The sequence below is a fragment of the Pipra filicauda genome, unplaced genomic scaffold (assembly GCF_003945595.2).
Source record: "Pipra filicauda isolate LSUMZ 115617 unplaced genomic scaffold, ASM394559v2 scaffold247_size1415610_pilon, whole genome shotgun sequence".
NCBI lineage: Eukaryota > Metazoa > Chordata > Aves > Passeriformes > Pipridae > Pipra > Pipra filicauda.
The window spans coordinates 1,022,095-1,310,452 of NW_024104362.1; the positions used below are offsets into that span (position 1 = coordinate 1,022,095).

Genomic DNA, 288,358 nt, shown 5'->3' on the forward strand with positions numbered 1-288,358 from the left:
TTTCAGCTGCTCTTACCGTGTACCGACACTGCAACCTGTTGTTTGGCATTTCACAAAAACAAAAATTTAAAACAAGGCCATTTGCTGCATTGCATAACAGGGTTCTCTCTGTCTATTTGTATATGTATTTCAAAAAAACCAGAATGGTGTAGAAATTGTGGGCTGGGGTGCTGGTTACCACTATCTGAAAAGAGAGTTTATTCTTGTAGATCTTGCTGGTGTATGTGTATGCCTGCAATTGTATACCTTGCCCCCTTCTTCCACCCAAGTGTGACTAACACTAGAAATGTATCTTAGGCTGCCAGTCAGGTTTTATAAGCTATCAGGCATTATTAGCTAATCAGCACATAGACTCTAGTAACGTATCTGGTATGAACAGCACTAAGAAGTTTTATTTGGATACATACACAGCAAAAAAGAATGGAAGTAAGGTTGTTATGCAGCCATGGTAGCCAAAGCTAAGTAAAATTATCAGGATTATCAGTAAAGATGATGATGTTGAAATAAAGGCAAAATCGTTTGTGGCTGGAAAGGGAATACGAAAATCATACTGAATATGTAAGTAGAACTCCCAAAGGCTCAGGGCTTCTCTAAGAGCTGGAATATGAAATTCCAGGAGGAGGGGCAAGCAAGTTAAAGATAAATGTTATGGAGAGCTGTGAATGTAATGGCTACATTTAATGAGAGAAAACTGAGCTGGACAACAAGAAGATTTCCAGCCACTTGACGAACAGATTTCTGGATTAGAATTTCAGAGTTTGGAAAGAAGAACTGTGACAAGTTCACACCCCACACACACCAGGGCTTGACAAATAAGGACAGTGTTTTACACTCTGAAAGTTATTGCTGTGCCGAACTTGAATTTTTATAAAAATCACATTTTCAGGGAAATTTCGGGTGGCAATATTTCTGAATCCACCGTAATGGAAAACAGCTTCATTGTTCATCAGTCTGTAGCCTGACCATCAACAGCTTACTTTACCAAAAGGTTCACCTGGAGTCACCCATGCTGCTGCATTTTGTGTTGCGTATCTGCAGTTATTACCAAAATCTCCTATTCCTGAGTTCAGTCTATTTGAGGCACCTTGTGGTGCCTTGTGATATTAGGTGCTACAAATAGAGACAGAAAAGCGTACAATGTACCATCTGAAGCAGAGCTTTAAGAATTGCTAGGGAGAGACAAGAGCAAGACTTTCTGGGACTGTCAGTGCTTCGCATGAAACAACCGTGTCTTTCATAATAGAACGGCTTCCTAAGCTTAGCTCATATTCTTGGAAAATGCCAGTTAGTGTTAAGTCTGGGTTGCCTTTGGCAGTACAGGAGAAGAGTAAAAATGAAGAACAAGCTTACCATTATACAGAGAATTTGCACTGGAACAGGGATGTCAGAGTGGGGGTGAGCTGAGTAAGCATATGCTGTGCCAGTGTGGAGGGGGGTGACATGAAGGCTTGTATTTGGGATGTATTATATTTATATTACATTATTTAAAAAAACTTCACAACAAAACCCACCACCAACATACCTAAATTGAACTCCAGAAAATTAATAATGTGTATGGACTTTGGTTTTGAACAATTTGCATCATCATTCTCAAACTTGTTTACATATGGAGAAAATTGGCTTATGCTTATCCATATGTGCAATTTCTAGGTGCATCATTGAGAAGTTTTGCTGGCTGTGATTCTCAGAACTGTATTAGTAATTGTACAGTTGTGTTACCAGACTCTGAAATGGCTCTGAATCTATCTGTTGAGGACATTTAAAATGTGAAGGTGATAAAATTTAATATTTCAGTAAGGTCAAAGTCTGTTTAGGTACATTCTAAGTTTTCATAGAATTGTACCACTTCTGTAAAAATAGCTCAAAAGGGATCATTATTATAGATTAACGTAGATGAGTCCATACGACTATAATTCATGCTTCATAAAAATTCTATTTAATTTTTAAAATCTGTTGCTATATTTTTATAATGCAATATAATCTCAGGTCAGGAAGGATAAGTAACCATTGTAATGCAATAAAAACAGCTCCACAATACAAAGGGATTAATTTAGGGGTGATAATTTAAATAATAGCTAATAAAATCAAACTAATTTTATGTACATTTTAAAAGCTAGACTAATCAAAGCTTAAAATGTGATAGAATAATACAGCAAAGCTCATTAGTTTGGCACTGTAAAAATACATACAATCAAAAAGAGCTGGAAGAAGCACATTAAGAGAAAAGTACTGAGCATTTAATATTATTCTTGCTGAGATCATTGTAGAAATTCAGAGCGACTTCAGCTGGAAGTCACAGGACACTGGTAGAAGGCAAATCTGCTCTTCTCACTGTTATCGATACTTATTTGGCTATGCTGGAGGGATGTGGAAATGATGTAAAAGATGGCGTTTCGTGCTACCTACTCTCTGTTCTGGAAAGAAGGGAGAAAAAAGGGAGAAAAACTAATCTGCTAACATGCAGTCATAGGAACAGGGTTTCATCAGGAAAGATTGATGGTCAATCAGACACATTTCTGTATATTCATAAATTCATAATCTGGTAGAAAAATGAGGAATCATCAGAATACTTAAGGGAACGTTTAAATTGCCAGTGAAATTTCAGGTGTTTAAGTAATTCTAGCAGAGGTATACTGTGAAATAAATGGCCTCATTAATCTCAGTCTGTAATAGATTAAGCTCTCCTTGCATTTTCTTTTGCTAGATTTCCTACAGAAGAAAGCCTTGTGCATTTTGGAGCCTCATCTGATTTCAACAAAATTTGAGAGACAGGTAGTAGTCTTAAATCTATTCTATTTCAATAAGAAAAGATGCCTGGGAAGAAAGGAGAAGAACCACAGAGAGATGTTTTTAACATCTCTCTGAAAACCTGTCCCTTGGGATCACCGTTACACAAAAAAAGCGAAGATTCGGAGTTCCCCACCATAGGAAAAGCTTCAATCAACCATGAGTTAAAATCCATAAAAATCGAGACTGCATTAGTTCCACAGCTTAAAGAACTTGTTATTATTCAGCTTGTTTAGCAACTTCAAATTTTAGACAACTCTTTTTCTTGCATAAGTCACCTGATGCTTAACAACATATTGAATCTTCAGCTTTTTATCTGTATTAGACTATAATGAAAACAAAAGTCCCAAGCTAGTGTTCCCTTAGTGATTTTCTTTCTGCGTGCTTATGCATACATATGCCAGGAGAGAAGGAGGGGAGAAGCAAGGGGAAGCATAAAAGGACTGAAATGTCCTTTTCCAGAGTTTGGTAAGGCATTGCGTTGTCTCCGTTCTGCCTTCTGACATCTGCTGGCAAGACCTCTCCATTACACTGCTTGCTCTGAATTTTTCAGAAATCCCTCTCCAAGACTATACGAGCTTCTCTGACGTTTATGGGTACTTAATGGCAGTGAAAACCAGGGCACTTGTGAATAAGGACGTAACTGACGTCTGGCAGGGAGCAACAGATACGCCATGAAGCTTAAAGTGGGAAGAAAACAAAGAAGATTTATCTAGTGGATTTATCTCTCTAGCAGCAGCATTTGTTTGCATTCCCAGGCTATGCCTTCTGTGCAGAGCGGAGAAATCTGAGATACCTCTGAACTGCTTAGAAAAGCAAATTTTTCCACACCAAGCTCTAAGAACTGAGCCTGCTTTCAGTTTCCAAATCCCGCCACATCTTCCTGACACTGCAGCTACTATGGAAGTGTGTCCCCCAACCACAAGTAAAAATGCTGATTTTGCTCATTGTGAATACTGAATTTCAGGGCCAAAAGTGCATACAGAAACAACGTGTTCAAAAATACATTCTTACAAGAAAATTATACATGATTAAGCATCAGTCAGAATGAAAATGTCAAAATTATTCTTATGATCATACAAGATATATCCCCAAGGATCCAGGGCTCCCTCATTTGTTGTTTATTGTAATTACATTATATTTGAGCTGGATGTCAGAATATAAGACCTACCCACATCCAAGATCAAGACAAGGTGCTTATGTTACATTTACCATGTCTTGTGGCAAAGAAAGAAATGGAAATTTGAACTGACTTGCTATGTGAGGCAATCTGGCAGGTGGTGAAGTTTTGCAGCTTGGCCAGGAGTGAGGCACTCAGTCCCTCAGGGCAAATGTTTCAGCAAGATGATGAATGCCACACAGCGCATGCATGTGCAGAGAGTCAGGTGGTGTCATTTATGTTCATCTACAAGTGGTACCAGAAACTAATTTCACCTCGGTCAGTGAGAGTGGACTTAGTTGTAACACCAGAGAGAGGCACCATGAAGTCTTCTGAGCAGGACCACAGCATTAGAGTGCTTTGCCATCATGCAGTCCAAGCTCTGAAAGGACTGTCTACTACTCCCTTCAAAGGAATCAGTCAATGAGAGCCACAAAGGCAGAAAAATTCAAAGGCACACATCCTTTAGCTTTCCTACCATGTGTTTGATGAAGGAGGAAAGCCTTGAGATGGAAGGCAAAGCTAAGTCAGACTTCCTAGCCTTGCAGATCCTGAGATCTAGGTGATAGTAATTGTCTCTAGGTACATAGAATTTTCAGCCATATTTACACAAGAGAAATTGCTTATATTCAGACTACTAACTATGTATTCCATTAGCTCCACACTTGTAATCCCATTGAAAGATATAGCAAATCTAAGTAGATAATGTAACTTTTTATATATATGGACTTGATTTTTTGATTCTGTATTAATCAGAGACATTTTCTCATGCGGAATTAATAGCTGATTGTCCTCAGCCAAGCTGAAATGCTCTTTGATTCTCTTTTCTAAAAGAAAAATTGTTTCCTTTTGGTCATGCATTTGAAAATGTCTTGAAATCTGCAATTGAGAACATTTAAAAATTATCGTGTTCTATTCATGTTTTGATCCTGTCCTGTTCCCCACTCCCAACTCCCCCCTTCCTCTTCAGGTTCAGGCTATTTTGGAACAAATATGGTAATATTCTAAATAATACTACTTCTTCTGCTCTTGACTCTTGAAAAGCTCTACTTTTACCTTTACTCAGTATGCAGAAACATGATATCAAAATACATCTTTTTGTCTTACTATTAAAACATCATAAAATGCAAAATCTGCGACAACCTTTAGGCCATTTTTTAATGTTTTTTAATGCACATACATAAGCTTAGCACATTACTGAGTGCAATTTTATTTTTCCTTTATTTATTAAAATATTGGTGGTTAAAATTTAGATGAAGAAAGACTTAAAATCAGAAAGAACTACTGAGGAACAGAACAACTTATTCCTATTTAATTATTTAATGCACTGTACTTTCACTAAGTGTACTTTCAGAAATTTGGATGATACTGTTTGGAAGAGTGTTTTGTAATTATTTATCTCGGGTGGAGAGGAAGGCTTAGACAAAAGTTATTAAAAAAGCCCTGCCGCTGAGTCACGAGGTGCAGAAAGGACTCCCTTGCTTTCTAAACTCCTTCTCAGAGATGAGCCTAGGTGGGGCTGAATCCCATCTTAGCCTCAGATTATGTCAATGGTTTAAATTTAAAGAATTATAGAGGTGTGATTAAATCACTTTGTCCAGCAGGTGTTAAGGATGGCAAATAAGATATATATATATATAATTAATTATTTAGTGTGCCAAATGAGCAGATGAAAGACCTTAATCAGAATTACTTACTACACGGTGTAAAAGCTAAAAACCTACTATAAGAGTATAATATAGCATAAAACAGCATAGTGCACTGTATCAAAGTAATTGTAGTAAACCAATTGTATCAAAGCTAGCAAAAGAAACAACCATTAAGTGGAGATGTATATAACTCCCCATATGATATAGCAGGCAGATCTCTCTCTTTTCTTAACCACTGGGAAGTAACCAAGAGCCAGACATTCCTGCTTCATGGGAGAAGCTCCACACACTTCACGAAAGTATGTAGAAGAATCTGTCATATGAAAGTTGGACTAGGCTTTATAGTTTTAAAGTGGTGGACTGATAGTCATAGATTTACAGGCCGGCGACTAGCTTATCTGTCAAACTCTGCTTCAAAAAGCAGGATGTGTGTTTGAAGTTTGGTGAACCAGGCTGGTTTTAGCATAATTCAACACCAAAGCAGCACCCTGGCACCCCCAGTAACTCACCACAGATAGCTTGCATGATAGCTTGCATTGTTTGCATTCTCTGACCAAATCCTAGGCCTTATTGGGGTAGGCCCTCCTGCCACACTATTAAACAGTTTTGTAACTGTTAAACAGGTGTAGTATTATTTCTCTAGAAAAAATAACCCAGGTAAATTCACAGTGACCTTTTTTTTATTCAGCAAACAACACATCTGACAACGCCCTAATTTATCTCTGACTGGGAGGGAACTGAGTTACTGGGCTAATAAGCTTTGACACCTTTTTTAACAGAATCTGTGATGCCTGTTTTTAAAATGACACTGCACAGATTACAGAATGTATATAATGAGATAATAAATGGAACCATGAATCTCTACAGTGAAGTCTAATCTTTCCTGTAGAGGGGTTCTCAAGTTTGCCAGCACGTTATGCTCAGTAAAGAGGTTTCAGACAAAAATATGCATGATTTGTTTTGTAAAATCAGTTTGATCTTATTTACCTACTTACTACTATGAGTCTGCCCAACCTCCTGTTTTCACAAGGTCTCCTTTAATATAATTTAATTATGTCAACATCATTTATTCATGAAAATAATTCAATACATAATTTTGGAAATAATTACGTTTATTTTAAAATTGAATAAAATTAAGTAAGAAGGTCTACTTTGTTTCCTATTTTGTCTATAATGCAACCTTTAATGTAAAACTGAAATAAAATTAACCTACTTATAACCAAGGATAAAACATTTATTCATTTATTTGGAGTTCTTTGTAGCATGACTGCAAGAGGATGCTGTATGATACACAGGAAAATAGGAACTACCATATAGTATCCAACTAAGAAAAATGCATGCACAAATGACCTCTATAATATAGTAACTCAAATTTAGGTCAGTTGTGTGTGAACAATTTTTGCCCTGATTTTGTTTGTTTCTTTTTTTTTTTTCTGTGGATGCCCAATTTAGTGATTGTTTCTGTTTCGTGCTCTGAGTCCAGAGATGCAGATGAAGGAATACTTGGTTCGCTTTTTAAAGAAAAAAGAAGGAAAAATGGCTAATATCTCATCCTGGAATAATCTGGGGCTTTTCCCAAGCACACAAATAATACTTATCCTATCTCCAATAAGAAAATGGCACTACTAATATTCTTGTCCCTTACAACTTTATTGTGCAATAAAGCCCTGTAGGCACCCCCAAATATTTGGCCCATGGAGCCTTCCTTTTGGTATAATAAAACTCAGACCTGTTATTTATAAAAAAAGTAATTTAGCCAAGTAAATTACTTGTTAAAAAGAAAATTTAAGACTATATCCAAAAGGTGAGGAGAGCAACTGTTGTTCTACTTTTGATCTGAATTCTTCTGGTGTTTGTTTCTTTCTGCTTTTCACATGGATTAAAGCCTAGATTCAAAAAGAAATTTAGAAGTCATGGCATGAAATACTGCAACACCTAAATTTTTTGTGCGTGCTTCACCTAGAGCAAGATTCAGAAGCTATGCCTGGCAGCATAGGGTGTCAAACGCATGAAGTAAAGTGCCCTATGATGATATATAAAAGATCTAAAAAGCTCCGTAGTGACTTCTCAAGAGGTAGCAAATGAGAAATGAGGAGAGCAGGTTTTCAAATCTTTCCCCTTTAGGGAGCTTAGGTGCTTTACGAAGTATTAGGAGGAAGCATCTTTATATTTCAAAATAGCTATAGTTCTCACAGCCTGGGGGATTTTGCTCTTTTTGATGAAATAGCATAAGATCTGATCATATGATATTCTGTTGGGTGTCAGACAAACAGCATTCATCCCAGGGCTTCTTTAGGAGTTTGGGGGAGTAAAGTATCACTCCAGTAGGGGATGATCAATAAGGACCATCTAAGCAAAGTAGACATATAGTAGTCTGTGAGACCACATGCATCTAAATGCCCTGAGGGAGCAGGCTGATATCACTGTGAGACTGCTTTCTAACATCTTCAAATGTTCATGGTGACAGAATAAGATCCCAAATAATCCAAAAATCGTAAATGTCTCCAACTTAAATAAGTCAGGAAGGAAGCTGTGGGGAACTACAGGCCATTCTGCAGGAAGATTATGGAGAAAATTGTCCTGGAAATAATTTCTGCACACATGAAGGACAAGAAAATGATGTGGAATAGTCAGTATGGATTTACCAAGGGCAAATTCTGCCTGACCAACATAATTGCCTTCTACAGTGAAATGACTGGCTGTGTGCGGAAGGGGAGAGCAGTGGGTCTTGTCTCTAGTTAGGCTTTCAACATGGTCTACCACAAAATCCTTATAGCCAAACTGGGCAGATATGGGCTGGCTGGGTAGTTTAAAAAATGGGTACAAATTTGTGGCACTACAATGGTTAAATAGCAGTGGCTGATCACTAGTGGCATTTCCCCATGTTCAGTACTAGAGCTGATACTGCTTACAGTCCTTGCCTACAACCTGGATGATGGTGGCAAACCCTCCCAGCAGCTGACACCAAAATGCGGGGAGCAATCAATACACTGGTGGGCAAGGCTGCTTCTCACAAGGATCAAAACAGCCTGGAGAACTGAGCTCACAGAAGTCTCATGAAGTTCAACAAAGACAAATGCAAGTCCAGCACCTGGGACAGAATAATCCCATGCAACAGTACAAGCTTGGCACTATCTAGAGAACATCTTTGCAGATGTTGATGCTGTTGTTGCATCTGTAGATATGGTGAAAAATTTGAATATGAATCAGCTCTGTGTCCTAGCAGTGGTGAAGGCATGACACATGAGAAAACTGAAAACTGTGTTTGTTCAGCCCCTTTAAAGAAGAGAAAGAGGAGAATTTGCTGTATTCAACTACATATGGATGGTTACAGAAAAAATGGAGCCAGACACTTCTTGGAAGTGCACAGCAAAGGGTTGAGAGGCAATGGGCACAAAAGGCAGAAGGACAAATTCAGAGAAATTTGTTTGAATGTAAGGAAGAAAATCCTTTCCAATGAGGGTAGTCAAATGCTGGAAAAGGGACAGAGAGGGTGATAGGTAGAATCTTTGTTCTTGGAGGCTTCTGAAACCACAAGACATAGCCCTGGGCAACCTGTTCTAACTTTGAAGTCAGGCCACCTACGACTGGGATTTGGATCAGTCCAACCAGACCTCCAGAGATACCTTCAACCCATTATTTTTCTCTGATTCCCAGCTTTCTCTCCTCTTCAATGAAAGCAACAAAGTCTTGCTTCCAAAATTACATTGACTATACAGGTATCTGAGGTTTGTTTTGTTGTTGTTGTTTTGTTTTGTTTTTATCCTGTAAGACGTCATTACTCTGTAACCAGCATTTATATTAGCATGCATAAGCAATCCATGTAATTTATATCTTAGGAGAATGGTTTCAAATGGTAACACCCCCCCATATTATCTGCATCACTTATGTGTTGTAGAAAAGAAAGTGTGGTTATTTCTGTTGGTTTTTTTTGCAGTCAGTTTTTCCATTTTATGTGGAACCTTTGAAAGACAATGATGATTCCAGTATGCTAGTTAAAACCCCCTTTTCCTTCAAAATCCAGCAACCAGCATGATTTTAGTAAGTACCTATGGGAGACTTTACTAAAGAACCCCACAATAAGTTTGCTCCATTGCCTCTTCATTTTCATCCACTTTCCAGGAGTCAATTATTTTTGTATGTGAATATCTGGAATGTACTTGAACTTTTAAAGAACTTAAATTCAGTGGACCAGATTCTCATCTGTGATAAAAACATAATTGTGTGACTGTGTATCTGTACACACATTGTAAAGGGAACTTTTAGACACTGTTGGATTGCCTCAGCTTGCAGTGTCAGGATGATAACCATAATAATTTATATTAGCTGGCTTTTGAGATCCTTTCTTCCTCTTCCCCAGCTTTAGGGGATGGCAATAAAGGAAAGCTGTAGGATGCTGCTGCACATCAGGCTCTAGGTCACTATGTCTCCTTACATTGAGAGCTGTCATTACTGCTCGTGAGAGCTGTGATCTGGGCCTGTGATTATTTTAGTACCTGAAGTTTAATATTAAGAGAGTTGGAAGACCCAATCAAAACCTAATCTTTAGGAACAAAATGAGAAACCAAGAAACTAACTGTTAAACTGAAAAACAGTGCCACAACTGGCATTTTTAGTTAGTTTAAATTAGTAGTATGGTGAATGATGGGAGGGGAGGAGTCTCTTGGGAAAGATAAAGGAGTAAAATTGTTGTTAGACATTGATAAATTCTTCAGTTCTTAGAGACAAAATCTATATGTGGCTACCAAATATAAATTTTCCTTTATTCAGCTACTTGGAACATGCATGCCTCTGAGTAAAATTGGTGTTTAAAAATTTGCATATCAGATCCACATATATGCAACTAGTCAGAAACAAGTTTTTATTTTCCTGATTTTTATTCTGTGCTGTATACCTTCAAATGAAAATGCTAAAGTTACTCCAAACACTACACCTACTGCAAGTGCCAGTGCCCATTTTCATGTTTTATGCTTGTCTTTTAACACGTGGAAGAGCCCTACAAATTGATGAAAAGTAAGAAATAGTGACACTAACTCAAAACCAAAACAAGCTGAAGGAATAAAGACAGAACATTCATGTAATAATTGTGTTTTGTGACTGTATTGTGCTTTAAGGCCACAGCATTCAGCTGGGGATTTTCTAGTCAGAAAGACATAAATACAGGTTGTGAAGGGCAAAGTCCGCCAATCTGGTGTTTCCAGAAAATGGTAAATTTATCATATTGTGCATGTGCAGCATGTAAAAATGCACTTTTGGAGATGAGTCAAACTTACCAAGTAAGCATCTGTAACACCATCTGCACTGTATAGGTGCAACGAATCATTTCAGTTCTTCCCAAGAGTGTCTTTCAGGAGATGGTTTCATGCGCATAGTGTCACACAACCTGTGTGTGAGAATGTGAGTACTGCAGATTTGTTCAGATTTTCAGATGTTGTGCAAAGACATCTGGAACAACTGCTCATGTGCAGCAGCATCACGTCATAAATAATGAGCACATTTTTCAAGATTTGCACAGACAAAATTCCTGAGTTTCAAACCAGATCAGTGTACCTCTTGCTTTGTCTGCTGCTTTTTCTTCTGTTGTTTGCATGGGACTTGTTTGTTTTAATTGGGTGATGATAGTTCTGTGTTTTCAGATGTGTTTGCCAAATTCTGTAACAGCAGGACACCAACATGAAACTAGCAAGTATCCTCTGGTCTTATGCAGTCAGCTTGAGTGTAATGATATGTGCAGGTAGAATAGTGCTCCTATAACGACAAGGTGTTTGCTATGTCCAAGGTGCAACAGCTGCTGTAGTTGCATTTTACTTGCTGTAGTTGCATTTTCAGTGTGCTTTCACTGCTTTTAATCCAGTAACTTGTGGTCCTACACTGACACAAGAAAAAGGAAAGACTACCCATGCTATTATGTATTCTGGATCCCTGGTCATTTTACACTGGGGGGACAGAAGCATCTAATCCCTGTGAATCCACATTATTTTGGGTCTGCCTCATGTCCTGAAATTACACTGTTAATAGCAGCACAATCTTGGTTGTTTCAGTTCCCTCTACATCATTTTTGGCTGTCTGCAAATCTAGAAACACAGTTACCAACTGGGGAAATCGTGATGTTATTGTATCAGCTTCCAATGAATGAGATAGGACCACATTTGTCTTTACGACCAGCAGCTTTTTAATTTGGCTGCAGTCAGCATCCAGGCATGTATGTGTACTGCAGTGCTTTCTGCAACAGTGATTGTGACAGCTGCATACCAGACTACTTTTAACTTTCCTTTTCCATACCGGGCACTTTGTATTTCATCCTACAGCTGCATCACTGTGTGTAGGGTAGTCAACATTAAGCCCTTAAGGTCTGTATCTGCTTTGAAAAAAAAATAAAAAATCAAACATTCTACAGATGCGTACTTACATAGAAAAACTGTAGCATGAACAACAAGAGGAGAACTGTTTCACTTCCCTCTTCTGTTTCTCACAAAGTTGACTATGAACATTATGTATGATGTGGTAACAGTTAGGGACTCACCAAAAGGTCTTTTCTTAAAACTGTCTATTATACTAGCTGGTAGAATTAAAAATACACAACAGACGATCAGGTATATCAGTACTTCTCAATGCTGCATGCATCCATCTCCATTTAACTTAGTAGTGAACCAGAATTATAGGAGAAAACTGAGAATTTGACTCTGTTTTATGTTACTTTAACGAACTAGGGCTCTTTCTCACCTTCTTTGGCTCTCTCCCCTCCACTTCTCTGCACACCCTTTTGATTGGCACAAAACACAGCGAGATAAATTAGGAAACTGTGCTTTTACTTATCCTTACCCAGGAATATTTCCCTCTGTTAATCAGTAGTCGTGGCAGACGACTGCGAACCGCCACCCGTCTTTAAGCCGGTCTTTAAATCCGTCTTCTTAAGAGACTCGTACTGTCTTCCCTCACTACCTCCCGAGTGCAGGTGCACAGACCAAGCCCGCTCCCCCACCGCTCCCGGAAGAGGGGCTCGGACGAGTCCCCAGCTCTCCCGCCGCCGGAGCTGCCGTGCATGACTCCCCTCTCCCTCTGGAGGGAGACACAGTCCAGCTTTTGGCTGCCGCCGGCGCCACAGCGTTCCTCCTGCCTCTGCCCCTGCTCCAGCCGCCGCGGCCGCTGCCCCCCTCCCCCGGCACAGCTGCCCGGCCCGGCCCGGCCCGGCCCGGCGCCCCCTCCCCGCCCGGCGCCCCGCCTTCCGCCGCAGTGACACAAGGGACTCTGAGGGCGGTGGCGGGGCCGCCGGGGAAGCTCGGGCATCTCCCCCTCCCCGGCCACGTGCGCCTGTGCAGAAACTCCGCACCCCCAGCCCGCCGCTTGGAGAGGACAGGAGGGACGGGAGAGCGGCGCCTCGGGGCGAATGGGGGAGGCGGCTCAGCTCCGGTGTGCGCGGGCCGCGGGGGCGGTCGCTGCCGACGGAGCTCCGCTCCTCGGTTACGCAGAGCGGTGGCCACGGGGACCTGGTGCCTCGTAAAGGGCTAGGGAGGAAAGCACCGAGTGGCTTATAAATACGGGGGAGGAGAGGGGCGTCTCCCTCGCTCCCCACCCCTTCCATCTCCCCCGCCGCGCACGGCGCGCTTGGAGCTCCTTCTGCTTGTCCGGGCGCCCGGAGCGGCTCCGCGCCCTAGTGCGGTGTGGTGCGGTGAGCGCAGACCGGGCGCGGGAGGCTGCTGCTGAAGGTGAATCTCTCGCTCTCCAATTACTTTTCCCAAGAGGGAGAAGGAGGCAGCAGGAGGGGGAAGTCGTGCTGTGTGTGGACCGCAACACCAATCAGAGATGCTCTAACGGAGGGTCTGCTGCAGGACGCGCTTCTCCTCCTTCCTCTGCCGGCGGGGCTGAATCGGGACCGCGCGCAGCTGGCGGAGGGGCCGGAGGCACACTGGGCTGCAGGACTTCCTCATCCTCCGCTTTTTCAATAGCTCAACCATACTTCGTCCTCTTTTAATTTTTTTTTTAATACTCTGAAATCGTGCACGAGAAACACTTCAAGTCTTCCCTCTCTTGTCAGTTCCTTCACCCTTCCTCTAGCATCTCTTAGCCGGATTTCTGGTGTATTGCCAGAGAGGCGGGGGGAGACTCGGGCCCCGCGGACGGCCGCTGCCCCAGCCCGGCCGAGCCGAAGGGAACGGAGCCGAGCGGAGCGGGCACGGCGCCGCTCCGTGCCCCCGGGCGCTGGCGGGGCGCGGGGCGTGTGCCGGAGATGCCCGGGCGGTAAAGCTGGAGCTCTCCCCGGACGGGAGGTGTCCGATCATTAGGCGTTTCTAGCAAGAATCGGGACTGCAGGTAGGTGAGCGGAGCGCTCCGGGGGCGTGTGTCTGGCCGGGCTCTAGTGGGGCCGCCGGGAAGTCGCCTCCGCGGTTGGCGGAGACCCCGCGGGGCTGCGGGCGCAAACGGTCGCGGGGGGACGGGCGTGGGGTGTGCGGGGCGGCTGCTGATGGCTGCGCCCTCCCGGTGCCCTAAAGTTGGAGGGAGCCGGGACTGAGGAGGAGCTGCTTTGCCGCTCTTCTGCTGGGTGCCTAGGGCAGCCAGCTACAGCCTTGCGCCGGGCGATCCACAAGGCTTTTGTTTTCCTTTTTCATTTTCTTTGACTTTACGGTTCAGCAGAGCCGGGGGCGGGGGGAGAGAGGGCGAGGGGGGCGTTGGCGGATGGAGTAGGGGAACTCTCCCATTTTTCAACTTTTATAGGAAGGGTGGCCGGTAACTCGCAGGACCTTCAGGGACTTGGGGGCGGTTACTCTGCCCGGACGCTTTATAGGCCGCCTTCAGAGAGCGGCTGAAAGAGCGAGGAGTCCCTTTATGTATCCTCTAAAAACGAAAAAAGCTATAAAGAGACAGTCTGTGGCTTCGTTTCTTTCTGCCTGTAGTGCTCCCCAAGTTGTGGGTATATAGTATGAAACATATCTTGTCTCTCCACGTTGCCTTCTTTGCATTTCAATGGACTTATTTATCTGCTAAATATATTTCAGGTTCTATATGCCACAATGAGAGGGCTTTTCCCTTATTCCATCCAATTTATAGCTTTGCAAGAGAAAGTTTGAAAATAACCTGCTTTGTTCCTGTGGAGCTGTAGGATTGGACACCACATTATTAATGCAAAGAATAAAGAGCAAGAGCTTGCACTGCCCTGTTAGGAGTTGCCATGCATGATTCATCTGTATGTTTCTTACCGTGAGTTAAAATCATTGCTTAAAGCATTTTAAAATGTATGTGTATTTACAGTTCCCTCTTTCCAGCTTTTGCTTGGAGATGATCAGTATTTTCTTTTAAAGCACTAAGTACCTCACTTCTACTAACCTTCCTCCTCCCCCCCAGTAGACACTTGCTCAGTATTTAAAGAACCGTTCTTCTACTCCTGCAGAACTGTCAATTTAAATAATAAACATACTCAACTCCTGTCTCTGAAAGCCCTGTAAAGCATTCGGGGTCGTAGGGTCTTCGCACCACAGTGGATACTTTTAAATTGCTATTGACTAAGTGATAATCGTTATCTGGTTTCTCTGTCTTACCAACTAGTTTCAGACTTTAGCATTCAGCCTGCTATATGTTTAACTTTTTAAAGCTGCTTTATGGGCTAATCTAAGCGAAGTCAAATTGATAAATTAAGATTCTTTTCTGTAGTGTAGGGTAAACACTAGAAAAAATAGTAGTTCAGTGGTACGAGCCGTATAGCTTAGCTGAAGTTGGGAAAGATCATACTAAGGTATTTTTATCAGAGGTGGCAAAGGTTACAGGTTTCATTATACTTTTTCACAGTAGTTGTGCAATCATCTCATATTAATGCCTAAATTGCTTTGTAAGTGCATAATGAACAGTAGTAAAGCAATAATATACATTTAATTATTAATATTTTATTTCAGAGAGCTGATACTGCTGAGGCAGTATTGAAAACCATATGGTTTTGGTTTCATGTAGTCCCAATTTCCAAAACTGCAGTGCCGTTATTCTTATAAATATAAACTACCTAAGTGCCATAATTTCAGTGGAAAGCTTTGCTCAGTTTATAGCAAGTCAGGTTTACTCTTCACTGGTTCCACATGGTACATGAAGGGGCTTTCAAAATTGTGGTATTAATTTTAGATACACTGCTGGTAGTGGGTGACTTTGAGATAAAATCCAATCTTACGTTTTAATCAGAGAATGACAACTAATCTGGCAGTATCTTTTATCGTACTGGACACATGGGATAACCTTTTTACCTGGCTCTTCTTATGATCCGAGGGATCTCAGCTTTATGTGTAGATGCTTGTAATGCACTTGATAGTTCTGGTGGGGAATACATGAAAAACTTGTTCTGAATGGAAGTAAATAGATATGTGTGTACAGACGGATATTGGAGATTGTTTTACTGGCAGGTTGCAAAGTGATGATTCATTGAACCCTCTCTAGGTTTACATAAAGCAAATAATACTTTACATTGAATTGTGGTGGCAGAGAAAAATATAGCAGCCAAGAAGTTTCATAATTTCATTACAGGTGATGACAGACTTGATAAAAGACATCTTTATAAATGCAGGCAGTATGTTTTTGGTAAGCAAAATACAACCATGGAGTTTTTGAGATCTGAGCATCTTCACACTTAAATTTATTGTTGTCTGTGTTGCTACTTACCAACCGGTATAAAGCCTAAATAGTGTACTAGAAAGATGCTGCATTTATTATGTTGTATATTTTACTTACTATAAATAAGTAGTGCAACAGTGCTAACTAGTTACCAGACTAAAGGAAATCACTGACTTTGTAAGACAGAAAATCACATTGCCTGATACTCATCTATAAATGGAAATGTGATCACGATCCTGAAATATGGTTCTGGATACAACTATCAGTGATCAAGCAGTTCTATTCCCCTGTTTTAACTTCTGCTGGATTTTATTAGAAATGCTTCATTAAGTCACATTATTCTGCAGCTGTTTGTTCACTGAAAATTAAAATAAAAATCAGGAAATTTATCCAGCAAAGCAGAAATATTTCCTGTGTTAAGTACTGAAAGTTCAAATAATAATAAAAAAATCCTTTAGCATCAGTGTGCTTGAAGCACTGAGTACATCCTATTTTAGTGATATATGGATGGCATTTACAAATGCAATTCATCAATGTATTTGTTAGTCAAACTCATCAAACAAAGAAGATAAATGACAGTAAACAAAGACTGCGTGGTAGTACAGAGGCTAAAGCAAGGGAAGACCCTATGAATCTAATTAATGTTCAGTCTCATATTTACAATCTATATTTAAACATCTCATTTAAATGTCTTTCATCGTTTTTCTGCTGCAGCTCCAGGTGATTCAGGTAACAATAGCTTTTCATTGGAAAATGCATTTTTCATTTCCCTTTTGAAATGCTGAATTTTAAAGGCATTGAGGCAAAAGTTGTGTTAGGATGAATATAATAGGAGGGTCTTATGCCAGAAGAACTAAATACTGACCTGTCCCTGTTCGTGACCATTTTTATATGTTAAGAGGGGCATCCCCAACTGATGTAGGCTTTCATTGCTCCCTAGGAGTAGTTGAAGCTCTGACATTTTAAACCAACTGGAGTATTTGCTCCGTTATCTTTAGATCACTGAATTTAAGAGTGAACTTCAAAAGGGTTTTGCTAGCCTTTTTTTTTTCTTTTTCCATGAGAAAACGTTTACATGGTATATTGAGCTTCACAGAATCCATTGTAAGTGCACATCTTCACATTTGAAATACTTTCTAAAAACACAAGCTCGCTCTGGGAGGTATTTCAATAGGAAATGTGGCCCTGTGATTTGGTTTTGTAAGCTGTTAGTGTTTACTTCAAAATACTTCTCAAGACTCAGTTAGATGTCTAAAACTCATCAGACATAGGAATGAATGCAAAAACATCAACAGTAATGTTGTTCATTTTTCCTGGTGACAGCTACAGAACTATCTCCTTTTGCTCTTGGTAGAACTTGGGAAGATAGCAGGTTTGGTGCTTTGCTTCTTTATGCACCCTTGCGAGCCACTCGTTAGCCATGTGTAGTGAATTCTTTATCAAAAGAGAAGACAAAATAGTAATGTCCCCTTGATATACTTTTTCATACTACTAGTGCAGAGCAGTCACATTTTTAAGATAAACAATTGAAGGCATTTTTATATAGCTTCTTTCATGCCATATGTTTTGAAAAACACTTTGGAGATAGAAGAGAGAAAATAAAGACATTGTGCTTTACAGTACTGGTTATGGCAGGACACTACATACTTGGCTTTTTTCAGTGACTTCATCTCATTTTATCTTTCTTAGCTTTTCCTTTTGTTTGGATACATCAGTACAGTGATTTGTAGAATGCACTGTAGCTGTAGCTATTGTTTGAAGTAGCACTAGAAAAGGCTTTGTATGGATTTGATTCTTAGTCCTTAAATAAATACTTACAGGAGTAGCTCCTGTATCCTTTGTGGTATAGAAGAATTGCTTATATAATTGCACATGTAAAAAGTTGGAAATTGTTTTTTTCCTCTTCTTCGAAGCTTATCAAACCTCATAATCTGTGCTATGTTAATAGCTTGCATTTTCTAGTTGCCTCACTTCACATCTTGCTGATCTTGTAATATGAAACTTGAACACAGGTCTCTCGGTACCAGGACAGCATTGTATACAGCTGCCTCAACTGTGAGCATCCCTTTAACAATGCCAAGGGGAGAGCCACAGTACAGGGTAGCACACAGGTGAAAGCACACATGGGTTTATTTGGAGTCCTGGGTGTTTGCTAATCTTCTATACCTATATCACAAATTGGTGTAACACTGCAAAAGGTGCTTTAGATTGACAAATTTTACAAGAAAATAAATAATCACAGTTTAACAAACTTAACTGGCTGTATAAATAGCAAAAATAGAAATGCATCAAACACTTTTAAAATAGATAACTAAATGTTTAGTCTTGGTTGTATACTGACCTCTCTCTGAAATATTTCTTGCTTCCTCTGTGCAATATGAGATTCAGTATTTGAAGATAAAGTACTGGACTAGATGGACCTCTGGCTTGATCCAATAAAGCAATTTCCTTCTTGATATGCAAGGAAGTGGTATTGCAGTACTGCGTATTTTAAATGCCTTACTAGAACCAAACTGCAATTGCTTAGTGTACTGGTTTTGCTTTATTTTTCACTTTTTAAAAGTAAGATTTAATACATTTCTAAAATAAATCTGTGAGTAACATGCAGTCTCACACCAACTCTTTTAGAGACAGGAGCACAGATCTGACAAGTCTCTCACATTTGCAGTGATACTCTCATGTTGGATTTCTTCTACTTCCTCACTGTGGTTTCTGCATCACATATTGATAAGGCAGAGCTATGGCTTCTGGTCCATCTTGCCACAAACCAGTTAGCTATGCAGCACGTGCCCCTCATCTCATATGCGTCTGACATGTCATGTCATGGATGGGGTACAGGGTATAGTTCAGCCCTTGGATCACCAAGTGGATTTTCTTGCTCATCCGAGCATCTTTATGCAGAACAGTCTTCCTGGTTACAGACTCTCCCTGCCTTCTCCTTCACCATGTATGAGAGAACCCAAAAACTCTGATATGCAGTCTTGGGATAGGTGCTGCCTTCTGCCTCGTGACTGTGCATTTGGGAGAGCTGTGAGCACTGCCTTGGGACTATGTACGCTAGATCCCCTTTCAGTTGAGACTTTTTCAATGTTTGTTCCTGTTTAAGATACCTGTTTTGCCTTTCAAGTTCTAGAATAACCATAACTTGTTGCTGGCTGTTTTGTTATTGCACTTAAAGGCACTGCAAAGTCACACAGAAAGGCTCGATGGCTCTGAGGAAAGATAATAGGTGTCTGTGCTATTTATGTGTTGTAAACTGTTTGAAATTTGGATCTTTTCCAGTAAAGTGTCAGAGTGGTTACCATGTGAAGCTTGTCTCATGGTTTGTCTCTGTCTAGGATGAGTTAGTAGTCTTAGTTTGGTTTGTACTGCAGAAGTGTCCAAGTCACAAAAGTCACCACTAGCAAAAAGTAGGATGTGCACCTGCTGTGTGCACAGAGGGGCAAAACCTGAGGTCTGATTGTGCAAGGTATTTCAGCTCTAAGTGTGTGGATTCAGTTGGACTAATCAAATTAATTATGTGCTATACTCTTTTCTGAATCAAGCCTGAATAAATGGCTAACTGCTTAGAGTCTTCTGTGTTAGAAGGCGTGTAGGTGGGGTACTGTTGTGACAACTATGTTTGTGTCCATATTCTGGGTATAAATTTAAGATCTGAGCTTTATTTCAGTGGTTTGTCAGTCCTACACCTTTTATAAACATTCAATTCCCTTGTGTTCAGAACAGAGACTATGTAACAGCAAGTAAATTTCAGAAAGATGCTACAGGTAACTACTTGGTATTATAGTGTTAGAGACTGCAGTTACAATAATGTAAATTTTCAAATGTGATTTTACTGGTGTGGCACTAAAGTAAAATATCACTTTCTGACCAAGTATATGAGGCTATGGTATTCATGCAAGAAATGATGTCATGTTTAGAGCTTAAACGCAGGAAAAAGATCTGTTTCAGCACCATCACAAGAGAAGAATACTCTCTCTGGACTGTGTTACCTGTGCAAAGTTAGCATCCAAATATTTCAATCTATGTACTGTAACAAAGAAGCTATTACTAAATAAGATGGGAAGTTTTATCTTGAGGTCTGGTAACAGCAGCAAATACAGAGAGATAAGTTCTGTTTTATAAACTTACTGGAATCAAGACAGAAGAAATATTGTATTTATATGCTAACATAACATGCCATAAATTCAGATACAGTATTATCAGCGAATACACTGACACTTGTCATTATTAATGATTCTGCTTTTTTCTGTTCAGTCTAGATTCATGAAGGATAGACCTTGCATTGGAATTAAGGTAGTACTTAAAACACATTAAAGCCAAGTATCCAAACCTTCATAATCAAGGGATTACATTGGTATTTGTGCAATGGGTGTTCAAAGAAAGATATGGTCATGAACCCTGGTTGAACTTCCGATTAAAGGAATGTTGATTCCCATCCCCCCCACCGTCCCCCAGTACAGATTAATTTTCGTTTATGGCCATGAGGTATTGCTATTCTGTTTATAAACATTATCTGTGATTCTTAGCCCACGTCTTGCAGTTCTTTGTACATTACTTTCCGCCTTTACATGATTGTACGAAGTTCTAAGTGGCTTTAGCCCTTCTGTTTGTGCAGGCTGGTGTGGCAGGCACCTGTTTGTGCCCATGCAAATGCATAACTGCCTTCTCCCATTCTGATCATGTCTGCATCTTCTTGTGTAATTTTTGGGGTCACTACCTTTGAAAAGGTACTAGGAGAAAGTTTAAGCTTAGCTTAGCTGTTCCGAACTTCTTTTGCTTTGAGGCTGTGCTATAATGTTTTGGATTTGGGGCCTTTTTGACAGTTTAATTATGTGTAAGTGTTTCAAATGTTCTTTGGAGTTGCTTTGATTTGTTGCATTATTATAAATATGTATTTGACATCTAGTAAATACCCACTTCATGCTTCTAAAAATGAAGTATGCTTTAAAATCATACTCAGAACAATGAGTTTGTATATTTTAGTATGTTAGTATCTGTACTAACAAACAGTTACTATGTTTTCCCATTGGAAGAGGAATTAAAAAATTGCTAATTCACCTGTATGAACTCTACATAAAACTCCGCTGTAAGAAAACTGATGACACAGCTGTAACTATAGCTGCATGAATACTCCAAGTCTCTTTAATATGACATCTTGTTCCCATTCACACTTTAAAAATTGAACACCCAATAATGACACTCATATTCTCCCCTTCCTCAGCATGCTCTCAGCAGCTCATAACCTAACTTTTTCTCCTCTAGCTCTCCTTGCCCTACCTTTTCTCTTCACTGTTCACCTCATCTGCATTGGTGTCATATGATCTTTATGAATGTCAGGTAAACGCAGGCTGCAGTCAGCATTACCAAATTGCTTTCCTGCCAAAAAAGTCTCTTTTCATGTACATGACCCATCATCTCACAGTTAGCTGCAAGTCATTCTGATTCCCAAATTTACAATGTATTTCCTATTTAATGAGCTATTAGACATTATACACTTTTTAACTTCATCTTTTCTGACTAAATGCATTTCTCCTGATAATTATAGCTTTAGAAAGAAACAATTAATTTGAAACCACTTCTGTAACAGAAGTGGCATTATTTAGATAGCATTCCTCCATATCTATGCTCTAGGGATTATCTCCTTAGAATATATTTATATTTGGAAACTCCTGGAGACCACTATATGAGTCCAATAGCCACCACGGTGTCATCAATAATATAGCCAAGGCTACTGCATAACCTATTTTAATAGAACACAAAAGGAAAATAGATGAATAATGGATGAAGTAGCTAGTTTTTGCTTTGCCTAATGAAAAAAAAATAGTTTATGTGCTTTCTTCACCCCAGAGAATGCTTTGAGTGAACTTAAGCACAAACACAAATAATATTCCATATATATTGCATAGATTTAGACATATTGGAATTGTATTCTTTTGGTAATGGTAATATTAAATGTGTTAGAATAATTCTTCAAATTCAGTGGTTGTCTAATAAAAAGTTTGCAAAAATTGCAGATGACTCAGTAACAATGAATGAGTTCGTTCAGCTCTTGTGGCTCACAGGTTCCATTACATCTGTGTATTTATTAAATCCAACAATGTCTACTAGTGCAGGCTATATCATCCTGGTTTTGTCACTGCATTTAATGATATCTAGTTAATGGATACAAACTAAATGTATATGCAGCCTGCCAAATGCTTACCTTGTGCTAAATCCCAATAAGCTTTACATGAATTCTAATATTTTTGGTTTTCCTTTGTTAGTTAGAGCAAAATATGGAAATGATTAACAGAAGGGAACCTTATCCATGCCTCTGTGATGGAAGTTGGTTGAAATGTACATTTTAAAAAGTCTTCATCTTTCAAATTTGAACCGTATTTTTCAGCTGCAGTAAATGTCTAACAGACACCCTTCATTGGTCGCGAATCAGAGCTCATACCTCGTTCTCACAGTTGCTTTGTGGGAACAATATTGAAAACATTCCTGGGAGAAAACTTCCTTTCTCTGAATCAGTAGATGTTAAATGCAGATTCAAAATGAGTGCAAGATACATATGATTGAAAAAAGTGCTGAGAAATTTAGGTACTGTGCAGAATCCTTGTCACCTTTGTAGCTGAAGGGTGTGATGGGTATCCTCTGCTCTGTTGGGTACTGTAAGTTCACACCTTATGCACCTTTGCACTCCTGTTTGAGTATACAGCTAAGTACACAGATGACTAAGTAATCAAGCAGATAACTTTACTTCCCTCATTTCTCTTGAAGCCAGAACTTTTTGGTTCATCACTGCTTCAGTTCAATTGCAATCTTTTCTGATTTCTTAGCATATTAGTATGACAGGCCTAGTTCTGTCAGCTGAAATAATAAAATATTTCTCACTAGTGAATGATTCAGGTAATTCAAAGCCAGATTTTTAAAGTAAAATATTTTTTACTCTCCCAAACTTCCTACCCATTAAAAAGAGAGATAAAATAGAAGTCTGTGTATATCCAATCCTACCTAAACTTTAATGTTTTATTGAAGAAAGTAAAACGCTATGATTTAATGCTGTGTCCACAGCTATTCTGAGTTGCATATTTCAGTCTCTGTCTTTCTTTCAGTGTCTTAAGCAATTGTTGGTAATTCATGGCCTCCTTCCTGGAGAGATGATTTGTAGCTATCTGGTTCTTTTAATTTCTGTATGTATTCTGGTCTTGACCAGAACATATGTAGAACTTCTGAAAAGAACATTTTTTCCATTTACTGACCAAGCTATTATGTCTTTAGGTTACTCTCCCTTCACAGATATATTTATTCTTCTTGTTATTTACAGCTGGTTCTTCCCCTTGCATATAAAATACATTTACATCCCCATAAGTATAACAATCCTTAAACCACTATGAACTGATTGTATATGCATAGCTATGTGACAGTCAGAAAATTAGTGTATATCAGTCTAAATTATCAACAGAAACCATGAGATAAACGTACATAGTTTTTCTGTATATACAGTATATTCCTGGTTCAGCAGTAGGCTGTAAAGTTCAGATCCACAGTGATGATCATCATAGCAATGGCACATTGTAAAGGCTTACAGGTACAGCTTTCTCTGTATTACCACTTTTGGGTTGTTGTTTGTTGGCTAATTAATGATTTTTCAGTTGGTCGTTGCCAAAGGATGAGTTAGACCTGCCATAATGATTTCAGGTATTAGACTACAGGTAGTTCTGGAGGTAGAGGGCATGGATGTTGGAACTCTCTATGTTGGTTCCCACAGTGTGATTGTTTCTGGTACAAGTTATTATTTGAAAATCCTTTTTCTCTTTGGTTTCTCCTTTCCCTTCAGGCCAGGAGAATTCTTGAACTTAATTCATTGTCCATGAGGTAAGTGATTGGAGCCCACTGAAAAAGGGAATAGCATAGTGGACAAACAATTTCTCTGTTTTGTTTTTACCAGCTGTTGCTGAGGTTCTCCAGTGACTGTGGTCTTGATAAAGACTTTCCATTTTTATCCATTATGTCTCTTTTGTGAAGAAGCACAGAACTTTTTCTGTTAAGGAGCTTCAATAGTGGCCGAAGTCAGAAACAAGTGGGACTAGAATCTAATAGAAGAATGAAATGAAAATGTAAGAAAAGTACTACTTCGTACTTTGACAAATGCTTTGTCATATTCTTTCTGTTGGTTCACAGTAGCCAATGTTTCACATAACACTGTTATGGGAGGACTTATATAATGCTAATGTTGTAAAGACATTGAATAGTTGTTTCCATTTTGGAGGACAGAAACCTGGCCTCTGCCTTCTGTTCTATTTTTATTTTGTGCTCTTTTCATATTTTTGGAAGACACTTCATTAGTGTTTCCCAGAAATATCTAACCATACACTGGAAAAAGCATGTCTGCCTATGACTTTCTATGGAAGCCTGGTTTGTAAGGCCTTTTCATTTTTAACTAGTGTAAATACTTTCTGGTATTGAAGAGAGGAAAACTGTAATTGGGGAAGAGAAGAATGATGAAGAGAATGTGCATGTCCTTCCTTTTAATTTAAACAATCTTTAACTTAGGCTTCTGTCCAAGAAATACTTTCTTTGAAAAATGAAACCAACTCTGTTGTTTCAGAATTACAGAATATTTTGAGTTGGAAGTGACCCATAAGGATCATTGAGTCCAACTCACAACTCTTAAGTGAAAGGCCCATAAAGAGATTGAACCCACAGCCTTGGCATTATTAGCACCATGCTCTAATCAACTGAGCTATTGGCAGCTTTAGATTTTTTGATTTAGATTTTTTTTAATGGATTTTTTTCTTTTTTAAAAATTGTGTTTGATTAATAACTACATACTAACAATTAGGAACTTCTATATACTTATAAATACAATCTTCTACAAAAATTGGATGCCCCTCGCCCCAGCAAATAGTAATGCCGTACATTAAGTAGTCATATAATAAGAGGGTACAACTCCTTGGTTTTCTTTTTACCAACATAATAATTTATAGTAGTAATTTTCTGTGACAGTTTTAATTTGCCAGTTTAATATGCAGTGATCTTGTCATGATTCTTGAACTAGGTCTAATTTTTTCCCTTTCTTTGTCATTTGAGGGCACTTCCTCATATCTCTCAGTGCTTTCAAGCCTCTAGCAGTTTTTCTTTCTTTGAGCACAGCCATCATTTTGCCATTCCAGAATACATGTTGACCTTCAACACCAGGCTTTCTTGGTGGGTCTAACTGATTTGTGTCCAGAGTTGAATAAAACAGACAAAATCCAAAGTTATTTTTAATATTAAGAATCAAATATAGTAAACTGTAAAATGGATTTTAAAACACAGCCTGTCCTTTCTATCTTATCTCTTGCATTTGGTAGCCTGGGTTGGTTTGACTTCAGCAGTTGCTCACAGATCTAACATAATAGCTTTTTCAGAGAAAGCTAAAGGACTAGAGCAACAGACACCATAATCATTAACGTTGGTTATTAAAATAGCATCATATCCCTTCATGGTTAACTCCATGTGTTCAGTTTCTCTGCTAGCCTTCAATACTATAAAGCTTTCAGACTGAGCACTGCCTACCTCCTTTTTAATTTCAGTCTCGGCGGTGATGAAGGAGGTTTAAAACCTGCTCAGATGGCCTAGATCTGTCAGAGAAAAGAGAGTCGAACCCTTCACATAACCATTGCAGATACTCTGAAATTCACTTTGTGAATCTCATATAATAAAAGCTCTTTAGGTGGCTGATTTTGATTGAAAAGGTGAAAGTGGAGCCACCTTTCAGCATTTTCAGCTACTAATAAAACTTGTATTTGGAATTTACCTTTTCATTGATATTATCAAATCCAGAAGCTGAATAACAGCCACAACTGTGTTTTACCACCACCTTGTGTTACTTGATTGACCTGAATATCTTTTTCCAGCAATTGAATTTTATGACTTGGAATGATACAGCTAGGCATAGCAGTAGTCTCATAGGTCTCATATTATTATGTTTTTTTACCTGTTCAAAAGTATGGTAGTAATTTCATTTTTGGAAGTTATTCTTTTTAATCTTGAAGCCTCTGCTCAAAAATGTATTAAACTCTCTGGTATTTGGAGAAGCATAATAATGGTGTATCATCAAATAAAATTCCTGAACCAGCATACAGAATCTGAAAAGAAGACCTTTCTAGACATCTCCCTCTCTTTTTCAAAAACCCCCAAAACCCCACAAGCTACACAAGATTAAAAGTAAATACACCTTTAGCTGTGATTAATTTTGTTGTCAGATAATGGACCTTGCAAAGCTACATTCGCAGTTACGGTATCCTATTTTAATGGCAATAGAAACTCCTTCTTTAGAGACTGGAGTGATCTGTGAACAGAGTAAAACACTTTTCTTGTCACCTTGTTCTGGCTTTGTGAAGTTTAAAGAAGAGTCCAGTGCTGCTTGGTTTTAGGTGTTGGAAATTTGGTCATAACCTACCAAAAAGGACAGTAGAGGCAGGATTCAGCTTGAGATTGACACCTGAAATAGTTGTCCAGTTGCAATGGTCTACATGTGAGGTATTTGCTTTAGCTTCATAGTCAAGTGAGATCCAGGGTAGGGTTTGAGTGCTTAACGTAATTTAAAACTCTCTAGAGCCTCTTGTCTGGCCTCCAAGTGCTACTTCAGACGGGTGCAGAATCCTATTTGAATCAGATACAAGATGCCTTGCATCACATCTGCCAACACCTTGTCTTGGGCATCTCAGATAGTTCTAGATGTTCAGGCACTGGAATCCTGTTGCTTATCTATAGGCATGTAGAATGATTCTACTTGCTTTAAAACACATACCTACTTTGGATCAACTGGATTGCAGTTGAAGTCACAGCAAGTTGGTCAAATTGAATAACTTGCCTCAAAGGTAGAATTTTAACTAATTGTAGCGAACATTTTAAATGTGTCAAAGTATTTAAGATACTCGAATAGAGTTTATAGCAATGTACCAGACCAATAACATGTCAGACATAATTTTTTTCTCTGTACTTGGCACTGGTGAGGCCACGCTTTGAGTACTATATCCAGTTCTGGGCCTTTTGCTACAAGAAGGACACTGATGTGCTGCAGTGTATCCAGAGAAGGGCAGTAAGCTGGACAAGGGTCTGGAGCACAAGTCTTATGTGGAGCAGATGAGGGAGCTAGAGTTGTTCAGCCTGGAGAAGAGGAAGTTTGGGGGAGACCTTCTAGCTCTCTACAACTACCTGAAAGGAGGTTGTAGCTTGGTGGGGGTCAGCCTCTTCTCCTAGGCAAATAGTGATAGAATGAGAGGAAATAGCCTCAAGGTGCACCAGGGGAGGTTCAGGTTGGACATCAGGAAGAATTTCTCCATGGAAGGGGTGGTTAAGCATTGGAACAGGGTGCCCAAGGAAGTCGTGGAGTGACCATCCCTTGAAGTGTTCAGGAAACAACTGGATGTAACACTTAGTGCTAAAGTTTAGTTGGCGAGGTGGTGATCAGTCAAAGGTTGGACTTGATGATATTGGAGATCATTTCAAACCTTAATGATTCTATGATTTAGTTAACTGAATTTAGTACTTATATTTCAATGTCTAAATTCAGGTGCAATAATCTCAAACATATTGGTACCTATATTACTGATAGAAACATTTGGATGATACATGATACTCTCAGGCACGTGGTGTGACTCTTGGGAATGGTCCTGTGTGGGGTTAAGAGTTGGACTCAATGAGGGACCTTGTATGTCCCTTCCAACTCTGCATATTCTGTGATTCTGTGATAACAGAAAGAATAATAGCATCATATACAACAATTATGACATTAATTAACCTTGGAGGAAATTTCTGCTAAAACTGTTATTTTAATCTCTTTTTTTTGTTTGACTTTAGTGATATAGTCTAATGCAAAATCCTAATGTGTAAAAAAATACCTCTGCTCTCCATTGAAAATCTGGATCTTCGGCTGAGGTCTGAAAAATCTCACAAGTTATGAGCCCACTAGTCAAACTGGATAAGCTAGATTTATTTTTTCTGGTAATTCTTAGAGAAATAAATGATCAGAACTTTTTATTAAAGTAGTAGTAAGAAATAAAAAAAACTGATTTACCTACTTCTTGGTTATTTGCATGGTGGCTTTTGTAGGACCTTTATCAATCAGGATACATATATATACTGTGTTTGTAGGGAATATCTGTCAAGAATCAGAAAGTTCTTTTTCCATTTTAAGTGGATTGCATTATTAACTTGGGTTTGCCTATTTACATTAAATTTTAAGCTTTGTCTTTGTAGATTTTGGCAGGTTTTATTTCGATTACTATATAGATGTATTTATAATCAGCCTCCATTTCTGGAATAAAAAAGGAAGGAGATAACGGAACTTTGGAAGCCCTTCTAAATGTTTCACCATTCCTTTCCTCACAAACCTTCTCAAATGAGTGCATGAGCATCATTCCCTAGAAAAAATTTTGCTGCTGTTACTTAGTTCTTCATACAGTTTCATTTCCTCTCCATAGCAGCACAGAAGAGAGCATCAGAAAAACTCTCAATTAGTCTTGACTTCCATCCTACTTCCAGTCTAAATGTAGACTGGGAAGTCTACTTTCTGGAGAGCTCACTTGTTTCTTTGTAGTGTTCATCTGACCCGCTGAGCTCTCTCAGCAGGACTGCTTAGTGCTAATGGGAATGAAACTTCAACATGAGGAGACAGCAGATTTTACCTTGGGTGATGCAACTGTCTCAGAGCCAAAAAACCAAATCTTCCCCAGTCAAAGCATTTTTTGGACAGGAGGTCTGCATTTTCAGCTGATGTCTGCCCATGGTACTTTATGTTAGGGTAGTGGAATTCTTAGAGCTTCTACTGACCTGTTATAATTTGCAGTTCTCCAGGTGGGAACTTCCTGTGAGCACAAAGTAAGATTGAATGTGCAAGTTGTGAGACGGCCTGCATAACTTACTGTCATTTATGCATGTAAAAAGCTCATGTGTGTACAATTCATCCCATATGCTGAAAAAAACAACACTGTATTTTAAACAAGTTTCCTAGTTAAATCAAACTTAAACTACTTGTTAATCTACCTACCCTGAAGACTCCTCTCTCTCAGATCTGTATGAAACCCTTCTCCATACTAAGTAGGTCAAAGTTTCCTGGAGATACACCTTGCTTAAAAGGGTGTCATGAGGTCCTGAAAAAATGAGATGAGTGTTATTAAGGTTTGTATTCAACAAATACTCTTCAAACAATCTTTTCAAACTAGTCTTCAAACAATCTTTGCCAAAATAATGTTTTTGCACACCTTTACTATAATGATATCTTCAATGGGTTTTATTTCCAAAGACTTCTGCAAAACATTCCCAAGAGAGAGAATTTTGCTGATTGCAAGTAATGTGTCTTGTGTCAAATTTCTTTTTCCCATTCCTTTCTCTAACATTTAAGTGGCTTCAAGCCAAATGTGATTTAAAACATTTTTAGGATGTGATCACTAAACAAAATGTTGTAAGAACTGTGTCCTCAATGCACAGAGGTTGAGTTGGCATTTCTAGTTCATATTATTTAGTTTAGTGACTGTAGCTGTTATGCAGTATAGGTGACAAGAAGGTCCTTTGCCTTTGTGCATTAGTTAGAAAGCTTAGTTAGCCAGGGGATGCTGTTGTGTCAACTACAAGGTTGGACCTTGGATGCTTGAGAGAGCTGTTACAGCCTTGAGATAAAGAGATGTGACTCTTTAGTGCAAAGACTGATATTCAATGCATTTTGAGTTGTGGCATTCGCTGTTTCAATTCCTAGTGAAACAACCTTGAAGCAATAATCACATTAGCTAATCCAAAGTATGAATCACTTCTGGTCTAGACAAAGCTATCAGGATAGCTGCATGTTATTCTGAGGACCAAATCTGAATTTTCTGCAGGTGCTTTTGATTGGTCCATAAATATGTCTAAACTTGGGCTGCAGACAGAAAAAGTTCAGCTGATCAAATGTCATGGTTTAGGAATGGTACTCCCCAATTAGTGCTCCCACTGAGACTCTTCAAACCACCGGCCACTCACTCACTCCCCCTTCCCCTCCTCCTACAGTGGGCTGGAGAGGAGAGCTGGAGGCACAAAAGGGTTGATATAAGAACAATATACTGGAAACAGCAATGAAATAAGAAAATGAATGGTAACAGCAACAATACTAATGACAGAGAGTACAAGAAACAAATGATTCACGTGGAAATCCCTCAATAATAGACAATACTTGACTGCTCCCTCCCTTAAGCTGTGCTGACCTGGAAGGGAGCCCCTGCTCCATCCATGAAAAATGATGTGACGTGGTATAGGAAAACCTCTATGCCCTAGCTGTTTACCCTTCTGGCTACTGCAAAAATTAACCCTGTCTTGGCCGGAATCAGGACATGAAACTTTCAGATTTTTCTGTACTTCAGGACTAACAGAATTGATCCTTCATATGTGTTAAATTTTTTGAAATTCTACAGAGAAATACTTTTATGACCTTGCTTGGAATTATTGAAAATACTGTATTTCGATCATAGTTTGGACAGCAAGTTTCACAACTGTGGAAAATGAGAGCTTGAATAGCCGTGAAGTTATCTATGATGACCTAGACAATTTGTATTGACCTGTTTTAATGTTAAAGGAAAAAAGTATCTCTTTTTATGAATCTCACCTCATACACATTCTGTTTGATTTCATGACATTGCTGTATTGTTGATGCTTCTGCATATCAGAAATTTACCATCCTTTGTAGGGGGTATTTACTGTGTATCTCATAGCAGGTGCGGTAGAGCATTACTGAGTGCCAGAGATCACTTACACAAATTGGAACACCTCATCCTGTAGGAAGATTGGTAAATGAGGCTTTAGATTTTTTTTTAGGTCTAGGCTGAAGGTGCTGGTTTTCAACCCTTCAGTTTGAAGGACTGAAATTTCTTCAGAAAGAGAGAAGTTGGGTATGAGATGTGTTCTTTGACACAAGACTGGTTAAGTTTGAAGGAAAACATACTTCGTGGGAGAGAGCATTCCTCATTTGGAAGCTGCTTGAGGATAGCAGACTCTTGGCAAAAGACTTGGCACTCTGAATAATACTCATCCTAACACTGAGTACTCCAGCACAATGTGCAAGTCTTGTGCTCTGAAGCCGAGTAAGTGCTTTCAGAATCTTTACCTAGTCAATTAGATTATCCACTTCAGTTATGATGTGTCCTTCAAAGGGTCTAGAGAGAGACAGTGTTCATGAGATGGGAAATCTGGGGAAAAAGGTCATCCTCCTATTATCAAAAAGTGTTTTATAGTAAACACAGGGGCCAAGCAATTGAACCTATGCATCTTCAAAGAGTGCCAGATAGAGGAATGTGACAATATTTAAAAAAACAAACAAACCAAACCCAACACATTGTTTTTCAGTGCAGAGCTCAAGACCTATTTTTAGAATAAAATCTGCCCTTGATGGTTAACTTGAAATACAAAACAAAACATTAAAGATGCCTTTCTTTTTTTGACCTTTCCCACTTCATACTTCTCAGCATAGTGTTGTTTACAATGTAAATATGTTTAAGTAGTTTAGGAACAAGAAGCAAAACCTCAAGTTCTGGAAAGAGCAGAAAAATGATGTGAAAGTTTTGGCTGCCCTTCAAAAACCCTAAATCCACAAAATCTTAGATCAATGAACTTACCTCATCTAGACACTTCTGAGAGGAAATGTTATATGTACGGATCTGTGGCCTAAGCACAGATGTTTTCTGAACCATGCCTATGAAAAATGGATCAAATACTAGATGCCTGGAATAGAAGACTGTTGATTAAAAAAAATGTTTCCTTTCTATTTTCAAAATAAATGGGTTGTGATTGCTATGGAGATTATGGAAACAGACTTTTTTGTGATGTCCTTGAAGAAGAAGTTATATATAGTGGTTTTTCTTTGTTTGGATATTTTGAGGACTTTAGATATAACTGTCAAAAAAAAAGTAGCATGATAATACGAAGGACCAGTAATAAGCTACTGTTGATTAGAGTTTTTTCTTACTATTGAAATGCTGTGGCTCACCTGCTTTGATTGTTATAGAAGAGGAAAAGAGGCAGATTCTCTTTTGAGTGCTCTTGGAATATTTATTTATGATTCAGCCTCTATCCAAAATTGTAATTTGGGGTGTGGGAAAAGTGATTTCCAAAGTGATGGATGACATTTTTGCATGAAGCCAAACAGATAACAGAGCCCTTTTCCTTGTCGCATTGAGAATTCAGTGAGAGCTGTTGTAAGGGTGGTATGACAGAAGCAACTCTGGCACTATAAGCTGATGATTGTGTCCAAATTCAGCTACTTCTACCTGGAATTCCCAGGATAATGGTTTGCATAGGCAATGCCAGCAGCTGAAAGGAACACAAAAATTTTGAGAAGAGTCAGTGGGGGAATGGAGTGACCAAGTAGGCTACAGGGTCCAGCACATCAGTAGTTTTTGCTTGGAAATGTGTTTCAAAGACAATAAAATTTACTAATAAATAGGCTGGAAAGGGGTGGCAGATGACACAACTTCTGTTTCCAGTACTTCTGATCTCAAATGTGTAAATAGACAAGACTTGTATTGATATGTAAAAAGAAAATAGTCTAAAGTTATATCTGGCTGTAGAATTTGCTGGCAATTGAATGTGTGGAAGCAGAGGTGTGTGTGGCTGTTCCCATCGCCCTCCCATACACCACTCACGTCAGTGTTTAGCTGCTTTGTTTGCTCCCCACACAGAGCTGACCTTGTTCTGGCTGGCCTTGTACTTTCTCATTTCTTTGTCTGTGTTAAAGCCAGCTGGTTCTCTCTATGGAAATTCACAGCTAGGACCTTTCAGCAGATGCCTACATGGCTTCAGCAGCTCTTCTCCTCTGCCCTTCTGTGGCATTATTAGACTTTTACCCTCACATTACAAAGTGAAAGCTGGGTTACTCAACTTCCTTGAAATGTGTAGCAATTTGAAGGCTATTTATAGTTGAACTTCAGAGCATATGGAGTGAGCATAGCCAGAATATTTATGACCTCCAGATCGCTGCCCTTTCTTCACTCAACCCCCAGATTTGCGTAAGACATTGTAGCCTTTTATTTTTGAACCAAGATCTGTCCTGGTGCATACGGTGATTATACAAAAACATTTTCTTCTGGAAACTGCAGCTAAGTCAGGCCGCTTTACAGAAACATAACTTCGTAGAAGTTTTCACACAGTTTATAACAAGATTATAACTGTGAGAAGGGTAATGTTTGTTCAATGTGTAAGGGAGATTAAAATCAGGTTTGAGAGATGGTATCACCTGCAAGACATGCTGAGAAGTGAAATAATAACATTGTCAAGGGGGTGCAGCAAGTGATGTCTCTATCTCTGCCAGCTTTAGTAAAAGCATTTGACAGTATGTACTTGCTACACTTGTTATTGCATGTGAATTCTTGCTGCTTTAGCAAAAGGTGGGCTCAATTTGCACCAAACCAGGTGCTGAGACCTCTTTGAGGACATCTTGCCTATGCCAGTGAGTGAGCAGAAATTCACATGGCTGTCCAGCCTCTGAAAAAGGCTAGAAATCTTATGCTGTAATGTCACAGGGAAAACAGTCATCTTGGCAAAGCTTTCTACCTTTTACAGTTCAGATTCTAAAACTACTTTCTGGCAACTTGTAACATTCTTAAAGACCTCAGACCTATGTTTGGATCCTCAGGGTTCAAAAACTCCATCAAAGGCTTTCTAAATGTGCTGCTTGCAGAAGTGACAAGACTTTGAGGTCTTTGTACAAATACAAAGCTGGGCCAACGTTGTTTATATCTGTGTTTATTTTCATATAAAACTTTTGTTTCAGATTTTTAAAGTTAGCAAGGATCTTGACAGAACTTCATGTGGCAGTCTTTCTCTGAGTACTTGCACTATTCTGAGAAAAAATAAAATCTTTCTAAATGGACAATAAACCCAACAGCTTGGAATAAAAAGTGGCAGTGATTTTTTTGAATGAGCATATGATTTTGATGGGCATTTTTAGTGTCTCATCCGCTACACTAGAAGAAATCTGGGTGAATGAATTATCTATACAGAGGGCTTCTGATGTGACCTTGTTTCCCCTGGGTAGGGACACATTCTTGAAAGTATTTTTCAAACAGAAAAAGACAATGAGTAAAAATTGTCCTTCCTAGATAGGAGATAGATTCCTCTTGTGGTATAAATTGACTGAGATTCCCAATGAAAGCTAAAAGTGGAAAAAAAATAAATTAACCACTACCTGAGTCTATCAACGCTACTTAATTGTCATGCTTTTGGAATATGTCCTTTTTCTGATAAGGAACTGAATAAAAACCTTTTCCTTTAAGTTTTCCTCCAAAGTCAGAAATCTGTTTTGGACTTCAGCATGAGCTTTTTAAGATAACAGCTATGGTGACTAAGATGGCCTTTTGGTTGTGGAAAGTACTTAATTTCAGGTTCACTTTATGTGATCATTCTGGAATGGAAGACTGCATAAAATTGTCAAAGAGGCATTGTGGGACAACTTCTACATTCCCTGGCTAGTTTCTTACCATCTGTCTGCAGTGTTGTGACCATCTCTAGTTAATTATTCCTTCAGGCTCACAACAGATCCTGTACCTTCCAAGGTGATGCCCTGTGGAGGCTATGGTTTTCTTCAGGCACTTGGCAGAGCATATTCTCTTGGGGATCTCACTCAAACTCTGTAATTGAAAATTACGTCACCACTCCTAGGTGTTTGTCTCAGATGCCTAGCAATGTGGGTTGTAGTGAATATATTACAACATGCTTCCAGAATTGTTTAGGCTTTTTTGAGTGTAATTGATGACAGATTTTTTCTTATGATTCAAGGTGGTGCTACTGATCCTTGTTTATCTGAGGTTGCATCTTAACTACCTGAGACAGCAGTAAGATGACTGGTGCATCCAATTGCAAACATTCAACCCAAATAAGGTGATACTGTGACCTAGTGTTTCCTCCCATAACAAAACTAGAGAACGAGAATATTAATTATAAAGACGGAAGCCTTAGTGGTCTATTCAGAAGTACCTTAAAATGTTCTTTCTTGATCTCCAGATGAATATGACAGTCAAGTGGCATATGTCATTCATAATGTTTGGAGGGATCAAGCTTTGTAGTATATCAGCTGTCTTCCATACAACTAGGGATCAGGGAATTTTGAAGTGCCCTAGGTTGGACAGAGTGATGAAAGAGAATGAAAGAAATCCCAAAGTATATATGGAAGGAGGAGAAAAAAGAGGAGAACCAGGCTGGGTCATGCCTGAGGCAGAGACAGAGGGTGTCCTTTGCATGGTTTGTGGTTGAGCTGCAGAACTGCTTGCTGCAAGGTGTTGTGGACTCTAAAAGTTTATATGACTTAAGAAATGGTCACTTCCATGAAAAGTTCCTATTAAAAATAAAAAATGACTTCTCTGTCTGAGGAATTAACTGAGATGTAAATTGCTAGAAATTGTGAGCATGGGGAAATTATCACTGCATGTTTACATGCTCTTATAAGGAGCATGTAAACATGCAATGATTCCTGTTACAAGCTCTTAGTAAAGTTACAGAAGTTATAAGCTCCTTAGAAGGCTCATTCTGTTGATGAGTGTTAGAAACTATTTATGGGAGGAGATGTACTTTCAGTCTGACCCTGTACAATTGTTCTCAAGAGCAGCAGACTGGGTTTCCAGCGTGAGACACCTGTAAAGAGCAGATTGTCTTCTGCTAAAGGGAGGACTCTCTCATGTCTGATTTCTGTGGATCATGAAGTAAAGTCCTCAAAAAAGATGTGAATTCTGAGTGATGTGTTTTTTTGACACAAGAGGGTGGCCAAACAACTTTAGCTTTTTACCTGCTAAGGATGATGCCTGGTATAATTGCAGGTCGCTTGGGCCAAATTCACTTCCCATAACATCTCAGTCCAAGATTTGACTCTGTAGGAACTGCCTCTTTGAAGGGTTTGTGAGCTTACTATTTGGGAGAATTTTTAAAAAGTTTTTCTTTTGTTTCTCTGATTAAGTGTTAATGTGAAGCATGATATGCAGGCCACACATGGTCTCACCACCAACTAGGTTAGAAAGTATTACACCTCTGTGTTGATGTTTCAGTTATTGATTTTCTCTACTACTAAAAGTTAATTTTGAATTATTTTAAAAATATCATACCAAATATTTCTATTTAATTTTAAACACAGTTTAGGATGCTAATTTAGACTGACAAAACCTTACTGTTTCTTAACTGTAAATGTGATTCATGTTATTTACAAATTTTCCAAGACTTTGTTGATCTGTTTTTCAAGGTTCTGTTACTGAGATGAAAGCAAACTCAAACCAGAAAGTATCAGTGACAATGGTGGGAAAACCTCCCACTCTAGACAGAAGTCCAACTCTAGACAGAAGTCCCACTTGAAAAATACAAGGCAGAAACCAATTTTTTATCAGAAAGTTTAGGTTAAGAAAAGACCTCACAAGCTTAGACTTAAGTTTCTGTTGTGCTCAGTCAAACATGGATGGCACAAATGTTTCAGAATGCTTTGTCTCAGTGAGTGGGGTTTCACATTTTGGATTAAGTTCTGCTTTTTTTTTTTTCTTGTGTGAAAAGCTCTTGTGTGTTGCATATAGTTTGTCCAAGTACAGATATAAGATTTCATCATACCTTATGAGATGCAAGAGTAAGCATCTTTAAATACTTCGAATGAAAGCCTGAGATTTTTATTACCGTCTCTGTGATTTAGCCATGTAGGTCTTATGGAAATCTTCCAATGGACTTTGAAAATCAGTACCTCAAGAGTGACCAGAGCATGAAGATGTATGTATATGCATTTCTTATTTATGCATACCATGACAATCATACTGGAATGGAATGACTTTTTCCCATCTCAACCTGCTGAGTTCCCTTCAGAGCTACATTAGGAGTTTTCCCCTGTCTTTTACTGTCTTCTCTCATGGTTTTGATTTGTCAAACGTAAGATCACCAGGGAGGTTGCTCTATAGATGTCATCACAAGAGTTCTATTTACATGTGACAGTTTGCTAATCTTTTATGAGTCATTACACTTGTTTTGACTTTGTATCATTACCACAGAATAGAAAAATACCATTGAGTATAATGTTTACCTCACCTCTTCTACAGCATTTATACACAGTTCTTCAAAAAGAGAATGATAGAAAAGATCAGTTAACAACAGTATGAAATAACGTAGAAATAACATTTGGAGATTGTAATTTACACAGTGTAACCTTTTTATTTTACATATTCTGAAATATATTTTCACTTGATTTACAGGTTTAGTGATGCTGTAAGAAGAGGCTGAAATGTGAAATGGGATGCAATCTGGGAAACAAATTTAGTTGGGAATAAAAAGGGATTTTGAAAACATAAAAATGCTCATAGTTTTTAAGGGAAACATCCATGCACTCAGGACCACACAGAATTTTCTAATGTTATAGGAATGAAATTACTTGAATTTTACTTTGAAATGACATTTTTCTTTTGATGACCTGAATTCTAAAATGATCGAAAAACACAACACCAAAACTGTCAAAAATGTCCTTTTGAATTAGATGAAACTTACGAGTTTAAACAGAATTTTTGTAATTCTTGTTTGCTGAAGAGAATCCTGTTTTTTGTTTTATTCTAATTTTTTTCCACTTTATTACCTCATGTACAAACTCCAGTGTTTGTACAGATCTACTGAAGGTAGATTATGTAGGGCCTGGCCCTTTTGTGTTAATTTAAGCAAATACAATGGGATTCTTTTTCCTTATATGTGAAAATCACATGCCATTCTTTTTTCTGTACCTTTAGGTAGCAATGCAGTTGCTTGGGGACTAGCTTATATACCCTAGTGTTACTTCTAAATGAATTCTCTTCCAACAAATTGTGCTGCAGGGTGAAAAAGAAAGGTTTGGGGGAACTTTTCTCCCTGTTCCTTTTCACTTACTCTGAAGATGGTCTTGGAATATATAAAACCTTACAGTGCACAGTACAGCATTTCCATCAATGTCCTATTCAACAATTATTAAAAGTAAATATATAAGTCATGGCACTGTACCATATTGCACTCCTATGATTAGTTAATTAATCGTCTTACCTTCTAAATTCTTTAAAGTAAAGTTTCTCGTACAAAGAGTATAATGCAAATAATTCAACCCTGGTACACAAAGTTTTGTTAAAAGTACCACTAACTCAAATAAGTCTGATTTGCCAAAGCATCAAGTCATTTTGTAGAATCTAGATTTTTCTTAACGTTGTTTTGGATTAAGAGATGTTCTGCAAATCCTATGAACGATAATTTTACATCGCAATATTTTTATCTATGATCAATAATAGATCTTATGGGATTCCACAAGGAGCAGTATCACTGAAGAATTATTTTTTAATCCATTTAAGAGATGCTAAACTGATTTTTTGTAATGTATTTTCATCAGTATGTCAGACAGTGCTGTGTCACAGGTCTAACTATGCTATATCATCTGAATTTGTAAATATCCAGCTTCTGAGAATGTATGTCTAATCTAGAAAACATTTAATATGGAGTTATTTAATGAAACTGAATCTAATAAAATCTAGTTTCTAATTGAGGAATTGGTCAAATATCTCTTAATCACTTCCAAGCAGACATACCTTATAACTGCATAACCTGCAGCTTTTGAGTCCTGCAGATATCTTATCTTTTATACAGAATAGTAGAGAGACCTCTTATTTTTCTATGTGCATTGCTTCAACCCAACTCAGTCCAACTTAATATGAAATAGCATGATGTACTGAAAAACTGTCATTATTTTCAGTGAGTGCATGCTAATTTTAAACATGGCTGTAGGCGGGAGTATTTCATATGGTGTGCATTGGCCAACCTGTATTGCATGTTTCTGTCATTGGCCTATTTTAGCAAGTGTCTCACCTAAGATTGCCTCAAACCTGGAAGATTTTATGTTAGACTCCTAATTTTCCTGGTATATTGACATTCCCTGACTTTAAGCTGAGCTGCCGCTAATTATAAATTACACTTCTTGTATTCCATTTACAGAGAAAGTGATCAGGAAACACTCATAAATTATACTTTTTTTTTTTTTTTATTAAGTATATAAGTCACCTCAATGCTTAGAACTTCCTGTACAATTATTTTCAAATATGCTCATGAGTGTGTTTGGTGAAAAAATTTAGAAAAGGCTTCTGCTTGGATACTTATATCTATTGAATGACAGAATGAGATGTCTCGGTAGAGGAGGGGGAAAACCAGATATATTCCTCTGCAAATTATTCAAGTTGACAGAAGAATCACCGAAGAGACAAAACTTGTCACATCTTATATGAATTTAGACTGACATTTATCTAACCCATCTGCACCCATATCCGTATTAAATGATTCATAGCACTTACAGACATTCTATTTCTAACTAATCTGTTTCAAAGCTTTTTAGTTCCTTGTTATCTAAACTTGAGACATTCTCTGAATTTTCCTGGCATAATCCTAGGCATTTTGAAGAGGATAAAGCTGTTGATTACAGAGGCTGTATTCCACTGCTCCTTTTGTCTACTTTCATTTTGAGCATTTGCTGACAAACCCTGAAGAAATATTTGTAGTTCAGTACAATAGATGAAAATGATCTGCAGACTAATGTTTTTCAGTAATAGTTTTGATATTGTTGTGTCAGCATTGCTATTCTAGCGTGAAAGATAATCTCATCTTTCCTGAAACTCCTGACTTATTAATAAAAGCAAACCAAGAGAAGGGAAAATTTATTTGCTCTTCAGAAGGGTCTCTATGTCTTATAAATTCAGTTAAATTTATGGGGCAATTTACAAATAAAAGATAATATGCATCTGTATAAACCAGTCAAATAGTTTTCAAATAGTGATCTTGTTTAAATAGATCTGCATAGTCTATGTTCCATCGCTAACATAACCTGATTGCAGTTTTCTGTGGGGGGCACAACGATTATTAAAAACTCCTTACATCTGAAGTTGCATTTTGTTATTTAAGGTTTATGGTTAAGATTATTATTTTTCTCTGTTGGGTTGTTTTTTCACCTTTTTCTCTCCTTAATTTTTCTCTTTTAGAATGTGGGTTTGCTGCATAATCTCATGTTTCACAAGAGTGTGGAAAGCAATTAAGAATACTTTTGGACTGGTTTGGCTCACAAAAGCCTTCTCCTGAGATAATTTCAACATGCTGAAAGCGATCTCTGATTCTTGGCAGCAGAAAGAATTGAACCTTTTAAAAAGCAGGCTCCCAGTAAGCACAATTATGTTATTCGACCAAGTGAAGGTTGAATTTAGCCTTTCAAATAAATAACTCTGCCAGCTGCATCAGTACTGCACTGGTCCCAAATTCCCACGTCTTTGATCTGGCATGGCAAATTCATGAAGAGGAAAAGGCGAGACTCTAGCATTTATTTGATAGTCTGTCAGATGGAGTACAGGCAGAGGGCAACCTCTATAGTTCCCTGTAATGTAAGGGGGATTCATGTGGAGATCATGGAGACTGTAAAGCATTTGTCCCTAAGTTTATTTCTATGTATTGTCTCTTGGACTCTCTGCACCTTACCAGTCCTCCTGCCTTTTACTTGCTTTCTTCTGTACTAAGACTCCCGCTTTACACACCTTTGTGTGAAAGCATTATAGACTGTGCCTGTGTGACACTTCAGAGGGAGCAGTAAGCAGTGAGATAATCCCTGAGTCCTGGTTTCAGGTTGTGTGCAGACTCAGAAAGCCCAAGCTGACGTGGCATACATGGTTCTGCTGGTGTTTGTTTGCTGTAGGTTCAGAGGAACAGAAACCTGGGTGACGAAGTAATGCACTGCTGTCTTGGAACTATCTCATTCTGAATTTTATGACTTCTAATAATACTGTGATCAGGCTTTGCATGATATTCATAGAAAAAAGGATAGCTATGAATGAAATAAGCAATTTGTGCATTTAGTATTTCTCCTAATGCTGAATTCTTACTAAATATCCTCACAGATAGTCTTACATCCAAATATGAGAATCTTAGTTCTTGATTTCTTTCCTCCTCCATGAGCAGCACTCATCTTGGACAAGAAACTCCATTTTAAGTTAGAGAATTTTCAGCTAAACTAGGAGAAGGAGAGATAGAAGCTAGCTAAGAGATGAGGAAACTGAATCTTTATTCCTAAATAGAATATTAATTTTTTTTTGTTGTTGTTGTTATTTTGTTATTTTGCAATTTGGTTCCCTGCCTGTTTCCCAGCAAACATGCTAATTTTTCTTAGGCACTGTGTAATGATAAATCTCGGTCTGAGTGAAATGGCATACAACAAAGCTTTCCACCAAGGAGTGTATAGCGGATCTAAGCTCCTGTATACTGGAACACCTTTAGATGTGTTCTGCTCCTAAAATGCTCTTTGAGAGGAACAAAAATTCAGTGAAGTATCAAAGTTACTCAGAACCACTGTGAGACAGCATGTCAGTGCAGCAGAGGACAAATTGTCACTGACTACTTCAGAAATCCAGAAGTCATTATTTTAAAAACTTAATGCAATTCCTTTGTTCTAGACAGCTATTGTAGTCCTCCTGTGGCTTTTCTATGGTCAGTTAGGACCACTGGACATATCCAGAGGGCAGTTTTGAGGTTTTGAGGGTTATCATTACTGTGCAGCTGAAAGGGGAGTAATCTGTTATGACTGTTTTCAAAACAGCAGCATTCAGATTAGGTGCTTTGAAACATCCTTCAGGTGATCTGTACTTTATCCTCATCAGTCTTCAGAAATAAATCTCTCCTTTAAAGGGTTCTGCTGAGAATGCCTTAAGTTTTGAAGAGAATTTTCTGTCAGCTTTGCAGGACTCAACAATAATGATCACATCTCTCTCTAAGGGTATGTTCCTTGTTTCTTTTGTCTTTTCCATCTGTAAGAGGAAATCTGAACCAAATAATCAAGCTTTTGCAGAACAACACTACACAATATGACTGTGGATTGAGTCTTTTTTTTTTTTGTAATTCTATTTTAGAATCAACCTAAATAAACTTTGTATTTTTTTGAGCTTTGTGGTTAAGGTTTTAAAAATATATCCAATTGAAACATCTCACCTTGTAAAATGTGCCAAGTTGTATGCAGAAAATAGAAGTTATGGTGGCAGCTTCATATTTCAGATCTTCCTTGTTGAACTTGTTATTACACCGGGCCTCTTTGTTTGTTTGTTGTTTTTGTTTTGTGTGTGTGTGTGTTTGTTTGTTTGGTTGGTTGGTTGGTTGTTTTTTTGCTTACTCCCTGGGTAAGAAAACAAAAATTTTTATTTAATTCTCTAAAAAGAAAAGGTTTTCCACATTTAGTAATTTTTAAGTTTTATTTCAAGTATTCTGTGAATGTTTTATGCAGGATGGAATACAGTAGCAGGTCATCTTCTTCTGATGGGACATGGAAATTCATATTTAATGTTCTTAACAGAGTGACTGGTATTTCCATTTGATTTCTGCAGTCCATAAAAAGAAGCTGACCTCATTCCCTCTTCTTCTTCACGGCAGTATGTTTCTTACACTCTGAATTGCTGAAATGACCCTTACAGGGATGCTTCAAGGGCACACAGTAGAACTGAGGAGAAAGATTGGATCCTTTTTCACTAAGGACAGGGATTAGGTGAGAGTTTCATTGAAGACAGAACTGAGGTAGAGAATCTCTCGGATCTTATAATTAGGTTAGTGGACCTTAGTATCAAATTAAGAAGGACTTAGAGAAATATTATGAATCATCAATTTATCATAGGGGACCTCTCCATATAAACATCAGAGCAGTCCTCTGTACTTGATCTGAAGCAACAACAGCTCACATCTACACATGACCTGTCCAGGAATGTGAGAGGATCTCACATTTAAGCAGTGTACCATGACAAGGGAAATGGAAAAAGATGAGTTTTGAACTGTATTTCCAGAATACATATAAGCACGTAAAAGCAATCCAAATTGGATTATATATGTACTTAAAGACTTTGTGTCCAGATATTGTTTTATTCATTGCATTTGTCATGGGGATACATATTACACAGAGAAAAATTTCTTCAGTCTATTGGCTTAGACACAGGGATGCAGAGGTAACAGAGCAAGTATGCTGTAATGTTGAGTTAAATTTTATAACTTCTACTGGTTAAATTTTTTTCCAGGGTGCGATTATGATGGTGATTGTGGCCTAATAGTGTTAAAAAATCAGAATGCTCCAGAGAGTGGGAATAAGATTTGCAGTTTCCAGAATGAGTGATTTTTTTTTTCCCAGGAATTAGTGAAGGTTGCCATAAAGCTTACTGCAGTGTATGTAAAAGTAGTTTAACTGTTTATATGTAAGATGTGTAGTGGGGCACATAATGCTGTCATGCATTCCAAGAGTTCTTGAAATTTTTGGTTACTAATTTCATCATAAGGAAAAAGCCAAGATGATTAATGAAGTAGAATCTGCAGTGACTAATCTTTATGAATACAACAACATGAACAGCAAAATAATTAAAGAGTGATCCTGGAGCAGAACAGATACGCACCTTGGTAATGTGAATGTTCGTGTGCATTCTTCCTCTTCTTTTAGTAGAGAAAATAACTAACATTAGCTGAAAAGGGCATCAGTTTCTTTGTGGTCAATGAATCCTAAAACTCTGGAATATCCTGATGGTTTTGAGGGTTATCATTACTGTGCAGCTGAAAGGGGAGTAATCTGTTATGACTGTTTTCAAAATAGCAGCAAAACTTCATTAGGAATATTTGGCAATGTGTAAAGTGCCAAAATGGAAGTATCTGAACATTTATAGTAAATCCTTATTTGAGTTTACAAATGCTAATTTTAACATGGATAGACATAACTCTGTTTTCAAACTAATGGAAGCTATTTGCTTCTAGTTATTTAACCAGCATATATGCTGCACCCTATAGGAAAATAAGGAAGAGACAGATTATGACTTAGTCTTAGGGCCATAGGATCGTGGGGTAATTCAGGAGAAGGGGCCTCAAAGTCCACTCCTACTCAAAGCAGTGTCTAGTGAGTGCTGAGTGGGGGATTAAGGGAGGATGATCCCTTCTCTTGATCTGCTGGCTGTGCCCCTGCTAATATGGCTCAAGAGGCTGCTGGCTGTCCCTCCTGCTAGGGCACAGGGCAGGCCCTGCTCAACTGCCCACGGGGGCAGTTTCTGCAGAACTGCTTCCCAGCCTGTCCCTCCCCATCCTGGGCTGCAGCAGGGGGGCTTCCTTCCATGGGGCAGCACTTGGCTTTTCTCCTTGCTGAATTTCTCATAGTTCTTTTCAGCCCATTTCTCTAGCCTGTCTTCCTCTCTGTGAAAGACAGCTCTGCCTTTCAGCATATCAGCTGGCCCCTCACTCTTAGGTGTTAATCTGCAAACTAGATGAACATGGACTCCACTATCTCCTCCGAGGCACTGATAAAAACATTAAGCAGGACAGGTCCTAGACTAAATCTCGACAGTATTCCATTTCTTACTCACCAGGGTCTTGGACCCCACTATTGCGCGGTCAATACAGCCATGGCTGCCGCCCACTATCCCATCCCAGGCAGCTCTACCCTGTCAGTGAACAGCAGATTCTGACACCCAGAACCTGTATTACAAAGCTCTCCCTGACACCTTCAGTAATCTTGACTGCTTGTGTCCTGCCATGATGCTCTTTTAGCAGACATCAGGGAATCTTGAAAGCTGTAAAATGAAAATTTTCAATCACTTCTCTTAATCTAGTAAAACTGTTTAGGAAGTTAATTTGTTGGGTTTTAAGACAAGAAAATATTAAGGAATCAAATGAAATTTTCTCTATAATTCTGTAATAAATCGTCGCCGATATGAAGATATGAATGTTTCCCTGTTCAATATTTGCTTTTGTATGCTGTGTGATGATCGAACCCTTTCAATTTTTGTCTTAAGAATTATGAAGATGCGAATGATGGAAAGCTACTTTCCATGATTGAATGCTACTTGTATCACTTCTACAATATGCAAGAAGTTTTTTTATTATATGGTTATAACAATTATGACAGTCTGATGTTGTGTATAGAGAAGTTTATGTCATAACATATTCGTTTAAATGCAAGTAACAGTAAAGAATCAATGACAAATCATTTGTCTGTAAGCACAACTTTCCTTTGAAAATGAAAAATGAAAAGGAATTTTCATCCAGTGGTATAGTTTAGTTCTGAAGCACCGTCTTTAGGTTTTGATTTCTTTATTGAAATTATGTTAGTCAAGAGTCAGTACTGACAGGTTGAAATTCTGTAAAGATCTGGGTATGGTTTGTTGGTATGAGGAGCAGAGTGCAGGTGGACTGAGCAGAACAGGTATGCTGCTTTAGGAATTTTGGTCCAGCAAGTGTTCTGGCTTGAGCTCCTCATTCACTGTATTTTTTAAACCTTGGGGAATAGAATACGTCAACTCCTGCCTCAAGTTCAACAGTGAAACTAATGTTTTCCCTATGTAAACAGACTCGAATAGATTACAGATACCAGCCAAATATTGGTTCTGTTAAGGCCGAGTTTCAAATTAATTTTAGTCGTCTTTGTAAAGAGCTTTATGAATAGATTTAAAACCCAAAATGTATTAGAGCTGATAACTAACATTTAAAATAATAAATTGAAGCTTGTGATTATGTAATTGTGTATTTGAGGGTGGCAGTAATATACATTGGAGAGAAACTATATGATCCCAATGGCATTTCTGTTCAGAATCTCTTAAAACATAGTATTTTCCATAGTTTTTTATTCATAAGAGGTTGTCACTATATTCCCTTAACGTATTAACTCTTAATAGCATTCTAAACAATTGTTGGATTCACTGCTGTTGCTAATTTGCCATTTTTTAATAGGTAGTTGTTATTGCTGACTAATAAACGTTTCATGTTTGGAAATTGCTTCTTTTGCTGATCTTTTCATTAAGTGAAGTGGCTGCTTAAAGGAGGTTCTGAAGAACATCAGTTTTTCATGGGGTAATAGTTACATTATTCGTCTTGCTAAATTAGATAATTAAGAGGTTTGGAGTGTGAGAAAGACAAGGATTTAAATAGTTTTCAGGATTCTTGGGTGAATTTTTCATTTCATCATGAACAGTTTTTAATTTGGAAAACTGTACATAAAAAAATAGAGAAAAATTTTATGTTGCAGAAAAACAACAGCAGCAATTAAAGTTCGTAGCAGGTTTCTAGACCATCACGTCCTGTGAAAGCAATTGACTTGATTTTATAAGAACATATTTCAAACAATAAAGTGTTTTTCATAGGATCTTCTGTTTCACTATAAGCAGAACTTTGTAGCTTGCTGCAAATGGATCTCGATTTAAGTTGGTAGGGTGTAAGTTTAATGCTTGGGTTTTTTCCTATGTATCACGCTATTTCAGCTTTTGGACAAAGCTAGTTCTTTTTTGAGAGAGAAAAAAATCAAAAGACCGAGCTGATAACAAGCCAGACTTGTACATGACGCTGCTTTATGTACTAAATTGTTCCTACAGCTTGAGTATTGACTTAATTTGCCCTTCACAAATATGCACTCTTTGTTAATGTGTTGTTTACAATGTGTTAATGTTCCCACAAAGCCTACTGAAGTAGAGCAGATTGTCCCATTGCATTAGTACAGGATTCTGTTTTTGAATATTTTTATTTCATATCAAACAACTTTTTTGCTCTGCATCATCAATGTAACTAGTATTTATTGTTTTATAAAACAGGTTGTTGCTGTTTCCCATTTGCCATTTTTCTGCCTTGCTGACTCACTCCAGCCCTTATTCTACTGTCTCAAACCATTCACACTCTCCTAAAGATTTTGCAGCTAAATGTAACAGTTTGCTTTTATGTTCAGTTTTTTGCTCAGATATCATGGACAAGCGAAGTCATACCAGGGAGGTTGGTTCAGGCTACCACCTGAATACAACTTCTGTCTTTATGTAGAGAGGAGTAAGCGCTATTTTCCCATATTTACTCAGCTCAGAACAGGAGAAATTTGTATTTCTTGTGTTGTTACATAGCATATAGGAGCCGTAGAGACACTGTGGCCAGCAGACTTGTAGCAGGTGCTTTGTAACTTGTAACTGTGCTTTGTGATGACTCCCTACCTGGTTCGGTGTCTTTGCTCCTTAGGTGATGGTATATGGCATCAATATATTAATATCATTCAGAGGGGTACAAGCTCATCTGCTCTGCATGAAGAGATTCATGTGCTTAAAGCTAAGAATATGTTTAGATGCAATGAATAGTTATGAATTTGTTCAGGTGCTGGGCAGAGGTATATGTGTGAGGACACGTTTTCTGCTCTTGCCATGTGTATCCGGTGGTGCTGTAGGAAAATATATGAGGGAGATTCCCAGTGTAATGAATATATTTTACCACTAGATGGTATTGTTATATGAGATTAAGTATTTGCTTTGTGCGAGGGGATGCTGAAGGCAAGAGGACCTGTAATGGCTGTTAGTCCTGTGGGAGGGTGCCAATGGCAGCTTCTGAGTGAAGGGCAGATGGCCCCAGGAATAAGGCTTAGCAGTTAATTAAACCATAAAGATTTAGGATTTTTTCCACCCTGCAGCTTTTAGGCTTGTTTGAATAATGCAAGTCTTTGTAAGTAAGCTCAGTGTGTATGCTGACAAAACAGTGGAAATTGGGGAATATCTTCAGTTGCTATCACTGTTTTCCATGATATTTTACATCTTGCCTCCACTAAGGATTTGATTTTCATTAGACACGTATCCGTTTGGCAGAGTACTTTTTCAGGAAATACTGAAAAGGGAAGGGAAGATACCTGCATGATCATGAACTCGAGAAGATACGACTTTTAACCTGAGGCTGATACTCATGTGCTACTCATTCCTTAAAAAATCCAGGGGGGAAGGAATGGGTGATGTAGCCATTTAGCCAAGTTGTTATTATGTATCCCATTTCTTAAGGAAAAAGATAACAAGAATTAGCAGCTCTTAATTGTTTGGTTTCTTAGGATGCTTTGTTCTCTGAAGTACCAAGAAAGTCTGTATGAACTGTTTTATCAGGTTGTTGTGTGAAAGGCATTAATCTCTTAGCTCGGAATAGGGCAGCAGTTCTCAAAGCAGCAAAATAGACTGCTGCTTTCATTTGAAAAACTGTACATTAAAAATAGAGAAACATTTTGTATTTTTTTTATAATGACTTTGACACTTCCTTACAGCTTTGTTTTCTTAAAATTGTTGAGAGGAAGCATTTTATATTTCAACTGATTTGGAGTTTAAATTGCTTTTTCATGACAGGCTTTGTTTGAAAATCTGCTGATTTCCTGCTTGAGTCACAGGCAGATGTATTGCAGGGCTCAGCGCTGTGACTGACGTTTACATTGTTCTTATGTTGTTGCTGTGGCAGTGCTAAGATGCTGCAGTCATAGACCAACTCCTATTTTCCTGGGAGCTGTATGAATCCATAACAAAATAAGGTACCTGCCCCAGAGTTCATATTAGTTCATGTATTTAGAAATATAGAAAACTGTATTCAGTTCAAAAAAGTGACAGTGAACTGAATATTTTTCAGTCATAGTGAGCCTTCACAGAGCCCTCCTCAGTCACAGCAGTTCACACTAATCTTAATGGAGATACAAACGCAGAACTCACAGTGCTGTAAGGAGAAGGTGGAATTCCTGATGCTTGTTTCTCAGTGATGCTCTTCGTTCCTATTAGACTTGAAGATGTAGCATGCTTACAGTCTATGCTTTTCCGACTGCCTCCCTGGGTGGATGGCAGCAGGCTCGTGAGCAGCCATTCACAGCATACAGTTGGTCTTTTTTCCCTTTTGGCATGTGGTGCTGCCTTGAAGGTTCTCTCTGCCTGCAGTGAGCATCTGCCATTGGGTCAGGCAGGCAAGCCCCCGGCGCTGTCCATGTCATGCCAACTATGCTCGTGAGACACTGCTGGCTTCCTCTGCACAGCAGCCAGGTCTGCTCTTGAGAAGAGCCTCCAGGATGCTCTGAGAGACATAATCATCTCATGTGTTACAAGCGAAGTAAAACATGATTTAAAGGACTGGGTTCCCAGCAGGTATACACCACTTCGGTTCTTATCCCAATGGAAGACCCGGCAGAGGAAATTTGATATCAAACTCAGAGTGATTTACTAGGCTGAGATGGACTGCAAATAGCAAAGTCTGAAACAGAAATGTTGCGTCGTGTGATGTTGCCAACCAAACTGTACCAGACAAATATATTTAATATAAAAATTCATCAACAGTATTTAAAAATGTCAGTGTAGAGTCGTGACGGCCGATAAAGATACAAGGAGTCATTTATGTGCAGAAAAGATGTCTTTTGTCTTTATTTTCTCATCTGCTTTTTTATACCCCTTGCTAGCAGCAAGCAGTATCCTTATTTTAGGTAAGCAAGCAACAGTGTTTTCATTGGCTAGGATCTATGGGTGATACATTTGGCAAAGCTCAAGGCCTTATTGCAGTTCCCACATCCTAGGCCTACCAACTTTACAGTCTGCCTTTGTTTTCTCCATTAGGGCTCCATACTGACTCCTTATCATCAAGGATACACCTGAAAGTTTGCCCAGTCGATATCTTCATTCTGGGAGCTAATAGACCCTCTATTAACCCCTTCAATTCCTCCTTTCTGTAATTGTGCGAGAAATATTGCCTGCGTTGTCTTTTGCAGGACTTGTAAACTGTCATCATACTAATTTCCTATATCAGTTTCTTCTTGTCTTTTCTTTCTTGTATGGTTTTCCATTGAATGGATGGTGCTGCTTCTTTTTCCCTGGATTTCATTTTGCTTCTTGTTTCAGTTAGATTCATGATGCTGTTTATAAACATTTGAGAGCACAAATGAAATCTACCTTTTTTTCTGTGTTTTGCCAACTTCTGAAATTAACTGGTGTGTGTTCTCTGTAATGGTTTTTTGTTGTGAAGCCTTGGAAACTGGTGAAGTAGTTTCTTTTTCAGTGAGAGAATCCACTATTAGAGATTTTCTTCTACTGTTGATATCAGAGGTAGATTGCATTTGGGAAGGAATGCCTGATCAAAGCCTTTATGAATATGTACTTGTTATTTAAATGAATGATTTTTGGATTGACATTTCTTTTATCTTTAAACTTTTTGTCTCTGACAAGAAACGGGTAAACAGGCAAATTTTAACCAAAATAACAAGTAACATACTGAGTGGTCTTGCTTGTGATAAATATAATGGTGCAATTCAGTCCTACCAAAAGACTTTCAGGAATACATTTATTTAAAGTATATTGCAAAAACCCCCCAAACAAACAAAATCCACTCAGAAAGATCTTTCATTCTTTTGCCTTTCTAAACCAAGTTAGACAAACATAGTTGTACATGTTTAACTTAAAACCTATAAAACCCATGATCTAAGAACATTCAACACAGGATTTCTTATTCTGCAGGAAAGGGAAGTGCTTTATTGGTCAACAATACTAAATTAGACAATGGTGTAACTCATGTTATCAATATTTTTAAGAGATATATCCCAGGCATGTGCAGTCCTGGTAATAAATAATGAATTAGACCTACTCCTATAGGGAGTTTAACAAAGGCATTAAGAGAAAATGCAGCAATTTCAGTGACCTGATGGCTGCCCGTATTAAATAAGACTGGAGAGCACATGGTAACTGAAGAAAAGGAAAGCACCTCTTCCTTATTTTTCAATATTTGTTGGCAAGTGCTGGAGAAAATTATCAAGAAGGACAGTAGTTTTTACAGAAGATACCACTTTTGGAAGGGAAAACTCACTTGTAGCCAGTCTGTACCACAGAAGCAGTTATGATAGTCTCACACAGAGTTCTTGGAGATGCTCAATATCAGATTTCTGCATTACCACTCTCTGATGATGGTGGTAGGCTGTGCATCTCCAAAATTTAAATTAAAACTATTAGTAATGATTGAAATAATCCTTCATCTAAACAATCAAATTGACTGATGAAAGGACCTCAGATATTGCTTCTTACTACTAGTTTTATTCAAACCTTACATTTGATATTAGTATTTGATAGATCTTTTGCTGAACCTGCCAAAAAGGAAATTGTATTTTCCTCTAGTGCATGTGCACTGAAAGTGTACCATGTATTCCCTCTGCAAGTTTAGCTACTGTGTTATTGTACTGTGTTATACCAACGCTCTTGATTTATATTCCTTTAGCAATACTACCTAACTTCTTGTTTACTTTCTTTACTACAACTGGATACTTGGCTAAAGGCTTTAAAGGATTTTTCTGTAATAACTTCCCATCTCTGTTTGTGCTGCAGAATCTTTGTTTCAGCTGATAGTCTGTCAGTTTGGTTCTTTGTTTCAGGGCTTGTCAGTCTGCATTCATCTACATTTCCTTTTGTCAAGACTAGGGTCTTAAATGATAGAAATCTTTTCCTCTTCGGTTCCAGTTTCCATATGATATGTTGTGGCTCCTCATCTATTAACACTTACAGACTTTGAAATCTTCCCCTTTAACACTGTTGTTTGGGTCTTTTAACAGGAGAAAAAGACAATAAAATGAAAGGGAGGAGAGAATGAGGCATTCAAGGACACATCTCTGGTTTTTATAACATCTTTTCGCTATATTCTTGTTAACCTGTTTTTGTCCAGAATTTGACCAAAAACTTAAAACTGATAGGACCTTCTGGATGAAAACATGCACTTTGTCCAGTAGATTATCCATGTCCTGTCTTGTGAAAAGCACATCTCAGATATGTCTTTGGTCCTAATTCAACATAATATGTAAGTCCCTTCTTAACTGACTAAAATGCTGAAAAATGTTTGATATTTCCTGAATTCTGAGGAGTGAATAGGCTTAGTTAAAAAGCTAAACATTTGCCCGGAGGTTCCTCTGGTGCCTCATTTGAAACCTGTTTAGTTTCCTGGCAGAAACAGGCTGTGAATTCTCCAGCTGTGGGACGATGGACTCTCTGGTCCTTGCAAAATCCTCATGAGGACTGTGCTGATGACACTGTGCTGTGCCCTGAATCCCTCCCAGTTGTGCAGACACCTAGCCTACACTGGGGCAGAGGTCTTTGGCTCTGCCAGCCTTGGCACCCTCCCTCATCAGGAAAAATGTCTTCTCCCAAACAGTGGAATTTTGGGGGTAATATAGCAGGGTGGGAGGCAGAAGCCAATAGGGTAGGGAGCTGAATCTCTGATTTTCTGAGGACATATCAATGCTTGCTATGGTTCTCTTAAGCTTGCTTTGTGGATAGAGTTCTTACTGCCAGAGCCATGCTAAATAGGAGTACGAAAAACCCAGGCTGATTTCTCTGTGTTTGGAAATGTTCCTTAACACAGGGTGTTAAAAAAGTTTATGGAATGAAATGTCTGACATTGAGGGTGAGACAATAATTATTCTTGGTTTGTGGGAAGGTATTTTAAACACTTGGCAGCAGGAATGAGTATAAACTGTGTACAAACATCTCTTGCTAAAAGATATTTCCATTTGAATCTCTTACAGCCCATCTGATTTCTTCCCTTTGGCCTCCTTCCAGTTTGGTGGATGTCCTAGTCCGGCAGTAGGGAAAGCTTCGCACTGTTCCATCAAATTTTTGTCATATGATTCTCCAGATAAAATGTTACTGCCATTTTTTTTCTCAGCCCCTTTTTCACCCTGTCAGAACAGTCAGAGCAGTGATCAAACCATCAAGCCAGTGGTGTGGAAACACACTATGATGGTATTTTTGGAGTGGCCTAGAACATCCTTTTCTAGAGAGACACGTGGAAGGGACATCCAGGGGCAGAGAATCTTTCCCATGTGTTCCCTGGGAGATGGCAAGGACATTGAAGGGAGGTGCCTGAAATGGGATCTCATGTTCCAGCGTGACCATCACATGGAAGGCCTATCACAGTTTGGGCCCTTCCCCATGTTTGTCTTTCCCCACCATGCACCTCATTGTCCACTTTAGATCATCTGCTGGATCACCTCTTGGAGAGAACTGTTTTCATCAGTCCTCAGTGGGAGGGTTGAGCAGAGCATGGGCAGTGCCCAAGGCCATGTTACTGTATTTCAATGTTACCAGTTTGTGCTGGGCATTAAATAGACATTGTCCATTCTGTTTATTATTCCACTACCCAGTTTAATCTTCTGTCTGTCACTCTCTGGTGTCATAGAACCACATGGACAGGACTCTAGGGATTGTGGAGGTGGACATGCCAACAAATCTGTGATGAATTCATTGTTTTGGCTCATGTCAACATTAGTTCAGCCTGTTTTCCACTGGAGGAACGTGTTTTCCAGTGGAGGACTTTTCAGTGTCATGAAAAGACACTACTCAACTCCTTCTTGCACTTGCAGGGCTTAAACTTTACTCTTAAACTAGATTTGAATATAGTGTGTTATATGGTGGAGAGAAAAGAGGGGAAGGTGGCTGATAGCCTTTTAGCAAACAACAGAATGAGAGAAGAAGGTCTCAAGGATTCTCAGTCATGTTATCCATCCTGGCCAAAGATAGGATTAACTGAATCTGGACACCCTGTTTGTACAGCCTATTCATTCACAAGAACTTGCAGTATTTGGGTTGCCATCTCTCCTAGAGTTTCACTAGCTTTTATCATAGAAAATGTTCCTCATGCCAACAAAAGGAGGAAAGCAAACAGCAGGATAACATTGGGTAGTTTAGACTGGAATCTGAAACTTTCCGGCATGAGGTGAGTACTGAGTTACTCACTTGACTGAAAAATTATCCCCTTAGTGTGAACAGAAGTCCAGATAAGCCCTGATTGTGGCTGTAGTTGAATTAGCATGAGAGTATCTGAGTTGTGGAAGCTGGAAAACCAGTGAAATTCCCCTGGTGCCTGCATGCCATGGCCCTGCAGGGTACACTGGGGGTTGAGTTCTTTTCGCCACTGCAGTCCCTGCCATGCAGCATGGCACTGCTACCACTCCAGTCCCTTCAGGTGGTGGTGTGGAGTGTGCTCTTTCTTGGTGGACTTGCCTCTCTTTCCCACCAGCTCCAGTTTTGGAGAATCAAAATGGTATAGCTACATGATACCACCTTCCTCCTGTCCTTCTGTCTCCTCTGCTTTTCTAGATGTCTTGTGGGGGCATCCTCTACCCCAGCAAATAAGTGATTGCCCACCTTTGCAAGAAGTGCAAGTGGTCTCTACATCTCAAAAAATATAAGCTGGATGGAGAAGTCCCAGGAAGTGTTACACAGATTTACGCAGCACTAAACTGCCAAATTTTGCAGGAAGGCAGGAGTTGGAGGATAAGAGTAAACAAGCTCTTCTCTTGCAGTCTGTGTTGTCAGTAAATTTTTATAGAGTTGAGATAAATTCTAGTGTCAGCCTTGTGTGCTTCTATATAGTGGGGGCAGGACTCTATGGTCTGTTTAAATAAAAGCTTTTGGCAGTGCATAAAGCCACCCTTCTTTTTAATTCTTAATGAATGTTTTGTCACTTCATACTACTCTTTCATTGTTAGTCCCTTTCATGCTGTTCTTCATCTGAGTGATCCTGTGCATGTTAATTTTTACTAGACGGAGAGAGTGGGAGACAAATATTTAGTCAGAACTCCCTTTGTTTGGCAATGTACAGAACTGATGTGTCAGTTAAGGGAGAAAAACATTCCAACTACCAGTTCCTTGCTTGGTTTTTTTGTGTGTGTGGGATTTTTTTTGGTTTTGTTTTGTTTGGGTTTTTTGTTTGTTTTTGGTTGGTTTTTTTTTTTTTTTACATATGGTCTTTGCTAGCAGATTGGTCTTTTTTTCCAGAAGGCAGCTATAGAAAAGTCCGCCCAGCCATTAGGGTGCTTAGCATGTTGCTCGACACACTCTGTGGCATCCTTGCAGTCTGCCTGGTAGTCTGGCGTGGAGGCAGCATCAGGGACTGCTGGGGAGAGAGGGAGGCAGAGCATTATGTCTCATGTGATGTCCCCTGGCCACCAAGCAGCAGTGTGCAGTTCCCTCTCCCTGAAAACGTGAGGCTGTGCAGGGAATTCACGAGTTGGCAATTGTAGAAGTGATTTCTTACAGTGTGCAGCCCTTCTGCTGGTGTACAAACACAGGCTGAGTGAAAAAAAAAAGCTTAATTATTAAGGCAAATCTGCAATGTCAAATGCAACCAGAGATTTTGATACATGTTGTAACATACTGAGTAGAAATCTGAAATTTCAAAATATTTTTGGTCTAAAGTAGGACTGCATAGTATAGACATACTTTGTTTGTCAAGAGACTTGGAAATTGTGGCATTTTTTATGCTGATTTCAGATTTTCTGCAGAGAATTGCTGTAACAGAAGGTAATACATGGTCAAATTAAAGCAGAATTTAGTAAGAAAAAAATATTGAAAGTAGAAGGGCTTGGTATTTTAGTAGAAAATCTAAGTATAATAGTGTCAGCGGAAGATATGATTTGTGTAGAAGAGGAATTTTTTTTTAAATGCAAAAGAGAAAATAACATTAAAATCAGCATTGTACAAGGCAGAATTACAAATAGAAAGCTAAGGGGAAGCATTCTGATCTGTTGAGGTCTAAAAGGAAAATCATTAGCAAAACTTGCATTGCAGTAATCTTTTAAATTAGCCATAGGCTTCCATAAACTGAATTATCAGACATGATGTTAGCCAGAAAAAATAGCAAGCTCTGATTAAACAGTGTTGGTGCTTTCGCTCAGCCCCATCTCCCGAAAATATCTAGCAGTAGTATTAAAAGGCATCCTAAGCAAATGCAACTAATTCGTAACCTCGTTTGCATGATCAGAGGATAAGGTCTCTTAATATGTGTGTGTGCAGTTTTTGTGTGCATATATAAAATAATCATTCCTTTTATGTGACATTGATTTTTCTCACAGTTTTATAATGATTACAGCTTTTATTCCTGGCAAAAAACCAGTCTGCATTGCAGAGGCAGACAGAATAACTGTGTCAAATAAGATTTATTTCAAGGAATATAAACATCGCTGCCTTTGCTCGCACAAAAGTCAAGACTTAAAAAAAAAATGCAGAAAAGAAGATTTTGCAAAGTCCTTTTGCTTTCTTCCTTGCCTGACCAGAGCTCCAAGTCAGCCAAAGACTCCCAGTGATTGAAGCAGCTGCAGAAGCTAAATGAAGTTTTTAGGTGAACACTTTAAATTGAAGCTGGCTAGGAGGTTCATGAAGTAATTTGAACTCTCAGTGTGTGCATGTGTAGAACATAGGTAATAGTATTTTACCCATTATCAACCAGAGTCTGTGTCTGAGCCTTCGAGCCAGAATTGATTCTATACCTGCTGTGGTATAGAATTATCCACAGCCACAGCCGCTTTGAGGTGTATCTGTTCCAGCATGGCCTTATCCATGGGCCACAATCCCTTCAGAAGTAAACCTGCTTCAACATGGCCTTACCCATGGCTGCAGTCCCCACGCTTTGATGTGCTCCAGCATATCCTTATGAACAGCCACAGGTGCTTCAAGGTGTATGTTCTCCATCATGGCCTTACCCTTGGACCACAGTCCCTTCAGAGGTATACCTTCTGTGACACAGACATAACCATGGGCACAGACACTTCGAGATCTGGCAAGGGCTTATCCACAACTGGATGGTTCAAAGTGTCCTACTCCCACATGGACTTCTCCCCAGGTCACAATCTCTTTGACTCAAATTCACATTGGAGTTTCAGCCTGTCCAGGACAGCAGCACAGAGACAGAAGTGCTTAGTCATCTGCCAGGCCAGGAGCGTGGCCACTGCTGTTGTGAAAATGTTCTCAGGCACTGTAGAGTTAAGTGATAAGCAGTACCGCACTACAGCAAGTAGTGAAAGTTAAAAACAATCAGTACCCAAGCACTAGACTCTAATTTACAGCGAGGCAAGCAAGCCCCATTGCAAGCACAGGAGCCTGCCAATTAATAGGCAAGCAAGCCCCATTGCAAGCACAGGAGCCTGCCAATTAATAGATAAACAGCAATAACAGCTATAAATCCAAGCTAGCACATTCCAATCAAATCTGTCTTTATCTTGAACCTTTCAAGTCCCATGTTGTATGCCAAAAAGGACTGCTGTGGTTTAACCCCAGCTGGCAGCTCAGCACCACCCAGCCACTTGCTCACTCCACCCATGGGATGGGGGAAAGAATTGGAAGGGTAAAAGTGAGAAAACTCGTGGGTTGAGATAAAGACAGTTTAATAGGTAAAGCAAAAGCCACACATGCAACAAAAGCAAAACAAGGAATTCATCCACCGCTTCCCATGGGCTCGCAGGTGTTCAGCCATCTCCAGGAAAGCAGGGCTCTATCATGCATAAGAGTTACTTGGGAAGACAAATGCCATCCAAATGTCTCCCCACTTCCTCCTTCTTCCCCAAGCTTTTATTGCTGAGCATGACACCATATGATCTGTGTGGGTCAGCTATTTCAGCTGTGCGCCCTCCCAGCTCCTTGTGCACCCCCAGCCAACTCACTGGCAGGGTAGCAAGAGAGGCCAAAAAGCCATGCTTCTGTGTGAGTATTGCTCAGCAGTAATTAAAGCCTCCCTGTGCTATCAACACTGTTTTCCTCACAAATCCAAAATACAGCCCCATACTGGCTACTATGAAGAGAAGTAGCTCTATCCCAGCCAAATCCAGCACACATATGTATGTCTGGATTTTCTCAGCTGTATTCTCTAGAAATCTTGGCATATTTTGAATACTTTATAAATGTGCCTGGGATTTAGGGACACCTGATAACCGTAGCCCAGATGCCCCTGCTCTAGCTGCTCCACATCAGCATTTCATAGTAGTCTCATCTGGGATTCTGGACATAGAAATGATTTTATTTGAAGCCTCTGAACATGTGTGCTGTGTTGTAGAGCCATACATTATAAGTTTGACACTTCTGGAAGGCCTTCTGGGCCTCTACTATCCATGCGGTTTATGCATATACAATGGTTCTGATTACTTTCTGAAGCCAAAAGCATGTGCTTTTACAGTGCACACACATTTCAGCCTGGAAAATTCTGTATATGGAGGTTGATTCCATCCCCCTGGAGTCCTCAGACTTTGTTGTCAAATTTGAGGTTCAGATTCAAGTATTGTACTTTTCCCGGATATAAATGTGATTTTTCAGGTTAGCCTTTAATTTAGCTTGGCATAGCAGTTCTGCTAGCTGGGCACTCTAGTTACCAATGTAGTTTTTTCAAATAAATTGTATTCAACATAGCTTGTATGTTTATTTCTATAACTGAATAATTCTTTCTGGTCAGTGCCTTTCAGATGCTTGATCCCCTTTTCTGAAATAAAACTGACCTTTCTTTTCTGGTATTTTCTCACGTGAGTTAGGTGCTGTCAGTAATAAAAAGCATTATTATTTTCCTTCTCAGCATGCCCTAAGTGACCTTCATTTTTCTTGACCCGGAAAGGAACTACTGAAATAAAGGCATAATTCTGTGATGAGTTAATGTGCTGTAGATTCATTACTATTTTTATAGAAATTATTCTCACTTGATTAGCTTGCTCTCCCCTTCCACCCATTTTTTTATAAGAATTATTATGAAGCCAGAATTTGATTAGTGCTGCCTTTGTCAATTCAATTTATTAATGATTAGTTAATTCTCTCAAGGAATCTATTTTTACTGTGTCAGTATTCATTTTAAGCCATTGAATCTCATGTTTAAACATTTTTAGTACTTACTTTTCAATTATGTAGTCACAGTAGAGTAAAAAAACATTAAATACTTCCTTAAAGGTGATTTGTGAAGCAGGAATGATTTATGTCTGATTTTCACAGTCTGAAAATATTGCATAATGTTACACAGTGTATATGATGCAACTCATGAGCAAAACTATTCTTATATTCTAGTCTTAACTGTGAATATCATTGCTCTAGAGGAACAAGAAAAAGTCACTTCTTACTTTAAAAAAAGCTCATTATTCCCTCACTAGTAACGGATGTGCAAAACTATTAAGATTTATTGTTGATAATTTAAGTCTCATCAACATTTTCTCAGGTCTTCATAGTGTTTGAAGAAACCTTTTTCTTACAAAATTTGAAGATAGAAGTATCAATTATATGCCTAGAATGTCCTGACCTGGTACATAAAAATAAATGTACTATGCTAAAAATGAGTGGAAATGTAAATATGAATCATTGGGTACAAGATGTAAGACAAAGTAAATAGGACAATGGCTGACCGTGTTGTCTTTTTCTTACATCCTTGTGGAATTAGAGTGAGAATAGATAAGTAACGTGTGCTTTCTGAGAGCTTAGGACTGCCCTATTTGCACTTCATATAGCATGTGTGGACGTTGGGAGGAGAGAAAAATACAGCTCCCTGCAAAATGTGCATGAGAAAATGCATAAGGTCTCCAGGGAGTGTTTGTATGGCTGTAAGAACAAACTGTGTAGTCAAGGGAGGGACTAGGAGTCACATCTGAGGGGAATATTTTCTTACTAAGCCTTTGCATTGCAGGACAGTAATACCAGGAGTGTCTCATGAGGATACTCTGCAGATGAGAGCAATTGGAAGTGCCTTTCCTCGTAGCATTAGGGTAGCCAGCTGCCAGCCCTTTAAGAGCTGCATATGAAATATAACAATGTCTGATTTAGTGTGCAGAAGACCCACTACCTCTTAGGCATCCTGACTAAGAGATGCAGAGACAGAGCTCATGATGCCTCAGAAGTGCCATCCTCTGCCCTTTCTTTGGTGATATGGAAATCTCAGAGCTGAAAGCTCCAACTAGGATCCTCTAGAGACACTGTTTAAGAATGCATAGCTCTCGAGCTCCCTCAGTTGGCTCTGTGTCCTTTATTTTATCTCACACAGACAAATTAAATATGTAATTAAGTGCATGTTTTTAGTTGCTGACTTGCAGGATCAGATCATGAAAGTTTGCATGTTGTTTTAGGAGATTGCTTGCTTGTATTGTTAAAAATACGTGTTTTCCATAATGTTTTCAGGGCTTCTCACATCCCTTTTACAAGTTGTGTGCTCACAATTCCACCTTATAATTTTTCATGAATTAGTACCCATTGTTAAGATTGTTTTGATGGGAAGATTTGTGAATTTGTAAGTGTTCCCTAGATATGGAGCGTATCATTACACAATGGGCTGAGATGCTGCTGGTATTTCCTTTCTGTCCATTGCTTGCTGACTGTTGAGGTCAGATTTTTGGATATACCAGCCAAATTAACACAATTCCCCTTATTGCAACAACTGAAGTCCAAGTTTTTATGTAATCTTCTGCACCTACTGTTCTGCATGTTTTTTTGCTTTTCGCATGCATTGTATGTAGTTAAAATTTCTTTCATTTTCTCAAATTAAACACCAGTTTGTTAGTTTGCTATACTCCCTGGTAGAATAATTGTTATAGGATAGTGGGTAATATCCAATATGTTTTAAAATTTTTGGCCTTTTTTTTTTTTTTGTAAATCCATTAACTTCATCTGGGCAAACTTACGTTGTGTTGTCACTTTTGACAACACTGTGCTAAAACCACTGAAACCGGATTGACTGTTTCTGAAGAGTGGTTCCATTACTTAACTGGGCTCTGGAGATTAGATATGGTGAACAGAAAATTCTTTTTCTTTTTCTTTCTCAATTCATTTCTGTTTCATGATTAAATAGACTATGTGCTATCTGAATGAATTCAGATTTTCTAAGTATTCCCAATATGCTTTTTATCAATAGCTATGCTCTGTAAAGTTATCAGTGCTTTTTAACTGCTTCATCACTTCCTAGTTATTAGTTGGGATAAAGTTGTTCCATATTCAGGATTTTTCTTGATTCTGTCTCCCTTGTAATGATGTTTGTTTTTTTCCCCTAATCATATTAAAAAAAAAAAAAGTTCTTCTTCCCCTTTCTCAAGGATTATCTCATGTGGTTTTAATTCTGTCTTTTTATTTCTCTTGTGGCCATTTCACAACTGTGCATATCATTGTCTATATAAATCACCAGTTCCCATTTTTAGCAAAGTTTCTTTTTATCCACAAACCTCCAATCAATCTCTCTGAAGCTGAACTGGCCTTCTTGTTGAGCACTTATTGAATGAAATCCTGCCCCAATTGAATTCAGTGGGAGCTCATGTCAATGACTTCAATGCTTCACTCAGTTAACATGCATTAGGTTTTAATTATAAAGCCTTTTAGGCACCTCCAGCCTTCTTCCTGCTTTATGGCTTTTAATTACTTCCCAGTGAGCACACTGTTTACTCCTCCTAATTCCACTCAGCTTGTTGTTTTTTTCAGAGCATTCTTTTTCTCATTGCTTGTCATTACACAGAAGAAGGATGACACCTTAGGAAAATATAAAGAATTACGGTAAATATTAAGCATTCCTTTTGCAAATCATTCTCTAAAGGGAATATACCTGCTAGTTTTGATGGGCTTTGTAGGATACATGGACTTCTGCATGCTGTCCAGTGAAGGAATGGAGCCTTGTAGAACACGATTATCACATCTCAAGCACAAAGTGTTAACATGTTTAAGAATAAAAAAAGGAAAAAAAAAAAGTCTGTGACTCACCTTGTGATCCTATGATAAGGAACTTATAAGATTGTTTTGCTGTAAGAATCACACAGTAACAAAAATGATTGACAGTGATTGTATATCCAAGTAAGACAAACTGAATTTGTGGTCATCTGCTGTTTATCATTTTGTTGATAACAATATCATGTGTACCAAAGTACTGTGACTTTCTAGTGTTTATTGGCTTGCTTCTTTTTAACATTTTGCATACTGTATAGACAATTTTCCTAACTGCATTTGTATAAAAATGTTTGGTGTCCAAAGAATTCGTGATCACATAACCTCTATAAATGAAGTAAACCTGAACTGTGAATTTTCTCATGGCTGATCTACAGCTCTGAAGTTGCAGATTAATTAAGCTAATAAGAGAAAGAAGATGGTTTTCTGTGCTTATCTGTGCCTCTCATGATCACATTATTTATTTTTTACATGGGACAGTGTCTGTTATTTGCTCCAGGTTTGTGTAACACCTTGATGAGTAAGACCTGGTCTTACTGATTCCACTGTGCTCTGACTTTCAAAGCTCCTCCTTTACCGCTTGAGAGAGGCCGTACTCTGTTGTGTCATGAAAAGGACAGTAGTAATGGTGCTAAATTTCTTTGAGCAAGATGTTCTATAAAGAAACAGAATTATTTGGAATAGCAACTCATTATCATGACTCACGGCTTTTTGATGTGACTTGCAAAATGTAATTGATCAGTAGTATCTGAGAAGAAGCTCTATGTGCGGGCTGCTGAAGAGATCATCTTACTGCACTATGTAAGTGGGTGAGTTTTTTTCATGGTGAAAGCATGGAAGTGAAATACCATGTCATCAATCAAATGGTGAATGTGTGAGACTTAAAGTGCCAGTATGTTTCTTCAGCAATAACATTAAATGAAAATCCTAAGATCAGAGGAAGAGAATATGTTGCCTGGAAATGTCTAAGCAGAAGTAATGACTTGTAGTGAGATAATAAGTAGTCCAGTGTGATGTTGTTCGTTTTAGAGAGCTGATCAGTTTCAAAAGGTTTTGTCAGGGTCAATCCCAAAGCATCGAAGGACTATCTGAAATCAGCATATGTTTTTCAGACTTCTGAACACAGTAGAGTAGAGTACTTCTTGATAAAAAGTTCCTTGCACAAAAATGAAAATAACTATCCTCTTACAGAATTATTTTTTTCTCAGAAGTATTGCTAGTGACTACAGTCACACTGTATACAGCCATTCCATTGTCATGATGTATCCTGTCCCTGTCCTGGCCTCACATTGGAAGTAGAGAAGAAAGTACTTTGATGATTCAGTCTAAAAATAGTTTTGACAACAAAGAGGTGAAGATAGCTAGCTTGGTAGTGGCCAGGGCAAGAGTGCATTCTCATTTGTTTCTTACTGAGGCTGGTACTCCCAAGCTAATTCATTTTTTAACAAAAATAATCCTCCTTTTGTCTTCCTGTCTTTGCAGAATTTAGATTTTGACAATCTTGAGCCATCCATCAATCACTTTGCCTCTGAAACATCAACATCAATATTCTGAGCTTTCTGCTTTGTCTTTGATGTCTTTTTTGATTGGTAACGCTAGCTGAGTCCTCTCAGTTGAAGTCATTCTGTAGTAACGGCTAGAATTAGGTCATTGCAGAATTTGTAGATACTGTTACTTTTCTGGCAATTAAATTATTTATTTTTTTTCCCTAGTATTGGTAAAGGTAACTTAACCTCTTCATCCTTCCCTTCAAAACCTAGGAAAGACAGTCCTAGTTTACTTGAGGCCTGTTTCCTAGTACTGAGGCTCTTGCAGAGAAGTTCGAACAAAATATCACAGCAAAGACATCAGGGTTAGCATCATGGGAACTGATGCTGCTCTTTGAATTAGGTCCAGACCTTTTCAGATGACAGAATGGGCTACTACCAGCAGTAACTCTTTCACAGTAGATGTAATAAGTGACACTGGGGTGGACAGACACTCCTAGAGTAGATACTTCTTTTGGTAATGGTAAGAACATTGTTCTCATTCAACAGTTTATATTGAGCAGTTGCCTTATCCCTCTCTCTTACATTCTGTCTGGATTTTTTTGGCTGTCAGCACTAGAAGAGTAGTCAAGAGAAGCTTGGACTGTGCTGCTGTGACAGGAACTTACTGCTGCTTCGTTTTCTTTTGTGGAAAGGAGGTTCTTTTTCATTATGGAGAATGGGACCAAACTCCAAAAAATCTTGTTTGCTTTGAATATGATGGTTGTTTCTGAAGTGTGTCTCTGTAACAGGTAAGAATGTCTTCTGAAGAAAAGAACACCCCAAAACAAAACACAAAAATAACCTCAAACCACCAACTCAACAAAACTGCATCTTGCCAGAAAACAATAACGTGCTTCCTATGTATTTAGCTATAGCTTAATCTGACCACTTTGGGGAAGCAATTCTGAGGCTTTGAAATGCCTATGTTTGCCTTTTCTAAAAGCTTTCTGGTATTTGCTGTTGCTGTGTGTGTGGTAAGGCAAGCTGCAGATCCACTGTTCAGAACAGATGTGCTGGGGCTGAAGGGAAATGGGAGGAGACTTAGAGCCTCTGGATGTTGTTCTTTGCTTTGAAGAAGTTATCTGGTCCTCCATCACCAGCTGGTGGGAGCTGTGTTCTGCATATGGGGGAGCAAGGGGGAGATTCTAGAGCAACGACTTGGAATTCAGAGGTTTTGTATGCACTTTCTAGAATTTAGACCAACTCACTGCTTTGATAGTTGCCTTCTGGGACCTGAGGATTTCAGAATGCTTTCTAACTAATGGATTGGCTAGAAATAGTTTTTAAGAGTGGGGAAAAATATTTATCAATTACAAAGAAGGAATTTGTTACACATAGGTGAGATAGGGCAGTTATAGACCAACTCTGTCATTAAGTCTAATCCCTTGCAATTAATGTGGGTTATTAAAATAATTACAACATATGTCTTGTTCAGAGGTTCACAAAACAGCTGTCTCATAGGATCTGATGTTTAGACAACATCTGCCACACAGATAGTCCCATATCATCCATCACAAAGTGATTCCTACTGCTCCATGACAAATACTGAGACAAGAAAAAAGTAGTGAAAGGCCAAAAGGAGACAACTACAGTGTCACAGTAAAGAAAATAAGAGAGATTGGAGGATTTGCCCATGTCCTATGTCTCTGTTGAGGATTTATCCAACTACAATTCCTGGATGAACCCGAGAGGCAATCACATTGTCAAAAGTCCAGTAACCCCTGCTGAAGTTGAAATTCCTTCCAATGTGAAATCGGGGAGTAATTTGAAGTTCCAGTGAGGCAGTAGCATCCATGGCCCTGGATCCTCTCTGTCTTGCTTTCACCTGGGGGTAAACTCCAAGGCTTCAGAGAAAAAAACAACCTAAATTAAGCTGTCCCTCAAAGTGAGTCCAAAGTCTGAGTCTCACAAGGGACCTAGCTCCCTTGATGTGCACTTTTTTAACTTACCACCATCTTTCTGCTAATATAGCATCCATCTTCATTAGTGTGAGCTATCTGTGGTTGAAAGCTGTCAGAATTACCTAACAGCACAATTTCATTTGAGAAATTACTAATATCAGCTCTTTTATACTGTTGTTCCAAGTTTACATCCTTGTTAATGAAATGGGAAAAACTTGTTGGTAAGGTCAGCACTTTTGTTTGTTTATTACTCATTTGCATTTTTTCCTGAAATTCATGAAGCTATATGCACTAAATTCTGCTCAAAGAAATGTATTTTCAGAAAATGACCTAGAAGAATATTTTTAAGGAAAGAGTCCCATCTACTGCTTCTTTGCCTGATGAGCTGGGACACCACTGCATAAATATAATTCCATATACTGCATGTCATTTAACATATTTCTTGGTTCAGTATCCAGTTTTTCTTTGCTTGGTTTAGGAATGGTATTCCCCAATTTGGTGTTCTCATTGAGACTCTGCAAACCATGTGCTGCTCACTTGCTCCCTCTTCTCCTCCCCCTGTGGTGGGCTGGAGAGGAGAATTGGAGGCACAAAAGGTGAGGATCATGGCCTGAGATACAGCAATGAGATAAGAAAATGAATAGCAACAGCAACAATACTAATGACCAATACCCAACCGCTCCCTCTGCCAAGTTACATTGACCTGAAAGAGATCCCTTCTCCCTGGAAGAGACTCCCTTTCCCCTGCCCCACGGACATGATGTGAGGTGTATAGAATAAGCTTGGTGTCCTAGCTATTCCTCCTCCCAGCTACTGCAAAAATTAACCCTGACCTGGCCAGAATCAGGATGCATGGAAACAAAATAGTATATTAAAAGAAGTCTGTCCTACTCTATTCATTAAGTTTCTGAAGGATTAAATATATTGAATAAAATTTCTTGAAAAGTATACACTGGGGAAGACATTTAAAATGAAACTAGGCAGTTCTATGGCCAGATGCAGGCCTCTGTCACATTCTGTTCTCCTAGTAAAAACTGATAAATCCTAAACATGTATTCAAAAGCTAGGGTTTATTTCTGTTTGTCAAATTAGCAAAGGAAAGTTCTCATGTTGATGGCAAAGCAAATCATGGAATTATAGAATAGAATCATTAAGGTTGGAAAAGACTCCCAAAATCATCAAGTCTAGCCTTTGACCAACCACCTTAACTAAGCCTTAGCACTAAGTGCTACGTGCAGTCGTTTCTTGGACGCTGTCAGGAAGAGTGACTCCACCACATCTCTGGGCAGTCCATTCCAATGCTTAACCCTTTCCATAAAGAAATTTTTCCTGATGTCCAACCTGTACAACCATGGCACAGTTTGGGGCCATTTCCTTTTGTCCTGTCACTAGTTGCCTGGGAGAAGATGCCGACCCCCATCTGGCTACAACTTCCTTTCAGGTAGTTGTAGAGAGTGATAAGGTCACCCCTGAGCCTCCTTTTCTCCAGGCTGAACAACCTCAGCTTCCTCAGCTGCTCCACATAAGACCCTTCACCAGCTTCACTGCTCTTCTCTGGACATGCTCCAGCAGCTCAATGTCATTCTTGAACTGAGGGGCCCAGACTGGGCACAGTTCTTGAGGTGCAGCCTCACCAGTGGTGATGAGATCATGTTGTAGTGAAGTGGCAACTTCTTCCTGTACTCAATTTAGAATTGGCAACTGAGATGATTAAAAATTAAAGGCAAGTGTTTGCTCAAGTCGTCAGATAATATTCTGGTATAGGAATAGGAGTTATACTGATGTAAGGTCTCTTATAAGATCTAGTAGTAGCTATAATTAGTAAGACTAATTAATCATATGTTAAGTTCCTTTTCAGTAAGGGGAGCTAATCAGGTGTTTTGTGTGTGTTTTTTAATGTTTGTGATCTTGTTTCTTGTCATATTAATGCCACTCTGTAGAAGGAAGCAAACATTAATTAGTGCATAATTTACAGCAGAAAAACAGAGGCTTGGGTAGTTAATCAATTTTAACAGAGGGTTTTATCTAGAGTTGTTTGTGGGATTTCCCAGTAGCGCATCTTTATGTGGTACACATCATCTCAGTTGATGCTATATTAAAAGTGCCCATGAAGAATTATTTTGATGTATTTAGAAGTCTGAGCTAAGGTGCATGAGAGTGCACAGAAGCTTTAAACAAAAGGACAGTTAATACCAAATTTAGAAGGGCCTTACCACTGTCCAGTTCCAGGTGGATAAGTCATACACCTCAGTGATTTCATTGTCCCCAAAGAAATGGTGTTGCCTAGTATATTAAATAATTATTTAGGATAATGTTTTGTTCCAGGTTTTTCGGAAGGAGCTGGGATTTTCCCTGTCTTTGCCTCTTAAAGCATGATTCTGCAACTAATGCATTAGTCACATTTGCAATGCTTTTGCAAGAAAGAGGGCCCCAGGTGCCACTGTTGCATTTATTGACGTGAGATAGAAATGCTTCTGGTTTCTTGCCTTCGTGACAAGTCACACAACCTGATACAACCTGGGGTCCTGGTGGGCAGCTGAACATGGACCAGCCATGTGCCCTGGCAGCAGGGACACCCAGGAGTCTCCTGGGCTGTATACGCAGGGGTATTGTCAACAGATTAAGGGAAGGGATTATCTGCCTCTATTCAGCACTTCTTAAATACTGCAAGATACTGTATCTACATACTACATCCAGTTTTGGGCCATGCAGTGCAAGAAGACACAGATAAACTGCAGTGAGTTCAGCGGGGCTCCATGAAGCTGGCTGGGGGCTGGAGTGTTTGTCCTGTGAGAAGATAGGGGAGCTGGGGGCGTTCAGCTCAGAGAAGAGATGACTTCAAGGGAACTTCACAGCAGTCCCGCCCTACCTAGGGGGATGTTAATGAGGACAGGCTCAGGCACTTCACAGTGGTGCATGGTGGGAGGAGAAGGAAATAGTTTGACATAAGTTGCAGAATGAGGCATTCAGACCGGATTTAAGGAAAGACTGTTCCTGTGAGATCAGTCATGTTGCCTGAAGAGTCTGTGCAACCTTCGTTGTTCTCCATTCTCAGTGAAGTCACTGAAAGGCAGCTAGTGATTTATCTATTTTTTTCAGCTGTCAAATACTGTCAATGGCTTCACCCCTTGAGAAATCCATAGGACTGTTTCTTTTGCTTGGGGAACAGAATGTCATTGTTTACTGAGAAGAAGTGTAAGGTGAAAATAGTTTCGTTAGATGGTGTTAAATTTTGTTGTTCCTTCATCACACGTATCAGATTAATAGGAAAAAAGTGTTTAAAATGGTTGACTTTAGTTAGAAGAATGAAGAAGTCTGCCAACAACAACAATCCATTTTTGATGACCAAGTGTTTAAGTAGTTTAGAAGTTATTCCATTTATTCTTAATTATGTTCTCATTTATAGAAGTGTAATCTATTTGGAAAAATACTAGTGTAAATGGTATGCTTCATAGACCATGAATTATGCTGCAGAATACTTAAAATAATAATTTTTTTTTTTCTTCCTCTGGTCTTTCCATTTTTCTTTTACATTCTGGAATGCTTTTAGCATCATTTGATACATCTGGTTACAAAGTGTCATATTACTCTTAGTTTTACCATTTGGTAAGTATTTGCGTCTGTTACAAAGGCTCCTTTCTGCAGTCTGTATATCACTGCCAAGCTGAGACTTTGATCAGCAGTAAAACTACAGAGATGTGACTAATGCTTTTGTTATCTCTTGGGCTGATTATTGTAATTCACTCTTTTAGGGACTTTCAGCCCATACTGTCAGGAAATTGCAGCTGATTCATTATGCTGCCACGAGGATTCTCTTGAAAATTAGATTATTTGAATGTGTTATTAAATTTTAAAAAAGTCTTCATAGAAAAAATCATAATAATTATCATATTACGTTGTAACAGGCTGCTCAGCAAAGTGGTTGAGTTGCCAGCCCTGGAGGCGTGTAAAAGTTGTATGTGTGTCACTTGGGGACATGGTTTAGTGGACTTTGTAGTGCTGAGCTGATGGTTAGACTTGATGATCTTAAAGTTCTTTTCTAACCTAGATGAGCCTACGACTGTATGATTCTATGTATTTGGGAGATCTTAGAACATTACTGTTATGAACCTGTCACGTGAGTAATCATTTTGCCGTTCTGATACTTCCTATATATCATCCAATTTACTGAGCTGTCTTGATGAAGTCTGTTAAGATTTGTACATCATCAAGAGAATAAATTATCTGTGGATATTCTCCAAGATGAATTTGTTTTGTTTTTTGATCAATGTGGAAATGCTTTGTATTTACCTGAACATCCGAATTGCAGGTTTTTCAATTGGCAAGTTTATAATTATGAGCTTGGCTGAGTCTTCTTGAAAGTTAATTAATCACAGATATTGAAATCGACCAAATGACAGTCCAGATTTGATGATAGTTTTGAATATTAACATTTCATGGAAGACATAAAAAGTATTATTTTTACAAATTTTTTCAGCTATTTTAAATTTTGACAGAAAAAGGAGAATTAATTATCTTTCTTCTGAGCAGACCTAACTTTCAGTATTACATAGGTGAGAAAATAATGTTTTTTAGCTTTCCTAAGCATAATAAACAGAGTGATTTTATCAATATGGTGCTACCCTGTTTATGCATGCCAGTCAGCCCTGTCTCATTAACAGCCTTATGTTAGAAAAATCTTTTTCCCTGTAGGAGAAAGTCTCTAAAATGTAATTTTACCTCTAAAATGTAATTTTGAAAGGTTGGTTTCAAAGGAAAAGCAGCTTATGCTTTATACTGCAGTAAGTAAATGAAAGTTTTCATTCTAACAGACTCTCATGTACCTATTTTTGGTCACTTAAAAAAATAAAGGTCTGCAGCAACACACAGACTTTGGAAAAGCTCAAAAAATCCACTCCAGTGGATCCAGCGGATTAAACATATTTATGAGAATTTTGATTTTAGCTGGGCTATAGCATTTCACTTGAGTCTACTGTGCCTACAGAAAGTATCTTTCCAGTGTATTCTCTTCCCATTTGAAACATGTAATATTCTTGAACAAAGAGAATGTAAAGGCAGATGGGCTTGAGAATGTGGGAGCTGAGACCTGGTTTGTGTTGAATCACTATTATCTAGCCTTTTTTGTCCCTGTCCCAGAATGTCTGAGATGAGGAACCAAGAAAAAATGTGATCTGTTTATCAAGTCTGTTTCCTGCTGAAGAGAGATGCATTATTTGCACTGAAATGGAGAAAGAAGAGAAGTGTAGGAGCTCTATTTTTCTTAGAATGAGACCCAGAGAAAGGGCACAGGCTCAGAACCACACTTAGAAGACGAGTGTGCTGTACAGGTTTCTCTCCAGGTTAAAGCTCTGAGACAAATAAAAGGATCTTCTACGTGAGATGCTGAAGCAGCCAGAAGAACTCTAGAATACTTCCTTTTTGTAATCTGGTTTCTAACCTTGTTAAAACAAACATGTTCTATTTTGTAAAACACTGTAAGAGTCTCAGGCTGATGAGATATGTTCTCTCCAGGAGTAATTAATATAAGGAAGTTGAATATATAGGCATTTTCATCTGGATATATGTATATAAGCACCTTGTGAGCTGCAGGAAGCTTGAAGCTGGCAAGTGTCGCCTTGCTGAGCACCATGGGGGTGTGAGGCTGGGTTAGCTGAGTCTGGCTGCAGGGCAGAGCCAGCTCTGTTGCTGCTTGTCCTGCAAGAAGCTGACAGCAGAGACAAACCCTGAACCACTGCAGTGAGAAAGTCAAAATAACTTACTTCAAACCAGATAATCCTTTCTAACACAATAGAAGGATTTTCTTCTTTTTTTTATATAAGATTTATTTAAAACCTACTGCAGAAAATAAAAAGGCTCCTGGGGGGGTGCCCTTTGCGTGGGTAGTTGGTGCTTTGGTGCTTGCCTGCATTTATATTTCTAGGCTGTAAATTCTTTAGCATGGAGATAATATTACTTTACGTTTAGTTGAATGCTGTGTGCTTTTCCTGGAGTTTAATTATGATATTTGCAAGAAGTCATCCTATTTTTTCAGCCAAGTTAATGTGGAGCTTGGTCTATATAAAAGCTGTGGGATTTGAACTGAGGGCATCATGTTTTGGCAAATGTCAAGATTTATTATCATGGATTTATAATATGAATTATCGATTTCACATCCACCTTGGTAATTACCTATTTTGGGATGTTAGTGCCCTTTATTATGTTTGTTTTATTGTTTTCTAAATTAACAGCATTAGAAAGCATCAGAGTTGAAATAAGCAAGTTCCTATATTCCAACACCTTGGAAAAAAGTTTGGTTTTTTTTTTTGTCTAAACAACTGCTTAAAAGGGCAGAGTTGAAATGAAAAGAGTTTCTGCCTTATAAGGTTATTTTGCTTTATATTATAAACTTGGAGAGCAGCATCCTTAAGTCCTCATTAAAGCTAGAAAACTTCAAAGCTCTTATATTGCTGAAATCTGTTAATGCTCTATCAAAATTCTGGAAAAAATTTATCTTATACAAAATAGCTGACATTTATTACTAAATGTTTCTTAATTTTCTTCCTTTATTCTATACATGTAATATAAGAAAGGTAATTTTTTAGCTCAAGTACTGTGGTAATGCTTTGTGAGAAACTTTTCCACATGAAAAGTTTTGATACTCTGGTATAATAAATTGCTGTGTAGATATGTACAGGATAATCATTGTAGAACTAGTTGAAACGTGTCTCCTTAAACAGACAATTTGAAGGTCTGTTCAGATGAACTCTTCTTTCCAGTCATATTTCTTGCTACTGGCTGACTTGCTAAGCTTCTTATATGAATATATGAATAGGGTTTCGATTATGAGCTATTAAATGAAAATGAATATAAAATGTGCCTACTGTTAAAGTCCCAGTGCTACAGGGTAAGCCCTGAGTAACATGGCTCTTTCCTAGGACCAGTGCTTCAGAAATTTCTCACATACCTTTTCTAAGATGATCTCAGTACTGTCAGGTCTGTCTTTACTTATCTATTTTTAAAGTTTATTTTAGAGGACGTAAGCAGGAATATCTTTGGGAGTGTTCTTGGAGAAAATAATAAGCTAATATACTGGGGTGTAGATCAGACATAATGTCAAAACCTCCTATTAGATTTTCTTTCTAGAAAAGACTTTCATGAATATTTGTGTCTCATTTTGTTTATCTACAATAAAGCAGTTTGGAAAACATGAGAGTTAATTCTTCTGTCAAGTTATCTTGGATTCAATAGCACTCTCTTTTGTAAAATAAGTGCTAATAAGAAGTGACTTGTATATCAGCACTTCTAACTGTTCAGTAATCCATTGATTGTCATATGACAGCTATCAAAGCTGCTGTGTGTAAAACATTGGGAGGTCAAAGAGTTTCTGAGCTATTTGGTCCATTATTAGCAAGTGTACAATAATTCATGATGATGTTCCTATAAATACCTTAAAAATGAATGAAGGCAATCAAAAGACACAAGTTTTAAACAGAACGATACAGCATATTGATATTTGAATAGAGGACAAGTCCAAGACAAAGAAGACAGATAAGCCTTACCACTAACTTAGTAAGACTTTGGATCAAACCCACTGGGGACTCTCTGAAGCTGTTCCTGTAGAAATCACTCTGAAGCTTTTCATTGGCTCTCCTGGGACCAGTAGCAGCCACAGACTTTATTTTCTTTGAAATATTTTTGGGATCACAACTATAACTGGTATATAATTCTTAAATCTTATGTCATTAAATATTTGCTGCCTCGTAAAAGGCTATAGATCTAATGATTGGAGAAGTTTTTCCGTCAAAAATAACAGCTGTTCAAAATATTTATTTATCTTATTAACACTTACTGCAGTTTGACTCTGTGAAACAAATCACTATAATCCAATTGATAAAATAAGATTTCAAAGCATATGCTGAAAGTATAAATGGATAAGGAATATGCATAATGCGAGAAAATTTCAGGATTGCTTTATTTATTTGTGATTTTATTTTCTAAGGAACTCATGTACCACTCATTTGGAAATCTGAATCTTATGGCTGGAATCTTAACTTTGCTTGTGTCCCATGACATCCTTCATTTGCCTTATCTTTCTGTGGGAGTATGGGGCTCACATGGGGGAACTTCTGACTTGTTAATAGAGTTGACATCCGAGCAGAGGATATGAGAACAGTCACATTGTTTTTTGAGATGCAATTTCTCATGCCCAGGGTTAGCTTATACTTAGCTTCCTTGTATAGAATAATAATCATGTTCCAAATACAGTTCTTACTGATCTTTGGTAATCTACAGTTCCTTTACACTTCTCTTGGCACACTCAAATCTTTGGCCCAATATATCTTTGAAATTGAACTATCTTAAGGGGAATGCCTAATTTCCCTGTCTTTTGACTTCTCAGTAAAACAGGATTAACATTTTCCTTCCTTATGAGAGGAAGAGATGCGGGAAGATACTGTTATTAATTACAGCATTATGCTCAACAGAAGAATGATGAAATCAGACTAGTAAACAAACATTAAGAACTGTTAATTAAATCTAAGTTCAAACAATTCAGACACATATAATGTCATGTCTGACTGTCACAGCTCTGCTCTCTATGCCTTTTACTGAACTATTTGGGTGGTAATTTTAAATTCATACGTGAGTCTTAGTTCATATAGAGAATATGAGAACAGCTGTACTGGGTCAGTCTGGCCTGGGCTTCCTTGGTGGATGGAGGTCTGTGGACAGATCATCAGAGGACAGGACAGACTTTCAGAGGTCCTGCCTGCTGGTTATACCCTTGCAGCTGTCTGCATCTGGGGATGTTTTGAATCAGAGGTTGCATCTTTGTGTTTAATAAACACAAAGATGATAGTTTTCTTTCATGAGTTCATCTAACTGAACCCATAAAAACTTTAGATATCCAAATATTCTGTGACAGCAATTGCTATAACTATATGCTCTGTCCAAACATTGCTATTTGTATTTGGTTTTAAATTTGTCTTCTTAATTGGCATTATTTATTATGAACACCAAGGGAAGATAATTCCTTATTCACTTTTCCATCCCACTGCAAGCTGATCATTCTTGCATTTTGATGGTTGTTTTTAATAAAATCATGCATTTAATTCCCACTTTCAGTTTCACTGGAGAGAATGGAACATTCAGGAACTATAGAATACAGTCCCATTAAGCTGCATCGCTTTTTGACAGAATAGAGGAAAATGCAGTTTTAATATTTCAGTAGTTGAAAGGAGGTAGTTCAAAGAGTGTAGTCAAACGATGAAAATGTGTTGACAATGCATGAAGTCTCTGATGTGGATTCCTTTATAAAATAAAATGATTTTTTGGGGATGCAAAGGTGACTGTTAAAACCTTTAGTTATAAGCCCTCAGGAGAAAATAAAATCATCCTTTTGGTTTTAGCATTGCTCCCCAGCTGAAAGAGTGATGGATGATTTTTGATGAACATCTTGTAGTGCAAAGGACCATAACAGAGGCTATCTTGATGCTGGTAATTGGTACTGTATTTTTCTGATTTTTTTTTATTCAATCTTTGTAGGAAATTAAAATTAATAGAGGCTAGGATTTTTAGAAGGGAGTAGGATTCAGGAAACATGACTGTGAAAGTTGATATTTACATGGTTGTGTAATGTTTGTCCCAGAAGAGACAAGTGCCCTGTTAAAGAATGGTTATCTGTAGACTGAGAGCCGTAGTGGAAGCAATGGACTTCTTATTTATTATGCACCCCGATGCACAAAGAAGGAACGAAAGTGTTCAGTTTGATTCCATTTTATAGACACAGTTCTGCACAGATTTTGTTGCTCTATGTACTGTAGACTCATGAGAAAATACTCAACTCTTGGAAAAGTTGAGGCTAAGTCTTCTGCAATTCATGAGAGAGGAACGAAGGCACTGAAATCTGCCTGCTGCTCACTGAGGCCCTGGATGAGGTCTTTTGCACTGCAGAGATCATGACCTATGTTGAACCTTCCTAGTAGACTTTGGGGGGACAGTTATGTTGCTTCCTGTCTTCTCAGCTACTCAGAAAGCCAACAACATGCTTTATCATAATGAGCAGTTGTTTTCTGTAAATACTCTCAAAAGTCCTCCCCTCACGTAGCTGGGACTCATGGTAAAGAATGAATGAAATAAACCCCCAGTCCAATCAGATCGTGTCTGGCACTTAACTGTTGATGGATGTTTGTGCTTTCTTTCACAGATAGTGAAGTGCTCAGAAAATGAGATCTTCTTTACTAAAATAAATTGGCCAGATTTATTTTATTTCATAAAGTTCTTTTATGAAAAATAAATACTTATTATTAAAATAGTGGGGAAATGATTGCAGTCTTTGATTTGAGCTTATATTTATGGCAGAGTTCCCTACACAAAGAACTGTGGTTCTAACTTCTGGGAACACCTCTGTAGAAATAAAAGTAAGATATGAGTATGGACTGTTCTTTTTAGAGAATCTGATATTCTACATGAAACTTGTGAGAAGCCTCCTTGAAATATAATCGCTCCCAAGACTTCACAGTGTAGCAGCCAACAAAATCATGCTCCACCACCTCCAACTCCAAATAGGAAATGTCTGAGAAATAATCATGAGTCTTAAGAAAGTGCTCTTGGAGAAATAGCATAGGTTTTGTTGGGCTTACAGGTAGGTACCCTTCAGGAGTGTGTAACAAGCAAGCATAAGTATGGTACTGCAAGCATAAGCGTGATATTCAATATACCACTTCTCTTGGAAGTAGTAGCAGTGCTCGGTCCCTCAAAATTCACTGAAAACCTCCAGAATTTAATACATGAAGATGCCATTTCCATTACATATTCATTATTGTGTTAGCACCTGCCTGGATTTACACCTAAGTGTTGCTTAATAATTTTAGGATATGGTTGATGAAAAAAGACTATAGGAATCATCATAAAATAGAGAGAACTTGCAGCTGGGGAATTGATTAGCTTGTTTATAGCTGGTGTGATCTTTTAATAATATCAAAATAGAATTTTAATTTTTCCCTGTGCATGTCATGTGGTGCTAATTTCCTGGCTTAAGACAAGTTTTCCATTAAAATTGTCAGTTTCGTTATGTATAAATGTGCTCCTAAGGTGGTGTGAGATGATTGTTAAGGAACAGTGTGGTGGCTCTGCTTGGACAATGTAGTCTTTGCCACACTGGCTAAATACTTCACTCTTGTATTACTTTTCACAGCTGACTGTGTGTTGCTATGTGTAATGATAATTTTAGTACAAGTAATTTGGTTTGAAAGGGAAAACGAAACAAAAGTTATGGTCCTGCTTAATCAGTCTGCTGTAAAATTCTGGCTCATTGGGACAGAGACATGTTAAGAGTGAGATTAAAATGTATATACTCTGGGATATGTGTGATGATGGCATTTGGGAGCTCTTGTATGTTAGTGCTTATTATCTGGAAATGTTCTGCATGTCCTGATGAAAGCAAAAACACTGAAGTAATGAGTAGGTTTCTTTTCACTGTGGCTGAAATAAAGAAGATTAAGAAAAAATTTTGGTTAGTGTATGTGTAGTGAATGCCATTAATTGTGTTGGTGGTGTGCAGACAGTACTTTACAGTAATTCTAGTACCACTAGTAGAATATTAATGGAATGCTGCTTTGACCTGCTATCAATCATTGTGGTTTGAATATCATTTGCATATTACTTTGCATACCAGTCACATACTACTCACTGGATTTTATACTGCTAGGATGGTGGATTAACAAAATGATTGTAGTAGCACTACTCCAATGAAAGGGATCAACTTTTATGTTCTTTTTTTTTCCTACTATTTTCCAAAATAATGTATAATTATGTTTTTGGAATATTATAGTATTTTCATAAGGCTTAGTAGTAAATCCTGGACAGCCCATGTCAATACTAGGTACCAGTTCCCTCTTAGTTTCTCATTTGTGTTTAGTCGACTTTATTTAAACTTACCATGACAGTTTTATTTGTGGTCAGAGCTGTGTACTTAAACATTTAGCATATTTAACAATGACAACAGAGAGCTTAAATGCAACAGTTGAAAACCCAAAGCTAGATATGAAAGCTATTGTTTTGATATCAATAGTTAAAAATATTTGAAAAATATTGCAGTACAGATGTATTAAAAAGGTTATGAAAGCTTCTGTCTTGATTGGTAGCTGTCATAGGTAGCAGAAGAGGTTTCCAAGATGAAAAGTGTGTCCAGTGTGTGTCTACAGTGAATCAAAGTATGTAGGACTTGGATCACAGGCAAAAGACAGACATAGAACTTGTCAAATAAGGTGGGTTGGTTTTGGTCAGGAAGAAAACTTGCTGTTTGTGCGCATTTCCCAGACAGCTGTGTTGCAGTTCCAGTGCGCTATTGAACCACGCGTTGATTATTCTTGAAGTTCATTTTTATTATGTAACTTTGGCTTGCTCTGAAGTAACCTCTTGGGATAGATCTATGCTCAGAAACAAAGCATGAACTTCAGATTTTTTTAACTCTGTCTGGCCTCCCAAGTTATAGACACGTTGCAGTTCGCTGCAGAGAGAGCTGAGAGTGTGCATGCTGCTCATAGGCTGATCCATGGTGTATTGAGTCATGACCCAGCCTCATCTGCCCAGACACTGTAAATAGGAATCTGGACCTGTTCGGGCTGTATTTAAATTTTCTCTCTCTATTGCTCCGAGTAGATATTTTTTTGCTTGACAGTAGTAGCTGTTCTTGAAAATGGGATCAAACCTAAATATAACAGAAAATGTTACCATATCCCTAGAATCTTGGTCTTGAAACATCAAACTCAAAAACATCTTTTGCACTAAGTAGTGATAAGGTGAAAGCTCAGTTGTAGTACTTTGCTTTGACCTCATGCATTTAGATCTTTTACAGAGATACGTTGAAGGTAGGTACTCCATAAAAATCCAAAAGGGGCACTAATTCCCTTCAGCTTCAGTATGAGGGAGAATTATCACTGTCATAGTATCTTTCTCCCTAACTTGAAAAGAATATAATGTACAGAAAACTTGAATTCCACTGGCTCAGAGTAAAATTCCTGGTTGTGCCAGGTAACTGCATCAAATTCATAGAATGTATATGCTGAAGGTATCACCTGTGAAGTATTAGTTTCTTTTTAGTTGAAATTTGCATTGATATGGCAGAGTTTAAGTTAATGTAAGTGCTATTATAATGTCAGTAGACTTTTCTTTATTTGTTTATAGATTTCAAAGTAGCTTTTACAATTCTCAGTAGAGCTGTCTCCTAGACTTCCAGTGACATCCAAGCTGTTTTGTTGTTAAACAACCGTCCTCACAGCCAGGCTGTGACATCATGAGAATTCCCAAAGAGCCTTTTTGCTTTCAGTGTAAGATGTATAATTATTTTTCAAGCATTTACTTTTTTACACAATTTTTAAATCTTTGTTTAAAGAAATAATTTTTCACATACCCCAGAAGACTTCTCCTCAGACAATTTATCTGCATCCTTCTTTGAGTTCTTGACAGAGATATGCAGTGTAGAACTTGCTTTGCACTAGTTAATAGTAGACATTTTATAGTGTAGTAGACATTTTTGATGCCTGGTAGTGAAGGCACTGTTAGTAGTGTAAGGACAGGACTGTGTACTACTGCTGCCCTTATTCTTAACTGCTCCCGGTTATTCAAGAGCTCTCATCTGCTGGTTTCACACTTTCCATAACTGTTATTGACATAAAAAAAATTCTGGGGGGGGGGGGGGAAACAAGTAGATCTAATCCCAATCTATATGTATGAACTGAATTAGAATTATGCATAGAATTATATGAATTCAAATAGCCACTGGCTAAACATCACTTGCAAGAATATTGGATGGTAAACTGTTTCCTAGATGGATTGAATTTAGATTGTGAGTCACCAATGATGACGTGTTACATATTTGTATAGAACTGCCCGCTCTTTGAATGAAGGTTCATCTCAGAAGCTTTAGTATAATTAGGGACTGATGCACTGTAAGTCATAGATATTAAAGATTGAATTTTAGTCTTAATTCTAAAATTCTGAGACTTTTAAGGGAAAACCTATCTTGGAAACTTGTTAGTACACTTCCTCATATACATATACCCCATGTATGAAAATTAGTTCAAAGCAAGTATGTTTTCTCTCTTTCAAACCTCTGTAAAGGAAGTACTCTGGATATTTTAATTTTCTGGTAGTGAACACAAGGGGTGGATGAAGAATACTCCTCATCAAATATATGGCCCTTCCAGATACCAATTTCTATTCCCAGGTGTTGCCGCTGTTACTGTTAGGGAGCTCCAGGCTGCTGTGGTGGGACTACCCCAAGAAACTGACTGAGGCACCAGGCAAATCTCAAAACTTCAAATAAGTCTTTTCTTACACTCAACAGCTGGAAATCAAGCATTAGTAAAACAAATCAGCCAAGCTTTGAGTATACAGTATTGCAAGTCTAATGCTGTGTTTGGCCTTCATGGCAAAAATATTTGGTGGTTCTCAGCTGTATGAGTTTAAGATGTCCCGATTCAAGAAGTCTTCAGTGAGAGAAACTGAAGCTGAAATGTGTGTTGTTTTTTGTTTGTTTGTTTGCTTTTTCTCCCCAACTGCCCCCCCCCTCCCCAAACTGCACTAATCTAGTGTCATCTGGACATCACTGGCATCCGGATAAATATTTTCCATTGGTTAGGAGAAGTCTGGTTCAAAGGGTTACCTCATCTTTCTTCAAGTGGGAATGAATCTGTTCTAATCTGTCCAGGTAGGTGTTATCCCCCAACACTTCCCCATCCCGGTCTTCTCAGATGCATATACACAGTTGCAGACTTGTGCAGGTTATTTGATACCTTCAAGTAGTTGCAGACTGGATGTCGTTACCTTAGTTTTCCTATTTACATACAACTGTGCCAAGCAGGCAGGTGTTACAAAATAATTCACCTAACCTAAATCCAGTAGTCCTCAGGTATGCCTGGGTGCAAAACAAATTCGACATGCATCATGTTTTGCCTTAAATAAGAAGGCTTGCAATATAGAGGTAGGGAAAGGAGGATATGTTATGCTTCACAGGAAAGTACTGCACAGGCTTAGACTGTCATAATATATTGATGGTAATATGTCCAATTTTCAATTGGACTTTGAGCAATCACTCTAAAAAGGAAAAAGAAGAAAAAAGCCTTACACTAGCAGATTGGGCAGTGTTTTCTTTACATGACTACAATTTTGCCAGGGAAAGTTAGGTTAAATGTGTTTTTTGTGAGGCATCTAGAGATAAGAGTAGCAATGAAGAAAATAGGTGTGAGAACAGGCTGTTTAACTTCAGAACCCAAGCTGTTATTTCAAGATCTGAGGCACACAGTGGATGTGAAACTTTTGCATTCCGAGTATAGTAAAATAGTATTTCTTAATATTAAGTAAAGAATTCCATTTCTTACAATGTAACTGAGCAAAAGTCTGCAGTCTGGATTCTCTCTAAGGATTCACTCCTGAGCTTTAGCAATTTTTTGTCTTATTTTGAGATATTATAAATATGGCAAGATCTTCTTTGCTTTACAAATTAAAAAAAAAAAGACAAATATAAGAAAAAATTATTACAGAATATGTGATTTTAGAACATAAACATGCTTTTTTAAATAAAAAAATTAAAAGGAATGGGTCTATATTTGTATCAAAATGGATTTTGAATTCAAAACTGATAGTTTTTGATAGAATTCTGAATATTCTAATAGTAGAGGTTAAAGGAGTATAAAATTACAATTTTTAATGTAGAATTTTACGGAATTCACACTATGCATTTGCAGAACTCTACTTTATTTACATAATTAGCTGTAATTCAGATCCAGTATTAACTGAACCAAACATTATTAACAACACTTTAGAATATAAATGCTAATTTAATAAGAATGGTGGATTCATGTGACTCAGCATGGTCATCCTCTTTGCTGAATTTTCTCATTTGCTTTCAGTGTGCAGAGTCTCATGGTATATATCAGGAATAAGTCATGCATGGTTGCTTAGTAGTTTCTTAATTAGTATTATAACCCATTTGCTTTCTTAATAGCTTTGCATTTGCAAATATCATGTCCCGTTTTTGCTGAGGAATCATCACTGCAGCTGTCCTAGAAGAGGCCTGTTAAAGAACCAAAAGAAATCAAATCCTGTATAATCCTGCAAAACATGTTTGCCGTATTCTGCCATCCAGGTGGATGTTTTTTGTTGTAGTTTTCTTGTCTATTGTTCTATGAAACCTGGGCTGACATATTAACCTGACCACTAGACTGTATCTTTAGAGGTGGTGCTATCATTGATTGTGACCTTAGTTAAACATATTAAATGCAAAAGTTCTTGATACATGTAGGCCAAATATGTGACCTCTGCTGTCTTTTCATTTCTATGAGAAAGGAAAACTGTGTTACAAAAAGAAAACACCTGCAGAGTGGAGAGATCACTGCATTGCTTAATGTTTAAAAGCTTTGTTAAAACACCCTGCATTGTATTGCTGAGAAGTGCAGATGTTGATTTTGCTTGATAATGAGAAGCTGGAGGCTGTGACCTACCCAGTCACACATCTTGTGGGTGAATGTTTGCCATGGCTTTGTGATGTACAACAGTGCTGGATCATTGGGGCAAGTGGTACTGCTGAACTGAGCCCCGTGCTTGGTGCCAAGTGAGAGAGCTTTGAGAGTTGCTTCAGCTGGTACTCATGGGCACTGATTAAGTTTATAGGCCCATACTAGCTACTGTGAAGAAAACCAACTCTACTCCAGCCAAAACCAGCACAAAGGTGATAACTATCTGCTTCTGAAAATGACAACCTGGCTAGAAAGAGGACAGAGTACCAGTTTAAATGCTTTAGTGTATTTAGGAAGAGATCTCATTTTTACCTTGAAAAATACCAGTACTTTTTAATTAGAAAAAAGATTTAACTTCCTCTTTTTTTACTACAGAGAAATAGAGTCATGTTTGATTTGAACTAATGTTGGTCTTGATTAATGATTGCTCACCAGCTCATGAAAGAGGCTACAGAGTATAACAAAACCAGACTAAGCTTGTTTAGCACTTGGTCAAAGGTTTATTTGCAGTTCGTGCTGCACAGATGGGTCATAGCTTGAAAGCACAGATGGAATTTAAGGAACAGCAAGTTCAGTGGGAAAACTGCTGTATTGAGGAGAGGGAGAAAATGGAACAAACCAACAGCTTGAGAGAGAAATACTGAGATCCAGCTGGTTATTACACAAATTATTTCAGCCTCTCCTATCATATAAACTGTGAGGGCAAACAGCAAATGTTTTACAGGAATTGGCTGCTTCCTCACTATTCTCTTATACCAAAAAGTGCCTCTCAAACCTAGTTAAAATATATTTTTCACTGAATGATGTTTTATTGGGAATTAGTTAAAGAGAGAGGCAATGCTCTATCTAGTAAACAAGGCAAAGCTAAAGAATATGAGTAGAGCTGCATCAAGTGGCTGGAGATTTTAACCCCAGGCTTTGTTAATCCCAACAGAGGGATTAAAAAGCCAGTTTCATGAAGAAGAGAAGGGCAACCTGCCAACCTCACCAGTCTGCAGGTCCTACTTGTGTTGAGTGCCTGCCTCTTGGCAGGACTTGTTTCTGTCTTGATCCTTCGATGGCATTTTCCTTTTGCATCATCTTGAGAAAGGCAGGGCACAAAGAAAGTCTTTCTACTCTTTTTGGAAAAGAATGAAAGGAAGAATACTCTCAGCTAGGTTTCTTCCACCTACTTCTTTACCTGAGCTATGTCCCCTTGTCAGGCCTTTTGCATTTACCTGCTTCCCACTAATGCCACAATAAAGTTTTGTCTGCAGTGATTAGATTTAATCTAATGCCAGTGCATTGTAGACTTCAGATATTGACTACTTTTGTTATGTGGGGATCTGATTACTCTAAACTTTCAAGTTTTAGCTAAATGCTACAGACTGTCATCATAATAAAGTAACTGAGGTACTCTTTGCTTTCTGATTTTCACGTCAGAGTTTTTTGAAAAGTTTTATTCAATAAATAAGATCCAATTAGCAAAGAAATGTAAAATTTGATGAAAACACATTTTTGTAGAACATTTACGTATTTTATATTATTCTTTCGGTTCCCTGATTTTCTAATATTTCAGTAATAATTATGAGGCAGATTCTTTTAGCTAAGTTATAAAACAAAGAACTTTTTGAAGTACTAAATTGCATATATATATAATTCCAAGGGTAATGTGGAATTCATCATTCAGAACAGGAAGAGAAACCTCAGCAATAAATTCATTCCTTCAAGCATTGCTTTAAAGAGAGAAAGAGAAGTATAAAATTATATAATCAGATGAATTAAGACTATAATTTACTGCTGTGCTCTGATTTATCTCCTGCTGCTAGAGATTGTCTCATAAATGAAGCCAGTATGGTTGAGCATTTAAATTCAAATTTTTTTAGATCTGACTGGTTTTTTCCTCAAAGTTGTACGTTTCTATATATTTAAGTTCTAATTAAAGAACCCCAATCTAACCCTCAGAACATTCAAGGTTATTTGCTGAGTATAACTAATTTGTATGCCATTTTAATAAAAAAAAAAAAATTTTAAAAGCCCCAAACAAATAATTCTGCATCACTGAAAATAAACCTACCTCATGACAATGTTTCTGTGAAGCCCTGCTGTAGGAGTTGAGAGTCTTTCATTATAAATAAGGAGAAATAAGTAGGAAGTTATTAATGATTTTTGTTGTCTTTACTGGATGAAATACTCAGGAATAAAAAACATTTCTGGTTTCTCTCTTTACATAAGCTGGGCTATTTCTTCGAGAAGCACATTGAAATTTACTCTTCTAGCTTATCATTATTTTGTTTATTTAATTTTGTAAATAGCGTTGGTTGTTTTTTTTCAATATTAAAGTAATACCATTATTTGGGGTTTGGTCTACTGGTAGCATCAGTGTCCTAATTGATATTTGATCAAAAAAAAATTAGTTTTGAATATCAATTTTTAACACTCCTGAAAAGTAACCTTTCTTTGTTGTTTTTTTTTTTTTTTTTTTTTTTTTTTCATGGAGTTTATAGTTCCTGTCAGACAATAAAGAAAGTTAAGGTTTGTCTTCTTTTTGAAGGAAACATTGATGCTGACAGGATCAGAGAAATTTCTTTTTGGAGGAATCACAACATGTGATCGTATCTCCCAGCTAAGAGTTTATGACAGAAAAAAACTGGAGAGGACCTTGCAAGGTCATTTTAAAGGATTTAATGGGAGAAGATCCAAGCATTTATATCAAGGATGTGTTGATTAATTTTCTGGACGTCAAGTAAATAGTGGTATTTTCAACCCTCAGGTATGAAGAGTCCTCTGAACCTCTAGCAGGAATCTGAAAATGAGAAGTGCTAGTGCCATTCAGGGAAAGAATGCTAGTTTTCCAAGTTAGCAAGTTGTGTCTTGTAAAGGCATATCTATAAAGCAGTGAGTCACCATGTAGATGTGCCCAAGAGATGCCAGCAGCCATACAATAAGTATGTAGTAGCCACTGCTCACCTAGCCAGCTTTACTGAGAAGTTGGGTATAACTACTCATGGAATGCTGTACTATGGGTTATGTACCTTTTAGTACCTAGGCTAGTTTTGTCCACATTAACCTGAGCACGTCTGTATGGGACTGCTCAGATCTGTGCAGAGATACCTTTGGTTAAAGACAACCGTCTTGAATACACAGAGACACCAGAACTGTCTGGAGCTAAACATGAACAGTGTTAAATTCCACTGCCTCTGACTCCCTCTAAGTGTGCCTGTGGAAAATTTCCATCCCATACTGGTCTAAACTGGACTCAGTGGACTTTCCGTTTTGGTTGCACTTTGAAAGAAAACAGACACTGGATTGTAACTTGGGGGTTCTGATGACACAAAGGAGAAGTGATTTTATTGTTAAACATTATGTCTTGCAGAGTATGTATGGAGGTCCCACAGTATAAATCTGCATCAGCCTGATGTTTAGAGAACAGACATTTACAAATAACTCTCCTCAGAAGAAGTTGTCTGAGATATTCTCATTAGTATTAATAGACAAAATCATTATTTATCAATTCAAGTCATTGGCTCATGAGGAAATACAAAGGAATTTCTACCTATGAGAAGGTGACCGAAACTGACTGTTCACGCTTTGATAATGACTGGAACAGCAGCTTTATAAACAGAGAAACTGGTCTCTACAGCCCTTTGTTATATGTACCTCACTGTAAGGAGATCGGATTGAATGCGGTTAAAAATTCTAGCAATGTATTTATGTTGCTGGGCTTTGGGCATGTCAGGTTCCCTGTATAGCAGATGAACACAGTTAAGCAGTTTATGAGGTGAGTGGAAAGCACTGATGCTGGTAGCCATCAGGCTTCATCCCTTGATGCCAGGGACTACAAAGAGCCAGCCATTGCTTTTGGTGACGAAGCTCTGTTAAGGAGCACAGGAGCCTGATATTAGATGGCATGGATGGACAGAGCTTCCTGCCAGCTATGAAAACTGCACTCATGACTGCAGCTGCCTCACACATTGATTGACCAATTATGATCTTTCTGTAAATCACACAGCCTCCCTGACTTATGTGGTTATTTATGAATTTTATTTCTTTTTTATGAAGAAGAGAATAACACTAGGCAGTTTCTATCCTATTTCTGGCCTTTCACTTCAGATTTTAAATATCCCCTTATGTTTTTAGCAGTCTTTAGTAATAGCAGAAACCTGACAAAAGAAAAATTGATATGCATGAAATACAGAGGTACATTCTTTGACCGTGTCCCCTCAGTGGTACTGTATATCCTAGTTTAATTTCTGAAGTCCTGTTTTCTCCTTGCTCTCTCAATCTGCAAACAGAAAATAAGTCTGCGCTTTCAACACGGGTTTAATGTGCTCTCAAGGCCTACTAGTGCAGAGTAACTCAATTTAAAAGTCGTTATTCTTATGAATTTTTTTAAGCATACAAAGAAAAGTCTTTGACTTCCCAGGTTGAGTGAACTTACAGTGAACCGGGCATGTGAGAAGCCTAAATATTGATTTGTCCTTTCAGCCTATGGAGCAATTTCTGTCCCCTTCTGTTCAGACTTGGGGGTTGTGGATAGGAGAGGCCTCCAATGGAAGGCATGGCAGGGCTCCTGGTTTTGAGGCCCTTTGCAAACTGTATTGAAGTGCTGTCACTGCAGTGGTTTTGACTTTGTTCGTCCCCCTTGAGCAACAAGTCCTTTGGGAGAGAACATCTCTGTAGGTCATTAGGTTTTTGCCCATTCCTCCTATGTTTTTCAAAGGGATGTCAGGGAAATACTGTGTACCTGCTTCTGTCAAATCTGTTTTTATTATTTAGTCTGAATAGATCAAAACTTCCACTATTTTAATCATTCTTTGATTTTCCTTTCTGAAAAAGAAGTAGGTGCATCCCACTTGAGCTATGCAGTGTCAAGCTTCTGTCAAGGCACAGAGAAAAAGATTAAAAACAAAAGGGCCAACTTTTGGTCTTCATCTCTCTGATAAAAGTGCCAACCTTTTCCTCAGTCAAATTTTTGTAATTAAGTATTTCATGAAGAAGAAAAGGTTATATATTGCTTTGAAGTTGTTTGATAAATCAAGAGGGATGGGGATTCAATGTATTTTAAGCATAGGCTTTGGGTGAGTCATTAGGGATTTTATAAGGGTAGTTTTAGTGAAGTGCAAACAGCAGATGATAAATTTGAAAAGGGTTATACAAGGATAATGATATGTTGGATGTCCCTGGAAATAAGATTTTTTTTAAATATATTGGAAGTAAAATGATAAAATATGAAAATCACAGCAAAGAATAAAGTATTGTAATAAGATAATCAATCAATAGATAATTATATGTAAAAAAAAGTAAAATGTGTTAAAAGACAGGTAAATTGTTCTTTTAAGTCTAAACTCAAATCAATAGTTAACCTTTATTAATGGAAACTCATTCTTCTGTCTGAACTTACGTACAGAAGTACTTAGGGTACTGCTGTTTTGTTGCTGAAATACTTGGAGTTTTTATAATATTCTGTTCAACAGCTGAGATAAAGAATTTCAGAAAATAATTTTATTTCTGTTTGATTTTGTGAAGGAGCAATAGATAGATGGCTCTAGTGCACTCTGCTTTCCTGCTTTTTAAAAATTTTAACATGTAAATGCTTTTACCATCGAAGCTACAACAGTTTTAAAATATTTTCTTATTTTGTTGATCTTTATGATGTGTCTGAACTTCAAATCATTATAGTGCTTATCGACATCATATCATTTAAATTCCTTTATCTGCAGGCAGTTTGATGAAAGAGAGTGGTTTTCATTAATGGTAAATCCTTAATAAATTCCATCTTTCTATAATATTAGAGATTACTTGGAGATAAATGTGAAGGAGCTCAGTTTTTTACTGTTTATGGAAGAAAATTTTGGCCCCTTTGAAACAAACCTCACTACTGATATAGTAGGCATGACATAGCTGAAAGTATTTTACTGTCCAACCTCACTGAAGAAAAGTATGGGCTAAATATGGTGGCTTTGTGCCACCATTCTGGTATGACTTGCTGTTCTTTCGTAATCCGAGAAGTTGTAAGAAAGTGTACAAAATGAAGTTTACAATTTAACTCATAAGCTTAATGCTATTATTTTATTTATTTATATGACAGCTCTGCCAGGTTCTGTTTTGCAGTAGCGAAGACCAGATTCAAGGGATTGTTAAAGCTCTGCACTGCTTTGCACTCTACAGTGCAAGGCACTGTATCTCTCTGTGCTGTGACCTGGGAAACTCTGTTTGGTGACACATACTTCCTCATTCACCAAATTAACCAGTGTTTTATTAGCCAGAGGGAAAAAGGAAACATGAAGTCATACTGTCTTGTGACCCTCCAAAAGATAAAGTGAATCCTCCACTGAGAAATATGCAATAGTTCTGCCCCCTCCTCCTCTGTAGTGGCGTGACTGCTGCTTTTCTGAGCAAGCATCTTGCTGCTCTGCAGACCTGGGATTGAGAGAGTCCAACTTGTGGTTTTAAAGTTAGTCTAAGGAAGTAATCCCAGCCTTCCTTTAGTCAGTGTTGAAAAACAGGCAACTCCGTAGAACGACTCATGATCTGACCTATTTTTAAAATATTTTTTCCCCTGACCTGGCTGTTTTTCTCCACTGGCTGGATTTGTTGGCTATGTCTTGGTTACATCTGCTGTCCGTTACTGACTCTTTTCTCTCTCCAATCATTTGGGTATTTTACATGATCCAAGTCTTTTTTTCGAGGGACCCAGGATCCAGCCAGTAGCCCAGCAATGAAGCTCAGATGAGTAAAGGCGAGGTACTGTAGGATCCAGTCCACTTCTTATAAAGTTTCCTCATAAGATTATTGCTGAATAGTATGCTCTAGAAGCTGAGACTGGAACCTAGAATTTGTACTTGCTGATTATTTGCTCTCTAAGGAATGGCAGGAATTTGGATGCAGGAATTTTGTAGGTGGCCCATTTTGTCTAGCTTGATTAAATGCTGTACACCACCCTTGCTGGGAGATTCAAGTAGGCATTTTCCTGCAAGCTGTCTGCATTTTTAGGTAATTAATCTTCTTAAAATCTTATGTGCCTTGGTTTCAACTCAAAAGGAATTTAGTATGTGATACAGCTTTTTCTGATCCAGTTGTGGATATATATTGAAAAGACATAAACCAATGTTTAGCTACAAATACCTATTTTTCTGCAAATGATGCAATAAAAGTTGTACCTCTACCTTCTAATCATTGTCTTGCTCTTACAACAAGAGGACTGTGCATCCAGACATGATATCTCAAGGTCAACCAGTCTGCATTTCTGGAAATAAAGTATATGGTGCCTATAAAAGGGGCCCAGCTGTCCTTTGAAGTACCCAGGGCACCTCTATACCTGTTGAGGTCATAATAGTAACTCCTAACAGCAAAACAAAATGTATTTATCTTCACTCACAACTGAAGTCTGCTACTCCATCTTTTAATTGTTCATTTTTATTTACTCCATTTGAATTACAAAAATAAGATCCTTATGAAATTTTCTACAGTCATTGTTTATAAACTACTGTAAGTAAGATTCATTTTTTAAAATCACAACTACTGAGTAAAATTTTTAACAGAATTTCTGTGAACATGAGTATTTTGTAAGAATGAAGTAAATAATAACTTTTATGTAGACTCATTTATTTATAGTCAGAGTTTCACCAAATCAAAGAGCAGCTTTATTTCTGAATGCAGTTTTTAAGTGTGTTCTTGACATGCAAAATATGTTAAAGGAGGTAGTGAAACTATCTGGCCTCTTAATCTTATGTTAGAAGAAAAGTATTCAGAAAAGAAAAGAATGTAATTTACTGGTTGGGGACATGAGAAATCCAATCATTTATATTCAGATTTCTCTCTGTGACCAAAAGAAAATGGTCCCATTTCTCAAACTGAGTTTGAAATGCTGCAAAATCAAATGTTTTGTAAACTCTGTGAACGGACAGCAGCTTAGCTTTTACTAATAAATATAAATTGTCTGACTATTTGTTCATTCCATGCCACCCAAAAAGAATTATGGAAGATGCTGTTCCTAAAAATATTTTTCCTGTAGTTGTATGGTACTTTTTTCAGCATCTTGAAGTTGCTTTGAACAGGATATTAGGCATGACTTAACAGGAAGAGATCTAAAGCATAATAACTTGTGCTGTACAAATGTAAAATTTATATGACTAGAATACTTCGAAGACTGTTAGTAATGTAGTTTATATAGTTTTTTATCAGTAAAATGGTAATTCTTGCATGTTAATGATGCCTTCCTACACATTTCAGAGCAATTCTCAGAGCAGTTCGTTGTTTCTCTCATTCTTTTGGAGGTGTAGCAGCAATAGCTGGCAACTTGGTATCTTGTCATCCCACTAAACCAAACTTCAAAAAAAATGTACTTGGTGGTAGAGTGGGATTAATGCTTTGGTCTACTGAAAAATAGTTGTTCAGAAGCCATGATTATCCCGAGTGTATAATTATACAGTGTATAATTATACATTATAGAGTGCATGTCTTGAGTTATTTCTATTGACTTTATTTTCATTACACAGAAGCAAATTCAAGTTCGAATTCTTTCAAAATGTCAAATACCTAGCAAAATAGGTTTTTAATCATTACTGAAGTACAACTAAGAGACAGATATATCATAATCCATTTGCTGAATATGCAGTATAATTCAATTCTTCAGTATTTCTTCTATTTAACTCTGTACTGTGACCTCTGTGTAAACCTGTAAATGGCTGTCCTATGATTGTGGAGATTGCTTTGTACTATCTACCTTTACAGCATTGTATATTGCTTTTGCACCCCAATTGTTTATAATACCTTTTCCAAAACAAAACTAGAAGAAAGAAGCATCTGAAAAATCGTTCCCCTGGAAAGGTTAGAAACTTGTATTCATTCAATTTTCTTAGCATACCTTGTCCTGATTGGATTGTGCAGTGGGTTCTTGCCGACTCCAGGGTGACAGTGACAAAACAATATACCAAGATTTAATCTTTTTTTCTTGTTATGGAACAGTTATAGCTATTGCACAGTTAAGGTTGAAGCTTTCTTCCATTAAAAGTATGACCTACAACTCCCATCAAACACTTTTCCCCAAAACAAGCCATTCCCTGTGAAATTTCACATTACATCTCATGTGGAGTTAAATGTTTCTATGAAGGCTAAAGAAAGAATACAGAAAAGACCTTTTAAAGCTACAAAGCTTGATTCTCTGCTGCCATAAACTAGTTTTAGTAATCATAAACAATGAATGTATCATACAGTGTATATCTGTATATTTTATTAATGGGGGTACTAGCCTTTGCTATTGTCAGAATCCTTAATAAGTCCTGCCATGGGGCCCCATTTTCAGTTCCTTATAGCTTTGATAGATGTTTACTGTCTTGGGATTTTATTTCAGCCTGATGTTTTGTTTATGCATGAAGGTATGTGTAAAATATCAGCCAGCTCAATGCAGTTATTGAGAAGCAAGGCAATTGTACAACAGATCACCCTGTAGTTGCTGTAAACTCTGTGGCTTAGCTTATGAAATGAAATGTAAATGAGCTAAAAAAATTGCAAAATGAGATCTCAAGTACTGTTTTAGAAGAGGAAGAAACATAGCAGTCCTCGAGTTTCTGGGTAATATCCTCTGTTGCCACTGGTAGAGAATAAACATTGTGTTCTACTTGGTGAAGCTGATGGCAGATTTTAAAAGCCCCAAATACTTGTCTGAAGTTAAACTAACATTAATAAATATCCAAAATGTTCAAAACTTTTTAATAGTTTTCTGTTTAATCTCACAGTTTCACGGTATGAAAATAAGCTACAGAAAAGTATATGTGTTACTCCCTCTCTCCCTATGGTATGCATTGGCATTTGCTAGATTGCATTTCTTTTCTATTATTCGATCAAATTATTCTTTTAATTTGATTAGGAACCAGTTATGATAATTTTAAAATGTAGTCAAATGTAAAAAAATGCTTCTTGAAATTTTTGCTCTTCCTTATCAAATAAGTTGTTTTTGTAGAATAATCAAGAAAAATCCTGAATTCATAAATTTCCATATCCATGTTAATAAGCTTTACTTTTTTATAATGACAGAATGGGAATATAAAAGGGATAGAAACATTTAAATTTTGTCACATATAAAAAAAATGTAAAAACTGTTAGACCTATTCACTTGATCTTAGATGCCTTACAACATTTTTTACTTCCTTTTGTAGCTCGTTAGACAGACCCTACTGGCAATTGAGAAGTGTTTCTTTTGTGTAGTAGTTTCATCATGTAACTGACAGTTTTGCCCTGGGATAACCCTCTTTTATTTCACTAAGATATATCTATAGAACAGACTATCAGTTGTGACAAATTGCTGTTTCCTTCTGAAGCTCACTCACTTCCTTTGGATAAGCTGCATGAGAACAGTAAAGCTCATTTTCAGTCCTGACTTAAACTCAGTGTTGAAGTTTTTGCACTTAACCCTCTCTATCACCTATCTTCTCATGAACGACTTTTCCATAATGAACATATGAATAAAACTCTCCATTTAATTTTTAAAAATCTATTTAATGTTGAATTAGCGGAGTTACCAATTTCTAGGTATTCAAGAAATGTAAAATATCTATAATCGTCATACTCTTAATAACACATGTAGTTATTTTGCACTAAAGAATGAAATTAATTGCATGTTATGTTGTACTACTAATGAAAACAAATAGCAGAAGCTATGTCTTCTGTTGCTTGGAATGGATATGTCATGAAAATTATCTGAAACAAATAACAATAAATACACCAAATAGGGTCTTGTATACAGCTTGATATATGGTTATGCTGTGGAAGTCTAATTACTGTGATTGATAATAGCAGCTGTTTATTGCATGCCTTAGAGCAGCTGTACAATGTGTAGTGCTTGAATTTCGGTTGGTCATATTAATTATTAAGTAGAGCTCCCCACTGATTTCTTTGCACTGTTCTATTTTAAAGAGGAAGATGAAAGGAGATGGTCTCTCAGTCAGAAAGGACTGAGAGAAAATTTGGGCTCATAACTTTGTTTAAAAGGTGTAACAGACTGTGTGAGCTTCTTGGAATGAGTCCTCTCTCAAATAAATGTCAAACTGTAATTCCTTGCCTGGAAAATTAAGAGTCTTGACTCCATTAGCTTTATTATTCATGTATGTGAGAGTGGAGTGGTATTTTTTTTTTAATTCTTTACATTTATTTAACTACGTTATATATTAGGAAATGTTTTATCATGAAAATTTCTTGTTCCACTATTAAGCCAAAGTGTGAGGATATAATAAAAGATGTGTGGGAGTATGAATCTTGATTTCTTTAGTGCAGAGATCAATGTGTCTTCCTCAAATTTTAAAAAGATTGAATTAATTCAGTATTTTCTTATAAATTTTAATTTTGGATAATATACTGTCCTGCATTTTCATTGCTATTTGTAGCAGATAGTGAAGCTGGTGGGTGTCTGACAGTGAAATGCAAACATTCAGCAATAGCCTTAATTTACCTGACAGCATCTTTAGATAATCTGAACATTTCCTTTCAGAACATGCATAACTTTAATGGTAGGGCCACAAAAGCCTCCTTGGCAAAGGATTAATTCGAAACATTTTAATAAAAAAGTCAGTGTGCATGTCAAGGGCACGCAGCTCTTTTGTTCACTGGCAAAATTTTACTGCAATGTCTGTCTGCAGCAGTATACTTGCAAATCTCTTCTGCAGTGAAGGTGCAATCCTCTCCTCAGAGCATAGATTTGAAGGATTTTTTTTCAGACTCTCCAGGATGTGATGAAGAGGAATTTAAAAAATATCTTTCTAAAACAGAACTCAGGGTGTTTGTTTTTCACTAGTTGGAGAACTTCTTATGGTCTTCAGTAAGATATTTTATCCAAGGGAGGCTGAAGAAGAAGGGACTGATGTAGAGCCATTGAAGAATGACATAAATACAGCTGGTTCCCTCTTTGGACAGGAGAACATCTAGTGACTTTCTAGTCTTGTCTTTTCTGTGAAAAATTGAACATTTCCCAGTGGGATCTGCGTCAGGATTTGTGTTTGTAATGATTTCAGGGTTTGACTACTTCAGTGTTTAGACAAGATTATTTCAGTAGTGTTTTGGAAAGGAAAAATGTAGGCAAGGCTTTCATTGGTTTTGATATAGAGAAAGTTGTTGAGAGGTATCCAGATGAATCATCTTGATGAGTCTAGACAGGAAAGTAGTTTGAAGGATAAAGCATAAATTAAAGGATATTCCTTTACATTTAGGTTTTTTTCCCCTATCTGTAAGCTGGAAACAACATATGAACTGACCTAATTTAAAGTGATTTTTAAGTGCCTATACGTGTAAAATAGATAGAACATATATATATATATATATAAACATATATAGGTATATATATAGATGAACATGTATATAGAAGATGTTTGAAAATTTGTCAATATGGATTAATGCTAGCATCTCTGTTCCTATTTAGGCATATAAACCACACCTTTTTCTATGACTCTATTTTGCTATGGCCTAAAAGTTTTTCATACATACTTTTAAATTCATTCATTCAGCAGAGTTCAGTTACTGAATGCCAGAGGAGATTGGCCCCAAAATGCGATCCCAAAGTAATGAGGACTAGGTTTAGTTGCCCTTTTGCTGTTTTCTCTCTTTTCCTCTATAAAAAACTAGAAATGTTAATGCTGACTGAGCATTTCCACATTTAGCAAATAAAAGACAGCTTCTATTAGTCAGCTTCATCATACTGACATTTCATAAAAAAGCAACAGAGATCCATCTGTGGATCTGTCATGCTAATGGAACATGCAAATGCTCTGATGAAGTGGAACATGGTGCCACAAATTCATTTAAAAAGTCTCCTGATCTTTCAGTCCTCGAATATTTTTGTTTGACAAAAAACTGTGACGACAAAAACAGTGACGACAACAAGAAGGCAGCTCCACAGCTGGGACAAGTCAACTGACAGCAATATACAGAGCCATAGTAAAAAATTATGAGAACTCTGACAAACATAATTAGAATTTTCCTAATATGCTTAGTTAAATTACTTGATATAGCATTATACTGGAAAGAGTTTGTAAAATCAGTATGTATGAGGTAGAAAAGATAACATCAGGGATGAGATTATTTCAGAATTATATTTACCTAATAATATTATTTTCCTGTAGATTTTCCTGAGTCCATGTCTTATGTTCTGTTTAATATGGGATTTAAATGGATGGCTGTCAAAATGAGGTATTGGAAAAAAAAAAAATGCAAGATACTTCAATTTTTTTTTCTTTGAAAATACTTGGATGATATTAATGTGAAAAGTGAAAGTGTGGAAATTGCCTGGTTTCTGATAAATTCTAAGTGAAGTAAGAGATTTTCAGATCTGAGTTTCTTATCTGAAAACTTGGGCAGTTTTTTGTTTTCTTTAGTTGTGCCGACATTCTGTTTTTAAAAATGTTTGTATCATGCTTGAACATGATCAAGGAAATGCCAGTTGTTTTTAAAAATATATTTCTGTATTCATAATTTAAAGGTAACGCCATAACAGTAGTCTCACATTCTCTAGTACACATAGATACCACTGAAATTCACTTATTTTCTCTAGGGCTTCTTCATCCTCCCTTCCTTTCAAAATTTTAGCGATTTATACTAATACTTATACTTTCCTATCTATCTTAATTTCTTCCAGGATGTTATCCTCATAAATATCTTCTCAATATTCAAGGGAGTTATTTATATATAAAAGCCATTTATTTATAAGTAATTTTTGATTAACTGGTTTGGGAATGCTGATATCTTTCCAAGCAGCATAAAAAGTTGTGGAACAAAATTGAAAAGTGCAGCTTCTGCAAGCACAGTCACACCATCACATATGCAAAATAGCTGAGCTTGCTGGGGAATCCCAGGGTGAAAGAGAGAAAAGCTACCCTACTGCAAGGCAGGGCATGAGGTGCCCTGGCTGCTCTTTCCATGAGTCTGCAGAGCAATTTGCTTTTGACATGACCTAAAGAACCAGAGAGGAACAAGCTGGAAGCTAGCAAGGCTGTTAGCTAATTCTGAGCTCTTACATGACCACCCTTGTCAGCAGCACACAAGTGACTATTACTACAGCTGAGGTCTGAAAATTCAGATTATCTTAAGTGCAAACTGTAATTATTATTTAAACTGATAAATAAAAGTGCCTAACTATATACTAGAATAGGGCTAATTTCTGCCACACATTCAATTTGATATGAAATTCTAGTTCTGGAATTATTTTCCAAAATTTGAATTTTTTTTTTATTTTGTGATTAGCTAGTAATAATACATAGAATATAAAGAGAAAGAATAACTTCAAGTTTTTTTACAAAGCATACAAATTAGTGGATGTTCCTTACCTTTGATTGGATGACTGTGGTTCTTTGAGCTTGTCAGAACAGAAGCTCTTTAACAAATAAGTAATGAGGTGGTGGGTAATTTGGACTACATAGAGAATGGGGAGTGCTTGGCATGAGATTGGTTGTCCAAGGCTACTGAAAATATAAAATGTTTTAGAAGAATCACAAACCAAAATATTGTGGGTTTTAACTAAAAATTAGAAACCACTGTGTTTTGAATCAAAAGAAAATACTTAGATTTTGAGTGTTTTAAAATTAAAAAAATTCAGATGGTTTTTAGATGCATTTTTAAGTGAAATGGTCTTAAAAAATTACAACTTGAAGCAGATGTTTGTTTAAAACATTTTAATTTTTTCAAGATAAATGAATGAATTCATGGGGTTTCTGCTTATAGAGTGCTCTGCAAAAAAAAAGAAAAACAACAGTCTTCCTATGAAGTTTCACGGAGCTGCAGTTATGCTACAGCGCATTTTTTATCCTGTGTACAGCACATATAACTGTCACATTCCAAAGCTCATGGTAAGAATAGACTCAATCTAAATAAAGTGATGAGATTTTTATAGCTGCCATTAATTTTTGTGAACTCTTTTTGCAGTTGGATGGCCAAATATTTATTTCTCTATTGATACATGCAGACAATCTTAATGAGGTGACCAGGACAGGGTACTAAAGGATATGTGAAAATGTGTTCTTCAGCCTAGGTGTGTTACTGCCTTGGTTTTTACAGCTCCCAAGGATCCTTAACGTGTGAGAATGGATTGCTCAGTAACACAGTAACAGGATTTGAAGTGTTTCACCTCTAGGGCATTGATTTATGCCCATTGATTTATTCTGGGTTGGCACTGTCTGAGTGGAGTTATTACCTGAGAGCTTTTGTTTGGCCTATGTGAAATGAAAGACTTAAATTTGTAGTGGACAGATGTCCAAATCACAAAATTGCCATCTTGTTTTGCACTAATTATGGTCTTTCAAGTTTCAATAAAGACACAAGGATTAAGTATACATTAAAACTTCGCTCATATCCCTGGTGAGCAATCTTCTTTGTTAAGGCACTTTGTCAGGATATCCTTGACAGTCAGATACTTCTGTCACCATGCCAAATACCCATTTAATCAGTAATGAAAAAACATTCAAGAATAGACAAACTCTGACACTAGCTTAAAAAAGCCATAGAAAAGTTTCAGGATGAGAATTTCTACTGAATAGAAAACTATTACTCTTGAAGGACTTGGGTACCAGCAGTCTCAAACCCATAGTCATCTCAAATGGTTGATTATCATGTGCCTGATTTTAGTGAAGAAACAGTAAAAAGTTACATGGATGAATCACATTTGTATTTTTGTATCTCTTGCACTGCAGACTGATACAAAATAGAAGGTTCACTGGATAGAAGCAATTCATTCTGAAATATGGGGAAAGTTCTACTCCAAATTGGCCAAACTATATTAAATACAAGAATAGTACCTGGCCCACTGAAGAAGTGTTTGTGTGTGTCCTGTACCAGCTAGCTCATAACCTTGTGGGAGGAATATTAAACCTTTGTTCTGGATTTGCTATAGATGAACTAGCTATAGGGGAGGGAGAAATTGAATCTGACTGGAGCACTCTGTGAGAAAGGGTAATTGCTGCACAGCTATAGAAAAGACAGAGCCAGACTCTTCCTGGACAGGCACAGTGGTAGGATGAGAGGCAATGGATACAACTCATGACACAGGAAATTTCAGGTTAGATAGGAGATTTTATTTTGTTGTATTTTTTACCCCAGAAGTATGGTCAAACAGTGAAACAGGTATCTGAGCGATGGGTGGTTTCAAATGTCAGGATGTTCCCAAACAAATGGATAATGATCCTTAAAGCCCAGCTGCTACAAGAGTATGAAGCACCCAGATTCCCAGGACGTGCAGCTTGAGGATTTCCAAAAGAGAATGTCTCCACTGGAGAATGTAGCTCAGTTCTTGTATCTGAGGGCTTAGGAATAACAAAAATGTCTTCCAGGGACAAACATTAATCAGGAAGATCCTTTGAAATGCATCAAGTAAGGGAGGAGACTCATTGACTTTGGTTTCCTAAAACATCATCTAACAAACCCAGAAGATTCTAGATAATTAAAGGTTAATAAATTTTTATTTTATTTTTTTTTTTAAGATCATGGCTGCTCTAGTCCTTTCTTAATCCTTGCTGGTAAATTGCATGCTAACCTGTGTACCTGTAGCCATGTAGCTGCACAGTCCTCTTCACTGTTTCTAGATAATTAACAAGACTCCGTGTGAGATCCTGATCTTCTTCCTGTGTGGAAGAAGTTGGGTTTATTTTAAAAAACACTGTTTTAATTAATAGAATCACAGAATGTTTTGGGTTAGAAGGGATCTTCAATGTATTCTTTCAGTTCAGGGCACATCAATTTTGTTGGTAAAGAAGGCAAAATAGAGGAAAGGATAGGAAACTGCAGTTTTGAGAGGTGTAACTTGAAATTTTACATGTGCCTGTTGTATGTGGTAAGGAATTCTTACACTATAAAGAAGAATAGTGAGCATTTACTGAGTGCAGGTCTGGGTCAAAATACTTAGTGCTCTGCAAGGTGAATTGGTTACATATTTGGGACAGACTTTCAGTGGACATCGGTAATATTTTGTCAGTAGAATAGGAGCAGAATAGCAGTAATATTTCACATTAAACCAGTAAGGAGACATTCTCCCTAAACTTACAAAATCCTGGATTTTTTATAGTCATTTCCCTAGTTGATTGGTTCTACCAATTAAATCACATCTTGCAGATGCAGCATCACCATCTCTTTTATGTAAACTACTAACCTGATGATTGGTTCTTTGAAAGTAATTGTTTATTACCTCATTTGTGTATTTTTTCTTCATTTTTTTGATTTGCTAAGTCAAAAAATTGCCTTATTTTTATGAAAGCCAGCTTTTAACATAGGCTGGTTTGTTGGTGTCGTTAAATAAAAGACATTAAAAGATTACTGCAGTTGTAGGGAGTTATGCAATGTAGTTTCAACCTTTAGTGAGTAAAACTTACACATACACAAAATTTTGCTACTGAAATCTGTTACTAGCTTTTTCAGCTGGCCCAGCAATATATAGAAACAAAAGAAACTAATTTTCTTGGATTAGTGCAGTGATAAAGTACATGGCATTGTCTTTTGGAGAAAAAGCTCAAAGGGAAATATGCTGTGGTTTATGTTACCCTTCATTCTTTTTTCCTTTCTGGCTTCTTCTGGGTTCATTGTTGAAAGCTCAAGTGGTTGTTCATTTAAAAATGCCTTTAGGATCTTATTGGCTGTACAGTTTTTATAGATCTAACTAGATTTTTTCCCCCATAAATTTCCTTTTCTATAGGAGCTTTTCTCCTCCCACCCTTCCCTACCAAGAAATCTCCTTTTAGATGCAACGGAGGAGGTGACAGGGCCAAGTGGAGTAAGAGAAGATGGTTGCTGCAGCAACAAAATAAACTTGGCTAGGCATCTGGGGCTCCTGTAAATTGTATTTCCGAGGCAGCTGGGCTGGGTGAGTTTCCCAGGGCACTGGTTTGCAGACGTGAGAGGCAGCTCCTTGGGCTCAGTGCTGCTGCCACCACCTTATGCTGCTGCCACCCACGTGCAGTTGCCTCCTTACAGGAAGGACTGTGTCCTTACTGCCACCCGTGGTCTGGGCTTCACTGGGATGTGCTGCGAGGGAGCAGCAGCCCTATGGCCACACAAAAGCAAGAGTGATCCACTGCCTATCTACTGCTTGTTAAGCAGACACAAGTTGTTCTGTATGTGCATGTGAAGGGTGCCACACTAGGTCTGAACCAACACGTCCCATTTCTTCATAAGGCAAGTTGGGAGATTTGTCAGTAGGGAAACTCCAACCACAGCTTCTGGCTGCAGAGCCAGTATAGTGTATGAGCAGGGCTAGCCCTTGCCTGTTTGCAAAGCAGGTGTTTCCCTTACTGAGCTTATTGAAGGCAGACTTACCTATTTTGCAGGCAGAGAAAAGATCCTAATCTCCTCCTGGAATTGTTGTCAGAGAGTTTCCTGATTACACAGAGGTACCTTAAAATAACTGTTAATCATGTTCAGCTCTCAGGATGGGCTCTGTGCTACTTTTGTCAGATTAAGGCTAACAAGAGGATTGCTTTTTCCCTAAGCAGCTCATTGGACTCTGCTTATTGAGACTGCCACTGCCACTTCATTTGATATCCTTCAGCAGCCTTTGAGTTCTGTCTGGACTCGTCTTTGGTTTACTAGGCCAGTAGGTGTAGGGATGGAGATAGGACCTGGTTCTGTGGCTGCTGCTGCTATGGCTGCAGCAGGGCCAGTGACACTCTGACAGGCGCAGCGGTTGCTCCTGCTGCCATGGCCCTGCTGAAAACGAATGATTTTATTGGGCAGACAGCTATTGTGAGAGGTTCAGTTCCTTCTCCTGCTTGTAGTCTCAGGTATCCATTTGAGTGAAGCGTTTGGACTCATATTAATTCAAGGAGGAGAAATGCCCAGCACTGCCTCTGGGAAGGAAGCCCCGCTGCAGCAGTCCTGGCTGCTGGGGGTGGTCCCAGCTGAGGAGCAGCTCTGTGGGGCTTTAGTGGGCAGCTGAGCACGGGGCAGCTCTGTACCTTGGCAGCAAGAATGGCCAGCCACCTCCTGGGCTGCAAAAACAGAGGCACGAGTGGTAGATTGGAAGAAGGCATCATCCTCCCTTATTCAACACTCATTAGACCTTGTCTCACTGTGCTCAGTTTTGGTCCCCCAGAAGAAAGACACAAACTGGAGTGTGTTCAGCAGAGGACCTCCCACAACACTCAAGATTTGAGCATTTACCCTGCAAGGAAAGTCTGAGGGACTGGGACTTGTTCACCACCTAGTGGAAAGGAGGCTTTTGCAGGGAGCTAACAAGAGCTTGCTGGTACCTACGTGATGGTTAATGCGAAGACGGAGAGAGGCTCTTTGGGAGACAGAGAGATATTAAGCATAAGCTGAAAGAGGAGACATACAAACTGAACATAAGGAAACCCTTTTTTTTCCACCATAAAACTGTCCAGGGCAGTTGTGCTCTCTGTCCTTGGGGGTTTACAAGACCCAACAGAATAAAGCCCTGAGCAAAATGGTCTGAGCTCAGAAGTGACCCTGCTTTGAGCAGGGGGCTGCACTAGAGACCTCCTGCTTCTTATTGAAGAGAGAAACTGTCTTTGCATATTCCATTTTTTTGTGTAGACCACCAGATATGCCTTTAACACAGTATTGCTATTTCCTCTGGCTTGTCCTATTCTGCTAGTCTGCCAGACCAATGCATTCCTGAGGGATTAACCCTGTAACTGGTTTTGTGAGTCTATTTCTCAGAGAATTATTGACAATCCAGAGGAAACCAGGCACTAATGGACTAATATAAAGCGTGACATGATTTTTTTTTACTTGTATCCTGTATCAGTGTTACAACCCTTGGGCCCAGCAGCATGTCTGGGAGAGGCTGGTTATTCTCCTGCCTGGACTGACTGTGGCTTTGCCACAAGGAATGTGGTGGGTTTTCTGTGCAAGAATGTGCCTCCAAGTCAGACTATGCTTTTGTTCTGTTATTTTATTACCTGATTGTGCTGCATTCTCTTCATTATATGAAACATTTTTGTTCTCCAATATGTTCTGTTGCATGCCTGTGGCTCGAATATATAGCTTTTACCTGATCAAATACTTCTTAGCAGTTCCTTTAATGCTTATGGGTCATGGAACATTAGGCACCAAATAAGGGCTGTCTCTAATAGTGCAGAATGAATGGTCCTTCTGCTGCAAGGCCTCACTTATCACTGTCATAAAAGAAGGAAAACAATATAGCATGTTTTTTGCTGCTTAAAGAAATCAGCAAGGCACTTGAAGAGATCCTTGCACCTGTGTCACAAGTGTTGTGGATTATGTGAAGAACTGGAGCTCTTTCTGCAGGGAAATGTAAGTACAAGGCTTTGGCACTTGTATCCTTGTGAAAACTCAGCTGCTATCACTAAATGGCCAGGATGAAAAAGCAAGAGGCTAGGAAAGGAGGTGGCTTTATTTTTAATTACATAAAATTTATCTACTTAGAAGCCTATTGGTTTTGATAAAAGAAGAGCTCATCACATGTAGATTGCAATCCTGAAATTCAGAAAACAGAGTAATGGGTTAGATTTATTTTGGGGGCTTTTGATTTAGTAATGTTTTTCAACAATCCTAGGAAACAGGTTATGCCATCACATGGATTTACACTAGAGGGTAGAGAGTTTATTTGCTCATGTTCCAGATCTCTAGACTATAGAGAGCATTCTTTAATTTTAATAATCAACATACGGAGTGAAGGAAAAAAACAAAGTTACAATTAACACATAAACAACCAGCAATATCTAGCTATGAACTGTAGCAGTGGTTTCTTCAGATTGCTTTCATACTGTTTGAAATTAACTTAATTTGAAAAAGGTGTTGTTAACACATATAGTGTTAAATGCAAGTGGCTTTGCACACTTACCATTTTTTCTTAGGTAAATTTTATTTATATGAAATGTTGCATAGTTTCTTGGATATCTATGTACATAAGTTTTTAGTCTCTTCAATTAAAGACAAACAAGTCTGTTTCTTTAATTTGAGAAAACCTAGCATTCATTACATAAACCAGCAATGAGATGCTCTCATCTCAGCAAAAGTGTTATTTTTATACATGAAATGAAATTTCAGCAATGAAATCGTTTGTTGGAATTGCTGCTTGCTTAGTCAGAAAGATTTTTCGTTGTTATTTATTGTGCTTTGGTAGGCATGTGTTCATACACACACAATTTGCATATTCTGTCCAGACTCTGTTTGCAAAATTTTACAATCTAAAGAGCTGATATTGGATGGTTCTGTCTTTCTGAATCGTCTATATTTGCAGTTGATCCCTTTGTAGAATCTGATTTTCAGAAGAACAGAGGTTATAGAGCTAAGCTTTAATTTATTCAAAGCACTAGTGTTAGCCAGTTAAGCTTTCACCAAACTTGGGATGTGAACTGTGATAAAGAAAGAATCTTTTCTTATTTCTCAAGATTTTTTAAGTATAGAGCTTCCTCTCTTTAGTGTTACAGGTAAGGTTCGAAAATGTTGGACTATTTGAACATCACCTGATCTTGGTGAAATGATGCAATTAGAAACCTTATATAAGATTCACATTGTGCTCTAACGTATTTTTAATATAAAGTTTTTAATATCAAGTTTTTGGAACAGCCAAACTGAAAAAAATTACTTAAGAGGAACTACATATCAAACCATCATCAATAATGTACAAGATAGAGTAGATCAGAGTAATTTTTGACTAAACCATTTTTAGTTGGAAAACATTGACAGGACTGAACTTAAACTGCTTGTGGGAGATCCTTTTTGATTAATTTCCTGGCTTAAAATAGTTTTGAAAAAGTTTTGAAATGGTGGGAACAACCCACTTTGCCGTTTTCCAAATTAAGATTTTAGTGTTTCTTAATTGTTGAAAAAATGGTTTTGAAATGTGTTTATTTTATGGTAATATCAGCAATAAAATGAGAATTTTAAAATTGAAATATCTTGGTAAAGTATGTCTTCTGTTGACATTTTCAAATTGCAAAAGATTTGAGAATTTGACCTTTATTTTCCTTTCAATGGAAAGCTTTTGAAATCATGAATATTTTTGTGTGCTAGGAGGTTAGTTTCCCACTGAGATCTGTTACAGTACATGAAAAAGGATAGCAGAGGGGAAAACAAAACAGGAACTTGTGATAAATAGATGTAGTTTGGGAGATAGGACAAATAGAAACGCAGGAAGTTAGGAATCACCAAGTGGAGTAAGCTAGAGGGTATGCTGGGAGGCAAATGTATTGCACGTAATAAAGAAGGTGAGGACATTGTAGCAGTGAATAGAAACGAGGAATGATAAATATATTACAGATAGGGTAGAACTCTCCAGACCCACATACAGAATAATAGAGAATAAGAATCAAAATAAATCTACTCATCCAAATTCCAGCTCCAGTGCAAGGTTACTGCCTAACCATGCATACTTAAATCATTTACGCTACTGTATTTCTGGTTGGATTTCATAAGAAGCATTCAGCATCATTTTAACAAGTATGCTATTGCCTCAGGGATCTTTCTCCTTGGAAAGGCTTGGAATAACTATCTTCAGACACAGATTTTTGCTTGTCTTGCAGCAGCCTCCCAGATTACATCTCCAAGTGAAAGTGAAATTAAACCAAGCAGATATCAAATTCCTTCACTGAAAATCTTGAGAAAGAATACTTGTTCAATATAGTACCTAGGGAATTAAAGCTGTGTAAGTGATCTGAGTGAATAACTGAGAGAGCAAAGAGGATTATAATACCACAACAGTAGTATAAGAGCATAAACTGTTTAGAATGAATTCTAATTAGGCAGAATATTACTGTTTGTTACAAGAGAAGAACTTTTCTCCTTTCTGCTTTTTATTTTCTTTTGAGTGTTTCCGCTTTCTAGATTTGATCTTCAGCAAATGAATTAATATAGCCTTTTAAAAGAAATAGGAAACAGTACCAAGTTGCATTGTTATATATGCCAAAGAGAAACGGATCAATGGTTATTACAATTTCCAGATTAATTTGCATTCTTTTAACTGACTTGGTCTTTGGCGGAACAGCAGATTAGCTCTTGATTACTAGGGGGTGAACAATTCACAGTGAATAATTTATTTGGGAATTTATGTCTTAGAATAATTTATTTCCCTAAATGAATTCACTGGATGTTGTACATGGCTTTTAAGTGAACAATTTTCATTCTATAGATTATTCATAATTGGTTATACAATTTCCATAATTGCATACATTTGTATACTGAAAACAAGATAACAGATCTGAGTCTCTTTAGCATGCTGCTGAGTGCCCTGCTATGGCAGAGGTTTAGCAAAACTGGAAATCTGCAGGAATCAATAGGAATTCTGCAATCTGAGGCCAAATTACACAATTTTCATCGACTTCTTACTATTCCAAGTATGTATTTTTGCTAGCAAATATTGCTTTCTTTCAACTTGTATCTAGTCAGCATGGACAAATGGCTATTGCAACTATGGAACTACCTGTGTGATGTAATTGCTGTTTATCTGCAGATGGTTTGAGTACAGTGTCTACTGTCAATATTAAACAGCTTTTCCAGTAGTTTTGGCAGCTGCTTTTAGAGGGTGAAGCAGCAGAAGAGTAATGGAGAGCATGGACAGCTTGTGGAAGAGAAGCACACATGACAACTGTAAGACTGTCTGTTAGATGAGTTTTATTCAACATGAAATACATATCTGGAGGCAAGTGTGGACTGGTGGTTGATCTGGAACAATTAGCAGTGGCTTCCAAATTTGAGAGTAACAAAGACTGCTCTGAGATTTATGGAGTTCAACATGAATCCAGATACTACTATGAGTGCTCTTAAACTTCTTATTAGGATGTGCTAACTCTATCCAGAATTGCTACCATCTCTAGACAACAGTTTGAGTAGGTAGCTGGACTATTTAAGCTCCTTGAATGGATATATGTATGCTGATAGAGAACCTATTTTGAAAAAAATAAGATGATTAAAAAAAATTAAGTACAATTTATTTCATTTATAGTTCAAATTATTGAAAAATTCATGCATTAGTTCATAAGTGCCTCATGGACTATATAATAAACTTACAACACACATAGACAGATGCAGTTGTCTTACATAATCACCAGATGCCATTCCTTTATGTCACCTAAACGTGATTGCAGTGCTACAAAGCCGAATCTTGATTTTCTTTCCTTTTATTGCCTATCAGTCTTATTCTCAGTATTAATACAGTCAAGACTTGGTCATAAATAAAATGGAGTCTGCAGGGTGACAACAGAATTAACTATGAAAGTCATTACTACTTTTAAAATTACATCTTGAAATCAACTGAAGAAAATATTCCACAAATTGATAGATATAAACCTGTGTCAAGTATTAGTGTGTACTTTTAGGCAGAATTAACCCACAAAATTCTTAAGGAATGCACAAAACAATTTTTTTTGTTTTTCATAAATTGGAATTTTTAAAGTGTTTCTTCTGCTGTTATGCACAATGTGATAATTTAAAGCTTAAAGGATTTTCTCCCTAAATCACCTATTCAAATCTATATGATGAAAATGTATTTAAATATAAAATTTGAATCTTGTTTTTCATGTGAACTTTTAAAAGCTATTCCAGGAAAGTGTCTCCTTAGTCCTTTTAGCCATTTTACTATATTGATCTGCAAGTAAGTAAGAATTGTCACATTACCTTTCTTTTTAAAAAGGATTAATTATATTTACATAGCTTTTTAACCCAATATAAGTCTGATCTGATTGAATCTTGCCACTTTTTAAATGGTATACAATAATTTACTCCTCATCAAGTGCATTGGGATTTGTGCATTTGATGATCTTAAAGGTCTTTTCTAACCTAAACAATTCTATGATTCTGTGAAGTCATTCAGTTTTCACTGAAATATTTGAGTTAGATCATGATGATAGAATGGGAAGTGGCATAGTTGACACTTGGCTGTATTCATACTGTTCTCTTTATACTTTATAGGACTTGAGAAAGAACCAAAGAAGATCATAACATGTTGCACAGTTTGGGATAAGAGCTCATGTTCCCACTTAAAACTTTGTTTATTTTTAGAATATTTCATATAATTTCTCATACATTACTTATGAATATTAAATGAAAAAAAGCAAAGAAGATTTCATGTACCTTTAAAAGTTTTAATCCATTAGAATAGGGAGAAAAAAATTGACAAGAGAAAAACAAAAACAACGAATATCTACTAAAACATTTGAAACTAGCAGTCCGACACTCAGAGACACAATAGAGTTTACAGGACTGAAGACTTTCAGCTAACATCAAGGAGTTGCCATAGGCTCCATGTTTGACTGCCCCAGGAAAAACTGAACATCCAAAATCCATTTAAGTTGGATGGTTGCTGATGCTGGGGGGTGTTGCTTGGAGGTGTCTGCACAGGTTTGGGAAGTTCCCTGCGTTCAGCAGTGCAGGACCGGAAAGCAGTGCTGGCACAAAGAAGGCTGAACTGTAGTCATGCAGTTTCCTTCAATATGTGACAAAACTTTTTGAATTTTCATTGCTACATTATCTCCTTTTGCTTCCTCATCCCTGAGACCTGTCCCCCCCATCTTCAGCTCTCTGTGCTTCAGTGTAGTCTAGCCTTGTTTCTTGAGTATTCGAGGAGTTCTCTTTTCATTCCTTATTTGTTTTTCTTCTCTTAAAACCGTCCAGATACTGGGAATTCAGGTGCCATGTCTGGAGTTCTGGCTTACTTTGCTACAGTTCTTGTGGAAAACAAGAGAAACATAAAGTAAGCAAATCTCCTCTCTGTTCTGTTCCATATAATTAAAAATATTTTCCTCCTTCATTTTTTTTGAGTGTACACCCTCAGTTTCTACTGTCTACATAATTTTGAATGTTGGTCATGTGAATTGCTACCTTTTTTTATTCTGAACTAAAGTACTCTGGGGTGCATGTTTCATTTTTATCTTGAGAAAACTGGGCAGTTAAGGTAATTGGTGGTTTGAGGGGTTTGGTTTCTATTTTAGACAACGTGTACCTAATCCCTGTGGTCTGAAAGCAGGAAAGAAGGCACATCCCTAAGACAGCAAAGGGAAGCTTGGACACTGATGTCATTAAACAGAATAGTTCTTCCAGCTGTCCTCTGTAGTTGAAAAGACTATCTGTTCTGGACTGAGTGACAGGGTTGGTTTGCCCTGTAGTGGTTCAAACACTACAGAATAACTTCTATTGCCAAAACTCCTGAATTCACTGAGAAGGAACTGTCTTGTAGCAATTGCTGAAGTTAGATATTTGCCTCATCATGAAGAATGCAAGAGAGGAAGCTGACAGCCCTATTTGTTTATTGATTAGGACTATAAAGGCTGTGACCAAGCAGAGACATTCTCTTAGATTAATAAATGGTTAAATGTTAGGAAAAAAATTATTTTTTTTCCTGTATTAAAAGATCATTGGTGAAGTCCAGAAGAATCTATGCTAAACCTGTCTGCTCAAGGTGTTCATAAATGATCTGGAAAAAGAGGTGAATAAGGAGGTGACAAAGTGTGCTAATACTAATCTATTCAGTGAAGTGAAAGTGGAAATTAACTGATGAGAGCTGCAAAAGATTTCACAATACAGGGAGATGGTGTGATAAGGTGCCAGATGAAATCCAGTATTGATAGTGATGAACATCGGAAGAAAAAACTAACTTTGCATACATAGTGATGTGCTCTGAATGGTTATTTCCACTCAAGATAGAAATCTTGGAATTATAGTAGATCATTCTATGATAAAGTCAGCTCTGTGCTTAGAAATAGCCAATGATTCAACAGTGCACAAAAGCAGCACATAAAATTAAAAGAACTTCTGGAAAGGAATAGAGAACGAAGCAAACATCATTATGGCATTGTACAAACCTCTGGTCTGTCTTTGTCCTTGAGAATTGGTACACTTCTAGGGTTCTAGTCCTGAAAACCATATAGTAGAATTAGAAAAGATTTGGAAAAGATAAAGAAGATGTGACTCATGAAAAGTGTGTGATGACTTCTTAAATGAATAGTGACTTTCTATGCCAGTGTACTTCAACCTGAATTAGAGGCATTAGACCAGCTCTGTGTTGGAAGTTTTCCATAGGTAAAGGAGAGTTTATTATGGCATACCATTATGTGCTTTATTTTATACTGTTCCTTAGTTATCATTAATTCACAGTTGCCAGAGATAGGATATTGAGTTATATGAATGTTTGATTTGATATATTTATTGCTTTGCCTTTTATATCTTGTTCCTATGGAGAGAAAAAAAGATGTAGTATTTTCTTGTGATTCCGTGTTCACTTGTCGACTAAGAGTAGACTAGAATTTCTGGACTGAAAAAAGAGTATAGATCTTTCTGTCTGTCTGTCTGTCTATATGTCTGCACAAGTAAAACATGATAATAGCACATGCAAGGAACCAAAAGCCAAGGAAGTGCATATATAATTTTATATTTTACTCAGCTTCTGGAAGACAGTTTGAAATCATAAAATTGTTTAGGCTGGAAAAGACCCCTAAGGTCATCAAGTTCAGTGATTAACCCAGCAGTACCAACAAGTCTGCCAGTAAACCACATCCCTAAGTGCCACATCTACACTTCCATTTTATTTGCCCACCACTTTACTGTTGTATATGATCAGCTTCAGTTTGACCAGTTCACCGTTGCATTTGCAATTTGCATTTGAGATTTCCATTCAATTAGAAGATTCAATATAAATTAATATTGCAGAACTTGAATTAAGGAGAGATACACATATTTAATTTTTTGTAAGTACGCAGCAGTCTATTTTAGTGTCGGTAAGGAGTTATATGAAATGATCAACATTGTGGTCAATTTGTATAAATTCTTGGAGAAAAGTAAAACCAGCTACCATTGAATATTTATGAACTAAGAAAAATAAGAATTTAGCTAATGAGAGATTTCTGAAAAGTTGTTTGCAGTGCAGTCTTCTGATAAAGGTCACATATATATATATACACACACACACTCTTTTTGAAATAAACTGTTTTGTAATAAGTTCTTGTTTTAGAATGAGAGGATCCACACATGGAATTAATATCACATAGTTAATATCTTGTAAATAAACATTTTCCTAGTTAAGGTTTGTTTCTAGCTTTTGGAGTAACTTAAATTATCCAGAACTTATCTTGAGTACCAGCAATACAGTGATATTCCATATAACTCCCTGTGTATGTCTTCTGTGTTCAGCTCCATCTCAGCATTTGAAGTCTGAACCCCAAATTTAGAAATGAAAATGGCTAGCTTTAAATTTTATTGGTATAAGAGGCATCTCTATTGTAAAATCGAAGGTAGATAATGAGAGATGTTCATTGGTGGAGTAGGAAGCAAATAGAAATGACACACTAAGACATGATGTGGATGGGTGGGAGCACTAAGCCATAAATCACAGATTTTCATGGAGGTTACCATGGCATGCCTAAGTAGGGAAAGATGTATTATACTGTATTATTGAACACCTAGCCTAGATGCTGACAATGAATTCCATAGTCTGAAGAAATACTGGATGAAAAGTGTCTTTCCCATTGCTTGTTGTCAAGTTTCTATTTTACAATTTCACTTAGATGCCTGTAATTATTGTACTGAAAGAGATAGTGAATCTAGGATTCCTCAGATGAATAATCAGAGACTAGAACAGAAAACACAATAATGTTTAGAGATTTCAGTTGCCTCCAAATATGTTGTACAAAAGAAATCTAAATAGCTCCTGTGTACCTTTTAACACTAAAAAGGTGTATTGTGAGAAAGATAAAGTGTAAACAAACTAACTGAAGGAAGCATCAACAAGGATAAAAATGCTTGCAGGTAGCCTCTATACATTTAAGTAAACTATAAACTTAAGTGCTAATTGTTGAATGCTTTCAAAATACGGAAAGCATGTTACATATCAGACAGAAACTGTTAGAACTCACAGACATGCATGTCAAATGAGGAAATAAATGTGAACTTGGCAGTTTAAATGTAAAATTGCAATGGAACTGAACAAAAACATATTGAGGGGCAACTTCCTAAGGGAAATCTACAAATAACACGCACACACAAACACACAGCCCTACACTGGAATTGGGAAATTGCAAGAGAATGTTGAAGATAGATAGATAATCAAAGTCATTGAGTATAATAAGGCCATTGTGCAGAAAATCTGATTTAATTGTATGCATTTATGTACTCTTCAGAGAAGGTTAGGAAGGAAAATACCTTCTTCAGAGTCATTGTTTATGGATGATAAATCTGAGGAACTGTCTCAAATTAAAGTGTCGATAAAAGACCTTTTTGAGCAATAAAATTAATAGTACCAGACCAACATGATCTAACAGCTCTCATTTAGATGTTCTAAGGAACTTAAATATAAAGTTGCAAGGCCGATAATTGTAATAAGCAACCTAAAACTTTGAATGAGTAAGAGGTGGTACCTGCGTTTAAAATGGGTTTTCAGGATGATAATTATATACCAAGAAATCTGACATTTGCATTAAACAGTTTGATAGACATAATTATAAAGAGTAGAGTTAGTGAACACCTAGATATATAGATACAATAAGCACCAATGTGGTTTGGAAACTAGAGGGATGTCATGAGTCAAAAACCTAGAGTTCTTTGAATGTGTCAGTAAACATTGAATAAGGATGATCCAGATGATACAATCTAGTTGCAACTGTGAAAGAGATTATAACAAATTCCTTCAACAAAGTCTCTTGCTAAAAGATTGCTGGATAGAAATCAAAGGTTTGTTCTTATAATGGAGTGTGGTTACAAATAAAGTCCTGCAAAAGTCTGTGCTGAGCCTGGGCTGTTCAATATATTCATAAATTTGAATTTCACAGACTCATAAATTATTCAGAAAATGAGATGAGCATTGTAGTGAGAAAGTTTGCAGACAAAACAAAATAATGCCTGGTATTTAAAACAGTCTATGATGAGATTCTTATGGTACAATACTGAGTTACTGGCTAATAAAATGGCTAATGAAATTCAATGTTGTTAAATACCAACTGATGCATGCAGAGGAAATGGTCTGAACTACACATGCAGAATAATGACCTCAAAATTACGATTGTTATTATCATTTAGCAATATTAGAATCACAGCAAATGTTTCATACAGAATGTCACCTCAATGCTTAACAATGAAAAGGAGAAGTAGGTGTTGAAAATTTGAAGGTAAGGCTTTGAGAACAAACACCAGAATTTCATTTCACTAATACAATTAAATGTTACACAGGTTGTTTGAATACTACATGCAAGATTAATTCATTCTATCACAGAAAGGTGTAGAAGAACCAGAAAGGGTACAGTGAATTTAACCAAATATGAACCAGAGGCATGGAGCACTGGTGCTATTAGAAAAGACAGTGTAAATTGGGACTCTTTCCTTTGGAAAATGGACAGGTGTGATGAAATGTGGAAATATGTAATGATCATTCTTTCTTATGCTGCAACTAAGGAGCACCATCTTAATTTAGGGGTTTAAGACAAAGAAATGGAAGTGCTTTTTCCTACAACTGATCAGTAAATTCTAAAACTCACCACTATAGGATATTTTAAAAGGCAAACACAGAGATAGTTTCTGAAAATGATGAAAGGTGTTTATAGTTATTTTAATGGTCTTGGTTCAGCATAAGGCCCAGTGAGTCCCCTATTTGAACTCTGTCCTGTGTTGGTGATTTTTAAATAGAGGACAGAGGCCAGACTAAAGTTCTAAAGTTGACTTGTGTCAAAGTTCACAAATGAACATCTAAGACCTCATTCTCAACAGCTTTTGGCACTCTTCCTCATGCAGTCATCAGCACTTATGCAAAGAACATCTAATATCGTGCCACTATTCTTTGGAAGTGTACTTTTTTTTTGCTGGAATAGTTTTAATTTTCTTCATAGTAGGCAGTATGGGGTTATGTTTTAATTTGTGCTGAAAACAGTGTTGGTAACACAGGGATGTTTTAATTACTACTGAGCAATGCTTATGCACCATCGAGGCTTTGGGCCTCTCATGCTGCCCTGCCAGTGAGTTGGCTGGGAGTGGACAAGGAGCTGGGAGGGGATGGAGCCGGGACAGCTGACCCAAACTGGCCAAAGGGATGTCCCATTCCATACAGTGTGGTGCTCAGCAATAAAATCAGGAGGAAAGATGGAGCAAGGGGGGACATTTGGAGTGATAGCGTTTGTCTTCCCAAGTCACTGTTCTGTGTGATAGAGCCCTGCTTTCCTGGACATGGCTCACCACTTGCCTGCCCATGGGAAGTGGTGAATTAGTTCCTTGTTTTGATTTGCTTGAGTGTGCAGCTTTTTCTTTACCTATTGAACTTTATCTCAACCCATGAGTTTTCTCCCTTTTAACATTCTGTTTCTCTTATCCATCCTTCTGGGGGGGAGTGAACGAGTGGCTGGGTGGTGCTGACCTGCTGGCTAGGGTTAAGACATCACAGGCAATTTTACAGTACAGACACACATGTAATCATGTTTCCAAACAGCAGACTTGAGTTCAGTATCTTCTTTTACATGATGATTCATGTTTTCAGACACACTGTTCATTGTATAGGAATCACTTCAAGAATGAATATTTTCAGCATTTTGCAAATTATTTTTTAATGGTTCATTGTACAGAAGAGCAAACAAATTAATTTTAATCAAAAATATCTGACAGCATAGTATGGCTTCAGATTCAGCATGCAATTTACAATTTTACTGCTGCTAATAACATGTATATAAGGCAATGCTTTCTTGCCCATTGCAGAAATATCATGTATATATTGTTTACTTATAGGGTAATATTAGTACTTAATTATGTGTGAAGCAGTGACAAAGCTGGGTAATTATGCTGAAAGGACAATGTAATTATCCAGGCTCAGCCCTCTTCTCCTTTTGAGGAAAGGAATGGAATAGAAAACCTGGAAAGTTTATAGGCTGACAGCTGTACTTAATCTGCAAGGAATTTCCTCTGTGCTTGGACTCTCTTTAAAGTTACCAAGGGACTTGGCCTTCGGTCTCCTTTTTGCAATGTTGAGATGCTTAATCTCCTGCTAAATGAACTAACTGGAGTAACAGAAGCAATCCAGCTGCAGTGGCATGGAGCTGTACTTAGGCTGGCTGCTCCATTACATACAATGTACAGGTCTATCTATCGCAAGTAGTGGGATTGAAGTTCCAGAGATACAGTGAGATGGTAAGCAAGGTAATTATCTTTTCCTGAGTGCTCCTTCAGCAGAGCTAGGTTTTTGCAACATTCCCTTTTAATTAGAGGAATCATCACCGAGATACATATTTGGAAATAAATGACATTTAAAAGGGAAATATTTTTTGTGTTTAGAACCAATTGTATTTAAATAAAAATATTTCATTCTTTTGTCCTTACATGTGTCTGAAGCATTGGCATTCTGGAGCTCTCCTGGAAGGATATCTAAACATGCAGGAGGAATGCTTCAGGTCACCACCATGTGGGGTTTTGTCCATTAGAAGTCAAATATGCTGTCCGTATCCATGTGGAGATAGAACAATCTGAATAGGAGTTTTATCAGGAAGATTATGTGAAAGAAACTTTCATGAATCTTATTTAGAATTCCCTTTCTGTCTTGTCACTGCATGCACTTTTTTTAGAAAGGCATATAGTGATAGAACAAGGGGGAATGGCTTTAAACTCACAGAGAGTAGATTTAAATTGGATATTAGAAAGAAATTATTTACTGTGAGGGTGATGAGGCTCTGCAATAGATTGCTCAGACAAGTGGTGGATACCCTACCTCTGCAAGTGTTCAAGGCCAGGCTGGATGGGGCTTGGAGCAAACTGCTCTAGTGGAAGATGTTTTGGAAGGGTGATCTCGGGTTTGGAAGCAGGTGATCTTGAAGGTCCCTTCCAACCCAAACCATTCTATGATTCTATGAATTGTTTTTTCCTCATAATAATTTCAGAATCAAGTTTCCAATTCATACACACTGGTGAAATAAAATGCATAATTTCTCATCTGAAACCCAAGTGAAAAATAAACTGCATCTGTATCAGTCAGTGTTTCAAATTATCATAAAATAATGATGAACCAGGACTCATTTCCATGTGGGTGCTACTTTACATTGCTTCTATCAGTGAGTAAGAGGGAAGGTCAATTAATCGAATACTGTTCTTGTAAAAAACAGAATTGTTTGTAGTAGCAAGTGAACCTCTTCTAAATAATGAAACCTGATGTATTTTTTAATCTGGCCTAAAAACTTGGAAAAAATATTTCAGTGCATTTTTCTTGTATTAGGTTCAGGTATATTCCTGAATATATTATATTCCTGGAAGGAGTGTCTCAGTCTGTAGAATTTGCTGGTGGTGGCAACTCAGTCCTCATAGATTTTGTCACAGTAGAATCAGTGATGTTTACTTGTTTAGTGAATAAGATCAACCTTATTCTTATGGAGTAAAATACATCCTTCTTCATTATGCTGAATATATTTGCAAAAGTAAAGAAGTCAACAATTAAGAAAAGCAATATGGAAGTAAGCAAAATCTCTCTCTAAAAGTATCTGGTTTGTGTCCCAAATTATATTTTCAGCTCCTTTAGACAGATCTTCTTGAGCTGCAAGCATTTGTATTGTGATCATTACTGTGGGAAACACAAAATGTTACATGCCAGATTGCCTCCATTGATAGTTGTGAGAAAGGGAGAAGAGTCCTGGAAGGTCTGCGTATTCTCTGATTGTCCTTCAGACGGCAGGAGAGGAGACTGACTAGTATAACTGCGTTTCTGGAAATAATGCAATGTGTTCCCTAAGTTTTTTGGACTTCCAGGAGAGAATGATCAAGACTAACTGAAATGTTCAGGTTTATTGGGCAAACATAGGAATGGTCCACATCCATTGTAGTTCCATCGCAGAGTTATTTACCTAAAGAACAACACTGAAAATGAGAATGCAATTTATCCTATGAGACCAAAATATTGTCATACGAAATCTCAGAACTGTGAACTGAAATCTGACATAATGAACAAATCTCCATGTTGTGTCACACTATGGACAGCTTTGATTTCTGTGTAACTGAAGTCTAGGCAGAAGATATGGTTTTGTTTCCTGTTCAGGCTGCGAAGGTGAGGATTTCACATTTTGAACTGGAGATGGTGTATCTTTGCTTAGTATGAACCTGCATGCATTTCTTTGCACTCAATTATTTAGGTAGTGTCTTTGATTATTTTTTTCTCTAATTTTAATTTTGGCATTTCACCTAGATTTTGCTGAGTCTGATGTTTTACTCTGTGATACTAGTTCTTACTTTTGAATGTTTCATTCCAAAAGCAGAAGCAGTAAATTCAATTACATGTTAAAATCAAGGATATTTACTTTTTTTTTTATGTTGGCTTAGTTGCTTTGAGCGTGGTGATAATGCTGCCAAGGTCGTGGGTTCAATTCCCATACAACCATTTATTTAGGAATTGCACTTGATGATCCTTGTGGGTCACTTTCAACTCATAATAACCTGTGAATATCTGTGAATGCAACTGTGAAAATTGTTTTTCTGGGAAGCCTTTCATTTTTTATAATTTCTTGTTGATTACAATTTTTGAGCCAGCTGCAAGTCCAAAGAACCATTCTAGGCACTTAGGAAGGAACCAGTACAGTCCTTTCACTAATTTGTTTTGCCTTTTTTTTTCATAATGGCCAGACTTTAGGCACGTGCTTAACTTTGTGCCCAGTGAATACCTTCAGCGAAGCTGCTAGGAACTGGTTATTTAAATGTATTCTGTAGGTTGGAAATTTTGTGGCAGTTCCCTCAAACATAGAAGAAACCAACTTCTGGTATTGCTCCACTGAAATGCTGATAGAACTACCGCGTCACAAACGCTGCCCTCCTCTGCTACCCAAATTGGACAGGTACCACTGTTGTGAACGTTTAATAATACCATTTAGATGTCAATGCAGTTTGACTTTATAAATAATGGGCTTGTAGTGTTCTGTGGTTAATAGGTGGATGAAGTCACATAGCACTTCACTTGAAATCCATACCTGACAGTTTTGAAAATTGCAAGTCTTTTCAGGCAAATTATTTTGATATCCTATTCCCTCTGGATGTTCATATGTAAAAGTGTGCTGTAGCTGAGATGGCATTGTTTTCTGGACATAAAGGTTGTGGCCGTAATCTGGCATTCATCAGGTCTCCTGACAGACTTATGCATGACTGTTTACATTTATAGGACCTAATGCATTCTGGACATTTATTGGCCGTGAGGATGTTCTGTCTTCTACATTATTTTTGTATATAGCTTTCAGTTTGACAGAATATTGCTATTGTAACTGCTAGGGAAACTAACTGGTAATAACAGATACTATTACCAGGCAGTTAAATTGCAAAAGGCCAAGAATTAACAGCTTTGCTATTTATATGGCACACTAATTTTTCTGCAAAAGGAAATCCGCATTGATGAATCATTTAAATCCCAGTCTCCCTGCAAGTCTATAATCACGTGCCCTACACAGACTGGAGTACATTTGACTGTGAGCATTGTGCAAAAGATTAGTAGCTCCATGGTGGCAATGCTGCTATGTGTGAATTGCACTTTTAATTTGTCTTCCCATCTGACAGAGCATCTCATTATACTTCAAAAATATATTTTAAATGATACTTTTTAAAATTCTCAGTTGAAGGATAGTTACATAGAAAAGCTGAAGATTAAATAAATTGTTTTAAGTCATATCACCAAATCATTTTAATGAAAACATTCTTTCTTCTTACATTTGAAAAAGAATGTTCATTTTATTCCCACCATGTTTAGTTCCAGTCAACCAAACCCAGCAATGACTGGATACAATTTTTCATAATACAAGCTAGATGGGAAATGTGTGATAAGCCCTACTTTGTGCCATGAAATTATGCAGGCTCTCTAATAGCTAACTTGTTAGCTATCTTGAGGCTGAAAAGCATTTTATGCAAAATCTTATATAAGATGAAGACTAGGTTTTATTGTAAGTAGTGCTGAGCTGAAAATTATTACTTCTTGTTAATCAGATTAAATTGTGAAGGAGTATACACATAAGGTCCTTAGGTACACTTTTTCAATAGCAACATTACATTTCTTTCACTCCTTCTTTTTACCCTATTTGCTCTTTTTTAACTACAGTATTGAAATTAGGAAGCATAATAGCTGGTCTATTTAATGGCACATCATTATCTTCCCATAGCTTAATGCATACTATTAATTCTCTCATATTATTCATTAATCCATTATATTTATTCCTTCCTAATCTTTGTGCAACGATGTAAGGAATCAGACTTTCAGTGTACAAATGAATAATATTTTGCAGTATTCGAAGATCCCAATTATTATCAGTGACCTGTTAATTTGATGGTTCAATTGTTGGTAGGATTTCATGTTACTTGGACACTATCTGTTATAGCTCTTATTTATTTCTCTGGAATGATTTTTTAACAACCAATGGACATTTATATGTGGTTTCTGTGTGAATAGGGTTGTATTTATTTGAAACAATTGCATTTAATACTTTCTCTTGTAAAATAAATGGACCAGGTCCTTTGAGGTAAGGGGAGGTTAAGGAGGCTGTTGGGGGTGTGCACTTTGCTTCTGGCAATTCTTTTCCAGCAGAGCACAGTCTGTGGGCTATAGCTACTGCTGTAGCCTTGGCTGAGAGCCACCATGCCTGGGTGGGGTGGCAGCAGCTCACTTTGCTGGGGGACAGAGCTCTGGGGTCATGTCAGGTCAGACAGGCTGTTCTAGCTCATGTCTCTAGCTGTATTCCTGTGCTATATATGGGTTGGCAAGAGGTGGTTTTACTGCTTTTTAGTTTTTTTTTGTTATTAGCACACAAGTTATTCTAGAAGATTACTTTACAATTAATGATTGGTGAGGCATGGGGTTTGCGTTCGGATCCAGATGTGAACTTCAGAGACTGCTGGGAGATATTTGGACCTACATTTCTGACTTATGTCTCTTGTCACCTACTGTTCTTTTTCATATTTATTTGCCAAGTTGAGTTCATGTAAACTCTTCAATTTTAAACCATTCTTTTAGGTCACTCTTCATTTTGCAGCACCTGTAGATTTAGCTTGGCAGAATTAATTTAAAAATTAGTTTTTATTGTATGCTTTTCTGACACGTATACTGTAAAGTGCTCGTATTTAAACCTAATAAAAGAATAGATATATAACAAAAGGGCAAATAATAAAGTCCAAAATGGACACCAGTGTTTATTTAAGACCTTATGTCTCCCAGGAACTGAAGGTGTATCTCCAGTCCCACAGAAATTGAAATGTGCTGAGTTTTAGATACAAAAAGTTGTCCCAATGCAGGGTTCTAGGCTAGAGCACTCAACACCTTGTGTACTTGGCCTCTAACTACAGACATGCTCATGAGCTGTTATTCAGTGTGCATACTGAACAGTAATTAGACTTCATAAAGCTATGCAGGCATTTTGGAAAAGAAGTCTCACTACAGTTTTAAAATCAACTTCCACCATCTGCTTGGGAAAAGCAGTGAGTCGGTTTCTTGTGAACTTGGCAATTAAATATGCTAAAATATAGTAGTAGCAGGATACGTTTGCCATACCTATTAAGAACAAAAATAAAATCCAACTAAACAACACCAAACTTCAGACAAAGAATTGCCATCTGGTTACCAGGTAAAACAAAACTCTTGATACTCATCAAACACCCTCATTTAGTGATGAATTTTAAAGCAATAGGAGTTAAATTCTGAGTAGAAAAGCAAATTTTTCTATTTCAAGTCTTTAAAAAGCTGTAAAAAACATAAGTCTGTATAATATGGACTCTTTTATTTAGATTGTTTTTCTGGCTTTTGTTTTTAGATTTTTTTGATTGTTTTTAGAGCACAGCAACAACCGCAGAAATTTTAGCAGTCCTCTGATCTTACAGAGATTAAGGCCTGCACAAGGACATAGAAGACTGGTGTTCCAGTTCTTGGAATAATGACATCACAGCTTTTGATGGGTGAAATGTCATTTCTGCTCTTTACAGTAATAAAGGAAAGCTAACAAATATACAATACCTTTTAAGGATAGGTCAGGACTTCAGATATTCTGGAAAATGGTGTTGAGGAATAAACTCGCTTCTAAGACTCATTTGGGTGTTCAGTTTCCAGAGTCAGTTCCTTGGGGTATTCTATCAAGAATAATTTCAATGGAGAACTCTGTACACTAGAAGAATACAGTGAACATAATACTTTCAAACAAGTACACTTCAGTAGTTGGCATAGGTGTACAGTTCATTGCTGCTACTCCTACCAGGAGGAGATAGTTGTCGTAACCATGGGAAAAGAGGAAATCACGGGGGGTTTAATATATTCTTGCTGGATAAGTAAAGGACTCCAGGGGTGAGCTTCATCTCATACAGCCTTAAAAAGGCAGATCTGTCTGTCTAGACTAACTTCTTTAATTCCTTTTATAATGAATGGAGGGAAACTTGCAATTCCTGGGATGATTCAGCAACCCTTAGGTACCTGTGTTAAGCTGCTGTAAACCACCTCTGGAATCTCTCTTTTCCCTTCCATCAAGTCTAAGAGAGGTGTAGACATTTAGATATTTAATCTTTAAAATGTTTTAGTTAGAACAAGTGACTCCCAACTTATGTGGCTAAAACCATGTTTTAGTTTTGTTGTCTACTAAAAGCAGACTAGAGAATGGTTGAGGCTGCAGCTACCATTCCAGCATTCTGCTTGTAAACTGTTTCCAAATTCGCTTTAGTACCTTTTCTTTCCTGGATAATGTTTGGTTGCTGTGTTTAATGGGGCAAAGGTTACTTGTACATAGTTCAACTTTGTGTCGTGTGCTTAAGTGTTCTGAACAAGTCTGCCTGAAGGTGTCCTTGCCAATTCTAAACTCCTGCTCCTTTCTGGTGGTGTGACACTCATAATCTTATGTCTCATGGGGAAGAAGATGGGAGAATCTGTTGATAAACCCAGTTTTTCCTCTGGATGTTCAACCCTTAAAATATGCTTCTACAGTCTCTGGAGTGCTAGATGTGTCTGCATTTAGAGATCTGCCTTTCCTCTGATGTAACAAATTCTGATGTGACGCTGAGATCCAGTCTCTGACTTTGACTTGTATGGGAGAGAGTGGCAACCTTTGTGGTCAAAATGTTGTTGCAAATCATAATCAAGTGTGTCAGCTACTGAACTGAATAAGTCACTGATAATGTCCCATATTTTTTAGAGATTATCTGCATTTTCTCATTTGATTCAGAAATTACTTTGTTGCCCACAATCAGCAACAGTTCTCATACCTTAGAGATGTTTTCTTCAGTGTTTTAGGGATTACTCCATGCTTAGCTCTTCAGTTTAGCTGAGCCAAATGTCTTAAAAATACAGCTATTTACAAACATAGTATCAGCCTACTTTAGTGAAGACATGCTGAAAATATAGATATTTTAAAATTAACTGCTTCCATGGTGTTGATATACTGTGAATAGGAAGTCACAGACATGAAGCTCAACTAGATCTGTAATAACCTTTATTAAAAGAGCTACTTCCAGTGGAATAAACTTCCAAGTAATTTTGGGGTGTTTATTTTGAATCTTCAGTGTGTGTGTCTGCCATGTAGGTTCTATGTAGCCTTCTGGGCAATAATTTTTCTCTCATCTCATGAAGTGTTGCAAATTTCATAACAAGGCAACAGGCTTGTAGTCACTGGGTGTGTTTTCAGTTTCTACTAATAGTACTCTGACACTTGATGGCACAAACAAAAACAGTGATTCCATTTCCTAAAACCAAAGTACTCTCTATAAAATAAATATTTATAATTTCAGAGAAATTATAAACATATGCATCAACCATTATGGTCCATTCAAAGATTTGTTGTAAATACCCTATCTTTGTTCAATTTAAGAATAAAATGAAGTCAAGGTATTTGCATAAAAGTTGAAACATCAGATTTATTTAACCCATATTGACAGTACTTAGTTATTACCCTGCAGAAATAAAGCATCATAGGATTAATTGATTGTTCTCTTCTTCAAATTGTGAAAATCCAGTATTTTGTCTCGAAATTAGACTTTTCCTGCCAAACAAAAGCTAGGTATGTAGCTGAAATTTCAACAGGAGAGATACCAGAATTCTGCATGGCACATTCATCAGAGGTTTACATTACAAGGTGTTGACTGACATGAACAAAATAACTCTTTAATGAGGATTCTTTAAGTCTATAAAGAAAAGTCTCATTTGCTCCATACCCTGTACATCCTGGCAGGATCAATGTTTTACTTTTTTCTGGTTATGATGTTCATAAATTCTAAGTCATTCCACCTTGTACTGAAGTGGCAGGTACTTTAAGAGGATAGGTAGATATGCATGGCTCAGATTTCTTCTTATTAAGTATAACCTCTCCTTGCTTTGATTACTTCTGGAAAGCATAGATCTTTCTTCTCATACTGCTGAAAAAAATGATAGAGGGCTAAGAAATATAGCTTCTCTCACTTTTTAGTACAACAGCTATTATAAACTTAAACACTTTTTGTAATCATGCTGAATATTTTTCAAGAATAAGAGTTTGAAGAGACATTTCGTAGATTTTAAATCAGCATTGCACAGCACACCAGCTACATCATAGGCTCATAAATAGAGGGATTAATTATTTTCTTGAATCTTGGATTATAAAGGCATTTTGGTGTGGTGTCTTTTTTGATGAAATGTAGCTAGGTGATACTTCTTCTGATGAACTGTGAGACTGGCAGTTGCTTTCTACTGATTCTTCTATTAATAGAAAAATAGTACTTCTGGTAATGTCAATGTGAATAATTTCTAATCATTCAGATTCTTTGATTTTTTGACATGCCTTATTGAACATGTAGTTAAGGGATATTTTTCACACTTTTTTTTTTTAACCTGGGTAGCTATAATACCTTTTTTTTTAATACATGAAATATGCTGTGCACTGACTTTTAAATTGTATCTCCAAAATTTGCTTTAACTGTAGCCAACCAAATCATAATTCTGCAGGTGCTCTAGAGTTCTGCAAAAATAAGGGAAACTGAATATGGTGTTTTACAGGGATTAAATTTACAGGGAGATGGTTGGAGTCCACTGTTAGGGGTACCTTGGTCAAAAATTGTCTACTGGGACTGAACAATTATTATGGCTTGTAGGAATATTCTATCTCCAATTGCTAGAATCTAAAGGATAATGTACTGGTGGAGGCAGTGACCACTGCATACTCCCAAGGAGGATGTAGATGTAGATATAGATGTCGATATATACAGGAGAAAGGGAAGAAAATATAAGGTTCTGTGGTAACTCAAGATCTCAAGATATCATTTGATTTTCATCACAGTTTCATTTGATAAATCCTAAATGAAAGTGTTTTTCTGTTTTGCTGTTGCTGAAAGAATATGTTTGGTTTTCATGAATTTTGTGCTTGCATTTAACAAAATATTTAACCAAAAGAAAACATTATACTTCTTTTACTGACGGTATAAAATAACAAAACAAACTCTTAGTCTTCAAAAATTAGAAGAGAAAGTTGCTTCTGTACAAAATTCCTGTAAGACATAGGGCCCACGAGTTTAGATCTCTCTTTTTGTCTTGAGGAATTTGATAGTGCAGTGAAAGTGTGAATGGCTTGCTCCAAAGATTATCCCTTAACGCTTTTTTATGTTTTATATAAACCATAAAGATTCAGAGGAAGAGTGACTGCAGTCTGGTGGGTGAGACAGTCACCAGGAAGTGAAATACATATTTTTGATGTTGCAATGAATAATAAAGGTTTCTAGGGGTGATATTAGCTAAAGAATCTGAGAGTACCATACGCTACTTTGTACTCAAGGGGATATTTTTCTGGAGATGAAAGTATACATTCCTTCATCTACCTTCAGGGACCTTAATGTGGATTTTCCATATTCTGGGTGACTGATTTTTGTTTATTTAGTTTGATTTATTTTTTCCTTCTCACAGCTGCCTATGTGACCTCAGTGCAAATTTCTGTAATTTTTAATCAATGAAACAGTATTTTCTCAGCAAGTGAGCTATAGAACATTCCTTTTGCTATAAGTAAACAAATTCCATCCCTCTTCTAATGCGTTTTCCAAGTTGAAAAGTAGAGTTAGTGTATTTTTTAAGTTAGTTTGGACTAAAATTCTCTTCTGTATTGCCTACTTTTCTGATAATTAATGTATATATACCTATTTTAATCACTCAAGCTAGAAGACAACAATAATAAAGCATAGCAAACATAGCATTTTCAGTTTTAAATGGTATTTGACAAAGATAATACTTAGAGGAACAGACCAAAATTGAAAAAAAATTATACTGAGGCTCAGAGACTAACTTTTTGTTTTCTTATACTGCCTGTAGATGAGTATTTCTGAATTACAGCCATCATGAGAAATATCCCATTTATCTTTTACCTCATGTAAAAGATTTTCAGTATAGCTGAACAAGGAATTGGTATTTGATGAGTTTACTCTGGTTTGCACTGCACTGCAAATATATATATAGTAGTTTACATTTATGGAAACAATACATTTTGGGTGAGTTTCTTTCCCACTACATTCCATTGTATGCTTGTGTAAATACTTTGCACATCTTGCAGTTGATATGATGATGAATAATTTGAGGTGACTGCTAAACTTTGAGGCCATAGCATGTAATTCAGGTTCATCAGCTCTAGATTATCTTAGGTGAAGTACAATGAAAACATATGATTGTAAAAGGACACTGGTCTCATTGAGTGTGCAAAGAAATGTCCTTTAGATACTTTCTTTCAAATAAATTTTGGTCCTCCTTTTTCTATTGAAGAAGCTTGAATTGCCACCATCAAATAAAATATATTAGCCTGGATATACAAGAGCAACCCAGCTAGCACTGGAAGTACCTGAAAAAAAAACAACTTTAAAGATTCATGGCTCTTCTTTTTTCAAGATTTATTTTTGAAATGAGAATTTAACCCCATTCTTGCCATTCACAGGAGACTGAGTCTTAGAGCATTTAGGTTAGATGGTGAAAACAAAACATGCATTGGTGTGATACCAGTGAAACAGGAATGGGCACATACTATAACCTACTAAAAAAAAAACCAGAAAAAAACCCCAGAAGAAGCAGTCTTAATTAATAAACTTTTATTTTTATTTATCTTAATGGCTTTTTATTAAAGATACATATTTCTGTGGTAAGTAATTTTCAGTGTTTAGGTAGCGTTTCTTAATTCACTTGGGGGCTAATCCATCTTGACCTTGAAATTTCAATTTCATTTTTCTCTGTGAAATTTCAAAGCTTACATAAAGAAATTATGGGAAAATTCTCCTTTCCAGAATTTGTGACTTGTTTTATGCAAATTGTTTACCTTCCCAGTTCAGCTTTTACATTAATTAGACATGAACAACAGTGATGTAAGTGAATTTGTCATACTTAATATAACTATTCAGAATGAATTTCCATACAGCATCTGTAGATAATTTGAAAAAAGAAGCATAAATATGTAAACTCCACTGATTATTTCAAAATCAAAAATTTGGCAATACTTGCCAAATCTGATTGTCCAGAAATTTAGGTTCATCTTTTTCAAATTCTGAAGGCTTTAATACATGGAAATAAATCCTTTTGTTACCTTTAGAAATCACGTTTTTTATGAAACTGTGAAGGATAATTAAAATTGAAGTTCTTATCTAATTATTGGACTTTGGGAGCTTTCGGAGAAACATCAATTATTAAAGACTTAGAGAAACACTGGGAGAGCTGTGCTTACTTCACTGTGCAACAGGGCACTGAATTGGAGGCCCATTGTTAGCAATAGCAACTGCAAATTATGCAAGGAGCAATATAAAACCGGAAAACATCCTTGCATCGGTGTTGTAAGAAGAGTTTTCACTTTTCACTGGCATGGATTGTGGGAAGCGCAAGGCAGGTAGCTGTTAAAATGAAATAAAACTAACTGATGCAGAAGGAAGTACATGTCGGCTTAGACCGTGTTTTTTCTTTTCAAATTTCGAAAGCTGTGGTGATTTTCCAAAATTAAAGCAGCATATAATGAACTGCTGATCTTGGTATCATGCATATAATTTCCTGCAAGTCTGGCAAAAGCATAATCATTTCCTTTGATGGTGATGGCAGTGCAATATCTATATTTATTACTGAAATGTTATGGAAATATTATGTTTTTTTTTTTCTTAGTAAGTAATGTATGTATTGTATTATATCTGTCTTCTTGTAAAGTGTAATGCTTCTTTATTAAAATTAAGTCATGATTTCTTTGAAACAGCATTCTAAACCCTTCTACCTCACCATTTATCTTTAGAAGTTTGGGTAATTTTCTGTTGTCTTTCATTTATAGCCTTTCCTATGTTGTACTAGCTAATTCTGTTTCTTACCTAAATACCCCTTTCAGGTCTTGCACGTTTAGAAAGTAATACTCTTATTGTAAGAGACACATAAAAAGCCTAAGACAGCACTAAAATAATCATAGTAGACTGTACTGCTCTTGTATGTTACCAAATTCAGATTGTTACTGCCAGCAAAATAGGCATTACTTGGTCAAGTTCCAAGACAGTTCCAATTAATCATTATAAAATGAAGAATGGAGTAAGAAGAAAGGCCTCTCTTTAATCATAAATACTGCAAACACTGGCTGTAACCCCTTATTTAGAAATGAGATGCATGAAATTCTGAATATCTTTGTGTCTAATACTGGTGCTGTTAATACAGCTGTTATGAAAATATAATGAACATAGGCCTCTTTAATAATAATATACAAATGAAAGTAAATAATTTTTTTTGTTCCACTAAGCATGCATGAGAATACAAATGCAGATTTTTTTTAGAAATAGTTAAACCTGTTGTAAATATGCTAACATCTGAGGATTTTCTGGGCCAAATACGTATTAGGGAACAAAACCATCTTGATTCAGATTTAGTTTAATAACTTCTGATTTAAGGACATTTTACATTGCTAGGTTGGAATAAAAGAATTTTGATCTAATTATGAATATGACTTTTATTTTTTTTTTTATAAAGTCAATTGAAGTGTACTTAGGCTCAATCCTTAGCTCAAGTCCTGTCTGCCAGGATGACGTGAAGGCACTGCCTTCCCTCTGGGCCAGGAAATGTAGTGGGGTGAGCAGGGCAGGTCTTTGCTGGCCAGTGTCTGTCCCACTGCCAGTCAACAATTTCCTGGGCTTTCCCTTTTGTCCTGTAATTTTCTGTTATTCACCTGAAAGGGTCAACCTACTCATCTTGGAGGTGTCATTATTGGCAGCTTGGCTACCAGACCAGGGAAAAACTGTCAATAATCCAATGGCTGAGAATGGCAGGTATGGAGTCAGTAAAGCATCCAGTTTGACAGTTTTACAATGAGTTGTACTTTCCTCAACAGTAGAGTTGCTTGTAGATTAGGCAATACTCACTGTGAAAAAAAAGACAGAAAAAAAATTTTCTACGTTGAAAGACAAGGTTTTGTTTCACAAAAAGGAGCAATTCAGTGGGTAATTTGAAGTAATTTATTCTGTACTCTGTGCGCTAAATTAGGGGGGTGTACTGCAGGTAACTGTTCTCTGACTTTGGTACACAAGTTGTCTTTTCCCTTTGCTGTGGTGTCACAGTAGGAATAATGGCCCTAAAATGCAGATCCAAACTTGTTTAAGGGCCTCCTGAGTGACAGGTCCCTTTTAACAGGCTGTTGAGGTTTGCTGAGGATCTGAAAAGGCTTTTCAGATTAATCACAACCAAAAAGGCAAGTATAAAATAATTATAATAATTATCTCCTTCCTCATGAGATTATAGGGCTGCATCTACATTAGCAAACAGTTTATCCCTACAGAAGTGATTTTGTAGATCCAAACTGCTGTTGCTGAGGGTATGATGTCCACATTATATTAATTTAGTGGAGAAGAGGGGTTTTTTTGACTAGCCCTTGTCCATAGAACTGAACACCCCTAAACTGTTGGAGTGCATTAGGTGCACTCTTGGGCTCATCTTCTGCTTTATTTTCATCTAAAAGGGATTAATTTACTGTGAATCATTCCAGAATTGTTACATGATGGGGTCCAGATCATAATAAATGGAGACAACATGAAAATTTGTTTGAAAAGTGAAGATCAGCTTCAAACTGAAATGTCAGCATAAACGCACCTTGTAAGAGTCTCTGATTCAGGGCACTAGAGGATCAACACACTGCTTATTGATTTGTTTTGTCATTTATTCTCCTGTTGTACTCTACCTACAAATCTCAAGCTACATATCATGCAGCAGGAAGCTGGGTATAGACTTTTAAGAAGTGCTGATTATGACTGGCTATTTAATGAGCTCCTCGCCATATTAAAATGCCATTGCAAGACTGGCATAATACATGTCAAGGAGAGTGCATTATTCTTGAAGTAGACTCGGCTGAAAATTAGGATTGTAGGTCTGTATGACTCTTACATAGCTGCTGCTACCCTTCAAAAGAGGATATTTGAAATAGGGGTGAGAAATTGATTTGATTTTTCAAGGAAGACTGGGTGCCAGGTAGATACTTCAGCTATCACAAGGCAAATCCTGACCTGACTTGAATTCATTCCTAGCAAGCCATCACAGGAATACTATATATTTTTTTTTCAGTTTGAGCTGGTATTAATAATTTCTTACTGTTTCAGAACACTGACAAGGGAGCAGAGACTGAAAGTCAAAATTGTGTGGCATATTGGATGATTCTCAAGATAGCATTAGTTATTATAGTCTATGCAAAAGATTAGATAACATAACAGGGCCAAAACCCCGTTAATATTTGATAAAACCCTGTGTATATAGAGAAAAGCCATTTTACTTTTCTATGAAGATTCATATTTTCTTCATGTGCCTGTGTGGGCATACCTCTGCTGAGTAGAAAATGCTTTATCTAAATCCAGACAAATTATATCTACTTCATTTCTTTGTCTGGAAAATCAGTTATCAAAAAAGCTGTCAAGTTAGTCTGGCACAAGTTCCCCTTGGTAACACTGCTACAGTTTATCTTATATTCTATTTACTTCCCTGTCTATAATCTATCTTTTTTCTTGAAAGCCTCCAAAGCTCTTGCAAACTGAAGAGGTCAGAATATTAGGTTTACACTTGTCCAGATAATTTTCATCCTTGCTATTAAATATGGGCACTTCAGTTGCCATTCTCCACTAATATTTGATGCTTTCTGTGCCTTGATGGATTTGGAGGCTTATTTCTGCAACCGCAGTGGCCTTTACGAAATCACAGTACACCTAGTGATTCAGGTCTCAGTGAGACTTTTTGTTCAAAGCCCACTGCACAGTTATCCTTTTTTCAAGTTAAGCTTTTGATTGGTTAGTGAGATATGAATAAAGAAAATAATCATCTGCAGGAGGATCACGTATAAGATATAAGCAAATATTACTGCCGTAATGATTAAGTGAATAGCTAGTACCCCCTGCAACTTAAAGCTCCCTTAAGCATAGAAACTGGGAGAGAAATAGCTTAAAGTGGCATAATAATATCAGAGGGAATGATGAAACTTGAAACCTAAGTACCCTCTAATTCTGAACACTTAACAGTCAGAATTTATTTCACAAGGGTGTAGGGCATCACTGGGCAGATTAAAGATATTAGAATGTCTTAGATGTTTAAATGTTCTGTAATGTTTTATGTTAGCATTTAAAACAACAATGAATGGCACGTGTTCATCTAATGCTAGATTATTACTGTTAGTTTTATATTTTCATAAATACATAGAAGTATAGAATCTAACCCCCCAAAAATTCATGACATTTTCTTTCTCTGTACTGAGTAATGTGTCAGCATCAATATTCTTCAGGTGAACACTCTTTAGCTGGTCTTAATGAAATGACTAAGAAAGAAATTTAATATATACACAGTTAAATACTTCTGTATTGTTTGAGTTGAAACTGGCTAGGAGGGTTGTGTATTTCTTGTTTACTCTTTCTTTGTTTTCTTTATTGCTTTCAGTTAGGTATTGCATTGGAAAATTAATGAAGGTGAAAATTACAATCAACTGTGTCTCCAAAGAACTGGGTTAATCTGGAAACAGGGGAGATTAACATTGATAGCAGTTTAGAGGGGAAGACCATTTATCGGTTTCATGTAAGTTTTCAAGGTGATATCACAATCATACATACTCTTTTGGAAGAAATAAATTTTCTCCACCATCTCTCAGTGTTTCTAGCTGGGAGATTGAATGCAGCTAGGTGGCTAAAGTATTTTATACCTCTGATAATTTGAGCATTCATGCTTATCAGATTCTGGAAACAATAATATATATGTAAATTTCACATCCAAGTGCTATGAGACTGTTGGCAAATGTAATTACCTGTATGTGCATCTGTCTACAGTTTCTCTCTACTGGGAAACTAATTGAAGAATGTAAATAAGAATGGTTTTTAGTTTATTCCATGTTTTCATATATTCCATAACTTTTTATTTTCCAGATACTTGAGACATTTTCTTTTCTTGAAACTGTCTCTTCTTATAAAAGCTCACTCAATAGTCAGTTTTCAAGAACTCATGTTGCATACATATATTTCTGGCAAAGTATGTGCTAAAATTTAAGTATGTGCTTAAGTTACACTGATATAAATAGAAGACAAGCGTGGGCATGCATATCAATCATATGCTTAAATACTTTTGGCAAGAAGATTTCATTTGCCTCAGTGTCTTAAGTCTTAGCACAGTAGCCTTTCAAAAGACATCTTTATGGCATTAAAGCCTAAAATTCTTCAATCTGCTTCCACTGTTAAACTTCAGCTGAAAGGAACAGTGGCAACATTACTGTATTGGTCTGCCTACAGTGCTTTAACTGTTTCTGAATATTTCTCAATAGTGGGGCTAAGCTCTCTGTTGGTACTTATTCTGGCTATTGAAAGATCCACACTAGTAAACAACAATTTTTGGAAAAAAGAACCAACAAAACTGACCCCTTTTGCTTTGCATGCAGAGATTTCCTATGTGTCTCCTACTTGAGGCTGGCATGCTTTGCTAGGCTAAATGCCTATTGTCTTTCTTTCTGTGCCAACCTTGATCAAAGAAAGTAGCTTGTGAGAACAGGTCCGTGTTTGTCCCTCAGCTTCATTTCGGAATCAAAGTGAACTTTTTTTTTGTGTCTGTTATAGGCCGTGATGTATGAAGCAGAAGGGAGATTGATTTTCACAAGCTACCTTGTACCTGAAGTAACGAGAGTGGCAAATTACTTGTTCACTGAGCAAACATGACAGGAATGTCACAGAGGGAATTTATATATATGCAAATGCACAGGGGTCACATCGGTGTTACTTTTGCAAAGTGACCTTATTCACCAGAGGGGCATTTTTAAATCTGCACTAACCTACACAGGAAAGGCTAAATAAAACTGCAAATACCTGCGTTGTGTGGGATGTAGAAACTAACACAACTAATAACTAATGTAAGATTCAACACAGTACAGAATATAATTTAACTGGCTGCTTTATTTCTGTACAAGAGACTTGGGGTCTCAAGTGATTTCTACTACTCATTTAGGCTTTCTCTGAAGTAGCAAATAAAATATTTGTCATAAAAAGAAAAGTAAGAGGATGTGGGACTAATTTTCTATCAGGTTTTTGTCTCAAGCATTTTGTCATGATCCAGTAGAGAAATGGACTTCTGCGCCTCTTTATGAACACTTGCATTCACATGGTGTATGTGTTTGCAAAAGGAAAATGGATCTTACTGACAGTGAAAGTTTCCAAATATGTAAAGCAGGAATGAATGAATTTTGAACAGCTTCACAGAAGCTGATGTTTGTAAAGAAAAGAAAGATAAGGAGCAACAGAGAAAAATGCAGTTACTCCTAGGAACAGATGAGAATTTTATTTGTATATAAGCTTTTAAAGGAAGAATGAAAGCTATTATTTCCTTACGGTTTTTTTCTCCTTGACAATAAAGATTATATGTGTTTGCGCTTCACCTAAAATCAGAAAGCAAGGCAATTTAGCACTGGCCATACAATATAAGGTAGTTCTCATGCGATTCTCCTCTAAGTCTGAGCTGTTGGGAAGGTGGCTGATCTCAAGCCCAGAAGCAAAGAAGGATGGATGCTACAACCATAAGCTACAAAAGCTTATGGATGCTACATTGAAAATACATATCTGTGCATGGCATTTTCAGTACAGCCAAATGGTTGGACCACATCTGCTGTTGAGAGGGAGCTGACAGTGAGGTGGAGCAGTCATGAGGAGAGCCTGTGCAACCTAGGAGTATATTCACAGTTTGCTGCTCTTGAGCCACAGAGGCTGAGGCGAAGGATTTCTGCTGACATGGCAACTCGTGGACCTTCTCTGCAGGATCACATGTGGTTTCACCCTGAGAAAAAAACTCCTGCAGTTTTTTGTCACTAATTACCAAAACGGTCTATTCTTGAGTACATGATACCAGATTGGTGATGGTCTCATGAAGTGTGCTTCAGGGAAATGGAATTTTAGGGAGGAAAAGCAACAAATCCTATGAATTTATTCCATGTGTTATGGTGTTAGCAAAGAGCTGGGCACAGCAGAGCCATCTCACACTCAGCCACTGCCTGTTTGAATTATGCGGGTGACATCTTTTTGTTATATTTTGAATGAGCCCCTGAACCAGAAAAGAACTATCTTTCTTTTTTCCTTGCCTCAAAGCACATTGAGAATTGAACTCAAACACGGCAACATTTCATGTCCTCTTCTGTGTGAAAGTGCTGAGAATTCCTTGAGTTTATTTCCAATATGCTGGGGTTTGAAACTGAAAGAAATTTTTTTTATGCATAAAGCTTGTATTTTTGTGTAAAATGGATTTTTAAATGTAGGCTTTTCTATAGCATGGTTATTCTCCATTTGGATCAGCTTTGGCTTATGTGGCATTATTGAAGGCTGCATGGATCATAGTGAGGGAGAGGTTCTGCAGAAAGAAAGGTAAACAGAAGACAAAAATGTCTCAAAGTGAAAACCTTTCAGGTTAATAGCTACAGTTTGTCTGTGGAGTTCTGCATCGCCTCTAGCAAAAGTGGACCTCATTTTAGAGCTCATTTATTCTAACACAGCCAGTTATGTTAGCGTAATAACAGTACTGTAATGGACTCAATTTTATTTCCTGGATGCACTTGCTTGACATGGATCAGGGTTGCAAGAGGCCAATAGTTATGTTTCAGAGCTGAGGTCAAATGATATCTAGTTTCAGTGTCTTCTCAGTGCTATATTATGGGCTGTTTTGCAAATGCACAAAAAATAACCAGCATCAGACTTTCTGAGCCCAGGTGATAATGCATGCACTCAGATACTGAGCATATCTTATGGCCTCTCCTTCACTACTAGCTATTGGCCTGCTTTGCTGATGAAGTGCGTGCATCCCAACCACTCAGCTTCTTGTAGTACAAATCCTTCATTTTTTATTTCTAGGCCTGTATTGCTACAGGCCCCTGTGTGTAGCAGGACTGCTGAGAACAGGGTGCTTCATACCTTGTTTGTGCTTATGCAGCCTCTTGTCTGTCCTTGGATTGACCACTGTGAGCAGACAATGCACACAACTACAGGTCTAGGTCTAGGATTATGCAGCATAATTAGTTTGAAGCTTAACATAATCTTCCAGCTTTTTCTATTTTAGCTGCTGTATGTTATGAATGCTTTATCTGCTCAGATTTTTTTTGGTACTTCTGCTGGTGGCCTCTGAACCATTAGTCTCAAGCTAGAACTGCTACTTGCACTGACTTTTTTGTTAATTATGCCTATTATGGGACTACTATTAGAAAAAGGTTAGATTTTTGTCCTTCTAAAGATGAATACCACAGAAAACTAGTGCAGAATAATGTAATAGGCTTGTGGTACAAAAATGGTGTATCGTTTTTCTCATGATTGGAAAACCTAGCAATGGCACTGAGTCCAGATTTTCAATATTAAAGCTGCAACCCTTCCCTTACTTTGCAGAAAACATTCTTTTCTCACTCAGACCTGGCTTACTCCTCTTGGGTGTGCTGGGCTGCGTGCAGAGCTTTGTATCTTTTCTCTGCCATCCTTCCAGAGGGGCTGCTGTTCACAGGCAGATAGGCTGGTTTTCTTTCTTTCCGTTGCTGGTCCTGTTTTTCCTTCTACATTTGTATTTTCTGATGCGCATTTGCTGCCAGTCACGCAGCACAGTGAGTGAATCTGGCATCAGCAGAATAGAGGAAGAAACAGTGTTAGAGTCAACCTTGCTTTAATGGTGCAAATCCCACTGGATTTTGAGCAGTGCCGTGTAGGTGAGGAAGAAAGATTTGATTTTAATGAGAGATGACTTGGAACCAGTAGCATAACAGGTGCAGTATGAGAATCCAGAGTGAAAGAGTTAATTCATATTCTTTTCACAGAGATAGCTGTGAAAGAGCATATGCTGAATATGCATTCCAATTTCATTTTTTTGGTTCTTATTTACAGTGGCAAATAATGTATTTCCCTTTAGCTTTGAGTGTTTCATAAACCTGGAGCTGATGATGAATATGCAGTTTACACTCCAAAGTCACTGGAATCAGTGCAAGAAGGCAGAGCTTGGTGTGGTTCACAGCACACTATGACTTCCCCTGTGATTATTAATCAGTCAGGCTTTCAGAGGCACGTGCACCATCCTAGCTGCAATACTTGCTTACTCCTCTCTCCTTTTGCTATCTGAACCTCTGGAAAACACACTCTAGATGTGTTACTTCTGTCAAAGAATGCTGAGTTCTTTGTTGCTTTGAATTCAGGTTTAAAAGAGTTTGGTGCACTTTTCAGTGGGTTCTTAATTTGAGTAATTGTGTTTTCTTACACAGAGCCTGATGTGGAAACTTAGAGGTGCTTAACAAGATCTCATCAATCTCCTGGAGAGCAAGATTGGCAGATTTGGGTGAAGTGGTCTGGTTTCAAGTCTGGAAATCATGACTGGAGTTTTGGCATGTGTGCTGCCTTATAAGCACATGGTGTTCTATTAGAAAGAAATTTGTTCAGAGGAAAGGAATTGTTTTGAGGAATGGAAAATGATTTGGGACTTTGAACACACTACTTGTTAATTCTGTATTAGAGCAGTCTGCATTTCATGGAGTTATGATTGCCCAAGATGGCATTGTAAATGAAGAGAGCAAAACAGATGTGCTTGAATTTCTTTACGTTTCTTATGAATGTAATAGGAAACAAATGTGCAACATACTGAAGCAATGCATTTTTTCTGCTCAGAAAGGCAACCCAGTTCCACAGCAACAATTTTGTTCAAGTGATCAAATTTTCAGCTTTTCTAGTATAAGTGGTTTGAAATAGACATCATTGTCCTATTGACCTATCAGCAGAAACATGATCATCGTGCGGAGCTGTTTCTTAACCAGCTCCCTAGGGTTCTTCTACAGAGAATGAAGTGAGAGGGATTCATTATTATACCTCTTCCCACTCTCTGCACAACTGGAGCCTACATCCCTGAACTTGTCTTTTTGGCAGGTAGGAGGGCATTTTGACTTTGGAGGAAGTTACTGAAAGATAGTAAAGTCATGTGTTATCTTGTGCTTGAACCACCATGGTTGCTTGCTGTCACAGTGAAAACATCATTGAGCGAGATGAGGGGAGGTGTGTGAAGTTTCTCTTAGTGCAGTAAATCAAACCTTTTCATTACCCAAAGGTAGACAGGAGAGAGACTGGTGAATCTGCCCTTCTTGAGTTCATGTTTTCAAACCATTCATGTCTTCCTAACAGGATTTCTCTGTGGGAGGATTGGTACATGTGCTAGACTGTTCAAATCTGTTAGTGCCTTGTTACTTGTGTGCACAATTCAAAAAGAGCTGCAATCCCAAAAGTTAAAAAGAACACAGTATGGTCAGAAAGAACCACATTGACCATGACCGGCCCCAGACACAGTAGTGAAACTGTTCTGTTTATCAAAACCTGCTCGTAGCTGCATGGATTCATCCTTACCACCAACCTTGGAGTCTGCTGTGGTTATGAACAATGCTTGTGCCTTGAGAGAAATGATGACGATGTTGAATTCGCCCAGTACTGACTAGGGTGAAGGAATGCTGACAGACCAGTGAGAGAGGTCTGCTGCTCTATTTGGTACACCTCATTTAAAGCTAAACAGAATTTAAGACTTGAGGGTTGTCAGCCAGACACTCATAAAAACTTAGTCAATTCTCCCTGAATTAAACCAAAATTGTCTTTTAAAAAAGTCTTAAGATAATATTTATTTTTGTGTATGTTTGTTTTCAGGATGAATAAGAGATACTTACAGAAAGCAACAAAAGGAAAACTGCTAATAATAATATTTGTTGTAACGCTGTGGGGGAAATTAGCATCTGGGGCAAATCATCATAAAGGTAAGAAATTCTTTTCTGTTCTATTATACTCTTGTATCTGTGGACTCTATCAACAAATTCAAAAGTGTCTAGTCTATGTGACCTTTTTCACTTACATGTATTTGTGTCTTCTGATATTGGTTCACTAATCAGTACCAAAGAATGAGAGTTTTCAGTAGATAGACTTTTATTAATTTATTGAGAATTTAAGTACTTCAGTGCCATTTTCAGCATTCTCTGACTTTACGTCATTTTATTGTAATGATAGTAGAGTTGAAAATATGCTAAAAAAAGGGTGGTAAAGTAAAAAATCAAATAATGAATACTGCTTATCTCATAAAAATAGTTAGCAGATAGGTATGCTGCAAATGAATTCCTGGAATGGACCCTAGAAAGAAACAAGTTTTAGTAACATTTATGATGCGACTGTTTGCAGTTATCTGTCAAGGCTAACTTCATGGATAATGTGTGCTGAATGGGATGGTTTCATCACCAAGAAAAGACCGCTGCTTTGCAGTGTTGTCTGACTTCTATGCTTCACTCCTAACACTGGACCAGGAACTGTGGTAGCTTGTGACAGTGTGAGATTTCTTTCCTCTTGGTCATTCCAACCCTTAATATGTATACACACCAGCATAAGCTGTGATGGTTTATAGAAGCTCGTAAAAAGGTCTCTTTTTGTGTGTGTGTATTTCTGTAAATCCTATGCAAGGAGTGAGCTCTCTGGATTCACATACTAATGTCTTCTTACAGGCTGATATAACTTGAAATGTAATCTGCAGTATAATATGATTTTGAACTCCATTTTTCATCATCATATACTGTCTGTTCATCCGCTTATACAAGATCAGAATAAACTCTTAACAACTTGGATAAAGTAAAAATGGAACATGAACAGTACCAAGACCTAAGGAGTTAAATTCAGGAAAAGGATTCCAAAAACACCAGTCAGTTTATTCTGTGTGTTTGTGTACATTTTATAGTGTTCACTCTGATTATAGGATTTCATGGGCAGGGGTATTTTTATATAGCAGGTATTTTCTGTTGTGTGAGGACATCTTTCTTCAAAATACCTCAATGATTAAGGACTTCAGGTTGCAGAGACACTGTCTGCAAAGTCTTGCGCAAGTTGTAATTTGGCTGCAGACAAAACAGATTCTGATGTGGTCCTGCAGGCCACCAAAGATGGACATCATGCCAGATAACAACTGTGCTGACACTCTTTGCTCAGCCTTTGTTCCCCCTCCAAACTGGAATATGGATTTGTGCTGTGGCTTCCCGGTTTAGTTGCCTATTGGAAAAGAGCCAAGATATCCTAGCCTGGATTTAGAATTCTTTGTCTTTGATTATCTTTCTTTAAAAATCAAAAAGCCCGTATACAGACCGTTTTGGTTTCATACACAAGGACTGGTCAAGCTGTGTTTGCTTCAATTGAATTCAAACTTTTCCAAAGTATGCTTGTGACTCTTTTTGAAAATCTGATGAGTAAAACCTATCACCAAGTATTTCACAGAAACAAATTATGATCCTAAGGACTATTTGAGGAATTAGTGCTTCATAATTGAGAAGAAAATGATCCACCACCAAAGTTAGCTTTTCTGTGCAAGGGAAACCCCAGCAGAACTACACTATTAATTATCTGGACAGTATTTAGCATTTAAGCCTCAGCCTTAGAACAGAAATAACTTAAGAAATATTTAACTTAATCTTTTTGGATAAAAAAATAAATACGTGCTTGAGCGCCCCTGCAAAATCAGATTATTAGCTGTAGGGACTTCTTACATTCCTGCAAGTTAACAAAAAGCTTCTTTTTCTTTAATTTGTAATTTTTCATGCCTATAACAAAATATATGAATAAATCTTGAAGGGAAAAATAATAGTAAGAAGTATGACTTGAGTGTTTAATTTGGAAAAGCAGCTATTGAACATGTTTGGTTTCTTTTGGAAAGAGAAAATATTCAGATTTTTTGAGCCAAATATTTTGGCTTGTGGATTTAGTAAATCAGCTGCACTCACTGTATATGGGGTATTTTTTAAAAAACACAAATCAGAGCTATGTAGCTCAAATACCATTGATTTCCAAAGATACTGGGAGTTTAACTTCCTGTCATGTCATAGAAAATATTCCCCCCTACTCTCATGGCAGAAACAGAGCTAAGGTACATTCAAGGAGAACTTGACTGTGTTCACCAATATCCTTTGAATACTGAGAAATGTGTGAGTTTCTTCAGCACTAATTATCCCTAGCATCATTAATCTTCATTTTTAGAAATCTTTACTAACATATTGACGAGACAAACCCCAATGACTTTGAAGAAACCCCTACAATTTCAAAAATCAATAATCTGCATTTTAAAAAAATCTTTACTTTCCGATAGACTTGCTCATATTATGCACTAGTTGCACTAACTCTCAAACCCATCTCTTTTTCAGAAGGCAATTGTAAAAGAAAAGAAAAAGAAGAAAAATATAATCAGTGTGTGAAAAATGGTTTAATGAGCATTCCGCTCTCCAGGCAGACTTCAGGAAGAATATAAACAGACGACTCTGACAGGCTATCTCTAGGCTTGTTGCACTTATTTCAGGGATATGGCACAAATGAGAACTCCTGAGTCAGCAGAAAGAAAACCAGAGGCTGAGGCATGGCATGGGGAACCAGGCTCTGAGGTCCAGTTGAGCAACACATCAGGGCTACAAACTAGGATTTCAGATTACATCTTTTCAGTGTGTTGTGGGTGCCAAATCCATCCTTCTTTTTCTTGAGAAGTCAGATTTGAAGACACTTCTGCTTCCATTATCTAGGCTGATTGCTGAAGTTTCGTCATTCTGAACAGAAAGTCCAAGAGCTAAAAAAGGTAAACACTCAGTGTTTAAAACAACACAAAGCTCACTTTTTTCTGCATAGAGACTTATGAGTTCTCCTGCATAATTCCTGGCTGTGCACATCCTTACATTCCGTTTATCCTATCTTCTGTAAAAAAACCTCAATAAGGCTGCTTTTTCTTTCTTGTTTTGCTGAGGGCCCTGATACGAGGTGATGGGTGTCTCACTCAAGCACATGCACACATGAGTCAGCTCACAGTACCAGATCAATTTGTGCTGCAGTAGCTACGTATGAGAAGAGAGGTATATCAATCTCCAAAAGGATGTTGTCAAGATTATGAGTCTAAAAACTGATAAAGACTGATCCTGATCCTCCTACTCATTGCTAGCCCTTGGAAAACAAACCTGTGCAAACACACAATGTGTGCTGGCACATATGGCAGGCAGGCATCAGTTCAACATCACTTCCTGTTTGCTATTTCTGTTATAGGGAGCATGAATTGATTTGGTGACCATTGTATCACAGCCCTTGTTTAAGGCTTCAAGTGTTGGATCCTTTTGAGAAAGAAATATACTGATAGCCCATTACAAGCACTCTTTTGTAGACAAGAGCCTGCTGTGACACAATTTCTACCCTAAAACTAAAAACTTTTTCAAAATTTATGTTTCTGTGACTTTTTGATTACTAAGTTTTTTTGTATGGATAATACAATAAAATATCCTAACTAAATTAAGAGTTCTTTTGAATCTAAGCATAGTTTAATATTTCTCAAAATACAAACCAATACATTTTATATTAATTTTAAATCCTTGGGGAAACAAAAGTTTAAAAAGTTTTTATTTAAAAATATAACTAATCATGAATGCTTACATGCCAGAAGGAACTTGTTATGAAACCAGAAAACACTCCAGGTAGATAAATAAAGTAATTGAGTATTTTTGGACTTAATAGATAAAAAGTCATGATAATTTATTTTCATTTAAAAAAAAGTCTCTCAGAAGATGAACTTATTCATCTGATGCCTCTCATATGCTTATATGCTTATGCTGCTCCTACTTGTCTGCGAATTTGCACTAAATTAGAAGTCTGAGGAAATGTCTTTTTATTTGCAAGGAGATAATGAATCTTGGTTCCTCCTTGCAGAGGAGTAGCTGTTCTGAAACCCAGCTGAGCTGCAATCGAAGCCACTTACCAGTGGGCGGCTCCAGTGATCCGACTGCTGCCCTGCTTGACTCCCTGCACACACCATACTCACACAGATAGACCTTCTTCAAGCCTAGGATTCCCTGGGTATCTTATTCTCTTTGGATATCTCAGAATTTTTGATTGCTCTGGAAGAGCTTTTAAGCCTTATGCCAGATTTGTCATGTTTTCAGAAAAATGAACTGAAAGGTGGCAAGCCTTGAACAAGTCTCCATACAGCCTAACATATGTCCCCCCGTGTGTATCTTTGAGAATGTAACTTTTTAGGGGAAGAAATCTCATAGTAGCGAACAAATTTAATAAAATGTGATATCATAGTTCAGTGTGGGCAGTAGTACACCTGGTTCTGGGGGGCAACTCGAAGCCCTCTCAAACAGATGGGGTGGTGCAAGTTTGTTCTTTTGGCTTCTACCATTCAGCAGGGCTCTCTTAGCAAGTGCAGTAATGCTAACATTGCACTGAATCAGCATGTGACAGGCTCTGCCTGACTCCTGGGTTTTTTTTTTTTTACTGATTTGTACCGTAGAGAGAGAATATAGCACTTTCCTAAAAGCAATGTGTATGTGGTCCCTCAATGCCCTCATGTCTGTTTTATGCCCAAGGGGTGAAATTCACTGGTGATAAGAACAGCTGTTTACATGGTTTATTAGGTCATTTATGTAATATTTGCAGCAACCTCGTATTTGTGGTTCTTTTGTATCACTAGGACAGTGCAAGGGACTTGAGGCATGCTGGTGAATCTTGTGCAATGCTTTCCAAACCCTTAGTGTTGTGAATCATGCCTTTAAGATACCATTGTTCATCTGACCACTGTAATAGATTTTGTCCTAGTGAAACTTTCTCCTTACAGTTATTGACTGACTGATATTCATCTAGTCACTTATTTGTAACTATTTACTCTACATATAGTTACATGTTCAGATGTCAGCATATAAAGCCCACTACCGGCTTGCGGTCCCTGGACTTCCAGAAGAAAACTTTATTATCAAAATTACCGTATATTATGGATGCAAGTAAATGTACCTTGAAGTTTACTAAAGACTTCACTTTTCTAAGTGGACATGCTTCTGAACACTGATGGTTAATTCTACTTATTTCTCCTCCTCATTTGCTGTTTGCTGTATGTTTAAATCTGAAGCAGTAGTGCAGAAGATATTGTTCTTCTTGCGGAGACTGCCTGCTTTAGACCCCATGAAACTATATTGAGTGGTTTGGGAGAAAGCCTCCAGAGCTGAGATGACTGTTGAAGAGACAAAGAATAGCCTTTTGAGGTGAAAGAAAGGGGCTTAAGGAGTCAGATGTGACTGCGTTGAGGGGTTCTGCTCTGAGGGCAGACTAGGAAGGGGGAATCCACCCCAACAGGGGAAGATTTCTTTATAAGCGCTTTTATTTCTATTCATCTTTACTCAGCACCACTGATTTTTCTCTGTTTCAAAATATCTTTGTGTTTAGTTATTAATAATGACTTTGAATTATTAGTCCTGCTGAGGTTTTAGGATACTCTGTAAGAAAAGGTCCACCACAGACCTCTGACTGACTTTGGTCTCATTGCATTTTGTATAAAAGATCATACCAAAGGTTCTTGAGCATTATATTAACTGGAACATTGCAGAATATATGCAGCTGGTTGTCCTCCTAGGAGTCACACTGGAGGTTGCAGTCATTCAGAAGGCTTGTATCAGCCCCTTATTCTGGTGTCTTGTTATTGCATTAAGACTGTGCAAGTTCCTGGCAAAAATGCTCTGAAGCTTGGGTAAATACCTACAACGTACTGCAGTGAAATATTGCTGTCTAGTTTACTTTATTCAGGAATATTAGGGAATTGCCTATAATTGAGATCTATATTCACAGCATTTTGGGACTCAGTGTCTGGATAAGAATAGCCCTAACTGTTACGTGGGAGACCTCTGAAGTATTCAAATCTTTGTTTTTCTGTAGAAGTTCCTCCATAATGAAGTTTTAGGGGTTTAGTATGAATGTACATTTTTTCTTTCTGTTGAGGATTTGACAGTGTGTAGAAGAAAACATTCGTAATGCAGAAATAGAGGGTGTTTGTATTCAATTTTAAAAACAGTAAGTAACTTCAGTGCACAGAACAGAAATCAGATATGTCCAGCTAAGTAACCACTAGATAGCCGTGTGCTCCCTCTTGTTCTTTCTTCCTGAATGAACCTGATTGAAGGTAATGTCATTCTCTGGGGTCATAAGATAATTGGTTTGAACTCCTTCGAGCTAAAAAGGACACCAAATGCAGATCTCCACTTCCATGATATGGGCCCTAATATAAAGGGTAAGTGGATACAGTACTGTTTTTCCCTCAGTTCACACTTTTTTGAAGTACTTCTACTGCAGCATTTGGTGAGGGATCTGACCTTGTGGGTAAATTGTGTATGTTTAACATGCACCTTCTGGTTGTGTGGACCTGTCAAAGGATATAGGAGTTGTTCTGCATATTACCAGCTTCTTTATTGGAATTAGAAGAAAAATACCTAAGATTTAAATGAGGAAATTTGAAAGCATGCAGAGATGTGTGTGAATGCCTTAGGAGCTACCAGGTGAAGCTGGAAGATGTCAATAGGGTCTGTAAAAATATTAGATGGAGACATCCACCCATCTATTGTTAATCTGTCAGTCCTGTTTCATCACACTCTTTTGTCATATTTGCTGTCTCAAAAAATGGACAATCTTATCTCTTGTGGAAGTTTTGCCAGAGATAGATTCTTTTAGATGAGAATGCTTTGCGTGCAACTTTTGCTAACTTAATTCTAAATGTAATTAATGTTTAAATATAGAAACAAAGGAAGATAATAGTTATTTTAGCAGACATGGGGAAGAAAGATATTAGGTGTTCTTATCTAACTTGGGCATTATTTGAAAGTTTCAGTCGTATCAGGATCTAAACCCAATCCCACTATTGCCATTTGCTTGAAGATAAAATTGAACAGTCAGTCAAACACTTTCATATCAGTATCTGCCACTGCAATCTAAAATGTTAATACCATATCTGTTAGAATTCAGCAGATAATATTCCTTGGCCTTCTGCCAAGGTAAAGAGGAAAAAATTTTCTCCAATTGCCAAGATACCAGTAGTTCTGATGGTTCACTGGAACATGGGTGCAGAAATCATCACAATAGCAGAGTTACTCCTATCTCTTCTCTGTGCTGCCAGCTTATAGTGATTTTCTGTGGCTGGGTTTTGGTAGTGGGGTGGGAGGCTACATGTGTAGCTTCTGTTAGAAGCTGCTAGAATCTTCCCTTGTCCTGTGGAGCCAACGCCAGCTGGCTCCAGGATGGACTTGTGCCACTGGCCAAGGCTGAACCAATTAGGAGTGATAGTAATGCCTCTGTGATAACATATTTAAGAAAAGAAGACTGTTGCACAGAAGGAATTCCAGCCAGGGAAGAGCGGACTGAGAACATGGGAACAACAGCGTAGACACCAAGATTTGTGCAGAAGGAGGGGCAGGAGGTGCTCCAGGTGCTGGAGCTGAGGCCCCTGCAGCCCATGGTGCAGACCATGGTGGAGCAGCTGTCCCTCTGCAGCCCATGCAGGACCATCGGGGTGCAGAGACCCACCTGCAGCCCATGGAGGAGCCTGTGCTGGAGCAGGTGGATGCATGAAGGAGGCTGTGACCCCATGGGAGGCTCAGGATGGAGCAGGGTCCTACTGGAGGCCTGCAGCCCATGGAGAGGGAAACCTATGCTGGAGCAGGTTTTTCCTGGGTAGGACTTGTGGCGTCTATAGGGGACCCATGTTGGTACAACTCATTCATGAAGGACTGCACCCCATGGTGGAGTGACCCATGAGACAGCTGTTTGGGAAGAACTACTGTCCCATGGGAGGGACCCCATGGGAGCAGGGGAAGGACTCCTCTTCCCCAAACAGCGGCAGAAACAACAACTGACTGTAACCCCCATTGCCCATCCCCCTGCACTGCTGGGGGGTAGGAGGGAGAACATGGAAGGAAGGTGAGGGGAAGGTGTTTTAAAGAGTATTTTACTTCTCCCTCTTTTGCTCTGACCCTGTTAGTAATAAATTCAATTAATATCCCCACTTTGAGTCTGTTTTGCCTGTGATGGTGATCAGTAAGTGACCTCTCCTGGTTCTTAACTCATGAATCCTTTGTTGTTTTTTTGTCTCTCCTCTGTCCAGTTGCAGAGGGGAGTGAGGGAGTGGCTTTTGTGGGTACCTGGCATCCAACCATCACAGTAAATGGCTACCTTCGTTTTTGCCCCCATTCCCACCATCATCTTGGCTGTGAAACTTGTCTGTCCTTGATGCAGCAATGGAGAGAGAAGCTGGAGAGTTGCAATGAGATATCATACATTTTCTTTTATACTGATCACTTAAAAGTATTTCTGTTTATATTTGGCAAGTAGTTGCCGTTTCTGGATGTTTTTCTAAGAAAAGGAAAAGGACAGTTCTGTATTTTGGGCCTGGTATTGTAATCCCAATGTCAAATTTTTATTAACTTTCCATGAGTGATTACCCAGGATCCTTTTCTTAAATACATTTAGATTTTGTGTTGCAGTGGAAAGAAGATGACTGCACAGAAGATTATATTCTTGTAGAAATTACATAGTTGATTTTACAGTTTGAAATGCCAAATTTCTTAATATTTTCCATCCTTTCACTTGTAGTAATGTTATCTTCCTTTGGATAACTGTCCCACCAATCATCAGCTAATTTCTATTTTGGAAGATTAAGCTTTCCTCTTCTTTTGTGTTAAGAAAATATTGTAAGATGTTCTGATAGTATGCTTATCTTTCTGTTACTTGTTCCTATCATTAGTAAATGTTGACATATCCCTAATACTAGAATCAGATCTACTTTTCCATTTTTATATTCTTGATTTCAAATTAGTCCTGTAGATTTTTTATGTGTACTAAGTCATTCATTCTGCTAGATTCCTTAATATAGCTAGGAAAAGAGAGTGCTTACATTTGCATGCCATTGTTTTGACTAAAACCATTAAAACAGAATGAAATAAATTGTTAAATGCTCCCTCCTCCATCCAATAGTCATCTTTTTTCAGTTAGTTTTGGTTTAATAATACCTTCTCTTGGATCTGTTGATCAGAATTTCCCTTGTTTCAATGACTTTTTAAGTGCTCAATTAATGTAGCACAAAGTAATATATATTTTTGTTAGCATTTCTAGATTTAAAGATTATTTTTTGGACCTGAAGTTATATTCTGAATTTTTCATTTGCCTAAATGAATATCATGTCATAGAGAATGTCTTAAATAAATTTTTCCTTGGAGTAGAAAAGGAAAGGAATGGATGTTAGATGCAGCTGTGATCAGGAAGGAAGAGAATGACTGTTTAGTGACTTGGAGACTCCTATCATACACTGTGGAGCAGGATGCTATGCCACAGCAGGAAATTGCAGCTGCCTGTGCCTACTTCCCAGAACTTTCTCCTTTGCTGGAAACATTTTTACTCATTGACTATATTGGTTACACTGTCTTTGAAGAGGTAAATATCAGATGAGTTTACACAAATAAACCTTTTGAGGAAATTTCATTCTCTGTCTCTATATAAATACTTAATGCTGATAACAAGAGTCTACTGAATTACTCTGAAAATGTGAATCTTTCTGTGCAGGAAAGCTCTGATGTACCTTATGGTTGAAGGTTCCAGCCTTGGAATTTGACTTGAATTGTAGAAGAGCTGTATCTGGGTATTCTTATGGCTTTGGCGCTGATGGTATATTGTACAATCATGACTAGTATGAATTTTATGTTCAAGACCATGAAATCAGCTTTCTGTGGTGGAGAGACCAAGCAGATTTTTCTCCACTATTATAACAACTTCATTTTTTCCTGTCCTTTTCCTTGGAGAATTGCTCATAAAATTTTAATAGCATCTGGGACTATAAAACAAAAATATAATTGAAATGAAAATCTGAACAGTTTACATTTTCCTTTACATTATGGTTTCTCCAGATTCAACATTTTAAGATCATGTCATTTTTATAGGTCAGATATAATGGGTCAATATCACATTATAATTACAGTCTGATCCTTAACAGTATCTGTGTGGAACTAGATGATCTTTAAGGTCCCTTACAACCCAAACCATTCAATCGAGATGTGTAAAATTAATATAATGGCATGATTAGGACCAATTCCATCTTCAAAGTCTAGATCTGGTTTCATGTAGGGATGACATATATCCTAGTGTCAGTCTTAAAGTTTTTTGCACTGTCTCTTGGGCTTTCCAACATACATCCCATACATCCAACATACATTCCATATGTGCACCGATAACTGTCCCATATGTTTGCAGATATCTACTGCACACCTCCATAATCTGACTCAGGGGTATTTCACATATTCAGGTTGTGTGTTTTGTGCCTGAAAAAGCACATCCCATTTCTATAACATTCAGGGCATATATTAATCTAACTTTCATCTGTGTTAATTTTCTGCTGACGATGTCTAAAGACTGTGCCCTTCTCTCTTGACACTCTTCACTGAATTTACTCTACAGCAGTGTTAAGTAATTGCTAGTACAATGTCATATTCTAGAACAGTTGTTCTTTAGTCATACAGGTGCCAAGAAAATGTTCAGAAACAGTCAACTTATTCTGGGGAAGAACAGTAGAAAAATACTTTCTTTCTTTTCCTTCTGAACACAAAATTTTAGTTCTATTCTTTTGGGAGGGGGGGCTGAGGGAATTTAGCATTTTAAGGCTCACTGGGGCAGTCTTTCACTGCAGTAGAGATTTAGAATCATAGAATCAGAGAATTATTTAGATTGGAAAAGACCTTTAAGATCATCAAGTCCAACCTAAAAGACTCAATGTAAATTTGTAAACGGTTCTCATAATTTTAGAAAATAAGAGAGTTGATCTAAGCTGCACAAACCAACGGCTCCAAAGCAACAGAGTCTTTGTGCATGCATATGTGCACAGAGGTATGACAGACCTGAATGAAAGAAGAAAATGCAAGGTCATCACTGTTAAATTAGCTTACATGGACCATTTTCGTGTTTTTTTAAGTGCTTGTCATTTATTTATGGAAGTTTCAGAAAATACTAGGTGCTTTTCAAACCTAACTGAAAACTCGGGGAATTTTCCACAATATCCAGTTTTAGGCATCTCTCCTAAGTGCTCTGGAAAACCTTTCAACTCATTCTTTTCGAAAGGTGGGAACTCAAACTGTCAGGGTAGGTGTGAATACTTCCCTGAATTGATATAGCAAATAGTTTACAACCTGTTGGAAAACTTCTGGAACTATTGGAAAGTCTCTTAGCTGGAGGACTTGGGTGTTGTTGACTATGGATGTTCTATCTGCCTAAGAACTCATCTCCTGTATCAGAACCATAATGTCTGAATAAAATTGTAAAAGTTTTATTTTATTTCTAGTGTTCAAATGGAGTCTCATGTTGCAGTTCAGAAGCCAGTGAAATTTGGTCTATGACAGATTCATTTATATCTGCATATCATTCTGCAAATGTCATTCTGTTTTTCTAAAACCTGGATTTTGCATTTTTTCCATTTCTTCTTGTTGAGCTAACATACACAGAATCAGAGAATGGCTGGGGTTGGAAGAGACCTCTGGACATCATCTAGTCCAATCTCCTTGCTAAAGCAGGTTCACCTATAGCAGGTTCCACAGAATCATGTCCGGGCAGGTTTTGAATATCTCCAGAGAAGGACACTCCACAGCCCTGCTGGGCAGCCTGGTCCAGTTACTGTCACCCTCACAGTAAAGCAGGTTTTTGTCATATTCAGATGGAATTTTCTGTGTTTCAGTTTTTGCTTGTTGTCCCTTGTCCTGTCTATGGGCACCACTGAACAGAGTCTGGCCCCATTCTCTTGACACCTGCCCTGTATGCCATATGTGCATGCAGAGAAATTCTGAAAGAATTCTTAAATTTGCTAAGGAATAATACTGAAATTTTGATCTTCCCTTTGGGATTGTGAAAGTACTATTTCAGTGTGACCAAGAAACACCCACTTCTCCACTTAGATGGGAGGAAAGCTGTGGCATAAGTACTGGAGTATAGAGGCTGGCTTTGGGGTTCAGATGATAGGAAGCAGGAAAATCACAAAAGAGCAGTCTGCTTTGTGCAGCTCTCTTTTACCAGACTGAGCAAGAATTCTGTCTGTAATGATGAGGAGGCTGAGGCAGGAGCTGCCAAGTCTGTCTTGTTCTTTTTTCCCCATAGATTTGTATAACTCTTGTACTCAAATTGTTCTCAAGCAAATGCAGTAGACTTGGAATTCTTTTTGCGTAGTACTTCTGGCTTCAATATCAAGTGCCCTTGAATGACTGAAGTATAAAGCTGAATGTGTGGGTTATTTTGGGTGAATGCAGAGCTGCAGAAAGGATATGCATAAGAAAAAGTGTTCTGTTAAGACCAGCACAAATCTTGGGTGCATTGTGCCATTGTATTTTTAGGTGCAAGTTATTAGAGTTGCTTCAGCTGAGTCTGCGCTCCAGAACCATGCATGAGGGGAGAGCTGTCTGAGTGACTGGGAAGGTCAGAATTGTTCTAGATCCAGAATTTGAACCCAAGACTATGTATGTGTCAGATGAGAGGGGAGCAAGGACGAAGTGGTTAAGCCTGTAATTCAGTCTCAGTGACTAGAACTAATCACAGAAAAGGCTGAAACGATCATTAGATTCCTTCAGTGAGCTGGAAGACTAAGGAAAACCAAAGTTAAGTTTTAAAAATAAGACAGCAGAAAGTATTGTACCAAGGAAAAACAAAATGAAAATATTTCTGAGGTAAAATACTTATTTAAAACTTTGCTCAGTTTTGTTCTGTTATATAAATATGGTACCAATAGAAAAAAAATAATTACTGGTGCTGAACTTTCATCTAAGATGCATTGGCATGTGTCAGATTAACTGTGGAAATTTTGTGAAATGGAACCCAGAAGGTGTGCTAACTGCTACACACCACAGAGTGGAAAGTAAATATATTTCCAGTGAGTGAATATTGAGAAAATAAGCATCTGGAAGAAATGGGAATTTTGGCTTCTTAATTGCCTCATTCACCCCAGAACATCTGCCAGAGATATTAAGAGCAGATATAACTATATCTGAGAGAAGATGTAAACTTAAATAAGGAAGGAGGAAAAGTAATTTTGTGCCATCTTGTTACACTGATGCACACTGTACATATGAAGGCTGGATAAATATTTTTTTTCCTTCTGGTTTTGGTTAAAAATCATCTTAAGGGAATTAAAATACTGTTTCCATGCCCATGTTTATGTTTTAAGAACCTGGGGAAATCCAGAAATCTCAGTTATGGTAAGGAAATAATCCATATATTTTCCCTCATCGAAACAATACATAGTATACTAGAAAGCTGGGTTGCAGAAGTTATGCCCTGGAAACATCTGAGAAAAGAATTAACCCATCATCCTACTTAGGCCACTTCTGTTCATAGTATAGTTTAGATGACCATCAGTCCTGGAAACTTCTCTTGACGGACTGAAGGAATGAAGAGCACTCAGGCCCTCTGCCTGACGTTAGGGATGAAGATGGGATTGGATAAAAACAGTTAAGAAGTGGGCAATTAGGAGGAACCCCCTATCATGGATGGAGTGGGAGCTCCAGACGAAGTTTATTAGAGAAGCCCTCCCATTAAGTCACAAGGTGCAGAAAGGACCCCCTTACTTTCTAAACTCCTCAGAGAGGAACCTAGGTGTGACTGGATCCAATTTTAGCCCCAGACTGTCAACAGTTTAAGTCTGAGGAATTACAGAGGTGCGATTGTACAGCTTTGTCCCACAGGATTAAGAATGGCAAATAAGATATAGTTATATAAAAATGGATGTTTATTATGATAAATGAATAGACAAAAAGATCTCAGTCAGAATTATTTACTACACCATATAGAAGCTAAGATTACTGATATAATATTGGGCACTATATCAAAGCAGTTTTATTAAAGCAATTATATTAACGCTAGCAAAAAAGAAAGAAACAATTATTAAGTAGAGGGTGATTTAACTCATCCATACCAAAGACCATGGGCAGATCTTTCACTCAGCCTTGAGGAGTAGCCTTGAGGGGTGCCCCTGCTCACAGGAGGAATCTCCACACACACTCCAAGAAAGGGGTGTGTTAGAAGAACCTGCCATATGAAAGTGGACCAGGCTTTTATAGTATTAAGTAACTGTCTGTCAGTCATTTGTCTATGGTACAACCATGTCAGCTTATCATTTTTAGATGAGGATACCTTACCATATCTGCCCAATCTTTGCTTCACTATCGAGATGTTAACTTTAGGGTAATTTGAGTCAAAATGATTTTAGCATAATTCAACACCAAAACCAGCATAACACACCCTCTCTCAGTCCACTGCTGCTAGCCTTGCAAATAGGGCATTGTTCGAGTTTCTTGATGGCATTCCAAGGGCAGACCATCCTGCTACACCCCATTGCACAGTGCTCACTGGTCTTATGCCTTTCTTGACTTTTTAGTTTTTGCCCCGCTTCATTAGATGCATTTTCTGCAAAGCGATTTAAAGACAGAACATATTTCCCAGCCTTCTGTCACATCACTGTCATTAGGTTTTCCTTTGGTTTACTCTGAAAACAGCTTATATACAGGAAAATGACTGAAGAAAAGACCATATCCACCAGAGAGGGGTTAAGTATATTCTACTTCACAAATCTGAAGTAAAATCTATGTGTTAGAGAAAAAGAAAGAATATTTAAACTGATATAAGTTTAAATTTTCTTTCAATCCCCTCCCCCCAAAAAAACACCATAAGGAACACTGCATATCGTTGCTCGTAAAAATGCCGTATTCTAGAAACAGCTGTTCTTTAGTTATAGAAGTACCCAAAAATGTACAGAATCAGTCAGCTATTTTTGGAAATAGCAAAGCACAAAAGTATTTTAATTAGTTTGGACTAAGACCTCCATTAATAGATCATCAACATTTTCTGTTCATGTTAAAGGCATTTAGAATTTAAAGTTAGGTTGTTTTTTCTGAAAGTGAGAGCAAAACTAAATTAAAATAGTCTGACTGACGTATGGAAATAATTCTTTTATTTTTGCAGTTCATGTGGTTTATATCATCACAGGTGACATTTAACCCTCATTATTTTTTCATCTTTCTGAAACAAACAAGCTAGTCTGTTGGGCACTATTGACAGTAAGTACTGAAAGTGCTTTTAAAAATAATGAATTTGCTGAAGCAAGTATCTGTCTCAAGTCTAGTTCTTTTTTCTGTTTTCAAATATGAATTAGTCTAATGAACATTTTTAACCTGAATATACAATAAATCCTGTGAAGAGCTCCCATTTAAAACTGTTACACTAAATGATGGTGTATGGGAAAAAAAAAAGAAAAAATTGCCACTAATCAGACTGATCTTGACTACCAGAAAAGCTCCCTCAAAAATTTATCATTGGAACAGATCTGTAGGAGTGATTATAAACTAATTTGCTTTTCTGCTGGGTGCTAGGAATACAACCGTCTACATTTAAGCAGCATTATGACCCACACTAAAAATATGGGAAAATGCCAAATTATGGCTTATACTAATAGAGTCGTAGGAGAGGAGTATTAAACTATAAAATTACCATTTTTCATAACAATGGTCACTAGGGGGTAACAATTTCAATAGTTTTAAATGAAGTTTTAATTCTTATTTTTTTATTTATTTATTTAATGAAAAAATCAACTAGGTTCATGCATAGCAGATGTGAATAATTAAAGCGGAGATAGTGGTAAACATGAGATTTCTTTCTTACAGACAACCTGGAGAAAAATATGGAAACATTACTTTACAGCTATGGACTTCAGACTATTTCTGTGTCCCTTTATTAAAAACAGCATCCTGCAGTCCTCTGAAGAATCCTAAGGGTTCTCCTTCAAGAAGAACAAGGACTGGTTTGATGAAAACAATCCCAAATCTTCGTTCGCGAAGCCTAGCCATGATTATTAATACAGTGGGAAAATAAGTCATTATGTATTTTAAATCCAGGATGTCTGTCTGAGTCCTCTACGTTGCTCTTCTTGTTTTGTTTTTTTCTTTGAAGAAGAAAGTTCACTGTTTAAAGAGAACTTGAAAATCGGTCTTGATATGTTACTAACATGAATAATAAAATTTTAAAAGCTCCTGAAATAAAAGCTAGGCAAATATGTTTCTCAAATGTCCTTCTGCTTCTTCCCCTGACTTAAGTGTTGTATTTGGACCTGCAAGTGACTCCTCTGCAGGGTCCTGGCAAATGTCTGAGATCTTAAAAGTCAGCTTTCCAGAGGAGGGCAAATCAGTGGATATATTTTAGCTTGGTTTAGTTATACGTTTATATTGTCATTCTTAGATCAGACATGGTCATCCAGAGCACTGACCTCTGTTAGGTCTGTTTCAGTATTGTGCTAATGTCAGATTCCAATGAGGGCAGTCTCTGAGATGAAATGACTAATCGGGGACCAAATCATGTCTCTCCTGATGTAGCCCTTCCCTTAAGGAGGGATCTTGCACACTTAAAATTCAGGTAATACCTTCTGGTGGTGCTTCTTTCTCTAACTGCATTGATTATACAGGGTTGTTCAGATTAGATTAGTCACTGTAGGCATCCAGTGTATGGTGACATGTGTCTTTGCTTTTGTAGAGAACAGTGGAAACCCCACTTTTATTATTGTTATAATAATACAGTAAATGATATATTAATATTCAGAAAGTAAATAAAGATGTCAAGATGCATTGTTGTGTTGGATCCTTCTACTTACAGATACTTTCTTCTATGTCCTTGATTGTATATGTATGTATGTAGGTGTGCATATGTAAAGTTCTTGAAAAAAAATAAGCAGGGACAAAACTCCAGCAAGTGTCTCCAGTTTGCAGGTTGAGACACTGCAGTGCACTGCTTTTGGGGTTCAGAACCATGCATGAACTGCTGAAATTTGGTTTCTGTTCGTTCAGCTGACAATGTGTTCATGTAATATGCGTGTTGCTGGGCTCTAGAAACAAATGTATGAGAAGGCAAATGTGGATGAACATGCGACTCCCTTGGAGAGCTGGGACAGAGGATCAGAAATAATCAGATAATGTCTGTGTTATGCAGCATATTTGTTAAAGTAAAAATCCAAGTGAAAAGCAATCACAAACCACAAATATCAGTGGTTGTGTGTGAAATAAAATGAAAATTCATAGTACCCATATTTATTTTTCTATTGTGTGTCTAGGTCCTTAGAAATTATAGGTGCCCAGTCAACATAGAAGTCCTAGACTATGCAACATTTTTATGTAAAGAATTGGGTGTTAACTTCTCACTGAATTTGGGAAAGGATGGTTCACTCTGCTGCATCTTCAGTTTCTGATTTTCTCATCCTTTTATTTTGTTTTACAATAATCCAGTAACTACAGTTGCACCTGAAGGATATGCACTAGGAGTATTCTGAAGATTTCTCTGACTTGTGAGCCCTATAAGGATAAAACTCCTGCTAAATTTGTGTATGTGATCAGACAAGGTATCTCACGAATGACATTTTGTCAAATCCTATGGCTTATCCACTTGCTGTTCAGCTTTTAAAGTCGTGAATTGAAGGGGAAGGCAATTTTTTTTCTGTTTTTGTGACAGTCTTTCACACACTAAAGAAGATTATGCTTGACTCCCTTCACAACATATCAGTGCTGTGGACCTGGACAGTTATTTAATGTTCATCTATTTTTCTGGTGTGCATTTTAAAATTAAAGTAGTAAAAATATTTGTCATGAGGCAGTGTAGATATTCCTAAGGAATTGTGGGTAATTGGTTATTTCTGCATAACAGTTTCATCTAACCTTAGAAAGAGGCATAGCCCTATGGATATTTGTAAATGGTCTGCTGTCATTTTTGACATGTTGTTAGGCACTGGCAGACAAATACAGCACACTACTATATGTTGTATATAGCATTCAGCTTCACACCTGGGACTTTGAAAAAGTCCAAATAACCCACAGATAACAACTGCGACCCAATCTGCTGGTCTCTCTGTTATTTAACTAAAAATCACTCTTCAGTGCAGTCTGAGGGCTGAGGTTTTGAGGTTCTAATGTTGACCTCTGAGAGGAAAATTCTACATTAAACTAACAAAAAGATGAAAGAATATGCAGTCATAAAAATGTATACAGCCAGTATGTGGATGCTATGATTTTATGTGCAGGTGGTCATTTGTCTCTTATATTTAGTCTTCCTTGCAAGTTCCTTTTAGCAATAGTTGCATTAAAATTCAACTATTAAATTTATTTATTGTTTTTTAAATTTTCATTTCTCCCTGACGACCTACCACTCTCCTTCCCCCCTCGCTCCATCTTTTCAAGTGGTTAGAAAGATGTGAGAACTGTGGATACCTCTTCAGAATCTCCCTTTTGCATGACCAGTCTTTGGCACTGACATAACACCTTGGACGGTGCCTCATTCCTGGTGTCTGCAGAAGCATTGCTCTGACTCTTGTGGGAGAATGATGAATCTGGGTGTTGGGTAACATGGCAGAGGAGGAGCTGTGGGAGCTGGACCTGTTTGGTAGCTTGCCTTGAGCAGTGGCTCCTTCACCAGCCCTTTCAGCAGCAACAGCACGGCACCATAGCCTTACCTCTGTTCCATGGCAGGAGGCACAGTCACTTGGCTGGTTTGTGAGTCTCATGTCCAATGCAGAAGGCTTGACCTCTCTGGGGTAATGCAAAGTTAGTTTACTAATAATTTGCTTGTATTTTTCTCCAGATGTACTTTTTATGATCTCAGAACACTCATACCCAAGAGCTGCCCAGCAAACTCTGCTGTGCTCTATACTTGTGTCTCAGCAGTGGTATAGATACACAAGGTGCCTGGCATATTGCATGGATAGGCAGTAAGGGAAAGGGATCCTGAGCTGGCCTGGCATGGCCTCTTCCCTGTGTGCAGTGTATGAACTTCCATAGAGATACAGGATTAAGATAACAACCATAAAGCCGTGTCTCCATTCTCTGAAAAAGTCCCTGAATAATTATGAATTCCAACACTCCCTCCATATCTTTGTTTTGAATAGATTTTTCTTGAAGACGTGAATTGCTTCAGATGCTTTTGTTACCTGACAGTTTTTACAAAGCATGCTTCTGGAGTTCTGGGAACTGTGACATTTTTGCACCTTCTGACTTTGGATAGCAATGAGGGTGGGTATATATGTTTCCTATCAACAACTTCTACTGACAAGAGTTCCTTCAGAAACAAATGCCAGGAGTCTGCTAAGAGCATCTTAAAACATGCTTTTTCAGCAAGAAGAGATATCTGAAAGTATTATCTACTGGGAATCCCTGAGTAAAAATATTCTTGATTGCACTGCTCTGAATGGCTCTCTTGGTAGTTTCTCCTCTTTTACTTGGTTTGTTGAAATGTGCTTTCTTTTCCTCTGTCTTGAAGAATAGCCAACCTCTTTCCGGACCATCCATAGACTGTCCATATCCTTAATGATTCATCATGCCCATGGCTTAGAGACTTGCTATTTATATGGAATCAATAATGTAGAGGGAAGGTTGTAGCAGGGGAGATCACTCCAAAAGAGGGCATTTCACAGTACTAGACATGTGCCTTGTTAGCAGCTTTTTCTAAAGGCCTGAGTTAAGTTCCCCTCCTGACTCTGCACTTCAGAGAGCTTGCCTGGGGCTCTACAGAAGCAAGCTAAAACTTAAAATTAAGATCTTTCTTTCAGACAGTGAACTGTGTGCTGAGACATCCTATGGATTTCTCTTAACACGTCGGGCAGTCTGACAGACTGGGGAAGTCCTAGAAGGCAGAGGTGTAAAAAGGAACAAGAAAAAAAACCCAGTTACATAGTTTTCAGGAAGGTGAGTGTGCATATATGTGCCTGCGATTTGTGGGAGAAATATTTCAAGGTGTATTTGATAATTTGGTTTACCTGTCAGGTTAAGTAAAAATGCATTACAGAGCTGCAAATTGGAATGTGATGTATTGTAAAAATACATTACAAAATTAAAGAAAATTAGTACATTCTATTCAGTCTTGACAACAGATAAGATGAGGAAAAACAAAGCCAAAACAAACCTGAAATAAAAAAATATTGACACACCAACTAAAACTCTGTGTAAAATAGCAACGAGCCAACCAGCCGATGATCAAAGCAAGCAAGCAAGCAAGCAAAAATCTTACAGAGCTTTTAAAAGGTGAAATTTCAAAAATTAAATGCTTTTTATAAATAAGTTATGTTAAATTTCATCACATATTTATGTGATGAATGTATACACACACAAGAATGTTAAGAAGTATTTTCAGTATCTTATATTTCCATTTAAATATACTTTCTAGGTGAATGGGTGCACAGGTGTACATAAATGTCTTTCTGTACAGAATAGGGATAGAGAGTGACTCAGTATTCTGCATATTATCTTTGGAAAAACTTTGCCCAATGAGAATCTTGACATTGGTAGGATTTTCAGAACTCTAACTTGACCTCACTGACTGGTTTCAATCAGGTCACCACTTAAGTCCCACAGTGCTTCTAGAGCATGTATTCTAGATTTGATCCAGCATAAAATTCTTCAGTACAGATATTACACAAGTGATGTTCATATTCATCCTTAGAAAACTATCTTTGTGCTATATACTTTAAGACTTTCACTTAACTTCTTTATTTGGTAGAATTTATTAAAGATTTTCAAAATAAATTTGGGGAACTGTTGCTTTTCAAAGCTTGGAAAATCTTAACATGGGGTGAATAAGGAGTGCTAAGCATAATTTTTTAAAAAGTGAAATAACACATAAATACTTTGATAATGGAATTCATGGTGACATTTGGGTGCTTACATTTGAATTGACCATCTTATTAGTGAGATCTATGACCTACAAGAAAGATGGAGAAGGACTTTTTATAGGAGAATGTAGTGACAGGACAAGGGGGAGTGGTTTCGAACTGAAGAGAGTAGGTTTAGATTAGATATTAGGAAAAAATTCTTTACTGTGAGGGTGATAAGGAATTGGAACAGGTTGCCCAGAGAAGCTGTGGATGCCCCATTCCTGGAAGTGTTTAAGGCCAGATTGGATGGAGCTCTGAGCAATCTGGTCTAGTAAAAGGTGTCTTTAATTTTAGAAGCAAGATCACACATGAGATGTACGTTGCAATGGAAATATAGCGCAGGGACACAGCTGCACCCTTCTTCCGGAAAATTATGGTTGCCCTTGCCTGGGCTTCAGCTGTTGTCTCTGTATAGGCACCTAAAGTCCACTGAGGTGTTTGAGATATTTTCTAATAAGCATGAGAAGCCTGAAAGCAGGCAGTTCAAAAGCACTACTGAATTTACCTCCCCACCTTGTTATACTAATCCTATTTCATAGAGACTTCCATACACAGTACTTTTCTTAAGCTGCTAGTTAGGGTGAGGGTGTTTTGCCAGAGGGCCAATCAAACACGAGGAGGTAGAAAAACCCTTTCTTTTCTTTTTTTTTTCCTGATACATCCCTGAGAACATGTTAATTTGTCATCTAGTACAATGTACCCTGGGACCATTTGGGTCAGCTGTAAAGAAAAGAAAATCAATAATGAGTCATCTAAGGAAACAGGGGAAATATATTCCCCATAACTGTGTAAACTACAGGCTTCTGAAGCCCTGAGACTGAGGAGGAATTGTATTCTGTCAAATGCTGAAGGTTGCTCTGAGACAAGTGCTACTGCTTCTTACTGAGCCGAGGTATTTGGCAGAAGGCCCACAGAGAGCATATGAGAGAATAAAAAGTCTTTGTGCCAAATGTTCTTTTGAGTGCCTGAGAGCTGGATTGGTCTTTTTTCTCTGTGAAATCATATAATTAGTAATCTCAAGTCTCAGCCTGGTAATTTACAAAATGTCTGCACACTTTAATATATCATTTGCTTAACATGTTTGATAACAACCTCAGAGATACTGGGGCTTTTGACTTCTTGTGATATTTATAAACTGCGCCTTACCCTGGATGTTTCTCTACCAGCTCTACACAAGCTCCTCTCGTGGATCATGTCAGCCTGCAGCTGCTAGAGAAGAAATGTGGGAAATGTGTTGCTTGCAAAAAGAAAAGTGGCTTCATTTCTGTCCCATGAGGAAACACACAGCTTTGCTGCTGTCATCATCATCTCATCCGCTCTGCTGCCCAATGAACGGGGTGGCTGCAGTGGAGTGGTTTCACTCTGGGCACTTGCAGTTAGAGAGGGGAAAGACTCAGCAGGCAGCCTGCAGCCAGGGATTCCAACACCTGCTGATGACTGGGTTAATGTGAAGAAACCTCTTCTCTTCCAGTGAGTTGACATATAAAGAGCTGCAAAATCCTAAATGATCCCTGCTTGTGAACTTATCTCTGAAGTCTCTGGGGTTTTGTGAACCTAGAAATCATCTAATTTCAAAATTGAAAGCCAGACCTAGGGAGGGCTACACTCTAGGCTGAGGGGGGTCATGTGGAGAAGGAATTATCCTTCAAAAAACGAGTTGTGTTTTGAGTTCCTGTGTCTTTGGCTGAAAGTTTGGCATGAAGTAGTCATTTGTAACCCTTGCCATAAAAAGGCTCTGACTTTCGTGAGAGAGAGGAGATAAGCTTATTTAATACTGGCTCACTCCTGCCAGAGGACTGATTGAATAAAATTAGTCTTGGTAAGGTTAGGAGAATAAAGTCAGATAACTGCAAGCTCTCCAGGTCCAAGAGATCCTACATGAAGTACTTCATCTGTGGTTTTATGTTTGTTAAGATTGTGTGACCAGCTGGGACTGTGCCAGCCTGCTGCATTATTCTGTTGAGTCGTTTTGTCTCTCAGTGGAGATAACTCAATCCTTCAGTCCATTTCAGTGTGTAGATTTTGGTATGGCAATGTCTTGGGCTGGATGTCACAGGTTCATTAGTGAGCTTTTCTCAGGAGAATACTTACACTGTAGTTTTCCTTGATTTTTTCCAAAAGGGAAAATGTCTTCACACACAGATGGCTATAACTGATGACTGGCAGACAAGCTGATGGATGAGACTTTTCTTTGGCACTGTGCAGAATATTATGCTTGGCAATGTGACTGTGACAATCCATTCATTATCTTGGGTTTTAAAGGCTACCAGAGATGCTGTCTGCATAGTGTTGTCATATGAACTCTGTTCATCATCCTTCACCCAAGTGGACTAACTGGGTTAATTGCATACTAGAGGAGCTGGGCTAACATCTGAAGAATAAACACTTACAACAATTATTCTTGTGATTTTAAAATGGTCCTCTCAGGATTGAAAACACCACAGTGAAGCCAAGAAGTCTGAGAGGAGCTGCAGTTAGCAACATTTTCTGTGTACGTGTTGCCCACAGGTGGCACTGCAAAAATTCCAAGCAGTCAGCTCTGATTTTTTTAACAATTCATCTAAGAACCTGTCTCAAGATGCAAGACATATCATGGTAAAAGAGAAATGAAAAGCAATGCTCTGCTTCTAACCTAAACTGATTTTCTACTGCTGCAAGTAGAGCATAGTCTATCTGGACTTTTCAGTGCCCAAGGTGACCAAGTGACTTTTAATGACTATAGCTGAGTCTTGGAAACATGAATGCTGTAAATAAGACCTCAAAGACCTGTCAATGAGGTGTGTTTGTAGGGGTTTCAGAAATATTTGTATGGAAATATGATATGAAATATGATGAAGTTCCCTCTCAGTCATCTCCTTTCAAGGCTGAACAGGCCCAACTCTCTCAGCCTGTGCTCCTAAGAGAGATGCTCCAACCCCTTATTTACGTTCTTAGCCCTCCGCTGGACCCACTCCAGGAGTTCCATGTCTTTCTTGTACTGAGGAGCCCAGAACTGGACTCAGCACTCCAGATGTGGCCTCACTAGGGCTGAGTAGAGGGGCAGGATCACCTCCCTCAAACTTCTGGCAGTGTCTTCCTAATGCACCCTGGGATACCATTGGCATTCCTGGCCTCAGAGGCACGCCACTGGCTCATAGACAGCTTGTGTATATACAATGTATGTAAGTATCTGAAGGGAGGTTATCAAAATGGTGGAGCCCCACTGTGGTCCCTTCCAACCTTACCCATCCTGTGATTTTGTGATTCTGTGATAGTGTAGAATAAGACAACACAAAGTTGGCAGTTTTTTCCTGCTGATTCTATAGTACGACTCCATGTGTAATCTGAAAATAAAGCAACATGAGTGCCTTTGCTGACATGCACCACAACTGTGTCATGCCTCATTGTCACCACTGAGGACATAGGAATTACTGCTGTGTCTGTAATTGATTTTTCGGTTCACTGGCCAAACAGGGGAAAAACTGACCAAGCAAAGAGAAAAATACCAAATAAGTTTTTAAAAAATAGAAGAACACCTTTGTTTTGATAATTTTCACAATTTTAAAAATCTCTTATTTTTTTGAAAACAATTAAAAATATGTAACAAAATAAAATTAAAAAAATATGTGGAAACAATTCTTTTCCTGCCCTCTGTGTGAGAATACTTACTTTTAGGTTCAATGTGTTATCAAATCAAGGAAAAAAAGAAAACATATAGTTAGAAGCATGATATAGATTTTGGCCAAAGAGAGGCCATGTTCAGAGTCTATGAAACAGCACATTTATATTTTGCACTGTCCCACAATGATATCCACATTATTTGTTTACCCCCTTGATTCTTACCCCGAGGCTCTCAATGGTGCCATTGCAAGCTGTGAGCACCATACATTCTAACCCTTCTGTTACAGTGCCACCCCTCTGCCTCTTCTGCCCTGCCTAAACCTCCTGAAGAGCCTGTAACCATCCAACAGGGCACTTCAGTCACAGGTCTCATCCCACCAGGTTTCAATTATGCCAGTGATGTGAAATCTCTGGGACTAGACCAAAGCTTTGAGTTCCTCTTGTTTGTTCCTCATGCTGTGTGCATTGGTGTACACACATTTCAGGAGTGGTACATTGTAACCAGCATCTTGTGAAGCAGATTGAGGGATCCCATGGAATGATCCTTGAATGCTCATCTCCTCAAGTTTTGGCACACTGCCCCATCACTCATCATTGACTAGCCTGATTTTGTTCCTTTCCCTCTTCCAAGCTAGTTTAAAGCTCTACCAATGAGCCCTGCTAGCTCCCCTGCTAGAACTCTTTCCCCCTTCTGAGATAGGTGCATCCTGTCAAGTGTCAGTAGACCAGGTGTTTAGTAGATCATCGCATGGTCAAAAAACCCAAAATTTTTCTGAGTACACCAACTTCAGAGTCACTCTGATGGATCTGCCTAGTCCTATCAATATTATTCCTTGTTATGGGAAAGATTGAGAAAATCACTACCTGTGCTCCTGATCCCTCAACCAATCATCCCAGGGCCCTGAAGTCTCTTTTGATTGCCCTCAAACTTCTGTTTGTTATTTTGTCACTACCAGTTTGAACAACCAAAAGGAGATAGTAATCAGAGGTTTACATGAATAAAGATTGCTTATGTACCTACTTTGAAAAACTCTGAGTCACTATAGTGTTTCAAGTGGGACATCTTCCTGATCATAACCCGGATGAAGGTTAAAGGTCAAAGTTCATAAAATATTAGATGTAATATGGATTGAAAGCCATGGTTAAGTGTAATATCCATTGTTTATTGCTTATTTGTTGCTTCTTGTTTCTACTATAGATTCATTTTTGTAAAAAGCTTTAAAAACCACACAGACACAAGCAAAGAAAGCTTTGCACATTTTACATAGTCTTTGTGACCTCAGAGGAACTACCCGAAATAGAATAAAATAAGATGCATTTATTTCATGTAAGAGTGCAGAGCTGTATTGCCTGTAAGCTGATATAGGAACTGGTTTCTGCAGGAGTTAATCATGTATCTGTGGCTGCCCACTCCTTCTGCTTCCCTGTGGCTGAAGCTGCTTCTCACTGGTCTCTGCACCCAGTTGTAGGAGTTAAACTGGTAGAGAACTAACCCTGCAAAAAAGGGGATGTTTTCCTGCCAGTCTAAATCCTTGACTTACCATCTTCACTATCAAAAGACAATGCTCGTGCAAGCAAGGGATGAAAGAGTCCAGGACAAGAGACAAGGGATCTTCTTTTTCTTCCAGTAGCTGTTAGTCATTAGATGGGTTTAGATGTATCACAAGCTGTGCCAGTGTCTTTGATAATAGAGCCTTTTAGATTTTTTTTTTTCACTGTCTGTATGTGGTTACTGTAATGATGGGGAACCTGAGCACAGAAACAGCCTGTAACTTTATTTCACCTAGTCCATGGCAATATGATTTCTTCCTCCTTGTTAATGAGCAGTGTATGTGTTAATGCATGACCTGTGCAACTTTCAGGAAAGAAAAGATTCAAAAGGCCAAGCAGATAGAATCATAGAATGATAGAATCAACCGGGTTAGAAAAGAGCTCTGAGATCATCAAGTCCAACCCTTGATCCAACACCACTGCGGTTACTAGACCATGGCACAAAGTGCCACATCCAGTCTCATCTTAAAAACCTCCAGGGACGGAGAATCCACCACTTCCCTGGGCAGCCCATTCCAATGCCTGATTATTCTCTCTAAAAAATTTCTTCCTAATATCCAGCCTAACTTCCCCTGGCACAGCTTAAGATCGTGCCCTCTTGTCCTACTGCTGGTTGCCTGGGAGAAGAGACTGACCCCCACCTGGCTACAACCTCCTTTCAGGGGGTTGTAGAAAGTAGTGATGAGGTCTCCCTGAGCCTCCTCTTCTCCAGGCTAAACAACCCCAGCTCCCTCAGCCTCTCCTCATAGGACTTGTGCTCAAGTCCCTTCACCAGCCTTGTTGCTCTTCTCTGGACCTGCTCCAGCACCTCAATATCTTTCCTGAACTGAGGGGCCCAGAACTGGACACAGCACTCCAGGTGTGGCCTCACCAGCATTGAGTACAGGGGAAGAATCACTTCCCTGGTCCTACTGGCCACACTGTTCCTGATCCAGGCCAGGTTGCCATTGGCCTTCTTGGCCACCTGGGCACACTGCTGGCTCATGTTCAGCTTCCTGTCAATCCAAACTCCCAGGTCCCTTTCTGCCTGACTGCTCTCCAGCCACTCTGTCCCCAGCCTGTAGCACTGCAGGGGGTTGTTGTGGCCAAAGTGCAGGACCCGACCTTGTTGAACCTCATCCCGTTGGAATCAGACCATCTCTCCTGCTTGTCCAGGTCCCTCTGAAGAGCCTGATGGGTGTCAGAATTGAACATCAAGGATTAAGTGTTGAGCCTATGAAATGGTGATCATAAGGAACAATAGTATTCAGAAGACTTTTCTTGATTTAATGCTAGGTTTCTATATAACACTGCACCTACACTAAATACCTTACATTCATATTTGTGAGTTGCAAAATAATAATCTTGAATACTAACTTCCCTTCTTACCCGGAGCAATCTTCCCAAAGAAATAGAGGAGTAAGGGCTGTAACTTAGTGCCAGATGTGCTGTGCAAATGTGACTGAAATTTTATTTACCTGATGGAAAGAAATTTAAAGCTACCATGAAGAAACAGTTTTGTGTAAAATGCTGAACAATAATCGCTTAGCTTTACTTTTTCCAGAAACATGATAATGACCACTTAAGTTTTTGGCATACGAATATCATACTGATATATGAGATAGCTATTGATGATTTTGCTACATGAAAAAAGCTTTAAAAGTGACAGATTAATTACAGAATATGTAATTAATGAGTGAGAAATGGTCGTGCCTGTTTCCCAAGTCCCACTCTCGTAATACAGTGTTACATCCTCTGGAATATAATCTATACGTATGTTATATACAATCATCAGGAAAATTTTGCACATAATGATCTCTGAGTCTCTTTCTTCAGTCCTTCACAGTGATTGCAGGAAGGACAACTTGCATTAACAGGGAATGCAGGACTAAGTGTTTGCACTTAGTTTTGAATAACTAATTTCTACAGGCTTCTAGAAATGGCATTTGGTTCCTCAAAAAATTTCTGCAAAACAAGCAGCATGCTTTGAAGTCTGTGCTAGGAGAAAAAGAAACAAAACCAAAATGTGAATCTCCCAAAGTACTATCTTCCTTTTGTGGAATGGTTCAGTGGCTTGATGAGGTTAATTTGTATTAAGTTGTGGGAAATACTTTATCTGCTGTATAGAAGCTTAATTTCACATGAATATGACAGATACTGTACTTACGGCACTGGAACTCAATGATTTGATAAGCATAAGGAGCTGAAATCCCTACATGTCCTCTCAAAGAATATTCATTGCATACTCTAGATGGTATAGAAACTAAAGAATGGTTGGCCTAGATTTTTCAGTGTTTGAAGTATCTTTGTATACTTTTCTAGGATGTTTTGGTTTTATACCCAGAAAATGTCAAAGTAGCTTTATTAAAGATTCCCCAAATACTATCAATAGTATATCATTATTTTTTGTTCTGTTCCATTTTTCATGTAACTTTTCACTTTTTGAAATGCTTTTCTGTATTGTACCTGAATGTAAGTGACTGTTTAATTTAATTACACTCTTTTTCCATAGAAGTATTACAATGCCTGATTTTCTCCTCCTAATTATTGAAAAGGAGGCTTTCAAAACTTTTGTTCCAGTATTAACATTTCTCTCACAGAATTTTACAACAGCTTTTTCAACTGGCTTCCGTTCCCAATGACTATTGGCATACATTGTACTTCATTTTCTTCTAGTGGTTATATTATGGCATTTCTGTAGACCTAGTAGAGCAGTGTAAAGCTATACAATAAGAGAGTGAGGAGACAAAATTTCAGGGTTAGTGATACAAAGAATATAAATAAAAAAAATATAGTGAAAAATAAGTGATACGAAGTTCTCATCCTACGACTAAATCTACTTCCTCTTGTAGATTCAGTGTCTGGGTTTTTTTATGTACCTTTCCTAAAATACAAAGTAGTGAATTTGTGTTAGCATGAGTGGGTATAAGATGTGTAATTGCCTATCAAAATAAAAATTAGTGTGAACTTACAAAAGCAGCATGTGTTCTACTATATATTATACGTTCCCAATATATCATAGAATAATTTTTTTCCCTATTCACAGATAAAAAACCTTCTAAGTGTTTTACTGAGGAAAAATAGTTTATTTAAATTGCTTTTTTGGCATGTATACCGGTAGAATGGTTTGGAAAATAATTAAAAGTAATTTTTGCAGCAACCTGTGCTACAAGCTGTAAAAATATTTTGCTCATCATCAATGGTATGAAAATACCACAGGTTGAAAATTTCAGACAGACAATATGAATTGTTTTCCTTATTCTCTGTTGAATTAAAAATTATACTTAGAAGTTGAAGAAAAGCAGTTTTTGTGCATAAAAATATTTTCTTTCCTCCTAGATTTCTGATGTAAATGTAACATTTTAGCATATCAAAATATGATGGATTGTGGGTTAATTGTTTGCATCGTGTTATATCTTTTCAGATGTAGCACAGCATGATGTGGTGGAGTATAATCAAACCTGACACAGTACAATGCATTGAGTGACAAGAAAGACCACAGACGGTTCATTGGAATTTGTTATACTGAAAAATGCATAAGTCCCTGAATGAGATGTTTAGTAGTTTATGTTTTGTTGATGAAGACACCGAGTCTAATTGTTGTCTGTGGCTTTTGCCTCTAGGAACATTCTTGGGGTCCATAGCCTACATTAAGTTTGTTTTCCTTTCTCAGGCCTTTTAGTAGCTGACACTGTGCAATAACAACTGAGTGGATCCAGGGATCAGTGCTGGGCTCCTGAAAGGCTGTTAGCAGGATTTTCTCCTCATGGAAGCTCTCATTTATTGTTTGACACTAGGGATATAAAAGGTAGCTGAAGCATTCAGTACATATGCTTTGCATAGAATATACAAAAAGTTAAACAGAAGTAGAAATACAGGATTTGGAGGTACTGTTAAAACACATTGCTTTAAATAGTTTGTATTCCTCCCCATAAAAAGTTGTAGGTCAGCTAAAAGTTCATATTTCTTTCTCTCTTCCTTCTGATGGGAATGAACTATCCCCACAAATATCTGGTCTTATATCAGTAACCACTGAAAGTTCAGATAAAATTACTTTTTCTGAAAACCAAGTCCTTTGGTAACTGGCTGCTGAACCAGAAAGGGTAGTTTGGCAGTTCTCCTCTTACCAAATTGGTCCTCTCATAGGACTCCAGTAGCATGATTCTGGTGATCAGTTACAGTAGATTGAATGGGAGTGATAGGTACATATATCGAATAAAGAAAATTGTCACGTTGTCTCCCTTGTTTGAAAAATTTGGTTCCCCATGTTCCCAGATTTACTTTGCAGCACCAGGTGGAAAGATTTAAAATGTGATTTCTTAGCAGATATTATTTCTGGATTTTGTTTTAGGGCTGTCCCTGTATCCTGCCAGTTGTTCTCTGTGCACTTGTAGGAAGGTTTTGGAATACCGTATCAAAGACTATCTGTTCAGGACACAAAGCCTGGAGACATAGATTCCGAAAACATATGCATGTATGGTTATTTTAGCATTGATACACTTTCACGTCAAAGTTTCTCCCTTGGAGAAAAAGAAAAAAAATATTGGTAGAGATACACAGCTGTTGATGGAAGTCCAGAAATTAATATAGTTTCTAGGCTAGTTTTGTGTTTCTGCTTCCCACTTCACTGGAGCAGTCCTCTATGCAGCCTTGTCCAACCATTCTTCTTTAGCTAGTGTTTTCTGCCTGAGATAGTTATACTACTTTTACAAAAGAAATCAACTTTATATTCTAGTATTAATATCATTGTAATTCTTGTTTCATGCATGACAGATTGCCTTACAGAACAAAATTAAAAAAAAACCAAACCAAACAGTATGATGCTACCTTGCAAAGTTATCAAATTGCTCATCTTTTTCTTTTCACAGCTCACCATGTTAAAACTGGGACCTGTGAAGTGGTGGCACTTCACAGATGTTGCAATAAGAACAAGATAGAAGAAAGATCACAGACGGTGAAGTGCTCCTGCTTCCCTGGGCAGGTAGCGGGTACCACCCGGGCAGCTCCTTCTTGTGTTGATGGTGCGACTACTTCTATTGCTTCCTTTGTGTTCCTTGAAGTTTTTGCTGGCTTAACATCATCAGTGAGACCCACTCCATTACGGTTACCTATTTAAAATAAGAGTAGGACAGCTTCTGCATTTTGAAGGTGATCTCCAAGGTGAACAGAAGGAAGATGGGAAGAATTAGTTATTTGCTATTGCCCTGCAGAAATGCTAAACAAATTTATTAGATGACAGTGAAAGAGACCACTTGAGGGGCTAAATTTGATCCAAGAGAGGACCCTTGGAGTTGTATGAAATCCACTTAATTGAAAGTATTTATGCAAAATTGACACGAGCATATAATTTTCATGTGCTACAGTCTTATATCTGATTTATATATTTATCATACATGAAAAAAAAAAGCAAAGAAACAGAATGCAATTCTGTCCAGTTTTTAGTCTTTTTAGACCAACGCTATTATTCCTATTCACAGTGCAATATTAATGTCTTACTTAATTGTAGTATAAGTTCATATGTTTTATTTGGGAAAATACGAGTTGATTTTTCACATTGCTTTCTCTGAAAGAGTAGCAGGATTCACCCTTTACATTATCTCTTTTACTGTTGATATGTTGTTGGCTGTCAGAGAAGCTGTAAATATGTCATCGCTGGGGAATAAAGTTAATCAGACTGTGCTAGACTGTATAGTAGACCAGGCAAAAGAAGAGATTCTACTTATCACTTCGAAATCTGGCTGAGCAAGAACAAATGAGGTTGGAATGAAATGCTGTGAAGAGGTTGCCTTTGAAGCACATAGCACGTTTTGCGAATTGAAACTTAATTTCTTATTAAGGTTCTGAGGTGGCTGAAAATCACAGACTAGCTGTCAGTGAACATATTTCTAATATTTTTCTGGAAAATAAATATTGCAACATAATAACATAATGAAGTGTCCATTTCAACAACATGCAAATATGTTTGTTTTCCTTTCTTGTAGCTTCAATCGTGGAGCAGAAATGGTGGTGCCACATGCAACCATGTCTTGAAGGGGAGGAATGTAAAGTTCTTCCAGATCGTAAGGGGTGGAGCTGTTCCTCTGGGAATAAAGTGAAAACAACTAGGGTAGGTATGATACCAACCTGACATGTTGCCAACAAGTATATAAAAAAAAAATGGTGCACAGAAATTGGGTGCACATTGAAGACCTGAGCTGAGAAGACTGAAGAAGCATGGGAAGAGAGTCATACTGGGATTGGACTTCCTGGTCCTGCACACTATTCTCAGCATACTTTTCGATTACCTGAACATAGTAAGCAGTGTGCCAGACCTTCTCAGGTAAGCACTGAGGATAGTAGAGTTGATCCCTTGAACTAAAAGTAATCATCAAATGTATTATAACCTAATATGTATTTCTTTCTGAAACTTGCTCAAAGTCTGTATACCTTGCTAAGCCCTTCATTTACAGGATAGCAAACAAGTACATTTTTATCAATAACATGGAATACCATGTTTCTACATAAAAACTGCTGAGTATGGTAAGCATTTGATGTGTCATTACAGTATGATCTTTCGGTTCTTATCATCTTGTATGACTGGGATTTACCAAGAAATTTTGACAGAGTTTCAGTGAGCTCTTTTCCTCCATTTGACACTTCTTATATTATTGATTCAAAATTACATTAACAGCAATACATCTAACATTCATCACATACAATGCTTGACAACAAAGTATACATGCTGTCATCTCTGCTTTTTAGTGGCTAAGAGAAATAGAAGAAAAACAAATTCTTCAGATAAGCTATAAACACAAAAACTTCCTAAATCTACAGCATTGTATCACAGTTCTTCATCAACATACAAAAGATTAAAATGCTCTCAGAAGACACACGTGCATGTGTTTAAGTATAAACAGCTTCACCTCTACATGCCACCACACACACTCATGTCTGGTTTTTCTTTTAAGTATTTAGTACTTGTTTGCAGTGTCAGGCCATAATTTGCTAGCATGGTGTTTACTGTGTGCAAGTGTTTGAGTGTCTGTGTCATTTCATTGAAATCTTCCTTTCATAAACACTAAATTTCTGGTATACATTGACTGTAGTGATATGTAGCGTGCACTGATGGAATTGTATTCCTTCTGTTCCACAGAGAGCTCCATATGTCTCAGTTTCTGTATGTATAAGTCTCTAAAACATTTTGACATTCTTTGAAGGAAGGACACTTTCTAAATGTTTGTTACACAATCCCTTTCCTGAATCCACTTTCAAATATGTTTCTTCTGAACATAACCTTGCTGGAATGCTGCCCACACTTAACTTTGTATAGGCCAGTGCAAAACTGATTATATACATGTAAAATGTGTCTGCATGTATAATATAACAAGAAGGAACTAGATAGAATTTAATAATAGGAATAGGAATAGAAAAAGAATTGTGTGTGTTTTAAAATTTGTCAAACACTAACCAATATTAGTGTTACAGAATACATGCCATTTTATATTTATTGAGAGTGTTTAACAAGAGGTAAGTAAACATGTGGGTCTGGATTACATTTCTGCAGAAAAAAAAGAGGTCACCAAATGAATTAGAAATGCCTTGATGCCTTGATTCTTCTCAACAATTTGTCAGAATATGGGTTTTTCTGCATTTGTTGAGGTTGTGAAGTTTTGTCCGTTGTTAGGAATCTACAGAAGACCAAAGGTGTTGTCCTCAAGGGCTTATGCCTCTTTTGTAGATTTGTAGGACTAGTTCTTTGAAGCGGAATTTTCTTGTCCTCCATGGTGGGGGCAATCCTTAGGATTCATTTCATACCTCTTCAAAAGTGATGCTTTGAAAAAGCCAGTCCTTTTTTTATATTTGCCATCATAAACAGTGATTCAGTATAATGGCTACCATAACCTGCTTACAGACCTAGCACCACTAAAAGGTCACCTTAAATGCCCCACTATTTGTTCTGCTTTCTGGTTTGTCCGGATATGGTATGCTGTGCCCTTTCTTCCTTCATTTTCCACATATCTACAAGGTTGTTTTGAGACAATAGCAAACTTGAATTCAAATTTCTGATTTAAAGTTGGTCTAAGTCATTGAAACCAGGTGACAGGTGAATGAAGGTCTCTGTCTTTCCAGATTCAGGGAGCTGTGATTTTAGCAAACATCTTTCTGATAGGCAGAAAAATATACATTGCTATTGGAAATGCAAGTAGTTCTTTATGCTAAGAGAGTAGCCTATTATCGAAAGGCAAGTAACTTTCCCTAATATGTAGTGACTACAATATTTTTTTAGCTCCTCTTTCTGCTCCCTGAAGTCTATATATAAAGAAAAGATTCTAAAGTGCTCTGTGGTTTCAAAATCTCCTTTTTTTTCTTTTTTTTTTTTCTTTTATGAGAATAATAAAAATAACTCTACAGTCAGTCAGTATTAAGAAATCATGAATAATAAGTTTCTCACTGTAAAATGAAATAAACCATATGTGATTATAAAGAAACAAAGAGAACTGAGCAGCTTGGGTGATTTAAGTGGATTACGGAAAAGCCTTGTGAAGACTTTCCTGAAAAGCCAAAATAAAAGTCTATATTCACTTCCAAACATTTTCTAAGTTAGCCTCCTTCATGTGCGAAAAACCTAACCCAATTGACCGCTGAAATACTAGCTACTCTTTTATGGGATACCAACTTCAAAAGCAGCACTTATATTTCCGCATCTTGAGTTGTTAATAGTTAAGCTTTATGTTAGAGATAAAACTAGTGGAGGAAGAAAGTATTTTACTTGTCCACCTCTCTTAGCATATTTAATCATAGTATTGTAAAAAATGATGATACCAACTTCCTAATACTTATGATATTAGGCAAAAAGGCCAAATGAATAATGGGGGAAAACTGAGGGATTTTTAAAAATATGGTCAGCTTAAGGTTTTGCATTTTGTTCAGCTATAGTGATCTAATAAGGTCTTACATGAATAATGAGTTAGAAATACTAGAATTCAGATGTTAAGAAAACTCATTTGGAAATTTTCTTCAGAATGAAAAGACAGGTATTATTATCTTAATTTGTTTGCATGTTAGTGGGAAAAGGCTGATGTTAAGAGTTAACCCCAGAAAAGGACTGAATACAGGGAGAAAGTGTGTATGAATAAGCTGAGTACTGAGTTAACTTATGCTCGTTTAGAGTTGACTACTTTGGTCTATGTAGCCTGCAGGAAGGGACAGGAAAAAAGCCAATGACAACTTAGCTAAACCAGAAATTTTTTTGAGTTCATATTTTGATAAATAAACACAAAATTTTTGTCACATTGCCTTCTTTAAAGGATTAGAAAAGTGTTTCAAAAAAGGGGAAAATCCATTTTTTTTTTTACATTTGAAATACTCTTTCTTCTTCCAGTGTCTTTCTAACATAATTATTTTAATTCAAAAAGCTCTCCTGGTTGTGTTTCCTTTCTTTTCCTTCAATATAGGAAAACGTCTACTTAAACAAAGAAATTTTCCCATCAGTTGAAAACTACAAAATATAGCAGTCTTATGTATAAAACTGAAAATGACATTTAAAAAATGCTATGAGTTTGTTAAACAAAGGAGTCCTTTACAAAGACTGGATATTTTGCAGCCAGGTAAGAGCTGAGGAGAAATAATTTAATATTTCTCTTAGTTATGGGGTGTATTCCACACCAGAGGTCTCTCTGTGGATAGGGGTTTTCTAAGGGCTGATCCAGATGCCAGGCTTTACTTGTATTTTTAAGAACATTACTTTGCCCATTATCTTTATAATAGAGGCAGACTTTACATATGAGCACCAGAAGCAGCATGTAAACTGTATGAAAGTGCATGTTGCAATGCCTCCTGCAGTCCCAGTTCCCCAGGCATCCACCCTGGGACTAGCTTGGACAATATCATGGCTCCTAGGCAGCCCATAAACCTGTGTGTCTTTCCTGCAGAAACAAAACCCATGAACAAGGTAAAGTGCCGTATCCCAGGTCTCATATTGAGATCCTGGAGATGCAGCATGACTAAAGAAGTGTGTTCTTGCTCCTGGCAGTGGGAAAGTGGCTCTGGGCTGATATTTTATGAAGATGTAGAGAAATACACATTTGTATTTTTCATAAGAGAAATATAGTGTAGAATAGACTATTTCAGTTGAAAGGAACCTACAGTGATCATCTAATCCAACTACCTGACCAATTCAGGGCTAACCAAATTAAGGCATGTCAATAGGGGCATTGTCCGAGTGCCTCTTCAACAACTGACAAGCTTGGGGTATTGGCCACCTCTCTAGGAAGCCTGTTCCAATGTTTGACCATCCTTTCAGTAAAGAAAAGCTTCCTTACGTTCAATCTAAACCTTCCCTGGTGCATCTTTGAACCACTGTGCAGTAATGAAATGGTACCTTGTCTTCAAGCTTTTAGCTTGATTTGGTAGAACTGCCTGTGGAACGAGGCATAGTTTTAATACTAAGCACTAAGTTCTGATTAAAATATATGGAGTGGAATTTACTGGACTTTGCTTGGGTTAGGACTCTAGAGTGAGATAACTAGCCCAAGGTCTTGACTGTCTTTTTAGTATTGAGAATTGTTCAATTCCAGAAACCAATTAATTTTGTTCTAAGATAAGTCAGATGAATTATCTTCTGGAGGTGCTTGTGTCTCTCAAGTAACCTAGAAGAAAGCTACGATGACTAGATTAGCCCCTAACATTTAGATACTTAATGCTGAATAGGAAGCAGCTGGCTTAAAGAACTTACTCTCTTTGATGTGGTCCTCAGTAGGAAGATGATCATAAAAATACCTTCATTCTTTGTCAGTTTGGGAAGCTTTGGATTTTGACCACTATCAAATGCAATATAACATTTTCAAAGTTTCAAGAATGTTCATATTCTGATGATACACAACTGTGAGCTAAACTGGTGAATCATACTATGATGAGCAACATGTCCAGTATATACTATTCAGTAAAAGCTGGCAACAGTGCATGTTCTTTTAGCACTGACTTGTTGGTATAATACAAACACTAATACTAATACTATAAATTAACAACAAAAAAAAGTCAGATACATAGCAGGTATTGATTATTAACCTCTGAAAATCTCTAGAAAGTGAGCAGTGTTTTCCTCTAGACAAGTGAAAGAAGTATTTTCAGCTGGGTCACAAAGGGCAGTTTTTGGAAATGAGCAGCTAACTACTGGAATAGCTGAGCACCCATACTTTTAGAATGGGCTGAAGGAACTGCAATTGTCACTCTGAAAACTAGCTAATATTTTTAACATGTGGAGAAAAGCATACAGAACAGAAAGAAATCAATATCTAATATATTACTATGTAACTATATGGTAAACCAATATTAGCAATAGAGTACTGCACTAAAATAAAATAAATATTACAAGGGCAGAGAGAAATAAAAGAGAAATATTACAGAGCCAAAAATAAATCCATATTGAATGTATTTATTCACATGCCAAATCCAAATCTGCTTTCCAAATCAATACTGGAGATAGATGACTAATGTGAAATGAACAGAAATATTGCCAGCATGGTGAGAAACCCATACTGAGAGTGTTTATCTACATTCAAAAACAATATTGGAGAAAGCCTGAAGCCAGTTATTTGTAATATTCTAATTTATTTAATTTTACATTATGGCTTCCAGAGTTTAAAAGAAAGTAAAAATTGAATATCGTCCTTGGAAGAAGAGAAAGTGTACCATCCAAGCACACCAACTGGCTGCACATGAAGCCAAATTGTGTTCAGTATGTTCATCCCACTGCTCTCAATCAATGTAATTTCATTGCTATCTATAAATACTGCTTCCATTTTTACCCTATCTCTTCTTTCTCACTTGCAGATGCTGGGTTGTTTCTAAATTAATTACAGCTGGTGACAGAAGAGGAACTAATTTTATTTATGTTTCAATTTATAAAATATGCTGTTCATAATCCTTTCAGCATAAGGAATGAAAGGACCTCTGTTAGGTACCTTTACATAGTAATGCTTTTCATTGGGCTTCTCAGAGTCCCGATATCAAAAGGCAGCATTAAGTGGTGACTCAACTACCACCGGTGCTGTCATAACTGATGCTTGAGAAAGACAACGTAATACAAGAGAGCTAAAGTATGTCCCTAGATATGAGAAGAAACTGGCATTTTTCTTGTAACTGAGCCTGACCTAGTGTTGGCAATGCAGCTTAGTTGTTGATCTGTACTTCTACAGATGAGGAACACATGCATAGGCTCTTTAAGCAGAAGCAGAGGGGAAGAAAATGGAAGAAGTATTAATTTTTTTCTGCCAAAGATGAAAAGAAATATCACCGTTGTGGTAGCTTCTTCCCTCATGTCTGTTCTTCTTCCTCCTCCAGGCTTTTCAGAAACAGCAGTAGTAATAATATGTAATTGGAAAAAACAGAAATTCATCATACAAATGTCATGTATAGGTTACTCCAGAGTGTTTCTGATAGGCTGGATGTATGGTAGTTGTGGTCAGTTAGTGCTAATAAGGCAGCATATGACATGTTTTACAGTGTAAAATTGCTACTAACTTACATCACATGAAAGTTTGCCTTTTGTTTTGACTGCTGTGAAATGTGAAATACAGGATGAATCAATGATCTGCCATGTGTTAGGTACAGGAAGTACTTTCCCTAATATTATTTAAGGGGGTGTATATATCAATGAAGAAACCACCTCACTGTAAAACTGCTCTGTTTCCCTGTCTCACTTCAGAGCCTCTGTCTATAGACTCCTCACCTCCTATCTTAATTTCAGATGAAGATTTATAGGACTAATGCACATATATACAGTGACCAGCAATACCTTGTGGTTCATGAAAATTATGTGATTACAATATGAGTGAGTACACAGACTGTAGCAAAATATTACCCATGGAAAAGAGTGATTGCACTTGTGACAGCCTCTTTGTGTATCTCTTTCCATGGTATGGTAACTCTTTCCAGGCCTTTGGCTAATCTATCATTAGGAGAAGTTTGCAGCTGTTGCAGCATGTTTCTCATTGCTAACTCAGAGACCCACTGTATCTAATCTGTCATTAAAATAGCAGTAAGTTGTATCTACACATTTTCTAAGAATACATACAAGTTTTAGGGGGCAAATGAGCTGGTAATAGAAACATGAGGATATTTTCTAGGATCGAGCTAGATTTTGTATTAATCAGTAATTATTGGTTTGATCTAGCATCACAGTTCTTTCATTTTGAAGCTTCATATTTTTTTAGGGCACGTAAACACTAATCTTTTGATGAAAATAGTTAGCATACCAGCGAACACATGTCACGAGGAATCATCAGTATTCAGGGCAATGCAATTCACCGATTTTCCTAAAAATAGCCTTCATATACCAAATTTGCTTCTTTAATGTTGGTATGCCTAGTTTTATCCTATGAAAAGTCGCAAGTCTATATTTGACAGGAGTCTAGGCCTACAGCTTGATGATGTTCATTTTTACAGTCACAGAAATCTAGACAAGTCATGGTCCTTTCCCCAAAAGCAAATATACTCTAAAATACTCACAAAAGACTAGTTATGGTATAAAGAATTATAGGAATTAGTGTTGTGATGTGAAATGTTATAAGCAAAGTCAGAGACTGAAAGGTCAGTAAAACTTGTTGGGTAGGTGAAGATAATCCAAACATTCAACTCCCAAGACATTTTCAGTCTCAAATTTTGTTTAGTTCTGTTCTGATTTTGAGTCTTTTGGATACTGAAATTGAGAACAAAAGTGAGGAACATCTAAAGAGAGAATGGGTTAAAGGCAATAGTCATTGATACAGCTCTTTTGGAAAGAGGGAGACTGATGATACATTGCCTTGCTAATCTCCCTGTGAGAGGGGAGTCTTGCCTCTGGCTACGCAGAAAAGGTAATCTAAATTTTTTGTGAGTAGAGATACTGTACAAATCATGAGAAACGAAATCTTCTGCAATCCCTTCATCACGCTTGCCGTGTGATACTCTAATTTATACATTTTTATTGTGGAATAGGTTGTCCTAAGGTAAGACTGTATCTAGGATCCACTGTAAAGCATCCTTTTATCATCTGCGGAACCTGAACATTGATAGAATTACTCTGAAATAATGGGAAAATATTTCTGCAATATTTAAAGAAAAATGCAAATAGATTTCAGTTACATGTCATTAATTAATAATCAGTGATTTTTGCAAATATTACTTCCATGTGTGAACCCTACAATTCACCTGTCTAGCCGAGAGGTTTTCTGCCTTTGTCCCAAAAGATTCAACTTGTGATTTATTTTTCTTATTCTTTTTTCCCCCTTGTCCTTTGCTGGCGTATTTGAGACATTGGCTTCATGTCTGAAGAATAATTTTGTGCCTCTGATGGAAAATAAAAATGAGTTCTTAAGGCTGTTTGTTAATGACTGGTTTTCTGCACTTCTCCATGAAGTTCTGCTTTTCCAGCGTCCTGACACCAAAATCAAAGACGTTTCCACTCATTTGCAGCTTCATTCTGCCAGTCCCTTTGACATTCACAGCTGCGCAAGAGCTCTTTGAATATCTAGTAGTCCTTTTAAATTTTCTTGGAAAATTGTCAGTTTCCACTACATCAGGAATTACCATACAGAAAGATGATATTCATATGCCAGTATTGTGTGAGTCATGCTGACATGCTCTAAAACTAGTGCTTCTTCCCTGTGTCACCCTCCTTTGTAGTCTGTAGGGGCTTCTTTGTATCATTTCTGCAAGTCAGAATGATACATTACACCTCAGAGGGAAAGGGGTGTTCTGAAACCTCACGTCATCTGCTGCCTAAATAGCTGCAGGCAGAACTCTTGCCTTTTTCCCTGGGTATTTGGCACAGGCTTCAGAAACTCTGCATCACTGCTTAGTTGTAGAACTGATAGGAGGGAGTGCAAAAGTGGTCCCCAATTGTTCAAAATGTAATACCTTCAATTCTCCAAAATAACATATTTTCTTGAGGTATTTCCTTATTCATTAGGACTGATTATAGAAAATATCAAAACCCCCGCCCTGCCACAGCTCTGCTTTTCTGCCTTCTAATAGGGAAGGAAAAGGATAATAATCAATATGGAGAGTCAGCCATACAGAGCATTCTGAGCATACACAGTGGGAGGAGTGAACAACTCTTAAACAAGTTGAAATCAGATTGTTTAGATATTATTCCCTTGCAGAGCAAAGTGAGCATGGTTGTAAATCTTACATATTTCTCAATAAGAATAATGAAGGTAGTCCTGTCCTATCTGACAACTCTTCAAAATGAAGGAAAATTTAAGGCAGGAATAAGTGAAAGATTGATGTCTACAACTAAATTAATAAAGAAGATGACCAAGATAGAATTAATTTATATAAGAATTTCAAAATTGGCAATTTTTCTTCATGGTTTGGAGTTTACTACTCCTTCCACCTCAGTGAACACCAGGTCAAATTTCAGGAAAGCCGCTACTGCTGTGGAGAACAGACTCCAAAGGACTTTCTGTGTTCTATAAAATGGACTCTGAGTTTTCTTCTACTGCATTATTAGTATACACCAATGATTCCTTCTCAGATCTTACAGTTCTGACTCTCATTCATTCCCTTTCATATCTGCAGTGATAAATGCCATGTAGCTCTGAAATGCAGATTCTGGATAAAGCTACAAAATATCCAGTTTATCATAGCTTATTCCTTTGATGCAACCTGTAGAATTGAATTGGCGAGACTGAAGAGAAGTGTGTCTCCAGTTTATGAAGAATGATATGATCTCAAGGAAACAGTGGATTATGTCTAGCCAACATGCATCTACAAACTCAGTAGTAATAGAAGATCTGAACATTTTAATGGCGTTGTGTATTTTAAGAGGTCCAAAACAGTTTGTCTCTTCAGATTCAAGAATGCCAGAAGATATATTACTGATGCCAGCCAGAAGAACTTGTTTCTTCATCCTGAATTCCATCTTTGTGGCTTAGGAACTTGTCCCTGCCAAAGGATGACCAAATGACTTTATCTCTGCTCCTACTGTCTCTAACTGAGGCAAATACACTCCAAAATCAGATTAGTTCTTCTTCTAGAATCTGGAGATCCCTCTATCCTGCCTCTTTGTCATCTTTTCAGAGTGATGTTGGAAAATGCAAATTTACCATCTTCAAGGCATCATTCCAATTCCACTAGCTAGTAATTATTTTTCATCATCCTCAAAGTACAAAAAAAGGAAGAGGAGACCTTGTTCTAGAATGCACCTTGGCAAATTTGAAGCTTATTACTTGGGAAGCCAATTTCTTTTTGGATGGTCATTCAAGAAATTGCCAGAGTCCTTTTTCTTTCTCTCGACCTTAAAGCACATAATTGATACTGAACATTCCTGATATTTGAAGGCAATGACCTCTTTAGAGCCTTTTGGTCTTTCCTTCATTACTTGAGATTTTAGAATACCAGCATCTAATTGCAGTTAGCTACTTCAATTCATTCATACTTATCTTGCCTTGGGTCACATGTTAGTTAGAAGATAATGGGAAGGTGCAGGTATGAAAAAACTGGACAGGTTCTTTAAGAAAGACAAGCTAAATTGAAAAGCACATCAGATTCTTACCTAAATTCATTTTTTCTTTTGACAGGATACTTCTTTTCTGTGTACTGTGGAGTTCAAAAACAGTGTCCAGATGATCCCCAGTACAGAGGAGTTGTAAGACCCTGTAACTTTCACCTGGACATCTCCATAATGCTCAAGCAAGAAAACATTTACTTATTAAAGTGATAGTAGTGGTTGTTCTTTTCATCTTTGACCAAGATGACTACAACTCTTAGTTGAGAAGCAACTATAATCTTGACTACTTCTTAGTGAAGCATACTTTATGTGTTATTTTCCTGGACAATGAGAAATCCTTCTCATTGTTTATCTATTACAGTCTCTAAGACAAAAGGCCTTGGGTCTTCCTTTTTCACAGTTCTAATAAGACTTGAGAAAAGATGACAGGATTTTTCTGAAATTCTCCAAATCTGCCACCTTTCTTCTCTTTCTTATCTGTATTGGAGTGATGGCATGATGGGTACTCATACTGGAGAAAGTTAAAATTAGATTTCCTTAAAATAATTTTATATTCTCTGAATGGGTACCCACTACTCTGTCAGCACCCATTACTTTGGCTAAAATTTCTCCAAGCACAGAAAAGTCTTTTCTTTATGTGGAGATCCTAAATGAATGAAAAGAGAAAAGGAAAACGATCAAAGGTTTCAAGTTGATGACTGATTCGTTGTTTTGAAACATTTTTTTTCCTGCCTGGATATTGCTCTGCTGTTTTCTAACTTGTTTTTTAGTTGTCTTATATTCCCTCAGCCGTGGCAGTATTCGTGGAGCCAAGTGTGAGTGTACTACCTCAAAATGCCAGCAGTGGAAGTTGGTAAGCAAGTGGGGAAAAATCACCAAAGGAATCTCTGAAGCTTGGGACAAAGGCAAAAAACACATCAGTACTGCACTAACAGAGCAGCAGGTACCCTTATAGAGAAGGTAACATTACAGGTAAGGAAATAATTTACATTTCTATTTTGATCTTATCCACATACCTTATTACTCTCCCCTCAAAATCCCAGGAAAAAATACCCACAAAAAATTTGAAGAAGTATAAGATCTCAGACATGATTAATTTAGACTGCCTGATTTTTTTAGTGGGGATAATGTGAAGTTCAATCTTACCCAATTTATGGAAAAATGTATTAAAATATGAAAATCCTTTATACTGTAAGACAATTCAAAACCTCAGTCTAGTTTTAAAACAAAGCTGGTTTTGTTTTTCTTTTTAATTTGTTTTGCTTTTTCATATTTAGAATATAAACACAGCTTGTTATAAGTTTTCCTTTCCAAACCAAAACAAGTGTAGGCTTATTTTTAGGTAAGTGAAGTCAGATAAAGCCAAAACCAGACAGACTCTATTCCCATCCCTCCATCTCCTTTTACTTTCTTACAGTCAAAAGTATAGCATGACTTTTTATTATGCTTCAGTTTCCTCATATGGAGAAAGGAAGGAGGTTGTTTTATCTTCCACTTGGGATGATTAGGTGGAATAAGTGCTATAGAAGAGAAGTAAATTTCATTTATTTAATTAATTGTCTTGCAGTCTTTTATGCCATCATGCTGCAGTCCCTCTACGGAGTTGCGATCACTGCAAAAACCTCAAGAGGATATATCCTTGCTACAGTTATTATCTGTTACAGAAAGTAAAATAAGGTTTATGTTTGTCTTCTTTTAATATAAAATTCTTGTCTGCAAAGAAAATATTTTGTTAAATTAAAACAATTCTACCATAAAGCTAATTTCTTTGCTGAGTTACAGAAACATTGAGAAAGTTAAGGTATGTGCATTGTAGTGACATAACCTTTTGGAAAACAATAATAATGAAGTGCATTGGAAAGACTAATGAATTGGATTTAGCCTTGACATAACTCATATGTCTTCATCAGCTATTCACTATTACAATTCTCCCAGTTAGCTGTACCAATTAATTTTATTCTGTAAACTATCCAGTTCAAGGAAATATAAATACAGAACCATATTTGTTTCATAGCATTTAAATGTGTAGAGATTTTATTTAAGCAAGAAGTTATTAAAGTTATGAGTTTAATCTTGTAATGTATATTTCTAATGATTCTGCAGCATGATATTTAAGTTAAAAACCCTAAAGAAAAAAAAAGAAGAAACTTAAAGAAATTTTGGTGATCTTTTGAGGTGCTGTGCAACCTTTTTCAGAAGCAATCATTATCAGCAGGTCCAAAATCTACCTCAATTATCTGGATAAGGGAGTATCTGTCTGAATTGAATATTGTCTTTTGAAATGTGTCATCTGTTATTTTATGGTGTTTCCTGTAACCTTCTAACTATAGAAATGTCTCTAGTAAAATTCTCCTCAGTTCAGACTTTAAACTTTTAGGGTTTTTTTTTTGCTTGGTTTTTTTTCCTGTTTGTTTTGGTTCTGTTTGTTTTTATTTTAAACATTTATGATAACAACACACTCATATCTTTCATTTTAAAGGAATTGTATTCTGAGTTCATGACTCTTTTCTGTATCACAGGTCTATCCATGGACTTATTCTCGAAGAACTTTTCAATTACTGTTTTGTCATACTTAAATATTGCTGATATACTTTCAAACATGAGTCTAATATATCAGTTTCTATTGCTTTTTGGTGACAAATAAGAGTTTGAATTTGAATATGCTTGGGTATTTTTAAAACCATGCACTTTTCGTAAGAGAATTTGCTCTGATTCTGAAATTTGTTTCTTCCTGTTATTTTGTACTTTTCCTTGTAATTTAAAAAAAATTCTATTTATCCCAGTTTTGTTTTCTGTAACTAATTTCATAACAGTGTAGTAGTTGACATGTGTTTGTTTCTTAGGCAAACGTGTAAAACTCCTCAAGGCCGAATGGAGAAGTAGAGAAAGGAGGTTTCTGCTGTGCCTGATGACAATATTTGTTTTTTCCACACAAAAAATATTCTGGCTCCACGTTGGAGCACTAGTTGTGATGAATCCTAGTCTTGGTCGGATTCTAAGGAAGGGCCAGAACGTTCGTTGAGGAATAAAGAGTCACACCACTCCAGAAAATGTGTTCCAGCCCTCGTTTATTACTCACAGAGCAGCAGGTGTGTACAAATACAGGTTTACACATTATTGACAAGAATTGTTGTATCTTACTCCTCATTGTAGTTGTGCAGTTTGCTGCAGACACTGAGAAACTGTGGCTTATTCAGGCACAGCTTCAGGAGGGTGGTTGGAGAGACTCTGCACTGTGCTCCTAAGTAGCCTCAGTGTATCAGTTAGATGCTTCTCGGTGCCTTAAGATATCTTTCTTCCCTCAGTACTTTCAAAGGTAGACCCAGTCACTCACGTTAGTCACTCTCATGGGAAAACAACAGATGCTCTGGAGAACAGCACTTAGAGAGAAAGGCCATCTCGATACATTCAGTCTGGTGTTGCCTTTGTAGTTGAAAGCTCAGTATTCTATACTGGATTACTTAATTGCAGAAAAAGCAAAGAAAGAGCTATTTTCACTGTATTCCTAAAATGTACTAGATGTTGTCTGTTTAGTCTTAAAACCATGCTAAAGATGAAGAACCCTGTCATTTACAGGAACATATGCCATGCTCTAAAGTATTTTTGCTTTATCTATTTTTCTAATCCAACCTCTCAGATTAGTTGAAGCAAGTGGAAAGCTCAATTTACATGTGAAAGGTTTCCAAAGCCTTTTAGTTTCAATTACAATTTTTAACACTGATTGTCTAGATCTTCACTTTACCACTAAAAATCTCCTGCTGAAATCATTAGGAGCAATGAGAAAATAAGGAGTACAAAGTTATATTTCAAAGGACATTGTATGAAATGAGTTTTCAAAATGTTTCTCTCTTTATAATGGAAGGTCCTAAGCACAAGAATTGTCATGAATATAGTTCTGATTAATCACAATGCAGTAAAAGTATGAAAGAATTAAAAAGTTGTGAAGTCTATGGTTATCAAAGACATGAAACTTTTGAGCCATTGAAGTGTACTGGGTGATGTTCTGTTTAATTAATGAAATGAGCTAATCTTGTTTGCTGAAGGACAGGCCTGAGAATCTGATATTCTAAATTGCTCCATTACAGACTTGGGAACATGTTTAGACTAATACTTTACATACTACAGTGCCTAAAGTTAAGCTAAGCGAACAGTTTAAAGCTCTTGAGTCTTGACATAAAAAGTTAGGTAAACAGGAATGAAATATTTTGTGACTTGAAAAAGTGTCTTCCAATATGTAACTTTCACTAAAGGTAATTGAATCCATATAGTTATCATTAAATATCTGTTTTCTAGACTGCTCACAAATCACTCAAATTTTGCCTTTTTTCCCGAGACCAAGTCAAATAGCCATCTGTAATACTGAAACAAGTAAGGAAACAGGAAAACCTGTTTCCTAATTCATGGAGGTCCCTTGAAATGGGCTTGGGTCACCTTAATATTTCTCAGTCTTTTGAAATGGTTCCTCGTTCCTCCAGAAGCTTAGTTATCTAGCATGAACACCCAGATCTACACCTACCTACTGTTAAGTGCATATGCATATAGGCGCCCTATTGCAGAAAAGTCCTTAACACCTTTTTGTCCAGTTTCCCCAGTCCATTAGAAAATAAATTACATGATTCTCCAGCTGTCAGAAAATTGTGAACCTGTCTTTGTTAACATTTGCAAAGTAGTTTTGAATATCACCGGTACAAGATAGTAGTGTTAGAACAGAAGCATTTTCCAAGATTGTAAGTTACACGGTTTCATTGATGTAAATGCACAAGTGGCAATGCACTCTGTCATTTGTTTTCATAAGCCACGTGTGAATGATAGTGCATGGCAAAAACACTATATGAATTTTGAAATTCCAGGAAATAGTGTACTTCCATCTGTTCAAAAGATTCATTTCCAACGTCAACCTCATTTTCAGAGGGCATAAGGGGAAAGAAAGGATTGGCAGATGTTTGTTTCTGGTTATATGGGCCCTTCTGTTTCTTCATGGTAATATTTGTATTAAGTTTTCACTACCAAAACAAAGTTATTGATGTTATGAAAAAATATGACTGATATAGCTCTCTCAAGTTCATTCCATTTGCTAAAGAATCACTTTGTTGAACATTATATTAATTTTTTGTGGTCTTTTACATACATTACAAGAAAAAATACAGCAATAAGGACACAAAATGGATGGAAATGTACTGCATACAAATAAGGCTGTTTTGGTATGGGATCCCTGTCTTATCTCTATGACTTGGAGGACAATCCACAGCTAGGCATTTCTTCAAACCGTTCCTTAGGCCTCTTTCCTTAAGCCCTTACTTAAGGGATTCATGTGGTATTCCCTGTACTTAGCTTATCTCATGTTGTTCATTAAATAAATTTGTGAGACTGTTTTTAATTTTGGTTGAAATCTCCATACCATTTTTGTTTCCCACAGGTCTTTAATATTTTAGGGAAGAATGCTAGGGGTGCCAAAATGGCTTTTCTTTGTCTCATGAAATTCTACTTAGCTCAGGGTGAGCTATTAATTGCTTTTACAAAAAATAATTTCCTTTCTCTGTTTTATGTGCCTCAGGAAAGAAAAAAAGAGAAAAAGATAGCTTGAGTATGCTCAGATGACACAGGCTATGAACACACACAATCCTGTATGGTTGATGGAACAGTTCTAGTCAGAAAGAAAACCTCTAAGTATTAAGTTCTTTCTGTTTCTTTGGAGAAAACCTTTAACAGAGAGTCCATCATTCTTCCCATCTATGGAGTGATGAAACGTTGGCTTAAAAATTTGCCCCTTTCTGCATTTTCATTGATACATAGTCCTGACGACATTGTTATAGACTTCCCTCCAAATCTTCTCACCCACTAAATTCTCTTTACTGTGCATGATGGAAAAGAGATAGAATTGCAGTTGCAAGGGCACACATAAAAAGGCAATTTGCTAACGTTCAATTGCTTGACTTTGCAAACTCAAGAGCCAGTTTTCGATGTGGATTTTATGTATGGTTTACAATAAACATAGAAAAAATTCAAAGAGCTGCCAGTCAAAAAGTTGTAATGTACAAAGTTGTGTTATGAAATGTTATAGCACACACTTAATTTCAATATACCATATATTAGTATCTATTTTCTCCTAACACTATTAAATAATAATTATGTGCTTCATTTGCATGTATAAACTTTTCTGTAGTTAGCAAACTATTAGTGATATATTTCTTTCTCTGAAGAAACAGAAGATTTGTACTATACCTAATTGTGATTCCATAACTTTGATGCTTTGGTGCATCAAAGTAGGGAAAAGATTTACTATTCAGGGAATATATACTCAGCCATTCTTTACATCCTATAGTCTTTATTTTATCTCCCTTCCTCTTCTTAGGAGGAAGGAAGTCTTGAGTAAAAGACTTGTCTGGATTTTTATTGGGAATCTATTCTTATGAAATAGACAGTATTGTCTCATGTATTCATCCACTGTGCGGATTTCACAAGTGAGGACATTTTTCACCCATTGTGAGCAGCATTGGAATGTAAGCTGTCCAAAAAAATTTCTTGAGCTGGTAGCTTTTCTAATGTGATGCCTTGAGGTCTTTTCATCTCCTTCATCTCCACTCCATTCTGGGTTACCCTGGCAAAAATATTCTACCCAAAGACTGAGTTTGTTCTGAACAACTGCATTTATATGCATATATATTGTTGAGTTAAAATAAAAAAGTGAGTTCACATACAATTACAGCCAATTTACAGCAGCCACTTACTAATTTAAATTAAAAAGTCTGCAACTGCAGAGTAATTATACTTTAATTACACGTTTAGGACAAGAAAGTGAAGAGAGTCTAATGCAGTGTATTTATGATATAACAACTATGTGAAAAATTTTATTAGCATAAATGGAGTAATTATGTTCCAAAAATGAACAAATTAATTCAGATCAACACCTAGGTTTCATGTACTTTTTTCATTTGTATTGTTAATTCGCCATATATAATAATTATTAACTGAAAACTTGAATAGACTTGATTTGCACCTATTCAGGGTGTTACTGTTTTCTTAGGATTTTAAAGATCAGACACATACTGTTATTGGTCCCCCTTTTCTATAAAGGCCTTTGGCACAGTACCTTACTACCTTACTTCCCAGACACTTAAACCAAATAGCTTTTACTATATCCAAAATTAAGCATTTCTGGGAATACCATCACTAGGTATTAGCTAAAATTTTATTGCTTCTTTATGAAAGTGCCTTTACCAACCAAGAGGTTTATTCACTCCCTAACGTGTATGGTGTACGGATATATAACTTCCATTAATGTTAATGTGTAATCTGTGCTTGCACATAACAAGCATTACCATCTCACTTAGAGGCAAATGTGGACCACTGTATGTGTTACTTGGAGTAGCATTGTGTGACCTGGTGGTTAACAGAACAAAAAAAAAAAAAAATTCTGTCAAGGGAAAGCGGTTAAAAACTCCAATCACGTAATGTAAAAACTAAGAACATGCAGCGCAGCTTGACTTCCTGTACAGTCTGTATAAGCAAAATGACCTTTGTATATGATTAGCCACCTGTTATAATGCAGAGATTTGAATGGCTATCAGATTTTTTCTTATTTATATCACCTATTTAATCTATGTGACAGTGTATATTGCTTTTATAGTGATATTTTCACCACAGGGCTGTAGAGCTAGATGGGGGAGCAAATAGATCTGGAGATTATGATTTTATGGAGTTTCTTTGTGACTGAAGAGAACACATTTGCACCTCCAAGAAGCCCTGTAACTGAGCAGTCATGTATGTGTAAAAATACTCTTTTTGCTAGCTGCAGTTTATCACCTTAGCCAATGCACTGGCAGAGCTGGATGTAATAGAAAAAGTACATCACAGGATAATGAGTTTGGAAGGGAACTCTGGAAGTCCAATCCCCTTGCTCAAGTAGAGCCACCTAGAGCCAGCTGCCCAGGACCAGACAGCTTTTGAATGTCTTCAAGGATGGAGAACCTCCCTGGGCAACCTGTGCTAGTACTCAGTAACGCTCACAGTAAAAAAGTTTTTCCTGAGAGTGAATCTCCCGTGTTTTGGTTTGTTCTCATTGCCCTTTCTCCCACCACAAGGCACCACTTGAAAACAGTGTGGCTCCATTTTCTTAGCACCCTCCTTTCTTGTGTTTGTACACATTGATGAGATCCCCCCTGAGCCTCCTCTTCTCCTGGCTGAACAGTGCCAGTGCTCTCAGCCTTTCCTCATATGAAGAAGCTCCTGTGCCTTATTTGCCTTAGTGCCTCTTTACTGGATAGATAGATAGATAGATAGATAGATAGATAGATAGATAGATAGATAGATAGATAGATAGATAGAGATAGACATGTATTGCAAGTGAAGCTAATGAAAATCACCTGCGGATAAGATCAGAAGATGTGTATTTTACATTATGTATCTCAGTGGCACCTGATTCCATGAGTAAAATTCCAGCTTGTTACAATAATGCAAAACATAAATAACAATAAGATGCTGCATCAGCCTTTTGAGCTTTGGTGCAGGACACTGAAATATGTAGCCTGACTTTTAAATTAATTCATTTTTTTTTGGCAATCTTCCACTGTAGAAGGGGACACATGAGGCTGTTTCCAACAACAAGAACAAAGCAAAATAAAAGCAGTGTAATAAATAAGCCCATGTATCATAAAAATCAGAAAGCACGATTTTATTATTGCCTTAAGTGCACTTCCTAGAAACAACTTGGTGGAGAAGGCAAACTGAAGCAATGAACTCCTCAAACAGTCTTTTTAGTATTCTGTTCTATATTTTTGCTCTGCAGAGCTGACAAGAGCTGTATGCAAACAGTTTTGCTGAGGGCAAAAGAATGTTTCATCATTAAGGAGCATGACCCTTCTCTCTGTGATCAAAATAAGAAGCATATGCCCCTCGACGTCATAAAGTGTTGTTGTGACCATTCCAATGAGTTGTTCCTCAAGAGTTGGGGAGTTGACACATGACACAATTTGATATTAAAATGTTACATGGTGATTAATTGTATCCACTGACACAGCAGAAATATTCCTCAAAGTTACATTTCTTGGATATGACAGTTGTTTTTTTCTTTTAGTGTTTAAAATCCAAATCAGACAGAGGGAAAATCCAATTACTGTGAAATGCTTTGTCTCCCACTCTTTCTCTGTGGTCCTTCTGTTTCACTCTTGTTTCATGTTAGGCTGAGTGAAACCACTATAAATTAAATCCTTGGTAATTTTGTACCTTGTGAATATCAGAATCTCTCTCTCTCTCGTTAATGTATGAATGATTTTTGTCCTGTTTCTCCACTGAGTATTTCTCCCCTAAGTATTTATTTGCTGAGATGCATTTAGCCTTTAACAGGACATTGCCTTTTAGAACATAAATGATTCTATGATTGTCCTGTAAAGAAGCATGCAGAAGCATGGAAGAATACATCTCCAGTATCAGCCACTGTTATATGCAATAGCTAACATTTTTAAAAGCATAGTTGTTACTATATAGAAGTTTTAACAATAAAAAAAAAGAATAACAGAAAACAAAAATTTGTGGGTTGGTAATTTGTGAACTTTAAATTTTTTTATTTTATTTTTGGGCGTGGTCACATTTTGATTTCTCCTTGTCAGATCCAATTCTGACAGAACACTTAAACACACAATTTAAGTTGGGGAGCAATGCCATCTAATACCATTTGTGATTATTCACCTATTTTAAAAACAATTGAAAGTGCTTTGCTGGACAGAGATCTTACATTTAAGTCTCATTTTCCAGTACTTCAGAAGTAGATTCACTATGTCCAGTTTTGATTTTCTGATTTTCTTTTTTCTTTACAGGTAACCTGATAGCTAAAGACAAATCAAGTCACTATCAAGGCTGATAAAATTAAATACAACATGTGGGAATTTCATTCCTCCAGGCAATCCTTGAAGTGAAATTTTATACTGCTGGAGTGTATCCTTCAGAATCAATTGTTTCAATGAGAATCTGTCTTGTAATCAGCAACAGCCTTGAGATTAAAACTACTGGAAAGTCATTTTGAACTTCTGTGTCACAAAGATTTCAACTGATTGAACTGTGTACACTTGTAAAATTGCACTTGCTGAGGAATTTGCAGCTGTAATCATGTGTTGATACTCTAAAGGTGCAGAAAAGCAGCAAACTGTTGGATTCTCCATTGCAGACCAGTGGCTTTTCATCTTGATGAAGTCAACCTCCAAAATGTATTGGATCCTTCCCTCTAAAATGATCCCTGGTCCACTTTCAGATTGCTGGTGGTACTGCACATTGCTTTAATTAAATTTCTGTTGCAGAAATGGTCCTCTGGCATGGCACAGTTTTAGACATTTTTATTTGTGTTCAAATCTTGCAGCTCTGAAAGATACATATTTCAACATCTTGAAGTTGCTTTTGTTATAGGAATGGAATTATATATCCATTGTTAATAATTATTGTTGACAAGTAATAGTTATCTGAATACACCAGTCATATTAGATTGTATAGTCAGGCTGACGTGTTTGCCTAAGGCTAATCAGCCACTGCAACTTAACAGTTAAAAAAGTAGTGGTCAAAACTCAATTACCACCTCCATTATAAAGCATTTTGTACCTCTAAGATATACATTTCCATTTAGTTTGAAGGAGATGGGTGTTCCCAATGTGTACTTTACTTTCCTAACCTTTAATTGATTTAAGTTCATGGTAAGCAGTCAATGACGGTATTTCATCTTTTTTTTTGTCAGGGTAGGCAGGGATGTAAATGAGTTTTGCAATTATGAAATTGGATGGTAATCACTCAGAATTTTTGTCTTTTTATTAAAAAATAAAATCTCTTGCTTGAACCTAAGTACTGATGGATGCTTACGTAGATGTCTGCTCAGTCTGTTTGCTATAAAGGAAAAAAGTCCTAGTGCCCACCCAGATTTACACTTCATGGGTATTTTGCTTGCTTACAGTCATCCCATTCAGATCTGATCCTTTCCAAAATTTCTTTTTTCTTTTTTTTTGGCAGCAATTTTTTTGAACTTTGTGATGTGCTGTTACATGAAAAAAATCCTCAATATTTAAAGGCCTTAAACATCTCTGAGCTTTTTTCTAAGTTATTACAGAATGTATAATTTTATACTCCATTTAATATATATTGTACCATCTGTAATGTTGATACAACAGAAATTTGGCAGTTCCTTTTAGAAACACTGCATAAAGAAGCTGACCAGAGAGGGTAAGGGAATTCTGACTTTATGCTTTGGTGAATTGACATGAAAGCCACACACACAGTGGTAGTAAAAAGTACGTAGGAGTAAGCTTATGTGTGGTTACCATATTCACAAAAAAAACCAAAAACAAACCACAAACCAAACAAGCAAAAAAACCCCCAAAAGACAAAAAACCCAAAACAAGACAGATGAGGGAAAATATTTTATCATTACAAGCCATTGACATGGCTAGTTTAGTTATATGTTAGGTTCCATGATAGATGAACACCCTGGAGTGCTCTGCCTGTCACAGTAGCCCCTGTTGTTCCAAAACCATTTCATTACCTCTGTTGTATTATTGCACAGGAGAGCTTAAATAAAATAAATGACTGTTGGGAATAAAATTGAGAAGTATATTCTATCATTCTGCTGAGAAGTAATAAAAAATTGTTGGCAGGAAAAGATCTTATTTTCTGATTAAAATTTAATTAGAATAAACTGTAGCAGCTACTAGGTATCTCAGTATTTTAGGATGGATTAGTATTGTATGGATTTGTGCTAACAAGTTCAGGACAGAAGGTAGCATCTTAAAGAGATCGTCTGGGACAGTGCAAAATATAAATGTGCTGTTTTGTAGACTATGAATATGGCCTCTCTTTGGCCAAAAATCTATATCATGCTTCTAACTAAATGTTTTCTTTGTTTCCTTGTTCTTAAACCAATACTGAAAGTACTGTATTATATAGAAGTGTAACACATGCATATCAATAAATAAAAATAAATGGATTTTCAAATATATTGAATAGATTATCTGCAGTAATTAATGTTGTGACTATTCATAGCAAGTGAATAAAATTGTAATATAAAATAGAGTTCCCTGTATGGATGTGCACATTGGAGATCTATTCTGTTTATCCATGGAACAAAATGATTTTTTCTTGAATAAGCATCCCAAGCGTTATATTTCTTCAGTAGAGCAGGGAATATCTCCTACCACATTAAAAGGTCCTTTTTGAAAGGAAACTGATATCTAGCACAACTGTTCTAGCCTTGTTATGGCAAATTCTGGTGGGTGTACTGGCCTGTTGTCTTCAGACCAGACAGAATAAAAATGTTTTTTTTCTTCACAAAATGTGAATCCTGAAAAATTATCATTTAGACATTTTAAAAAGCAACAGGACATGGATGCTAGACATCCCTGAAAAAGTAATATTTCAGGTTAATTTGTTGAACTGTTTAAAAGAAAGGGAAAAAAATCCAATTTGACAGTGAACTCTGTGCACCTTGAAGCAAGCTGGGAACCACAGTTCAGCTGTCCACAGTGCTGGTTTAGTGCTGCCTTTGAAAATGGAGAACAGGGGACTGGATCAGCCACAGGCATTCATATTGTAGGCACGTGAGGATGATTCTTGCTTTAATTACTCGTTTATTCCTTATATACTAATTTCTAGATTATTTCATCTATTTACAAAAATGATCAGTCATTATGAGCAGAGGGAAATCCATGTTACCCTTTGAATTCAGTAATCATCAGGAACTCTGAACTGCAGAATATGCATTCCTGTTCCGCAGTTCTAAGTGGCAGTGCATTGAGAGAGAAAGAAAAATCACTGCTCTCTCACTGAATGTCTTGGATCAGTTCAACAAAACATAAAGGAAATCCTGATATGAATTTTAATGAAAAAAAATTCCAATTCAGATCTAATAAATCTAACATAAAGCTTAAAAACCATTCAAGTCTAGATCTTGGTGATATCTAGTTTATTGGTCATAAGTGAATGCTAACCTTTAAAACAACACTGCAACACAGAGTGCATCAGATACATTTGTTTTGAAATTAAAAATCTGCTATAAAGAATTTTATTTTGTTATGTTTCATAAAAATATATGCAGGCAATTTTTGCTCATTATAATTGTACAGCTGGTTTTTATACTTTTCCAGGAAAGTCTATAAAAACAAAACAGAAATATGTGATTGGCATCCTTATCTGTTGATTTACTGCCTCCTCCTACACGCCTCGAATTTTACACATCGGTGGTTAACCAAGATATTGGCAAGGATATTGGAAAGGGAGTATAGTTTTGGTTTGTACAAGAAGTATTGCCTTAATCTCTAGTTTCTTTTTGCCAATAGTTAGATAAGTCTGTGTCAAAAAATGTCACACCTGAACAATCCCATGGCATTAAATGATTTTTCAAGGATTCAGTGGTATTAAATTAAGAAGAATTACCTAATCACTTTGTCTTTATAGTGCAGTTTGTAACCTAATAAACTTTTCTGTTTATTCTTTCATAGACTGAGAAAATATTTCCAGATGACATTTTTGATCTTGTTTCTGGAAGAGATTATGTAACTTTCTGATATCACTTTACAGAGAGTCACTGCACATATTTTAGTTGTTTTTGTATCTTCTGTATTCATCTGTACTGCTTATGTGGTAATTAGAACAGGTAGTATATGAAAAGGCTGCATTTCCCACAACTTTTTTTTGACACATTTACAGGATTATAAGTGTTGTCAATGTCTCTTAATCTAAAAGTAATGTAAGACCATCTGGAAGAAGGGCCACTAATGGTGACATGGGAAACTCTTGTATAAGGGAATGACAGTTCTTTCTCAGACTACTGTGAGTGGGATACCAGACAAGTCAAAACCATTGTAGTGTGGTTTCACAGCCAGAGATGTAGGTTCTAGGGAAGTGAATCCAGCATGTGAGCACTGGGGTACAGTCAGCATCCTGAAGCTGAGCTTTATTTTCACTCCCTCCTTGCTAGTATACAGGTAATTCTGTGTGGCAATGGGAAGTGATATCCAATTTTTCCTTGGTAGTAGATTCTCTTGATTAGATATCACTAATTCCATCAATATTATTTTTCAATCAAAAATGATAGAAAGACTTGAAATATATCTGGCTTTCAGTTCTGAAAACCAATTTATTACCCAACTGAATTAAATAAATAGTTTGTATAATAGAAATATTATTGCTTATATGTAACCCTAACTGTAAAAGTTCTGTATTAGCTCTTTAAATTATGTTTACATTCATATCTGTAAAACTAGGTTTAGATCATCTATAACAGCAGGGACATTCTTGTTTCCCTCCCTAAAACACTGAAGTAACCTAGCGACACAGTAGTTTGGGATTTATGGCTTTGCTTTCACTGCTTCAACTGCACAGCTGGGAAAAAAGCGTATAAAAATACTTATGTTACTCACATTGCTGAGAAATTTTTCTTGAGTATGAGGAATATGTGAAGTTAAAAATTTACCCTGTATCAGCCTATGGGTTGAATCTCTTGAGCTCTTTTCTTCTTACTGTCATAACAAACATGACAGAAACTGTACTTGAATTCTCCAGCCTTGTGTCTTAGTATTTAAAACTAATATCCAGAACTTAGAAAATATATGCTACTTATTTTAGTTGCTGTGTCCTCACATAAAGGAATTTTTTTAGTCTGTTTCTCTCTTTATAATTAATTATGGATGCCTTGTCCTATTTGGGCGTGGAGAATATAACCTTTCCTATTACTGATTTAGAGTTTCTGCCTCTTTTTTGTTGTTGTTCTTTCTACTTTTCTTTGGTCATTTTCTCTTTTGCTGGGATCCAGACAGTTCTTACAAAACTTTAGTAGTGATGAGAAAAGATTTTTAATACATAGTGGCTTGGAACTGAACACAGGCTCTTAGCAGTTCTTGGAGAGAAGAGAGGGAGATGTGTTTCTATGATTTTATCTTAAAATAGTTTCCAGTTTAAACTACTCTTTCTAAAGAGAAGCATTTTTTCCTAACTATAAATGGACTGTGTTTCAATATGCTCTCTGATCATAAAGCTGATGAAATGGTCCTCTCTGTATGGCAGATTACTTCAGCAGAATTTACAAATGTGAGATGATGATTTTACTAATGTCCATAGGCAGGTAGACAGAATTTGGTCCCAGATGCTCTGCCTAATGTTCATGGTAAAAATGACTCAAAAAACAATGCCTCCATATGCCATAATTGCTGGAATTATTTCTCAGGCATATTCCCTTGTCATCCCTCATATGTAGAACTCATTAGATTCCTAGTGGGAGAACATATGGAGAAGAGAGATGATGGAAAACATTATAAAACAGATTGCGTATTTAAATTTATATTATAGAAGACCTCTGTGCACAGGCAAACTTAGCAGAGAAAGTTCAAAATCTTTCTTTCCACTTCATAAGGATATCAATATTTGTGGAGCTGTTATCTCAGTGCATTCAAATCCACTTATATGGGTTAAAACCTGACATTAGGGATAATAGTGGGAATTTTGCTGCTAATTTGAGGTCAACTCTGTATTCCCTTAATTATTTTTCCAAATATTCAACTATAACTGTCTAAGATGTTTCCACTAATAGGAATGACCAGAAGTCAAACTTCCACCTATATAAGTCTGATGGCAGGATCAGGCCTTTTGCTATGTATTTGTGATTTCAGTGTCATCATAATGACTTTGATGAATACCTTGTTTGTGTTTCACGAAAAAAGTGATAACATTTCTTTCATTCATCTTAGCTGACTAATGAATGGGGATCATATCTAGTGCAGAGCTGTTTTAATGACTTCTAAATATTAAAAGTCAATTATTTATCCTTTATATTATAGTTAAATAACACAAAAATAAGGTAGTCATACATGAATTTAAAGTATTATACACTGATGTTTGTGATGCTTTTTTGGTTACACTTAGGACTCTTTCCTGGTTTATGATAAATTTTTTTCTGGGTTTTTTTTTTTTTTTCCCCCTCAATACAGATCATGAAACTGGTTTCAATAGGGAGCATTTGGAGTACTATAAAGTGTCTAGTAGTGAAGGTGGGTACTAGCATAAGCTACCCACTGGATAAGGTGGGAGGTGGATAGACTGATGTCTGGGAACACTATGGCCTTACTGCAGTGGCTGGTGAAATACGGCCTATCATTTAGGGAAAGTGTAGAAAGTGTTTCTAGAGAAACAGTTCTGCAGACATTGTTGCCCTGCTCCCAAAGAAATGGTTCTGCCAGGGTGTCGCTTATTGCATGGAGCAGAATCAAATGTCATACCTAAATAAATACTGGAAGGACATAGAGAAACAGTGTGGACATGTATTATGGTGTGGCTCTACAGGCCTTAAAAATGTCAGATATGTTCGTAGAATGTCCATCTAGGTCACTACCTTTTTAAAACGAGACACAAAATGGCTGTTTAGGTAGTGTTTGCAACAGAGTTGTGTGCGTATTTGTGGGAAAATATGCCAGCCTGAAGCAAAGATTTGGTGTCATGTTGTGAGAGGGGTCCTCCAGAAGTTCACATCTGATGCTCCTCCTTTACTGCTGGAAATGGATCGTGTTATACTGTTCTTCTAAGCCAGAGTAGTGCAGAATACTGCTGACAGGTTGTACCACTTGTCCTGCATCTTTCAGAGAAGAATGGTTGCTCTGGCAAGCCTTGGCAGGAAGCAAAACATGCATTACCACACAAACTTTTGTCTTGATGCTGACAACCATGATTGTTCTCTGTGTTGTTGTTTTTTTTTTTTTTCTGACAACTACAGGATAATTATTAATTATTAGGTGAAAATTTAAAATTTGTTATTTTGCACCAGTCTGAACAATGCACTTATTTGTTTATCCTCTTAAAATTTACTCATTTGTGCTATACATGTTTTAGCCGATCTGTCCGCTACTGTTGGCACCTTTTAAAATAGTGTCATCAGCTAGTACTTTTTCAGTCACTGCAGAGAAATGCTCTTTAAGTGGTAAGTCTTTCATCAGCATCTTGTGGTTTTTCCATTCTGTCATTACCTACATTAGAAACTAGATGATGAAGTAGTAAAAGAGCCTTGAAGATGTACTGATTTAATTATTCACAGGCAAATAACTAGACCTTGCTAAGTGAAGCAAGTTTTAGCTCCTATGTGTAAGATTGTGTTCCATCATTCAGAATATCTGGCCCTCTGCTTTGATTCAAATTTAATTATACAGAAATTTGTGCAGTAGTAATAGCAATATAAAACATTAACAGCTACTTGAAAGATGGAACCTTAAGTATTGATGTATGCAATCAAGTATCCAGCACATTTCAAACTGAGGGCTCTACCTAATATTCCTAATGGATGAGGACAGTAGCAAGCATTTTCCATATTTTTATGTCTTTGGAAGGAAATAGAGACATACCAGAAGACTGGGAGCTAAAGTGCTGACTGTACTTGAGTTAATGATGTGTTTACTGCCCAAGTCCATATAGCTTGGATCTTACCTCACTTTTTGTTGAAGTTTGTAACATAAGGACCTTAATCTGATCTATTTCTGCAATTAGCAGTTCTGAAAGGGAACACAAAAGGGAGTTCAAGGCTGCTTGTGCCTAGGTTAGTTCTATTGTCTTAAGTTATTCTCCAGGTAAATCTAGTCTTAATATTCTAGCGAAATAGTTCAGAAAATTAAGCTGCAGTTAATTTGAAGATCTAGACGAAAGAGTACATGAAACACCAAGGACTTGGGTAAGAACAAAATAGAAATGACAGAAAATTTAGATTTCCTTTACTGTTTCACCAGATATCACATTGCTGTATAATCGTGGTAATTATGGTCCTAGTTCCATCTCCAACAGAGAAATATGGGAAATTCAGTCCTGTTCTTTTTCCTGCCATAAAACACATACCAAAATCAGTTTATAAAAGTAATTTGGCATAAAACTTTTCCTCTCAAAGCCCCTGTGCAAGGTCTCTGTTCTATACCTCTGCTCCTTAAATCCTGAAATAGAGCTTTCTGGGAACTTTGCTGGTAACTAAAGCTTCTTGTGGTCTTCTAGTGAGGCTTACATCTCACACTGACTACTTGTGCCGGCTGTTCCAAAAACTATAGCATTCGTTCAGACTCCTGCCTCTCCTTACTTTGTTGTTGGTCAGTATAGTAGAAAACATGCTTTGTAAATACTGTCTTTAAATTTGATATATTTGATTATCTGTAGCAATTCCAAAATGGTATTTCTTACTTTGTGTCAAACTTATAAATGATTAAAATGCCCTGAATAAACTCATTCAATTCATTCACAATAAAGAACTGTGGTGCCTTAAGCTACTTTTTACCAGTCAGAGTATTGTCAAGGTGACCTTTCATGCTGTTTCAACTACCATTATTTAACTATTAGAATGATGGAAAGCTTGCACTTTGCTATTTGAGTGGCAACATTTCTAGACATGGGGATCTGAAAGAGTGGAACCTATGAGAGACTATAATTAATGTGCCACATTAAGGAGTTAAGGATAAGCAGCCAAAGAAAGACTAAACCCAGTGGAGCTAGGCAGCTGCAGTCTAGTCTTGAAAACTAAAAATCCATTTGCAGTGCGTTTTATATTCCTAATATCTGCTGGTGGTGTCAAGTTTTTGATGACAACTCATTTTTCCTGCACTGTGTTTTGGCCATCCATTGTTAAAAAATCTACATGACAATGCAGCCTCTGGATTGTTATTATATTGCTTCTCAAATTTAAATATATAATGAGATAAATGTCATATTATAGTTTTACCTTCTCTTTTAAAAAGAGAAAATTAATTTCTGTTTGTTTAGAGATTTTAATGTCCATATTTATACAAATATAAACAATTGGAAAAACCACTAAATATCTGAAAGCTTTGTGTGTGTGTGTGTGTGTAGAATTAATGAGTTTTTAAAACAGTTTCAAGCTACATGAAAGCCCACTAGGGACTGGTATACTAGACCAAAATTAGTGATACACTGGATACACTAATCCTGGCCTACCCAGGACGTGCCCACTGTGTAGAGAGGAAAGGTACACTAAAGCAAATAGGAACTTGTTGTACCCCACTCTATAAAATCTGCATATGTTTGTCTGTGTATGTCTTCACTGTAGGGCAAGAGATTTTGTATACTGTAAAGACAGCATGAAGCAATTGTAGAAGGCAGTGGAAAACACGTCTTTTGGGTCACAGAGGGGTAAAAAAGGGAAAAAGTTATCTTTTTAGTTAAGATGCAAATTTAGAAAAATATTTTTCTTTGTTTTAAGTGAATTGAAAAGAAAAACGAATTGTTTGTGTAAGTTGAACTTACACTACAGTAATTGAGAAATAATAATTTGCCCTTTAGAAAATAATTTTGCTGTATTTTAAGTCTGTTCATTACCATGTTAAAATGTAATTTTTCCATGACTGTATGATTAAATGCATTCTGTTTACATGAGGCTTGACCCATGTTGGTAGAAAGCAAAATCACTAGAAAGATGTGGCTGTTGAAAAAGCTTTTGTCTTCACAATGCTGTTGGAGGAGGATGAACATCACAGACTGTGGGAGCTGTGTAAAATGCAGAACAGAAGAAGGTTTCTTTTTCCATCAGCGGTTAGGTGATTTATATACATGACTCTCATTAACATTAATGGGAGTTATCTGCCTCATTTTTTATGATCCTGATGTGAAGTTAATGGCAGTCTTCCCATTGTCTCTAGTGGGCTGTGTATCAACCACTAAGTGCACAAATGGGTTTGGTTGAAATATTGGTGCTTGTAGAATGGTGCTTGCTTAGAATTTCAACATGCTTCATTTACAGTTACAAAAAAAAATGCTGTGTCAATGCCTAAGTGTCTGAGCCGAGGAGTTTAATACTGCAAAGTGTGCTGATCTGTGTGCATTTTGGGGCATCCACACGGCAGACTGAAGGGATATCTGAGCCAGCTCACAATGATCTGGTGTGTGCAGGGACAATAAACTGCCAAGCAGCATGAGCTGATTTACTTTTCAGAGATCTGAACTGGAATAGGTGTAATGGAGTCTGTTGTCCAGGCCATGGGATGGGAGAGTTGCAGTGCCATGTGCAATCTACCCTGGGATCTGTCTCTGTGCTGAGTTCTCCTCTGGTTTTGACTGGGTTTGTTATGTGATTTTTGGTGTTGTTGTTGTTGATTGGCGTGTTTTGTTTTGTTTTGTTTTTTGTTTGTTCGTTTGGGGGGGTTGTGTGTTTGTTTTTTTTTTTTAATAGAGGAATCGTATTTTCATTGCAGTAAACCTTTCATTGACTTACGTATGCTTTGCAATTTTAACAGAACTAGACTCTGATACTTTTTCTTCTGTGAGGAAGGGAAGGAGACCTGATATTATGAGTAGAACCTGAAGGACATCTGTTCACATTTGTCCCAGGATAGAGTTCATTTTCTTCCTGGTAGCTGGTACAGTGCTGTGTTTTGGATTTAGTATGAGAATAATGTTAATAACACACTGGTGTTTTGTTTCTAGATAAATAGTGTGTAAGTAAAAGACTTTTCAGTGTCCTGTGTTCTGCCATTGAGGTGATGCACACGAAGCCATGAGAGAGCATGTCCAGGAAAACTGACCCAAACTGACCAAAGGGATATTCCGTACAAAGAATATCAAACTTAGTATATAAACTGCAGGGAGTTGGGTGGGAGGGGTGATCACTGTTCAGGAGTGGGCTGGGCATTGGCCAGTGGGTGAGCAATTGTATTTTGCAGCACTTGTTTCTCTTGGATTTTCTTTTTCTCCCCTTTTTCCTTTTTTTCCCCTCTTTTTTATTTTTTAAAAAATTACTATTATTATTATTAGTGCTGTTATTATTATTATTATTATTATTATTATTATTATTATTATTATTTTACTTTGTTCCAATTATTAAACTGTTCTTATCTAAACCCATGAGGGCTATTTTATTTCTTCTCTGACTCTCATACCCATCCCACTGGGGAGGTAAGTGAACAGTTGCATGGTACTTAGTTGCTGGCTGGGGTTAAACCACAACAGCATGCATATTCCTTACTGTGAGCCAACCACTCCAGGAACAGATGACCAGCCTTGCCATCAGTGAAGAACATTTCTCACCACACACAGACAAGCCTGTACAAGATAGCTTTCCTCTGGACTGGAAACTTCTCTGGTAGTTACTCATGTTCATTCTAAAATATTGAAGCAATACCAGGTTTCTCCTTATCACAATGTGACATTGGTGTATACATAAAAACCTGGTCTACGGAAGAACTGTTGTGAGGAAAAATTTTATGTTGGAGCTGAGCTTCTAATAATGTTAGGGGAAGCTACATCCCGAGAGCTTTCAGACACAAAAGGTTCCTCCTCCCAGTCTGCCAGATATGACCTCTGATGGTCTCAGTTCCAGGTCCGGGCTGTAGCAAGGTTGGGCATGTACTTTGAAGACACATATGTACAAACAATACAACACAGACCAACATAGGCAAGAGACTGGCACTTTTAGCAGCACCCACGTATAGATGCACAAAACATGTAACACAGACCACCCATTCACTTCCTCCTCTCTGGCTGATCAGGATCGAAACCTTTGCACCAAAATAGTTTGCTGCACCTGCAATGTGCAACAAAATGCAGTTAATGTCCTCCTCAGGCTGAAATTTTGCTATGTTTTTTCTATCTGCATGGCATCATGAAATATCAGCTATTGCAGATGGACTGGATTTTCCCCGGCTCTGGGTTCCTTACAGTTTCAAAATAGAGGAGAGAAGCAGGGGAGGTGCTATACAACATTGGTAATCCATCAGGTAGGGAACAAACAAGCACCCAAATGTGGGATTTACTGGCTACATTCACATATTTTAGGGGATGCACAGTTGGAGTAATTGTAAGAAGAACAGAACAAATACTCCCTACTTGTTCAGTTCAGGTACAGCTCCACATCATGCATGACAGAAAAGGTAGGTGTGGGGAAGAAAATAGATATTAATACCATTCTGTTTGCCTGTAGGAAGTCTTAAAATGTTATTTACAAGCTGTGGTTTGGTGCTTTGGTTTTAATTAACTTTTTTTTTTTCCTTTCTTATTTATTTTTAGACTAAGCATTGTTAGATAATTTAAAAAAGCACTTTAATACCTTGTTAGCTATCACAAGTTGGACTGCACTGCTCTGGAATTTTTTTATTGCATATATTTCAAATTTTAATAAAGTTCTGTATTTTTATTAAGGACTTGTTTTCTGCTTAATTGTAAGGAAATGAGAAACCACAGCAATGCCAAAGGGTTTTATTAAAGTATCAAAAATCAGCAAGCAATCTGTAAAAGCCAATTAAATAGCACTCTATGTCCCTGAAGTAGAAAACATAGAGGCTTGCACTTAAATTGACACTTTCTTTGACAAAAAAACCAACCCTTATTCAGTCAAACCCATAAAATTTATCAGATGCAATATACTAAGTGCAAATTAGCAGTCCTCTCACCATCACAATAAAAAACCCCTAAACACACAATTCTTTAAAAACCGTATAACATATCAATACTGCAGGTTTAAGTTATTTCCATTAAAATATATGCATTTGCAATCAATGAGTGATCTAGATCACCACATGTACCACAGATATCAGCCTTCACAGGGTTGTCAGTTTTCTTACCTTCATTCATGCTGGGACTGTATTGCTTCTAGGGTGCTTTCTAGGGGCTGTGAAAGTGCTGTGGAGTACACTGAAGTACGTGAAGCCCACTCCACAAGAAAAATTGCTATCCTTGGTGAAGTAGGAGTTTCTTTGGTGGCTAAGAAGTGGTGCAGACCCTTTGAAAGATAGTTCAATATAATTAACATTGGAGTATTCTTACAGAAAGCTCTTCCAATGGATTCTGCTTTCGACTTCATGGCAGAGACACAGAACTGATGAGTGTGGTTAGCCAACAAAAATCCCCATCACACTAACAGTTCTTCCCCACTGATCATCATATAGCTATTCTTTGTTCAGTTACTTACATTGCTAGTAAACCTGGGATGGCTCTGAAGAATCTTGTACAAGATTCTTGTGAGAACTGGCTGGGATATTTGAATGCAGGTACTCAGCGCTACGTTGTTTTTTAGACAAATTTATGAGTATTTTGCACACTGACTATGTGCTGGATGTTGTTCCAGTAAGCCTTTCCTGGGCCAGCAAAAATCCTACTATGGCACTAATAACCATTACAAATTAGACTAATTCCTTGCAGTCTGGCTCTGAATCAAGAAGTGGTTTCCATTTCATGGGGATTATTTTTCCCCAGTGGATCTTGCAAATCTGTTCACTTTTTCACTCATTTCTATTGGATGAATGTTTGTATTTCAAAGGTGTCATCATTAAACATCTTTTGCTGGCACCTTTATCACAAAGGATAAGGGTAGAATGACCACAAAGTATTCAGACTTCACTTTCAAGATGACCTTTTATTGTAGTACAGAAGAACACAGTATGATCTGTGGACTCTATTTTTCTAGCACTAAATTTCACTTAGCTCTTTAGTGGATTGGGAGACCTTTTCAGATTCCAGAACTGTTAATGATCAGTATAACCAGAAGAATTAAGGCAGATTTGCTCATCAGTTATCAATGATACCTTTCATGCTGCTTAAACAGTGGAAAGTAGGTTTAGCTGACAGAAAAGTCCATCCCAGAAAGTCACAATGAATTTAAAAAAAATAATACAAACATCATCTTGCAGTAGCTCTATTATAACAACCTAGAAAACCAAATACTTCATGAGTCTTCTCAGAGACAATTGTGAAGAAAGAAGCTATTGGTACAGGTCCAAGATCTGTTGCCTCATTGCTGCAGGCTAATGAGGCTGACAGCTCCTCTGAGTAGATGACTCCTCCCTGAAACTCACCCTCTTCTTGTGTCATACTTTGATGATATTTGTACTGACAGATGTCACAAAATGACATTCTAAGATGGAATGTTTGGTTTGAACTCAAAAGCTCTTGAGGTAAAAACACCCCAAACTTCTATACCATATATCTATTCACAGTTGAAATTGATAGCCTGCAGAAAGAGACATTTGTAGATATGACATCTTTACAAACTTTTCAGAACATGCCTTGGCTGCTTTCAGATATGCAAATGAACTTTCTGGTGTACAAAGCTTCTTAGGATCACAGACTTACAAGACAATTCAGGCTGAAAGAAACCTCAGGAGGTCTCTAGTGCAACCTCCTACATAAACCAGGGTTGTCTCTGAGGTCATATCAGGTTATTCAGGGCTTCATCCAGACTAGTTTTAAAAATCTCCAAGGATGGATATTGAATAGCTTTTTAAATAAAGCTTTCACTGGTGTTTTTATAAGAAGTCTAATTAGAAAAAAATGGGTATCTTAATGCAGAGAAGATTAGGATTGAGAAAGTGTCTGACAAAATGGACTTGACATCTTTTCCCTATTCTATTGCTCAAAACGTCCATTTCTATTACTCCTTCATTTTGTTTGCCTTCCTCTTGTGCTGGCTTCTCTTCCATTACATCCTAAATTCTGTGAAGGGCCATGGCATAAGGCATGCATAAATTGGCAAACATCTGGCAGGCTTTCTTTGTTGAGGGCACCTCCCTTGTTGTAGAGATATCACAGTGCCATGGTGTTTTTCAAGTAATGGTTGAAGATTTTATTTCACCTAAAGTTGTTTTGCCAATCTCAATCAAATATTTGGGTAAGCAACTGTGATGAGTAACACTCCCAAACACTGGTTGGAGCTTCTGTCCACTGTGTGTTTTGGTAAGCTTTTATTAAAAAAAATTAAGTGTCTGTGGTACCACAACGTAGCTGCAATTGCAGTTATGACAACTTTGTGATGCAGCAGTAGCAAACAAGCGTATACTCAACCCATAAATCATTATTAAATTGTTTGTGCCTGCACTGAATCAAGTTGATAATTTTTTTGTTTTCTCATTCATTATTCAAAACATCTGTGTCTTATGGAACATGATTAAGAGAGTTCTACTGAGGACATGCAGTGAAAAGATATAGTAAGGAAATTTTTAAAACATTAGTTTTGTCCTGGATTACATAGACTTTTCACAAGGACATGTAGTGATAGGACAAGGGGGAATGGCTTTAAACTGAGAGAGAAGATTTAGATTAGATACTAAGAAGAAAGTCTTTACTATGAGGTTGGTGAGACATAGGAAGAGGTTGCTCAGAGAAGTTGTGGAGGCCCTATCCCTTTAAGTGTTCTAGGTCAGGTCAGATGGGGCTTTGAACAACCTGTTCTAATGGAAGATGTGGTGACAGAGTCGGAATTAGGTGACCTTTTAGGTCCCTTCCAAACCAAAATATTCTTTTTGATGATTCTCTAACTGTTCTCAGTGGGATACATCTTTCAAAACCAAACCAAGTCCATAAATCCTCATCTGTATTCTTATGTTTTTATCAAAGAACCCTCTCCCATAATTTCAGAATTTGTCTTAATTTTCTACAGACTTCCCTCTTTCTTATGATCCTGAATGGGTTTCTATCCTGCCTAAGTGACTACCTCCTTCTCATCTTTGACTGTGATTCCCAGTCTTTGACTTCCCCTTGCTAAGCTATGTAGTAAAAGCCAGACTCCACGCCCAAAATGGAACACAGAGGGTGAAACCGCAGCAAGCTTGACTGCTATGGACCTCTCTCTCTCTCTCTCTCTGTCTGTCTCTCTCATTCTATATGCATATATATACACACATATACATATAGAGACATATGTACATTCTCACTATCAGTATTCCATTCTGCTCAGCCAGAGAGGGGAGCAGGGTGAGGCCGCTGTGCTGTGCGTTTGTGTGAGTGATGTGCAGTTAGCTGGATGACTAGTTGCATATATTTCATAATATGTACAATGCATACATATGCTCTGTATCTGCCTGCTGGGAGCCTACACTCAGCCTTGTTACCGGCTGAACCCAGGCTGTGGAGCTGCAGCAGACTCACCTCTCTCGAGCTGCTGGATCTGGCCTGTTTCTTCTGACATTCTCCTCTTTACTCTGGGCTTAGTTTGGGAGCTGATAACAGTGCATTTTTTTGAGAGCCTTCTCATCCCTTCACTGAGATGATCTGTTTCAAATTCTTAAAAATGTGGAACTTTCTGCGTTGGTAGCTATAAGTAGAACAAGCTCTGATATAAGAAAATAGGTTTGATTTAGGAGCATTTATAATCTCTGCCCTCTTTAGCACCACTCTTGTCCCCTCCACTAGAAGCAATTACCTTACTGCTTTTGTCTCTCTGTTTATCTATCTGTGAATCCTTAGCATATAAAGACCTAGTGCTGTCATATGGGATTGCAGCCCAAAGTAGAAACAAAAAACAGCAGAAAAATTAAATTCACTGCTAAAACTCCTAAGTAACTTTTCAGTTCTTATTCATGAGTTTTAATGGGTCATCACTCTGTCCTAGTCAGATGTTAGGAAAGTAGAAAGAATGCTTGTCTGCAAGGGAAATATGCTGTGAAATCTGGAAATGCTCTTTCCAGCAATGGAAAACCAAAATGGAAGAGGAAACACAAGCTTGCCCTAAAGCCTCTGAAAACAAACACAGTTGTCTGATTGAACAGTTTTGTAGGTAGTCTGTGTCTGCCGGGGATTGGTTTGCAATTTTTTCTACGTTTATTTGATTCTTACCTGAACAAGAAAGTGAAGGTTCATTTTGACATTCTCTGCACTCAAATAAAGGTTCAATGCTGCATCTAGGTCATGGTATCCAAGATGATGTAATGTGGTACTATTCCTCCAGCTTCATCTTTCAATGTAAACAAGGGAGTATGATCGTCTGGCTGAAATTCTTTACTTGCTAAGCCAGTTGGTAAAATCTAAGGATTATTACCCTCTACCTCAAATCTTGTGAAGAATTTCACTGTGCTCAAGTGCCACAAAAGAGCTAAGTTTCTTCTGTGAAAATGCATTATTTTTTTATGGTACTGTGGGAGTGAGTTAGCCTTAAAGAAGTAGAAATCAGCTGAGAAGTGTGATTTCAAGTGATATGATTTTGGAGATGATTTAGAATGGCTTCCTGTTAGCAGACTGCATTTTTATCTGCATCTTGCATATTTTAAGGATTATGCATATTATCAAGTATAGTTCTAAAAATGACAGATCAATTTATGCTCATAAATGTACCAGTTAATAAATCATGCACTGAACTAAATCTAGCTGGTAATGCCTAGTTGCGCTTTTTCAAAGGCAGATTAATTTACATCCTACAGTCACAGGATTATTAAGGAAAGCTGTAAGAAATCAGGATTTAGGTGGAGAAGTGTAAAAATGGGACAATTGGCTTGTCACAATAAATAGGCTACTTCAGTTCTAATTCACCCAGCTATTAGTTTGCTGCTAATGTGGAAGAATTTAGTCTAGTTTTCTTTTACTTTTTTTTTTACCAATTGTAAAGGAAAAAAAACCTACTCAGGACAAGTCAACTGAGCCATTAAAATTGTGACAGACCATAAAGTTGCAATGATGGAATGGATCTTGCCTTCCTTTTTGACTTTTTCAGCCTAAAAGTACTCTGTTCTTTCAACCCCTTTTTGCAGATTGTGTTTTCTAAACCATTTCCTTGTTAGTGCTGTCTTCCACATTTTCTTTGGAGTATTTATATCTTTCTGAAAGCGAGCTGCTGGAAACTGGACTCCAGTGGATGCCACTCTAGTGTCCTGGACAGCAGGCTGGTTGCCTTCTGTTTCTTATGTGGCATAATCCTACATCCTTTCTTTGCAAGAGCAGCACACTGTTGACTTATATCCAGTTTTACACTCTTTATATACACCAGATCCTTTTTTGCAGCATAGCTGCCTAGTCACTTGTTTCCCTTGTTATACGTCTGCACCTGATTTTCTTGTAGTACTTCATAGGTGTTATTGAATTTTGCCATATTGATCTGAGCCCATTTCACCAATTTATCAAAATTATTTTGAATTCTAAACCTACTCTCCAAAGTGCTTGCAGCCGCTCCCAGCTCAATTATCCACAAATGCTATAAGGAGCTTTTCCACTATTCATACTGTTCATGAAAACACTGATTGGACTTATATGTAGTGCAGCCTCATCTCGTCCCCACTGAATATGATCTTCCAGTGTGACGCAACCTAGTGATAATTATGTTAAAAGGGGATCTTTTACCTGCTAGGCATCTGTGTTCAGTCAGAACCAAAATACCAGACACTGATAATTCTCATTGCCTTTTTCATTGGTTGGGACGATGCCATGGTAGACCATTTCCTCCTGCTTTTTCTCCTGAGAACCACTATGCCAAAACCATTCCCTAGTTAAGTGTGCAGCTTGCTCTCTGCTTCTGCTGTGTTTACTGAAGGAGAAATGGCCAGTAAATGCAAACAGGTTAGTCATTTAACAGGTTTTGTCTCAAGAAATGGATAGTGGATGCCTAATGCTGCTTCATTGGTTTTAGGAACTTATAAATTGATTATTTAATCATTTACTTCAGTATCATTCTGCAAAAAAAAAGTTATGTTTACTAATTTCAAATTCCCCAGGTGTTTATTTTTCCTTTTCTTAAAGGTAAGATAAATATTTATCCTTCTCCTTCCCTTTCAGATTTTTTCTATACTCCATGAAGGCTAGAAGATAATCACTATCAATTCAAAGATTGCTTTGCTCTACGATAAATTTTCTCAAGCTTTGTGACTTGAATATATATTGCTTTCCTGAATTCCTAAATATTCTCTAAGGTATTCTTTCTCTAGTCTGGCCTATGTTCACAACCCTCTGTTGTTAACAGCAGTCTTGTGAAGCATCTGATCATTATCAACCTTCTCATGAAAAAGGAAGTGAAAAACTGTGGGACATTTCTGCCTTTACTATGTTATCTGTTAATAGCTTAACTTCTCCATAAAGCACAAGACATTTCACTTTGTTTTGCCATGCCCTCTAATACTTTTATATATTGTCTATCTGTTTTTTCTTGACTATCATTTACAAACTTAATATCCATTGCTGGATTTTATGCATTTAAGCTTATCCACTCCTTGTTTTCTTTGAGCTTGTTCTTCTTCCTTATTCACCCCAAGCAACTTTTTCCTGCTTATACTTTTTGGACAATCCTTGTTTGATTGCAAAATACTCAGAAAGCTTCATGTGAGCACAAATTAGTCCTCTCACATTTCCTATTTGGAATTGTTTAACTTTGATATAGTTTTATTTTGCACTGGCTACGGTCCTAAAATAATTTTCCCTATTATTGCCTTGCCTGGGATCTTATTAACCAAATACTGAGTTTACTTAAGTCTGCTTTTGTTTTAGGCTCATCATCAATTATTTTGTACTCTTATTCGTGCTATCTTGATTCAGAGAAATCATGAATTCTAAAGAAATAAAAACTACATTTCCTGTTGCAGGAACTATGGTTTTGAAAAAGCTGGGGTGTCTTTTTTTAAAATGTTCCTGCTGGGGCATCATGCTACTGAACAGGATTAATCTGCCATGGTATTTTGTGATACCAAACACAAGAGAGAAAGAGGATGTTTTATAATGTGATAGTCTGCTGAAAAGTGCCAACTCTGCATTATGAAGAATGGTCTAGGAAGGGGCTAATAATAAAAATGGCATTCTATTTACACGGTAGGGGAGGTTTTGGCATATGTGTTAGGAAGAATGTTATTTCAACTCCTATTGAAATACAACCATTCCAGTGCAGGCAGAATGCCTGTATTATAAGATTGAAAGCAGTAGAGCCATTAACAGAAAGGATGAAATTCCAAAGTAACGCTTTGGAAAAGCGTTACTTGCAGTTCACAGATTATTGTATTTGAAACTGACCAGGAGTTCAGCTCCTCCTTCTGAAAATGGATTTTATTTATTGATAATTCATATTAGAAAATGAGTTTTTGCATTCAAATGTACCATAATTATTATGTGTTGAAAGCAGTGTCGTTTTGTCTAAACGTAGAGGAAGAATTCATAGCTGAGTCTGTAAATAGGGCATTATTTCTGGCAGGGAATGTATGAACTCCTGGAGAACTTACAGTGCTTCACTCTGGGAATGAGAGGACCATGTACCTTATGGCAGTCTGCCTGCCTTAGGATCGATCTGACCGGGCTCACTGTCTCACTATGCCCAAAACTCAGTTATGAGCAAAAGGCATTCACATCATATATATGGAGCTAAGAATTTATTTCTAGCCTAGTTATTGTTTTAACAGTCTAATAATGCAAACTAAGACAGAGGATCTTCATTGGTTCATTTGTGTTGTCCTCACCCTTTCAGTATCCCACAGGCCCAAAGCTGACCCTTCAATTCTTCTTAAGAAGAATGGAGAAAGAAACTATAAGAAGTCATCAGACTCCTGAAGTCTTTCTCAGATGGAACATGTTTCTTTGTCAGTCTTGCATCTGCTTATATTTACTTTTTTATATTTTCTTCACACAGACTTCTTATATATTGCTAATTTTAATAGTTGCCAGATTATTCTGTTTTTTTCTGTTCACTTTTTCCTTTATAATTAGTGTCACATTACCCGTGAGGCTGCACTTGTATAGTGACTGCTTGTTGATTGTCATTGGCATTTACAGTCTGGGACTGCAGATTAACATTTCAATTTTTTCTCTGAGTCCTAGATTGTTCAATCCACATACTTGTTGGCATGAACTAAAACAAAGTTGAAGAAACTTTTGACAGTAGTTGCCTCACTCCTAGACAATTGATATAATGTCTAAGCCATGCCAAGACAAGCCCTGGCAAGTTCTTAGACCCTGCACTGCAAGAGCAATACAAAGACTTTTGTTAATAAGGGCAAAATTGTATTTACTGGGCTGCTTTCTTTCTCAACAAAGGGAATGTGGTGTGACTAGACTCCTAGTTTGATCCAGTTAAATGGTGCTAAATTGATCTATGCCATGTTTTCTGTTCTTTTAGGACTTTATGTGCACCATTTCTGTTTTTTCTAACAGCATTTCAGTTCCTCAATTTAAAATGCAAATATTTCCTGGACTGTAATTTAATGGCCCTTGAGGATGTGTGTCTCATTAACTACTGATATTACTAAATTGCTAGTATGGGGAAGGTCCTAAAATAAGTTTGTTGCTTCTGTTTTTGGCAACTTAATTGTTTGGTACAATATTTAGAGACATCAATATAATCTTTCCTTTTCCAGCAGTTATTTGTGTTTAAGGTACTAAAAGAACTAATGAAGCACTGGGAAACAGCATATATTGCAGCTGACTGATTTTATTTGGGAGTTCTGAAATAGGTAATAAAAGAGCAAGTCTGTTGAATCACTTTGTCATACTGTATTAATTTATCTTGGGTAATGGAACTGCAAATGGTGGAATGCACTATAATTTTTTTTGGCAGTTATAAAATGCATTTTATCTAAATACTCAGCAAAGAAACTATGAGAAACCTTAAATCCTCATCTACTGTAGAATTAGTTATTACTTCTCATCTTGCCTTTGACCATGAAAATCAGCCAAGAGTCAGATGGGCACTGTTATATTGCTACAGTATATATATCTGCTGAAATGTTTCTTATACCTTTCAATGGTGCCATTGTTATGTAGTTATGCAGACGTGCTACTGGCAAATGAGGGGTAGATGAGCTGGGATCTACCCTAACATACCAGTATAAAAATCAGATTTAAGGGAAGGAAAATGAAAACAAAAATATCATCAGCAAGTGTAAAATGGGAGGTCATAGGCTCATGGAGAGTCTGCTGTGCCTGGGAAGGACTGTGTACAACAACTGTCTCTGTGGTGACTGCTCTCTTTTGAGGTTCTGCAGATAGAGGAGGAGCCCTGTGAACTGATCTCTGTTTTGGGTCGAAAGTTCCACCAGAGAATATAACAGAATCATAGAATAGTTTGGGCTGAAGGGATCGTAAAGATTACCTGGTTCCAACTCCCATGCCATGGCCAGTGATACTTTCTACTAGATGGGGCTCAAAGCCCCATCCAACCTGGCCTTGAACACGTCCAGGGGTGGGACATCGACGATTTCTCTGGGCAACCTGATCCAGTGTCTCACCATTCTCACAGTAAAGAATTTCTTCTTAATATCTAACCTAAACCTGCCCTCCTTAAGCTTCAAGCCATTCCCCCTTGTCCTTGTAATATCTAAGGGACAAGAATTTCTAAGGGAAGAGTGTTTCATTTTGTGTTTAGTTCTACATCTCCTTTTGTTTCGGATCACTGATAAACCCAAAAAAGGAAGGACTTCCATGTCAATAGCTGAAGGGTTAAGTTTCCTACGGTAAGTGTAGAGTTCCTTCTGGAGGCTGCAGGCTTAATTCTGTGTGAAGATAAAGCCTTTTTCTACCTCTAAAGCTTCAAGAAAGGAAACCCATTAGAGCTATGAAACAATTTACAGTTAGGATGCAATTGGACCGGGAACAAAAAATAACTTAATCATTAAGGCAACCATAAGAAAGGTTGTCATATTCTCTGCAGAAACAAATGGGGTTTTGTTGGGCACCCCTAATGGTTCTAGAGTCTGACTTATAAGATATATTATTGTACATCCTTACATCTTATTTTTATGCACATGTTTACCAGTTATACTAGTTTTTCATTGTATCTGTAGTAATATACAGTTTCTAAATGACTGTATGGAGTAATTCTATTCAATGTGGCATGTACACAAGTACAACAACTTTTCTGAGAGTGAATATCAACTTTTTTAATAAAAGAAACAACCTGAAAAGGGTACATGAAGATGTTTAAAAAAATCCTTGAAATCAGACGTGAATGAACGCTACCTCTGTAGCTATAAATGCTGGCTGAAACACATTGTACTCTCCTTGTCTCTCTTCCTAGCCTCCCCTTATTAGGAAGACAGTACTACTGATTCGTTAAAACAGAGATGCTTAGCTTCTAGTTTAACACTGGTAGTTTTTATTAAAAGGAAGGGCTCAGCTAGTGTTCTTATACTAATGGTTAATGAGCTGATATGTCTATAATCAGAGGAGAGAAAGGTACCAAATGTACCTATAATGTTACATGGGTGAGTTATTAGCCATTTTTAACTACTGTGTTCAGTACATTGGAGTAGAATCAACGAGATGACATGCACTTAGCAGTAGGGTATTTATATGGAAAGTAATCTTGAAATATAATTGGAAATAAAAAAATCTACTAATGTCTTATAATATGTTAACAGGGTCTTAACACTGAGTTGTTGAATGATGTAAGTAGAAGGTAATAATGAAGTCAGAGGTTAGAATGTTATTGGCAGCCATATGCATGGATATGAAAACACACCCAAAAGTCTAATTGCCTGCAGCAGACCTGCACGTGCTGACTCAGGGTGAAAGGTAAACATTGTGTCACGTCATAGAGAATTTTTAAGGATATGTTCTATTTTCTTCTCTAGTTGCTGCAGCAATACAGGTGGAAATTTTATCACATGCTGCAGTTTTTGGCAGCAGCAAAACGCATTTCTAAAATATTCACTAAGAAGAGGATGATGAGAAACCCTGAATCCTAATTTACTGAGGAGTTTTTTATGACTTCTCATTTTACCTTTGACTGTGAAAATCATTCAAGAATAAGATGGCTACTCCTCTGTTTGCTATTTCATATATTTCTACTATAATTCTTATACAAATAAATTGTATCCTGTGCTGGGTTATACAAAGCTCATATTAATGAATGCAGAGCTAATAACAAGGACTAATTCACTGTACAGTGAGTTAACTCTCATGGGGCTGTGATACCTCCATGGTATCTGTTAGTGCCAGGATGATGTTTAACAAACTTCAGTGTTACCACTGTCTTTATCCATAATACCCTGAAGACTTAAGCAGATGGCCACAGGTGCTTAACAACATCCCTTAACAACAACTAGTTACACCTCAGACTACTCCTGAAACCAGGATCACTGACAATCCTTGATTAAAACCAGAGTGCAGAGGAAGGGTTACTGCTGCCTTTTGAACTCACCAGACAGATCGGGGTTTCTCTTGGCCTTCCTAACTCCTTTTTGGACAACATTTAGGACAGAACTAAATGAAGCTTTACAGATGTCAGGCTGAATTTCCCCTCTTGCCATCAGGGGAATCCTTCTGGTTTAACAGGTCACAAATTAATGCCCCAGACTGGAAACAATTGTCACAATTTCAGCCAAGAACAAAAACCAAGTTTTTTGCCCACATGGCTATCTAGTGAAGATGGTTAATAAAAGCAAGAACAGCAGCATTAGTGGCTTCCCCAAACTATTGTTTAGAGTTCTTCTGAGGCACTCTTTGTTCTTGTCAGGCTGGGATAGAAGGCTTAATAGTGGGGAACATATTGCAAAAATAATCCACTTGACTTTTGCTAAGCCACTAAAGCAGTCAGCCAGAAGTGAACGTTTCTTGAAATGTTGTCATATTTATAGTAACAAGCAATACATTTAAATAGCAGAGGAGTCATAAAGGAAGCTCGGTATTAAGAGTTTTGGAGCAGAAACTAAATTAGGCTTAACTAAATTATTTCCTCCCATGATTTTTACATTCGTTCCCATAACTGCTTCTTTTGTGCAAGGAATGTATCTAAATCTGAGGATTGTATGAACTCACCTATACAAAACCTTCCAAAGACAAGTCAGGAATGACTGCCTCACAAACAAGTATCTTGAATGTATTTCCTAGTCCTGTGAGTACAAATGACTGTGGCTATGTAAGACCAAAAAAGCCCTTCATCTAAATTATCTAGTTGGTGAAGATTTTCAAGTTTAAGAGTTCCTTCTGAGTGCCAGGTGGATATCACCTTTAGGAAAAAGAAGAGAAGGAATAGTCTCTGGATGCAGGCAAATTAATTCAGAACTTCCTGCTATTGCAGTCTAAAACTTTACAGTTTTCTGCCATAGCCCTGTACTTTGTGACTGCCTTTTTTTTTTCTTTCCACCCTAAATTTAGTCACGGTCACTTTGTACTCATTTGTTATCCCTCTGTTCTGCTAAAGCATATTATTATAACCTCTGTTGGGCTAGGTTAAACAAATCTCCTTTTCCCTCATCATCATAGTCACCATACTTTGAAACAGTTCTAGTTTGAATGTATTTTTCTTAAGCATGACTGATTACAATTATACTGAGAATCCAGATTTCTCATTTTAATTTAGTTTCCCTAATGAAAATTTAACTGACTCAATAGATTTAACCTTCTACATGGTAATAATTTGGAGTCCTCCAAAATTTGGATAATAAAACCTGGGAAATAGATCTTAAAGATATTTTCTTCAGAAAGCTCAAGGAATTTGCTCTCTGATCTCTCAAAATGCTGAGTGCTTAACCCTGATACTCTAAATTGCTATATCTATTTAAATATTTATATAATTGATGCCTGTCTATCTCCTTAATAAAGTTTTTATTTTTAAATATATTGTCTTCTAGGTAAATAATGGAATTCTTGGTTTGTTAATAACACCACATGACTTGGAAATGGCAGACAAAAAAGAAAGAAGAACCCCATGTTTTGGAATGGTGCTAACTTAATGGTTCAAAATCAAAACACTGCATTCTAGCACATTACATGGACACTGTGGAATAAAAACATTTGACTTTTCCTGACCTAAACTAAGATGGTGTCTCTCTGTCAAAATTGCTTTAATTTTATTGAACTGTAGTGAAAGAGATGATTGGTAAACTGAAGATTTAACTCTTGTTCTGAAGAGATCTGAATGTCTAAAACCTTGTCTGGGATGGACAAAGACTGTCAAAATGAGAAAAAAGGGAGCTGGACCACTGTGTTATAGAGATAATGGGGTTTGGCCCAGGAAAATGTTTGCTCTCTAAGCATTGAACCACTACTTGCAAACACCAGTTGAGTCATTTCTCTGCACATATATATATATATAGTAAACCAAACAGTTAATATGTTATTATTTAATTGTTATTTATGATGTTGTATGATATGTTAATTTACTTTTCTGTGTTTCCTCATTTGGAATTCATACTCCTAGCTATTAGACCAAATGCTGGATTATAGCATAAAATTCATCCTTACGTCCTATACTTCATACACTTTCCTCATATCCTCTATGAATTCTACCTTAGCGTCTAGAATAGACTAGAGTAGAAGAGATTTTTTTTTTAGTATCCATATCCAGACTAAATGGGAGAAAGTTATGACAAAATCTAGATGAGCCCAATAGAATAAGAAGCAACCCAGACTGTTTTGTTTGTTTAGGGATGGAAAGGTAAATAGGGAAGAAATATATTGCTTCTTCTTCATATGAAATTAGTCTAATACTATCACTATCTCCTTTCTGATCAGGTGAATTCACAGAACATACAACTGCAGTGGTAATGACAAATCTGAGTCATTTAAATCAAATAAATCAATTGCTGTCTTCCATTACTTCAAATTGAATATCACGGGAGAAGGTTTTTCTGACAAGTGGGTGCAAAAAACCAGTTGACAACTTCTCAGAAGTTAAGTACACTGGCAAACTTGTTGAGTATTATACTGTATCTGAGACAAGAAAACCATTCCATGAGCTTTATTTTCTCTGTAATGAACTGTAAAGATTCTTGATTTAATGATTTTGATACAAGAGAGCTTTATTTATCCTTTTTAAACAATTTTCCTTGAAAGTTGTCTCCTCAGATGCAGGAGGAACACAGTATATGCTTTGAAGAATTGACAAATCAATAAAAAAAAAGAAAAAGTACATTTGTTACATGATTTCAAAATCATCAAGATTGATATTGTAGGAAAGAATGAGATACAGCTGTAGGATGTGATTTGAAATAGCAAGAAGTTCCCCACTGAAAGGTGATTAGCAGAAGTTGTTATTAGGGTGAGACAGTGAAGAGTAATCTTCATTGTTTTGGTCAAATGACTGGGTTAAACAGAGTTGAGGAAGGTATGCTGCTTCACTGATCTCTCCTTTTCTACTTCACACCTATGGGGGTGAGTTTTACAAGAAAGGAAAAAAGGGGTGAAAAAATTCCTTTTCCTTCTTTTACATGGCCTCAGAATTTTCAAACTGGGAGCCAATAGAATCCCTTGGAACTGTGGGTTTTGCTGGAGTATTTTAAAATTGTAAAACTGAAATTAATTGGATATTTTCCTCTGAGATGTGTTTGTTTTAGTGCGTGATCTGCCTTGAACTAAGTTGTGTGCTCAGTAAATGCCTGATAGTGAGCAAGCTGCTGGGAGATGATAAACACAGCACTTCAGCTGATATTAACAAAGTCAGTCTGGGTCAGTCACTGTTAGTGTCTTGTCTGAAAAATACCCCTCCACTGGCCTCAGCACAGTAGTGCCAGTACCTATATCTCTGGAAGGAAATGTGAACCAGCCTGTTGTCTTCCTCCCTGTCCTAAATGATTGAGTACTTCATGTTTCATCATTCAGCAACACTCGTGTCTTGTCACTTCCCAGTGCAGAGGCCTGATATCAGTGACAGAGTAGGAAAGAAGATATCTTCCTACTTCAGAGATCCAAGAAAGAGCCTCAAACATTGCAAAATTGAGACTCATGTTTTTGAAAACTGACAATCATTCGATAACAACTGGGTAAAGAAGACACCTTATTAAGTTACTTGATAAATTGTGCATGTATTAACTGCTTTCTTTCATGTTTCATTAATGTCACCAACTTTTGTACACAAATGGATAATATTTTTTATCACAGTTCAGGAAAAGTAATTTCTTCTGGTTTCTTCTCTGGGATTCATTTTGCAGAAGGAGTGTTTTTTCCCCAAGAAATTTTCTTTCCTTTTCCTTCTTTTAGAAGGCTGTAGTTTACGAGGACCATTACTCTGTGGTTCCTTAAATTGATTTTAGGAACAAGGCAAACTGTCCAAAATGGCTGGACGGTCCATATTCTCTCTTTTTAGTTTGAAAGAAATTTGGTTTCACTCTCCTTTTCCCCTCAATTTTGTAAAACTTAAGAAGAAAAATGGAGAAGGGAAATTTAGGTTATACAAGTGTCCTGGTTTTGACTGGGGTAAAATTAATTGTCTTTATAGTGGCTAGTATGGGTCTATATTTTGAATTTTTGTTGACCACAGGGTTTATAATATAGGGATGTTTTTGTTATTGCTGAGCAGTACTTACACAGAGACAAGGCCTTTTCTGCTTTTTGTACTTCCACAGTGCGAAGGAAGTTGAGGGTGTATAGGCAGCTGGGAGGAGTCACAGCAAGGACAGGTGGCCCCAAGTGGCCAAAGGGATATTTCACACCATATGACATCACGTCAGTGTATGAAGTGGAGGGAAGAAGGAGGAAGAGGGGGGATGTTTGGAGTGATGGTGTTTCTCTTGCTGAGCAACTGTTACAGATGATGAGGCCCTGCTCTCCTGGAGATGGCTGAACACCTGCCTGCCCATGGGAAGAAGTGAATGCATTCCTTTGGTTTATTTCATTTGTGTGCAGGGCTTTTGCTTTCTCTATTAAACTGTCTTTATCTCAACTCATAAGTTTTCTGGCTTTTACCCTTCCAATTCTATCCCTGATCCTGCTGGTGGTGGATTGAGCAAGCGGTGGCATGCAGCTTGGTTGCTGGCAGGGGTGAAATCGCAACAGCGGGTGTCACATGCTGCTGTTTCCTACAAGAAGAAGAAAGGGGAAAACTTGTACCGTTCTAAAACGCTGGAGGAATTATGCCTATAACTTGCTCTCCCTTGTTTCTTCTACTGAAGATGTGACCAACATGACACAGACGCAAGGACCAACCCAGCTTCATACGAACTTAATTGGCTTATTTGAAGTGTGTAGTACGGTTTAAAGTGCTTACCCTGAGCTGGTCAAAACTTAAACCAAGCTTACCTGAGCAGAGAGTGAATGGGGTGATGTGGAACTGAAAATAACTATTTTATTCTCTGGTGGAAACAAAGCCCCACAGTTGGTAAAAAAGTTAAAATAGTAATAAATCAGCAAAGAGTTGCCACACAACAGTCTCATCAGAAAAGTCATCAAACTCAAAATAGCTGGGGGAATGTCTCTGTGTTCCAGAGATCCATGTTTGGTGAAAAAATGTGTTTAACAGAGTGAAGGTTAACTTGTTCTGACCCTACTATTAGTACTGTGCTTTTCAAAATTACTAAACATGTATTGTAATAAGCCAGAATCAAAGACAGAAATATATTAGAGACTGGGAATCTCTTTTTTTCCAGAGTGATTCTCTGAAAGATGTGATGGGTTATCAAGAATTGGGGCCCATCCTGGATGACATTAAACTGGGGCACTGAAACAATCACCACCATGGGAAGGGGACTAACACAGGGAAGGTGGGCCAGGACAGGAGGGCTTCTAGTACGGAAATTTGTTAGCTACATGTGTACCACATGCTCCCTGGGATGAGTAAAATATGCAGCATTAAGCTTCATCATTACAGTCATGTAGGAGAACTTTCTGCACAGGGACTAAGATTCTACAAGACTGTAAGTGTAAATCCTGAAAGCCAGCTGTAACATTTTAAAAAGTGCAACTGATTTAGATTCTGTCTTTTCATGTTCCCCCTCTCTTGTGAAACTCCCAAGTACTGCATTTCTTTTGAGAAGCAGCAGTAAACCTGAACTCCCTCTGCTGCCCGTCTGTAGCAGTCTGTTTTTTTCCAATGACTGACATATTAACAAACTATTTAAAGTGGTGTCCTCCAAAGGACAGGAATGGATTGATCGTTTGGTATATGCCTATAATTTTTTTGAGTATATTCCTCTGTCCATGTCAGCATTTTATTTTAACACTTAAATAATTACAAAATTCAGTATTAGGTTTTTGTTACTTTAATCCACATCAGAAAAATTTATGCTTTTTGCTGCATTTATGTGCAAAAGAACATTTGTCTTTGAATGAAGTTTAAACTTTGTCGGTCTGTGTAACTGAATAGTCCATATTACATGTTGCGGGGGCCCCCTTGTGGTTTCGGGGCCCCCTGGTGGTCTAGTGGTTAGGATGCGGTGCTCTCACCGCCGCGGCCCGGGTTCAATTCCCTGTCAGGGGACTTCCCCAGGCAGATGGAGCTCGTCAGCCCTGTAAGGCCATCCATCTAAGAGAAGGTCACTCTAAACAAACCTACGTCCTGAGGACCTCGCTGCCACTGTCCAAGCTTGCTTGGCCCCGGCAGACGAACCTTGGGATTAAAGGGTGGGCTCAGTTCAGCGCACACTGTGTCTCACCTAAAAAATCCACTGCGCAGGCTCGAAGGGTAAAGATCTTTCCCAAATCTTCGTTCGTGAAGACTGGTCATGAAATGAATGAAATTACATGTTGCTCTGTTCAAAAATGTCACAGCAGGATATTGTGCTGTCACTCTCCTGCAGTGTTCTAAAAGTAAAAATAGAGTAACTTGACTAAATTTCAGGGAAGAATAAAATTCTATTACTACTAGTGCTAACAGAATAAACTACAGTTCTATTTGAAATGGAAAATACTAATTATTAACAACGAGCAATTTTCTATTGTAATACATTACTGAATAATTTTTCATTCTTGCTCTTCACTTTGAATTTACTAAAATGAAAACAAATATTACAGCTTTATAGGTGCAAGTACCTGTGCAAGTATTGATACCAGGAAAGTGGACTGTAAATAAAACACTCTTCTAGAAGGAAACAAAAGTTAACTTTTATAGCCAATCTTAACACCAGTTTTTCCAGACTACTGATTTTTCAGTTCCATTCATAATGGCCCACTAATTTTATGTTACTTAACACTGAATTATGTTGTTTATTGGGAAAAGGCCACATTAATTCACCAAGGGTGAATCACGCTCAACAAATATGGTCGCTTTCTAGGACAAAGTAACCTGCTTGGTTGATGTGGGGTAAGGGTGAACATTGCCTTACTGAATTTCCCCAAGGTTTTGATACAGTTTCCCACAGCCTTTTTCCTAGAGAAATTGATGTGTTATGGTCTAGACCAGAGGTCTGTGCAGTGGGTGAGGAAATGGCTGACAGGTGCATCCAGAGAGTGGTGGTAAACCGCTCCCTTTCAAACTGACAACCTATCACAAGTGGGGTCCCCCAGAGATCACTGCTGTGCCAAACACTATTAAATATTTTCATAAGTGATCTGGAAGATATGATCAAATGTACCCAGATGAAGTTCGTTGATGATACCAAGCTGAGTGGGGAAGTGAATACTTCAGAAGGCAGAGCCACCCTACAGGAAGTCTTGGATTGGCTGAAAGAGTGAGCTAACAAGAACCTTATGAAGTTGAACAAGAACTTTTACTTGGGAAAATATAATCTAGGACTGAAGCACGGGTTGGGATCTACCTACCTAGGAGCAGCTCTCTGGAAAGGGACCTGGGGGTCCTGGTGGACAAGAAGCTCAGTATAAGTGAACAGTGTGCTCTGTGGCAGACAAACCCAACAGGATGCTGCATTGCATCAACAAGGGCATCACCAAGAGATAAAGAAGTCATTGTCCCACTCAGCACCTATCAGCCCACATAAGTGACCAAAGTGTTCAGCTTTGGTCTCTGCTACGCTAAAAAGATGTGAGCTGGCTGGAGAGGGTTCAGGCAAGGGCCACAAACACGATCAGTGGACTGGAAAGCCAGCCATATGAGCAAAGGCTGAGAGAACTGGGTTTGTTCAGCATTGGGAAAAGAAGGTTTAGGGGAGAACTTATCACAGTGTTCCAGTATTTAAAGAGTGCCTACAAAAAAAATTGAGAATCATATAGAATCACATGGAAAAGAGGAGTAGTAATGGGCACAAGTTAATTTTGTCTAGAATGTGCTTTTGCCAAGAAAAATTGGACCAGATAATCCATCATGTCCCTTCCAACCTGTGGTTCTATTATCCTATGATTCTATGAATGATAATCTAGATAATCTTCATATAAAGCTTAATGAAAAAATGATAACTTTAGTTAGAAAGTACTTTGTTGTTATGCATTTAAGTTTGTTGTGCCTCCTAGCAATTTTATCCTTAAAATAATTAACTATTTTCACTATATTTTTTATGTTAAAGCAACACTATAAAAAATATTCTATGTAAACTGGCCAAATCATTTATGCTTGTAAATTCTGCTTTTTAAAAATAGATAGTATTTTATACTGCTTCCAAAAAGTGTAAATATGTTTATATCGATGACAGATGATGAGACTGGTGAAGTGCTTTTCCAGATTGCATTGAGCTACAGTTGCCTTGGACAGCCTTCTCTGCTAGTCTTTATTTTGTCCTGTTTCTCTTAAGAAAGAGCAGGGGTATTTCCCTCTCTTTCCACCCAAAAAACATCCCCCTCCTGGATGTTTCTCTCTCCTTTGTGTTTTTTTAGATTTGTGAGCTCCATTGTAGGAAATACTACGTGTCATACTGCATAGGCACAAACCTATGCTGGTAACTTCTCAGGAAAAAGAAAGCTGCTGATAAGTAATGTGGATTTTAGCAGAGCTTTTCTTTGATTAGTAACCCTACTAGGAAAGTTTCCTAAATGCAGTACAATGTCACAGCTTCTCTACTGTACTATAAGATACAGATGCTCAAGTACAACATTGACATGCCTTGCTACCAAATGTGAAATATCAGTGTGTGATAGAACATAAGTGGGGACAACTGCACTTTTCACAGAAAGTCTTGTACACCTGTAACCCATTCAAGAAATGAATGCAGAAAACATTTGTTGTGTTTGCAAATCAACACATTGACCTCCCTGCTTATATTGTTTCCCACACTTTCTACTCTCTGAACCATTTTGTTTTGCATGAACTAAGTCTTTTAGGGATGACTTCTCTTGATTTCGGTTTGTAAAATCCTTGACCTAATATCATCCTTCTCTAGAAGGATGACAGCAGTGATAATAATTGATAACGTGGATATTAATGTAGAAATAACATGGACGTAAGTTTCTGATTGCCCTGAATTTATCTCATAATGCCTTTGTTTCCTAATTCTGTCACACGTGAGCAGAACCACCATTAGTTACTGATCTCTTTTTTAGTCTAGTTGTTTGCCATCATGCTGTTTAAATGGTTTTCTTGAAATTCCACCATTGAAAATATAGAAAGGTAACTAAATTTAGCACTGCAGCAGTCTCTCTTGCTCACAGAATTTTAGATATGTGACAAGCCCGTGTGACTGAAGTTCCTTAGTATCTCATCAATAACAGATGGCTGTTCTCAAATCACAAAAAGGTTAGCCAAGACCTCTACCCACCAGTAGTCACATTAGAAGAAAGAGAGATTGATAGAAATGGTGTCATTGGAAATGCAATTCTGTTGCCTAATTTAGGCAATCATATACGGGTCTCCCAAACAATGCCATTTAAAATGCAAAAATAATATATAAATGGTTTCATTTTCTTTTCTTTTCTGAGCTGGGTCACATAATAAATATGTTCTGTGAAAATGCAACAGAAAAAAAAAATCTTCATTTTTATAAACCAAATTTATTTAAAATTACTCTTTGGGCCCAAATTTAGGTATTATTTAAAAATAGAGTTGTTATTTCTATATTTTGCAATGATAAGTGCAAATAATAAAAATACAGTGTAATACATAAACTAGTATTTTATACTATAATGATGTAACATTAAATGTCATAGTTGTTGAGAACTGCAACATAAAGTTCTCCAGAGACATAAAGAATGAGCTTCATGACAATTGAAAATTCAAATTGAGTTTCAGGAGTTATAGAGTAAGAATCAAGTAGAAAACATTTTCATGCTAGTGCTTTAGAACAGTTTATGAGAATCTCAAACTTGGCATACAAGCCCTGGAAAAAATGTGAATCTGGGGAAAAGAACAGGCTAAGAAATGTAAGGGTGTGTGGAAGGAGACTGGTTACTCCCTTGAGGGTATCTGGTCAAGGACCTTTTCAATACAAAAGGGGATAATAATAAAAGGAAGAAGCCATAAAAATATACAGACGCAAACTTGGCAGATGAAAATATGGGAGGCAAAGAGCAGAACATACCTCCTCAGGCACAGTAATTGATGGAACATTGTATTAATCCTCTCTTAACTATCTCTCTGTGTAATCTCACTCCCTATCACATGTGTCCTGCAAGGACTAGGTGCCAGTTTCTGGAGGGATTGCTTTAAGCAGATTTGGTACCAGCAGCTGGAGTCAAAGTGGGAGTGTGGGTGCCCCACAGTGTGTGGTGTCAGCTACCGGAGCAAGTGGTGTCTCAGTATCTGCTGCCTCAGCAGCTGGGCAGTCTCTGCCTCTCTCCACTGGGGTGTGTGTTTCAAAAAAACCAGCTAATGAGGGTGACCAATGTGAATGAGGTCAGTGAGGGGTTTAATGCTGGCAGCTGGAGTGGGACAGCCCCTGTGCCAGGTGCCAGCTTCTGGAGGAACCAGTGTCTGCATCGTCCCCAGACCATGGGTGGGTGTGGTGCGACTGTGTCATTCATCAGCAAACCTCAGGCTGGAGCAGCCAGCAAACATGGGGGCCTGAGTCTAGGTGGGGGGATTGGGCTGTCAGGGGCTCTGTGCTGATATTCAGAGGACCTGCAGATCTATGCATGTGTGTGACTCCAGAGAGTGCTATGTGTGTGCTTTCACTAGTGTGTTGGCAGGGTATGTGTGTGCATGTGTGTGTGTGGGGTATGTGCTCACCTTCACTATCAGTTGAACCTGCAAACCTGGGCAGAAACCCTGGGTCCTCAGGCATACGAGGCTGGGATCCAGTGGTCAAACAAGAATAGTCCTGGTCCCAGCTGCTGGAGAGAGCATTTGCTCCTAACATTCCTCAGTAAGAACCCCAAAATAACTTCTAAATAAGGGGAAAATATAGGACAATTCCAGCTTGGAAAAGGTTTGTCCTGGAGAATTATAAACCTATAAATAGTTTAGAGAAGGTGAATAGGGGTGAATCTATGACTTAAGAAACAAGGAGCAAACAGTTGGGCTTGGTGAAGACAGACTCCTTCACATAATTCGTGTTGAAATTATTGCATTTGTTGTCACAAGAATCTGTGGAGGCCAGGAGTAAAAACGGATTCAAAGACAGATTAGACAAGCTGATGGAAGGCAGTTCCCTTGGTAGCTATTAAATGTGATGGACAGATGCAATGTCCAGCTCATGAAATCCCTAAACAGTCATTGCTGGAAGCTGTGAGGCTATGGTTGCATCAAGCTATTCCTACTCTTTGTGATATAGTTTTTCCCAAAGCATCTATTAGCAAACTACTATTGGAAGCAAGACTGACCTAGTTTGGCAATTTTTATGCCCTTACGTTACTGAGGCCAGAGCATTAATCTTGACTTGCCCTGAGTACTGCTATAAAAGCTTCAAATACAGTCCTCCAATACCGAGAACAGATGCATCCACCAGGTCTTTTGCCAGGGGATAATATTTAGCTGGTTTGTGACAGCCTGAGTTTAAACTTGTTCCTTCACCATGTGCTGTGTCTAATTGCTGAATACATTCCTTTGAAAGACTGTGATTTAGGAAAAAAAAAGGAAGGCTGCATTTTTCCTTTTTCAGGTGAAATCTTCTCAGGGCAAAAGATGAGACATCTGGGCAGCTGGATATGGAGGTGAGCAAAGAGAGCTGGCAGAGAGAAAGGTACACTCTGCAGGATGCTTCAGTGACAGACAGTCTAGGAGGTTACTGAAAAGTGGGGTAGACTAAAGTACAGCCAAAGCAGGGATGGGGAATAGGTGTTTTCCCCATGGATCAGAGAAAAATCCCGGAATCATAGAATCACGGAATGGTTTGGGTTGGAAGAGACTTTTAAGGATCATCTAAGTCTAAACCCCTGCAATGAACAGGGACATCTTCAGCTAGATTATGTTGATCAGAGTCCTGTCCAGCCTGGCCTTGAATATTTCCGGGGATGGGGTGATGTATTGTAGAATGGGGAATGCATTGTAGAATGTAGAATTGGGGAATGTATTGTAGGAAGCCATTATAAGTTACTGGGCTGAGAATAAAACTAATCTATGAAGTACAGAGGACTAGGGAGATTTAGTTTGGTTTTTTGTTTGTTTATTTTTTTCTCACTCAGCATATCAGAATTTTTCTGTTTTAAATGTTAGATTTTTCTAATTTGAGTTCAAGTAAAATGCACCTTTTAAGATTCAGATTTGGAGGACCTGGGTGTACTTACTATAGAAATAACACATATTACATATAACTCATTTCAAAGCTTTGGCTCCATTGGCGTCCTGTCACATAGTTCAGTGTAATTTGGATATTTAAAAAAAAAGTTTAGCTGAAGGAATCAAACCTAGACCATAGTGAATATGAGATTTATTAAAACTGCTGTTGTCTGAGCTAATTTTCCTTTCCACCGGCTTAAGCTTCATTCATAGCACTACCTTTCTATAGTAACTGACTGTTCAAGCTGCATTAAACTATAGTAAACGATGAATGACAGGCTTCTGGTGTTGGCATAATATCATTTGGCAAATACAGAATCACAGAATATGGTGAGTTGGAAGTGATCTGCAAGGATCATTGAGTTCAACTCTTGGCCCAAAAGTCACACCATGTGCCTGAGAGTATTGTCCAAATGCTTCTTGAACTCTGTCAGGCTTGATGCTGCAACTGCATCCCTGGGGAGCCTGTTCCAGTGCCCAACCACCCTCTGGGGGAAGAACCCTTTCATAATATGCAACCTAAACCTTCCCTGACACAACTTCAGGCCATTCCCTCAGATCTTGTCACTGGTCACCACAGAGAAGAGATCAGTGTCTGCCCCTCCTCTTCCCCTCACAAGGAAGTTGTAGACTGCAATGAGGTCTCCTCTCAAGTCTCCTCTTCTCCAGGCTGAACAGACCAAGTGACCTCAGCTTTGTAGATAAATTCCAACATAACATGTCTTTGGAAACAAAACCCAACTTGTTTTCCCCTTTGTAGTCTTAATTTGTAGCAAGGAAGAGACTAGAAATATACCTCTTTTGTACTTAGCAGTGACTTAAACTAAGAAAAATATCCCTAGAAGATAGATTTTTGGAAAAGGAAGAGAAAGCTAATATATTTGTGCATGGTTTCAATACTACCTGCAACTACAGTCAATAATTCTCATACTAGGAAGTTAGTTTAGTTTAGCAGACCTTTTCTTTGATTAGTCTGCATGTATATGAAATGTAACAACAGTCAGTCAAATGACACTCGCAGCAGGGAGAAAAGTGGTATGAGAGAAAACAGCAGCTAGAAAAGGAACAAGCCACCATCAGCAGAGGAATGATATTTAGGAAAAGACAGATTTATGGACAGAAAGTCCCACATATATTTTTGAAACAATGGAACCAAAAATTGCATCATTTTGCAGAACTGATCATTGACAATAAAGAAGAGGGGAAGAAAAAAAGTGAATTACTGTTGCCAGGGACAAGGCTGCTGTTGTGGGAAAGGCTGATAACAGTGTGTGTGTATTGGAATGAGACTGGAGAGAGAGGTTGCTTTGATTTTCACTTATTTTAATCCGAAACCAGGAAGTCGAATAATGAATTAGAGCATTAGAGAACTAAGCATTCTGGTATATCTAACTGTTGCTCTGAAATCTCCTACTCTGTAATTCCTTAATTAGAAAGAGGCTCAATTCTGGAAACTTGATTCCAGGGTATGCAAGAAACTACACAGAGGTATAGAGTTAAACCCGGGAAACTGACTCCGAGTAGGTTTCTGAACTGCTCAATGAAAGGATTAGGGCAATGATAGCCAGGAGTGGAGATCCCTGGGTCTGCTGAAAGAAACCTTAGATTCAGAGCAGGGACAGACTGTGATGATGTTATTGCTGCATTTTGTCATGAAACAAAGAGGAGTAATATTGCTGGGATTATGAGATACAAACCCTCTTTATTTTTAATCTCCCAGTATTGCAGCAGCTAAATGAAGAATGGAGGAAACTGATGTAATAACTAAGACAATGGCTTTATTTCACTGGAAGTCTGTAGCTATAGAGTGACTTGACAGTACCAAAGACTCATGAAATACACGTAAGGCAGGAGAATGCTTATGGCCTTTATGGAATGTTTACATGGCTCTTGATCTGAATTTTATAAACCCTCCTGAGAAGACGAATTATATGAATTTCCTGACCACCCATTGACTTGGGAATATTTGCACTGAGCTCTGCTGTGTGGTGTGCATGCATCCAGCAGTTTCCTGGATGGTGAAAAAGACTTTCTAGAGGAAGTAATTTAAATCTGGCAGAAAAAAAGCTACTAATTAAAGGATAAAGGCATGCAAATTCATGGAAACACAAATGTACTTATTTTTAATTAATGGTAAAAATATCTTATTCTGGAAAATGATGGCTTGTTTGTAATGGAAAATTTTCGGATCAAGATTCAACGTCTTTCTAAAGGTACACGCATCAACTGTAAAGCTACAAGCACCAGATTGCCTGGGATTACTGATTTGATGCAGGAAAGGATGGGTGGAATTCAGTGACATGTTATGCAGGTCAGATCACATTAGCCCATTAATGCCTGTTGGCTTTAATATCCTTGAATCTATAGAACTTTGTGCGGTAGAGTAGCTAACAATGCTGATATTTTAAGTGGTCATCTTCAGATTTCAAAGTTGGAAAAAACAGGGCAATTCATCCATGTGTTTGCTGTTCTCTTAGCAAGCATGAAGGTCAGAAATTTTCTTCCGAAATATGAAGTCTTTCATAATATAGAAAAAGGTCCTTGTTCTAGAAAGGAGGAGGAATTCTTACCCCGGTATTGTTAAATGTGATATAATGTAAAAATGAATTCTATTTTGGGGGGAAAGACTTTACAAGAATATTGTGGCTTGTCAGCTGTACAAAAGTCAATACATATTAAGCCAATTAACCCTGTAGTGACTATTACAGTTTTGTAGCAAGCTAACTCCATCTTGGAGTGGTATGCACAGTTGAATGCAGCTCTGAATTGGTAAAGGATGTGTAAATATGGGGCTCCTACAAAACATGCATGTGGCCATAGACAGTGCTGACTCCCTGGCCTTTGATGAATCACGGGAAAGATATGGAGACATGAATTGGAGATAAAATAATTCCAGTCAACCTAATTATGCATGTATCTTACAAGGGGTTGGTAGTTAAAAGCAGACAGGAGCACTCTAACATACCAGTCCATAGTGTGTTGATGGCAGCAGAAGCCAGTGTGTCTTAGTCAGGCTAGCAGGGTGTTTCTCAAACATGGCACTAAAGCAATTAAAGCAGTACAGGCATCCACTGTTGTTTGGCATAGCTATGGTGTGGCATACCTTTATTCCCTGCAGCAAATGAGAAGCAGGGCTGTTCTTTTGCATTCTCCAACTTCGTTTGCTCTTGGAGAAAAGAAATGCTGTGTTCAACCATCAAACATATCTATCTTTTGACAATAAACAAAATATGTCTTCTCTGTTTCTTCATAATATCAAAAATTATTATATTAATTCAAGTGTAATTTAATCCTTTAAGCCGTGGTGTAAATTGTTAATGTCAGAAGTAAATGTACTAATTTGGTTTGATTTTTAGCACAGCGGAGTTGACTATAAAGCTATTTTGATAATAAATCGGTCATGTTGCTATACCAGTGGCAGGTGTATACCAGAAGATTGTGTCTATGTGTGTCTGTAGAAATATGCTTCATTATTTTTGGAGAAGTAAACTGTTCAGTGTCCTTGGAACATAGGTGTATGTGGGAGTAAGTTATGCTAATAAAATTTTAAGGTGTGTTATCAGGAAGCCACAGCCTGAAGACTGTTGAAGAGAAATAGGATTGTAACATAGGCCTACAGAAGTACAAGAGCAGGATGATACAAGAGCTTTAGAATGCAAGCATAGGCAGATAACAGAGCTCGCCAGGCTATAAATACAAATCACAGCCAGTTACAGGTCGCTAAAGGAATACAGTCTTGGGAGCTGGGTAAAACTGGTTCTAAGGATAAAAAAGAGAGCAAAAAAATCACTACATGCCATACAAAATGAAACTCATGAAATTCAGGTATAACATGGAATTAGAGCAAGTGGTCTGTGTTAGCAAACATAAATATACCCCCAAGTAAACCCAAGAGTGACAAAGAACAACATGGTCTCTTCCTCTTCCACCTTCAAATCTCCCATTGGTTTCATACTGCAGTGCTGGCATCTCACTGGACTCTTTCACCTTCTTGAGACAGATTGGTCCTACCTACCCTAACATCATGAGGAACTTAAAAAAGGTTGAGCATAACACCAGAGCAAGGAGGGAGACATCAGAATTTTACAGATTTACATATTTTACAGAATATTTTACAATATTTACAATATTTTACAGAATATTACTTGGTTTAGACTTTATCATTAGTAGGAATGAACTGTAAAAATTCGAGCTATGTTAGTATTGTTGTAAGTGGACAGATCTTTGATTAGATTGCCAGTATTTTATTCAGGCTGCCTAACTCTGCATATTAAATGTGTTTCTTTAGCTTACTGAAATACATAGGGTGCTTGGTCTTGTACTCACCCATGAGACTTCTACAATAAATATTGTGGGGTGCTAGACTTAGACACTAATACTTCCAAGTTTTCATTCTGAACGAGAAAGTCTGTCATAAATAGAGGGAAGGAAGAAAACAAATGCAAAGGAAGCATAGAATTAAATTTTAAAAAAGGAACACAAACTTCAATTGATTTTCCATTGAAAAAAACTCCTTATGCACTTTGGTTTAAATCAGGGAACTAAATAACTTTTCAAAATTATTGAGAGTTTACATTGCCCTAAGAGTATTATACAATATACCTTCTCAAAGCGTGCTCTCCTGTGCCTCTTAGTACATATTTGAAAAACATTGTGGTTGTTTTAGAGCCCTTGTCTCCATCTGAACATAGTCAACCATGATTGAAAGTGTTTGAATCAGTGTGGCTTAACGGATCAGCTAAGCCTTGGCAGCTGATGGTGAGCCTGTTGTTACAGGCACCTGCTGTGCTCATAAAACAAAACCTGCTAAGTTAAGCCATGCTTTTGGTGGATGTGAGTAGGAATAGAGGAAAAAAGAAGAATTGAAATGTGATTACCTTTTCCCAAACTAGTTTGATTTTGACATTTCTACTCATGTATTTTCTTTGAATATTTAATTATTTCACTTAGAGTATGAATGTTTAGTTGTTATACTAGTATAATGAAGTCCTGCTAACTTTGTTTGCATCTTAAACTGCAATGAAAAGTCTAAAGGACTCAACCATGCAATGTATTTTTTGAAAATGTCTCAAGTTTAAAGTTTTCAGCAAAATGTGATTTAGCTAGTTGCTAAACATAAAACATCTTAATTTATACTGAGATACAAACGCAATGATTGCACAATATTAATAATTCTCTGGGAACACATAATAAAATATGCATGTCATAATTTTAGTGTACCTAAACAACCCCTTCTTATCTGAAACTCTTCCTTATTACAGTAGACATGCAATAGTTTTATTATTCAACCTCCCATTTCTGAGATAGTTTCCATTTCTCATACTATATAACAAAAGCATATTCTGTAAGTTTTTAATTTACAAGATTTTATGAAAAAAGGAAAGACAAGAGAATTTCTGGAATTGGTCCATAGACTAGTTTATGGATAATTAAAAAAAAAAAGTACTTTTTGTGCTGACAGATCGGTCTTGTTCAGTATGATGAGTCTGTGACCTTTTAGGCAAGTCACTCGATATGGGTGTTTGCACTTAGATGTGAAATAGTGGTGGGAAAAAGTGATGAAAGAGGTGAAGCTTCATGTTTAAAGAAAACCACATCGATGCAGCTTTTTAGGGTAATAATTTTCAAGATACATATAGGGAGCTAAAGAGTCAGATAGGCTACTTAACTTACTTTTTTAAAGCAAGTAAGCTTTCAATCTTTGAATTCAGTGGGGGTTACTACATATTTGCAAATCTAGTACTTTTGCTACACATTCAGTTACTTTGACTTCTTTCCCTGAGGGTTTTCTGCCTGGCTGCCTTTCCTTGGTTTGTCATTGAAGGATATGGGGAAATTGCTCAGTGTGGGTGGATTTAGATATGAGGTAACAAGCAATTAACATCTTGGCAAAGATAAGATGGTCTCCAACCATGTATTTTCTAAACATCAAAAAGGGTTTCCAACAAAACATAACCTGAAAGATCTAATTTCTTTTAAAAATTCTTTTAAACCCTTGCAACTCAACCTACTTATTTTGCCTAATTTGACCTTAATATGAGTACACTACTCATTTAACTTAGGCATTTTTGCTTAATGCATCTATGGGTATTTCATGCTTTAAGTCTTTTCCTGTTAAATTATTCTCTCCATACCCTCATAATCCTTTCATGGTTTTCATTCCCTAAGTTTTCTAATGTCTATTGGGCTGTGCTTCTTAGAATTTAATATACTAGCCCAAATTCTATTAGTTTTGTAGAAAGAAATATTTTTTCTTTCCCGTAAGTCAAGATAGTTCTGTACATGCTGCTCAAAGTCACATTGTTGTAGCTGTGCAATATGCTATTGTGTAATTCACACTTTACTGTCCTTAAATAATATTGGTGTTCTAGTTTCTTTTTTCATGTTTTGGAAAACAACTTAATCTAGTTTCTTCATCTTCTACCTATACAGTTCAACCTAAGGAAATTCTATACTGCATTTCTGTGCCTTTGTTGTAGAAAGGTCATTTACTACACTTCCCAATTTATTATCATCTGCTAATTTAATTATTGTACTGTTTAACCTCTTCCTGATTGCTAATGAAGATGAATGTCTTACATTTTTTCCATCTGTAATGCCAATGATAAATGGTGTGTTAAAAGAGTACAGTCCAACACAGATCTTGCAAAGAAACCCTGAAGTTCTTTTCATTGATATTTATTAATATATTATTACTGCTCTACTTGTGTTTTCTGTTTATTTCCAGGACAGACTGACTGAACATCAACAGATAGTTCAAAAATACTAGCAAAACTTTTGTAAAACTCAAAATTGCCTCCATGTCTTTGTATCCCATAATGTACTAATTTCATTCCACATAATAGTCTTTTAATAAAGCAAGAACTTATTAAGTTCAGTTGATGTATGTAATACAAGTAAATTTTAGGTTACCTGATAAATTTTCTAGACCTGAAGTGAAGTTTTCTAGGCAATAACTGTCAGGTAAAAACTGTACTTCTTTTTTTTTTGAACACTGGTTCTGTGTTAGTTGTACCTCAGATTACTCAGCACCTTCACTTTTCTACATGTGTCCTCCAATAACTGCTAGTAGGATAGAGTATTCATTTGCTAGCTGCATATCTCATGGATTTGCTAATTTACTGCCTCCTGTTTTCTTAAATTCCTGTTCCTGTCCCTTGTTTGTCAATATGCTTATTTTGCAGTTGTCAGTTTTCTCTTAGTAAGTAAATCAAGAAGGATATTTAGAAGGCAGTTCAGCCTTTCTTTTGTAATGCATAGTTTTTGATTCCCTTACCATGATAGTGCCTCTAGAGTATTTTGGTGATGTCAGTTCATGGCACTGTGACTTCTCTTGCAGTAGCAAACCACTGCTCTGGAATGTTTCCTTCCAAGCTTTATTCTTTCTCTTGTGAAGCTTTCCCCTTGCAGAGGTCTTCCACAAGTAAGCTACAATGCACTAGTTACATGTGCCAGGTAAGTTGAGAAACAGCTAGCCTAAATTCTTTGTTGGACCTAGGATATGAGAAATGAGAAGACCCTTCCTAAGCAGCATGCTGCCCACAGTGAATCCATAGAAGGAAGGGCAGATGTAAGTAGGTTGCTAGCTTTGTGAGAAACAGGAAAAACAGAAGCTGATAAGAAATACTTTGAAGGAATGCTTTCCCGAATTTATCTGGCCTGTGTTGAGATTTGTGATGGTGTCCATTTTCTGCCGACACCTAGCAGTGAAGGTTCCTGAGCTGGATGCCTTTTGTTGTTGTTATTGTGAAGGGATGCAGGTCGTTATATCTAGGATGTCTAGGTTGCCTTGTCTACTTTAGGTATTTTTATAGTCTTTGGATAGAAAGAAAAAAGCATTTTTTTCACAGTACTAGTCAAAACAGGACCCTATCTGAGATGTTCTCTCTAAAAAGCCTATTCTGTTTTATAATGGGTGTAAAGCCTAGCAGCTACATGTGGGCATCCTGCTATACAGACATATGTCTAGCAAACATCGTATTTTGTAATATTCCTTGACTCACAGGGAATTAATGGGTTTTAAAAAACAAGATATAAGATTAGCTCTTAGATTCACTGTCATAAGTAGATTCAGCTTATGAAGTTGCATCTACAAATGGCATCACATCAGAAACAAAGTGATTATATTCTTAACTCTGAAAAATCCAGTAACTTTAAGGATAAGCCCAGAAGGACTGGTTTAATCAAATGTCACGTTGATGCCGGCAATAAAGTTTGTATCAAAATGCCTTACAGAGGGCATAGTGTCTGCTGCTGGCTTTTCATGGGCATCTCCACTCTTATTAGTGCATTTGTTCTTGTGCAGTTTTATATGGACTATGGGAAATTAAACAGTGCCAATCAATGAGAACAGTATCTGCTGTGTGAGATTTATGACTCATTAGGTTTTTGAAGTGCAGCTAGGTCCGTTAGTACCTAAGATATATGTATGGATAACAGTCCTGCAAGTGTTTATGAATCTAAGTTGAAAAACACCATTCAATAGAAAGACAATGTATCATTTTCAAGTCTTGTCCTTGAATTCACCTGCAATGTCACAAAGATTAGGAAGTCATGTTATGGCAGCTTTAATTTTCAAAATGTATGTTTCTATTTAGATTTAACAAAAACATTGTCTGTTTTCCAAAAGCAGCCACAACAGCAGCTTTTGCAAGACTTAGAAGCATTTAATAGAATATGAAAAGCAAGGATTACTTGTATATCAGAGGAATGTCAATTATACTTCTGTTTGGAAGGAGGTAAGGATTAATAGCAGATTTTGCAAATGCTGAAATGGGATTGAAAACACAATCTGATAGTCAATTAAAAGAAATTAGGTCATTTTGAGGAACCATCAAGTACCTCTGAAATGACATGCCTGTTCTGTTAAAGCTTTTCCTTCAATCAGCTCACAAGATGTGCCTTTTGAACAGACTCAGATATGCTAATAAGCATTTCAGCTAAAAAGTGTTAGTCAGCAGTTTTAAAATATTCAAAGTTCAACTCATTGAAATTGCTTTCCTAAGATTTAATGGCATCCTTGCGAACATCCATCACAAAGCTTTTCCACAAAGGATCATACAGTGGGGTAGCTTATTCCTTATTTCAGATGATAAAGCAATACAATACATAATATGAGGTGAGGTGATTTCACATTAGTTTCTGCTGCTGAACACTTCCTCCTATAGAAGCAGTTGCTCTGGTATTCAGCAACAGAAAGTGTCCTCAAAGTAATAGTCCAGCTCCCCAGCTGCTGTAAATTTGCAGAGATTCACAGACTGCAAATTCATTCCAAGTCCAATACAGTTCATAGAATCCTAAAGGTGTGATACAGTGAGAGAGTCCAGACAGTTAAACATATTCAGAATTGTATTTTTAAGGTTTCCCGGCAGTATTGTCTGTCACAATATATAACCTCACATTCATTACTTTCAGTAGAGAACCAAAGCAATACCTCAGTTTTCACAGAGTTTTGGAATTAACTGAAGATGAAAACTACAATTTGCCCTTCTCTGCACAGAGATTCAGATTAAAACAAGGAGTATAATTTTCTTGTTGAAGTTTGTGTTTGATCATTTCAAATTGCAAGGAAAGTCCTGTATGTATGGTAAAATTATTTATAAAAAAATTAGGAGAAAAATATTTTTCTTCCTGTTCCTTGCACTTCAGCAGGACTGTTTAGAGTTACTTTTAGCCACTTCACATTTATTTGTGAATGGGGTGATGATGTTAAGAGCCGTAAAGTAATTTATTTTATATTTCTAGAACCCTGCCAATTAATTGATACTGCAAGGTGCACTGGATGAACGACAACTGAATGTGGGAGCAGAAGTAATCTGCACTTTATTAATCAAACATAGTGGAGTAAGTAGAGACTACATGTCCTCTGCAGGACTGAAACCTTGGAAGGGTGGTGCCAGTTTGATTGCTAATGACATCCTGGTCTAAGGTAGTCTAAAATACAGTGCAGCTGGTGAACAGTGAAATAAATGAGAGAGTGAAAAGCAAATCACTCCTGTTCCAGCGTAGGAATCCCCTCTCCAGACAGAGGAGGCAGAACGGACGTTTCTGTCCTTCGTCCCTAATCCCCATAGACAGTGCACTGGGTCTGTCTGGGATGGAGTCAATTTTCTTTATATGGTGCTGGTTTGGATTTGGGATTAAAACCACTTGGCATTTGGCTACTGCCGAACACTACCTGCAGAGCATTGGAGGCTTTCTCTTTTTTTCTCTCTGGTCCCTCCCACCCTGGTGAGTAGCTGGGGGTGGACAAGAAACTGGGAGGGGACACAGCTGGAACAGCTGACTCTAACTGCTGAAAAGGATACTCCTTATAATAAGATGTCATGCTTATCAGTAAAATGGGTAGGAAGAATAACTGTAGGACTTGTATTCTAGTTGTTGCTCAGAGATGAGCTGGACATTGGTCTGCTTGTGGATTGTGAAGAGTGGCACTTACATCACTTGTTTTTTCCCTCTTTTCTTCACTTATTAAACTATCTTTATCTCAATTAATTAGTTTTTTTGCTCTTGCTCTTCCTATTCTCTCCTGATCCTGCTGTGGGCAGGGAGAGCATGAACAGCTGAGTGGGTGTTTAACTGCAATCTGGGGTCAAACCACAAGAGAGAGCAAGCTGCAATAATTTTGAAAATGACACTCTGACCCAGTTCCTAAACAGGCTGCTAGTGAAATGTAAAATAGCTAAAGAAACATGCTAGGGTCCCTCCTGTTCCACCAAGAGGTCTAAAAGTATTCCACCTTCTCATCATGCTCTTTGTCTCTACTGTTTTTAAGCACAGTTCTGAAAACTGCAATCAATTCCTTTCAGTTGTCTGAGCTCTGTTAAAATCGATCAGTGTAAAAATACTGATCTAAAATTTAGATGTTTTCATGCAGTTCATTTGCCCTTGCTGAGAGCTGATAAAATCAGGCTGGTGAATTGTCCCTACTGCTCTCAGCAAAGGGAAATTTGGCTTTCACTCTCATGGTGTCACTAATCTGTATTAACCAAGTGTAACATATTTTTGGCCCGGATATCAAACATGGTGGCAGGTGCAGGACTGGAGAGCATGTCACTTTACATGGTCTAAGAAAGAATTATCCAGAAATATAAACTGGTGCCTCTGTATTTGTTGTTGTTATTGTTGTTTGTTTTGTTTTTTTAGGGAAAAAACAGACCCTGAGGAAATGGTGGTAACACAGAGAGAATTGAGAAGATCTAATAAAGGTATTTAGATAAGAGTAATGATGTGGGGATCTCTCATTTCAAATGCCCTAAGTCCAAAGATATATAAGAACTAAAATATTCAACTAGTTTGTTTCTCAGAGTGTGCAGGAAATACCTTTATGAACTCAGTTGCCCAGAGAAGGCAGAGGTCACTTTTGTTGCGCTGTCAATGGTCAAAACAGGAATACAAAAGTACAAGAGAAAACACAAATTCTCAGCTTTCTTTTATAATAGAACCTTCTATGTTTCAGAAGTAATCTGATCTCTACCAGAGCAACAGTAGCTAAGTATCTACTATCCACAGGTATCTAACACCGAGTCTCCTGTGTCATCTTAAAAAGCTCCTTTTATTCCAGCCCATGCTACTTTTCTCTGCTACAGTAATCCTTGGGGAAGCTGTGTTGTGCAAGACTGTATTCAGTCTACAAAACCAGCAGAACACTTTTACACTTTATCAGGTCTCTTTGGATCAGTTGTCTACATTTGCACTCCTATGTAGAACATCCTCAATTTGGCCTTGAGGCAAAACAGCAAATCACATGCTGACAGCATCAGTCTTTGAGATCTGTGATAGGGTCTCCCAGTTTGTCTTCTGAAATGAGATCCTAGGTGCATCCAGCATGCTGCAATCACATCTGCTGTGAGGAGAGCCCCAGCAGCTGCTGTGCAGGCTGTGGAAGACAACATGGGCACATCTGCCTGCGTCTGCCACAAGGTGCAGTGGGACATGCAGGCTGCAGGATCTAAACTGGGTGATACCTGCTTGTGCTGGGGCTGGATCAATCTCAGGAGCAGCCTTGGCACTGAGTAATATGGCTGTAGCCACCTTTCAGGTTTCTCTGTGCTTCAAAGGTTTTCTGGCATATACTTTAGCTGACATATAACTGTGCTGGGAACCACTCAGATGGACCCGGTGTCATGGGCAAGCACTGTTCCTCCAGGATCACTTATACTTTCGCAAAGAGAGTTTAGTGTTTCAGATTATTTGTTGGCCATTGGATAAAACAATTATTATTATCTCCTCTTGGCAGTTCTACAATTGCACGTATTTACTTGGTATATTTTCCAATGTCACTACTAAAATAGTTTGTAAACTTGTGTCTGAGCAGTTTTCATCACCTCCAAATGGGGATATAATATTTCTGAGACTGAATAAACTGCAGCAGCACTTAAAATATAGAGATATCAGCAAAATCCTGATAACTGTAGGTTAACCTTAGATAGCTCTGTGATGTTTTTGCAAACTTAACAGGCCAACAGCTCAAAGAGACAAAAAAATAAACAGTAAACCCTGAAGTCAGCAAGTTCAGACTGGGTTAGGTCACTATAATGAGTTCCACAGGTGGCTGCTGATGAAAACTGAGCACAAACTGCATAGCAACGTGCCATTGTGACAGGCATGGCCATGCACAGTCATCTAACCCAAGTTCATCTGCGATAAAATATTTAAGCAGGGGAAAGAAACCCCAAAACAAATTATTGTGCAGGCTTATTGTGACCAGAGAAGAGAGGAGTGAGAATTTAGGAGAGAAGCAACTCTGCAGACACCAAGGTCTATGAAGAAGGAGAGGGAGGAGCTGCTCCAGGTGTCAGAGCAGAGGTTTTCCTGCAGCCTGTGGTGAAGACCATGGTGAGTCAGGCTGTCCTCCTGTAGCCTGTGGAGGTCTATGGGGGAGCAGATATCCAGCTGGAGCAGTTCATGAAGAGCTGCAGCCCATGAAAAGGAGAGGTTCATGGAGGATTGTCTCCTGTGGGAAGGAGCCCACACTGGAGCAGAGGAAGGACCTCTCTCCCTGAGGAGAAGCAGCAGCAGAAACAACATGTGATGAACCGATCCTAACACCCATTCCCCATCTTCCTGCGCTGATGAGGTGAAGGTAGAGAATCAGGAATAAGTTAAGCCTGGGAAGGAGGGAGGGGTGTGGGGAAGGTGTTTTTAGGATTTTATTTGCTTTTCATCATCTTGCTCCGATTTTAATTGGTAATAAATTCAACTAATTTCTCTAAGTCAAGACTGTTTTGCCCACGATGCTAGTTGGTGAGTGATCTCTTCCTGCCCTTATTTCAACTCATGAAGCTTTCATGATATTTTCCCTCCCTTGTTCAATTGAGGAGGGGAGTGATAGAGTGCCTTTGGTGGGTACCTGGCCTCCAGCCAGTCAAACTATCACACATTGTGATTTGGTGTTAAAGGGACTGCCGAGGAAGAAAAGATAAACCAGATGTAGATTATTCTTGGGGAAAACTTTTTTTAAAATCAAATTATAAAGCACATGCCCAAGTGTGATCATATTCTGTCCAAAAACTGTCTGAAGAGTTAATTATAGACATGTTACATGAGAGCTATGCTTGTTTATTTTGCTCTCTTTTGGGGATTTGTGTTCAGACTTCTGAAGATGGATTTTTCATGTCAAGTGGTGCATACCAGAAAGTAAATTTTATTTTTCAAATTTGGCACTAGTTTTCATTAGCAGAGTCACTCATATGTCCCATTAAAATGTGGCTTTATTATTATTTATGCTTCTTGTGAGAGGATTTATTTCAGTATTTCCAGGAGCTCAGAGTAGCTGTGCAGGTGCATTAAAATCTGATGCAAAACCAGGTAAAGTGCTCTCAAATATGTGATTTCTGTTTCTGTCTTTTCCTGTCTCTTTCTGCTCTTTTCCACCAATTCTGAGATGTTGTCTGAACCTCAACCTACTTATTTCCGCTGTATGCAGATTGTTTACTAACCAATCCTGACTATTTTTCATTTCCTGTAATTTTCTGCAACCTAATAAACTGAGCATATCCAATCAACATGTTCTTAACTGGACAAAGAAATAAATCAGGTTCTCATCAGTCTTCAGTATAGACAATGTGGGTCCCTAACTTTGAAAGCAACTGGAAGACTTAGAGGAGAAACTGAGTCATTTCTCTGAAGGGAGAAGATGCTAATCACTGATGTGGGATTAAAATTAGGGATTAAGACACTTAAAATTACAGGTATACATGTCAGTGTGGTCCAAACTTCTGTTATGGCAAACAAATACCCAGGAAAGCCAACCAGTGGAGCCTAGAGAGATAATTAGGTCATCGTATCCTCAATAGGAACGTTATGATGAGCTGAATTGTTTCACTGCCTGTATCGATTATAGTGGGAGTTTAGACATTAAATTTGTGTGTAGATATTGATGCCTCATAACTTTTTGGATTTTTTAACTTTTGTAGATTTTAGAAGTAGTTGTGTAGTAAATGTAGATTTTATGTATCTGTATTATATCCCTTACACTGTAGCATAATGTTTACACATACCCAGCCCTATTATCCCATTCCATATCGATCCCTCTAAATTCTATTAGTGTGTTTAGTCTTCTTTTCAAGGTAGAATTGTAGAAAAACCTGGACCAGAAGATACACACAGACACAGTGACCTTCAAGAACTTTGGAGGAGCTCCACGGACTATATGTGCTGTGAAAAAGATGAAGATGAGGAATAAGAGGTCCCAAAGACCCCAGACCTAATTCCTGGAGGGGTGTGTCAGGGGCAGAACCGGAGGTGGACAGATCAGGGAATCACAGAACCACTGTCTGGGCACGTATGTATCATGTGTATTCCTGTGGCCTCAGGCCTAATTAAAGGGCCTACTCTCTGTCTTATCTTATACACTAAATTGGCCTGGAGTCTTTTTCTCCGTGGTCTCTCTTAAGGTAACAACATTAAAATTTATATTTTTAAATTTGGAATTATTTCAGCATATAGGTGTGTTCTAATTGCCTAAATATAGAGTCTTACTTCCATTAGATGTGGCCCAAAGTAAGCAAGGTGTCACTTCTTCAACAATGACTACAACTACCTTCTCTTCCATTCTGCTTGTGATATGTTTATATTTTGCAGAAGCTCTCATTGGGTAAAACTCAAGGGTCACCACCCCCTGGGGTTTTACCATATTATAACTTCAAGGGGAAAACTTTTTCCCCCCACTACACAAGGCATCCACACAACTCTGCCATGTAGCTTGTCCCCATGTCCCCTGCCTGCTACACTACACTGTATGTCTCTTTCCCTACAGGCTTGGCCAGCAAATAATATTTAGTTTTCAGTGTGATGTTCTTCTGTTCTGTTTGTTTTGTATTCACTTTGAATTAGGGAAAAAAAAAGAAATTGTCAAACTCCTTAAAATCTTTGAAGTTTTGAAGTTCACTTCTTGGAAACTGCTGGGATTATTCAGTATCAAGGCCAATGTCATGCCATTTTCCCAGAGAGGTTCTGTGGTCTGGGGAGCTTCTGGTGCACTCTGCAAATTTTAAAAATTTTAGTTTTTTTGACAAAGTCATATAGAAGGTATTAGAGCCCTCTATCTTGGGACATATTGGACAGAGCATGTCTTCACTAACCTAAAGGTTTGAGGCTCTTTCTATATTATTAGTTTTTTTATGACAGACAGGGTCAGAAAGCCACCACTTCCACATTACTTAGCTTTGTAGAACACAGATGGTAAATACAATGTTGCCTTGAAATCTTGCCTTCAGTGCAAAGAAAATTGTCACTAAGACATTTAAAAAAAGAAATGTTGGGCTTGGTGGACACAATATTTTTACAGAAGTTATTGTCCTTTGAAGTTTCCAGGCACCCCTATTTCCACGGCAAGACAAGTTTTCTCCATTCTAATTCCACATTGACCATAATTTAAGAAAGAATCTGACTTTTAGTTATTACAGTTGAAAACAGTCATTACAGTGGAAGAAAATTTTAACAGAAATGTAACATCACATTTTTAAAATTATTTCATGTTCCTAGGCAGGCTTTGCAGACGAGTGCTGCTTCTTCCTGCCTGCTCCAAAAAACAACTGAATAAATTTTAGCCTTTTATTTTTTTTCTCTGTTGTAAGCCTGGCATAGAACAAGAGAAAGATAAGAGATGAGTGGAAGAGAATGTGTGAGGATTTATGCATCTCAAAGATGGCCATGCCAGAATAAACATTTTTCTGTGTGCTCTTAACTTTCAAAAGCTTAGTAGACCGAGTATTTGAAACATTAATGCATAGTACAGTCTTACTATTGTCATAAGGAAAGGTCGTCAGATATTTGAGTCCCAAATGCTTTCTTCATTCCAGCAAAGTGCTGCAGTGGCAGTTCACTATGTCAGTTGACTCAGCTCCTGGAATCATCAGTGCCATTGGTATCAAATATGCTAAACACTACAGCAGATCCCCTTGTGAATAACAACTGCAAATGGAAATGGTATTAAGATAAAACCCTTGTGCCATTTATAGATTAAAATGAAATTTTTTGTTATTCTTTTTGCTACTTCTATAATCTTTGACTGCTTCCAGAAGAGCAAATTAAAGGCAGTGGCCTAAATTTCAAAAGTGATTAGAAACTTGGTGGTTTACTTTCAGGGGGCCCAACTGCTGTTACCCAGAATAGAATGAATTTCTGTGAAAGTACCTGCCTTCCCTTGAAGTGTGACACTGGTTTTTGCTAACATGGAATTTCTTTTAATCTAAACTCTTCTGAAAGCAGGAGTTTTAGATGCCCTTTTTTGAATATGTTATCTACCTCAGGATACCTATGCAACAAAATCAGACAACTGAGCACACAAAATCTCTGCTGGACTCAACACAATGTTCAAGAAATCTCCTTAAGTTTATAATCCTTGAACCATCCCATTCACCCACTTAGAAACAGAAGCTGTGCCACTGATAGTTTCTTTTCCATGGTAGTCCATTACTGTGCTAGTGGGAATGATTTCTACACCACTTTTGTCCTTGTTCACTGCCAACAACTGGCACATCCCAGCATCCGAAAAGCCCCAAAATACGTAGTGCCAACCAGTAATGCACACTCCGTGCAGATGTCTGGCCAGAAGCGTGACATTAATAATTGACAGTATTTATCCCAGCTATTCCTTAGGCCTAAGAACTGTAACCAGTCCACACTGGCAGACTCGGGTTCAGCAACATACTTCTACATGGTCCCTGCTCAAGGCCTTTCTGCTGAGGCAAGACTCATGGGCTGTGGGAGTACGAGGCTGCAGGTGAGAGGAATGAACAAGGGGTAGTGAGAAAGGTCACTTTAGTTTTTCTGTGGAGAGTTCTCAGCATAGTGAGGAAAGGGAAAAAGGATATGGAGGTGAAAGAGGCATATTAGAGAAGTGCAATTAGGTAACAGAGGACTAAAGCAATTGAAGAGGTTGGTTTAATACTTGAGATTTCCTTGATCAGCTTAGAACTAATGCATGGTTTTCCTCAAGAGCATGAAATTGTAAATGCTTCTTTTGCAGCTAAGCACAATGCTGGTGACAACCCTTGTAGGGCTGGTGTAGGATGTACCACAAGATGCTCTGTGGCACTGGCTTCTGGAAAGGTCTGCTAAAATGCTGTATGTCAGTCAGCACACACCTTGGAGTGCCCAGAGCATTCATTGAAAATAGACCCACTGTGACACAAGGCAGTCGCTCTGTCAGAGAAATTATAGAGAACACAGACACAGGTTGTAAAAAAAAAAAAAAGAAAAATCTTGTGTTTACCAAGTGCCAAGGATAGAATGTATGTAAACAGTATAGTCCATAGTGAATATTTCTGCTGCCTCTGAGAAGTTAGACAAGAGGATGCTTTGCTGTAGCTTCCAAGGCTCTAAAGTCACTTCAGAAGGGAGCCAGAGGACAGATAGGGTATGCTTAGCTGGTTGTAAATTATCTTCTCATTTCTTTGGCAAATATGTTGACATATAAGTCTCCATAGGACAAAAATGCAGGAGCTGCCTAAGCTCTTCTAAGATAGTAAGCCTTTTATGCATAATCTAATCTGTTTTCAACTTTGTAGTTTCTGACTTAACCCCTTCCTAGTCACACATATAGCTCTTATCTGAACAAGCTTCCTGAGCAACACATATGATGGATATCCAAACTGAAATTCTGACAGCTTCTCTTTACCCTCTTCCCTGCCTATTCATGCTTTTGTCTCCTTTTTAGGGAGTATCTGGCATTTGGTTTTCAAATAATACATTTCACTTTCAAAGCACTTAAAGAAAAAGAAAAGGAGTACTGCAGATTCTCAAAACTATAGTGACAAAAAGAGAGATGACTGTTTCCAGCTGACATCTGGCCCTTTATTAAGTTTAGAAATGTTTGCTGCTCTGTGCCTTTTGACTGACACCACCAAGGAAGTAGCGTTTTTTAATTGCTATCTGCCTATCCTAATTTTGTGCTGATATAAACCACTGCCACTAATTATCTTATGACAAGATTTTTTTCTCTCTCTCTCCAAATCCCTCCCTAATTAAGACCCTGTTCTTGTTAAAATCCATCCTACATCATTTATTTCCCTTGTTAGTAGCTTGCTATCCCCTCTTTTCTTCTGCAGTGCTCTTAAATCTTTTGTGTTGATGTTGAAAGTATCTTCAGTTATAAATTGGGGGCAGAGAGGGTAGTTTCTGGCCTTTTTTTTTTTTTTTGCTAGCATGCTGAAAAGGTGGCTTTCAGGGCTGCAAGGACTTAAGGACTTTCAAATACGGAAGGTTTTCACAAACATCATTCTATGAATGACAACTGTAATAAAATTAATCAAATGCAAAAAAGTCTAGTTCTATATGAACTGATTTTATTTTTATTTTTACTTCTCAGAATTTAAAATCTGGAAAGACTAATTTCAGGAATATTGCAGAAAAAAATATCGTATGTCTTTTAGGAGTTTTAAACAAAGACAAAGTATTGGAAATGAAAGAATGAAGAGTGAAGGGATAATTGTGCTACCCTTATACACAAGAAAACACTAGTTAAGACAATAGAGACTTTCTTAGTATTGAGCAAATACTAGTTAGTTCCTGATGGTACTTCCATCATGTAAATGTGCAATACTTGAAACTAAATAGCTTTAGTAGGTTCCTCGAGGATGACCCAGCCTAGAGCAAGACTACAACACTATTCGGAAAAGTTAGTACGAACTTAAAGTTTCTGCAGTTTGGTAGAGAAAACACTGTTAAGGCTGCCCCACTCTATAGAGATGGGAAATTAACAGAACTCTTTGCTGGTCACTGAAGCACATATAATCTTGAATGTAGAAAGACAATACATTATGACTACTTTTGTTATTCACTCTAGGTGTTATACAGAAGTCCATGTATGATGTGCTACTAATTTCAAGCACTGTTCCAATCACAGAATCATAGAATGGTTTGGGTTGGAAGGGACCTTAATTATTACCTGGTTCAACCTTGCTACCACGGACAGGGACACTTTCCACTAGTCCATGTTGTTCAGAGCTCCATCCAATTTGGCCTTGAACACTTGCAGGGATGGAGTATCCTCAAGTTCTCTGGGTAACCTGTTTCAGTGTCTGACCACCCTCACAATAAAGAATTTCTGCCTAATATCTAACCAAAACCTACCCTCTTTCACTTTAAGGACACTTTTGTCCTATTGCTACATGCTCTTGCCAAAACGCATGTTTATCCCCTTTGGGGTTATAGGGGACAGATCACCATCTGATTTAAATAACTTTCAAATTTAATCACTATTAATCTGAGTGTGTTTTGTTTATGTGACAAAAGTTGAGTAGTAAATGGGTTTTAGGAGTGGTTTCTGACAGAAGACACCAAGAGATGCCCCCAGGTAGGGTACAGCCAGTTACAGTGGTTCCAAAACAGACTCACTACTGGCCAAGGCTGAGCTCATCAGTGATGCAGCTGGCATCTCTGTGATAATATTTAAGAAAGGTAAGGGTAAAAAATAGTGTGCAGCAGCTTTTAGAGGGGAGAGAGAAAATGTGAGAGAAACAACCCTGCAGGCACCAGGGTCAGAGAAAAAGGAGGCGGAGGAGGTGCTCCAGGAGTTGGAGTAGAGATTTCCATGTAACCCACAGAGTGGGCTAGGAGCTGGACTCAGTGATCCCTGTGGGTTCCTTCCAACTTGGCATATTCTGTGATCCTGTGATTCTATCCCTTTGTGGGGCACTGGTCTCCAGGCTCTTGTTCCCCACTGTACACACAACCAGGGTTGTCCCATCCCAGGTGCAGAATGTGGCACTTGGCCTTGTTAAACTTAATATGGTTGGTAATTGCCCATCTCTAATCTGTCAAGACCTCTCTGCAGGACCTCTCTGCCCTTGAGGGAGTTGACAGCTCCTCCCAGTTTAGTATCCTCAACAAACTTGCTTAGTATTCATTTGTACAGTGGCTTTTGCCTCTTGCTAACTCTCTGGGTATGTGAAAATCTTAATTACTCCTGTCACATCTTTCCCTATATTCTGATCCTCCTCTTCCTGCCCTTTTATGAGGAGTGAGGATGAAGAACCAATATGTTGGCGTTTTCTTTCTGCACAGGGTGGGCAGTAATGACTCTTGAGTAGCGTATCATGATTAGGAAATGTCAAATTTTACTTTTATTCTGGATTTTATTCTTTTGAAGAGGTATCTTCCAAAGTGCATTGATTATTCATTCACTTTTTTTTTTTTTTTTAAGTAACAGTTTCAACTTTTTTTCCTTTGGGTAAGTTTCTCCAAAGTAACTTGAAATAAATTGTTAAACCTGTCACAGGTTAGTAGGATGTTTCTTAATGTTAGTAGCAGTAGTACTAAGCTATTGCAGCCCCATTCATTTTTGATGGGGTAGATAATTTCACTGAATAGAGGGAATATCTATTGCTTCTTTGGTACAAAGATTTATTTGAACTATTAGAATGAATGCTATCTGAATGGTGTGTTCATCTCATTTTTGAACATATTGGCAAAGAATCTTTCAGGAAATGATTACAGACATATATTTTCTAGTAGAAAGGTTAATTTTTAAGCTAGATTTACTTGATGGTGGGATGAAGAGGCTGGTGATGCATATTTTGCTTGTGAAAGAGCAGAAAAAGAAATCAGCATCAGAAAACATGGCCTTTAGTGTCTTCAGTCAGATTTTGAAGATTGTGGTTTTTGATGTGGTTTTTTTATGTTAACATTGTAATATCATATAGCTACTTTTAACTTTCCAACCATCTGTAGCTAATTTTCTTCTGTAAGAAAAACCCTGCTAACATCTGTTTATATGTAGTTGCAAATGGGGGCATGTAGGATATTATCTCAAATTTAATATTTGCCTAAAAACTTGAGATCTGAAATGATATTAAAATTAACTTGCATTTTATTATGTGTAGATGTGGGTTTAATTCAACAAAGGTATGTTGAATTAAACAACATGTTTGTTAAGATACTCTTAGATCTTATGGTACATTACAATCTTATTTAATTATAGCCTTCTTAGACATTTCTAATTATTAAAAAAATAGTGATATCCAAAATTCATTGTTGTTATTCTAATTAATGATTAAAAAATTCTAAGAATTTTTCAAAACTATGTGAACTCTGATTATCTGTCTAATAATTCAGGTTTATTTTCTTAGCGTTTTAGTAATCTAGGAGAAAAACTCAAAAGGGAAAATTTATAGTGAGTAAAAAATAGAACATAATTTTCTTTTGCTCTACAAAAATAGTTTATTTTGTATGAAAGGATTCCTCTTTCAAGGGATAAAACCAATGACACATCTATGCTAACATACAGAGATTACCAAGGAGAAGTTTCAGTCTGTAACCACAGTAAAAACTCTTTTACAGTGAATTTTAATTAGGGTATTCCTTTGAATTAATATTCCAGGTGACTATGTATGTTCTTTCCCACCATAATATAGCATATGAAGTGTCAAAAAGTAATAGAAGGAAAAGGCATTTCTGCAGTTACGGAAGAGGGTAAAAATAGATGGTACTGGGAATTTTCTTGCATGGAAGATGTGCACTTTTTGTTGCAATGGAGTGTGACTAAGGAGTGGAGATTATTTCTAGTAACATTAGCACTTATGTTTCTATTGCTGACAGATTGAGCCTGCTGTGAATACATGGCATGGATATAGGCATGAGACAATGAAGATGGCAATTTTAGCTCATGAAGTAGAAATTAACCTAATTACTCCATGTTCTTCTACTTTGCCACAGTTTTGGATTTTTAATGACACTGCTGATTCAGCTGTCACAAATTGGTTTTATCTTTGCTTGGCAAGACTATGATGACAAAATGCTTAATTTTTATCTTAATTTAAAAAAGGAGTTTGAATTCAATCTATGACCAGGTGATTGGTAGCTTGTGAAATTACACTGTGATCAAACCAATACAGTCATCAAACATACTCTCGGATTAATAAATATGCTATATGGAAAAATCTTTTCAGCTCATCCACATAATATATTCACCCATTTGAGGATCTGCTACTTATTTATTAATTAAAAAATCAGCTATGATGATAAACAATCAGCTCTTAGTTCTTAATTTCACAAAGATCAAGAACACTGACACTAGATGTTTGTTCTTCAACCCTGTAACTGGACTTAATAGTGATTTTTGTAGTTGCTCTTTCCTAAAATATCAGTGATCAAACTGTCTATAAGTAGACATTCTGCATATTGTTCTTAATCATGAGGGAAGAAGACAAGAAACTATCCTGAATCTCTCTATGAAATTTCAGACTAAGGCCTACATTTCGTTTTACTGCTTTCTCAAATCTTCTGCAAAAATATTCCTTCAAATGTCATCCTAGAGTGTGTATTGCAAAAGATTTCACCCTGAGAGGTACAGAAGTATTGAATCTGTTGTACAGTAGCTGGGATTTGGGGACATCATGCCTGCACTTCTTTTCTCACAGAAGAGGAATTCTGCTGTATTTGGGACAGGAAAGAAAGGCAGCTAGGATGATAACCAAACAGATGACAGATTTCTTGTGAAAAGGGAGAACATCTTCCCCTCTACATTTCTTAACATAGGAAAAGAGACTTGAAAAAAACTTTGTGGAAACATCAAAGGAGTTCAACAGTTCTTCCCCCAGTATTGAACTAATGCACCAGATCTGCCCAAGGTTTAAAGAAGTTTAACATTTAGGCTCAAAATAAGAAGGCTTCTAATCGAAAGTTAAATGTGGTTCTGGAAGAGGCCAGAGAACTCAACATAAACAAGACGTTAACTTACATTGAAATGGAGCTTTGATGGAAGAGACTATAGGAGAAAATTTCTCTCACTTGGGGGTTGTACCCAAAGATGATGGCAGAGATCTGTATAAGCTGCACTATGATGTTCCACCAAGAGCTATGCTGTCTTCTGGAAGGTTAATGGGAAATGAACTACAGTTCATAAATAATAAATTACTGCTCATAATCAGTTTCCATGACTTCAGTGACTTTTTCAGTGGTTGGCTACAGAAAATAGCTGAACAGCCGTATCCTTCTTGTATCCTTTTTGCTTAGTATTAAAAGGTATGAATACTGTGGGATAAAGATCAGTGATAAAGGCAGCATGTATGTGAGTATATTTAATGAATTTCATTTAACTGTATGAGACTCTCTTGTGAGTCTCTGAAATTTGGGACCAGATGTGCATAAAAGCAGTTCTCCTCTCATCTGCCCTGATCAATCTCAGTCTGATCACGTTAAATAAATCTTGAATCGGAGGAGGGTGAGGTGGTGGAAATTCAAGCCAATATCCCTAGTGAATGATATTTAGTATTTAATCCTTAAAATGCTGATAATGCTTTCTTTCATTTAGTCCTCCTTTGTATGCTTAAAAATAAAGCATCTACTTGAAAAATGCGGCTAGATTATTCTGTTTCTGTCTTAGTGTCTTTGGTGTTTTCAAAACAAAATAAATATTTGAGTTTACAAGTGCTGATCAGGGATTTTTAGAGTCTTGTTTTTTCAGTCCTAGAAAGTTTCTACTGACATTTCAAAATCCTCTGGAACTCCATCTGAAGAATTGCTCTTTAGGAGCCTTAAGCCTCTTAAAGGTTGCATGGCAAAAGAATCTGAAAAGGTTTGGATTTTCTGTTGAGTACCAAATAAGAACACTGGTAATTTCCATTGATTCTTTTTTTCTTCTTTTTCAGATGGGGGTCTCATTCTCTGTATGATATGATTCAAACCTTCCTCTTTTCTCTTCCACCCTTTCACCTTCTTTCTATCTTTTCTACCCCCCTAGTCTCTGATATTTTTTTTGAAAACGGTTAGTGTTGGAGTGATGCAAAGAATTCAACCCAGTGATTTTAGTAAAGATCTGATGTTTTCAAACTAAAGTTTATATCTACCCTCCAGTATTGGAGAGGGCTATCGTGACTCATCTGTATTCTTATTGATGAGTCATGTTACCTCCTTCATTGACTTGTATAGAATTCTGTAAGTAATTTCAAATATGGACTTATTCTAAATACACTCCTCTAAAATCTGCATTAGTGAGACCCTAAAGTTGTTATTTGCTATACAAGGGACAGGGAAATAGGTATCTTTCATAGACAGGATTTCTTCCTTGGCTACTGCAAATATAATACTTCCTGTGATATGGTTTCTTACCATTAGAGGCGAAAGAACTAGTCTAGTGAACTTAGTATGTCTGAGTGCATGTCTTACAATAATGCAAGAGTCTGCAACGAAAGAAGGCTGAACTGAATTATGTTGCATTTGCCATAAACTAGGAGTGTGCATGTGAGCAGCGTAATACATGATAATGTATTCAGCTACAAGACCTGAGCCCTGATATTGTGCATTCATATGAAAGGAACAAATTTTTAAGCACTCTGTCCTTCCTATGAGTGTCCTTCCTTGATATTTACTGTATTACACTCATAATGAAAATATCTAAATATAGTTGGCTTCTCAAAACCTAATATTAATGTAAATTGTCTACCCTAAAAATACATCTGATGTTACAGATACAAGAAGACTTGGATAGTAGCTTGCTTTACCTGTAATTGCTCTTAAAATGAGAGAATATAAAAGGAGATTGTAATTAATCCACTCAAGTTTTGTAGAATCTCAGATGCACTAAAGCCTATCTCTGTTTCTACACTGAAAGCAGTGGAAACATATACCTTTTAAAAACAGTCCAGCCACATAGTGAAAGCATGTAATGGAGAACTATAATTAAACTAATATTTCCATTCACCAAAATTGCTCAGTTATGATGTCAGCCCAGATTTGTGTAGAGCTTCAGTGTAATGCTGATGTGCAGGCTTAAGGAAAAAGGCCCTGCTGCAGCAGTACATATTCTTGAGTTCATTGCTTAAGTTAAAACTCCAGCATCTGCTTGTGTGCTGTGTCAGAGCCTTAGAAATCAACAAACGTACCAATCAGCTTCTGTTAACTGACACAGTCTAGTTCTCTGCACAGGCCTTCAGACATAATTAGGCATGGATGGAACTGTAATGGTGTCTTTATCCCCATTCACTTGCACCAGTTACCTCTGCACAGTTCTCATTGCACTCTCTTCTCATCATAATGTATCCTGTTATGACCATACCCTGATGGATGTACTGGCTCGATGCGGGGAAGAAGGCTCCAGAAATTGAGAGAGGTAAGGAAGTTGAGGAAACATGGACTTTATTTTGATGAGTTTAGTGATGAGTCAGGTTCCTGTCACACCAAGACCCCATTTGCTAATTTTTTGAATCAGGTTTTGAGCATTTTTGAGCATTTTTTGAATGGGGCTTTGAGCAACCTGGTCTAGTGGAAGGTGTCCCTGCCCATGTGTGGTGGGTTGACCTTGGCTGGATGCCAGGTGCCCATCCAGCCGCTCTATCACTCCCCTTCCCAGATGGATGTGGAGAGAGTAAGATGGAAAACAACTTGTGGGTTGAGATGAGGCACTTTATTAAAGCAGAAGCAAAGCAAAAGCTTGAGCGCGCAAAAGGAAATGAAAAATAACACGGTTTATTCTCTACTTCCCATCAGCAGCAATGGTCGGCCACTCCCGAGAAGTGGGGATTCAGTACCTGTGATGGTTACTCAGCAGGCAGCCACTGGAGACAACGAATGCCTGCCTCCCTGCTCCTTGCCTCAGATTTGATGTCTGAGCTGACGTCATATGATATGGAATATCCCTTTGGTCAGTTTGGGTCAGCTTTGGCCTACTTGTGTCCCCTCCCAGGATCTTGCCCTTGATTGAGGGAGGAATGTTACAGCGCTGATGCTGTGCTGAGCAGTAGCCAAAACACTGGTGTGTTATCAACACCCTTCTAGCTACCAATGCAAAGCACAGCACTGTGAGGGCTGCTATGGGGAAATGAACTCCAACTCAGCCAGACCCAATACATCATGGTAGATGGGTTGGAACTGCATGATCTTTCAGGTCTCTTCCAACCCAAACCATTCTATGATTCTAAGTAAGAAAAGATTTCAGATCTGAAAATGTTTGTGTTTGTATACCCTCATGCATTTCAACATGCGCTTTACATATTAAAATCTATTTTTTAATTTTTCTGAGTATATATTATGTATATGTCACACAAAAAAATCAATCTTTCTATTTATTGATATGAGTGAATGTTTCATCTCCTTGCTATATGTATATTTACTCTGATGTTTGTGAACCTTTTCTATTTCTGTGTTATTTATTGTAGAAGAGAGAGAGTACATTAAGACTTCCTAGGCCAATTCAAAAGCTGTTATTTAGACTCCTGATTCTATTAGTGCTTACATCAGTTAAAGTTCCTGGAAGACCATGACAAACAGTACTCCCCAAACTTGCAGTCTCTTCTTTGAAAAACTACTATGTGTAAATTCTGCGTTTTTTCTGTGATGATAATTTTAGCTAGAGGATAAAATGGATGAAAGAGCTGAGTCAGTGAGGATGAGATAACATTGGCTGAATTGTATAATGTTGTAGGCAGGTCTGTTCAGCTACAGAAAGGCCTATATTCTCACTTGATAAAGTGCTCTGTGAGTGTACTATTTTTCAGAAATGTGCGGTATATAGGAAGAATAAATGAAACTCAAATGTGGTGAAAAGAATTTTGCATGTATATGAAAATGCAATTACTTTCCATGAACGTGGAAAGAGAAAGTAGAATACTGTGAGCTACATGAAGTCAATAGAACTATTTTCTAGTGAGCTTATACTTTAGTTTGTTCATGCTGGAAAAATCTGATGTCTATACACTTCACCAAAATACCTTCCTGATTAAAAAAAAAAGATTGTATCTAATTGCATTCACTATTCACTAGATCTGCTATTCTACCTACTTACACTTTCCATTAAAAAAATCAAAAGTCCTAGAGAGTTTATCAAGTCTTCTGATTAGAAAACTCTAATTAAAAAGGAGGCAATATAATGAGATTTTGGTGACCAATCATACAGTTTGAATACTGAACTGCTCTACTGACTTGTACTGAACACCAAGCATTATACTCAGTCATTAGCTCCTAAGTTCTGTAAGCCTGTGTATCTATCAGTTTTCACTCTTCACCTTTTTCAGATTGGTCACTAACCCTAAAAATATTCTTGCCAAAAATGCCTGAAGATACTTTAAAAAAAATGGCATTTTAAGGTATTATACTGAAATCACTCCTGGCTGTCCTAACCAATACTATCTCATTGTTTTCAATGATATCTCTGTCTGTCTATATTTATTTTTAATTCTTACATTTAGATTGATGCAAGGACAGTGACTGTCTTGCTGGTTTCTTTTTCACAGTGTGTAACAGAGTACAATCCTGATTCAAGAATAAGTGTACCTGGAATGAACGTAATTAATAAGAATTAGGGGATAGTTTTTCAGTGGTGAGGTAGTCACTTATTTTGTAATACAGCCTTGGGAAATCTCTGAAAGGGGGATTTTAAATTTAAAATTTTATTGAGAAAATTGTGTTAGTTTTGGCCAGCACCTGAACTTAACTATGTATTAGTAATATCATACTGGAGTTCACAAATAACTTCCCATAGTTATACTCCAGGGTGTTATTAAATTGTGAAATGTCCTCAGAATATTTTGTTCCTGCATACATCACTGGGTTGTCCCTTTAGGTTAGTAACATCCTGCGAGTGAAGACCTCAGCTTGATGGTCTGTGGGCAAGGGAAAGAGGTCAAATCTCTGAATCATCCTCTGAATCTTCCTTGGAATTGCACTCTGCTATGCTGAAAGGTTTGCACTGGGAAAAAATATTAGGTGTTAAATAATCCCTAGGAAGCATCCTACTGAGATGCAGCTTCTTCTTATAGGATTGCTTTACCTACTGGCATGAGGAAAAGCAGCATGTGACATGGAAGTAGCTCAGTAACTAGTAATGCCACATTGCAATTACACCTGAAGAATCACAGGAACAGAACGGAATTCCTCCATTTGGTCTTAGTAACAAGCATAGTTTGGTTATTCAATCATCATTACCATGATTCCTGAGGCGGGGGAAGGATCTCTATATTAGCTTTTTTTGCACAGAAAAGAAAATAGCTAAAATATATCTGGAGCTTAAAAATATCTGGAGCAAGCATCCTTAAACTCATACTGATATGATGTTTCCAGGACCAATACTAGATTTCAATATTCTTTTTTTTTTGTTTGTTTGTTTGTTTGTTTGTTTTTGTTTTTTTTTTTTCCTCACAGGAATGAATACAATTTTAAACTCTTTGGTACTGTTGCTATATAGATAGTACCTTGCCTACACAGTTTGCAGACTTTTGCATTTGAATATTCTTTACTCTGCCTTTTAAAAAATGAAATATTTAGCAGAGTCAATTCCTTTTAGATCAGATGTGTCGTCAGAAGGATGCAGATGTAATCAATGCTCCCTGTCTCATTCTTCTTCCCTATCTTTTCCAAAGAGGAGGGATGTGCTGTAGTCAGCCCTATCACAGCTCACTGAGGTCTGACTGTTTAGAAGAATAAGAGTCTATCTTGCCTGCTAAAACCTCTCTAAGTGGTGCGATGGAACCATGTTGCCACACTTCTGCTATTTCTTTGCTGAACAACAGAGCGTGGAACCCTGTGCTATACATTGCTATCCTACTGGAGATTCAGTTAAGAAAGTTAAATGGATATAGTAATTTAACAGGAAACTGAAATGTCTGAGAAATGCTGAAAAGGGTCTATTCAGGCATGTCTAACTTTACAATGAAATAGTGGCAGGTTTCAAAAAAGGATTCTCTTTCTATTAAAATGCAAATAAACACTGTTTTCCCCTAGAGCCCTCTGTCTAACTATGGAATAATAACTCTCGACAAATCTGTATATTGTTGTCTTTGACATTTTGCATTTATTATATGCTTAGGTTTCCCATAAATTATAACATTCCTCAATTATGATTAGATGTGTGCAGTGGTGAATCAGGAATTGTTAATCAAAATCACTTTAAACACTCACTTATGAGAACAGGTATCAGTGTGATATGGAAAAGGGCATGATGAAGAAAATATCTGCAGCCTAAAAGGTACCCTTTAGCTGGATGCAATTCTAAACAAGGTGTTAAGAGAAGTAATGTGTATGTGTGTGTATTAAGCACTGTGGCAGAAATTGAGTTCATAACGATAAGAGCCTCCATGAGCTAGCTTGAAGATTGAAGAAGATGTAATAAGCCAAAGTGAAAAGTGAACTTTTTTTGCTGCTCTTTTTAACTGTAATATGAGAGAGAAGTGGAAGGGAAGAAAGGGGAGAAGGAAGAAGAGGGGTGTGACAGAAAGAGAAAGAACTAAACATAAAAACATACTGAATATTTGAGGTACTCAAGCATGCCATTCCAGATACTCAGTTGCAGACACAATGTTCATCTGTTGAGGGAATAAAAATTGAAAGTATGATTCCAGAACAGTACTACACCTCTGCTAAGTATCTTGGTCTGGTGGGTGACTCTCAGTCAAGAGACAGGGAGTATTTTTTAAGCAATTTGTTTAGCTTCAGCTGGATTCCAGTGGCTCTCATAGGCTATGTAGCTGCTGGACTTGTGGCTTCTGTCTCCCTTATCAAATGCAGTGGCTATAGTTCCAGATCTTTGCTACTTGGAGGATCGCCCTAAAAAAACGGTGTTCCCAGGTAGCCAGTCTGTAAGGCTTTAGTTGCTCTTCATCAGTGCATGTGACTGCACACCATATGGTCCAGAATACTAAAAAGAGTGATTATACTTACATTTTTTAAAAATTGGGCACTTCAATGAAAGATTCTTTTTCATTAGCTCTATATTTTGTTCAATGTGATCAACATTACACACTGATCCTAATTTAGTTTTGTGAGGATTTTAATATCTTTCTATTTTTCTGTGTTATAGTCAAATAGCAGCCATATAGAAACTCTTGTTATTTGTTTGGAAATAGGTCTCTGGTTTGGTCCACATAAGTTTTCGGGTAAAGAATTTGTTTAAACCCTCTCTCTGTGTCTCTATTACACCTATTATTGTGTTTATTGTTGTAGTGGCCTATCTTATATCTGGCATATGTGAAGCAATCAAGAGGTTGCTTTGTTGACACACTGGTTAACCAGTGAGTCTGGGTTCTGCCTTTCTGCTTTGTATGTACAGGAAAATCCTATTTATGAGATAAAGCAGACAGATTGGCATCTTTGAAATTCTCCGTTTATCCATTGATGAGTGTTTCGTACACGATTATCCAGCATTCTCCTAACAATAATTCCAAAACTTCAGCTCTAGGGACTTGTTCTCTAGTATGTATCTAAGCAGTTCAAATTCTTAAATCTTTACCTAAGATTTACAAAAAGATGAACAATTCATCGGTGATGAAAATTTCCATTGGAGGGGGGTTTGTTTCATGCAGAATAACTAGATTCAAAGGTCACTTAGATACGTAAATATATTCACAAGAGAGTTAAGAGTCTAAATATCTTTTGCAGATTTGAAACTGAAGCAACTTTAATCATAATTTTATATAGCCTAACAAATCCATGTGTTTTTTACAATATTATGACATACATATAAATAAATATAACCTAATACCTTGAATCAATATATCTAAAAATATTCAATAAGAGAAAATTATATTGGGTACACGTGTGCTTGATTTTACTTGTATGAAGCTTTAGTACATATTTTCAGAATGAACAGCACTTTCTTCCCACTCTACTACAAATTGGAACCTCATGGTCGTCAACAGCCTTTAATGAAATTCAATCCTGGGCTTAGGATCACTCCAGAGCCTATGTAAACCCTCCAGCAGCTTTTAAGTGGAGGATTGGCCCATGCTCTTAACTCCCTTAGCAGAACGGAGGTGAGTGCCAAATCACCCCGCAGATTTGGGAGAGCTTCCCAGTGAAAGGAAGAGTAGCTGATTAGTGGGGAAAGCAAAATATCCTTGTTGCCAGAAAAACTTAATACACTTCACTGTCAATAGTAAAAATGCTGGAATGAATCTGCTAAGGCTCTGCTAATACTTCATGGCTTGAAAATCAGGTTTCAGGCAAGCAGAGAACTTGATCAATGTGCCCTCATTTTAGTTTTGTGCAGGTAGGATGAGTTCAACTGTCAGACACTAAAAGGGACCGATTTCCACTTCTTAACTGATTACAAAATAATACCTTAATACAAAGTAGTTAATCTTTAAGTTTATCCATAGCAGAATACACTGCAAAAATTGTGTAGAAAGCTAGTTGTTTTCATTTAGATCAAGATTTTAATCAGAGGCTTAGATGCTTTTCTGTGGTTATATGTGCTTTTCTCAGTCCATGTAAATACCTCACATAGGGTCAGGCTGAGGTGTTTTAAGGCTTTTCATGGCAGCCATTCTATCTTCCTGGATGAGCAACAGACTTTTGCTGTCTGAGATGTGAATGAAGTATTGATTCTGAGGGGATCAAAGCCTCTGGGGTGCTTCATAAATCAGGAAAACTTCAATGAATCAACAAAGATTTTACAGCTGGAAAACCTCAAAAAAGAAGTTACTCACTTTCCATGAGAAAGTTCTAAAGAAATAAGTTCAATGCCAATCTTAATAGAAAATCTAAGGACTGTGGGTGAAATTGCCATTGACTGTCACCAGTAAAGCTAAGAACTGACCTATGTGTCAGACTTTATGATAACACTCAACAGTTAAGATTTGATTTAATCTGCTATTTGGGTTCATCATAGTAGTTTAGAATCTCCAGTGACCTCCTTAGTAGTGTCCAATATAATTATGATTTATTTAATTGTAGTCATCATTACTGGTAATTAATTTATGCTTCATACAAAACGTTGCCCAAGTTCTTTCAAGCTGCAATGCAAGTCCTTTAGGAAGCCTGCACATAATATACCTCAATGTCAAAGTTCAGAATTGTAAGGCTCAGAGTTACAAGTTTCATTATGCATATTTTTAGGCCTGTACAACTTGACTGTTTGGCATAATTCTCTTGAAACTGTAACTCATTCTTGTAACTGTACCTTAAAATTCCAGTTACAAACTAAATATTAATTGGGATGCTGACATTTTACATGCTGCCAGGCAAAAGAATGTTTAGGAAGATGTAGATGCCTCCAGTCACCAGAAGCTTAATTAACTGTTGTTTTCCATTTCACTGCGGTGCTGTAACACCAACCTGATGAATAAAAAAATATTTACAAAGGAGGTTAGAAATGAGTGTTATTTCTTCTTACATGATGAGAGGAGCTTCTTTAGAAGGCAGACACAGGCTAGGGGGGCAGAAGGATTGCTACTTTTCAAGTGCAATAGTGAGTTGTCTGGCATTAGGAAGGCATGAAAGACTGTGGAGCACATCAGCTTTTGCTTTAGCGCAAATACACATTTAAACCTGGAATACAGATGTTTTCCTCAACTGTAACTTTATTAAATTTGTTAGACAATCCTTTTCAACACACCATTTACTTCCACCATTAAATAGTTGAAAAAACCAGATTGCTGGTTACTGTCTGGTTGCATTCCTAGTCCGGGCTTCATGGTACTATGTACTGTCTGACCAGTGGTACACACTGTTAAATATCTTACCAGCCATCCTGCCTGAATAATTGCATTTGAGGACTGATTTGGTTTGAATCAAAGTAATGGTTTATGGCCACTGACTGCTAGGGCAGAGGCTGACTCTCTGCAGCTGCTCACAGAAAATCCATAAGTACTGTAGGACTCTTTGATACAGTACAAGAAGTAGACTGTGCCAACAGGAAGGAAACATTATGGATCTGGGACTGTGTGCATGAATGTTATTATTATCAATGTATGTGTCTCTCTCGGTATAGATACATTCTGTTCTCATTCATTCTCAACATTGATTTTGATTGTAGGTCTTCTCTGAATTTATTCACATTCACATTCACTGTAAACCTGTCAGCTGAAAAGCTAAAATAATCCAGACAGGGAAGAAGAATGTACCAAATGACTGATATATCCAATTAAGCCTTCTCTATGGAGGTATGAGATATTCAAAATGTGATGTTGATAATCAATCCACACGGCAGAACATAGTTGTATGAAATATTATTTTAATAAATGAATTCATCTAGGGAACCCTGGATCTACTGACAAAACTCTTTTTTTTTGTCAACAGGAAATCAGGTTGAGAAACATAATTCCTACTTAATACATTCTCATGCATGCTTTGCTGGGCTTAAAATAATTGCTTTTATATTATTTCTTCCATGAACCTAATTTCCCCATGTTTTGTTGCTTCCCTTTTCTCCTGCTCTGCAGCTTTTAATTTCCATAGGAAAAAAAGTGAAGCTTCCAAGTTTCTTCATATTCTTTTCCAGTTGGGCTTGCTCTTCCTTCCACTCTCTGCAAAAAATGTCTTAAAGATCCGTGGCAGTTTGAGCCACATTAGAAATCCAAAATCCAATTTCCAGGCTTCCCCACCCCTTCTCACAATTTATCCCAACACCGAAGAGAAAACTTTCAGGCCAGAGGCTTCTATAGGGGAAGGGGGAAGCATATATACATTTATTTATACAAATAAATACTATACAAGCTAAATGCAACTATATATATATATATTACACTTCCATCAGTCCCCTCGAAGCTTCTCCTTTTAACTTTTCTTCATTGTCTTGAATTTTGTACTAACAATTAACTACTGGGACAAATTCCTTGATATATGCCCAGAATCATTGTCACTGATGAAGGGGTTTATCAAAGGCGAGAAGGGACAAATTAATCACATATCACAATATTGTTATAAACACAAAATTTAAGTAGACAGCTAAGGTTGTTTCTGGATTCATAATTTTCGGCTGCCTTGGGGTTTTTTTCCATCTGTTCCCTAAAGTTTCTACTTTCATTGTTAGTTTTGTTATACAAACTTCTATTTATCCTCTCTTACAAAGTTACACGTAACTGTTCTGTTCTGTCTTCTGTATCTGCAGATATGCAACTTTCCCCTATTACATTGATTTGGGAATTAAAAAAATAATCTTCTATGATTAAAAAAAGAATCACTATTAGTGAAAAATGATAAGACAAAATGATGGCAGGTTACTTTTATGATTAGGGGAACCTTTTAGGAGTTATTTTATGAGCAAGAGAATCTTTCTTGATGAAGACCTTGAAAACTCCTCTCAGGTATTGGTAGTGGGACATTTTTGGTAAAACAATAACATGAAGATAATGTATAGAATAGCAGTAGTTTGTTTTATTTTTTATTGATTTATTTATTTTAGGGCAATATATTCAATAGTTATAAGCATGTGAAAAAAAAAGAAGCAAAAAATCCAACCAAGATCTAAATTATGCTTTTTCTAATACAATATTAATATTGTGTTTACACACAACTCCTACTGTAAGATTTTAGTTTGACTTCTTGTCCATTCTTTTTTTCTTCTTTCTTCATGACCTTATTCCTCCAATTGTCAGATTTATATTTCTACTTTTTTTTCTCTTTTAATCACTTTCATGTTTCTTTCTTTGTAGTTTAAATTCTATCTTCTCATATTTTAAACTGGTTGTTTTTCTATATACCTCTTTTTGCTTGTTACATTACTAACCTCCCAATTTTGTCCATAATATTCATCATATCTATTTATAAAAGGTCCTTTTTTATCTTTTTTCTTCTGCACCACTTTTGGACAAGATGAGAAAGCTGTTCCTTTTCTTTTGCACCAATTCCTGAAGTAAAATGAACATATCTGCACAGTCATTTGGGGAAAAAAAAGGTACCATGAATAAAGGATATTTTGACTTTAATCAGAACTGCCGTGCCTGAGTCCCTAATTTACAGTGAATACACTTCTGTAAAATAATAAATACACTTCTTTAAAATTATTTTCTCTACTAGGACAGCCTTTGGCTTTCCAGTAACTATGCATAATAACTGTTTATAATTGTAAATTAATACTTAAAGAGTGGAGATCTCAGAATACAGAATAGATTTCTGAATGCATATCTAAAGTAGGTGTGATCTGAAAGCTTAAGTCAGTCTCTACTCTGGCTGAGTGTATCAGGATGCTCTAAGTGGGCAGTTAAACAGCTTTAACTTTACCCTATTTGCAAAAGTTATCAGTGGTTGATAGAGAAGGGGGATAACACTGCTTTTGATGTTGAAGAATGTTGAGATCAGCCTGATTCCTCCATCCCAAAGTTAAATATTCTGAGGATGTGCAGAACAGTGTCTCCTAACAGGAACTGGCATTGGCGAGAATGTGGCAGGCAAAGTTCCTCATAGAGGATTCTACAAGTGACAGTGCAGAAAACTTATCTAAAGCTGCTGAACTGGTATGTCTAGCCTAGAAACTGACAATCAATCACTTTATACTATAAAAACACAGTCCCACTTTTTAACAGTAGGGTCTTCTAACACACCGTTTTTAGGCACATGTGGAGATTCATTCCTTGAGTGGGGACACCCCTCAAGGTTACTCCTTGAGACTGAACAAAAGAGATCTGCCCATGGTTGTTGGTATGGGTGAGCAACATCAATATCTACTTTGTAATTATTTTGCTAGTTTTAGGATTGTTGCTTCAATATTGGTTAAAAAAATAGTGCACTATTACAGTAGTTATAATTTATTTTTAATATTTATATTTATTTTGTAATAAATACTTCTGATTAAGGTACTTTAATCATTATTATAATCAATTTGAACAAAAAATTCTTCTTTTTTTTTCTGCCATCCTTAATCCTGCAGGACAAAGTTGCACAAAGATTCAGTTACACATATATGATCCATTAGATATAAACTGCTGACCAAGTTTGGGGCTAGGATTAAATCCAGTTGCACCTAGATTTTTCTCTGAGAAGGAGTTCAGAAGCAAAGGGGTCCTTTCTGAAAAACTTGTGACTCAACAGGAGGGTTTTTCTAATAAACCTTGTCCAAAGCTTCCATTCTGCCTGTGACACTGACAAAATGCACATTAGTAATACGTGAGCATTAGGTTTGGTGTCTATTGAGTCTGGGTCTTACAGATGTTTTTCCTTACAATGAAAATTGTATTTTGATATCCTCTTAAACTAGTTGGCATGGTCTTCAAGAACTAATTTTTGGTGGCACGACTGTTCCCATGTAGTGTTGTGTGATTCCAGCTAATGCATCCAGCAGGTGTGAGGATGGCTGCCATTGAATGCCTTCAGCTTCTGTATTTTTTGGTGTTTATATCATGGAATGATATGCATGTGCATGAGCACATTTCTGGTGTGTGGTGATGTTTTGGAGATAATTTTCAGGACTGAAGGATACAGAGGATGAAGAAGGACAAAGGTGCATGCTTGATTGGCTATAAAAGGTTGCAGGTGTCTCATAGAAATTGATTTAGACTAAATTTTTAGTTTCATCTTTCTCTAGAGGAACCTCTTGTATCAATGGGGAGGCATGAACATAAAGCTCACAGACCCTTAGGATCGGCGATATGTCAATTTATTATTTAAATCAGTTAACTTTTATACAGTTTAGTTTGCTCAGGGTACATGCTCATAACAAGATGATTGGATAGCTCAGTCTGTGCACGCGCCTCATGCCTCCAGTTCATTGGACCTGATGTTCTGTCCACGCAATCTGAAATCATCCTTGGCATAGAAACCTTTTTCTAATTAATCTGCTTTTAGGGTTTTACTAAATTTGCAGGTGTTTCATTATCTTCAGTTTCTCAAGGTTTTCTTTCTATAAACATATTATGTTCTCAAACCTTATAATTAGTCACACAGCTAACAAGTATAAGCATCACATATTTTCACACAGCCTGTAAGTATAAACAATACATGCTTGACACTTCCATGGCAAGCAAGGCCTACAGAGTGCAGGAAAAATTGTTCAGAGAAATCTTTCTGTCCCAGCGACACTCTTGCAACCCTTGCCCTTCTGATTCCCATCCTTCAGCACCCACTAGCAGTTTTGGAGCTCTTTGGTCTGTTGCAACTCCAATAGTCTCATGGAATGGCATGAAGAAGGACTATCAATTAATTTCCTTCTTTGCCTTGTCTGGGGAACAGACACCGTGGGAAAAGCAATGCCGTGAGCAGTAGCAGCTATGCTTCCATCTAACTTTCGTGGAGACCAGCACAGATGATGCCCTTGCAGTTCTTCAAATTTACTGACCCTGATGAAAGACTGACAGAACAATTTAAGTCAGTGTTCTTTAGGCCTTGAGCACTTAGTAACTAACTAGTCAGGTTTGGTGTTGTTTTTATTTTTTTAATAATCTGCATAAATGTAAATTGAATTCAATGAAGAAGTCTTCCTTTCACATATATGGTGGCTTTCTTCAGTTATGGAAAGAAAAAAATATTTGCGTAATGGAAAAGTTAGGAACGGAATCTCTGCTGGAAAACTCAGTAGTTCTGTATTTTCTTTTTTTTTCTGTTGAATCCTGAAGTACCACCTCTTCAATTTAACTAATTCTCTAATTTTTTTGGATATGATCTCTTATATTCATTGAAAAGCACCAGTAATGCAGTACTCAAGCATATGATATTTCTGTAACCTGTCCACGTTTTGTAATCTGTACCAGATCATTGCCTTGAAATAACTATTACTAAAGCTTCTGAGCAGAAGAAGGGTGGCCTCATCCACCGTAGCCTTTGGATTATTTACTTGCATAAAAGCTTCTATGACTCAGAGTAAGCCACAAGCTGTGAAGGACCCAGTGGTACCAGCCTCCCATGAATGAGGTATAACTGGGCTGCTGGGCTCTGCACCATTTCAGAGCATTATATTGACAAATTTCACCCTTCATGTTTTCTCTGCTAGCTTCAGGAAACATTTTGTCTGAATCTGGGCCTACACTTACATCCAGAATGCTCTTTATAGCCTAGATCCTCTGCACATCTCTTCCACACAGACATACACTGTTAAGTTACCGCCTAATGTTATTGTAATGAATTCTTTCTTAATAGACAACATTGTATGTTACTGCTTTTGTCTTAAAATCTGCTTCTTATATCGTGATACAGTAACTGTAAAGCCAGTAGAATTTCTGGTGAAAGAGAGAAAGAATTTTTTTGCGTCTGGCTTTGTTGCTATAGATCTACCTAAGAATCAGTAAAATGCGTAACTCTTGTTTTATGTTTGACTGACTAATATAAAAATAAAATAATATAACTAATCCAAAACAAACATGACAAATTCCTTATGGGCAGTGTTAATTTCTCACAGTATAATTAAATTTATGTGGAAAAAAAAATCTTATGTATTCTGTAACATCTCTAGGAACACTGATTCAAGAATTCTGACTTCTAAATTTCTGCAGTTTTTGTTTCCAGGGATATTATTTCTCAGTGGTGCATTGCATCGCTTATAATGACAGCTTGGTTAGATCTTTATTAGAAACAGCTTAAAACAGTGGATATTATCAACAAAATCTTTCTGATGATAGTGAAATCAAGAGCTTTTCTTTGTCTTTGATTCTTCAGAAATATGAAGACAAAATGTCCAAGTACAGTCAAACTAAATTTCTGATCCTATGTCGCTCACGTTATGTCTAAGTTAAAGTTTGTGCTGAAGCTAAGGTCACATATTTGAATTAGAATTTCTCAATCTCCGTTGACATGTACAGATTTTTTATCATTAAAAATACAACCTGACATGGGTTGCTCCCATAAATCTCTTTGCAAGACTGAGACCTGAAATTTGTATTTGTGTCCATACCTAAATTTTCACAAGTCATTTTAGAATAACCATTTTGATTCATAGCTATCTTTGCACTAATGTACTGTGAAGCCCAACTTGCTTCCCTATTCTAGTCTATCAAATATAGTACTACCAGGATTACCTGAACTCCTGTTATACTGACCATATCTCTTCCTGTTTTTTTCATTCCTTCGCTGGCTTCCAATTTCTTTTTACATCAAGTTCAATCTCATGCTTTGCCTTCACCTTCAGTATAACTTTTTGTACTGAAGAATCTTAACGCCGGTTTGGTAAGCAAGATCTGTGTAATTTGCAACATGGGAATGCTTAAAGCTTCTCGCATAATTTCAGTTCATGTTTGCATTATAATGCTGGTATTATGACACAGTTTAAAAACTACATTGAAATCTAAATATGAAAAATACTGTAACACTTATTAAATAGATAATTTTAATTGTATTTTGTTAGTCAGAACAGTAGTCATAAGACACCTAGATGAGAGCTGAATCCCTTAATCAAAGAATTTCATTATTTCTTGGTATTTCAGGTTGATTTGTTCTTTCTTGTTATGGGCAGCTGTCACAGCAAATAATCAGTGAACACTTAGGCACTGAGGGTACAGAGGTTTCGCAAAATGAAGACTTTGAAGGCCCAAAAGAAAATAATACAAAATCCACTATATTTGAGTGAGGAAGTCACTCTCCGTTATCTAAATCTGACAGGAGGCTGGCTGTACAGAGGACTATGCCTCCAAAAAGAAATAATCAGAAACAGAATCTAGGTTTTTGTAGATCACAACAGTCTTGTATTATATTTGTTTCCCTCAGAGGACTTGGCATTCTAAATATTTGTAGTGACACAATATGTGTATTCTCAACATCGATATTATCTTAACAGGGATTTGCAACACTGCTGGACAGTGGAGTCTTGGATCATTTCAGGAAATTGGGAAATTCAGTTTATAAAATCTGAGCACCTGATTTCAAAGTTGCGTATGCTTAGCTATGCTAGAGAACTGAGCCTTTCATGTGGTTCCCTGAAATCAGCACTTTACCAAGACAAGGCACTGTATTCCCTCCTTTGGATAATGCAAAGTTTTATTTAACATATTCAACTTATTTTGTGATCTCAGAGGAATGCATATTTTTGTAAAATATGGATAACAACATGGAAAAAACCAATATGTACATTCCTTTCCTCCTAAAAACAAGTGCTATTTTGTGAAGATTTTTAAATGTAAAAACTGATCATCCACTTTGGTTCTCATGTGAGGTATCTGCCATGTTTTGCTTGCCAGTTTCTTTAGACTGAAAAGCCTGTGTTACTATAAGATACTGTAGGGACTGAAAAATTATATGCAGAAGATTTACTTGAGGAGGACAAAGCATTTTCACTCAAGGAAGTTTTCGCTGCTGGGAAAGACCTGGCATGGGACAAGATTCTTTCCCATGAATAGCACTGTACATATTTCTCTGCCTGTCCTTTGAAAAGTAGGATTCCTGTGCAGAGATAACACTTTCTAACAGACATGCTAAGGGGCCCATGCTGAGAGAGAGAAAAGTCCGTGGAAGGACCGGGGGTGAATACAGCCTTGAAGCTATGTGCATGAAAAGGTGTTGATATAAAAGCAACCTGGGTACAGGCTGTGCATGCTCTTTCCACTCACTGTGATTTTTAGCAGTGTATTTTAGGGTTTTCAACTTTTGCAATAAACTTTTTCCGTAATATCTTAGCCATGGCTTGGTACCTGGGGTTACCTGCGTGCGTATCAACTCTTACAGATACTACCTATTCAGATGAAACTCTGAGCTTAAGGATACTATACAAGGACTAAATAAGGAAAAAAAAATTAAAAGAGGAGGAGGATCACGAGGACAAAGAGAATTTGCATGGAACTAATGCATGACACAAAGAAAAATAGAACTGTTTTTTTTTCTTATTTTTCTAAAGTGAGACAAATATTCATTACAATAACCTTTGCAAATTTTAACCCTTAAAATTTTTAATCATTTCATGCTAATTTTTCCAGTATGCAATCAATGCTAAATGCTTAAAAGTTTTTAATGTATAATTAAAGTATGCTATTTCCAGTCTCCTCTGCATACTTGTTTTACAAGTATTCTTTTCAACACACCTGTATATCTTTAAGAGGTATTTACATTCAGTGACTTTTTGTGGATTTCTACACTGAAATGGCTTGACAAATGCTACACCTTATGGGCCTTAAGTCTGCAAGAAGGTGACACATCCTAAGTCAATATTATGTAGGCAAAACATTTACACAATTGACCAAAATGATTTCTTTAGTCCCATTATAGCATCTTAAAAAACCTTTACTTCATATCTACACAGCTGGCCAAAGCACCTCTGAAACCAGTGTTGTTAATTGAGTCAATAATTGCTATTTTAAAAAGTCATTAAGTAAAAGCTATCTGAGCTTTCGAGGCAATTAGATTTTATCCCTTGTATGCAAGCTCTACAGGAGACTTCAAGCAGCACAATGTCTCATAATAGTTAGCAATACTAATTTTGATTTACTACTATAAAAAAATGTGTGTGCTCTGAGTATTAACCTAACCCTCAAACAAACTCAATGCTGTTTTCATTCATACAACTGCTCAACTGAGTGTTATAAAAAAGTTCTTTACTGTCTTTGCTAAAAAATAAGCTGACCAGTGCACATCAACTATATGACATTTAATACAGATGGACATCTGGAGTCCTTTCCTTGTAAAAGATGAGAAAAATCAAGAGAGATCCAAAACTGAGATGAATGCATTTTAGCTTATCTTTGTGTATTAGAGCTGAAGGGATTGTAAACCATTTAGTGAAATTGAACCTATAGGTTCTGGGGTTTTTTAATTGATAGAAATTGCTACTACTAATCAAAGTTATATCTGTAGCTATTTTAACCAGTTTTACAGGACAAAAATAGCAGCACCTGTTATTTTATTCAAAAAAGATATTCTTAATGATAAACTGTCTTGTCGATTCTGTAACATTAATTTAGTAGATTAATTCTTTGAGTTAGAATTTCTGTTTTGTAATAGAGTATATAATTACTCTGTGATGTCATCCCTGACCTAAACACTCATTTTATAGGTGTAAGTATTAATATCAGGTTCACTGATACTACTTTTAAAAACTTTTAAAAACTGAACTAATTTGCAGAAATTATAGAATTTACAATATATTTGTGAACGACATTATGGAATCATCCCTACCCTGAGGTATACTTCTTAGCGCTTTTCAAGTTTTTAGTACTTTGAATAATTAGAATTAGAATTGCACAGCTTAAAATCATGACACTTGTACACCTGCAGACCTTTTGTCTTTTTTTTTTTTTCCCCTTGACCAAAACTTCTTTTTTAAAATTAGGATTTATAAACTGTGAAAATTGTTAAAGAAAGTTCCTTTTTAACAATTACTTTTAGGTATCTTGCTTCCTTTAAGTTCAACATTCTAGGTGTATTGCTTCATTTAGGGACTGTATTAAGCATACTTAAGTTAGAAATATTGTTTACTTTAGAAAAAAAGATCTATACATGAAAAATATTTAATTTTCTTTCTGTAGCTATTCATTTCAGAAAACTAACAGGTGACAGAGACACAGACATGTCTTCTATAGTCTTTCCAAGAACGCTCGTGAAATATATAGGATAGTGTTCAGTGACTTTTGCAGAGCTCACAAATGTCAACAACATTCACCTTCAGTAAATCCAGCTTTGGCAAAAATGTGGATTCTCCTTGTTGAAGAACGATAGGCAAACAATACCAACATTCTTTAAAAATTTTGAAAAGAATCTGGATTTTTCCTCAAGAGACAAAATTTTAAAAAGAATAAGGCTTTAGTCACACATAAATTTAAGTTTTCATCATAAGGACACAAATAGAAGTTCCCAAGCATCGCATAAAAATGTAGAAAAGGGAGACTCTTGCTCTCCAGGATATCTGCAGAGGCAGCAGATCAGGGTGTGACTAGGCCTTCCCTTTCTTAGATGGTACATTATCTCTCTCTCTGAGTCCCTGGGAGACCTACACAGGTCACCTACTCTATTTTAGAGTAGACAATTCTACACTCTAAGTGTGGTAGGTGCCAGATGTACAAACACCCTGGTTACACTGTAAGTCTGGACACAGTTGCAACCCCAGATACACAGATAGTGCAGGTTTCACTGTAAATCTTGACATATTCAGTAAGATACACAAACAGTGTGATTTACTGATTATTGTGGCAAAATAAGTTTCAGAAAATGCCGATGATAAATACAGTGATATCGGAAAGCATAGGCAATAGTATTATGGTAGCATAAAGCTTACCTGATAGGCATCCCTATGGGGAAGGAGATAAGTACAGCCCATTGACTGTCCCAAGATATAAAGGTGGAGTCTTCTTCTCTGACCTTCCTTCCCTCTTACAGTGTTTTCTTTGAGGGTGGGCAAAAGGTAAAATTTCAATTGATGTCATTTCATGATCAGGTGGAGTTTGAGTGACTTTAGTCATACGTGGACAGGTTTTAGCTCATTAGCATACGCAGGGTGTGAGAAGTAATATGTTTTGTTTCTAGTGAACTTATTGCTTTCAGTATTTTTAAACACTAAGGGAAAGGAGATATCATTATTTTTTCATCAAAAACAACTATTAAGTATTTATAGAGATGTCAAAAAAGACATAAAAACTGTGTGAAATCACACAAGTTTAGTTTTGTAGTTCTATAATGCAGTATGAAATATTTTTTGTTTGACAGTTCTTGAGTTATATATGTTGTTCAGTAAAGAAATTTTAAGTTCTAATAGCACATACAGATTTAACGTATTTACTGGTAAACAGAGGAATATAATGCTGAGTTTGTAAGTCAGTCCCACAAATGAAAGGAGATCCTTACTATCCTTCAGCGGTTTAATATTGTTATGGGGTGGGGCATGCTGCATGTATCTATTTTATAATGGGATAACTCATGTTAATATAGTTAGGCATAAAAACAATTATCTACAACATGAGGGTTCAGTTTAATTTATTATGGTTACACAGTGAACATCACCTTTAGGTATGGATAAGGAACATATTTTATAAATTCTTTGCAGAACAATAAAAAGATATGAAGGGAAAAATCAATTTTGAGTCAACCAAAAAAAAAAAAAGTAAACCCTAATGATATAAAAGGTTTCTTGTATAGTAGCTACTCTTTTTTCTTTCCCCATTGCTCTTCATCTGAACGTTTTGTCTAACCATTTTTTTATATATAATCTTCTTTCTTTCCTTTCACTTGAAGCAATTTGTAGCTTCTTACTTTAAAGTAGTATTTTTTATTTATGACTTAAATTTTGAAATTCATCAGGCAAAGAGATTCAGAGTTTCTAAAATTGTTATTTAGCTTAAGAAATATCAGCAAACAACAGATTTTAAACTTTTCCATTCCTTCTATCCTCTTGCTTCCTTTCAATCAAAACCACTAGAGAGATATAATCCAAATTAATAAATAGCTTTGATTTTTCTGAAAATGTATCTTTAGCAGACCAATAATTTTCTTCTTTTCCATCCCCAAATATGACTGCATTCTTTTTATGTAGTTGCCTCTCACTGAAAAGAACTCTGCCTTCCTGAGCATTATTCCTGCAAATATGGAGTACTGAAACATCTCTCCTATGAGGAAACGCTGAGAGTTCTGAAGCTGTTCAGCCCAGACAAGAGAGGGCTTGGTGGGATACCTTCAATGTGTACAAATAGCTGAAAAGAAGATGCAAAACCAGGCTCTTTTCAGCAGTTCCCAGTGACAGAGCCAGGTGCAATGGGCACAAATTACAACACAGATTTTGTCTGAACATATAGAAGAAAATGTCACTGTGAACTGACTGGGCACAGACACAGATTGACAAGAGATTCTGTGGAATATGTGACCATGGAGATCTCTGGATGCGATCCTGGTCGACCTGCTCTTTGTGGCCTTGCCTGAGCAGGGATGTTGGTCAAGACGACCTCAAGAGGTCCCTTCCAACTTCAGCCATCCTGTGATTCTGTGAAGAGGGATTAATTTACAAAATTGTATCTGATTTTTCTGTTATCTTACTTCTACCTATTGGTCTCTCTTTTTGGAAATGTCACCGAATCTGAGTGAATTAGTAGAACTACTAATACAAGTAAGAATATAATTGAAAATTAGTGGAGATTTAGAACTTTCCCATTTCATTATAATGAACTTTGTGAGGGACTCTATATGCTGGATTTCATATCCAAAACATGGGGTGCAACATCTCAAAAGTTTGACATTTCTAGAAAATATACTCATGGAATATTATCAAAAAGCAGTGCCTTCAAAATCTGAAGAGGTAGGGGGCTTTAGTTCCTATGAGTAAGTCAATTCAAAGTCTTATCAGCATGCAAAAATATATGTGTACATGTATTGACAAAAATTTTCCTTAAAAACAAAAAAAAATTATGTTGCCCCAGAGCTAATACAGAAAATAAAGGACTACAGGTGTTTGTTTTGTATATTCAGACTGTTTATGCACAGATAATAGTTCTTGCTGTTCACTATAGCTGATGTTAAGACAGCTGAAACATTTACATGATTAGGACTGCATGGAGAGATATATGAGTCATATAGAACAATATGTGTTTAGGATGAATCATCCATTTGCTAGAAAAATAAAATGTGAGCAGTTCTGACAGACATCTGAAGACAAGAAAAAAAATCAGGAACTGAAATATGGGACACTGTCTGATTTGTTGAAGAAAAGGAACATGCAATTCTATAAACTGACCTATTTGTGAAAAGGCAATTTCTCAAGTAGAAGCTGTTACTAGTCATGGGATTTTTGCTTGATTAAGGAATACTGAACTGTACACAAAGGCATGTCCAAGAAAAATCTCCTTCATTTGAACTGTCATTTATGAGGCTATAAATAAATTACTATCCTGTGTAGATTTGGTCTTTGCAGCACCGTCTAATAATTTCAACAAAATCTGTATTCCCCACTGTGATAAATTCTGTATCACAGAATCACAAAACAGGTAAGTTTGGAAGGGACTGCAGTGGATCATCTGGTCCAACCTCCCTGTAAGCAGGATCATCCTAGAGCACATTGCATAGGATTGTGTCCAGATGGTTCTTGAATGCCTCCAGTGAGGGAGACTCCACAAACTCTCTGGGCAATCTGTTCCAGTGCATGGTCACCCACACAGTAAAGAAGTTCTTCCTCATGTTCAGTTGGAACCTCCTGTGCATCAGTTTCTGCCCACTGCCTCTTGTCCTATTGCTGGGCACCACTGGCTCCATCCTCTTGACACCCTCCCTTCAGACACTTAAAGAGATTGATGAGGTCCCGTTTCAGTCTATCCTGACTGGTAAGATAGATAGATATCTATCCTGGTAAGATAGATGCTCCACATATCAAAAGTCAGATAATATACTGACAGGAACTCCTGTCAGAATCATGCGTCAGAAATATTGTATTGAGAGGTTGTGTTGAGTTTCTGCGAGTTTCTGGTAATTAACCACTCATTTCTTTCTTTCTTTCACATTGATTTTTTATCACTGAGGTTTCATATACTTCTGCCAGTGCCTTTCTTGAAAAAGTGCAAAGATCTTTCAAGTAACCAATACTAGCAAATCAACTAAAATAGAATCCTGCAGTCATGAAGAATATCTTCTTAAAGCCTATTGGTACACATGCTAATTCACTTTTTATGGTAGCTTCAAAATCATGCTTTGGAGCACAATTACCACTACAACTCTTATTTCTTTTTATACTCAAGTTGCAGTTGATTTATATAATTTCTTTAGGCAGCATATTAGTAGAGATGTAATTAATGTTTTAAAGATTTTTTCTCAAATCACTTTATAGTTCAAGATGAGAATGAGAACTGTATTAGATTGTATGCATATTTGTTTTAACTCAACTTACCTGCTTGCTATTACTCCACTTGAAGTCAGCGACCTTCACTAAAAATGGTGGTTTGAGGAGAGGACAGCAGGAAATTAAACAGACAGACATTCAGTAATTCCAGTGCGAATATTAGGTCCTTATAAAAAAATCAGTGTGTGGATTAAACATGAAAAAGCCTATCCTTTTTAATCTCTAGATATTTTTTTTTACTGTGTCTTTTCCATTAGACAGCCCTCTCCAAATATCCAGCCCACCAAATCCAAGGTGGCTAGAGTTTTTGCTGTAGATGAAGAAGCTAAAGAGCAGATATCAGCTTCTCACTGAGACACACTGACTGCAGGAGAAGTATGCAGCAGGTCCTAAGACAGGAGAGTTTGAAAATCTGCCTTAACAACTTGCTTCGAAATAGGTATAATGAGCAAGGTATATCCCGGAACATGGGTTTGGAGTTTTACCCTTTATTTGTGCATGCTTTTTGCTGTTGATTGAATGGATATCCTCTGATAACAGTTCCTTTGTGCTCTGAATAACAAACCACAGAGGCCTGGATGTTCTGCAGCTCTCATCCTCTGACCGGTTATGCTCTGGTCTTGGTGGTGGCTCTGACACCTTTTAGGTAGAAGGAGTCTCAGCAGCTGGGCTTTGACCATAGCTGTGTGTGCACAGATGTAACACAACAGATGTTTAAGAGAACAATATTTCATGAACAAGAAGGATCTTTGCAAAAGAAAAGATAATTATTTTGTCAGAAACCTTAAAACTTTCTCCTATATGCCCTTATAATGCTGAATACAAATTGCCACATGCCTGTGTGTGCAAGCTTAGGGAGAGCAGTACAATCCCTTCTGAGAGCTGCTACACAACGTACAAATGTATATATACATTTGTATATATACAAACTCTTATATTTTAAGATACCTTTAAGGGTAAAAAGCAACTCTGCCTCAAACCCTAAGGAAAATATCTCCATACTGTAACTTTAAATACCTTCTAAGAAGGTCGTACAAGCCTGCGGTTCCCACTCGTTGCACACTGTAAGTAAAAGAACTTTGAGCTATGCTGCTGCAGCAAGTCCCTTTTAAAACAGCATGCAAATGAAAGATTCTAATTCGAGTTCTTAGGTTCTGATGGGGCTGGGCCTCCTCTCACCCCAAGACAGGAGAGGTACCTGCTAATGTAGGAGCACTCAGGTCCTCGTCCTCCTGGGTGCCAGAATGAACATCTGGGAATGTTAAGGTCAATCTGGTGGGGGCATCTTATGCTTCTGCATCAGAAGCACTGGGAGAAAGATGACCATTACTGAGCTGTTTATAACCTCTTTCTTTAAAGTCTTACAATTTTGTTGTCCTTGCTCCTTCTCTTGGAGTATTTTTATCTAAGTCTCATTTTTTGATGACTAGGATATCTCTTCTAATTTCTATCCTGAATTGTATTTAATATAATTAAATATAATCCTGAATTATATTTATTTGTGTCAGTTAGATGACATATTTGCACATCTTTTAATTTTTGTTTTGCAGCATTAAAAGAACCAAACACTACTGTCACCCTCCAGGAACAAGCATGCCTGTTCACTGCAGACATATACTGTAGAGAAAAAAGATGAAAAATAAATACAAAAATATGATGATAAGCCTAAAAATTAGATTTCCTTTTTTTGCTGGTACATGTTTTTTGTCTGTTTGAATTAAGAGTACTTAGGAATTCAGAAGTTAAATGAAATGATTTCTTAAAGACTGCATTGAATTTTGGTTATATTGAAACAATAATTTTGACCTATAATTTGCACTTAATGGAATTTTCTCTTAGTTCTGGTATAGATGGACGTGGGACATTGGTTATGCTTGGTCCAGAGCAATCTTTAGTTTGTAGACTTGTGGCTCAATGTAGGATCAACTGATACGATGTAGAAGCTGTGAAATGGAAAACAGCACATTGTCACCAGCATATTCCCCTTGACTGATGTTATGCAGAGCAAGATACTGTTGCACAGCTCCAGAGGACTTAACCTATGAAAGATTGAATTGGAATACTTTAGTTACTGATGTAGTACCAAAATAATAGTTCTCCTTTAGAGGACAAGTAATCACACTGGACTAATCCTGGACACCTACGTAAAAAATTTGTTGGCACTACTGGAAGACTTATTTTGTCAAATACTAAAACCTACAGGATTAGACATAATGAAAAGAAGACCTTGCATTTGTCAAGGTATTCTTCCTCCTCTTCCAGATCTGTTAGGGGAACACAAAACCAATTGTGCTACAGACTTTTGATAGTTCAGGACTTCTTGAAAAACCTCAACGTTTTAATGTTCAAGAAACATCTCTAAAAGTGAGTTAAATCCTTGAAATTTAAACTCTGACAAATTAAGAGAAATATTTACCACCCACTGATTCAAACATATGAAGAAATTACATTCTTCCATGCGCAAGTTAAAAGCAGAATATTTGAAAATTATCTAGCATAAAGAAAAGCTTCCAGTTTTTCTAGCACAAGCATTATCTTAAAAAAAAAAAAGAAACAAATCCATATGGATGAGAAATGAAACTGTGATAATACATCTTTACATTTTATTTTTTAGTTTAGAGATATAATAACAATTAAACAAAATATCAGACAAAGTTGACTTTTTATTTCCAAAAAGAAATTAAATTAGTAAATAAATTTGTCTTAGCCAACTAATACTATTGATTGTGTAAAACATGAGGAAAGAAAGTACATAGATGACAGGCCAGAGGCTAAAGATGGAGGGAAGTTAGAGCCATAGGATAAAATTACTACTTCTGTTTTCAGTACAGTTGCTGACTTTGAGTGCGGGACTGAAGGCAGAGCTAATTGGGGTAGAGAACAGAAAAAAGCAAGTAGCACATCTGAAAGGCAAAGCTTTGAGAACTTGACACAAGAAGAACTGAGGATCTGGCTCACACAGTGAATCAAAGTGCAGGTCAGTCAGAATTTTTAACAAATCTTGGAGCTTGGGAATAACTTCTGTTAATGAAGAGTCTCTCTAATAACATTACATCTGCTGGAGAAGGAAGCTTGAGTGACTCAGCAGTTCATTTTCAAAAGAGAGTGTGTATTTTTTAAGAACACTTCTTCAGGAAAGTAAATTGAAGACAAGGACGTGAAAAGAAAGTATAGTAAAGCTGAACATAGCTCATCAAAGACAACCCATGTCTGAATAACAGGATATCCTTCTTTGATTAAAACAAATAATTTCTGAGATAAAGGGAGGTAGAAAATCTAATTCATCTGTTTGCCACAAAATGTTTGATCTGTGTCTTCACTGGAAAATGTTAGTCTAATTAGAATAGGAACTAAGTATAATACGTGGTAGAGAAGAAAATGCAGCACATGCTGTGATGAAAGATGAAATCTCAGGCTTGAGAGAAATTGCCAGTGGACTACTTTAAGACGGGTCTCTGGATCAACCTCTATCAATATTTTCACAATTGTACCAAAATTAAAAGTCTTATTAAGTTTCCTGATTTAAAAGCATTTGGTTAATTGTAAAGAAATCTAATTCTAAGTAGAAATAAAAAGAGTAATGCTAGCAAAAGGTAAAAGAAAAAAGTAAATTACCAGGAACTTGATGCTTACACACGAGTTTAAGCATGCATTGGGGGAGTCAAGTGAAAGGTAATGTCCAGACTTATAACTCTATCTTGCAAATGGGTGCAAACTTGGTACCTAGCCACAGAAGTGCTTCAACTACCTCATTATGTCCTACTGGGATCTTACTATTTGTCTTAGTTTAAGACAAATGCTGGGGTGGGGACTCCACCAATACAGAGACACAAAATGAGAGGAGACATAGGGGGAAAACCCCCCAGTTTACTGGCCAGAAATACAACAGCAACAACAACAATACAAAAAGAATGGTTCAAACCAACAGCAGACAGAGATCGCCTCTAGTCTCCCTCCAGCTAGACAAAAACCATGGGGAAATAGGGGCTTAGCAAAAATCTGGAAGGCTATGTCATCTGAAGAAGTTAAGTTGCCAAGAGGTTGATGGCTGCCATGCCTTTGGCAGCTCCACATGGATTGTGTGGTGGTTTGAAAAACACAGGAATTTCAAAAAGCTAATTTAAAAGGTTTGCTACAATTTGTTCTAATGTGTGAGAGAAGAAGTTTTCAGACACACACACACAACCTAGTATAGGGGGAGGGGGACATATATTACAGTTTATTATTAACATATATACACATATATATATATATATATGTAACAACTCAACTATCTCTTCTATGGTAAAGCAATATTTTTATATTAGATCAAGTCTCTCCTTTCTTTCCAAAAAGAGTCCAGGAAGAAAGGAGAAGTCCTTTTTCACTTTCAGCCCACAGTTCTCCTAAATTAATTTTCTGTGGCCCTGGTTAAGTGTCTCTTATTTTTAAGGCAGCATTTTTATTTGTTGCAGCTAGAATTCTTCTTTCTTCTAAGGGGTGTGTGTGGGGGGAGGGTCGACCCCCACTTCTCGCTCCGAGGGTATTACTGTGGGTTTAGGGAACACCCGTGTTACCATGTCTGCAGCACAAAGTGCTGCTTTTGCTCTGCGGAGGTCCCAGTTCCCGAGCCCGAGCTCTCAGGAGACTTCTTCGGGGATTTCCACCCCTCGTCCCCAGAGTCAAAGAGTTCTAAGGGTTTTTAGTTTAGTTCTTACCCTAGAACTGATTTTAACTGATTCACTGGTGCTGCTGCTTCAACTCGTCCCGGGCCACTCCATGGCTGTGTGCTGCAGCCGTCTCCCAAAGGTCATGGCTGAACAGCTTGTCTTGCTCTGGCCACTTGACTCGCGCTGGCTCAGTTCCAGCGCTGTGTCTACCCACCGATTGCAGCCCTTTGGCTAGATGACTGGGCACCTCCCTGCCATTTTCCTCCCCCGCCACTTTGAGGGGAGAGAAAATGCAACCCAGGAGGTCTTCCCAATCTTTCGGGGTCCTCCTCGGTCCCTGGCTTCAGGGGGACTCCATTCCATGGCTGGGTGCTCCTGACCCAGCTGGCCAGGAGCCAGGGGGGCAGGGAGCCCTCGGCCCTGCCACACGGTGCGTTCAAAGCATGGCTGCTTCTCCCTCTAGCTGCGCAGTTAAAAAAGTTAACCCCTTCTCTTCCATTTTTGTGAGCATGTAATTTCTGCAAGAGCGCACAAGCTTTCAATTGGTTCAGTATTAAAAACAATACCCCCTGGGGAAAGGCTTTTATTTTTTCCAAACCACCACACTTGATTCCAATTGGGCTCAGCTTGGCTCCTGGGGGTGGCTCTGGCAGTCCATGGGTCTCCCTCTCTCTGCTCCACCAGCAAGGAAGTGTGGCTCCAACAAGATGGAGAGGGCTTCACTTACCTCACTGCACACCTTCCTCTTCCCTCCCCACACCCCCACCAGCTGTGAAGAGGGGTTTGCTCTTAAAGCAACATCATTCCAAAACAGTGTTGGAAAAGAGAACTGAAAACAAAACCTACTTTAACAGTGACACCATTACCTAGGGTGCCTTCATTGTGGTTGTGCTGAGCATCTTTGTACCCACTTTGTGAATGAAGCACCATTAAGTAAACATACAGTAATTCCTTTACTGAAACACTTCCACTTCATATGTGTTACGACTCATTGATAAAAAAAATTATGGAAATAGTAATCTGGTTTATTGATTTATTTAAATATAAAGCATAAAAACCAGACAGGGAGCGGGACCTGGATTAATTCTCTGGGGAATACCACTTTGTATGATGTAATATTCTTATTTTCTTTATGTACCCGGTTTTTCTCTCTGACTCAGTGAGTTGTGAACACTTTGCTGCACAGCTGGACAGAAATGTTGGTTACTAGGTTAAACCCTGTTAGGTCTTGCTGGCAATGGCATTCTCCTGGGAGAGTACTGATGGATGTCAGAGATTGCTCAGCAGGAGCAGGACAATGCACCCTGGCCACTCCTTTCTTGGCTCTGGGTGTAGTGAGCATCGTCATACCCCTCATCCACCAGGCTGGTCACCTGATCATAAAGGAGATAAGGTTGGTCAGATAAGACCTGCCCTTCCTAAACCTTACTCGTATCTTGGACTTTGGATCTCATTTTGATCTTTTTATCACTCCCTAGTGTTAACTAAGGAGTTTAATCTTTTAACTAGGAGTTTTGGCTCACTGTAGGGTGTTTTCAGATGTCTCAGTCTTTTCTTGAAGAAAAATCTTGCAGAAGATTAACTGTAATATGAACAGGATTGGAAAATAGCAGGGAAGAAGATCTGGATGTTACTGATTGGTAAATGTGCTATTTAACCACTAACATGATATAAAAATATAAAAGCAGTTCTAAGTATTATTATTACACAGTATTGCTAGTAGAGAGTAGTATAGGAACATTAATGCATTTATACATTGCACTGATAGTATTGTATTCAATGCTGGTATAATTTTCATATTTCAAAAAGTTTTAAGATGGAGCTTCGTCAGTAAGTGAAAATCTCTCTGTGCATGCTTATCTCTCATCCCAGGGACAGAACAGAGAAGCTGTTTTCTACAGTTCCTGAAAGCATGTTTCAAATAGGTGGTCAGAATCATTTATCAGTTTCACTCACTTGGGTAGTGCAGCAATATGCTCATTCTTATTAAAGTAGTTTTGATGTTCATTGTAAGTTTGAAAATTATTCAGGAAGTAGAGTGCTTCTGGGAAAAGGGTTTATATGTGTCCTCCTAGAACCAAAACTTCCCTGGTCCACAGGAAATGTTTTAAGCCCTAGATGATTATGTAGGCATGTGTGGGGGCAGTGTAAGGTCTTAAAGATCACAATTGACTGTCTCAAAACACTGTCAAAAACCACAGAATGAATTTCCCATAAGATAAGGCACCACAATGGGAATTTGAGATAAGCATTGATATCAGAAATTTACAGCAGGAAGATGCTAATTCCAGGCCTAACAGAGGTGAGGTTTGGTTAGTATACCCTAGTTAACACATCCAGACAAAAATTCCCACCATAGCAGACTGTGGGAAAGGAAGAAACTTCTTATACACATGCAAGCCCAAGTTCTGGGAACATCTATGACCACCCCATGGATAGCCGGAACCTGGACTATGTAAAGGTGGTACCTCCAGAAGAATGACTCCAGGTCCCCCACCACCAAGAAGACCAGGGTGAAGAAGGACCAGCAGGCTGCCATGGGATCCACAGGGTTGTGACTGTCTTCTCCTTGATCTCTTGCTCTCCCTCTTTTCCTCCCCTCCTCCCCCTTTTTCTATTTTTTTTCAATCTCTCTACCTCACATATACTGTTAAATAAAATCTGTACTACTAACGTCAGCATATGGTCTTGTTTGCAACTTAATTCAGGTAGAGGTATGTCTCAAGAATCAGATCTTAACAGGTAGCAACATTTTATTGTCAAATGAAAGAAGACACTATATTACCGGTGGACTTGATCTTAAAGGCTGTTTCCAATCTAAAGGTTTCTATGATTCTATCTGATTCTTTGATTCTAACATTAAAAAACAACAAAAACAAAAGCAGAGAGGAAAAATAAAGTTCAATATCACTTACCATGATGAAATTCGAACTAAACCAAGCTTGTTATATTTTTATCTTTTTAGTCTTCAGAGGAAAAGAACATTTGTCTAATATCAACATAAGGTTTTGAGTACTTTTTTTTAAAGGAACATTATAGACACATTACTGCAGCATGTTCTTCTGTTTTGCCTTCTTCTCCTGGCTGGCCCCCAGACCTGATTAGTCACTTACCCTGCCTGGGGCTATCAATGGATGCTGTTAGTAGTCCCTGGCTCTGTCCACCATGGCCAGTCTGCATGGGATGGAAACTGTTGGCAAGGCTATGGCTGGTGTCAGGGCTGTTACCAGCTCTGGTTGCCCCTGAGCTAAAGGAGCAGCTGGCCCTCACGGTGCTTTGGTTGTGTCTGGTCTGTGGATAAATTCTACTGTTCAGGACAGAGTCAGGAATTTAAAAAAACCCAAAACGTATGAAAGCAGACATATAAAGGCAAAACATAAATGTCGTTGGAAGTTGGGTGTCCTAGTTACAGGGTCTGGGACCAGTTTATCACTATATGGGTATAAACAAAACTGTGTACTCTACACCCTTTATGTCACTTCTGAGGAACTGTTAATAAATGGATAATTTTCAGCAGCTGCCCAGGGCACACCTGACAACTCAGGCTAAAAGATGGGTGTTAAAGAACACCAATGACTCAGCTGTGATACCTCCCCTCCAGGAAGACATTAGCACCTGCATACCGAGACTGAGAGGTCATCTCTGCTAATGGGCCACCTTGGACTGGCATAACAATCAGCTGCAATGACTTAGACCATCAAAGAGTTCAAAAATATCCCATGACTCACAGAGTTAAATCACCCATTGTCTATCTCCCCACCTTGGGGGAGGTGCTAGGCATTCCCACCTGAACCTGAGCATATATAACCTTGGGGTTTTGGGACTTCTGCTACCACCTGTTGGATCCAGAGGAGAACCAGAACTTCAATAGGACTGTGACTCTTGACAAGACTGCGATCGTTACTTTGAGAGAACCGCAACCATCATCCAGACCAATAGGTTTCCTTTCCTTTTACTTTGCACCCAGGGGGATCATTTGGTACTCAGCACAGGGGCTAATGAACACTGTTCTGTTCTTGTCCCAGGGTGTGGGGTTATGCATCTGTCTTTCTGGGTTAAAACCATTTTTTCTCTATATCATTGTATTTATTGTAATCTTTTTAGTAAATTGTAACTCTGACTTGTAAGCTCTCTTGAGGTGGGTTCATTTCTCCCACCAGTTTACTTTTAAACCAGCACATTGGGTCATGAGATTTAAAGGCCTGTTCAGTGCCCAAGAGCTAAGCCAAGAGGCTGAAAGGAGCAGAGCAGGTTCAGCACTTGGAAAAAAGATCAGCAGTGTGCTCATTAATTTTTTTTAACTCCTTCAGAGCTGCAGTAAATCCTTTCTGGTAGAGCTTGTGAAAGTCAAATTTTCTTAGTTAGCAGCTATGAGTTTTGTTTTGCCTTGTGCCAGACTAACAGCTGCTGGTCCCAAGGGAGCCAACAGTAGGGTGTGCATGTATTGCTTGAGGCACATCTGTAAGGTTGGAAGCTTCTGAAAGGAGAGCAGAAGGCAGTATAACTCTATCAGACCACACAACAAACAAATACCAGAGTTTTCCTGGGAGCAGTGAGCAGAAATCTATGCCACCAACTTCACTGTAATAAAGACTTCTCAATATGTTAATATCTGTTCAGGTTTATGCAGTTTATCTATCAGAAAATTAGAATCAAATCATAAGTATCTGTATTTTCTAGTGTAGAAAGAATAAGGGCACTATAAAAAATATTTTGGACAGTCACTAAGATACTCTGGCATTATTGTAAGTTGATCTAATAGAACTAGAAAGACGATTTTTAGAATCATAGAATATGCTGAGTTGGAAGGGACCCATCAGCATCAAGTCCAATGCCTGGCCCTGTGCAGAACACCCCAAGAATCACAGCAAGATGATAATTTAGAATAAATTATCATATATTAAGAAACTTCAAAATAGTTAAAAGGGCATTATACAAGAATGATAGGATGCATGATAAGAGACTGAGAGTGTGAAACAATTTTTAGCTAATATCTTTTAAGATATGCATTTAGATTTGCACCCATATAATCCTTGTTGCAAGGTTAATTCATATTGCATGGGACATGGGACTGTAGGTTATATCAACTAGTAGAAACTTGTGACTTTCTTCCTAGAGCTTTAAATCTAAATAGTATAAAGATATTCTTAATATATTCAAAATTTCATAATCCCATTTTCTAAACTCATATTTAAATAGACTGTGTCTGTAGTGTAATAGATAATTAGTTTATTGCATAGTATGTGGGAACAATATCATAGATTTTAATTGAATCTATTACTTGACAGTATTATTAGATTAATGGAATGGCCTTGGGTATTTTTGAAGAGGATGACATCATTAATCAATGCCTTGTTCATCAAGATGCAGTCAGTGAATGTCAAGCACAGAAACTTTTGGCAAATGGAGTAGTGTGAAGCCATGCTGAAATTCAGCTATTCCATCTTAAATGTGTTTCTCCATGCTTCATGAAGTGTGGGTTTAAAATCTGTACTCTGTCAAGAGATGCAGAAAATATCTTTCAAACGCCTACCTGAAGGCTTCCTCTTACCTTGTATGGCCAAGGAAGAGACAGCACTGATGAAATGCCAGTATGACTCTAAAATATTATTATTATACCTGAATTATATGCTTTCTTTTTACAATATAAAACAAATTATAATTGCAATACATATTATACAGTACAGCCATAAAGCAGTAAACAAAGAACTAATTTGTGTTCCTTCTGCACTTATCAGTCATTGACTAATTAGTTTCTCTCTCAGGTTCTAAGTGACTCTTACAAAGAAGAATCTCCTGAGGATACAGAGGTTAATTTTGAAGTGATTACAAATATTCAGCTAACATTATAACTAATAGTACTATTTAAAGCACAGCAGACATCTCCCATCCCAATAAGGAACATTTGCTAATTAGAGAGACTACTGGGATCATTCAGGATATTTAACTTTTCACTCTTCAATCAAGTGAGCTCATGAAGCTGGGAGAAATGTTAAACAACTTCAAATCCTTAAGCATCTAAAAAAATAAATCTTACACTTATGTACTTAATTTCATTCTGACACTCAAACACTTCCTAAAGTACTGGACAGATCATGCCATTACATAGATAGAAATCTCCTGTGGACTCACAAACATTTTTATGCTGTCAATGAATAAAAACAAATTACTTCTAGGCCTACAGAATAATTTACCTATCAGAGTAACTTAATTTCTGTCCTAGTTTGAGCTGGGATAAAGTTAAATCTCTTTACCGTACCTAGTATGGGCTCCAGTTTGGATTTGTACTGAAAAGCTTTGATAACACAGAGATGTTTCTCACTGCTGAGCAGTGCTTACACAGTGTCAAGGCCTTTCCTGCTTCTCATGCCACCCCACCAGCAAGCAGACTTGGGGTGCACAAGGAGCTGGGAGGGAGCACAGGCAGGACAGCTGACCCCAACTGACCACAGGGATATCCCATACCATATGGTGTCATGCTCAGTAATAAAAGCTGGGGGAAGAGAAAGGAAGGGCTGGAATACTTGAGGTGATGGTGTGTGTCTTCCCAAGCCACCCTTGCGTGTGATGGAGCCACCTGCCTGCTCATAGGAAGTGGTGAAAGAATTCCCTGTTTTGCCTTGCTTGTGTGAGTGGCTTTTACTTTACCAGTTAAACTGTATCTCAACCCTGCATAAGTTTTTTCAGTTTTACACTTCTGGCTCTCTCCACCACTCGACTGGAAGGGGAGTGAATGAGTGGCTACGTGATGCTTAGTTTCTGTCTGGGTTTAAACCATGAAATTTTCTTATTAGAAAAGGAAATGAATACAAAGGAAAAGACATTTTGATATTAGGCATAGTTAAATATAAAATATGTTCAATATTTCAAAATGGAAAATTTTATGTCAACTTAAAATAGTTGCAGAAATGAAGAAATTTGCTTATTTATTGTAGCTGATGAGAAGTGCTATGGAAATTTCTGACCATGGTCAGATTGGGATACAGCATAACCTATTAAAATCTGGAGTAATTCTGTTGACCTTAGACCACACATAAAACAGAAGATGTGTTTCATTCATTATGACATGCAAAAGTCTTGTGAATGAATGCAGGTAACCCCAAATGTGAACTCTGTTCTGAGAGCTGTTAGTAATTCAGCTTCATGAGCTCGTCTGTGGCAAACAAAAGCATTGCAAATTCTGATTCCAAATTAGAACTCGAAAAAGAAAAACCTTTAACACCAACATATTGCTTGTCATTGTTAGTCCACATTTCTTACTGAAGAAGTACTTATGTACCTGCTTGGATTTAAAGACATATAACCTTAAAGCAGACAGCATGTGCAGGCATAATTTGTAGATACTTTCTTAACAAATCAACATGGGTTTTGCAGAGAAGTTGTTTCGACCCAGTCTACCACCTGCCGTTGCCTACTATATTTATTAAAAATACACTGTAATTTATATTTACTTGTCATATTTTTGACAACTAGTTCAAACTTTTATTACTTATTTTTTGTTATTTGGAAAAAAATTGTAAAAGGAGTGAATGTCAAAGGTTGCTTGCAATGGTCTTTTTTGCACTTTTTATGTCCTTGGCAGAGTAAGAAATGGGCATGAAATGTGTACATGCTTGACTAATATGAGTCTTATCGGAATCTTTGTGTGGAAAGGTCTTTTGCTGATTAATAGCAAATCAATTCGAAAAGGTAATAATCTTTTTTAATGTCAAATAGAAAGACAAAGCTTGGAATACATATTTTTTCGTAACATTTTAAAGTTCAACCAGAAACTGCAATAGAGAGAAGGGATGCTCAAAGCATAATTTCTGAAATTAGTTTTTGGTATGTTTTTTCTGGACTCAAAGAGTATATCTGTTCTGATTTTTAACAAGGGGTTTTTTAAACAGTCCTAAATTCTAAGAACTGAGTAAAAATTTACATACTATCAAAGCACAATTTGAAACTGCTACTTAGAGAAATTAAGGGTGTTTGTATGCTGTTTTGAATGTTGCATGTATATGGAAGACATCTGCTGAAACCTGATCTTTTCTGTAAACCTTGTATTATATTATGCTTCTAAAACACACTTTCCATTGGGAATTAATAGTTTATCTCAGGATTGAAGTACATCATTAAATTATAACTACTGAAATACCTTTTTTATTTGTTCAGAATTGCAATGTCTGACATCTTTTTTCTGAAGTGTAGGAACTGCTCTGAAGCATGGGAAATTGATAACTGGTCTTTAGCTTTGAGTAATAAAAAAACTATTCAAAAAAACCCCCAAATATCAGACTCCTCATTGCACTGTGGCTATGGGACAGAAAAATATAATTTCTGTGTAGTACGCCTTACTAGGACATCCTGTTTTGAATCATCCATTAATATAAATATTTTCTTTAAAAAGACTGAAAGCTTTTAGTCTAGAACACTTCTTAAATGTCACCATTACAGGCATTAAGAGATCTGTGCTAATGTTTTAGGAAAAGGTGGAAACTTACCTGAGTAGAGCTGTAGGTCTAGGTGGGAAAAAAAATGAACCTAAGATACAGGGGAATTCAAGCAAGAAGTCCACAACTATGATTACAAAATCCGGATTTAGTTGCCTCATACACTTCTACAGCACAGAATGGCTTGGGTAACCAAATGTTCAGCCGATATCTAACACCTGCCTGTACCCAGAAAATCAACAAAGCAGTAACTACCTGCATAGAGATTCTGCCCTTCAAGAGATACCTCTGACTATGGATGGTGTTAGTAGGATTGGTTTGTCATAGGAACAAGCAAAATTTTTCTAATTACTTTACTTTTTTTTTTCTTTACTTGTTAATTATTTTAAATCCGGGCATATTATTTTATTCAGCTTCCTGTTGCTCCATAAATACAGTTTTATTTTGCTTTTTATGGTTTGCAGCAACTGATTTATCGAAGATTACAGAAAAGATGTAGACAAGGTTGGTAAGATTTTCCTGAGGAGACAGTTCAGAACTTTAAGGGTATGTGAGAAGATTTTCAGAGTGGTCTGGAGGAGGAGCAGGAATCGTCTGCTTTGAAGCAACGAGAGGGTAAAATGTTCTGTTGCAGAAATTGATACTGTATTTATTGGGCCAGAATGCTGTATACACTTATGGAGCCCACAAGAAAGATAATAGCATGTTCCAATAAAGTATTTGGAGCATCTAGAGTAATTATGTCATATAGAATGTGAAAAATAAGCAAGATGACTTCTCCAAAATTTAGTACAATCTTAGTAGGTTCAAAAAGCCAAAAAACAAAGCAATAAGAATATAACAGTAGACTGTGTTGGGCTGACAGTAACAGTAATGATGACATACTAAGGCAAATTTAGAGGATAGTTAGGGCAGAAAATTAATTCCATCAGGAGACTGATTATTCCTATACTGACTCTGTAACAAAAATGCACAATGACTACTCTAAATTTTAGATCCCCTGAATGCTTACTTATTGGAAAAACTGTTCAGTTAGCAAGCAAGAGGAGACATGAGTCTTGATTTATTTTTTTGTTGTGCACAGGACCTGTGTCTAGAATTGCTTCAGGCAGCTGTTGGGGAATCACAGCTGTAACACATCCTATCCAACATCTGAGTAGGAATGCAAAAGCACATAAACCCAAGGTAGAAAATTTAACATGAAAACAGGAAATTACAGGGAAAGGTTTATATGAATTACTTGAAAATGTAAGTGATCAAGTTAAATAGTGAGTTGAGAGGGTAAAACATTCATGGGCAGTATAAAGTTTGTTTAAAAGTTCTACTTTATAGACAGGGTAAAAATATAAAATAATCAACAGATTGAGGAACAAAAGTATTTACTGGGGTTAAGAGTAGGGCAAAGGAAACTGTTAAAAGCAAAACTATATTACTTCTTTTTCTAATTTAAATGCAAATTTTGACAGGTTAAAAAAAAACTATTTTGCTAAATCAAAACATATTTTGAGCCACATCTAAAAAATAAAATAACTAAAAAAAATAAATTATTTTAGATGATATGGAAATTATACCTGTAAATTAAGTTGCTGCTGCACTAGAACCACTCTTTACAGGAAATGGCTATCACGAATAATATTAAATTTATCTTATATAAGATATTTTAGAAAAAATCAATACAATGATTGGTAGGAAATCACTAAGAGTGGATAACATGCAAGCTAAAGAGGACCAATTATGAAAGTGCTGAACTACTAATTTTATGTACAACTTACTGTCTAAATCAGCATTAAGAGAATTATGGTAGATTCTTCTTTGAAAACATGTGGGCAAAACTCGGCTGTGTCCCAAAAATCTAATAAAGTGTCAGGAATTATTAGGAAAAGAATTAAGGGAAAGTTCTGAAAATTGGTTTATAAGTCTATGATGCACTCAAATGTAAAATACTGAATGACGCATTGGTCAATCCCTCTCAAAATTGATTTAGTAGAAGTAGAAAAGTTTAGAGAGAATGGTACTTATGCAAAGAGACATCACAGACTAGAACTGTAAAAATAGCAAAAATGAAAATAATTGGAAAAGACAAAATGTCTCACTTCAAAATGTTCTGAATAGAACTAATTATTTTTCATTCAGCTAATAAAACTATTAAAATTTTTGAAGCCATACAGTAACAAATGCTAAATATTCTTATTTGAGCATATACTTATTCCAGTTGCTCCAAGTATAATTAACATCATTTAATTATTTTTATTAATTGAGGAAAAAAAGTTTGTTTGGTTTTTTTTTAATTCAATATATGTTCAGTGGTTTAGGAAAACAAGACATTTGGTTGGTTATGAACCACTATTACTGACCTACTTCTGGTGAGATTTTATCAAAACTGAGTGTCTGAAGAAAAAAACCTAGATGTATTGTTGAAATCTGTATTCTACAGATGTGCTATCGTCCTAAATTTGTCTCACTCTTGGTTTTGGAAAGTTTCCCATCTGTCTGGTTCTCATTTGTATTGCTAGGAGTACATTTATAAATTGTTTATATTCACACAGATGAAAAGTTCTGTGTTTACATAAGTACAGTTTCTACATCTGCTGTCACCTTTTGACTTCCACCAACTCAACATGAAAATTATTTTTCAGGTTGAAAGTAGTCATCATATCACCATATGAAAGCAAGAGAACATGTGATATTTGGCCATTCCTGAAAGACTGGAAAGGACATATAAATAAAATCACTGGCAAGGCTGCTTGTATTTACTGCCATGCCTGGATTGTCCTCTGCCCTTCTTTTCTCCTCAATTTCGTATTTCTATTTTGATAGTGAAATTTAGTTGATCTAATAAAAGAAATTTCTCCTGTGAAATCAGGAGAAAAATATTTGTTGCAAGGTGCAAATTCCTAATATTACAGCAACTTTCAGACAGCTGGTGGGGAGGCAGGAACAGTAGACTGCTAATGTATTATGTGCGTGACTTTTAAGATCAGTGTGTCATGTTATGGCTTGAGAATACAGGTTTCAGACAGCAGTGAAACAACACCTTTTTTTCTCTTGCAAAAGCAGGATACACTTATATAATGCCAGGTATTAAATCACAATGATAACTTGTTATTGGAGACATATGGGAAGAGTATATGTAAGTTTCTTTACAGGAATATTATGGTGTAAAAATAGTCTGTTGGCAGGGTGAAGCTCTGATTCAGTGGGAAAAAAAAATCTCTAAAAATTGGAAGTTCTCATCTTGAGCTAAATGGAAAATAAAATAAGGCAGTTCTCAAAGGAATTACAGAAAGTAATAAGTGTAGTAGGCCACCAGCCTGCCAGAGCAGCCACAGTGTTTATTTTTCCCTGTTTCTTATTTCTTTTTACTAATTGACCAGAAGGATCAGTTTAAATGCAGGCTATGTGTCTGAGGAATCATCTCTGAAATGGTTTCTGTGGGGGTGGGCTGATCATACAGGTTAGCCTTAGCCAATTAGGAGCATGAGAAATGCTTTGTGACTTGGGCCATTTGACATCTACTAATGTGGCAGTCTCAGGAGTAAAATATAGTATGAACATCAGCCTGAAAAAGTTATTTTGCAATGCGCATAGCAAGAAAGAGTGAGGGGGAGAGAGAGAGAGAGAAGGAAAGGGAGAACGCTTGTATGTTTGAAGGCTGAGGTGTAAAAAGCTAAAGGCAATTTCTGCAAAAAAAAAAAAAATCAGAGAGAAACACTCATACTTCTTCTTGGATATAATTCAAGCTTGAAGCAGGACTAGTTCAGAATATATCTAGGGTATACATATACCTCGGTTGTTATCTGCTGTGGAGAGAAGGTCTGTAGTATATCCTAATGCAGCATGCAATGTTTGCATTTTAGTGTTTATCAGAATACCCAAGACTCTGACCAAAAAGTTACTCATGCTAAAAATATTAGTCAAAAGTACTTCACTTCTGTGAGTCTTCCCCCAAAGTATTACTGCCTAGTTGTTTACATGCAGTCTCACCTCCACTCTAGTATTCCAGACAGTTATTAGCTGCTCCTCCATCCATCCTGCAATTTCATCTCTTTAGTCTTCATTATTTTCTTTTTTATACTCTTAGTTTCCCCTTCACAATACTGTTACGTGTTAAAAATATTTAATGATGTTGGGAAGAAGACAGATAAAATATTTTGGCTTTATAATATTGCATGGGGTTTCATAGCATTTTTTCATACATATTTCCTTCAATCCTTTTGGGATTTAAAAAAAAATAAAAAAAATTAGGTTTTTTTAAAGTATTTTAACAATATTTAGGTAAATTGCTATGAACTGATCACTGTATATATTTGTAATCTATCCAGTTCTTAAAGAAGGAATCTTAGTAGGAAGACTGGAATGATATTTTATATCATATGAATTTGTTTTAATAAACAATACTTTAAACAATAAACTCTAAATTTTACAGCAAAATTTCTGTTTTTTCTTTAGTTTGATCTCAAAATTAATTATTCTGGTTTGAAAGGAGAATGAGCTTAAAGGGAAAAAATATAGAGAGGCATATATGTAGAAAAGTTAATTTTTCACTTTCCATTCTATTTTTTGTGTTTCCTCGATGTCTGAATGATCTCCTATGACTATATGATACTAAAATTTCCTCTCACCTTAAGAATGGATATCATCATGATAAATAATTCTGTACTCTGTAAAATATTTGAAATGTTTCATATTACAGAATATTGCAACCTGCTTTATTTTTAATTCTCCAGGTCTGAGTAAAAGCAGTTTCCAATTTAAAATTTAACACTGTATGAAAGCTTAAGCAGCCTCTTCTGAGTTTTTATTGGCACGAAGAAAGCACTGCTCTATGCACTGTACTCCTTTCACCTGTTGCTTCAGATGGCACTGCGAAGTCAT

The 288,358-nt window shown here is 37.4% G+C and overlaps 1 protein-coding gene across 2 annotated transcripts; it reads left to right on the forward strand.

Annotated features, from left to right (window-relative positions):
* Positions 1–12,846: 12,846 nt before the first annotated feature.
* On the forward strand, positions 12,847–189,776 carry TAFA2 (TAFA chemokine like family member 2). 2 transcript variants are annotated; one of them, XR_005563741.1, is made up of 6 exons: positions 12,851–13,905; positions 135,276–135,382; positions 166,134–166,286; positions 167,247–167,371; positions 180,580–180,825; positions 187,549–189,776. XR_005563741.1 is itself a non-coding variant. In XM_039381915.1 (5 exons), exons 2-5 carry the CDS (start codon positions 135,277–135,279, stop codon positions 187,555–187,557), a joined length of 393 nt encoding a protein of 130 aa, XP_039237849.1. In that variant the 5' UTR covers positions 12,847–13,905; position 135,276; the 3' UTR covers positions 187,558–189,776. The 2 variants fall into 2 exon arrangements, 1 of the variants encoding a protein (XP_039237849.1); XM_039381915.1 differs by lacking the exon at positions 180,580–180,825 and having other exon boundaries at positions 12,847–13,905.
* The last annotated feature ends 98,582 nt before the right edge of the window (positions 189,777–288,358 follow it).

Excerpts from the sequence above, each read along its gene's own strand:
- TAFA2 (XM_039381915.1), top strand. The coding sequence starts at position 135,277 with ATGAATAAGAGATACTTACAGAAAGCAACAAAAGGAAAACTGCTAATA. Across the intron at positions 135,383-166,133 it reads TGGGGCAAATCATCATAAAG|CTCACCATGTTAAAACTGGG; the intron begins GTAAGAAATTCT and ends TTCTTTTCACAG. Across the intron at positions 166,287-167,246 it reads AGCTCCTTCTTGTGTTGATG|CTTCAATCGTGGAGCAGAAA; the intron begins GTGCGACTACTT and ends CCTTTCTTGTAG.